The 288,358-nt window shown below is 23.9% G+C and overlaps 2 protein-coding genes across 5 annotated transcripts; both read right to left on the bottom strand.

Moving 5' to 3' along the window:
* Window positions 1–84,747: 84,747 nt before the first annotated feature.
* On the bottom strand, window positions 84,748–253,445 carry LOC129611945 (neurogenic protein mastermind-like). Of its 3 annotated transcripts, none has more exons than XM_055525372.1 (4): window positions 237,860–238,214; window positions 159,049–160,275; window positions 157,568–158,817; window positions 84,748–84,789 (listed from the first exon to the last, which is right to left on the bottom strand). In XM_055525372.1, the coding sequence occupies exons 2-4, from the start codon at window positions 159,863–159,865 to the stop codon at window positions 84,763–84,765; spliced, it is 2,094 nt and encodes a 697-aa protein (XP_055381347.1). In that variant the 5' UTR covers window positions 159,866–160,275; window positions 237,860–238,214; the 3' UTR covers window positions 84,748–84,762. The 3 variants fall into 3 exon arrangements, with proteins under 3 accessions (XP_055381347.1, XP_055381348.1, XP_055381345.1); XM_055525373.1 differs by lacking the exons at window positions 84,748–84,789; window positions 237,860–238,214 and adding exons at window positions 106,726–106,982; window positions 253,033–253,445; XM_055525370.1 differs by lacking the exon at window positions 84,748–84,789 and adding an exon at window positions 106,726–106,982.
* Window positions 253,446–267,071: 13,626 nt separating this feature from the next.
* Window positions 267,072–288,111, bottom strand: LOC129611670 (mitogen-activated protein kinase p38b-like). 2 transcript variants are annotated; one of them, XM_055524928.1, is made up of 7 exons: window positions 287,703–288,111; window positions 270,094–270,427; window positions 269,919–270,028; window positions 269,724–269,848; window positions 268,607–268,686; window positions 267,518–267,672; window positions 267,072–267,453 (listed from the first exon to the last, which is right to left on the bottom strand). In XM_055524928.1, exons 1-7 carry the CDS (start codon window positions 287,807–287,809, stop codon window positions 267,282–267,284), a joined length of 1,083 nt encoding a protein of 360 aa, XP_055380903.1. In that variant the 5' UTR covers window positions 287,810–288,111; the 3' UTR covers window positions 267,072–267,281. The 2 variants fall into 2 exon arrangements, with proteins under 2 accessions (XP_055380903.1, XP_055380904.1); XM_055524929.1 differs by lacking the exon at window positions 268,607–268,686 and adding an exon at window positions 267,932–268,011.
* Window positions 288,112–288,358: the final 247 nt, after the last annotated feature.

Below are 288,358 nucleotides of genomic sequence, written 5' to 3'. Positions count from 1 at the left end.
AATTGTTTAAATTGTGTTTTAATTTAAAGCGAACAGTTTTAAGTGTTTTCAAGTTGTTCGTGACCGTCAAATTTTAATTTTTCTAGAAAATTGTGAATTTACATATTATAATTTAAGCACCGTAAACTTCTAATTCTTGAATTTTTTTGTGTTTGTACTAGTCCTAAATTTGTGATTGTATACATTTAAAAGAAAATTTGTAAAGGATTTGAACAATAATTGCATGCTTATTTAAAATAAGATTTTTGTATTACATTTTATTAAACGGAAAAATATTAGAGAAAAACCACGAATTTGTTATTTTGTATATGTAGCAATTTCAGTGCCCAATATCCGATTTAAATCCGTTCTGATTCTGATCCCTGTAATATGACATTATATAGCATTAATAACTCATCAAACTAATTCTGAGCTAGTATTCCGAATTAGATTTTCTCTCAATAATTTTATTAAGCAAGTATAAAAGTTGACCCATTATTTTCTATATTTTCTCGACTAAGATTTTTTAAAATTTAATGAAAAATTTTGATTCTGAAAATTCTTTTAAAAATTTTTAATAGTTTTGATACTTTTAATAAAATTTTGTTTTCAGAATTTTTAAATATTTTTAATAAAGTTTTTTTTCCCCAAAAAATATATTATTATTTAATATGCATGAAAGGCACACAAAACAATAAAGTTTTTTAATAAACCAGAAAAAAAACTTTCAATTTATTTAAGTATCACAAAATATTTATTGTTGTGACATTCAATATTTTCATACAAAATGTCTAATTACTCCCCTCTCCTTCTCGTCTTTCTAGCATTCTTCTGACAACTTTGTTATATTGTTGTGACATTCAAAATATCATATAAGAGATTTATTTTGTTTTTAAAATTTTGTTTATTTTTATCATGTTCGATGAGAAATTTTTTGAAATGTTTGTTGAATATAAAAACAAACTAATAACAATAAAAATTAACAAGAAAAAAGCAAAAATAACTGTTATACAACTTTATTTTCCTTATATATAAAGAAAAAACAAAGAAGAAATTTCAAATATATTTTTATTGAAACTTCAAAATAATCTTCTTCTTATATAACAAAACTTGCTACTCTTACTATAATAATTTTCATCATTCCATTTAGATAATTTTGAAGAATTTATTAGGCATATTGCGTACATTTTTTCATTTATACAATTTTGGGAGCATCCCCCGATTTATAATATTGTGTACACGAGTGATATAATTTGAAGTAGTAGAAAGAGAGAGAGAAAGAGAGGCTTTAATGAAATTTAGAATTTAAATTTAAAAGAATACATTTTAAAATGATGCCAGAAGTGAAAGGAAAAAACCAAAAAAAATGTTTTTTTTCTTGTTTTTATGCTTCTTAAATAGTTAAAAAACAAAAAAAAAATATCCCTAAGACTTATGATGATGGATTTTTTTCTCTTATTTTTTGTTTTTGCTCTCTTTTATGCTTTTCATACTATATATATACTTTTGTGCTTTATTATACTATAAAAAAAAAACGAAAAAACTTCATTAAATCTTTCGCCTTCCTACATCTTAATGGTGATAACATTATTTCGTGAAAAAAAGAAGAAAAATCTATAAAGAAATAAAGCTGCAAAAGTTTATTACTCACCTCCTCGCCTATATCAAACAAAAAAATAAAAACAAAATGAAAATAACATAAAAAGAGAGCGAGAAAAGAAGAAAATGTGTACGAAAAAAAAAAATAACTTTCAAATCAAATTGAGGGAATTTGTGCAGAAAATTCAACACTTAAGCAATTTTTATTTCTCCTACATACAAACAGCTTATACATACAATATAATGGTGTATTAGAAACAACCAAGACTTTTAATCTATAGGTACACAATACATATTGCATGAAATATCATAAGAATATTTTATTCTATCGCGATCACCATCATCATGTTATCATAACCATCATTGTCATCATTATCAACATCATCAATATCATTATTCTAACATTTTTTTTTTTTATAAAGTAGAAAATAATTTTATTTTTTCATCATATTCTAAATTTTACTTTTCTACAAAGTCAGCTATACCTTGCCTTCTAAAAAAGGATAACATTATATTTATACGCCTCATCGCATATATATTATATTATAATGAAATTTATCAATATATATATATATATGTATTATAATATATTTATAACTTATAAGTTATATGGCATGCTTTTAAGATTACTTTTAAATAGCGATTCAATTATAATCATATCCTCCATAATATGAATCATACAGATACTAATATAATAATATGTGTGTGTATAAAAATATCTGACGTATAAATATTTATTATAATATATTATACAAAAAAAAAAAATATCATTATTTTATAACTTTTATAGGTAACCCTTAATTTCAATACTCTTCAGTTGTGTTTTTATTCCGAAAGAAGAATATTGTAAAAAAAAAAAATAAAAAATATGTAAATAAAATGATAAAAAAATGAAAATGATATGAAAATATCCTGCACACACATAAACATATTTTAAAGAATGATGAAAATATTTATAGCCAAGTACTATACATGCATATATGTATTTGTATATTCATATTCATGCTATATGTATGTGTATTTAATAAAAAATACTCTAAACAATATTCAACACAAAATATAGCACATATAGTTAGTATAGAAATGACATTATATTGTACGAAACTATTAAAAGAAAACTTATTTTTATAAGATTACCAACTTGATTGAATTTGAGGAATTTATTAAAAGTGTCGTTAATAGCAATTAAGTGTTGTCTTTCGGATAACATCCCAAAGCAGATTAGTATAGACAGGTTCGGAGAAATAGTTTTATTATTTGGTTTTAAAAAAATTATCCCAGGAAAAATTCTTTATTAAATAAATTCGGATCATACCAATTCTTTGTGAAATTTTCGGTTGAACAATTAAAAATTGGGTTTCTGCTATCTATTCAAACTTCAAGTGGCAGTGGATTTTTACACTCACCGCATTTTCTTTTGTTATAACTTTGTTATATTTGTCTCTCACGCTATTAAATTGCCTGTACCTTCACACTGTTTTATGCTCTCTTACACAGTGTTAACTTTACTATCGAGCAAAAAAAAAATTACGGAGAAGTAAGAAGAGAACTGTAATAATTAATGCCAAATCAACGAATTTATTAAAATATTTCCTTTCTTACTTTAAAGGTTAAATTACTTTCATATTACAAAACTAATCGAATATTTCAAAATATTGCATACTTTTCGGGTAACAAAAAAAAATTTTTAAATTGAACGTGAGTTCGTGAATTCTAAGTGAGCTAAAATAAATAATTATTTTTTTTTATGGCATTAAATGTATCGTTTATGGCCAAATTACTCTTCCGTCGAATCCAAATTAATTTGTTTACCTGGCGAACGGACTCTCACGCTGAATAATGTGAAATACAATAGATTTTTAATTTTCTTTTATATTTTAAGTAGTTTGGTAATATTAAAACAGTAGTTCCAGACTTTAGTTCATTATAATAATGTAAAATAAAACCATATACATATATGAAGGATACAAAATACAGTAGGTATATAAATGAATGAAAACGAATAATGAAGGAACGAATAAAAAAAAAATTTGCATGACTTTTTGAGGTTGAATGAAGGATTTTCACTCATATTTGTTGTATGTTTTTTCTCTCTCTTTTCTATTTTTATCCTATATAACTATAATTTTTTTTTCTCTTTTTTTCGCAAAATTAATTGCACCAAAACTTATTAAAATTTATTCGTGTAAGGAAAATTATTTAAAAAAAAAATAATTAAATTTTCTAAGTTTAAAAATATGAACATTGAGTGTAATTATGTGAAAGCATGTATACTCAACTCAAATGCATATATACATAAATAACACATGCAACATAATATATAGACAGTATTACAAATTATGCATAAGTAAATTATTATGTATAAATACATGGGGGTTAATTTAAGATTTCTCTAAGGATTAATTTTTATGACAATAAAGTATTCATTTCCTAAATCAATATTTAAATAGTATAACTAATTTCGAACAATAAACGTACTTATATTCAAATATTCTAATTACTATATATATATACATTATTACATAAAATAATGTTAATTCATGTATATATAGCAAAAACTGAAAAAAGAACACAATAATTTCCATAATTTTTCTATAAAAATAAATCTATTCGTACATATACACGAGTGCACGCTTGTGTTTTTATAGTAATAAAAAACTATAATTAAATTTGTGATTTTTATATTTTGTGTTGAAATTTTGATTAAAAATTTTGATATGTATATATATGTATATATATATATATACGAGTATTAACAAATAATAAATAATGATATTTTTATCAAAAAATATTATAAAAATTTTGATATTATTAAGATATGTTTGGTTATTAAACAAAATTTCATTACAAATTTTTTTCTAAAAATAATTTTATGTAGTTTTAATATTTTTACATAATAAAAGGACACGTAAAAACTAAAAGAAATTGCATAAGTATAAAAAGTGTATGTAAAAATTCATACTATACGTTCAAACATGTTGATTTATTTTAAATTAAGCTGGTTTTATATTAGAGGTTTAGAACAGGCAAAAGTATATGAATGTTTTCCAGACTTAAGAAAAAGTACTGCTTATCAGTACACGGTATTCAATGTTCTTTAATTTGGTATAAAGCAGAATATACATTAAATATAACAAACTGCCCGTTAACGTAACGATTCTTAAAAACTTGAAAAATAAGCTTTTAAATGGCATTACAAAGAAATATTGTATGGTTGCCCTGTTTTTTAGGATATAGTCATTAGGAACGCATATTATAAAATTACAAATTGCAAAAAATAAACTTTTAAAGCTAATGTTGGATTTACCATTTTATTTTTTGCCATCTACCAAAAAAATAGACGATCATAAATTGGTGTAGTAGAATGTCTATTTGATTAGGACTAAAGTTATACTAAATTTAATTCTATTTGCAAGTCCTCAATTAATTTCCGTAGACGAGAATTTTAAACAAGTTTTTAGACTAAATAAATTACAATTTTCATAAAACTCATTTAGCAAGGGGTTTAACTAATAGAAATATCTTCTATATTTGGAACAAGAATCATATTTATTTTTCTATATTCTATTTCTTCTAAAGCATTTTTCTGTATTCGATTCTTCTATAGCATTTTTTTAATTTTAAGTTTCTCAATTTGAAATTCTTGATTTCAATGATTTTATTAAAGCATTTCTTATATTATTAAATTTAAAAGCCATTGACGTCATTGAAAATTGAAAATTTAATCTTATAAAATAACAATTTTTTTTTCCAGAATCCCAATGACTTCTCTATTCCTCTAACCTAAAATATTTTTATATCAATTCCATTTACTTTATTATTTTATTTTTTTCATATAGAAGACAGCATAAGAGTATTAAAGACTATTTAACACTTTTAAAATTTATTTACATTTAAATTTACTTTTAAACTTCTTTTAATTTAATAATTGAATTTTAATTAATTTCTTTCCAAAAAAATAATAATAAAAAGCAAAAAAAAAAGAAAATTGTAACGAAAAAACCAAGTGAAATTTATTCTCTCTCTTGATACTTTTTATTAGTAATACTTTTCAATTTTGCAAAAGAAAAACGAAAAATAAAATAAAATCTATAACAAAAAATAATATGGCCCTGGATTAGTTATAAATACGAGGATGTACCCTTCCAATTTAAATATAACCCTGATAATTTTCAATAAATGCGAACATTCCAAATAATATGAAAAACACAAGTCGAAAATGGAAAATATATACAAGTATGTGTGTTTATGTAAGGATAAGAAGAGAAAAGGCAAAAGAAAAAACAGAATAAATAACGTAAGTTTTATAAAGTTTAGGTTAATTCTAGCCATTTTAATATTTCTTTTCTTATTACATAAATTCTTGTTTTTCATTTTCTTGTCTTCTTCCTCGTTTTTTTTTTTTGTGCCTTTTTTTTTCTTTATAGGTCACAAAGCGTTAACTGTTTATCCTTTGTATAAAACTCAAAACAGAAATAAAATATTGTTGTACATTTAAAATATCCAAGGATTTCTTTCTATAAAGGAAATTCCTATTTTATCAAAAAAAAAAATTTTTTTTTTGTTTACATTATACTATTATTATTTTTCATGAATATACAGGGTGGGTATTTTTAAATTTATATATATGAAAAAATTTATAGAAAAAAATATTTCAGATCAGATTTTGCTATAAACGCAAGACAATTTTAGTATTAAATAGACGTAATAAGAAGCTTAAATATTGAATTCAAAAGAAATAAAATATTCTACAAAGTTGCAAGGATCTGTGTGTATTCTTCGGTGTGGATTAGATCTTCAATATCTTATAGTGTTCCTTTACTATAGTGTTCCTATTCCTATTACATAATACTGTACCACTTTTGAACTCTAAGTCTCATACTCAGAAACAAGAATTCTAAATAAAACTTTTATTTCCTAATTTCCTAATGCGTTATTAAATAAATTCGAAAAAATTTCTCGACTCAAAACTTGCAAAATGCATTTTACATACGCGATTAATAATTTGTGATCACACTATTTTGTGAAATGAGGAACGATTTTTTGAGATTGTAGAGATGAGCAAAGATTGTATGGATTATGAAAAAAACTATCTGTCGACAAGTAATTTTAAATAAGTATAGTCTAACTTTTTAATTGAAATTATTTTGGCAATTCTAAAATCTTTTATATTGATGTTTTGAGAGTGAATTAAAAAATTGTTTCATTAATTTTAAGGTACTGTCAGCTTAACATCCCCCCGCATTATATTATATGTAAGCTACAAAATTCAAGATTTCAGGTCAATTATAACTCGAATTCATAATAAATTTGCCCCAATAATTTAAATATTTCACAAGTTGATTCTACATTATTTTTTGCATTATATGACAAGTGTCATATTCAAGAGTAAAGTTACTAACTATTAAAATTTCGTTCCGGATATTATCTGTAAAACGTATTGAAATATTTTTAACAGAGTTGGCACTCTTTATAATTATGTTATAAGACATAACAATTGAATAATAAGTTAAATTTCTAATTTCAATCAATTGCAAATTAAATAAAATTTTCATGAATTTTCTTTTATTATTTGAAATTTGAATTTAAACAATAATAATAATAACAATAATGTCATCGATAATCACCCCATATAAACACACATAATTTATTTATTATATATGTACATACAATATTATTAAGATAGAAAGCTTAATTAATATATGTATATAAAATTGTACATATGTGCACACAATAATTATGATAATAACAATAATATAGTCCGTATGTGTAATAATAATAATAATAAGAACATAATAACTGTTATAATATTATATAGTATAACAAAACAATATTAAAAAAAATATAAATAAACAAAAAAAATTTTTAGCATATTTCCTTGCAATAGTATAAATTTTTCCTGCCAATAATTTATTACGATTAATGTTATATAGTTTACCATGTTAGTTTGGTATCTGTATAAAATGGTTGGTTTTTATTATTTTTTTTTCTTTTATTGTTTCCATTATTCTTTCAATATATGTACATTATGTATGTGTATGCTATACATGACTTATAGACATATGTACATTCTATATATTGTTATATACCATTTAATAATATATACATATATTTACGATGTTTTATAATTTCTCATAGCCAATTAGCTTTTTATATATTTTCCCCAACTTCTTTTGTATAATATTGTTGTTACTCCACAATATTGTTATATTATGTTATTATTCTGGTAACAATTATTATTACTTTCTATTTTTTTTTTTTGTATATTTATTTACCATAATTATTGTAGTTATAACATTTCAAAAAAATGTATATATTTAATATATATACATATATATAACGTCTATTAGAGAGAAAACAAGAAAACAGGAAAAAAAAATGAAATAAAATTACAGAATTGTGGTTATTTTGCTTTTATATTTTTTTTTATTTTGTAGACTCTAGAATAATTTATTTGTAAGGGCATATATATGTATACATAATACATATAGTTAATATTATGTAAATTTTTCGAAAATATATATGTAGATAGCTAAATATTAGGAAACTAATGTAGAAATTATAATTTGGTTGTCCTTAAATTTTATATTTATAAAAAAAAAAATAATAATAATAATTTCCAAAAATTATTTTTTAAATATATAGAAATGTGGTAGGCACATGTACAAAAAATAATTATGATTACGAAAAAAATAAATAAAATATGAAAATCATAATAATATAACAGTTTGTAATAGTAAAAATAAATTTAGTTTGTAATTTTTTTTACAATATTATTAAACAATTTTGCAAACTATGTGTATGAAATGCACAATGCTGTTCCGCAACAATTTAAACAGTTTCAACATTTATTATTATAATTTTGCCATTTTAAAAAATATTTATAATTAAAAATTTTCCATATATACGTCCTAAATACAATTTCAGAGTATACCTATGTATGTACAACATACCTAAGTATTCATAATTTTGTCCTTTTCCTGTTTTGATATTCAGATACTATTGCAAGCTATATTAAATTTAGAAAATTATTTTTAAAATACAAAATTTTAAAATTGAGTAGCTAGCTGGCTAAGCCCCATTACAATAAAATTTTTATAAAATAAAAATTATAATAAATTTATAAATTCCCCAAGGATATTCTTTTGAAATTCATTTCCTAATTGCATATATCTACAGTACTTATTAATTTTAAAAATTAATTTTTTGTGATATTGTGATAAAAATTCAAAAAAATATTGTATTAATTTTTAATTATTTGATTTACACAGAAATTTTATATTTGATAATATTATAATTGTAAATTGTATTTTAAATATTTCTATATATTTAATTATTATCTGAGTGTATTTATTATATGTAGTTACTGGATAATTAAAGTAAGGAAATTTTAGTTGCAATAAAAAATCTTTGTATTTTATTGTAATAAATTTTAATTCCATTCCATTAAATATTGATTATTATTCAGACAAGTTTGTATATATGTAATTACACGAGATTTTATTAGACACAAAATTTTAAAAATATCAAGATCTAATACTATTTATCTAAGTAATAACATGTATACATGTGAATCTAGTTTCTTTTCTCAGAGCAACTTTTAGTACAAAAGAAAAAAATTTTAGTAGAACAATGAGATCAAATTTGATTTCACAAAAAATTCAAAATTTGATCATTCAATAAAACAAAATTAAGCATTTGAATTTATTGGTTTTAGTAATTCTAAATACATATATAACATATACGTAATTATATGCACACATACAACACTCATAACATGAACTCCCAAGCCCCTATATCATGAACTTCCTTAATCAATATAATTTTTTTTAACATCGATGATTTTGCTCCATTTTGCATATTATGAAACGATTTGTTTTGCATAATTTTGGCTTCATAAAATAAAACCTTCATAAGCCAAAACTCGCTCTATCACGATCAACTTTCACATTATTTTTATAAAAATAATTGCCTTTATAACACGAATTTACTAAATACAAATTCTCTTAGCTTCTCTCTATGGTAATTCTAGCAAAATGGTGATTCATGTTATTGAGGTCCGATTGTAATTGCTATTAGTTAATTTATTTTTTCCAAACAATTTAGTTGACATGCTTCCTAAATGTATGCAATAAGATATTGAATATAGGAATTGTAAATCAAAATAATTAAATAATTTTAGAATATCACTAGAATTTTTAATGAAATCTTCTATAAATATTCAACATACTCTAAAAATCAACTTATTCCATAATTTATACTGATTATGCACGTTTTACAAAATGAGTCCAGGCAGTATTTAAATTTCTGTATCAAAAGCCCCGAAATTAATTTGAATCACGGTTTTTCTTTAAATCTTATCATTTTCACAAGTTTCGTAACAAATTATTCATCAAAGATTTCAAATTGATGTGCTCCGTAAGAAATAATTTCTTAAAAAAGTATATGCATGAAAATGTTGATCTTAAGTTTTCTCTAGAAATAATTCTATCTAGAAATCTATGGACAATTATTGTTATTTAAAATATTTTGATCTTATCAACATTTTAAAGCATTTCTCGCACACTGAACAAAGTCAATTCACTAAAAATTTTATATTTTTAAATATTAAAATTAATATACAGAAAAATTTTTCAATATCTTCTTTTTTTCCTGGAGTTCTTTGAAATCTTTAAAAAAAAATAAAGTCTCAAGATTGTTCCGATGACTTGAAAAAACAAGTAAATTATTATTATTCTAAATATCTTTAAGAAAAATATGAAAAAAATTTAATATTCCAAAAGCATAGAATATGGCATTTCATTGAAAATAAAAAAAAATAAAAATTTTATAAAGAATAGCATCTTAGCATCCATCAAATCAAAAAATGTTTAAAAAAAAAAAACTTGATATTCTCGATATTCTATTAAAAATACATACTTACATATTTATACAAGTTTTTTATGTAAGTAAGTATATTTGATATAGATTATGTTTGCGTATACTACATAAGTTATATTGTGAACGAATTAAAAAAAAATATATTAAAAATTTTATATGTAGGTACGTAGAATTGTACGCATCTGTATATTGTGTATAGGATAAAAATTTTTCATTCACTTCAGTAAATGAACAAAAATTGCGTTTATTTTTCAATATATTTTTTTTTTTATTTTGCAAACAATTTTCACATAATATATTTTATAATATAATGTTTATAAAAAAAAAAAAAAATATTATATTCAAGTATTATAATGGAAATGACTTGAGGGCACTTAAGGACTATTACACATGTACCATATTATTATTATTATTATATAGATTGTATTTTAAGAAAATAAATTTTTTTTTTAAATAATAATATCTATTAATTTGACTAAGTGTATCATATAGCTTGAAGAAGAAGTTAATAGCAGATTTCTTAATATTCTGAAAGAGTATGAAGCACTTGTAATTGAAAAATGATTATGCGCACTATCAATAACAGGAACAGAATCCAAATTTGTCGAAAATTTCTGCATAAGCAATATGAAAAGTAATTCATCACCAATGTAACCTTCAATACCTTTTTCAATATTGGAGTGACTTTTGTTTCTTAAAATTTTCAATTTAAGACCTAAATTTTCTAATAAAATGTAAGTTAAACTTAAATTGAGCAAAGAAAATTTAATTGTGAAAAGAAACCAGTGAAACATTTAAAAAAAAAGAATACGTGGAGTTAGTGCCGAATCTTCCGTATATGCAAAGCAACTTTTTTTAATTTTTTTCAATTACGTGTCTTCCACGTAAAATTTTCTTCACAATTTTCCACGATATTGCAAAACAAATTGCAGTTGAAAGTTTAATTCCAGGCTTTAATTATATGACTATAATCTTGCATTCAGCATGACAATATTTAATGCACAATATTATTTATTGCTTTTACCCCTGAGGGATGGAAAGGAAGGTCATACACTGAAAAACCGGGTAGGACGACGCAGATATCAGAATGGGCACTGCGTATATTTGACTGTTTCAACTCAGTGATATTCGTTGTAAGTATGTAAATGGTATGACAACTAATATAAGGACACATACAACTGTAAACAATGATTTTTATCGATAATAATGGTTAAAGTACCACATTTACTTTTTTACTGAAATTTCGATACAGTAGCTTTAACAGTTTGAAAAACAGACTCGAATAACTTTGAAAGTTGCATTGTCGCTACCATTTTAATAGGAAGTGAAAATCATTTTTTTATATTTATTTGTGCCAAATTTTTAATATAATACTTTTGCTTAGCCGTAGTTTCCGAGATATGACCAAATAGCTTCAAAATTTGTATTTGGCAGGTATACGATTAGAACATCTGAATAATAATTGTAGCCATTACGATCTTATAATCAAAATGATTGTCATATTCGGACTCTGTTTTGAAGATATTATTCTATACCCGATATGGACTTGTTTGGGTATATTACGGTGGCATCTTGTGTAGATCGCATATCTTATGTATCATTTATGAGTTTATAATGCGTTTTAAATTTTTTTGCTTTTAAACATATTTTTTTTTTCTATTCAATCTAGTTGATAGTTTTTTTCTATTTTGTTTGTTTGTTGTGTTTCTGTTTTTTTTATTTTTTGAAAAGGTTGTAGGTGATTTTATTTTTCTACATCTTTTAGTACTTTTATGTTGTTGTTATTGTTAAGTTTTTTTTTTAATGTTTTTCTTCTATATTTTTATTTTTCCCTTCTATAACTAGCAAAAAAAAAAAAAATTCCATGTTTTTCAACCTTGGCATAAATAGGGTTTTCTTTCCACTTTATTTCTTCACTAGTGTGAGTATGTTTTTTTGTTATTGTTGTTGTTTTTTTTTCTTCATTTTTTTTTCAATATTATTGTTTATTTTTTTATTTTACTTCTCAATTTCTGTTCCTAAAAAGCAATATACTTAATAGAGGCGAGCCATATATACATAAAAAAAGCATGAATATAATAAAAAAGCAAAAAAAACAAAAAAAAAAAATAAAAAGAGAAAGAAAAAAATTATTTAAAAAACAAAAAGAAAAGCTAAAAAGCCCATTCGTCCTTCATGTATAGTTTTTATAGTGTTCTTTTTTTTTCTTATTTCTTGTTTTTTTTTTTTTATTATACATTTAATTTTTCCCTACTTTCGCAAAAATAAAAAAATTGAATCCATTTTGAAGAAAAGAAAACAAAAAATAAAAATGGAAAATTTTCTATTAAGTTTTTAAAAAAAAAAAAAAATTTTATGCATTATGGCTTTTTGTCAATCTTTTCTCCCTCTTGTCTTCTCTTTTATTTCACACACAAAACAAAAAAAAAAAGAAAACCTTAAAAAAAGCCATACTACTCATATAAAATGCATAAATTAAAAGTGAAAAAGCAAAAACAAAAATAATAAAATAATTACAGTTAATCTGGTAACTCTAAGGTACTTTATAAAAATGATGAAAAATGATGCTTGCTTTAAAAATTTAAAATTAGAATTAAAAATTTGGGTTGATTAGGATTATGGGATTTTTAGGGAAGATTTTCTCTTAAAAATCGATTTATGCATTTTAACGCCAAAACATTTTTATTACAGTATATGCATGTTGTCTTAAAGTGTTTAGCTGCTACCACTCTAAAGAGACGTAATTTGTACAAAATTTTTTCACTACAACCAATTAGGCAGTCACGATTAAATAAAGGTCACACACCAGTTCGTAATATCTTTTAGGTAATATAAATGTACCTGACTTAAAAATTGCAGTAATATTTTTATATTAATACATAATTCAGCTTATATGTTTTAATTGTTGAATTTCGTACTAACATTCGAATAATTGATTTTTCAATTAATTAATAATGAAAAATTGGAAGAAAGCAATGAAAATGGCAATAATATCATACCCATAATCAAATGGCAATCAATGAAAACTAAAAATGCGATGATCATCTATATGAAAATAGCTGATGATAGTTTCACTGTAATCGTAATATACATGTCTAAATATAGATGAATTGTGCAATAATTGCTCCATAATAATTCCGAAGTCATAATTTTGTTTATCCGCAAAAAAAAATATGAACACAATTAAGAATTTGTTGTTATAAAATAAATCATTCACATCATTTAATGATGAAAATGAATAATAATTTGTAATATCAACTATTATATACATATATCTAACAGTAAATAATAGTTTTTAATAATAGCTTCATTTAAACACCTTACGGAAACTGTTTCGAAATTTTCAAGGATATTGCTAAATCCTTATGCAAATATATATATATAACCTGTATACTCAAAATGCATTTATGTTAAAAATATTCTCCTATACATAATATCAATATATAAGCACAGTAAAATATATAAGCAAATAGGAAAGCATTATATATTGAAAACTTGAATGAAAAATATAATGGGAAGTAACAAAAATAATAATAGTTGAAACTATACACATACATATATACATATTATATATGAAGAACAACAGATTTCCGCCCAAAATCATAATAGTATATAAAAATATAAAAATAGAATAATAAAAATAAGAAAAAAAAAAATGTTAAGTCGTACTCGAAATTTTAAATAAAAAGCATTTAAAAGTATTTTCCAATATTTGCATACATACACGTACTTATATACACATATTTGCATATCTACATACTTATTCTACTCAAACCTGCATCTTTTGTTCTAAAATATCGATCTAAAATAAAATAAAAGTATACGGAAAGTAAGAAAATTTTAACCACAATTTAGATGACATTACCAAAAAAAAAAATAAAAATAAAAGAGGAAAAACAAAAATTCCAATAAAATTCATTTCGAAAATAAATTTTATTTGGTTATCTTTGTGGTTAATATGAACACAAACAATTTACTTTAATAGCAAATTTTAACAAAACCGCTGTTATGTTATCGTTTACTGTTCAATAAAATATTATTTTTGACAACAAATGCATTCATTGCTGTTTACTAAAAGAGTAGCTTTATCAATGACTAAGAGAGAACGACAAATTTTTTATAAACAGTGAAATTTTAGAGAGATGTGAAAAAAATTCCAAGAAGAGTGTAATTAAATGTAAAAGAGAGTAAAATTTTCTGATAACAGCAAAAAATTGTGATAGTTGAATGTGAGAATTCGATGAGAACTTTGATTTGGCCGATAGTATGAAAGATTGTTCCTTAACTGTACCAGTTATTTCAGAAAAATTTTAAGGAAATATTTTATGTACACTAAAATTATAAATATCAAATTATTTTCAATGTAAATGTAATATAAATATATCCTGTATATGTTATAAAAATAATAATCGATTGTACAGTTTAACATTGTATAGATCTTGTAGGTTAGCAAGGCATTTATTATAAATCAAGTATATATCGTCAATATTGATATCTTACGAGTAAAAGCAAATTAGTTCTACTTTATAATAACAACAATTAATGCCAAGTATAATTGCTATTAAAAAGCATTTACGAACACTAGAAGTATTGGCAATAAAATTAGACAATAAGCGTATACCTGTTGTAACAAAGTTACATAGAATGTCTCATTATTATGTGAATCTATTTTCAAAATTAAAATTTAAAAAGGAAATCATAAACATAAAATTAAATGCGTTATACTATGCCATGAAAACTTTTACTCATTTTGAATGTACAAAGCAAATAGAAGAAAAAAACAACAAGATAACCAAAACAAAAAAAAAAAAATTAGCAAAAATTCTGCATACTCGTATGCAAAGAGCAAGATTGGTGAAAATGGGAAAATGACATATGACTACTTTTCCAATTTCATTCGTTTTTTCTTCTTATTGATATTGCTGTTGCTGTTATGCTAAAAGCTACATGCATTTCTTTCTATAGAATAAAACCATATACAAAAGCAAAAAAAAAATCCTTTCAATTTTATAATGTTTTTTGTCTATTTTTTTGCTTTCATTTTTTTTTTGTCTTGGTCTAAAAATACACTCATATCTATAGAAAAAGATTAAATAGCGAGAAAATAACATTTATGTTGTAAAAACATTTTAAATATTTTCAGTTTTCTTATAGATTCTTAGTGTGTGCACATACATACATACATATTTTCTTTCTTTAGTTTCATTTTGAATAACCATTAATTTCAGAGAAATTACATGTAAATAAGAATGAATTAATAATCAAAAGCAGTGCATATATTATATAATATATTATATATGTGAAAAAATACATAAGCCCTATTTGAAGAATGGGGCAAAAAATGTTAAACTTCTAAAGAATTCGTAGAGTATATAAGAAATAAATGAGCCAACACATATGCATAGTATAAAGATTCATTTAAAGCATAAATTTAATTGAAAATATTATGAAAAGTATTAAAGCATTAAAAAAATAAAATGAACGTAGTTAAAGGACACAATAATGTAAAAAATTAAATTAAAATTTCTTTAAAAATTCATCAAGATTTTTGCGGTCAAAATTCGTGGTATTGTACGATCCGTCTGTAACTTTAAGAGATTGAAATATTTTAATTTTAGAACGTACTTGCGCGTGCATGGTTCATAATTAATAATTTTGCCAACAGTAATTACATTTAGTTCAACTTCTTATATAAAACATTTATTCAAAGGTAGACAACAAACACATAATAATAAAAAACATCAGAAAATTTCCAATATCAAAATAATCGCTACAATGAAAGGGAAATTTAACAAATTTTTTTTTATCCGTGGTTTACTTTTAGAATAATTTTAATTTTTTATTTTTTCATTCAATATTCAAATTCGTAGTAGATTTAAATCGGCTTGACTGAGTCGATTAAAAAAATTAATTTTGAATAATAAGAATTTTTCCATTCGACTAAGTCGATCCAACTTAAAATTCCAAAAAAAAAAAATGTAAAACAGAAAATGTAGTCGATTTACCTAATACAATTTTTCTTTAAAAATAAATTTTTAAGCAGGCTGTACATAATTATATTTTGTAGCAGTTGTAACTGACAGTAATGCCAAATAATAGTTTTAAAACGGACACATGCAATTAAAATTAAATATGCAATAAAATTAAATTTCAGATGATGAGGAGGGATAAATTTTTGTTGACTAGTGTAATAAGTACATATGAAATGAAAAGTAAAAATAATTCTCCATATTTTTAATTCGTAATATAAATAAAATAAAAACACTCATTTTAATTTTAATAGTAATAATTTGAAAATGTCATGTCGCCTGACGGTATGCAAGTTTTTGCATTTACATCGCAGCAATAAATTTATGTATTTTGAAATTCAATAAAATGAATTAAGAGATTTTGTTTTCATTTTGTATTTATTCTATGATTTAAACATATTATAAGTCGTATTATAGAATCTTATTAATTATAATTTATTAATAGCAATTTTATTTCCAAATCAATTAAAATGCAAGTTAAAGTAACATATAATTTACAGGGATCTCAAAATATTTCAATATACGTGTGATACGTCTATATAATAATGTCGAAATTAAAACTCAATGTTTATAATTACAATTGAAGAGGTAAGTAGACAAAGGGGTTTAACTAACATTTTGACGAAAATCGAGCTTTTTAGATAGAACATCATTAAATTTCATATATTTTCAACTGTGATTACTCTTATAGCTAGAAAATTAATAGAAGACGAGACTAACAGTACACATAGGAGATAAGTAACAAAAAAATTAATTAGTTTTAGAAATTAGTTAATGAAAAAATGTGTTACAATGCAAATGTAAGTTAACCCCTATGTCTACTTGCCTCTTCAATTATTCGAATAGTGAAAGTTAAAGAATTAAAATCAAAATTTGTTAATCCTTAACATGATACATAATAATATATTTGTCGTTGGACCGTAAACAACCATTTTTTTTATATCAGTTAAAATATTTTCTACTTTTAACCTTTTAATAATGATTAAAATATTTTCGATCAATGAAAAATTTTCTTTTTAAATTTAAAATTCATAAAACTAAAACCTATATGCATTATAAAATTTATCTTAAAAATTTTATGAATATCCTTTTTGTTTTCTCTCTCTCCCTATCTATTCGTCTCTTATTCTTTATCAACAAAATGTATATGTATAATATAATATTACAAATAAACAAATGCTATATGATTTTATTATCGGATCCATATATTTATTTCAAGCAAGAGAAACAAACAATAATTTCCAACTATCCTAAAGGAAGTTGTGAAAGAAAAACAAGCAAAATAACAATATATTTATGTGAACTAAATCTTGAGTTAAAGATTTAATAATAATATTGTATGTATATAATATTATATAATTGTTATATACATATAACAATTGGGAGAAAAGGTTATGAATATAAAATTCTAAAACTTTTTGTTTTCAATTTTTTAATTTTTCTAGTTTTATTTTTTTGTTTTTTAGTACAAACAATAGAAATCAAAAGTCTATATATATTAAAAAATAAAAAAAAAACTTATATATCGATTATTTAGATATTATTTCTAAACAAAAGGAAGAAAACAAAAAAAAACCTAAAAATTATAATTATTGTTCTTCTTTTTTTTCAGCCTCCATTATACCTTTTTTTTTCTATATTTAATTTACACTATATACGATAAAATTCAGTTCAAAATTTTATTCATACAACGAACTACATTTTATTCAAAATAATAAAATATAATAGAATAAGTTACAATTTTTTATATATATACATGGAAGGATTTCATAAATTTTCAAATTTTCAAACAAAAAAAAAATCATTTTATATATTCTATTTACGTATGTATTTGAATACCTTAAATTGTACACTAATATTTTTGGTATACAAATATTATATTCAAAATATAATAATATATAGTATTATGGTATACGATTGTAAAATGAAAAAGGATAACAATAAATCAGCGCCTTTTTTATTATGTTTTCATTTTCAAAAATGGATAACGAAGAGAGAAAATATAATGAAATCAAAATTTTGAAAAAAAAAAAAGGGATAAATAAAAATAATATCAAAAAGTTAACAAAACTAAGAGAGATAACACATAGGAAATTGAATAGAAATGAATTGTATATTCTAACCATTGAAATCCTTTTTTCTATATTCATGCAGTATATTATAATATTTTTATAGTTTATATTCGTACGGGACAGTGTATTCCATTCAAGATGAAAATTTTTGTCTTGAATCACAAATTATTTCAATAAAAATTTATAAAGATATTCACAATATTTTAAAAATTTTTATTATTTCTCAATATAGTTTTATATTATTTGAGATTTAATAATTTTCGAAACCATTAATGCAGATTATATTTAAATTAATATAATTTTTCTTGAAGAAATTATTCATCTCCTTTACATTGGTATCTATGTTTTGGAAAAAAAAAAGAGTAAAATAGACACAATTTGATGAATACGATAATAATGAAAGTACTACAAAATACAAGAGCTAATATAACAAACTGTGAGAGGTATAGAGAGCTGCTTATATAAGAGGAAAATTAAGAAACAGTTTATTTTAAGAGAATTATACTAATAAATCAGCAAAATTTCCGAATAAAATTGAAAAAATTAAAATGTTTTTTGAAGAGAATTTAATCTATCGTTTGAAAAGGAAATTAATAAGCAGAAAAAGAATTAATTAAAAGCACGAAAATTCCCAACAAAAATAAAGGTAGTCTATTTGGAGAAAAATGCAATAAGAGAGCGTATTAAGAGAAAAATCAATTAATAAATGAAAGCTTTCTAGCAAATTATAGAAAACTCAATAAGGAAAAAATTAAGAGAGAGTTTGTAATTCAATAAAACTTAGTGTCATATTTATTTAAGAGTATATCAGAAAATCGAGAATTTAACACTGATTTCAAATTTATTATTTATTTATTTTTTTAATTCGATAGTTAGACCAGCAAAAACCTAATATTTTAAGGAGCACACTGTGCAAAACCTATTTAAATTTAAAACTTTATGTAATATGCATACTTTAAGAGCACAACCATTTTCTGTGCACACATTATTAAACATTCAAAATACGCTATATAGAATTCGTATGTGTTGTGTATCATTGGTAATAATTTAAGAGTTATAATATTTTCATTAAATCCTTTTTTTTTTTTTGGTTCTTATTTTTATCGTTGTTATTATGCTCAAGGTCGAATAAAAGTTCCTTTATCTTGAGGCAACAATTGGGCGTAGAAATGAATTGTTCTTTTTTTTTTTGTCTCTCTTTTCGTTCTTGTTATAATTCTGATCATTGTTTTTCCTGCTCTTCTTGTTTTTTTGAATACACTTATATAAATTTCATGGATTTTGATTTCTACTTATACAACTAATGATTACTGATTTTAAAGGGATACGATATTCATATAGTAAAATGGGCCTTAATTTTGTTTTCATTTTTTTTTTTGTTTTTGTTATTTTATTAACAAAATAAAGTTAAATTTTTAAATAAAACTCATGTTTTTCTGTTTTTATTTTGATTATTATTTTTTTTTTGTTTTTTTATTTTTTTTTTTGTTTGGTATTTAAGTAAGCATTTGGATCTACCTTTATTGAATTCTGATATTAAATTTTAATATCCCTTAACAGTATAACGATATTTCGGTTGAAAAGAATGAAATGGATAAAATTAGGGATTCTAAAGAAAATATTGGGGACCTTTATATTATAACTTACCAAAAACAGAAAAAAAAAAAACAAGAAAGAAAAACAATTTTTTCCATTATCGAAACTAATGTAACGATTTTAAAATAGTTTTATATAACTGTAAAAAAAAAGGTTTTTTTTCCAACCATTTTATTCGTTTATTTTTTATTTTTCTTTTGTTGTTGAAATGAAAAGCAAAAAAAAAGAAAATTTAAAAAAAAGGGAAAACTTTGTTTCCTTGTAAATTTCGTTTCCTTTCCTTTTAAGCCCTTTTAAAATTAAATTTTATAAAATATTTAATAAAATAATTGAGTTGTGATTTTGTTATTTTTCTACGTCTTTTAAATTTGAAAATCGGGGAGAATCTATAAATTTTTTTCGAAAAAATTTTTTTTATTAAAAATATTCTGTTAATAATTTTAAAGAATTTTTTTTACATCGTATTTATTAACAATTCAAATATAGAAGTAGAAACTGGAATTGGCTTGGTTACATATGTTAAATGGCCCAGTAATATCACCCTTCGGCGTTCTATTCCAGCATGTCAAATCCTGGAATAGATAACGCCGAAGGGTGATTATTTGTAGAAAAACCAAAAAAGACATGAAGAAAAATGTGCAGAAAGGAGTTAAGGTTAAAAATAAAGAGTCTGGACAAAATTGAGAAAGTTGAAGAGACTGTGTTGAAAACCTATGTTCCTTAGGTGAATTATAAGAAATGAAAAAAAACATGTTTTACAATTTTATCATTCGATGTTTTTAAAATTTCAGTAATTCAAATGCAATTAACTGAAATCGTAAACTGAACTCAAAATTACAATGTAAATTAGTACAATGTGGCGTGTGCTTTTATGGAATTTTCAAATCAACAAGAAGGTTCCTTAATATTATGGTTTGATTTTTTAATTTCGATCCATTTGAAAATTAATGCTTACTAGGATTATAGCATATTTTGCTTTAAAATTCAATCGAAATCCAACAATTTTAAATTCAAAAAAAAATCTACAAAAATTTTATATTATATGATAACGATTCAATGAGACTTGTAAAATTATTTCATATCTCTATAGAATTATATAAATACACTGAAATCCAAATTAAATTATTTAATATCAAAATATCAATGGATTTACTTTCATTATTCAATATCAAGAGATTCTAAATAGATTTAATGAATTTTCTCAAAAGTAAATTTATAATTCAAGGAAATTTTAATCCTTTACATTAACTATAAATAAAATAAATTCCTTTTCTATTAAATTAAAATATTCAGAAGAGAATTTTTAATTTTCAATATTGATTTATAAAATACAAGAATTTTAAATGATAATTTTCACCATTTAATCAAATTTATTTAATCCTTTTTAAAATAACTTAATAAAATTAATTTTGGAATGGAAAATTTTATGCATAATTGAAACAAAATTTACACTTATTCACACCAAAAACTTTACAAGTTTAATCTTATAATTTTTATTTAATTTAAAAAATCAAAATTCCGCTTCATAAAATTACAACAATTTCTAGTGAATATTTTTTTAAATGAATAAAATTTTATTTTCAATAAAATTAAAATAATTTTTATAAATGAAACTTTCAACTTTTTTGTAATAACAAAAATCCTTGATATTATCTTAATGTTCTATTAAATTTCATTTCACACACTGCCTATTCCCACTCAAATCAAAAAGTTACGAAAACATTTTAATTTTATTTTCTTCTTAAAATTACTTTAGTTTTGTTCTTTTCTTGGAACATTAAATGCAGGTGGCGTTTTCATACACATTTTATAGTGTGAAAATCAATTATAATGATGAAGAGGTTTTCTTTTTCTTTTCTCTTTTGGATACATATGCCTTAAAGGGGCCTTAATTTTGTGTAAATATTACAGAGTTGATGAATAGCTTTGAGCAAAAGGAAAAAAAAAATACAAAAGCAAAAAAAAAAAAAAATGTTTTACACCATTTAGAAATAAAATTTTTATTTTTATACAAATCAAATGAAATTTTCGTTTTGAGTTGACATACATATGTACATATATATACATTTTATAATTTTAGTCATTCATTATGCTTTTATAGCATTAATTTTTAGATTTGTGTGTCAATTTTAATTGTGTTTGTAGACAATATTACAAAATTTGTGCCTTCTTTTGTAATGAAATTGAATATTTGGAAGCTAAGTGATAGATCATGGACATAGCAGAGAGTTTTAAAATTTTGAGAAACGTATTTCTACTAGCTTTTCCATTTGAGTGTGTTTAGTCTAATATTCTACTATTGGTAGCTTCGTAATTAATAACCTACAAATTAATTTTGAAAGTAATTTCAGTCCACATTTATTTACATGAATAGTAATTAAATTATTAAATTAAGAAAAAGGGCTATAACCCTTAAGAAAGGGAATATTATGAATTTCTTATATTCAATAAAAATTCTAAGTAAAATGTTCAACCTTAACCAGTAATTAAAACAAAAGAATTAAAAAATTATGGAGAACTAAAATATTTAAAGTGAAAATACTATTGCACCATTTTTCTATTTAAATAGAAAAGGTTCCATTCATCAACGGAAATCAAGGTACAAAATATACCTTCCTATTTTTAAATGAAACAATTTTTAAACGCATATATTTCCTTAATCTATAATCTCAATAGAATTATTAAACAAAAGATTTAACAGAACGACTCTTAAACTGTTAATTTACATGTTATTGTAGCCGTCTTAACAGAATGCAAAAACAAAATTAAAATTCTTATTTAGTTGTAAAACACATTTAGTCTTTTGTTCATTATTCATTATACTTGAAGAATATTTTTTACCCTCTATATTATACTGATTAATTTTTTTTTTTTTGAAATTGTCATATGTACCTCTATATACACCTGTAACCATTGTGTATGGCACCTGAATTTAGATTGTCAATTTAAAACGCATTTAATTTATTATATTGCGAATTATTCTTCTATAATTCTTAAATATTTTGTACCCTTTTACGTCTTTTACATAGTATAATTATGATCTGGAAAATAAAACTTAATTCAATTATGTAATTTACAAAAAAAAAAAAAGAAAACTTACTTTCATATTATGTTTTTCATAAAGTATATTATTCAAATTATTAAATTACATACATAATTACACATTTTGAATTCTGTATAATATTATATGGGTATTGTATAATATAGACGACTGGAAATTTAAATTAAGAAAAAGAAAAAGAAAGCAGAAAAAATAAGGAAAATTCTTCTTTTCTCTTGTGCTAATTTCTGCTTTTTCTCTATTTTTAAATTCAAATTATATGAATATCAAAAAAAAATTTATGTATGAACATGTATTTAGATCAAGTTTAGAGTTTTTAAATCATTGTTGACATCATTTTTTTACTTAATAATTACACAAATTATATACCAACATTGTTACATTGGATATTCTTTACATATCAGAGCCACTACATACAGCAATGCTGTATACAAGTGTACATAAAATTATAATGTATGACTGGTAGTGTACATATGTGTGTTATTAATATTATGTTCAAGTATGTATATGTACAATATTGTCTAGTAATTTAATAATTTATTCAAAATTTTTAAAAATTTAATTATAAAATCACAGTCTATACATCATAGAAAATCATACAGTAAATTATTATAATAATATAATCATAATCATCATCATCATTACTATTATCAACACCAAAAATATTATAAAAAAATCCCTTAACCCCTTTATACAACCAGAAAAAAAAATAATAATAATAAAAACAACAAAAAATTATGAATTCTTTTAAAATACCAGATACTTGAAAATTTTATTTTCCTTGTCACCATTAGTAAAAATTTAGCATGTATGTGTATATATGTACCTTTATTATTTTCATTCCTGGTATACAAACCAGTATAAAATTTATCACTACACAATACCGACTGTGACTATCTTATTAAATTATCCATTTCCAAACTATTATGATGATGGAATGAAAAAAAAATAGCTACCCTCATATTATACCAAAATCATCATCCATATCGCCATCACCGTATATTTTTTTATAATATAATATGTAACTTAGCCATCATTGTAGTATAAGGAGGGGGGGGGGGGGTGGGGGGGCACATATACAATTCATTAAAAGTAAATGAAAAATAGTAGAAAATTATAACTTCTAGTATGAATTTCTTATTAGTTTATTTGGGTCGAATACTACACCTGTGTTGCTTTAACATATAGGAAATTCGTTTTTGTTTTAGAAGTACAAAAAAAAATCCAAAAAAAAAAAGTCATTTTTTTTTTCCACGATTCACAAAAAAGTAAAGCGTAAAACAGAAAAATTAAAAACTTAGGAAGAAAAAAAATTTTTTTTTTTTGTTAACAATTCGCACACACACATTCATACTTACATAAATATTTTGTAAAAAATACTTGTGTATGGCACAGGTGCTTCAAAATCAAAAAAAAATGTTTCATTACAAAGAATAAAAGAATAAAAATATAAGCGAGAAAATAATATAGAAAGAAAGAGAAGAAAAACGAAAAAAAAAAACGATGAAGATGGAATATTGTAGTGATAGAAGTATGGAAAACATGAAAAAAGAAACAGTAAAACAACAATAAACAAAATTCTCATGTACAATAAAAAAAAACAAAAAACAAAAAAAAATTAACAAGAGCACAGTAAATTCTCGGAATTCGGGATGAATTTCAGGTGAAAACGTTCAGGTGAATTCGGGTGAAAACGTGAAAATTTCAGCTTAGAACAATTATTTAATAAGATTAATTTTTAGGACTTTTCCAAAAAAATTTTTGAAAAAAAGTGTTTATTAGTTTCACTCTGTCCTTCCGTCCGTCCGCCCGCCCGTCCATCCATCCGTTCGTCTGTGAACACATTTTTTGTTTACAAAACTTCTACACCCTTGAAGATAGAAAGCTGAAATTTAATATGTACATAGATCTTTACTAGAAACTTACTTCCGTAGAACAAAATTTTTACCTATCCCCCCCCTTCTAGAAGTTATACCCCCCCAAAATCCTAAAAATGGCCTTTTTTAACTATTTGTTGCAATGAAACCATAAGCATTTTTCAAGTTTTGCAAACTCAGAAAGGTAGTGGCTTGCTTCTTCTAGCGCGGTATACTATAGTTAAAATTTAGAAAAACAAAATGGCCGTTCAAGTTTACCGTTATCTAAAGTCCGTTTTTCCGAAATTTTTGGTGTCGTTTTTCTTCTAGACCCCAGCCTATAGAAGCTTGAAATCTTAAGGGATTTTAGACACTAATAAATGCTGCTTTTCGTTAGAAGAAAATTTTTTTCCATGTCCACCCCCTCTCAACTTAACGTCCCTTGAAATTTGTAAAATTTGAATTTTTAACACCCTATATTTCCGGAACCGCAAGATTTTTAAAATTTCTATAAACGCAGAAAGCTAAAAGTAAATTCCATGACATTAAAAAATATAATTATTTTTCTTAACTCACACAATTAACCCTTAAAATCGAGCATTATGTCAGCCCCACTTTATATTAATTTTCGCTTTATTTCAAAGACTGCATAAATCGTTCATCCTAAATATATGCAATCCTAGAAATAGTTTCGTTTATGAATGAAAATAATTTTAATAGTGTGGTAGGTACACATATTTAAAATCACACTGTATTTAAAATCAGTATTTTCACTTGTTGAAGGGAAAAGGGTTACAATACAAACCATTGGTTTGACCCAACTTTATTAAATCTGATTTATATTATCCCGAATTCTCTCAAAAAAAATGTAAAAAATTGTTATCGCAAAAATATTCGAAAATTCGATAAAATATAGAACAGATTAAAGTATACAGCTCTTCCTATCTCTTATTTGCAATATTCGTTATCGTGACAGTATTATTCTTGCCACAATATTAATAACAAATTCTGAAATTTTCACACTCTTTTCTTATAATATTTTTTCTATAGTTTCATTACAATAATCTCAATTTCTTCTTAACACATCCTATTGTTAAAGAAGAACAAATATTATTAAGGGGAGTTTACTGTCTTCATCTTACGTATAACATACGTATAAGTACAACATGCTAAATATTTCTATATTAAATTTTGTTACATACGAGTATATATAATATATTTTTTTATGTATTTATTGCGATGATACTTGAATTTTACACTCACTTGCTCACCATTAGGAAAATATCATATGAATGCATTAAAAACAAGAAAAAACACAAAACAAAAAAAATAAAAATTATTTTTTCTAAAAATATAAACAAAACAAAAAAAAAATAAAAAAGGAAGAAACATTTTCAAGAAGACGGTAAAAATAAGGACTCGTTTAGATTTAATCCTTTTATGAAAATAATATACAAAAAAAAAAAAATTATAAAAAATAAAAAAGGTATACAAATTTATTTGTATGTGTATATCATGTACGTTATTCTCTATATAAGTGCATACACCGTACACGATGAAATAAATGCATATGCTTATGAATGTAACATGTAACTAGCATCTATATATTTTGTGTCATATAGATATGTTAATCGTTAGGTACACGTACACAAATTGGATTGCAATAAGAAGTGAATTGCTATGACGTTCACAATAATGCATGGTACTCTTGAAAAAAAAAAATATTAATTTTTTTTTCTTTCTGCTACTCATTTCTTTTCGTTCATTTTGTTTTTCGTTTTTTTTTATTTTATTTATTTTAAGTACTTTTTATCATTCAACGATATGGGGAAATTATTCAGTAGCAAAGCGGAAAATAAATTTAAAATGGATACTTTATGGGTAAATTGACAATAAATATAAAAAATTTTTGAATGAATTTTGAATAAATTTTGTGTTCTTTTAATTTATTTCAATTTTATGAAAAATAAAAGTAATTATAAAATTTAAAAAATTTTCAATTTTAGATTTTATGGAATGAAATAAATTTTAAATGTAGATTTTCCATTTTTATGTGGAAATAATATTGTAAAATAAACCACTGGCAATGCTAATCAACGTCATCCTCACTACTTGCTTGTTAAACAATAATAAATTTATTATCTCCACTTCAAGTAAAATTATAGAAACTTTGTCTTTGATTTTCAGTCTAGATTTAATAAATTTCTTTGATTTTCAGCCTTATCTCTTAAAAATTTTACTTAAATGCCTCTTTTCCATTCGACATAAAAAGAAACTTGAAAAATTTGTTGATTATGACCAAATATGTACTATAAGAGTGAATATAATAAATATGTACTTACAAGAAGAAATGAGAAATTTATTGATTGTTTTATTTTGACAAAAATAGTAAATTTGTATGGAATTTTATGTACCCATATCTATATTATAGTCTATGATTGAGCTCTTAAAATTTTTTTAAAAAGTCGCAATCGAATATACTTTTTTCTTGCAGCAGAATAGTGGGCTGCATATTGAATTTGAATATCTTTAATAGTTTCTGAAATATAGTCAAATAACTTTTAAAGTTGTATGGCAGGTACCAGAAGAAGCCAAGTAATTTCAACGACTTTTATATGACACATTGGCCCTACTAATATATTCGTTTGTGTGAAATTTCAATACCATAGCTTTAATAGTTTCTGAGATATAGTCAAATAACTTTTGAAGTTGTATGGCAGGTACCAGAAGGAGCCAAGTAATTTCAACGACTTTTATGTGGCATATTGGCCCTACTAATATATTCATTTGTGTGAAATTTCAATACCATAACTTTTATAATTTCTGAGATATAGCCAAATAAATTTTGAAGTTGTATGGCAGCTACCCGAACCGGTACCCCGATCATGTCCAATTTAAATAGGGTTCTGGCACTTACTACAATAAATCAATTGTGAAAATTTGGTGAACTTAGCTCAATTAGTTTTTGAGTTATCGTTGGGACGGACGGACGGACGGACGGACGGACGGACGGACAGACAAAGCTAAATCAACTCAGAATTTGACGCTGATCAAAAACATACACTTGAGTCTATATCTAACACCGTTATTTCTTAGCGTTACAAACGGTAAGGCAAATTTAGTATACCCTTCGAACATACGTTCGTACGGGTATAAAAAGGTACACTATGTACTAAATGTAAATTATATACAATTTAAGAAATATGCATAAAGAAACCCGGATACTTTTTACATTTGTGTTATAGATATGTACATATACTTATGTGCCTATGTGTACGTGAATTAATTTGTATCAAAACATGCATAATTCCTGTTTTTTTTCTTCTCATATTTTGTTTTTCTGTAACATTTCTTATGGAAATAACAGTACACGTGTACATGTGTACGTGCATTATTTTGAAATTATTATAATTTTTTTTTGCCTTTCTTTTGTCTTTCTTTATAATGGCAACATTAATTGCATACAATATTTATATGTAAACATGTGTGTACAATATAAAAATTTAGAAGCGGCTGAAAACTATTTTTACTACAGTAATTCAAAAAACATAGTACAGAGAGCTTCGCAACTTTTCATTTTATAAGCTGATGCAATGATATAAAAACGAAAAAAAAAAACAAAAGAAAAAAACAAAAATAAAATGCAACTTAAAAAAGAAAAGCCAGGGAAAAGAGGAAAATAAAAATAAAGTTTTTTTTTTCTTTCAATATCCGTTCTAAAAAGGACTTTTTTTTTTCCTCTCATTTCATGTACACTGTTATTTTGATTTTTTTTTTATTCCATTTTTATTTGTACTGACATTTTTATTTTTTTTTTCTCTCTCTCTCTCTCTCTCTCTTGTTTTTATTTTCGTTAATAAGTGCTCAACTTTGTAAAAGTTCTTTTTACTACATGTATGAGAATGAAAAAAAAAATATTTGCACATTCAAAAAGGGTCAACCAATACCAGCAATCGGTTATATAAGAGCGATCCCAGACAGGCATGGAATTTTTTGTTTTTCTAACTGTTTGATTACATATTTGTATTTGCACAGGTTTCGATATTCAAGTCCGTACACCTGCATCTGTATGGTCGTATGCAATTAAGTAATCATACATTTGACGCAATAGTTAAGTTGTTTGAATGTGCGCGAACTGATTTTACAATCAAGCAGTAATAATTTTAAAATTAAAAATTGCATGTCTGCCTGTGCCCTAAATACAACGATAAGAAAAAGGTAACAGAAAAGACTGTAAATTTAGAAGAATATATTTGTTATAAATAATAGAAGAATTTCATGGTTGAAATTTAAAAAAAATATTCTACACATTGCCGTCAATGGGTTTGATCAGACTAAAACTAAGGTCTGTCAAATAATTCATTTCTGTAAAAATGAAATTATAATTGAAGTTTGTTGTTCTACTTAAAATAATTTGCAAATTTCTTAAATAATTCAAATTTTTGCAGGTATTACGTCATACTGAATACATAGTAAAATTATTGCTTTTCATCTTGAAGATTCTTTATTTCTTCTTTTTTTCAAAACAATTCACGTGGGTACGAGTTCAATTCATTTAAGAACGATTGTCTTATCTTATCTTGAATCATACGGCATAATCAAATCAATCTCTAAGTTGAATTATTTCATTGACCTATTTCAAATTCCATTTTTTCAACGAGAAACTATTATCGTGTAAAGAAATCTAAAAACATTTAGTAATCATTTCGAAATAGAATAAATTTATCTAATTAAACGCAAATCAAACTTGTTTGATCAAACTTGTTTGAAACCCATATTATTTCCCGAAAAAGAAGACAAAATTTGGTTTATCTATTTAATTTTCAATTCTTAGGGCTCAGGATGATATACAAATTTTTAGTTTTACAATTTTTACTTGATTACTAAACAACGAAACTATTGCACAAATTTAAGTCAATTGAGTTAGGTAAAAATTGCAATTAAAAATATTTTGTATAGCATTCTTATTGAATAACACTTTTTAAGGTTCCTGTATACTAAAATGAGCTAAAAACAAATTGAAGAAAATGTTGATTGAATGATGGTTAAAGAGGGGTAAAAAGATGAAAGAACAGTTAAACAGTTATTTTTTCGTATTATCTTTTAAACTTTTTGACTTGCATGTAAAAATGTAAATATGTTGATAGATAACCTACTCTATAACATTTTTTCTTTTCATTTTTGTTTTTCTTTGTTTTTTTAATTTTATTTTTCATATATAAATATTTTTCTACATATGTAGAAATGAGCTAAAAATTTATATTGAGGTGGCCCTCAGTAAAGTTAAATTAAATGTTTGTATTAGAAAGAAAACAAGAAAAGAGAGAAAAAACAGAAAAACTGAAACAAAAAAGTTCAAAAACACTCACAATTTAGAAAGGTACCAAAAAAAAAAAAAAAAATCGTGTAGGAAAAATTCAAAATAAAAAAAAAATTTTTAATGTTGACTTTTTATTTCGTACTTTCACAAAAAAAAATAGAAACCTTTAAATCTACTTAGTTACTTTGTCAGTTCAGTAATTATAATATGAACAGGGTGTAAAGAAAATTTCAAAACTTAATTTTCTTTGCATTTCTTTGTTTGTTTTGTTTTTTTTTTTTTAATGCATTTTAAGTTTACATAAGAATAGATTAACACGAAATTGAAATAAAGAAAACATACTGTTAATATTTCTTTTTTTTTTGTATTTTTTTTAATCACCTTATGTGCAACAGAGAGTAGAAACGTTTGTGTTGAACTTTGTCACATAATATTTATTTACATACATTATTATTGCCTATACATAGTATAATAAAACTTTACTATTCCAACCTGCACTTAAACTTTATTAAATTTTAATAAAAATTGTAAAGATTTAGAAAATTTGAAACAGTTCTACATGCAGCTGCCATGAACCTAAACAATTTTGAACATAAATCATATGAATTTATTACTAGAAATTTTTTTACAATATTTCTTTAAAAGGAAGTATATTTCTTTGGTATAACTAAGTTAGCTGAATACAAGTAAAAATTGCATAAGCTAACCATTCTTAAATATCGAGAGAATTGCAAAATTGTTAAATTTGATTCTCTTGCCCGCTATAACTTCGCAATAATGCCATCATGTAGCCAGCATGTTTAATCATTACAAAATATTTACCGACCACAACCACACTGGTGACAGAATGTAATGAGGAAAGTTATATAATGGCCCTGTTATGTATGTGATTGTGTGATGACAGTTTGTCTCCCTGTTTTCTGTTTGTTTGCACCGGGTATCTCAATCTACATTAACTGACAAACTATTTAGGGAAATTGGATATACTTTATGTAAGTAAACTGCAACTATTAGCCAATTATTTACATTTCTATTTGTACAAGTATTTTTTAAATGAAGGCTTACTAAATTGCCTAAACTTTCAAGAAAACCAAAACGAGCCCTTCACGCTCGATTATTAACTGGACAAAAGTTACCACCTTCTTGTTTTGATGGAATTCTACTTAATTTGCCAAATTGTAAAAAGAAACTGGTAATTAACTAAGAAAAATCTCTTCATGTTGCAGCTACGCTAATTATTTACTCTTGAGTTTTGATTGCTCTTTAAAATCAATTACTCTCATTGAGTAAATTCTTTTTAAATTTATCTCAATAATTGAATTTTTGTTATATTAAAATATCTTCTTAAAACTACATACATATGTTTATGCAGTAACTTCATTAATCAAATGGGCATATTCAATTAGATATTCCCTCATATATGCATGTAAATAAATTAAGCTGTATGAATAATTATGTGATAATATTATTAGTCCACGTTAGTTGGGAGTAAATTACAGCTTATAAATGGAACGATGTTATGTAGCGAAGTGCTGCAACATAAGAATAAAAACTTTTATTAAAAAACTTAAAATGCATATAACAGTTTCCCCAAATTATTAGTATAAACTCTTAGAAAAGCAAACCACTTATTTATAGAAATAAATAATTTAAATTGTTTACAATAAAATCTAATTAAATTTTAAATTAAAATTGACATGTTATGCAATTGAAAGAGTTGATTTTCAAATAACACGGAGTGAACCTCAAACTGTATGGCAACAATATTCATACATTTAAAATCTGTATATTAAATATCAAAATCAACATAATATTATACTGAAGTATATAATAGTACAATTCGAAAAAAAATTCGATTTCCTCAAACATAACAAAATTTTAAAAAACCCCGCCACGTCATACACCATATTTAAACAAAATTTTAAATAAATTAGTGATGCTCTGACTGAAATAGTAAAATAAATAAGTATAATATTTTTGGTTTTAAATTTCATGGGAATTTATTTTTATACATATTATAATGCAGAACAAAGTTACATATATACAATCTTTAAATTAAAAAGTTCATAAACTTTGATTTTTAAACTTCTATATTTGTACATAATGTACACAATATAGTATCACAATTCATATTAATATAATTTATTCCATTAAATGTTAAAATTTTATTTCAATGAATTTAAATTAAACATACTAAAATGTTGTATGTGTGTTTGATGTATTATCTTCATAGTATTATTTGCATATATAAGCAAATATGCTGTACATGTACCGTGCAGCGGCACATGAATATCCTTTATCTGTTATACGTTAAATACTTATATGTAGCGATATATTTTATGATATATTTAATAATATATAAGTTTCCTTCCAAAGAATTGAATATTATGCAAAAAAAAAAAAATGGTATAATATGCACAAGCATATACAAAAAATAATAATAATATAAAAATAATTCTAGTCATAAGATTATACATGAATCCTTTATAAAAATAATCTTTATTTTTTAGTATGTATGCGTTTGCATAATATTTTATATTATCATAGGATATGCCTACGCATTTTCTGAATACAAATTAATATTTATATATTATGGTCGTATATTTAAAAATGATTATGCATTGTGAATTAAAATTGACTAACTATATAAAATATTATTCTAGAATATTTAAGAAATATATTATAATATATTATATAATTTTAAAAAAAATATGAAAGAAATTCAGAAATTCTGAATATAAATGAAATTTTGTATATAAAATAAATTGTATATACACTTAAGCTATTAGGTATATAAAAACTATGAATTTCAATGCAACTATATTGTACCCTGTAAAAAAAGAATGAACAATTGCTACAATTACATCGAATTATTCATAACTGCTATATATATACCGGGTAAAACTATATTATGGTATAATCCGCAAACGAATATTTAAATCCCAAAATCATAAGTTAAAAATTTTTGGTTTCGACAAAAGATGTATCAATTTAAACAGCTATAACTTCCATAATTATTAACCGATTTAAAAAAGAAATTAATATGCAATGGAAAGCAGAAAAGTAGCTCTTTATCTACCGACAGTGTATCAAAAATAAGTAAAAGAAAACAAAAATAATGTAAATTTTTCACAAATTGACCAATTTGAAAAATTTTGAGTTGGTCATTAAATTACACCTTAATAAATTTTTTTGTGCGACACTCTGTTTTTGAGATAATTCGGCTTTAAACTGAACGGTTTCCTAGAAAGATTGTTATTACATGTTACACTTTATTTTTGATTTAGTTTATTTAGCTTATATAATTTTTACCAAGGGTAAAATAATGATTATAACGATTATAACGAAATACTGAAAGAATTTGAGAATGTAATTTTTTATGCGGAAATGTTTTTATTCCTGTCACAAGGCACAATACATCTCTTTTCGATTTTTCCGAAAAAAACATAATTTTGATATTAAAATTTACTCTACTCATTAACGAACCCTATTTTTATTCAAATTCTGGAATCCCTTTAATTATTTCAATTTAAATTAATTCAATTGAATTAAATCAATTTCAAATGAAAATTTCTTACAGTGTATAAAAATTTCTAAACACATATTGGTGTTTCTTACAATAATTTTTAACTAAAATAATGTTTTTTACGTCACGTCAAATTAAAATACGTCGCGGATAACAACGTCTAAATGTTCAACTTCTAACTTTCTATGTGTAACCCTTATCATATTATAGCCATTACAAATATTTGTGATCTCCAGATAATTATACAACATGGGTCTTCTATATTATTATTTCTGTAATAATAAGATTAAGATTATTATTATCCATTTACATATTATTATAATCTCAAACCCTCTATAAAATTAATAAAATTTAAAAAAAAAATTTAAACAGAACTTATACCACAACTCACTAAAAACACATTCCAAAATTAAGGAAATTTCATCTCAAACCACAACAAAAATTCTTTCACTTTATTTTAAAATTTTATTCCACACTCTGTGTACTCACTCACACTTCATCTAAATATTGTACTTGTACATCTATTATTTAACATAAAGTTATTATATATTGTGTTTGTCTATGGGGGAGTAAAAAAATGAAAAACAAAAAAAAAAACAAAATAATATCTATTAAAGACTCAATGCACCTTTGTGCATTTCCTTTTGACATGCAAACACTCATATCCACGTAAATATAATAGAAAAACAGAAAAAATACCAAGTCATACCTACATATAATTATAGGTATTTGTTTAGCATAGCTGCACAGAATTCCTTTAACGTCTACCCATAATAACAGTAAATTCATAAATTTACAAAAACAAAATATGCAATGGTGTATAGATACTTAACAGTATTGTTATAATAATTTGTTATAAATGTTGTGTTAACTTTCCTGATAGGTAGATTTATTATATTTTATTTGTTTGTTTTTTTTTATTGTATGTATAACAGAAGAATAGGGGAGGGAAAGCGATTTATACATAAATAAATTTTTTTCATTTGGTTTTGTATAAAAGATACTGGGTTTAGAGTTTTGTTATTTAAATAATAGGTGAATAAAGGAATAGTAAAAAAAAAAATTATAACATGTAAGATTATTTTAATCTTGTCATACTTTGAAGGAAAATTCCAATTTTTGTGAAATCTAAATTGTAGAGAAAAGTTTTGTTCAAATCATTTGCATATGTGCTGCGGTTTTCATACTCGTATTTAAAATTTTCATTGTCAGAATTCACAAAACTATTTAAAGAGATTGTAATTTTTCGCAAAACTAAGTGGGAGAAATCCGAAATTTTGTTAACTTCAATCCAGTTTGGAGTCCGAGATATAATTGCCGCGAGAAGTAAGAGCTTTCATTTATTCATTTCTAGTAAAATTATTATTCTTACGAATTTTAGTAACTAATTTAAGTGATGACTGAAGTTTCAGTTGCGATTTCTGGTAAGCAGATAAAATTTTGATTTTTTCAAAAATTTTGAAAATAATAAAAATAAGGAAATTTCCACTCTTTATGTGAAATTATAGAGAATAACTCAAGAAATCTAGGTCTAAATTCACATAGACAAATTTTATTGTTTTATTTATCCTTGTAATGTTTTAAAGACACTAAATCAATTAATAAAAAATTTCATTTATGCCAAGATATAATAACCTAATACTTTCTTAATAATTAAGAATTTCCCTCAATTTTAAAATTTTAGTGTACAAAAGCAAAATTATTGATAAGAATTGCAACTACAGAGTAAAATAAGTAGACCAATGAATTATAACAATACTTTTTATTTTGCATATTTTCCTCATTAAGAATTTAATTTCATTCAATAAAGAAATTTTACAATAATTCTCAGTCCCAAATCTAGATTGATTAAAAAACCCAAAACATAAGCAATCATAATTAATTTTATAAATGCCAAAGATAATCATTTAAGGATAACATAAGGTATTTATTTTAATCTCTCAAAAATCATGTTTTCATTTTCTCAAATAAAATTCAAATATAGAAACCAGCAAATCTTTTAAAATTTCTGTCATATAATTTTCAAATAAAAAATTTCATGTCTTTTCTATTTTCAATATGTCTGTATGTACGTATGTATTTCATATATGATTTTGTATACACAGACATTTTTTAATATTCAAAATGAACTTTTGTGCCATAAGAGAATGTCTAGGTTTTTTTCATGTCAATTTAAAAATTTTTCCTGTTTTTCATTTTCTTTTTCTTGTATTATGATTTTGTCTATTTAAAAATTGAAAGTTTTCATTTTTCAATCCCAAAAGTATTTTAATACCTAAAAAAATAAAATTAAATTCTTTAAGTCCGGTATATGGAATATTGTCTTTTTTTTTTTGTTAAACAAAAATGGAAGAAAAAACATTTTTTTTGGGAAAATTTTTTTCATTTTTTAAACTTTAAAAATTGGAAAAAAGGAAAATTCAAACTTAAGAATTCATTCATTTCATATGTAGGTTATTTATTGTCATTTGTTTGTATAGTTGTACAGTGGCGGATCTATCATATTATATATAAAGTAAGCATTTGCAATGAGCGCCGAAAAACTGGGGCGCTATTGGAAATTTGAAAAAAAAATTTCTGAAAATTTTTTTCATTACGTGTTTTTTAAAACTTTTTTCTTTATAGTTACAGTGAAATGAATTCGAATTCAATTTTGCAATAACAAAGGGGTGGGAGAGGCGTATGAGGCGCAATTGTTTGAAAATTTGTTAGGGCGCTGAACAATTGCGAACCGTTCCTGTGGGTGTTTGTGCCAAACTATGTTTTCTCCTAAATTCTTTTTTCGTACAATAAAAAATACTAAAATATTTATGTAGAATTTTTTTTTTGTATTTTTATAGGTGTATAACAGAGGACACACTTGAAAGGATATTTAGTTAATTTTTTAAAGATTAAATTGAGTAAATTTCATTTTTCGGATTGATACGTCAATTTTGTTTTCTTCTTCACTATTTTTTGTTTTGTTTTTTCCTACTATTCCTACTTTTTTAAAAGTATTATTTGATTACATGCATTTTGATTATTATATATGTATATATATATATATATATATATATACATAAACACAAAATAAGGCGAAAGCAAAAAGAAAAGAAATTTTAAAGGATATGAGAAAGAAAAGAAAAAAATTTTCATTTTCTTAAATAATATTAAATTTTTGGTACCAGATGCGAATTTATATATATATTTTTTTTGTTTTTAAATAAAAAAAAAAAGCAAAAAGAAAATCAGAGGATTTATAATAAAAATTTAAGGCGATTTTCAGCTTGAATGAATTTTTCCTACATTTTTTTTTCTTTCATATTTTTTTTTAAAATTTCCCTGATGATATCTGTTTATTATAAAGATTAAAGGATTTTCTGTTCTCATTTTAATATAAATTATTTAAATACTTATACAGAGAACGTATATAATATTATTATAAAACTACGCACAGTCTTTACGTGTATTTTATGCTCAGAAGGTATACAATACTATTATATACGCGCCATCCGATTTAAAATGGTACTTAAAAACTGATTTCATAAATTTCAAATGATTTTTCATTGATTCCCATATAATCTTCATTAAAATAAATAAATAAATGACACAAAAAATATAAATGAAAAACTTTAATATAATCTTTAATATACTTTGTTCGTTAATTCCATTGCGGAAAGATAAAAACAAAGAGAACACGGTTGTCTTTTATATTGTACAAAAGAATAAAAAAAAAACAAAATTGCAATCACTTTAAAACATGAGACAATTTAAAATAATTGATTGAGTGTGAAAATAAAAATAAAAATAAGGCATTAAAATTTACAAATTTTTTATGATAGTTTTCATAAAAAATTTCGTGTGAAAATTGAAGAGATAAGTGGACAAAGGATTTAAGTTATCATCACTAAATTTCATATATTTCCAATTGCGATTACTTTCATAGTAAAAAATTTAACAGAAGACGAGATTGAAACTGCACATTTAAGTTGAGTGGCAAAAAACATTAATATTTTTACAATTTGTTAATGAAAGAAAGTGTTAAGATGCAAATGTAATTTAACCACTTTGTCCACTTACAGCTTTCATTTTTATTGTTTATAAATGAGAAAGGATTTACCCGTAACCTCTTTTTTGTTAAATTTATATCAGTGTTTCAGGTATTAAGTTATCGAAAATTCCAAAAAAAATAAGAAAATTGCAATTAATTTCTAATCAATTTTAGAAAAGCGAATAGTTTTAATTTAGTTCCAGTATAATACAATACTAAAACTTCAGAAAATATTTAATTTGTATTCTATTATTCGATTTTATAGGTAACTCTCACGCAACCTCCCCTTCATGTATATTAATGTGATTAACGTCCCATACAACGTTTTTATCATACTACTTTTTCTGCAAACTCCTTTATTCTACTTTGATTCCTCCACTATCTTCTGTCTCTCTCTCCTTCTTGCCCTCATATTCCTATATTTTTTTTTCCTTTTCCTCTCCTAGGTGGAGTATAGGGCTAGTGCATGACATCATAGACTATATCATGCCCCAGTTTCATTCCGTCATAGAGTTCCTATTCAATATTCTAACTGTTATACAAAAATTTTTTATAAAATATCATCACACATAAAAAAAATTAATTTCTTTAAAAACAAAATTTTGATATCTTAATTTTTAATTTAGCTCCCATTAATAATATTCATAAGACTTACCTTTCAGATGATCTTGTTGTGCAGCATCTCCTACATTATGCATCATATCACTTAAACAACGCTCTAATGAGCGCATATCAAGTCCATTCCCTATTCCTGATCTATCCTGCAATTTTAAAAGAAGAAAAAAAAAATAATTGCATTAAAAATTTTGTTATAAAGGTTAAAATAAAAATTAAAAATTGAGAAAAAAGGAAATAAAAATTGATATCAGAGACAAAGAGATTTTAATTTTCAAAATAATAAAAAAAATTATCATAAAACTTTGAAAGAAAATAGAAGAGCGAGCGCTGTTTTACTCAACTACAAAGCACATTGTTTTTCTTTTTCCTATTCTCTTGTTTATTTTTTTTTTGTGTTTTTTTAATAATATAAAAAAATATGTTCAAGTCTTTTCTCTCTGTTTTTTTATTTTTTTAATTTTCATATTTTACAGCCTATCAAACAAAAAACATAGTTATTAAAACCAACAATTTTACTTTTCTTTTCACATACAGAAAAAGAGAAAAAGAGTTTTCACTTTCAAATGGTACTCATTTAAAGTCTCGAGTCTCGACTTTATATTTTTGTTTGGTTTTGTTCTCTCTGCATTTTTATTCCGTTCCCCTTCTCATTCGTAATTAAATGCAATATTATTAAAGTTAATTATTTGATTGAGTGGGCAATTTTTATAAATAATTTTCAATACTCTAATACTCTCTAGATTAAATTCATATTTTCGATATATACGGAAATTTAATATAAGAAAATAAATGAAATCTTAATACCTACTGTCTTAAATACCTAAATCTTAAATAGGTACTGCAACATATCTTGCTTGAAAGCATTAAATCAAAAATATCTTACGAATGAAGCATAAAATTGCAATAGTTTAATTCAATTTGTGGTGAAAATAAACTTAATTCATGTCAATTTAATTTGCATGAATATACAAAACTAATTGTCGCTCAAAACAAAGAAATTATTTCTTCCCTTACAAAATATACTTCTTATTTCTTGTAGAGTCTAAATTAACGTTGAAACTTTATTCTAATATTAATTAAATATTAGAATTTTAATTAATATATTAATATTAATTAAAACTAAACCAAGCCCGAATTATCAAAATACGCAAAATAGTATAAGAATTTAATTCCAGGGCTAAGTTTATAGCACTGAATATTTTGTCCATTAAAAAAGTAATCTACAAAACAAGACACACTCGTACAATTAACATTTTTCAAAAGCAAATATGGAAGGCTAATATTCATAACAAATGGCTTGTCTTACAAATTTCCTTCGAATCCATACAAAAAATAAATTCAGCAGTCTACTTTTGTATTTAATAATTCTATATTGACATTGCCATCTTATTTAAATATCATAGAATTTTTTAAAGTCCATAAACTGTTTAATAGACTTACCAGGGATTTTTTATTTCTGTTTAAAGTTTCTTTTGATCAAGATAATTATATTTTTGATTTGTTGCAATTAAAACTAATTATTTATACTGAAATAGCCGCTTTTTCTTTTATACAAATAAACGGTAATTAACAAAATTGTACATTTTATTTCAGAATTCTTACATACCTAAATATACATGCACATTACACAAACACATATACATTCTCGCAACAATTATATGCTAAGTTTTCCATTATAAAAATGCACGTTATTATTAAAACGTAGATATGGAATAATTTTCTTAACAATGAAAAGGATTTTTTTGCCATTTTAATTGAAAACTTTCAGAAAGAAGAAAGTAAATTATTATTTTTTTTTTAGAAAAGTTTTTAATTCGACTATTCAGTGAGACAAACACTATACAGAAATTTTCAATGAAATTTTTAAATAAGAAAGTTTTAAAATTTTCCTAAAGCATTGTTAAAATTTTGTTATTTAAAACAAAATTATTTAACGTAAATAAAATGTTCACAAAAAAAATTTAAAAGCAAGCAAGTTTTGCAAACCCACACATTATTTGGTAAAGTTTGAAATTTATTATTAAAATATATAAAAATTTTAGAACAAGTTTTTTTAAAATTTTCATTAGCAATTTAGGACAATTAAAGAAAAAACTATACAAAATTGTATAACAACCAAAAAATAGAAACCTACATTTGTGTTGGTTTATAAAAAGGAAAAGAAGTTTTCTGAAAAACATTAAATATTTGTAAAATTTGGAGAAATTTATTATAAAAGCTCACAAACTTATTTGTTCCAATAATACGAGTACTCGTATATATGTGAAACGATTTCGTAAATATTGTAAAATTACAAAAAATCCGATCGCATGATAACTCGAAAATTAATAAAGCAAATACCATTAAACTTTCACAAACTGTTTCTTTTCTGCCAAGGACCCTATTGTAATTGGATCAATTCAACCAGCAGATTCGGGTACATTCCATATAACCCTAAGGGCTAATTTTAAATATTCCGAAAAATAATTAAGTCAGCTACATAAAATTCGGAATTTGTATGCCTAGGTCAGACATTTTTATGAAGTTTTTGTGGAATGGTTTGGCAGATTCGAGTAAGTCATGCAACTATTAACGCGAATTCTAAATTTTTATATTGTTAGGGTGCAGAGTTTATATTGTTAAGTTCAGATCGAGTGAAACGTTTTTACTTATTTCAAGATTGACTTAAATTTAAGTTTTTTATAATTTTATCTATGAGCCCTACCAAAACTTAATCAATGTAGACAATCTAATTTATTTCGAAGCAAAAGCATAAATGATCTCAAAAATATGGTTTTAAAATTAAATTTGAATTTTGAACGTTTTCTTAATTTAGATTTTCTTAAAACCAAAATTATGTAAATTTTTTCTTTAAATTTTTATAAGTTTATTACAATTTATTTAGGTAAAATAGACTAATTCAACTTTGATTCCATCTCAATTCTCTAGACGTCATAGATGCCTTTTAACTGAAATAAAATTTTAATATCAAAATCTTATAAGAATAAAATCTTAAGATTAGACATTTTAAATAAAATATTGTTATACGCATATTGTTATACACATTCAAAATAATTTGTAAAACTTAATTATTATAAAATAACATAAAATTTGATCCTATTCATAATTAAAATTAATTAAAATAATTTGAATTAAATATGATATTGAATAATTAATACTTGTGCGTTTAATATTAAAAAAAATGCCAGTTATATTAAAAATTTTAACTTTTAACAAAATAAAATCAAAAAAATGGAAAAAAGGAAGGAAGAACTTTTATTCTTATTTTTTTTTTGTTTTTCTCAAATTTAAATTGAAAAGGGTTAATTTAATACAAAGTAAATCTGTTTTTATTCTTTATAATTTTTTAATATTCAAATAATATGTATGTAGGTATATGAAAAGCCTATTATATCTTCCAAGTTCTCTTCCAATTTAAGCAAGGAAAAGGGTCAAAAAAATTTAAAAACTGTTAATAAACAAATTATTTTCGCACATATACATTGATAATTATACGTACATATAAAGATGTCTATATAATATGCAGAGCTTATAGGCTTACACTTCTTAAATAATATTATATGTATAACAAATATAACACTTATGTACAGTTTACCTTTTTTCCATGTTTCTATAATAATGGTTATTCTTATTATTTTGTCCCAATTTGTTTTACTCGTATTATATGAAATCCTTTATGATTTTTAGACATTTTACACAAATTAAAAAACAAAAAAAGGAGAATGGGACCTTATATTTTAAAAAAATTACCTAATAATTTTGTTAACAATATTACAAACATAATATTATTATTGTTGTAAGAATTTAATAAAAAAAAGTATTTTGATGTGAGCAGGCACAAAACTAATTATGAATTAGTCTTTTCTTTTTATAATGAATCCAAAAATTTCCCAAATTTTTTAAATTTTCTCAATATAAATTGCTCTTTTATCTTATCATTCGGCAATTTGAGTACTCTAAAATAACTCATCTCTTCTTCATTCGAAATAGTTTATTGAGAGAAAAATTAAATAACAAGTTCAAATATGACATGACAAACTAAAGTTTGTCGTGTAATACAAAATATTAACACTTTTAATAAGAGAACATATTCAACTACTCTTAATAATATTAAGAGAGTAAAAAATGATTTTTAAAACCATCAGTGTCATACAAATTGGTGACATTATTAATATTAAAGCCTAAATATAGTACGTTCATTTGTTCTATTTTTAATTAAATGTAATTAATTTGTCTAGCAATTATAAATTTAAACATCATGTAGTAATTTAATAGAAATTTGGATTTTATATAAATTTAAATAATAAAATAAAATTTTTTTTAATCTATTAGCTGGAACGCCTTCCAAATGGGAATCACTTAAACATTTTTGAAAATAATTAACATTATCATTATTATTTTTTAATATTCTTGGGTGAAATGGAAAAATTACTTATAACATCGTCGGTATTCGGTTAAATAAACAAATAAAATTCAAACCAATTGATATATGTAGATAGAAGACTAACTAGGAAAATAGAAAATTTCTTGCTCGTATTTCTCTTACGTTCCCTGCTCAAAGAAATATTATAATTATTCGAGATAAAAACTATACTTTCCTTCAAAACTCCTATAAAATATGGTAAAGTGCTATAAAATTAGTAAAAATAAAGGACATCCGTAAAATATTTTTATAATAAAAATTAGAATTTATTGTATTAATTATATCTTTTAAAAATTTACATCCAACTTAATTAAGTGAAATCTATTCATTTATGTATGTATATTAATATGTGATATACTATCTATATATATATGTATATGTACATCTACTTGTTTCAATGGTAATAAATCATTGCTACATAGAGTCTTATACATTTTTGTAATTGTGGAGAAAAAATGAATAATAAATTTGTAAAACATATTTTTACTGATATTAAATGTATAGACGTGGGTATATATGTATGTAAATTCGTAAATAACATTAATTTTCGACTATTTTTATTCCTACTTAATGTTATTATTGATTCCTTGGCAAATTTTCAGAACAAAGAGAAAAAATTTAAGCATTAAAATGGGAGAGTATGACACAATTTGCATTAGGATAAACGAACACTTTAAGCACAATGAATTTTTGATTTTTACTTTAAAACGAAATTCTTTTTGATGTTAATCTTAGTTGATCCCAAAATACTTTGTACCTAATTAAATTTTTAAACCTAAACTAGACTAATCATAAATACTCGTAAGAGCAGCTTGAAATTTATAATTAATTTTTTTATTATTAAAGAACAAAAAAGTATTTTTTTTTAAATTAAAATTTTCATCCTTAAAATTGACGGTTTTTTAAAGATTTTTATAACTAATGGTTGGTAACCTAAATTATTTATAGATCTATATAAACCCATTTTATTTAAATTTAATTTAATTAAACAACTCTATTGTTAGACATTTAAAATCAGGCCATGTAAATTTATTAAATGAGAGCAAAAGATCTTTCAACAGAATAATAGTGTTATACAATTATAACGCTATATACGAACAGCTATGCAATTGTTATACCATTAAATACACCCAAATATAGTCAAAAATACCCAAAAATATTAAATTTCATGTAATTAAAAATTATATATTTAGATTGATAGACTGACATATTATCATTTATGAAGGATATCTTTTTTAAATTAAAATAAAATAATAGAAAATTTTTCTAATAATAAACTTTTAGAAACATAAGAAATGAAATAAGGTTTAAGATTTTATTAATAATGATTTATGATGTGCGTATAGATGTTCGTTTCAAGAGTTATTTACAATATTAAATGATTTTGAGTTTACAAAAATTCATTAAATTATAAAAAAAGTTTGAGTTAAATTTAAAATGTATATGCCACCTTAAATGTACATTTTTTATATATGACAAACAACTGAACACAGAATTACGATTTTGAAATAATTAAAATAAAAATTATGACAATAAACAATTGGACTTCAGTCTCTTTGAATATATCTCAGTTATTAGTAGCTTGAAGATATTAATAAATAGTTCATTTCGTTAAGAGGAAATTTTTCCCCAATCTAAATCCCATTCTAAGTTATCGCATCCCAAAATGTATAATATTTTAAATTTTGGCGCCACACATTTCTGATAACGCAAACTTTTCCAAATTTTTATAAAATCAAAAAGGTAATAGTAAATGCCAGGCCATCAAAAAATATAATTGTTCTTGCTTAACCGTTCAAATTCAATCATTATGCTAACGCATTCTTTTTTTTTTTGCCTCATCCTAAATGTATGCAATAAATTCAAATAATTTGATTTCCGTAGTGTAGAAAGTAATGCAAATAGCTGCTTATTAAAATTCCAAGAATTCTATTTCCAATTCATATTCAAATAATTATTGAAATTAAATTATAAAATTCTTAGAATTTAAAACAAAATTTATTAAAAAAATTTCGCGTGAAAACTGAAAATTAGTATGTAACCATTAAAAAATTATTATAAAAATAAAAAATCTAATTATAAACATAATGCACACATATCTATTAAATCAATTACACAATATACATTTTTATTTTGAATTATTTTAATTATTTTATTAAAAAAAATTGAAAAATCATTAATATTCAGAACAAGATTTCCATTTAATTCATAACTAATTTGTATAATATTGCACAGCATATAATAAATCTGTAATTGATCATCAATTATTAAAAAAAAAAGCAAAAAAATCAACAATTTTAATTAATTATAAAATGCACAGCAAATTCACATACAATCACAAATCTATACAGGGTGATTCAATAACAAGTAAGGAGCTATATTATACCATCGGGTAGAAAGTCAAAAATTAATAAAATTTTTGTTCGGGATAAAACTTGAATTTTTGTTTCAGTAAAAATGCTAAAATACAGTTTTTTTTAACAAAATAATGGTTCTAAAAAATTTCACGTGATTTTAAGAGTAAGAACTGTTATTAAAAATAGTATTGATAATTACAGCAAAAATAGTGCTAATTTTTGGATTTTTTACATTTAATTTTTGCCTTTAAAAGCTGGGCATAGAAGGAGGTTTTTTTGCTATATCACCTGTACCATAAAATATTTTCTAACATTTAGCGACGACTTAAAGCCTAAGAAAGATGACCACAAATTTTACTAAACGGATTTTGGAAATTTCTAATGAATTCAGAGAAATTGTCGGGCCAACAAAAAAGGAAAAAAATAAGAAAAATTGAAATTTTTCTAAAGTTCGAATGCTTATGTTTCCAAAAAAAATATGTAAAAGTTAATAATCCGATATTCTTTACTCTAGTAACCATTTCAACAACTGTTTGCTTAAAATTCTATTTATATTTAGGAATGAAAGTTATAAGCAAAAATCTTTGGATATATTGAAATTTCGCGAAAATATTTTTAAAATTCCTATAGCTTGGAAACCTTTCCGATTCAACACTAAGTTGTCAACAAAATTTTACCCATTTTCGACCGTCTACCCGAGAATATATGGTTCCTAAACGAATAGCTCCTAACTTACTGAATCACCATGTATGAGTTAAAAATTATAATAATTATTACAATCCATCTGTTCCAAAAATATTAAAATTTCATTGAAAAACATTTGAAAATTGAATAAGTTTTCTTTTGAACAAATTTTCAATAACTATAATATTTTGCTCGCACGCAGTTTTACAAAAAAATATTAATGAATTTTTTTCATATAATTTTCTAAATATTTCAATTAACATTATTAAGAATGAATAACGATGCTTCTACATATATGCACTTGTAATATGTAAAAAAAAAAATTTTCCATTGATTTAAGTGTCACATACTATTTATATTGAAAGTTTATGAAATTATCAAACAATTTCATTCAAGTAAATAATTATACAAAAATAATATTAAAATTGAATAGAAAAATACAAAAAATAATTTTAACATTTCACCAATTTTGAACCTATACACCATTTTATCCATTTACACTTACATTTGAGGGAGTGTGCAATTTTATTTTTTTTTTTTTGTTTTAATTTTCAACTCTTTTATATTCTAACAGAATTTTTCTATTTCTTTCTTCAATTTATATATGTAAATGTAATTAATCAGATCGATATGAATTGAAAAATCCTACCATAACAAGAAATATATTTTCATTCATTTCAGTTCTGATATTATAAAATTCGTATACACCACATTATAAAAAAAATTCATTCTATATACAATATGCTGATGATGAACTTATTAAAGAATTATACACCTGCTTGTTTAAATTTTTCAACTATACTAGCTACATATATATAAATATTTTATGTTTATTTAGAAAATTTTGTGACAAAAATTATATGTGTTCATATTATGTCCAAATACCGACACACTTTATATACATACAGATATAATATCGAATTATAAATAAATCGTTCTGAATCTGGTGGAATTTCAATTTGAATTTCTGTTTATTCCGTCCCCCCCACTCTTTGGTTTTGAAATTTCAATCAATTGAAAAAAAGAAATAAAAATTTTCAGTTTATTCTATAAATTCTATGTACATAGATGGCATAATTGTATATACGCACAGCATCAACAAAAATTCTAACCATCAAAAATATCAAAAGCGGATTAAAAATATTCTCTTCACAGTACGTGTATATATATAGGAGTATGCATGTAAATATAAAGATATTAGTATTGAAATTTTTATAAGTACATAAATTCAAAACAAAAAAAAAAAAAAATTTCATGAATCGTAATAATAAGTACACCACTTATAACTTTCATATTATGTACACAACACTTGTATATTATAATAACTGTATATTTAAACACATATTTTAACTTACTATACTCTCTCTATATAACGTATAGGTACAATATAAAGTAATTTACCGCAAAAAAAAAAAATTATGAAAGAAACATGAGAACGACAAGAAATAGAAGAAGAGACAAGTAAAGGAAAGGAGAATAGAAGAGTACAGATTGGTTGAAGAGAAGAGAAAATTTAAATTGGCAATGGCTATAACAGTGTTACAAACACACTAAATTGAGAATGAGAAAAAAGGGGGTGAATAAAATATGAGTGAAAACTGAAAAGTAATAAGTAGATTTATATCGAAACGTTCAATGAAAATATCCTTTTTTTTTTCTGTTTTCTTATTTTTTCTTGATGATTTTTTTCTTTTTATCATCTTCATCATCATATTTTTCAATTTTATTCATGAAGTCACGCTTTTACTAAAATAAATACCCTGATATAATAATAATATGTATATAGGTATATTATTATTGTGTAAACACACGTTAGCTGTTATACACATGTTGTTATTATTATAATATGTATATATGTATATATCATATATAGCTTAATTATGATGGTATGAATATTGTTTGTATAGAATAAAAGTAATATGCGTATATGAGATTTTTATACAAAATAAGTTAGGAAATAATTAACTATATACAAAATATAGTTATTCTTTTTTAGTTCTTTAATAAAATTTTTTATGTTATACACACATAATACGTTTGTATATTCTCAAACTCGGCATAACATACAAACACTTTATGTACTGGTATTTAATATTAAGTATATATAGAGAATATAATTATTGTTTTTTGTGTGAAGTTATTAATTTTGTTTCGGTGTCGCAGTCATAGTTAATATTATTTTGTTTATGAATATTTTTATATAACATACATACTATATGATTAGATATTGTTATACATATTGTATATAATATTAATTTACTGTACGTACACATTAAAATAGTGTTCATTAATGGATATCATATTATAAAAATTTAAAGAGAAAATATATGTATAACAATATGCATGTAAATATAATATATTATATTTTGTATTGCATTTAAATATAATGTATATCCTACTAATAACTGAACATTTTAGCGTCATATGTTTTGATTTTCCACTTATTTTCATATACATTCAATATAATATTTTTTCGTATTATCACCGTTTTAAAAATACATACATTATGTATATATACATTTATACATTACAGAAGCTCAGGAAATCTGGAGCGCGTGATTGTATATTCTTTTAGAATATATTTTTGATTTTAAAATCATTTTTTGTTTAGTATACATTTTTCATATTAAATAATAATTTTAGAAGAAATTTTTGAAGAACCTTAATTATCCGTAATGTGTTAGGTAATGTGAATTTAATGATTTCTATTCTAGGAAATTGAATAATAATATTTTCATATAGAAAAATATTATAAGTTCTTAAATTCGAAATATTTTTTTTTTAAGTCAGCTTATTTATGCTTGGATACTATTTCAAATGTCGCTGTTATACTTAATACAAGATATTTAGCAATGGTTTATTTCAATTTTGATTCTCACTGACGGTATATTTTGCTCTTCTGAGAGTAAATCTAAATTTGTAGAAAGTGTTACTATTCTCTTAGTTAATCAATTCTACAGTGTTGTTTTCATATTTGTTTATGACAATGTTCTTAAATAATTTCTACAATTAATAGAATTTTTCCAAGAGAAATTTCATTTAAAACAAAATTTTTATTATAAAACTCTCATATTATTCAAATCACTGTAGTAAATTTTATTTACCATGGCAGTTCTTGAATTATTTATTTTCAAATTAAATATTAAAATTTCAACAAATTTTTATTTTGATTTTGAAAAAAAAAAATATTTATCTTTTATTGTACATTGTAGGTTTAAAAATTATAAAAATTATATATTATTTGCCAGTAACACACACACACACATGTAACATAAAAAATAGATATCCAGGATGCTATTTAGGGTAATATTATTATTTTTATAAAAAAAAAAATTTATATAATTTATGAATTTATATTGAATATACAAGTACACAACACAATTATATACATACATGGTAGAAAAGAGATATATCTAGATTTAATATGGCGAAAATGAAGGAAAAAAAAAGACAACAGTAAATATGTAGAACTGAAAAGAAAATTTTTATTTTTTGAAAGATTTCAAAATTTTCATTTTATTCGTTTTATTTTTTTCATTTTTAAATATATTTAATAATTTAATCTTAAATTTTATTGCCTTTTTCATTTTTCTTGTTTTTCTTTCAAAATGTTCTTCAAGTTAAAATATTATAACTCGAAATTCTTGTTTCATATCTACAATATGACATTCTGTAAATTTTTATGTAGACATACATCATGTCATATGTGTAGCAAAATATTATATGAAAAAGAATAATATTCTTATAATAAATATTGTTATATTTTATACATAATATAATACATACAAATATATGACTTAAATATAATATGACATACGATACGTATATATAAGTATGTAATATTATGAAGAATATATATTTGTACAATACATATTATTAATCTGCTCTCAAAATTATAGCAATTTTCTTTTATATACGTATATAAAATTATGTATATAATTCATATACATTATACATATTGTATGTATCTACACTTTAATACCATTGAATAAGGTTAGAAAAAAAGAAAGTATATTGTAAATTTCGAAAATTTTCAAGGACGAATTTTTTAATAATTTCAAGTTTTTTTAATCAACTGACGATTGTTAAAGTAAATATATTATCGTAAATATTCACAATGTGTTATACGATAGTAAAAATAATTAAAAAAAAATCTGATGTGATCAGCACATAACCGACCGCATTGTATATTGTCTAGTTAAATGAAAGTGTTACAGAGTATTATAAAAATGTCTGTTAAATACTTCTTTCCAATTTTTAGGACATTAGTAAGCTTATAGTTAACATACTTAGAAAAATGTAAATTTGGCTCTTAGTAGAGATTCGCTTTGTGCTACCCGAATTCCCTGAAATGCTCGCCAGTTAGTTTCGGTAACAACCAGAACTCAAATATCAAATTTCAAGCAATTCCATCAATTTGTTCTGTGGATATGGTGAAAAATGTAAAATCGGCCCGCAAATCAGTTCTCGAGCCCTGATCTTTCCAAGAAAGTTATATGTTCATTGCTTTAATATGAGGAATTCATATATTAAATTTCAATGAAATCGGTTGATTATTTCTCTTTATATACACAAAAATGTATATTTGGCCCGTAGTAAACGTCTAGTTGCCGATGCCTGATCTTCCCAAAAAATTTACATGTTCATTGTTTTAATACGGGGAATTCATATATTAAATTTCAATGAAATCGGTTGATTATTTCTCTTTATATACACAAAAATGTATATTTGGCCCGTAGTAAACGCCCAGTTGCTGATGCCTGATTTCTTCCAAAAGTTAGGAATTTTTGCGTATGATCGAGCAAAGCATATATATGAAATTTCAAGCAAATCGGTTGAATACTTTCTTCAAAATGGTGAAAAATGTAAAATCGGCCCGCAAATCCGTTTTCGAGCCCTGATCTTTCCAAAAAATTTATATGTTCATTGCTTTAATATGAGGAATTCATATATTAAATTTCAATGAAATCGGTTGATTATTTCTCTTTATATACACAAAAATGTATATTTGGCCCGTAGTAAACGTCTAGTTGCCGATGCCTGATTTCTTCCAAAACATACGAATTTTTGCGGACGGTCGAGCTGAGCTTAAATATAAAATTTCAAGTAAATCGGTTGAATATTTTCTTCAAAATGTTCAAAAATGTAAAACAGGCCCGCTAAAAAGTGCAGTTCCCGAGGCCTGATATACACCAAAAGTTGATCGATCCGTGCCATGGTGGAAACAAACTTACATATAAAATTTCATCAAAATCGGTTCAGCCGAACTTGAGATACACGCGTGCACACACAGACCGACAGACCGACAGGTTGCTAAAAATAGTTTATTTACACTTCCCTACTATGGAGAAGTACGTTCCCACCGAAAACTCGATATGCAAAATTTGTTGCCATCACATAACCTACCTTTTGTTTACACAATACGGTCGGTAATAAAAAAAAAAATGAAAAATTATTTGTTATTAATTTTTTCATTGGAAATCTCATTTCAGAATTCAGGAATTATAATTAAAATATAATCACTCTACTTCATCTTATGCAGTTACTGTTAAACACATTTAATTAAAATATTTACTTACAAAACCTAAGAAAATCATCGATATTTTACATGGTTTGTATATTTACTTCTGTTACACAAATAATTCTGTTAAAATTTAGAAAAATCTAATCTAATTATTAATTTGTGGTATTAGTTACTATAATAAACCTATACTTTATGTCCGATAAATCTATATTAAAAAACTTACTGTTATATTCATAAAAATTAAGTTAAAATTTCTCCAAATTATCAAATCCTTGTACTGAAAAATATTAAAATTTTCAAAAATATCAGGGTTAAATAAACTTCCACAGTATTGTTATAATTATAACTTTAAAAATTGTCATTACGAAGCTTAAATGTTCAAGTCATTCTGAGCTGAATGCCAAAAAATTTCTTTGAATAACAAAAAAATTTTTAAATTCTGATTACTACGGATTTTGCTCCAAATTAAGACTTATTTTTATTCCTATTACATTAAACTTACCTCAAAATCAAATTTTTTTTATAAAATTAATTATGTAGATCAACATTGTGTAATAAAATAACAATTGCCATAGCTTGGACATGACATGTAATCCAATAAATTTTAATAGCTACCTATAATTTCCTGTTTTTTTTTTTTTAATTTTTCTCACCTGGCCATACAAAGGTTTATCCTTTTAAATAAAAAGGACTATATATGAGGTATTTAAAATCTATTCAAAGATAATTTCCTAAGTTTTACCATAGACTTTAGTTTTACCATATTAATTGAGGAAAAAAACCCTTTTTTTTTTATAAGTATAAGATGACCATTACAAATCCACTTGTATAAAGAATATTATGATGCAAATCATGGAAATATAAAAAATAAATATGAAACAGGATAACAATTAAGTAAAAAAAATATAATCAACTGTAAAGTGTTTTTCCTTCTATATTTTTTTTTTATTTTTAATGAGAGAATGAATAATAAGAACACGACATCACTTTAAATAATATGCAAGATTTAAAAAGTAAAGTAAAAACGTATAAGAAAGAGAGGAAAGATTTCTTTTTTATATAAAAAAATAATAATAACAGCCTTCACCCTATTGCAGAATTGCAATTCAGATTAGTTTCATGTTTTTTTTTTTTTCATTTTTTCTCTGTTTTTTTATTTTGTTGTTCTCTTTTTGTTTGTGTTGAGCTTGATGTTACCTTTATACATAACATTCACAATTATCATAACTTCTTTACAAAGGACAAATTTTATTTTTTTTTATTATTATTATTTTTTTTTTTGTACTAATCTTCCTTTTTTGTAACTCCGTTTCGTTATTTTTGTTTTGTAGGAAAAAAAAATTGAAATTTAACGACAAGAGATTTTTTCTGAAAAAAAAAAAAGATTTTTTTTTATTTTGTACAAAAAAAGGATAAAGAAAATATCCTTAATCAAATGCAATGCACTTTTCAAAGACATATAAAATGTACACAAAAAAAAATTAAAAAAAAAGTATATCATTCAAATCCTTTTTATCCTTTTCTTAAAAAGAACGTAAATTACAGCCAGAAAAAAAAAATTATAATAATATTCGTACTTGTTCTCGTATATTATATGAGCAGAATTCATATACATATGTATACATTTGACTAAAGAACATTTATGAGTACAGAGTTTGAAAAAATTATTGGCACATTATAAAAATATTAAGAAACAGGATTATTAGAGAAATTTTAAGTTGTAAAGTATTGAACTGTTTTCAATCTCTTAAAACTTACAACAGAAATAATTAACTATTATCTAAAGAGAAATACAGTGGAGCCTCCACAACTCGAACATCTACAACTCTAAAATCTCCTTACCTCGAAACCATATGAGTTCCCTTGAACATTGGAATAACTTTTTTTTTTCGCCTCAACTCGAAATCTCCATAACTCGAACTGTTTTAAGGTTCCCTTGCGACTTCGGGTTATAGAAGTCCCACTATATTTTTTACTCTAAAGTTTTATAAAATAGCCAATTCAGATTAATTATTATTTTATAAAAACTTTGAATTCCCTTTAAATTAAAATTCATTATTTTATTATGTGGTACAAAAAAAATATTATTTACACTTCAAGTTCAAGGGCAAGTTGCCTGAAATTAATACCATACAAAAATTAATATGAAAGATCTTAATAATGAATAAATGATAGATTTATAAAACTTTTTATAAAATTATTCAATACAGAGGAAAATTTTTCTCTTTCCGCAACCATAATAAATAAAAGCAAAAGAAAAAATAAAACAAAAACAAATAAAAAATTAAAAAACCATTTTATCGAAAAACTTTTGTTCTCTTTCGGATTGTTGCCTGAAGTACTTATACCTTTTTGTTTTTTTTTTCTAGATAAAAGGTAATGTTTGCAATAAAGTAATGAACTTTTTCAATTTATGTACGTATATAACAATTTAATTTCATTTTATTACTTTCTTCTTCAAGTTTATAATATTTTGATTTTATATGAATATTAATTTACATCAATAGTATGTAATGAATTTGATTTGTAAGTAGTTACTACATTGAATTCAATAATTTTTGTCTAAATTTAATTAATAAAAGTTTGGATCTCATTCAAAATTTTATGGTTACTTTAATAGAATTCTTGTGGTATTCTTAGCGTATTGTACTCTTCTTTTTGAATTTTGAAATAAAAAATCATACAATTATTGCTTACTTATTAAGTCTGATATTTGCAGCAGTTTATAATTTATTACTTGTCATTCCATTCTTGAATAAAATAAACATTAAACATGCACGAACGGCCTAAATTTTAAATAAGAATTCGAGCAAAAATTATTTAAAACCATTATTCGACTATAAGAGAATTTCTTTGAAATGAGGAAATTTTCAAGTTTGTTAGAAAATCCTTAAATAAAATATTACACAAGAATCAGACAAGAAAGTAGCAGTTCAATTTTTAAAACAAAGTTAGTATTGTAAACATGTTCAGATAGGGTAAAGTTTGACTGTAATAGTATAAAATAATTGAGGCGCTCAGCGCATTAGTGGCCTACTTGCAAAAATAAAATAAAATTTCGAGTAAATCGCTATTGAAATGCGAAGTAATTTTTAAGAAAATTTTTTAAAAGCAAAAAGAAAATTATGTTAAAATAGAGTGAAAAGAGGATCAAACTAAGTATTTTGAAAATATAGAACAATTCTTTAGGCGACTGCAGCTCTATTGAACATAATAACTTATTTTTACAAAAATGTTGGATAGGCCACTAATGCGCTCAGCGCCTCAATTGCATTTTCTAATAATTAATCATAATACGTGTAGTACGTTAAATTTTCATTTATTACTCATTTCTAAGTTTCAAATTTAAAAATGGACCAATAATATTTTCTGCACCTGTTTTTCCCTAAAATTTTAACAAAAAACTAGAAAATAAAAAAAAAAAACCAAAACCATAGCGAAAGAATATCATACGAGATTTTTTTTTTTTTGACATACATACATTTAATATGTGCATATAATATGTATAAACATATTCAAAAAAGAAAAGTAACATATTCACTTATCTTAAACCGTTATGTGTAAATAAATTTTCACAAAAAGTAAAAAAGAATAATAATAATAACAACATACAACAATAATAAAAATAAAGAGAAAAAAAAATAAAAGAACATGAACTAAAAATAAGTGAGAGAAAAAAAAATTAAAGGAACAAGAATGAAAAAGAGAAAAAAAAAAAGAAACATTGAATTCACAGGATTCACATGATGATAAACACACGTTAAAAATAAAATTATTGAGAAGAAGAAAAAAAAAATAACGGTAAAAGTACAAAAATGAAGAGAACAATATAAGAAGTACAAAAACAGAAAAACAAAGAGACGAAAACAAAATATAAGAAATAATATGGAGAATATATGAATTTTCTACTCTCTTTTATGCTAAGCTACTTGATGGGTTTGTGTATAGCATAATGCCATTATGCTTAAATTCATATTAGAAAAAATAAAGAAAAATTGAAAAAAAAAATATAAAGAAATCGTATATACACAATTATATACATACATTACATACTCACACATATTGTATATTACAAAAAAAAAAACAATAATAATGAAAAAATAAAAGGAAGAACACTAAATGATTGCTGCACAACAAAAACCGAAGGACTTCTTCTCTTTATTTCGTGCATATGTGATTGTTTTTGTTTTTTTCTGTTTTTTTTTTTTGCTATTCTTTCCCACTCTTGTTATTTTTATTTTTTTTTTTTTTTTTAGAAAAAAAAGTAAAAATTTTCATTTCATATTCATTTTCATCATTCTTTAACTTCATCTCCATCAATCATGTCCTTCCGCTTATTTTCCTTATAACTGAATGAATTTCATTCATAATAATAAAAAACAAAAAGAAAAACAAATACAAAGAAACCAAAAATCAAAAGTATTATAAAAGGAAAACATAAGAAAATCTGTGTAATTTTAGAGGTACACTGACTTTAAAACAAACTCTTTTGGCATTTTTTTTTATATTCTACATATAACAGTTTTATTATATTATTCATGTATGGTACGAATCTTAATATAAATATAATAATAACATATTAAATTATACGTACATAAACACAATGCTTATATGTATGTGTATTAATTAGATTGTATACAAATTTTTCACATTGAGAATTCATTTTATATGCATTTAATATTAATTTAAAGTGCTTGTTTTATGAAAAATCATAATAAAGGTAAATATTGTTAAAAATATAACAAAGTTAATGAATAATTTACATACATATATGTAAGTATATACAAACATGTGTGATACAGGGATGTGTGTATATACACTGACAAATTTAAAATTAATTGGATATGTAAATTTGGTTATACTTGTACGTTTAACATACAAAGAATAAAAAAAAAAAAAAAAACAAATTAATTAAATATTATCATGGTTTTTACAACAGTATTTATTGTATTATTTTTTGAAATAAAAAATATGAATAAATAAATAATTTAATTAATTTTTTTATTATATTTTTAAATATTACACATATTGTAGAGATTTAAGTAAACGAATATATAAATCTAAATTTCATTTTAAAAATAAATGTGGGAATAAATTTAGACAATTTTTGCTTCTAAATTTATAATTAAACAAACTCATAGAGTAAAATTAAAAGAAGAATATCCACAGAATATAAAAGTCTCTCTTATAATTGGTCAAATATGTAATCAAAAAAAAATTTAAGTTAAAAATTTTATTAAAACTCACATTTAATAAAAAAATATTATTATATTAAAAATTGTTTTACCAAAAATAATTAAAAATAAATTGTTAATTTCGAAGTTAGCAATATTACTAATACATAACTCCTCCTTTTCTAATCGGACCAACAAATTTTAAAAAACAAATGCAATAGTTTCAATAAGTTTAAAAAAATCACAAAAGAAAATTAACTGAAATTTTTATATAATCAATTCAAAGAAGTTCGTCTACTATATAATTTGATTTCTTACATTGTATATAAGAAACTCACACTGTTTATAAAACCAAGATTACATAATTATAGAGGAGGTATACGTTATTAACAGAATAATAAAACTATTGCGATTCAAAATTAAAAAAATAATTATAAAATAATTTAGCTTCAAAATTGTTTGTAAAAAGTATAGTTGTATTTCTTTCTTCTTGAATCAAATTCTTTCCAATAGTAGTCTAATTTATTTCTGTTTCAACATGCAATATAATTTTAAATTATATAAAATTGCATATATTCTGGCGCTATACAAAATTGTATTATCAGTCACGTTTTTTGTTATTTTAAAATACAATTCACAATCTTTTCAAAATAAAATTTACATAACAATGAATAATATAACAAAAATCTATATGCAAACAATTTATTTATCCAGAACAAATACCTACACGTACATAATATAACAAAAGCACAAAAAATATAACAATAAAAAATAAAAAAATTTCACTTGAAGTTCATCGATAAAACCTCTGTTTTAAACTCCTGCTGTTTAATTGAAATTCACAGTAAAATTTTACATTTATATACAAGGAAATAAAATTAATTGTTGCTAGAAAAAATTTTTTTTTTAATATGCTGGTAACCTTGTCGATTTCATCTCTTTATATATTAAACCATAATAATATAAAAAGGCACCCTTTAAATACAAAATTTATATGTATACATGTATAAAAATCTCTATATTTTATGTAATAAAAGAAGAAATACTTGTTCGTGTGTATATAGGTAGTAGCTACCGTGTTTAGACGAAATTAAAAACAAAAGTGTCAAATATAAAAGGTAATAATCAAAAAAAAGAAAGCAATAGAAATATAAAATGAAGGAGAAAAAGAAAAAAAACACTTTTATATTAAATTCATCACATTAAACATGACAATATAAAATGTTATACACATATATACACACACACAAGCAGTCATTTATATGAATTTTATATTTCATTCATTCACTTTTACAAATTACACACTTTATACAAAACATAATATAAAACGATTAAATATTCATAGAAAAAAAAATTTATTCTCATATATACCAAAAAAAAAAAAATAATTACCATTGTTACAAAATAAAAAATTACCATTTTTCATCCACAACGTTTTGTTATATTTTTTCCTATATAATATTATAACAACTTTTTCCTCTCTATATATTATATAGAAAAATTGTTACAAGTCCATTTTCATTTTTAAAAACGTATTCATTCATCAGTAAAAATAAAAATGAAAGAAAATGATTTGCGTGTCTCTTTTTAATTTTCATTTTACCTAAAAAAAAAAATTATTTTTTTTTGTTTTATTTTTATTTCAATTTTCTATTTTATTTTTTTCTATTATTAAGGAAGTAATAAAACCAGTTCCATAAAAATGTTGTCGTGAGTTAATTTCTATATTTTAGAGTATATTTGATACACATGTACATAATATAATATTCTCAGATTATCACTTTGATTTACTTTGTCATAAAAAGAGAATATACGAGAAAAGGACACACAATATAACAAAACGACTAACAAAATAAATTTGTTAAATTTTCCCAAAAATAAGGGAAGTAAAATATTTAAGCAAAGGAAATAATATGATAAAATTTATAATCAATTTCTCTAGCACAAATTTCGGCGAAAATATTATAAAAATCGGGTCTGTGGTTGAAAATCCTTACCCTTTCATAATCAACTCAATTTGTTCATTTAATTAATTTCTCAATTAAGAAATTTTGTTAAGAATTTTATTTTCATATAAATTTTTAATGTATACTGATTTTTATTCGAAATTCTCTCATAATAATAGCTATTAAAAATATAATTCGAATTGAATTCAGTTTTAAAACAATATAAAATTGGAGAAGGAGAACAAAATTAACAAAATAGAGAAATTTTAATTTTATATCATGCAAATTATTTAATTGATAAGCTGCTATTTTTCTTTATTAGATTACACTACAAAGATTTTAGAGCTTTACAAAACAACTTGTGTCTCTTCAAAATTAATGCGAGAGATTTAATTTACTCTCACACGATTATAATACTCTAGGCTTGCACAGTTTTATAATATTTCGTTGAATTTTATAGTGAAATTTTTATTTGAGCATAAATTTTTAGAGATTTGCTTTAAAGAGAACGATACATTAAACTTATATCCATCTTGCAATATGAGGAATCAGAATTCAGAGAAAATTATATTTTAACGATATTGGTCCATGTACTTGTACTTAAAACATATTTGCTAAAATAGATAATATAGCATACTATCTAAATAATAATCAACTATACACTAAAGCCATAATTTATTAACTAAATTGAATCGCCTAATACAAAATATTAATACATTTTAAAATTTACATTCAATTAATTTGAAATATAACTATTATAACATTATAATCTTATTGCAAGAATTTATAAAAAATAACATTATAAATATACGCACAGTGCTTATACCTATATTCATAATAAGGGCCTTATAATTACCATTAATGATATTATAAAGAGAAAACTAAAAAAAAGCCATACTATATTCTTTTCGAACACTTATACTACATATATATTCAATTCGGTCATTGATTACTACATTTGATTGAAAAAATTAACAACACTAATTTTTCTACATCTAGCTACTTGTATTAAAATATACTAACTTTTTATAAAATCTGAAAAAAAAATAGAAAACGCAAAATCACATTTTTTTAATATGTTTACAAAGTTAATTATTGAGAAATGAAAAGGAGATTTTAACTCTAGACTTATAATGTGCACACAACTTCCTTAAATACATACATACATACATACATACATAACAAACATACTATATACATGCCATAATAATAAATATGCCTATAATATATAATATAAGTACATATAAAGTGTGTATGTAAGAACAAGAAGAAAAAACAAAAGTATACTTGAACAAAAAAAAAAAAAATGAATTTTTTTTTTGTTTTGACATTTTGTATATACGTCATTATGGAAATTTGTATATGAATATCAGAATATAGTAAGAGAGGGAGATGACGTACTCGCACACACTTTAAATAATAAGAAGTAAAAGTGGCAGAAATAAATTTATAAAAAAAAGGAAGCACACAAATAATAAGAATAAAAAAAAAAACCAAAATTGTTATAAAATGACAGACAGGTTCACTTTACTTTTATTTTCCTTTTCATTTTGATTTTTCCATTTTTAAATTGTTTAAATCCTCTAATAAACATAAATGTATGCTTTATGAATGGCATTTTATAGACTTGTTTCATTTTGATTTTATTTTTTTTTGTATGAATACTTAAAATTATGATTTCTTTTCTGGATAATATTCTGGATTATGTTCTACTATGTTATATATTTTGTTATGTAGACGAAATTGGAATGGGTTTCACTCAATCTTCTCTTATTCTTTTTAGAAATTTTACATTTAAAATTGCTTGTTTATAGCGCTTAAAATATTATGGTATGTGAAATACATTGTATATTATGTGTAAAATATATTATGTGACTGTCTTCCCTTCCTCACTTGATTGCATTTTACTTTTTACATTTTTGAAAATAAAATTTCACTAAACTGTACACAGAGTGAAGTTTTAACGTGTTATTACAATCTTGGTGAACAATATTTTCGAGGAATTTTTATTAGATTTATTTAGGTAAGTCATTTTCAATGACTTACCTAATTTCACATATTTGGAAGTCAAGTAATTACTTTCAATTTCACAAATGAATTTGGAAGTCAAGTAATCGTATAACTAAATTCAAGTATTCTATTTCATTTAAAAATTGTAGAACAAAAAATATTTCCATGTAAGTTTCTAATGTTTCTTCTAAAATGGTTCTCCAAAGGTATGTGGCACTTAAATTGAAAATATTTGAAAATATAATAAAACAAACTATGTTCTCTTTCCAATTTTTAGGCTTTCTGCTGTTTTACGAGCATTCCTTGCTTTTACGAGCATATTCAGTTAACTTATGTATAAAAGTTATTGCACTATGTTACCATACTTGTTTTAATCATTTTACAAGATTCCTGCCACTTTTTCCTGAACTAACTCTTATTATCAACATGACATTATTATTTTTTTCTAAATTATCTTACAGAATCGTTTGTGGTATTTCAGCTAATCGAACAGTTTTAATATCTATTTTGGATCTTTTCACTCTTATTTTAAGGTCCAATAACGTAATAGTTTTGAAAATAATTATTTGTAATTTGTTAATTAACAATTTAATAATTTTGTTATAAGAATTATAATTACTATTTTAGAGATAGGACTGAAAGGGATAGGAATAATTACCCCAATATAATTAATATTATTATTATTGTAAAAGAAAAATTAATTAACAATAATTCATGTTAAAAAACGCCTAACTTTACCTATTTAATAAATAATGATTAAATAAACAAAAAAATTAACTTTAAATAGGATGAAAACATGAAAATTCGCTATTGTAATTGAATACAATTCACAATAATTAACATTGTATTTTCTTTTTATATTATAAAATCAATTGTAAAATTCAAATTCTTATTTACAATTTAATAATGTACTCAAACTTTAATAAATTTTAATGTTGCATTTTTTTTTTTGGTCTTGTTTTTTTTTCATTTATAAATTTTGACCGTAAAGTCAATAAAAATGGTTCAGTGCGTGTAATCATATTATGTATGGTAAGTACATATATGTATGTGTTTCTTTAATTTTTACATTTTCATTCAATGTGTGTGCGTGTGTAAGATCCTTTAATATTCATTTGAATTTTTCCATTTAAAAAATTTATTATATTTTATGAAAATTAAAATTATTTTAACACCTACAAAATTTATTTGCAAATGTAAACAGTACAGAACATCTACCAATATACAAATAAAATACCAATATAAAATAATCTAGAAAAAAAATTAAAATTTACAAAATATCCATAACTCTTATTTAATGTCAACAAAAAAAATAAATAAATTGTCATTACTCTTTATTTTTCGTCCTGTTTAATTTCTCTATTTCTGTTTTCATTATTAAAATTTTTAAATGAAATTTATTTATGTAAAATCAAAAGTGAAGGATATTATTAAATAAATACATATATATAGAAAATAATTATTACAAACATGATGTTATAACATGTGTATGCAATTTATTAATTATACAATTTTACAATAATTAAAATTTTATTACTCGTATCATTGAGATGTCCTTTACAATTATGTGCATCTGTACAATTACTAACTATAATGTTTACATATTATATATGTATATATATATATATGCTTACAATTATTATTTATGTTTGTGCATTTGTAAAAAAATAATCAAAAATAATTATAATAATATTTTGCAAATTATAAATATGACCACCTGCTGAAGGTATATTGTTATATTTTATTTAATAATTATCAAAATAATTTTTCCCTAATATACCCTATCATCATTATTTTAATAAATTTGTTATCTAATTTTGAAAATAAATTTCATTGAATTTTATAAATATACTTACGATATAAAAATTAAAATTTAGATTTATTTATAAAATTCTTATGAAACATCTATATTAATTATTATCAAAATTATTTAATTCTTATATTAAAATTGATTTATCTTGTTATACGAGTTATAGGGGAAAAAATAGAAAAAAGAGAAAAAATATAATTTTATACCCAAAATATCAAAACCAGATCATTAAATATGTAGGGATTTTTTTTTTGTTCTCGTTTAAATGTTTATAATGAGCACGAATAAATAAATTTTATAATTCTATTGTAGATTGATAATGACATTTTAATATTTTTTGAATGCATATACATATATTCATGTATTACATTGCGATATTTACAATATAATACGTAGGTGCATGTGGGTGCTGCGACAATATGCAATTATTTTGTTATTATTATAAAAATTATTTATTATATAGAATGCAGTAATAATTTTTTATTACTATTTTAAAATAAAATTAATGATAATATGGAAAAATGGGACCTGCAAAATAATTAATTTCAATTAATATGTTCCTAAATTGAATACATATAATTATAACAAAATTTATGAAGGTGTCATTATAGATGGAAACAGCATTAAGAATTTTGAGTATAAATTGAATTTAGTTTTCAATATGTAAAATTATGCAATACTAATGTCAAATCTCGAAAAGGTGCCTAAAAGGTGTAACTACACGTATGTGAATTTCTTAATGTACATCACATGAAATTTTAAAACATGAAAAGTTTTCATATATGAAACGAATATAACAACTCTGAAAAAAAAATGAGTACATAAAATTAGATTCAATATTATTAATTAAAATTACCAAATTACTAACAAAATGCGAGAGAAATACTTAAAATTATTGGCAAACAAAGGAATTTACAGTGCAGCGCCGGATCTACCATATATGCAAAGTAAGCATTTAAAATGGACACAAGGAAACACGGGCGCCGGTAAAAACTTAGAGAAATAGATAAATTTAAAAAAAACAAAAGTCTTTCAAATTTTTACCATTACGTGCTTTCTAAAAAAAATATTTTTCACGAAATTAACACGATAACATGTCCGTATGTTAAATTTTAGGTTTTAATTCTATGAATAATCTTGAATTCAGTATGTTAAAACTGGAGAATTGAGCGAACATTTTGGCCGATTACAAAGTAAATATTCAAATAACTTTGCGTAACAGTAACAAGTAATATGTATGAGACTAAAATATTTTTGACTGTGACATCTCAATACAATTGAGATCCCAACCTGGACTAATTTAACTAATTGAACTAATTTTGTTGCAATATGGTAATTAGTCATAGAGTTCTGCTTGTAATTATTATGATGCTAATTTTTTAATGAAAAAATCATTTTAAGAAAATAAAAAACAACACCGTATAATATAAAAGTCAACTACTATAAATTTTCTCAATTAACTGAACACAATTTGCTATCGGCTGCCATTTAAAATTGTTTGACAAAATTTTTAATCAGCTTTATATTTTAATTGAAATAGTATAAAGTTGTCGCTGCTAATATCAACGAAAGCTAATTAAATCCTTAGAACGTCAATTTCTATATATACAAAATTATTCGTTTCGCTTTCATAAAAAATTAAATTTACCAACAAATTTTCTAGTTTCAAAAGAAAAATTTTAAATTTTCAAAAAAACCTCAAAAATTCTGCGTTTATTTTATCTGCGTGTGCATTTATATCGTAACAATGAAAGTTTTTAATTTAATCAAGCGTAAATCTCTTAAATCCAACTATTCTTTTTTTAAGATTTCAAATCAAATTTTGGTTCATGATGAAAAAACACAGGAAATTTTGAAATTTTAGACAGTTTGACACATTTTTATATGCATACGTACATCAAAATATAGATGTGTGTATGTATATGTGCACACGCAATTTAAAATAATTTCGGCAAAATTTCCGAACAATTTCAAAATATTTTGTTATTATCGTCATCGTAAATTTATGTTCTTCTTCTTCTACGTTAAACCGCAATAATGAATTCTATTGATAAAATTTAAATAGAAAATCAATATGAAAATATTATTTCTACTCTTTTTGCTTTATATATCACATACATACAAATCCATATACATACATTTATATCTAGTTGAAAATAATGAAAATCCAACAATAAATTAAGCATATATTTTCATAGAAACCAGTAAATTTGTCATTTTAAAAGGATCCAAAAAAAGATTCTTATGAATTTTTGCGATTATAAAGTTGAAAAGTATGTATATGAATATTATGGATAGTGACTTTCATTTTGTAGATTTTTTAGATACAAAAAGAAGAAATATAAAATGGATTAATTTTAATACACACAGTTTAAGTATAAACTATGTCCCCTTTAAATATAGAAAAGTATGTATACAAACACATTAATGATTAAAATGATTAAATGGATTCTAGAGTGAGTAAAACAAAATTATTTCAATTTATTTTTGCTTTGATTTTGAAAAATTAAAATTATGGATTAGAAAAGATATGTTATTGTGAAACCGAAAATTTAGAAATTATAATGGAAAAGAATTTTTCATTTTCCTAATTATATGTAATTGAAGCGGAAAAATTTATTAATTAAACTCATAAATGTAGCCAGCAATTAAGAGGAATTTCGCGTTTAATTAATTATGAAGTTGATTTTAATTAAAGCGGAATTAATTGTAATAATTTTTATAATTTTCTAAAAGCTAAGCACATGTAAGACAGTTCCTCGCCCATACAAGACAACGCCACCGATCACCTCGTGTTTTGTCTTATCGGGAAAATTTAAAATAACAAATCCTTAAAAATTATTGAAATTTGTTTATTTTATTTCCAAAAAGAAAAAATTTTGAAAAAAATTGCTTATTAATTTAATTTTGTCTATCCATCCGAGCGTCAGCCCGATCGTGTGTCTGTTAACAAATTTCTACACTCTTTAAAATATAAAACTGAATCAATCCTTTTTAGTAACTTATCCAAATGGAAGAAAATTTTCCTCCTACTAAAAGTTGTAGTCCTTCAAAATACGAAAAATTAAATTTTTTCACTATTTATAGTATGGAAACCAGAAACATTTTTAAATTTTTTCAAACGCAGAGAGGTAGTGAGTGGTTAAACATTAAAAACAGCAAGATGGTCGCCAAAATTAATCGTACTCTGAAAATCGTTTTTTTTTTTTTAATTTTTCGATGATAGTTTTAAATGTTTACACTATAAGTTGTAGAAGCCTGAAATTTTAACAACTTTTAGACAATAAAAAATAGTTTATTCCGTTAGAGCAAATTGTTTTCCAACGCTAAGTTAATGCCCTCTGAAATTCGTATATTAAATTTTTCAACGTCTTATATTTCCGAAATTGCAAGCTTTTTCAAAATTTCTATATAGAAGGAAATGCTTGCGGTAAATGCCATGCCATCAAAAATATAATTATTATTCTTTATTAACTAATTCGCTGAGCTCGTCGAATTAATAAACGTCGAATTCGACCATTAATTTAACGCTTCTTTCTTTCTTTTTTCGGTTATCGTAAATATATGCAATATAGTTTTAAATACAATATTAAACAAAGCAGTTGCTTGTTTTTAAAAGCAAGTATTTCCACTTGTTTAAGGAAAGAGCGTTGCTTTACAAACCTTTGGTTTAACCCAACTTTATTGGTTTATTATTTTATTCAATGAAGTGTGAAAAGTGCATTGAATTGGAAAAAAAACAAAAATTTTGAAGAAAAATCAATGCGTCTCTTTAAAATTTTACCTTTTATTTACAAAATATTAATAATTTTCATTATTATTACAATTAATTTTTAAATTGCCTTAATTATCATCATTTTAAGGAGGCATTTTATTAGAATTGTATTGCATACTGTGTTCCTTAATTGAATTAGGAAATGATTTTAACTTTTTCGAATTAAATTACGTAATGTTTCGCCTAAACTGCGTTAATTGGAAATTTAAAAAAAAACATTGAAAGAAAGAAATTTGAGAACTTTTTCAATTTTATTTTCAAAATGATGCACCATTACTTCATATAACAGTTAATATAACAGTTTAGTGTATTAAAATTTTCCCTCAAAAACTTTTGAAAAATTTCATATTTCATATAAAAGAAAACTAAATAACAATGCCAATATCAGATTAAATACTCTAAAATGCCACTTAATACCCTAAAACTTCAAAATACAATACTTTTACAAACATGAAAAAAAATTTCAAAGTATCAAAAAGTTTTGAACTACGCTAAAAATTTTTATTGAGAAAAAAATACATGAAATTAAGCTCATTTTCTCTTTCCAATAAAGAGAATTTCTGTTCGAACAAAAGAATGAACATTGTAAAATGGAACAGAACTGTTTTTTAAGTAAAATACTTGAGAAAAGTATTAAAATTCATTTAACACGATGTCATAATTTTGTTCTAATTAATTTTTTTTTTTCTATACTCTATTATTTTGTTCCGTTCCCCTCTCTCTTTCTCTCTCTACCTATTTATATTTTGTGAATTTTTCTTTTGAAATGCCAATAAACTTTAGATTAAAAAAATTCTAAATTGATGATGAAAATATTATATAAAGACTAATTACAAACCAATTCAGCAGAAAATAATTTTAAAAGAGTGTATGGAAGAACAAAAATCCTTAAAAAGTATGTCAAGACATAAAACTTCAAAAAATATAAAAAAAAAAAAAAATCTTTTATATTACATATTTTTTCATTCTATAGAAGAAGACTAAATCAAGAATTTTTTTTTTCAATAAGTTTTTGCCTAAGAAATACTTACTTTAAGTATATAGAGAAAATATGAAGTAAATATTTTACAACTTAACTATGTAAAAGAAAATCTACCCTAGTTAAAGTGTACAATTTTTTTTTTCTATATGAAATTGCAAGAAAATATTATAATAAAACAATTAAAAATTCCTTCATCTTCTTGAATAAAGTAGTTCAGTTTTTTAATTTACTCGTATATATGTATGTGCATATATGCGTTTTGTTTGAAGCCATCATTGAGGGTACTTTGTAACTGTTATATCAACGAGTATGTTATACAACAGAATGACTGTAGAAAAACACTCTCAGTGAACAAAATGTGATGAAAATTAGTCATTGCTAACACAGTAGGTCTTCGTCTGTTTATTCGGTTTTGAGATATTTTGAGATACTAATTTTAATTTTCATATGCTTTAAACCTTAAGTACGAGAAACAAACCATTTTCGCTTCAACAAATGAGAGCTTTTTGGTAATAAACAAATTCATCTTAATATTTATGACAATTTTTTAAATATATCATATTATCGTAAAAATATTAAAAAACTTTCATTTTAAAAATCTCGTAACCGAATATTTTGGATGTATAACAAATTTATTCTAAAAAATAGACTCAATGTAATGTAGAGTTTAACAGAATATTCTCAACTCAATTAATGTCTTAAATATTTAAGAGCATTATTACTCTATTTGGATAATAACATGTTCATGTTGTAACATTATCTTATTAAACATAAGGTTTGAATCTTACATATATGAGTGTTTTATTAAGATCTTGACGTTTATTTTGATATGCGATTTCTTTTGTTTTTTTGTTGTTCTTCTTTTTTGCTTATCCAGAGAATTATTGGTAATAAATCAAAATATGGGGGCGTTTTATTAACTTTGATTTCAGTACTCTTATAGGTAATTATTGAAAAACGATAACATTTTTATTATCAAAAATGTTTTGAGTACGATAACTCTTGCGGCAGAACATACTCGTATATTTTGGGGTTAATTTATTGTATTTTATAACACTATTATGTTATTGTTAAAAATGATTATGTAAGCATATTATTATTATATAATTTGGGAACCTAAATAAAGTAGTGGAGTAACATAAAATTTACGCTAAATAATTTAAGGAAGATGTTTTATTAACCTTAGTTTTATAATAATGGTAAACAAAATTATGACGTCATGTACCTAATTATTGTATTCATACTGTTTTAATTAATAAAGCTGTACAGGTTTTTCGGACAGACACCAGTAATAATTTAATTAAACTACATTTGATGAAAGCTTTTTTTGTTTAAAATCTTTTGTTTACTTTACATTTTGTTTTAAAAATGTCAAGAACCCCTAAACAAAAAATACCAAATGTTTCGACATCCTACAACTTTTTCCTTTTAATAATTTTATTTATTTGTATTTTTCCCCCGTCCTTTTCTATTAATTTAAAACTGTATGTACATGCAATTTGTGACAACGCCAATAAATACTTCAAATTACTCGAATTAAAGAGAAACAAATTAATATAACGGTTTATTAAAGGAAGAGTAACAACAATAAGAAAAGAAAACTTTACTTAAAACCTGATTGCCCTAAATACTCATTGCACTTTACTCTTTTTTTTCTGTATTTTAAATTTATTCTACTTTTCACCACAAATTCTCATTTAAGAACTCGAAGAAAAAAAAAAAAATTTTTTACTTTATACAGAGTAAGGATGGTTTTCCTTTAAGGACAGAAAAAAATGAGAAGAGAAAATAAATAAAGAAGCTTGATAAAATTAGAAAGATTTTCGATTTAATGAAGAGCTCTTAATGGTGGTGACACTGCTCAAGTACGAAAAAAAAAAATAATGAAAAAAATAAAGAACAGAAAATAAGAAATAAAAATTGCATTGAATTCGACGTTTCAATTTCCATTTTCCCACTTTAAAAATCAAAAAAATAAAAAACTCTTTCTTTGGCTTCAGTTGACAAAATAGGGAAAAAAAAATTTTTTTTAAACATGAAAAACGATAAAAAAATTTTTTTTTACTCTTTCCCTCTTAAAAATTCTTTAAAATATAAATTAACTCTTTCTATTCTATTTTTTGAAATTCTCATCAAGCCTGCCACTCCCTTAACCTTATATTGAAACTTCAATATTTTCCTATTTCTTTCATTTCACCACATAGCAATATGTAATCGAATCAAACTGTTCACTTTGACTCTTCTTATAATATAAGCAAGTACATATAATGTAGGTATAAGCATTCATATTTATAATATGTAAGTATGTAGTTGTAAATTGTAATGTATTACTATATTTTGTATGACTGTCACTTTATTTACGAGCAAAGTGAGTTTATAATATTATATGGTTGAAGTGAACGACACTTATACTACGAATAGTATACTGATTACTAATGAATATACTTATAACGTATATAATAATAATGGTGACATTTTTATATAAAACTGATTGACAGTTAAAATTAAGTATAAGAATGGGAGTAATAACTGTAAATCTGATATCATATACAGTAGCGAATTGAAAATTCCCTATTTCAATGCAAGTAAATTTTTTTTGGTTTTAAATTAATTTCTCTTTGACTCGCCAAGTGAGAAGAAATTGAGTGACTGTCATATATTTGTATAATATAATTTTCGAGTGAGAAAAATATTCCTGTATTGCGAATTGCAAAATTTTTTACTTTGTTTTTGAAGGTGATGTAAAAATGCACAAATCCTATTGAAAGTATGAGTAACTTTATTTAAAGTGAATAAAAATTGAGATGAAAAAGCGAGATACACGATTAGGCTGTTTAAATACCTGACAATATCTTCTAAATTAGAAACCTACGGAGTTGGGTCAAACAACAAATTTTCAAAACACTTAAAATCTTCTATTTGCGTTGAACAAAAAAAAAACCCTCCACAATTTTATACGTCACTGTACTCAATTTGATACATGATACCACCAAAAAATATTTCTATATTGTATACGTATTGTATATGTGTATGTACTTATATCATCTCACTCATGTATTGAACATTATATGGCATTGTGTTATATGTATATCACATTTACGTATAATGTTTTTTATATAAGTATAACATTAAGTGTATACCACTAGAGTTCTTATAATATCGTTGCAATTTCGTGTATATAAGAAGAAGCGAATAAGTCAATATTTAGTGGAAAATAAGATAAGTATGTATAATGCATTATAGAATGCATTACATATACACATATGAGAGCAATTAAATGTGGAAAATTTTATAAAAGAAAAGCTCTAAGGATTTAAAAATTTTATGTCTTAAGTAAGAAAATTGAATTTATTCATTTTTATTTTTTTTTTTCAAATTAATGGATTAAAATATACAAAAGAAGAACAACAAATAACAGGAATAAAGAATACTGACATTTGCACAAAGTGTTTGCTATAAAATACCAATTCAAGTTGTTTATAAAGTAATGTTAGCAGTTTCAATAAATTTTTTTCCGACACACTTTATCTGATTTAAAATCGCTTACGCTTTTCATTAAAATTATAAATTTTATATTGCTCTCATAATAAATCAAATCCGCTCTTACAAGTTAATTTAAACTATGTTCCTTACTTTTAACAATACTGCCCTTTACGTGCAGAATCCAAGACCACGACAATAATAATTTTTGAGTGTTAGGTGGTAAATATTTAAAATACTCCACTTTTTACACTACCGCAACCAATTTTGTCAAACTATTTAGTCAAACGCATTCATTTCAAATATTTTTTTTATACATACTGGCCCGGTTCGTATTACAAACCGAAACCCTGTGAATTAGCAAGAAAAGAAATCTTATATTTTTTTAATACGTGATTTTTATTACTTCCTATTTGTTATTTAATAATTTACAAATTAAATTTAATAACAACAAAAGAGAACAACTTGTATTTTGTATAACTGGCATACTCTACTTTGATTTCGTTTAAAAATAAAATGTGTCATAAATGTTGCTAATGACACATACGAGTAACATATCAATTATCTGCCCAATTTATGATTCAATTTCTCTTTTAAATATTCCCACAATTTATTCACGTTTCGAATTTTGGTTCGATTGCAATTTCTTTAAGATTTCTTAAATCTTCTGATATTTTTGTATAAAATCACATACCTATTTGGAAAATAGTTTCTGATTCTTTGAATGAATTGATTTAAAAATTAGTTCAGTAAACAATAATTTGATTTTTAAATCCGTACATTCGTTCGTTCTAACAACATTATATATTTATTCTTCCGCTTGCAACGTTAAGAAATTGACATCAGAGACAAACACATATGTACATATATATTTGATCAGCATCGAATGATGATACGATTTGGCTCACTTTGTCCATCTGGCAGTCCGTTTGTGTTGGAGATAAAGGACCGGATTTATCTAGTGGAACCTTATTTTTACAAAATACAGAAGACGTGCTATAAATCGCACTGAAATTAAATTCTTTACAAATGAGTTGAGTAAAAGGGCCACTATTTTGATTAAATTTGATTGCGATTACACATGCATCTTAGATAATAGTTATAGATTTCAATTCGAAGAATAATTTAACAATATTTCCGAAGCTGTTAAGGTCACCGTGTTCAAGTTTCCTTACAGGACCATTATTTCAATGAAATTTGGTTGGGGTTGTCAAAATCTTTACAGTAGCAGTCAAACAACTACAAAAATAATATGGCCGTGTCTAGGAAACCGTAAAACCTATATAAAATTAAAATTTTGCATAAACGTTTCTAAGAATAGAGCCACTATTTTTGAAAGAATATTAATAGAGAATCTATGAACTCTTTTTTCAAATGTCATATGACAAATTTTTCGTACTAGTATCATAGAATTAAGAGCGACAACTTTATCTCTTCTCGTTTTTTCATAATTTTTAAAAATTTTCATTTATTCACTTTCAATATTGACACGTCACCCATATAGTCCTTTCAATGTAATTCACATATACGACTATTTTATTAATACAAATGAATTTAAGGAAAAATAAGCAAAAAAAAAAAAAACAGAACTGATTCATGTGATATCATATGTCAAATTAAACTGGAAATTATCTGAAGAAGAAGAAAAAAAAATAAAACTTTCACAAATAATTTTTATGGCAATAACAATAAGAGATCAGAAAAAAATAAAATCAAAAAAAAAAATCAAAACGACAACCTCGTATATAAGAAAAAGTTAAAAAAAGAAAATTTTCAGGAAATTCAGGAAATTGGTGATATAAAAAGAAAATTTTCTTGACGATCTTTATTAAGGTCAGCCTCTATATACCCACCCCAACTATACTTTTCCTTTTTTATAAATAGACGAAACGACCATGCAACAAAAGAAGGAAAAATATATTATGTGTATGTATGTATGTATAGGTATATAGAAGGATAATAGAGATTATTAAGAAAATATAAAAATATTCTTCTAAAATTTTTGACATTATATTTAACATTTTGGCATTATTATTTAATTAAAGTTCGAAAATTTGTTACAAAAGTTGTTTTTTACTTTTTTAATGGGATAAGAAGCGAAAATATAGGGGAGAAGGAAAAAAAACACCAAAATTCACAGAAAAAAAAATAGCATTAAAATTTCCTTTTTTTTTTTTTGGAAAAACTTATATTTTTATTGAAAAATTTTTTAACAATTTCCAAAGATGACGACAATAAAAAGTAAAAAAGAAAAGCGAAAAAAAATAGAAAACTTTTTTTTATTGAAATCCAATGGAAATTTTTTTTCTTCAAAATACTTTTGGTATGAACGGAAAAAATTAAAAAGAATTTTTGATTTTTTTCTTGTTTTTTTGTTCCAAATCACCATTACCTCTTGTTCAGCGTAAATTTAATTTTTTTTTTTATTTTTCTTATTTTTCATTCTTAAATAATTTAATTGTACATGCGAAAATATACTACGAAAATTAAAATGTTAAAAACTTTGTAAAATTTCGAAGTTTATTTTATTTTTTTTGTTTTTTATTTAATTCTATTAAAAAATTTGCAATACTTAAAAAAAATGGAATTGTTTCTTTTTTTTTTCATTTTTTAAAAATTACACTTAAAGCAGGTTTTCTACTTTTATTCGCATTATTTTAGATTTTTAAAAATAGGTTTTGTTTTCTTAAGAAATTTGGTTAAAAAATCTACTCTGAAAGTTAATAAGAATACAGTTGGGTCAAAGCAATAATTTGTAAGGTTTCTCTTCAACAAGTGAAAATACAAGCTTTTAAAAATAATCTTTGTATTGCAATTCAAAGATTGTTTAATCTTTGTACGAAAAATTATTTCAAGAATTGCATATATTTAGGATGAATGCAATTGATAAGGAAGGGTTAATGTTAAATTAATGCTGGAATTTGAGGGTTAATTGCGTGAGTTAATAAAAATGATCAAATTGGTATAGCACTTATAGAAATTTGGCAAGGCTTGCTGTTCCGGAAATATAAGGCGCGATTCAAGTTTTATTAATTGCGAAAAGCGATCACTTGAAAGGCGTGAATTGCAAAAAAATTTTCTTTTCTAATGAAATAAGGTTTTTGTTAGTATCCAAAAGCCGCTCAAATTTCAGGCTCCTATAATTTAATGCCTAGAAGAAAGACGACATCAAAATTTGAAAAAAACTTCTTTTAATATTGCAGTGATAGAAAAAAGCAGCCGCAACTTTTTATTTTGCAAGCTACAATAAATAGTTAAAAAATTAGACATTCTTAGGGTGCAATTTTTCGAGGGGGGGAAGTAAAATTTTTCTTTTACAGATATAAGTTTCAGATTGTCTGAAAGTACAAGTTTCTACACAGACGGAAGGACAGATGGACAGACAGAATGAAACTAATAAGCACTTTTTTGCAAGATTCTTTTTGGAAAATTTGCTTAAAAGGAAAACAATAATATTAATAGATATTAAAAATAAAAAAATCTGATGTGGCCAGCACATAACCGACCGCATTGTGTATTGTCTAGTTAAATGAAAGTGTTACAGAATATTATAAAAATGTCTGTTAAATACTCCTTTCCAATGTTTAGGACATTAGTAAGTTTATAGTTAACATACCTAGAAATATGTAAATTTGGCTCTTAGTAGAGTTTCGCTTTGTGCTACCCGAATTCCCTGAAATGCTCGCTAGTTAGTTTCGGTAACAACCAGAACTCAAATATCAAATTTCAAGAAATTCCATCAATTTGTTCTGTGGATATGGCGAAAAATGTAAAATCGGCCCGCAAATCAGTTCTCGAGCCCTAATCTCTCCAAAAAAGTTATATGTTCATTGTTTCAATACGAGGAATTCATATATTAAATTTGAATGAAATAGGTTAATTATTTCTCTTTATATTTTCAAAAATGTATATTTGGCCCGTAGTAAACGTCTAGTTGCCGATGCCTGATCTTTCCAAAAAATTTACATGTTCATTGTTTTAATACGGGGAATTCATATATTAAATTTCAATGAAATCGGTTGATTATTTCTCTTTATATACACAAAAATGTATATTTGGCCCGTAGTAAACGCCCAGTTGCTGATGCCTGATTTCTTCCAAAAGTTAGGAATTTTTGCGTATGATCGAGCAAAGCTTATATATGAAATTTCAAGTAAATCGGTTGAATACTTTCTTCAAAATGGTGAAAAATGTAAAATCGGCCCGCAAATCCGTTCTCGAGCCCTGATCTTTCCAAAAAATTTATATGTTCATTGTTTTAATACGAGGAGTTCATATATTAAATTTCAATGAAATCGGTTGATTATTTCTCTTTATATACACAAAAATGTATATTTGGCCCGTAGTAAACGTCTAGTTGCCGATGCCTGATTTCTTCCAAAACATACGAATTTTTGCGGACGGTCGAGCTCAGCTTATATATAAAATTTCAAGTAAATCGGTTGAATATTTTCTTCAAAATGTTCAAAAATGTAAAACAGGCCCGCTAAAAAGTGCAGTTCCCGAGGCCTGATATATACCAAAAGTTGATCGATCCGTGCCATGGTGGAAACAAACTTGCATATAAAATTTCATCAAAATCGGTTCAGCCGAACTTGAGATACACGCGTGCACACACAGACCGACAGACGGACAGACCGACAGACCGACAGACCGACAGACCGACAGGTTGCTAAAAATAGTTTATTTACACTTCCCTACTATGGAGAAGTACGTTCCCACCGAAAACTCGATATGCAAAATTTGTTGCCATCACATAACCTACCTATTGTATACACAATACGGTCGGTAAAAAGAAATAGAAAATTTCAATATTGAAAGAGAAAGCCGAGATAATTTACACACACGTTTTCAAATATTTTTAATTGTTTACATAACTAACATATTATATTTACATTACAAAATTCAATTATTTAATAATTATAATTTGTTTTAACAAAAATTTTTTATAGAAAATGTTGTAATAAAATGTAATGACTTACTTGGAATTTCATTATTTTACTTTGAAATTTGTGGTTTAAATATCAATTTAGTTTTCAATTTGTTCGTTTCTTCACCCTCATTTTATAAATAATAAATTTAAGATTAATTTTATTTGAAAATAAGTTTTTGAACATTCTAATATGGGTTCAACTAGTAACTGTTATACGTATACATTGTATGCCTCCTTATAAATCATTGCATTACAAACTCTTCCTTTCAAATTATTGAGAGAAGAAAAATTCTATTTTTAAATTTCTAAACTCTCATTTATATTAAAATTAATCAGAATTAGTTAGAAATTGAACCTATTTTATTTCTCTTGTTCTCGCGACATATAATTTTCGATTTTCAATACATGCAGATATAGATACTATGTTGCGATACGTGATCTTTGAAATTTTATGTAATCATTGTATGTTGCCTTACAATTAGTGTTACTGAAATTAATATCGGTCGCATTAATATTATAAAAAGGTCTGAAAACCAATTACATTTTCTACAAATATTACGCTTTGTGTATTTATTCTGAATTATTCTAGTTAAATAAAAATTTTTCTAAAAAGAAAAGTTCTAAATTGTTTGACTTCAAATGGAAAAATTTTTCCAAAATCTAAAAATATTTAAATATTTTCCATATTATAAGATTATCATAATTTTGTATAAATATTGTATAATAACTTTTGTGAAAAAATTAAAAAAAATAATTAAAAAATTTTATCAAAAAAAAAAAGTTGATTACAATTAAAAGTAAAAAGTTGATTACAAATAAAAGTAAACAATAAACATATTAAAAAATGGAAAATTTTCTATAATAAAAATCCTCTATTTTAAAAGGGTCATCATAGAATTTATACAAGAAGCAAAAAGAAAAAGTAATTAAATATTTTCAATAAAAATAATTAAAAATTTCATGAAACAAAAGAATTTTTTTACAAACAACATAAAAATTTTTTCCCGATTCAAAGAAAGTTCATTTAACAAAAAAAAAATTAAACTTCTGATTATAATTATAAAAAAAGGTGCATAGTTTAACACTTCTTATAATTTTAATTAAAACAAATTCAATAAAACGATTTAAGGAAGAACACAGAAAAAAAATTTAATTAACCATGAAAAAAAATTCATGTGAATTTTATATAAAGGACAACAAACAAAATTTTATTCAACACAAAAAACAAAAGAAACAAACAAACAAACAAAATTCAATTAACATTTCACTAAAACTCACTGAAAAAATCAAAAGAAAATCAAAAAAAAAAAACAAAAACCAAATCAAACCAATTAACAAAATGTTTTCAATTCGTTCTTCTTCTTCTTTTTATTTTTCCTCTCCCCGGTATCATTTGAGCAATTTAAATTCTCAATACTCAAATCCTTAAAATCATAACCATTTACCATTTATATATAATGCAAAAAATGCTCTTATATATAAAATTGTATATATAGAAAACAGTAAAATTCTACCCTTTAATATTGCTACAGTTTATATTTTATAAAATAATCATTTAAAAAATGAGAATAAGAAAAAAAAATGTTTCCATAAAGCCGAGATTATTTTACAGCACTTTAACACTTTTTTACTTAATATAATTTGCGTTTTTTTTTTCTCTTGCTTATATATTTTTTTTTTTTGTTTTTGTATTTTTGTAGCCTTATCATCGTTACCACCCTGTAAAAATTCCTTTTGCTTCACACTTTATTAAAAAGAAACGAATTTATAAGCAACACTTTTAGTTTCATTCTGTTATGCTTTTCTTGTTTTTTTTTTTTTTATTTTTTTTTTAAAAAGAAGAAACTTTAAATTGAATATTTTTGGATAGAGAGTGAAACGAAAAAAACAAAAAAAAAATAATATTTTCCTTCTTTTTTTAATTTAACAGTAAAATAAAAAAAAATTGCAACAAAAATGAATCAAGGGGAGAAAAGAAAAAATACCGACCGCCTCAATTACATTTAAACAAAAACAATCACACACACAAAATGTAAAAAAATACTCCAAATATCTCTAAATATCTTTAAAAGAAAAAAAAGTGTTCGCCATATGAAAAGAACTCCATTTATAAAAATGCAAAAATATGGAGTGTAAATATGCAAAATAAAAAAAAAAAAAAGAAACACAAAATCCCCTATAACCAAAGACCATTTTTCCTACTCTTCCATAACCACATCAGCTGGTGGTATTTAAAACTTAAACGTAGACAGAACAGACCTATTTTAACATTTTCTTCTTCTCTATGGTATTTCTCTTTTGCTCTTCTCTTTTATTTTTTGTTTTGATTTTTTCATTTTTTTTTTTTAGACCTAATTAAAAAGATTGTATTTTTTTTTTAACACAAAAACGCAGAGAAATGAAATGAATTTAAAAAAAAAAAAGCAAAAAAAGAGAAATATAATACTCGTATGAATCAGAGTGCAAAAAAAAGAGAAAAAAAAAAAATATTTTCTTTTTTTTTTTTTCATTTTTAATTACATTAAGTGTGATGATTACAAAATTTTCTCTTTTTTCTATTCGTATATTAGAAATTATTAAAAATGTTTCTGGAATCTGAATAAATAGAAGAGGGTACTGAAGAAAAGAGAGAGAGAAGAGAGACAGAGGAAGAGTAAAGGAATTCATTGCCGGTATTTACATTGTTATGAATGCAAGCCGATCTCTTTATATACAGTACAAAACTTAATTTCACTCCCATTTTGCCTGCGTAAACTTAGCACCAGACTAATGTTAAAGAAAAAATTAAAGATTATAATTATATGAAATTTTGACAAAAAATTTGTTTTGGTGTCAAAGAAAAAGGAAAGATGAAGAGAAAAGCCTTAGTAATCGTCTAATTTAAATTTTTGTTCGGAGTTCTTTAGAAAACGATTATTAAAACAAATTGTATAAAAATGCAATTTGTTTTTTTTTTTTTCTCAAAATTATTTCAAATCAAAATTTTCTTATAAGAATTAAACACGTGTATTTCTACTAAAAATCAAGTCTATTTTTAAGGTTGTTTCTCATTCTAAAAACATAAATTGCAACTAATGTATACATGAAGCGTGTACAGAAAGGACGTCTAATAGAATATAAAAATTTTATTCATTAAAAAATCAAAGTAAAAAATAAGTAAAGGAATCAAGAAAATAAAAATAAATTTTTTTCAGTCAAAATAAAAATTATTTTAAACCTATAGCTATATTATGTAGAATATGTATATTATATGTATATTATTGTGATTGTAAATATGTATATTATTATAGAATTGAAATATATTTAAAATCAAAATAACACAACAGTTTATATACCCGTGTATGCAAATATATATATATATATATATATATAATATATTTATCACCTTTTTATACATAACACCAATATAATTTTTTAAAATAAATAAAATAAAATATTTTCCATGTCACTAAATATATATAGATATATATATATATATTTTTTCATATTATTATAAATATGTATATGTGACGACAGACAATTACAATGCTAATTGAAATTATTTGTACACTTTGATATTATAATCAAAGATAATGTAATGTACAGACTACCATACAAACAAATCTTTTTCAAGAATTTTTTTGAATAAGGAACAATTTAGTAAAACTTTCTTAAATAGAATAGCTAAATATGGTGAGTAGTAATTTTTTTTTTTGAAAAAAAACTAAAAATTAATATTAAATAATGAACCATATTTAACATAATAATTATTAAGCTACAGTATAATAAGGATAATCCATCTAATCCGAATTCATGGAATTCAGTTAGTGATAATATTGTAGTACTCCCACAGTCAGCTAAAAGCAATATTCAAGTAAGTATAACAGAACGCAATCCTTATTTTACTAAACTCTTATTGAAATAGTCTTTTACACAAAAAATTTTCAATATTACTTATATACAAATGTCATCCACAAAGTTGAAAATTTCTTTAGTTACATCATGATAATTTTTACTTATCTTAGTCAGTGTTCACATAATCAGTTGTACCAGACTTTCTTTGTAATGTTGTCCCGTCGTATACTTGAAAACATATATTTTTCTTTTATAATACAAAATTAAAGTAATAATATATACACATACATTACATTATTAAATTCTCACTAATGAATATGAAATAACTGATAAAATCTTTATCATAGCTAAGATTTACAAAAGAGAATCAAAAACGAAACCAAAAACAAAGAAAAAAAAACCTCTTTAAAACTAAAATACGATATTACACAATCCTCTCTCATGAAAATTGTCGTTTCTTTTTTTTTTTTTTGCTCTCGGTAAAAACTATTGTAGTTTATGTAGAAAGCAATGAAAAAAAAATTTAACAAAAAAAAAACGCAATGCATTTTATACAATATACCCCTAAAAGATATGCAATGTATCCTTAAAGATATGCAATAACACTTAAAGTGTTAAATAAAGTTGAAAATTTTTCAAGATCATCAAATCTTCTTGTAATGGAATTTTTTCTTTTTCCAATTTTTCTTTTTTTTTTTTTTGTTTTTCTATTTTCTGTGATTCTCTTTTGTTATAGTGTACTTGTGAATAATAGCTGGAAAATGAAGTATTTATATTAATGCAATATATATATAGTATATATATATATATATATATATATAAATATATATATAAATAACTATATATATATATAATATATATATATAAATAACTATGAGTATAAATATATACACAATAATTTTATAGTTTCTTCTCTCTCTTACACCGCAATGTATTAGTATAAAGTATAGCCCTTATATAATATGTGGATAGGTGCTCTTATTATTTTGTACAGCAGTGTTTAATAGTAGCTACACCTTCTTTTTAAAAAAAAAATTTCTCAAAAAGAGAAAAAAAAAATCAAAATAACAAATCAAATAAAAAATAAGCAGAATTAAAAATTTCAGCAGAAAATAAAAATGAGAACTCATTTTCCCTAAGGATTCTCTATAAAAAAATTTCTAAATATCATGTTTTTTTTTTTTTTTGCCATATTTTAGATCTATATATATACAGTTGAATATGTAAAGAATTGGATGAGTAGGTACACATATTATATGTATATCAAGTAGAAATGTATAAGATAACAGTAAACATTTTCAAAAAAAAAACAATTCTAAGAAGCGAGTGGTTCATGACACGGCTGAGATTTTTTTTTTTTTAATGTTTTTATTTAATTTTTTCCCCGTTTCATTTTTTTATTTTTCGTGTTGTGCCTTTTTTAAAACACCATAACATAATATGAGCCCAGTATACGAAAAAAATTTTTTTATTATTATTTTGATTTTTTCATCTTTTTTTTTTAAATTTCTTTTATACTGACGCTAATACTTTACTACCTGTGTAATGGCTTCATTCTCACTTTGCCTCCAGAGAGAAACGAGCATAATATCAAATTGATGATGATGATTTAATGATGTTGGATATATTATAAGGGTATGCATATTATTTTTATGTACATATACCAATATTTTATATGTTATACAATTTATATACGGTATAATTTTGTACTGTGTACATGTATGAAATGATGGAAATGGCAACGATAGTATGGTGATGGGTTTTAGAAGAAGATGATGGTATAAAACGTTAAAAAAAAATGATTATTCAATGATGGTATATATGTAGGTTTCATTTCTTTTTTTCATATTTTTGCGACTCTTATAATATTTATAACATTCTTAAAGTACATATATACCCATCTTTACTGATGAAAAATTCAATGGTTGTACGTACATCTATATATGTATATGGAAATGATGATTGAAAGTTTGATATTGTTTTTTTTTTGTTTATTTGCTTGCCTGCCTGCCTGCTTGCCTGCTTTCTTGGTTATTGCTTATTGCTTTGTACCTTTCCTTATTTTTATATGAATATATATATATACTTTGTGAATATATATACATAAAATTTGGTCCTAGCGATGTTGCTGTTGCGATTCAATGCAGCATCAAAAATCAGTTAGTGGCTTATTCATTCAAAACCTTAACACTATACACACAGACACTTTGAGTACATGTCTTTAAGCACATATATTATGTATAGGATGTATAGATGTATGTATGTTTATAATATACACAAATAATTATATTACATGTGTATTTTTTTTTTGGTATTTTTTTTTTCGCTTCTATATTTTTTTTTTTTATTTAACATTCTTTTGAGAACATTTCAAGCATATCATTTTGAAGTGGTTCATAGTCTGGGAAATATTTTTTTCTTTTCTGTTTTGCTTATACATTCTTTTTATTTTTTTTTGTGTTTTTTGTTCTTTCGTTTGCGATTATTATTATATGTGTATAATAATATTTAAATAATTGCATATACATAGGATGAACAATATGTAAACATATTTATTTAACATTTTAAGTATATAATTATGTATAAATTTAATATGAATATACAAATTGCAAATAAAAAGAAAGAAAAAAATATCCAAAAAAAAAAATTTTTTTTTGTACATTTATGTAAATATACATACATATATACAGTAGGGTCTACTTAAATTTAGACTCAATGAGTTGTGTATTGAAAAGTATATTATAGGAAATTAAAAAAATACAAAAGAAAAATGTTGGAAAAAGAGGGAAAAAATTCAATATTTATTTTAACACTTTCATTTTGTTAAAATGTTTACAAAATTTATTATAGATTTATGAAAATCTTCATTAATATTATTGAATGCATTATTTTTGATCAATTCAATAAATCATTTTTTTTTCATAGATAATTTTGTAGATATTTGATTAAGATATTGTAAAATGGTGGGATCATTTCGATTTGAAAACAATTTAATAATTTTAAATGTTAAATACAATCTCTTTAGATTTTAAGAAATCTTGAATTTTTTTTTAGATATAGCCTTCATATAATAATAATCTAAAATTGCGTTGTCAGTTGTCACGGTTAATATTACAATTAAATTTAAATTATTTGGTAAAATTAATAAAAATTGACGAACAATTAATAATTATTATCGAATTGTAATTATATAAAACTCTTCCGTTCTCTTCAACTTCGTAAAGAATGATAATTTTTTTGGTCCATACATTCATAGAACAAGTGTCATTTTATATGACAATAATTTTTCTATTAAATATCACCCTACTGTTCGCTAATGGGATATTATACCGAAAAAAATTCAGTATAAGCCAAACTTTAAATTATGCAATAATACAAAAATCCTAATTTATAAATAGGAATAAATCCGAGATAGGATTAAATTATTCGCTTCCTTAAAGACTTTTGACTAAGATGAAAGAAGTTATTTTTGATAAATTGTGATAATTAAGTGAAATATCATCGTTAAAGAAACAATTGTCTTAACTTATATTTAAATTATAATTATCTTAAATAAATCAAATTTTAAAAGTCTTTAATAAAGCAATCAATCTTGCCAGAATGCTATACATGTATATTCCTTAAATCTAATATTTTATTTGAAAATTTCTATTCAATTGTTTCAAATCTTTTAATTCTTAAAAATTTTATTTTAGACATGTATTGTGTATTACACACAGTATATTACAGACATATTTCCTTTCCCAAAACAGCAATTAGGCAGGTAGTTACATTTTAAGATTCAACATTTTAAGCCTCATTTCCCGAAACTTTCATATATTAACATTTTAGTACTTCTGGAAGTTCAGAATTTCGTTATTCCTGGAAATTCAGAGCTGTTTTTCATTTTCCTATGCCAATTTCATTTAGAATATAAAAAACTAAATACATATATATAGACACTAAGATAGTATTAAAAAAAATAATTCGGATAGTATTATTAAGACAATATTAAGGCTACTCATCGTAATTATATTCCCATAGTTATAAAGTAGTTTCTCTTCATTATCCACAATGCTAATCATCAGGACTAACACTTAAAAACTCTTCAAATAAAAAACTTTGTTTTTTTTTTGTTTTATTAAAAAATTTCTCTATTTTAACAATAATAAAGTTGGGTCAAACCAATGGTTTGTATTGTAGCACTTTTCCCTTCAACAAGTGAAAATTCTGCTTATAAATACAGTCTATGTATAGCTATCACACTATTAAAATTATTTTCATTCATATATAAAACTATTTCTAGGATTGCATATATTTAGGATGATGCATATATGCAGTCTTTGAAATAAAGCAAAAATTAATATAAAAAGGGGTTAACATAATGCTCGATTTTAAGGGTTAATTGTGTGAGTTAAGAAAAATAATTATATTTTTTAATTTCATGGAGTTTACCGTTAGCTTTTTGCGTTTATAAAAATTTGGAAAAGCTTGCGGTTTCGGAAATATAAGGTGTCAAAAATTCAAATTTTACGAATTTCAAGAGGTGATAACTTGAGAGGGGGTGGAGATGGAAAAAAATTTTCTTCTAACAAAATGAACTATTTATTAATATCTAAAAGCTCCTAAATTTCAAGCTTCTACAGTCTGGGGTCTAGAAGAAAAACGACATCAAAAATTTGGAAAAAAAGGACTTTAAATAACGGTAAATTTGAGCGGCCATTTTGTTTTTCTTAAGTTGAACTATAGTATACCGCGCAAGGGGAAGCAAGTCACTACCTTTCTGCGTTTGCAAAATTTCAAAAATGCTTATGGTTTCATTGCAACAAATATTTAAAAAAGGCCATTTTTTGGGTTTTGGGGGGGTATAACTTCTAGAGGGGGAGAGATTGGTAAAAATTTTGTTCTACGGAAATAAGTTTCTAATAAAGATCTATGTACATATAAAATTTCAGCTTTCTATCTTCAAGGGTGTAGAAGTTTTGTAAACAGACACACGGACAGACGGACGGACGGACGGACGGACGGACGGGCGGGCGGGCGGACGGACAGAGTGAAACTAATAAGCACTTTTTTCAAAAATTTTTTTGGAAAAGTGCTAAAAACTAAAACAAATTTATATGTACTTAAAATTTTCATATACACTTCATATTTTTAACGTGATAATCACTACTTTGGTCTCTTGCAACTTGTACAATACAAATGTTATCGAATAAAATTTAACTCATAATCACTTCTATAATGAAACTGAAGGTCTATATAAACCATCTCGAATATCATTAAAATTAAACCGTTCCGTCGTTATTCATTATCTAAAACAAAAAACCAAAAAAAAAAAGTTTTTATCGCTTTTTTACAAAACAAAAAAAAAAAATTAAAACAGCAAACTCTGGATCATTAGGTTTTGTGTACAAAATTATAAATTTTCATTTTTATTTTCATTATTATGCTTTTTTTTTTTTTCCAAAAATATACCTTTGAAGCATAATATTTTTTGTATTCTAATTAGGACTCTATGGAATTTTTTATTATAAAATACCATCATCAGTTTAAAAAATATTTTTTTGAATTTTCATAAAGTTTTTTCCCGATGTATGCGATTAGTATAGATCTATACTGTATACTTGCATTTATTATGATTTTATATTTTTGTGTATATGTATGTGTCAATATTTTATAATTTGTACATAATATGTACATATGAAAATATAAAAGAAAAACAAAAATATTATAGAGAAAAAGAAAAAAAATATGAGACAAGAAATTATGATTTTTTTGGTTGAAAAAGATGCAATATAATTGTATATAATTTAAAATTTATGATAGAAAGAGAATAAAATTTCAAAAAAACGAAAACAAACAACAATCAAAACAAAAAAATTTTTTAAACCGAAAGAAAAATGCAGTATAAAAAAGGATATTTCTTGTATAAAATGTTAAGAAGAAAACAAAACTCTTAAAATTTATAAGCCTTAAGGGGGTTTTCTGGGAAAAAAAAATTTTTTTTCTTTTGCAATTTTTTCATTTTTCTTTTTGTTTCTTATACTAACTACACTGAGTTTCCCTTGATATTCACATATGCGAGATAAAAATTTAAAATTACACATATAAATTTTATTGCATACATAACAAAACAAAAAAAAACACAAACATCCTTAATGTACAATAATTGTATACAAAAATTTTCATCACTTTAAATACATACATACATATAATGCCTACATTCATGTATGGATGAAATATACAAAAACAAAAAAAAAATACAAAGTATAAGTTTAAAAATATAAAGAAGAGAGAAAAGAGAAAATAAACTGTAGAAGAACATTGTAGTTAACAAAAAATAACTGTATATGAGATATGCTCCAAAAAAAAAGAAGAAAAATTAAGTTTCGTTTTAATTTCCGCATATCCTTATACAAGGCTATTTCAATAAATAACATAATAAAAGTTTTGTATTTTCGTTTTTCCAAAAAAAAAATTCGAAAAATAACAAAAATAAGAAAACTGAAAAACACTTTAATTACTTTATTTTCTTATGGAATTTTTTTTTCAGATTTTATATATGAAATGAATTTAATAATATAACATACATACACACATGTACACATATTCATTTAATTGTATATACATGTATTTAGAATATAATTCTTTTAAATATTTTGTACAATATAAGACAGCGATTGACAACATTTTGTTGAATTGACCATGTATTCACTTATAAGATAAATACAAATTTACGATATATCTATTGTATTTCGTTTACGTGTTCACTCTTATATTTCTGTCACAAAATTTTAATAATTATTCAAATAAATGCTTAAATAATTACTCAACAAATTGCTATTACAAATAATAATCGTCAATTCTGTGTAGACTATTTTCTCTATACATAATATTAAAGATAGATTTACGATATTTCAATCGAATTATGATTTACGAGTTATAAGTTTATAATAGGAAAATTTTGTAGTTTGTAATATCAGTGAAATTATAAAAAAAATTAAAAGTAGTTTAGCCACAATTTAATCAATGAGATTTTGTTAATGAAAACTAGTTTTACTTTATTTTTACTAGTAAAATTGATTTTTAATATTTTATTTACAATTTAATCAATAAATGGAATTAGATACTTTTACTTAATAGATAATTAGAGAATTTTCGATTTGTGAATAGTCTCTGAAGAACCTAATTTCTTCGTATTCAACAATATTATAAAATAATAACATGATTCCGTTTTTGCATGTTATTTTATCTAGTAAAGAATTATCACTTACGAAATTGCTATTCAAATTCAAGAAAACCCACAGAATTCCACAAATATTTATTTTAACAACCTCTGACATAATACACAATATACATACAATAAACTCGCATATATATATTATAATATTATTTTTTAATTTAGTATTGTAAATCAGAATCACAACTGATTCCTCGACAATTTAATATTAAGAAATTTTTATTTCATATATATGAAAAAGACAAATATATGGGATAACTGATACAAACATATTATGTTAGGGTATATATATGCATACATTTTATATAGATTTCTATATATGTATTTAAAATTTATATTTGAAAATAACATGAAAATTTAGAAAGTTTTTCGCGTAAAATTTGTAATTTCAAGTTTGTCTTTTACTTATTTTTATTTTTTTTTTTTTTTTGTTTACACGATTCAGTAAAATTATAAGGATTCAACTTTTGAAAATACTTTTGGTAATAATATAATCGTAAAATATATTGAAAGTAAGTATATGAACATATATGTGTGTGTATGTATATATACTTTATTATTTATGTCATGTGGTGTTTATGCAGTATTATCGTAAATGTTCACAATTATACTGTAATAATAAAGATCTATTCGGACGATTTTATTTGAAATTTTCTGCACTTGTATACTAAAAAACTAATTTGGAAAAATGTTTTTTTTTTATTTCCTCGTGAATGCTTGTTCCAAGAAAGAAGTTCAAGTATTTGTAATTTATGAATTATTTTGTAATTGAAGAAAACAATTATTTTTAAAATTTCAAAAGCAATTTTCAATATTATACACACAATTATTTTCTCATAGCTTTTATTTACGGACTTTAATTGTTTTATTATTACAAGAGCGTTGTATGATTAATTATTTGTAAATTTAACATTCATTCTATATAATCTCTTATAATTGAAAATAAATTAAAATTTTACAAAATTTTTCAAAAAATTTACTCAAAAATTGCATAAATTTGCAAATTATTCTGATAATTTATCCATTTTACGTTATTCAATTTTTTTTGAAAATGTTAATTCTTAAAGAGCCACCGATATTAGTAATATTAATTTTAAAGTTATATTTGTAAAATATTAATAAATATCATTTTGAACTACAATTTTTTTATTCATTTGGTTTTGTAATTTGAACCAAGTAAACATAGTGTAAAAAATCATAACTATCAACTCCCATAAATAATTTTATAAAGCAATATTGAGTCCAAAGTAATATGGCTTAATTTCTAGCAATTATTAGTAGTTGCTAGATTAAAACTATTTCAGAACCACTGATTTTTCTTAAAATATTGAAAAACTTATTATAATTGGAACTCGCATTTTGTTTATTATATATAATTGGAACTATTGCATTTTGTTTATGCACAATTTCTTGAAAATTAAATAAAATAACAAAAACAAGACACAAACATTTTAAAATTAAATTAAAATTAATTATGTAAAATTTTATTTTATTTTTTTAATTAAATGCACATTAGATTTCAAAAATAATATGCAATGCAAATAATTGAATTTCAAAAAAACAAAAATAAATATTAACAATATTAAATTAATCAATCATAAAACTTTATATAAAATTTTCTTAATTAAAATATTTTATTATTTTTTGATCTCAAAGGATTTTTTAATTCAAAATTTGTCAATATTATTATAGAGAAATGAAATCAACCGAGAATTTAAAAATAATAAATAATTATTTATTAAATAAAAGCTCAATAAAACAAATAAAAACCTAAAAACAAAAATCTTTTCAATTATTTTATAAAATCCTTAGTGATTTTCTAAAAAAAAAAATTTCATCTCTTAACGAAAATCCTCTCTCTCTAGAAAATTGAATGCATTTTAATCATTTTTATAATATCAAACCATTAAAAATTCTTAAAAATTCCCTATAAAACAAAACCAAAAAAAAAAACAAAAAACAAAAATATGATAACGACAGTAACCAGGATTATGACAACCACGCTATCTTAATCATAATTAAAAAAATTTAGGTTAATGATGCAAATTAATATCAGTTAGAATTTAATTTCTCATTCTTTCGATCCTTTTTTGCTCCTTCACTCTTAATATTACACAAAACAAAAATTTTTTTTATTTTTTTTTTTTTTAAGTTTAAAGAAAAATCAATTTTGTTTCATTTGATTTTTTTTTTTCATTTTTTTTGTTTATTATTCTCCTTTTTTTCTTCTTCTGACATAATATCTAATCATTAATCAAAGTCACAAAAGAATCAAGTAACTAGAAGCCAATAAAACAACAAAAATAATATTAAAGCGTATTTTATATAATATACTTGAATTGAAGTATCATGAGTTTATTTTTTTGTGTATACCAAACGAGAACCAAAGAAAATCATCGATAATTATAAGAGAATTTCCCATTAAACCGCCATCATAATGCTCACTCCCTCTCTCATATTTTTTTTGTTGTTTTCGTGGTAAGAAGAGAAACACCCCAAAATAAAAGTCTATGTTTTTGAAAAATTATGAGTGTTTATTATGTACGGTTATGAATTGTGTGTGTGTGTATTATTACTAAATATATGTACAGAAATATTTCATATAATTAATTTAAAATTAATCATTTTTTTTTATCTCTTTAATTATAAAGAATTTCCGATTTTTATTATAAATTTTTTGTCCTCTTTAAATTTCAATTTTTTTTTTTCATTTATTTTTCAATTCTCCCCCTTTTCCTTTTTTTTTTAACTTGAAATTTAATTTCCTTTTGCATTTATTAAAAATAACTTGTATAACATTTTTTTTTTTTTCATTAAAACAAATTTGTTACATTATTTCAAAAAAAAACAAAAAAGAAAAAATTGTAAAAAAATGTGATAAAGATCAAATCAAATGAAAAAAAAAATTATCAATAATTTTGTGAAAATTTTTATTTTAAAAATATTAAAGGATAAAAAAATATTTTTTTTGTGAAACATGTCTTTTTCGTTGCCATTTTTAAGAGAAATACAACACGGTAAACTAGCCTCTGGGTAATTGAAATAAGTGTTTGGATGAAACGCTTTTTGGTATTTAGCGTTTACTGTAATATTGGAGTAAAAACGTATCTAAATAATGTTAATGAAGCCAGTTACCGGAATAATTATGAGTAATAACACCTGAAATTGGCAAAACTTCTATAGTGAGTGGAAAAAATAATACAAATACTTGAAAAATCAAAACTAGTCTTTATACAGTTTGGTAGGAATTGCTGATAAATTGCTGAGAGCGAAAGCAAACTGAACCCTGATTTGGTTTTACTTATGCAATGTTTAATTTTAGTGATGTATGGGAAAGTGTCTTAACGTTTCATTGCAAATAAATATTTTAAGAATTACCAAAATTTAAAATGTTTATAAACTCTTTAATTTACAAGAGTAAATAGCTAAATTATCGGATAGCTGTTTATGTTGCTATTATTAATCCGATCATCTTGAAATTTCAGGAAGATTTTTAAAAATATCCCGCCATGATGTCTAAAAAACGGAATGAACAGTGTGGGCCAAGACCAATATGTCAGACCAATTTGCATTATCAATATGAATGACCAACTTGCATGTACAAGATGCATAAAAAATTGCATGACCAAATTCGAGATCAGCTTGCATGATCGGTTTAAGTAATCAAGAGAAATAATCAACATGCATGACCAACGTGCATGACAAACTTGCATGACCAACTTGCATGATCAACAGGCATGATCAACAAATATGACCAATTTGTATGACTAGTTTGTATAATCAACTTGCATAACTTATGAAATGTAATCACTAACTCAAATACAAACATTAAATTATGCAATTATTTGTTTTCAAACAAAGATTTATGTATACTTCACTATAAATGCAAGGGTATTTCTCAATCCTCAAGGAAATAAATAAACCGCTTATGATATATGTACATAAAGTAATTGAAAAACTGGTTTCCTTTTCTGAGTAAATGACTTTAGTCTGTCTATAGTAAATGTCTGCACTTATAGCAGAATAGTTAGACTTTATAAAAAATTTACCTACAATTTATTAATCATTGTCTTGAAATCTATAATACAAAAAAATTGTGGGATAAAATTTAATATCTAATTATGAATTTGAATTTGTTTTATATTTTTGTTTTAAAATATTATTACAACAATATTCCATTAAAATAAACTATATATACAAACAAAATACTCGTATTATATACCGAATTCAATTATGTCCTCGACACAAATTTAAAATTTAAAATCTGTTTAAATAAAATTTATCACTTCCATATAAATATGCACGGAAATTTTATCAAAAATACAATATAGATTTGTAAATATTTATTTTAATTAAAACGAGAATCTTTTAAAATCTTAAATAAATAATCAAAATTTAATTTTCTTCGTACATTAAACACATCTTACATACATATGTGCTTTCAAATATTTCTAGGTAAATCCTAATCAATAATAATATTATATAGAAAATTACATATATAAAGTGACATCACATACAATACTTCAAAATAATATGTATAACACAAACAAGTTTCTCTGTTGAATATTCTAAACGTATTAAAATAATTGCAAAACTATTAGAATATTTGGTATACAATTTATTATTGCCATAATTTTAATTACATAATATTTTGAATAAATTTCCAAAGCAAAAATTAATTTAATTTTATAAGTTTAAGTTTACTAAGTTCTATAATTCAATTATTATAATTACATTTATAGAATAATATTAATGTGGTAGCTTTTATAAGAAAATTTTTTCAACTATTTTAATAAACTTCTTATAATATTCTTCATTTATTTCGCATAAACTTTATTGAATGCAAATCAAGCGTAATGCAAAAAAAGAGGAAATTTTACTCAAAAAAAACATTCTAACAATAGAATTGTGATTTTACTCCAGGATTTTTAATATATGTATATACTGGAGAGAAGTTTACAACATAAAAAGAGGACGAAAGAAAAAATTTAATGTAACAAAAGAAAATTTTTATTTTTTTGCTTTTTCTTTGTCCTTTTTACCGTTTAATTAAAAGATCAAATAGAAAAGAAAGGAAATTTTTGTTTTCTCTTCCATTTTTTTTGTTCTTATTCACCATCTTAATTTAAAAAATTCCAAATCCTTTTCTTATTTTCTTATTATTTTCCTATTTTTTTCATTTTTGGAATTTTTTTTTAAATAAAATATTTAACAAAAAAAAATATATAAGAGAAATCATAAAATATTTTAATTTTATGATCAAAAATTTTCCACCAAAATGAAATGAAGAAAATAAAGAAATTCTTTTTCCATCTTTTTTTAAACAAAAAAAAAAATTCTTAATTTTATTTTTCCTCTCAGTTTTTCTTCCCATTAATCCTGTTCTTATTGTTGCGTTGTTTTTTTTGTTATTCTCACTCACTAAATCTTATTCTTGTTCTACAAAAAGTATGTGCTAAGAAGGAAAAAAAAATTATAACTAAAAAGTTAATTTTATTATCTCGAATATAAAATATCCTTAATCCATAAATCTCATTATAAAAAAAAAAAAGAAAGAGAAAAATTGAAGAGGAAAATAAAATCCCTAAATTTTCGGCGCACCCCTTTTCCCTTACAAAATTTATTTTTGCATTTTTTGTTTTGTTTGTTTGTTAGTGTATGGCGGCCTGTCTCTTAATTTATTTCCAAAATTTACATATACCATTTTTTAGGAATATCGAAATGAAAATGTTCTCAACAACGTAATGTTATAAAAATATGAGAGTGTATGAGGGTATAAGACATTTTATATATTTAATATAATTGAAATGAATGTCCCGCAATACCGGATTATATATACATAATACTTATAATTGCATCATATTACAACACCATGTTATCTGCAATATCAAAAATTATATCCAAAAAAAAAGAATCCAAAATAAATGTATGTTTCAATTTTTTAAATTCCCGAAAGAATTGTATATACTGAGCATATACATGTGCATATTATTTTGCCATATAACAAAACTACATACAATATATTCACATATTAATATATTTGAATATACAACATGTATATTTGAATGTATTTTTCAATATAATATAGAATAAATTAATTTAATAACACGCTTATAATGTAAGAGTTTCACTTATATTATATTATATATGAAAAATTCTATAAGTTGTCAAACTTATTATTAATTTGGTCTATACGCCATTTATTTGATTTCAAGAAAAACAACTTTAAAAACAAAACAATTGCACTAGAGTGTAATGAACTCGTAAACATAAATAAAATCTCGATACTGAGTTTTCTTAGGAATCACAAGTGATAATGAAAAACTGATAACAGATTCTAAAAGAGCTCATTTTATTAGATTCACATTTACTCTTAACTCAAAAAATGCAAAAATAGCGTATGAACCAAATTAGTCTTTAGGTAATAAAGTATATATAATATACAAGTACAGTTATGTGTACGAAATTGAAATATAATATTAGAGATTTCTTTAATATCCCTTAAGTAAATCCAAATATTTAATGATTCTTATGTATTAGAGATGTATACAAACATACTTACATATAAGAGATGCATATTATAGCACATTCTATATTATATAGAAATTGGAAAACGAAAAAAAAATTGAAAGAAAATCTTTTAATAAACTGCAAAGAAAAGATAAGAAAAGAAGAGGGCAAATCCAAAGAATATGAAAAAAAACATGAGAATAAACGAAAAAAAAAAAGGAAAAATTAAAGAGTTGAATTTTTTCTTTTCTGTTTGTTCGTTTTTCTTTTTGCATTCTTATTTAAAATACATAAGTTTTATTGATTGAAAATAATGAAAAATGAAGTTTCTCATGACTAGAAATTGAGAAATGAATTTAAACCATATTGGGTCAAGTAATATGCAATAAACACGCATAATGCATTAATAGCAATAAACATAGCATAATATAGCATAATAGCATAATATGCAATAATGCGTTTAACGGGGCTAAGAGCTTGGATTAGTATATAGCAAATATTAATAATTTGCTGAGCGTTCAGAAAATGCCTGCTATGAAATATTCTGCTTTCCGGATATTGCTTTAATTCGCTATCCAAATATATTGAAATTTTTTTACAATAATGAATGAAAAATTCAAAATTCTATCTAAAACTTAAAAACCTTATTAAGATGTTTTTATGTTTAAAGGATTATTCAATCGACCAAGCGATTTTTGAATTTATTATTAGGTAAACAAAGCTCCACAAATAATTTCTCTGTCAATGATTTTTCTTAAGAATATTTGTGAATTTCACGAAAAATGCCCTTCATAATTCTTATTCCCAAAAATTTTTAACTAACAATTCATTCAAGTAATACGGGAGTAAAAATGGAACACTTATAAAAAACTAAACGAAATAAATACTTCAACGGGAAGAAAGTCTAGTACATATTTAAAGATTTCAACATACTACTTTCCCTTATACATATGGGTATACTAAATTTTCGTATTTTATTATCCAAATTTTAATACGTTATGGACGGAACTCAATCGAAAACACTACCAATTTGATTAATTGTGTAATTACTACTTTTTTCTAACCAATATTGTCCAATTGTAGGGTGCATAGAGTAAGTTAGACTGTAGCCAATAAAAATTAATCCAATTTTTTTTTTTAATTTTTATTATTACAAAACTTTGTTTTCTTTGAAAAATAAAAATTTTAAAAATTTTTAATACATATTTGCTTTTCTTGTATCCAACGCGATCGCAAATAAAAGAAAATAAAAATCAAAAGTTTTTCATTTTTCATCACAAATTTCTATTTTATTTTTTTGCTCTTTATATTTCCTAGCTATGGGGTAACTTTTATTCTTTACAATTTTAAAACATGTAAATCTGAATATAAATTTACGATATAAGAAAAAAAATTTAAGTTTCCTATTATTTATGGTATATTCAAGACATGGTGTTGAGTTTAAAATGAGCATCACATGAAAATTATTAATGCGAACATTCATTTGTACGAACATTGGCTAGGAAATCATTTCAAAATGAATAGATTATACTTTATCATACAACTATTAACAATTAGGACAATTAGGTATTTAGCTCACAACTGGAATTATTTAAAAGTATATTGGAATTTGAATTCAAAGCGTATTTGAAAATTCGGTGTCGCAAATCTATATTAGTAGAAAATGAAATAAAAAATATCAATGATTATTTTTAAATTTATTTGCTTAGATGATAAAATTAAGTAAACAGCAACCAGCGCCGGATCCTGCTTATGTGCAATGTAAGCATATGCAATGAGCGCCGGAGATAGCTACGTAGGTCAGAATTCAATTCAATTTAAACCAAATCACATACAACGACTAAATCAAAAAAATCAATGGATTTCGGGATAACTTGTCTTCATTCATAAAACATCTATAGCATTATATATAGCGCATAGAATTCCTATACTTATTTATCTCTATATTATATATAACAAAATACATCCTATTTTCCTCTTGGATCTTAGATAAGTAGTTTATTGGGTCATCATTGGAATACAATTTTATTGTAATTCAAAAGTTTTGTATATATAAATTTTAAAATAAAATCATATAATAATAAAAATGGAAAGTAGATGAAAATTTTTTTTTATTTTCTTTTTCTTTTTTGAAAAATTTTTAAGTGGAAAAGTTTCTGTCCTCTGTCTATAGATATAAAACATTCAAATACAAGTTTATATAAGCTTACATACATATACATTTTTATTTGTTGTTATTTTTTTTTTAAATCGTTTTTTATTCAATTAAAAAATAATATCAGATAACAATAATTTATCATTATTATATAGGAAAAATAATAAAAAGAAATTCACAACAAAAAAAAAAAAAATAATTTTGTATATACTGCACTACTAATGGCTTTTTATATGTTTTGCACCATTAAGAAAATAAAAGGACATCAAGGAAACTTACAAATAATAATAATGAAAAGAAAACAAACGAAAAAAGTAGAAGAAATAGAACAGAACCCAATATTCAGTACTCTCATTTTTTATTATAATTTTACTTTTATCTTATATTTTTGTAATATTATTCTATTACAAATATTTTAAATACTATTTTATAAAATTGTTAAAAATTTTATTTCCTATGTATAACAATAACGGGATATCAGAAAATTTCAAATTCAAAAACTTTTATTTTTTAATATTTGTGAATAAAAACTTAAATTAAATTTTTTAAACTTTTTATTTGTCTGATTTCGAAAACTAAAAAAAAATAAAAAAAATTTCTCTTAAATCTGTTCTTTGATCCAAGAAGAGATTTGAGTAAATCAATAATATTGTTTCTGTTATACAAAAAGAATAATGAATCTGGAGAAAAAAATTGCAATGAAAATATTTTAAAACTTATAGTTTGAATTTTTTAATCTAGTGTATTGATAAGGGAATAATAATGATAAATGAGAAATTTCAATCAATGAGAGTAAAAAACAATAAAAATTTCATCCTTAAAATATGCAAAAAAAAAAAGAATAAACAATTTTCGCTTTTAAGTAATTTTTATACGAAAGAGATTTAAAAATAAATGAAATTATAAGAGTTAAAAAATATTTCTCATGAAATTCAGAACAAGTAAAACTCTTAAACTTTCTTGTAATAATTTAAACTTTTGTCTCTTTTTAAACGAAAATGTTACATTTCTCGCATTTATTTTGCATGCTAGTTGCATAAATCATAAAAAGCATGCAATATAATATTTAATTCATTAATTTTAATTAAAGCTATTCTTTTACTTATTGTACAGAAGTAAAAATTACTTCCTTCTATATATGAATCAAAAAAAAATCAAGACATTGACTTTCATTTTGAAATTTAATTATTAATTAATTAAACAATACAATATTAATGTCACCTATGGTAATCTAGTGTATTCATTTATGTACTCTTCTCAATTATTCGTTTATTTAGTTGGGTGTAAATGGAAATGTCATATACTCTTAAGAGGAGCATTATAACAACATCTTTCAAAATGCAAATGTACAAAATTTAAAATCAAAATTCCAGAACAATTTTAATATTATAAAATATCAAGTATAATAATTTTTGTATTTTCTAATTAATTATTAATTATAATTGAATTGCCTATGTCTTTTTCTTTATATTTTCAATATTCTTCAATATTATTACAACTAGTATAACAGCATTAATTTAAGCACTATAATATTACATCATAATCATATAATTCAAATTATTAAATTATGCATTAATGCATAAGTATAATTATAATTTATAATATAAAAATATTAAATTGCTCATACCCATTAGACTGTGTCATTTCTGTATATCATCCACTTACATATTTAAATTCTTAAAAATCTCTTAAATTTCAAAAAAAAAGTGTTAACATAAAATTGAATTTGCAAAAATATGTAGAATAATTTATTTAATAAATTAATTATTAACAATGTTATGAAGGTGAAAAAAAAAATTTTTTTTTTATATTGCATACTTAATAGGGAAAAATATGAATGAGAAAATGTTGAAAATTCACATTGAAAATAATTCAACAAAATTTTTTCAAATTTTATGCAAAATTTTGTATAACAATTTCAAGTCTATGTACTTAAAAAATTTTGAAGAAAAATATTTTTTTTTTTCAAAAAATTCACAAGTATAGAATTGCATTTTTCAATTTCTATACTACACTGTTGATAAGTCATTCAAAATTATGATGTCCATGTACGTTATGTATATATATAATATATACATAGATGGAATTTGAAATGGGATTGCAAATTTCAGATTTTCGTTTATATTAATGTTGCAAAAAAACGTAAAAAAAATTAATCTGAATCAAGGCCATTTTATACAAGAACATCCTCAGTAGATATTCAACTTAGCAAAATTGTTTAATATGCAGGTACATAAAATTCTTTCAACATTATTATTTCATTCAAAGAAGAGGAAAAACTAAAAACTACATTAGTTTTTATGTTTAGAATTTTTATCCTATACACATAATATGTGATTTAAAATTAATTTATTTTCAAACATAATATATATACATATATGTATAATATTATAATATATCTAGGTCAAGACTCATAGACGAAAGTCTCGACTGCGTCTACAAATTGCATATACCACAACAACAAACAAAATGAAAAAATTATGGAATTAGAAAAAAAATCACTTTTAGTTGAAGCCCATATTAAGTATATGAAAAATTTTACACATATATACCTATTCATATGTATGAAAGTGTTGTATAAAATATATATATATATAAAGTCTTTAATAAATCTGAAATTCTTCCAATATAATAACAAAATTTTTTAAAAAAAAAAGGTAACATCTTATAGACATTTAAATAAAGTGCTCTTATATAATATACATACATACTTTAATTTAACTCAGGTAAAAATTGTTAATATATATATATGTATATATATATAAATATTTCAAGTTTCAAAATAATTTCAAGTACTAAAAATCCACACTCTAATAAACATATAATGATCAGTAAAATCCTTTTGGAAAATTTTTATATTTTCTTCTATATATAAGAAAATAAGTGTGCTCTCCATTAAATATTTTCATTAAAATTATTTTATATATATAAATATATTAAATATAAAGAGTGCAAGGCAAGCATTTATATATTTATGTATAGAAAGTTTTTAAAAAAAAAAAAGATTTTTGTATATGCAATTAGGCAATACATTGTAATGTAATAAATGTTGTTTTGATTTTTAGAATTTAGACGTAATGGGCATAAAAAAATACATAAGTTATAAAATTTCACTGTTCCGCATATCTGGATCTGATTTGCTAATATTGATTTTTAATAAACCGATAGAGGAGGCAATTATAACTAAGGTATGCATAATATCAAAACATGTTTTAAAATTTTATAAAAAAAAACATTATGTCAACTACATAGCAAGTACATAGTTAGCAAGTATCAGTAATTGCTTAATAAGTATACTAGTCAAAAATATTAAAACAAAATTATCAAGAATTTAAATCAACTGCAAAAAATAAAGAAATTCCGAAATTAATGGAATATTAAATCCTTAGGTATATATATATATATATATATATATATATCCATATATATATATATCCAATTTCTATAACCTTAAACTTAACTAATAAATTTCAAATAAGGCGTGATATTTCTCTCCAATTTTTAATTATAGAAAATAGAGAATTCTCTTATTAAAAAAGAATTCTTTTTTTTTCTCTGCTACAAATTACAATGTCATTGCTAATTTACCGAAATATAAGCTTTTTCCTGCTAAAAATATTGTATACACTAACAAGATAGCGTGAGGGATCTGCTAATGTTGAGAAGGAGGGATATTCCTATTGCGATTGACATTTTGATAAGACAATGTTTATTGAGAAAGATGGCTAAAAGGCTGAATATTTCCTCATCTGATATTTTCCGGGGATACCATGATATCGGGATGGTGATGGATGTGCGTCATGTGTTTTGTGAGTGCTGTGCCCTGCTCCTGCGCAGCAGGAGACGCTTTTTGGGAGGATAGTTTTTTGACTGATTAAAGACGTCATTGAGTGATCTGCTAAACTTTTTCAAAGAAACTTCAATGGATTTAGAGGAATAGAGGTGTTGCGGACGGATGCCGATATGCTGGCCTACAGCTGGGTGGCAGCACTTGAGGTGCCACCACCGTTCTCTAACTAACTAACTAACAAGACGGTAGCTCATTCTATTTTTAAATTAATAATCAAATTGATAATAATGGAAAAATTTTTTTGTAACAATTGTACTATTCTTATATTTAGTAATTATTTTCTGTAAAAAAATATTTATTATAGTATGGAACAAGATGACATTTAACTTTCGCTCTTCAAAAATAAATTTCTTGTGAAAAACTACTCTCTTCAAAACTAATTCAAAATTCAAAAATCTCAAATAATAATAAAGTTTTTTATGCTCCTTATATACAATATAAAATGCGTTGTTGCGTGTAAACAACTAAAATTGATTTTTATCATATTTTCTCTCTCACATTCCCTCTTTGACTTCGTTTGTTATTTAAAAAATATTTATTAAAAGAAAGAAAATAAAAAAAAACTTGTAAATTTTTTTTTCTTCTCTTTACAAAACTAAAAAAAAATATTTTTTTTATTTCATACTTAAATTCATTTACTGTAAAAATATGAAAAATTGATTTTGAACAGTTGATTAAAAAACTTTGAATATGGTAAAAAAAAAAATATAAACTTTACATACAAAATTGCAAACAAAATTGAATTGCTTCTCCTTAAAAAAAAAAAATAAAATGAAAACTGCATATTAAAATATTTGAATTTCGAATAATGCAAGAAATTTTTTCTTTCATTCTTTAATTTCTAACATAATATCGTCTTATTTTTTCACTTAAATCTTTTATAAGAAAATATACAAAAAAAATATAAATAAAGTTGGGTCAAACCAATGGTTTGTATTGTAGCACTTTTTCCCTCAACAAGTGAAAATTCTGCTGTTAAATGCAGTCTATGTATACCTATCACACTATTAACATTATTTTCATTCATATACAAAACTATTTCTAGGATTGCATATATTTAGGATGACGCAAACATGCAGTCTTTGAAATAAATCAAAAATTAATATAAAGTGGGGTTAACATAATGCTTGATTGTAAGGGTTAATATTGTGAGTTAAGAAAAATAATTATATTTTTTAATGTTATGGAATTTACCGTTAGTTTTTGCGCTTATAGAAATTTTAAAAATCTTGCGGTTTCGGAAATATAAGGTGTCAAATATTCACATTTTACGAATTTCAACAGACGATAACTTGAGAGCGGATAGAGATGGAAAAAAATTTTCTTCTAACGAAATGAACTATTTATTAGAGTCTAAAAGCTGCTACAATTTCAGGCTCCTACAACCGGTCGTCTAGAAGAAAAATGATACCAAAAATTTGGAAAAAATTTAGATAACGGTACATTTGAACGGCCATTTTGTTTTCTTTTTTAAAATTTACCTTTAGTATGCTGCGTTCGTAAAATTTTAAAAATGCTTATGGTTTCACTGCAATAAGTAGTTAAAAAATGGCATTTTCACAGTTTTAGGAGGGTTTAACTTGTAGAGAGTGGGGGGAGATGAGTAAAAATTTTCTTCTACGAAAATAAGTTTCTAGTAAAGATCTATGTACACGTTAAATTTTAGCCTTGTGTCTTCAAGGGTGTAGAATTTTTGTAAACAGACGCACGGACAGACGGACAGAGTGAAACTAATAAGCACTCTTTTTCAAAAATTTTTTGGAAAAGTGCTAAAGAAGACATAAAAGTACAAACAAAAAAAAATTTTTTTTTTTCAAAATTATCCTTTAGATTGAAATAACTTACATTATTATTTTTATTTTGGAGCCACATGTACGGTATGTTTTTACGTTACTTGAATTTTTTCTTGAATTTATTTTTTTTAATAATATATTCGAAAAATATAGTGAAAGATTTATTAAAATCTTCGTCTCTCTTTCTCTCCCTCTCGCTCTCTCTCTCTCTTCCTATCTATTACTCCTTCTCATACATTACTTATATAATTTTTTTTTGTGTAATAAACTCGTATAATATAACAGGGATTTATTGAATTTCAATCTAAAAAAAAAAAATTTTTTTTTATTCAATATTTGAGAAAAAAAAAATCATGTCTTTTTTTTTCTATAAAGATGTCACAGAAATATGTGATATCTTTTTCTTTTATACATAATTCTATATACACATACATATACATACACTATTATTATAGTCTACTTATTGATTATAATACGTTGATGATATTGATGATATTTGAAGAAAAAATAAAATAACGTTACAAAAAAGAAAAAAAAAGAGAAAACCTCTTGAACTTTTCAGTTCACTACATTTAAAATCAAGAAAATTATATTCGATCTATTAACTTTACTATTTTATGTATGTATAAAAGTTCTTATAATATGTATTTTTTGCGTGAAGAAGTTAAAAATGAGTGTATACTCTTACTAACATACAATAATATTTTTCTTCTTCTTCATCACCCAACTTAATTTCATATTATTTTGAATTCATTTCAACTCATTTTATAATATCCCGTATATACACAGATAGTTTTTAAGAAACAGAATTATTTTATGATCAAATTATTGATAATAAAAAAAAAAATAAATTCTAATGGAAATTTGAAATGGTATAGAAAATGAAAACTAAATGGAGGTCAAGAAAAAGTAATGTACACGCATACAAATTAATATTATGTTAGTATGGACGGTTATAGTATTTTTGATATTGATTTTTTTTTTTTTTTGAAAAGATGTCAGTAATGTATAAATTGTTTAAGTATATACGCAATTTAAACTTTAACATTATTATAAATAATTAATTTAGAATAAAAAGAAAATTTTTTTTTTTTCATAAATAATTTATGGGGTTGCAATTGAATTATAAATTTTTGGTTTCATTCATGTTTTAAGAATGAATGGGGTTAAATTAAATATTTAGAATTATGGGAATTCTGTGAGGTATAATTATATTTCTTTGATTATACCCTGAATATATTTGTATATGAAGGAAGAAAACTCTAATTAATATAATAATTTAGAAAAACTTTCAAAAGAATCTGTTAAGTTTTTCATATCATAACCGATTTCAAATATTCGATTATATATCAAAAGCAATATACTCGTACAATTATAAATAAATAAATAAATAATTTTTATTTATTTATTTTTTATTTGTTCAATTTAATTCACATATGAGCTGGGAAGCTCGTACAGTGTTTAGTTACAATTCATTCTTTGTGTTCATTTTTAAATTCTTAATTCTAAGTTCTAAGTTCAGTGCAACAAAAATAATTCAAAAATATTACAATCTATAATTCTAGAACTAGGTAGATAATAATTATCAATTGTAAATTACGTAAATTTATATATACTCTAATTTATTTTACTGCTCTTCACATATTTTTCGCTACAAAAATTCGGAATTTTGTCATCATTGTTCAATTTTCCATATAGGTAAATTAGATCATTGAAAATTGTATTTTTTATTATATATAGTAGTAAATTTTGTATTTGTAACCATAATACGAGTATGTATACGCACAGCACTAATAATTTGAAATCTTGAAATTTTATACTCTAACTGAATAAGTTCAATTTTCAGAAAAATAAAATGTGAACCAGGAACGAATTTTTTATTTCTACATTGTATTTCTCTTATAACTTATTAATTATTTTCAAAATTTAAAAATATTATAATTAAACAGCATTTCCACATTATTTGTATAACAGTTTCATTCCAGTATTAATTATAAATTTCACAAAGGAATCCGACTTTTCTCTAATAATATAGAAAAGCCATTATTTTCTCTATTATGAGTTATCAAAATTTTTATTTTTATTATTTTAAAAATTTATTCTCCCAAAACATTATAAAGATTTTTAAGAAATTTGAATTGAATACTAAATTTCCTTATAGTTTCAACCACCCTCCCTTCATTATAATATTTTACTCTTAATTTTAAAAGTACCTTTTTAAAAATACTTTTATGCATTATTCCAAAAATTTTGCAAAAATGTTCAATTTTTTTTTTTATTATTATAAATAATATTATCAAAGTTTTTCATTATTATTTCCAACATCGTAATTTAACATAAAAACCAAAAAAACAAAAAATTCATAAAATTCTTGATTTTAAAAAGAACTGATATAGCCTTAATATTAAAATAGGCATAATAAATAACTCCTTAATATCTTCAACATTTTATAAAATATTTTAATGTCTCTTCCTTTTATTTTTGTCCTTTTCTCTCTCTCTCTCTCTCTCTCTTGCTTTTATTTTACTCTCTTTTATAATATCCCATCTTTCCATCTTTAATGTTATTTATTTTATATAGCATGAAGTTAAAAATGACATTTTTAAAAAATTCAAATAATGTTTATTATTTCGGTAACTGATATTACAATGTCATACTTTACATATTATTAACTACATACCCATAAAAACAACAAAAACAAGAATGAAAAACAGAGAGCACAAATATTTTAAAAGTATAAAAGAAAAAAAAAAGTAGCCGAATTTAAATATCTTCTCAATACTTTATAACTTATTTCAACTCCTCATAATCCTTTTATTAAATAAAATATAAATTTAAAATAAACAAAAAGAAAAATATAACAGAAAAAAAGGAAAATTTGTGACAAAACACACAAACATACACACAGTACACAAACTGAAACAAAAATGAATAAAATTGTGCGAAAATATTCCCAAACATCGTTACTTTTCATAATTTAATCCATGGAATTATTATTATTTTTTTTTGTTTTGGCAAAAAGTGAAAGCCATTTAGAAAAAAACAGTATAACAAACACTATATACACACATAAGAACACAAAAACAAGAAAATTATGAGAGGGGAAGAAAAACAATAGAAAGAGAACGAACGACAACAGCAACAATAATAGCAATCAAAAACGTTTCAAAGTCATTTTAGAACAAGAAAACAGCAGAAGAATAAAAACGAGAAAAGCTTGTACCAGCTTATACACAAAATTTCCTTAAAATTTTTTGGTTGATTTTGTTTCTGTTGTTACACACAATCCCTCCCTACCTATACCTATTTAAATTTTTTTTTTTCTGTTATTTTTGTTATACTCTTGTATAATACTTTATTTTTGGTGTTCGCAAATTCGCGACTTAAAATTCTTATATTAAATGGGATTTTTTTTTTGTTTTGTACTTCAAAACAAAATTTCATTTTATTCCTTTTTTTTTGTTGTTTTTTTTTATCCTGTTCTTGCCATGTAAAGTACATAAATATGTAAATAAACCGTTATCTTTATGGTTGTTGTGCATTTTTTAAACATTGTATAAAACAAAGAAATTTATTCCACTGTCATCAAAAAAAATTTTACACACCATCCTTAAAAAATCCGGGCTAAAAACAATAAAAAAAATAAAAACAGAAATAAAAAAGAAAAAAAAAAAAACAAAAAAAAAAATAATAACGGAAGGTTATAGAATTCTGTTTCTTTCGATAATGACTTTTAACTTTCTTTTGAAAGAACATAGAGAGAGAGAGAGAGGGAGATAGAGAAATAAAAAATACCTACATAAAAATATGGTAGAATAAAATAAAAATACGAGTAATAAGAAAAAAAACAAAAAAAAAGTAAGAATAAAAGAAGTATAAGAAAAAAAATTCCAAAAAGAAAAACAGAAAAATGATACAAAAATCATGAAAATCGTGCGAGAGTTAAAGAGGCAAAAATTCGCAAGAAAAATAAAAAATTGAGAAGAGAAAGAAAAAAATTGTCATTTTTTTATGTCATCAATAAATTTTAACATCCGAAATATTTTTCTTATTAATTTTTTCATACTTGTTAACTTAATTCACAGAGAAAAAATATTCTCTCAATTCAATATTGGGGAAATGGAAATTGGTATTACGGAATAATATTTATCTACCGTTACTTTTTGTTTTTATTTCATTCATTTTCCTTTGCATTTTTCCTCCCTCTTAAAATTTTTAAAATTTCATTTTCAATTTCAAATTTCAATACAATATTTTTTTTTCCACATTTATTATTTTCATCTCTTCTCACATTATTCTCTTTCTCTAAAGATAACATTTTTGTACACAAAACAAAACATTAGATACACTAATTTTCTCTCATATACTCTTCCTATAATTCAAATTGTTACCAGCTATACATGTGTTGTATTTTTTATATATAGAGAAGTTAATAAATAAAATGAGTGCATATGAGTGCATAAATATTATTATTCCTTGTATTTTAGCGAATGAATTACAAAAATAAATTAAAATCGATATTTTGTGGTTTTCTAATATGCATATGAGAAAATTTATTTTCATTTATTTTTTGTTTTTTTTTTTGTTTTTCAGATGATATTTTCCAAATTTACCATTTTACAATATTTTATGTTAAGATTAGAATTGAAGATGCATATTTCTTGTTTAGTAAATTCCTATAAAAGCTCTTGATATATTGGACACGGAAATTTTTTTTGTCTAAAAAATTTCATTCGAAAAGGTTGACATTCAAAAATATTTTTAATATCTTATTATAAAATATGTTATTTATGAGCTAGGAGAGATATGACCTTTTAGAGATACATAAGTAATGCGAGATTTATATAAAAATTAACTTGTGAGCAGCGCTACCAAAAGTGAAGACTTATCTTCAAAATGAAGAGTTTTTGGTCATATTTTTTTGGGCAAATTTTCAATATAAGATTTTAACAATTTTTTCTATATTTTCTAGAATTCACAATAAAACATTTTGACCAAAAAGTCAATTTTCATTTTCTGTCTATGACACCTTATGTAATCATATGTCACTGCACATGTCATTAGCTTTTATTTTTGGTATCTGATTTGGTTCGAATCGAAATTAGTGGTATTTAGGCTTCACACCTTTTGAAATTGATTTTCAACTGAAAATCTCGAATCAATCGTGATGGTTTTTTTTATCGAATCTTTAAAATGAAAGTTGTTATTTTAAAAAAATGAAAATGTTTAGGCTAATCTAAGTGGCAGCATCGCTTGTGAGGTTAAAATTGTTATATAGTAAGAACTTTGTGGATATTATTAAAAGTATTATTTCATATTTTGCGGATTAATTTTGATAATTTTACACAATAGTGTTATATTGTTTTGCATTGATATTCTTGTTTCTTGTATCAAGTGCATTGAAGTTGAAATTGCAATTAGCTATTTTAAATTAAACCACACAATTAAAACACAAAATTTTTATTGCTACCATTTAGTGATTAAAACTTGAAACTTATTTAATTTTAAATAAAAAATTCCACTCTCTTAATTGATTTTAATATCAAAAGTAGATGTTTTTCAAAACAAATTTTATAATTTCAATTATTTACCACAAATTGCTTAATATTAAATTTAATTCAATTTCAATTAATTCGATTTCAATTAAATTGAATATAGAATAAGCACTAAAGTGATGATACCTTACAATTTCTTAAATATTTAATTTCACATTCATTTTTACGCCTATAATATTCTCTATAAACCAAAATATTTTTTCCAGAGAAATATCCCGTTCTGAGTCTATTTCTTCTCATTTCCTCACAATATAAATGTTTTTGAATGTTGATTATTATAAACATTCATAATAATTTCATCTCACACTCTTAATTTTATAATGTTACATCTTACGTACCTTATCATGCTGAGCTACATATACATATACATTATGATTATTTTAATAAATTCAGAGCCCATACCTGAAAAATAAAATACAGTTTTTTTTAAAAATTTATTTCAATATTTTTCTTTTTTAATAATATTTAGTGTTAAAATTTACATAAATGTTTATAACTTCGTGTTTAATGCAATTTTGTATTTCGTATGCTGCATATATATATAGAGAAAAATAATGCATATTTCTTGCATATGCAAAAATGAATACTATTGATAGTCAAAATCATGTATGTATAATATGCAATAAATTTGAAAGAAAAATAAAGCGAGAGCGAACCTAAACTATTATACAACACACATTAAAATAATAGTAAACGAGAAAGAGAAGAAAGGAATAACAACTATAAAAAAAAAATTATTATCAGAAATTGCAAAATACTTCCGCTGTTTTTGCATACATTGAAATTATCCTATAATATAACACGTTCTCTTATACTATATAGGTACTCTTCTTTTAACATATTACTGTTAATATTACTGTTATACCCAATATTATATTCTTATATAGATATTTGAAATTTATAAAAGACCTTTTCCTTTCTCATATACAATATTATTTCAACAATATATGAGAGAGTCTGTAAGTATACCTTTTTTATTTTTTTATTTTTTTTTGTTTTCCTCCCCTGTAATTTATTATTTTCCTGTTGAGTATTTTTATCAACAACCAAAAGAATTAAATTTGGGTCGAAAAAGTAACATAAAAATACAAAATTAATGGGTTTAATAAATTTATAAAAATAAAGAGAGTATAAAGAAAAAAGCAAAAAAAAAAATTATAAGAAAAATTAAAAAAAAAAAAATAAAAGTTACAAAAGATAAAAAAAAAAGCAAGGATGAAATAAATATAAAAATTGCATATATAGGGTATGAGGGTATCATTAGTATACATGTGTATATGCACGATAGATATAGGACTTAGTATGTGCATTGCATTAAACTATTCCTAGATTTTATAAGTTTGAATTAAACTGTTATATACATACTTATGTATACCGTAATATAATATGCATAGTATGTACTAAATTCAACAGTTCTGTATTTCATTATAATGGCTAGTTAGAGAAGGTTCTGATAACAAGAAAAAAAAATAAAGATCCTTTTTCTTCTTCAATTTTTTCTTATTTTTGTTTCTTGTTCAAAATCGAATTTTTCTTTTTTTTTTTCCTTCTTCTTTTTCTTCTTTTGCAGTTAATTTTATTTTTTATTTCTTTTTTTTTCATTTTTGCTCTTTATTATCGATAATTTTTTTTTAACTTTCTTTTTATATCCGTTCTACATCGTTAAATGTCCTTTAAAACAAAAAAAAAGCAGAGAAACAAAAAAATTAACAAAAAGACAAGGAAACAGAAAGGAAAATGATGCTAAAGATGGTTTATTTTATAACCTTTTCGCTAAAAAATGTTTTTTTTTTTTGTTTTTGATATTTAAGAGACCGAAAGAGTAAATACATTGTAGTACAGTGAAAAGTGAAGTGAGTGGAATGAGAAAAGGTTACACAAACAATAAGGATATTGAGTAACTGAGTGTATTGAAAAAAAAGGCAAAATGAATTTTTAAAGGAGGTGAACTTTTTTTTTTGTTAAATAAGTTTTGTTTTTTAGCATCATTTTTCGAAATCATTGGCATATCATTTTCTTTTTTTGTTTTAGTTAATTTTTCCTTCTTTGCAATACTATACTATATAGGGTGTCTAGCACTAATTTATACTCCCGAAGCAGGAAGATGAGTAAAGAATTGTAAGGAGAATTTCGAGTTTGAAGGCCTCAAAGTTAGTATTTCTAAAAGCAAGTTGTAATTTTTACATTTTTCTAATAGCTCAGGAAAATGTAACAGGTAAAGCAAACATGATGAACTCATTTTGAAACCTATGAAATACTCCTTTTAACGGCAGAACATCCACATTTTAGTTTCTGATTCAAAAAGTCTAAAATATTATTAGGTTAGATTAGGTTGACGCAGGCATCCGAGGATACACTTAGATCACTTAGGCCCGTTGTGATACCGCCATAACTCCATGTCCCCACCCCAACGTGAATCAGCCTAAGTCTCCTATAAATTAAAATATTATTACTAGTATAAAACAAAAATTTTTTTGTCCGCTCATTATTACACTTGACTAAGTTCGTATTATAACCATAATTTTTATATTACATATGATGATCCTAAATTTTAAGAACAAGTTGTTTACGAAGCGAAAACTTGATGTTAAAACAAAATATGCAATTCAAAAATAAAAATTAAAAGAGAAAATGTCCCGTTTTTTGTTCGTCTGAATTCATTTTGTTACCATATTTAGGAGATCGATTCGTAGGCATCCTGTGTATTCAATTATAATATCGGGAATAAAGAAATAATAATAATTTCGATATACCCAGTTATTTAAGGTATAGCTAGTTATTTATATACCGTATTATATTACGTAATAACGATAAGAACTACACTATTTAAAAGTTATTTAAATAAGAATTAGGGTGATTATTTTATCAAAATTTATAAATATATTATTGAACATTTTCCAAAATAAAGTGAACAAGAAAAAAATATAGAAAGGACGAATGAAAAAAGACTTTTTATAAATTAAAACTAATATTGAAAATGACCGAAACAAAGTTAAAAAAAGTTACTAAATTAAGAAAGAAAAAAAGAAAGAGATTTAAGGAAAAACAAATGAAGGGCAAAACTAAAAAAAGTTTTTTATATTTTATAACAGTTTTAACTATTTATTATTTGAAATTGAAAAAATATAAAGAAAAATAAAAAATCACTACCACTTTTTATTTTTAAAATTTATAATCGTTTTCCTATATTTTCGCTCAATCATACTGACCTACACTTTCAATTCTCTTACCAATTTATTCAATAAAAAAAGAAAACTATGAAAATATAGGTTAAACGTTTTTAAATTATACCTAGTTGATTTATATATTTTATGTTAGTTTTTATATTAATGAGGTTCGATGAAAGAAACTAAAATATTAATCGATAAAATGTAATAAAATGCCAATAGAATTGCCTTTATTGCTATGAAAATTTGAAATTGCCGAATAAAATTTGCCCTATGGTACACAGTGGAATATAAAATTGAAATAAAATATTAAATTAGAATGATTTTCATATTATTTTGCAGGATTTTAGAAGAGAACAAGCAAATCTTATATTTAATATTTAAAATTTTATTAAGCAAACTATACTGAACTTTAAAACGTAAAATTTGTAACACCATAGAAAATTCTGCCATATATAACTTATGGACAAAGATATTTTTAAAATGAAAGCTTCTTGTTTATAATATGTTCCTGGCATGTAGTGAAATAAGTACCTTTAAGTGATTTTCAAAAACTCTTTCAAAAAGAAGAAATCTCTTTTTAATCGCTGTCAGGAACATTTCAAGATTTATTCCGGGTTTTGGTAGAACGCAATTCTAACTCCAGCAAAAAATGTCTGCACTAACCTATAAGATCTTTTCATACCATTTCATAATACTTTTCTTTATACTTCAAGCATTCTTATTTATTTTAGCGTTTATTCCATAAAAATTTCATGTTAACTAAAAATTAACTAAAAATTTTTAATTAACATGAATCTTTATATTAAATTTTTAATTAATAAGCTTAAATACGTAATGTAAAAAAAAACTACGGCAAGCTAGTTACCTACTTAGTTAAAACTCTATGACACAATGAAACTGCCATGACATAGTTTATAATGTCATGCGCTAGCTCTATACTCCTCCTAGGAGTGGAAAAGGAAAAAAAAATGTTTGTTTTAATTTAAACCTCAATTTCTTTAGTAATTTCATCGTCTGCACGAAACATACATACTCAAGAACATTTTCAATGTTACGCCTCTCATAACCTTAATCATTTTGATTCAGACACTACTCGTATATGTTATGTAAAAATTATATACCCTCCTAAACCAATTTTAACTATCAAACTATCAAATTTTTAAGAGTTTTCAAATTGAGTGCTTTAAAAAAATTTTTCTGCAATTTTTCGTTGAAAAAAGCAAATTTTAAAAACTGTAAGAAAAATTAGCATTTGAGAAATCTAATAAGTTAGCTATGTCTAATGATTTCTCGTAAATATAAAAAAGCAACTTTAAACCTTCTGTATTTATTCTAACATTTTCAATAACATGCAATCAAAATCTCTTACATAATACATTTTGATTATATTATTAGCAATTATTTAACATTTTCCCTCTCTTCTCTTCAACATTCTACAAATCCTTTTCACGATTCTACCCATGAAGAACATAAAAATCATCTAAAACATTAAGAATTTATTAAGAGTTTATTTAAAAAAAAAATTGAAATTGTTGCTTTGTTTTTTCTTTTATTTGAATTTTTATGACTAATATAAAAAGGATTTTTACTATAAACAAAAAAGGAGGAAAAATTTTTTCTTTAAGCGATGATTTTTAGAATTATTTGTATGTAGAAAAAAAAAATTTAAATATAAATTTATTCAATGTATAAATTTTTATGTTTAAAATCGGAAAATTCTGGTTTTGCATTAATTTACGATAAAGGATGAAATTTATTATAAGCACTTTTTAATTATATACCGATTAATTTTTCTTAAATCATTTAATAAATTCCAGAATTTTATAAAGATTTTTTATATTTTACATAAACTTAACACCCCTCGTCGAATTCTCTTCATTTTCTGCAAGGCAGCAAGTTCTGTTGATTTCAGAGCTCGTTTCTACAGGGTAATTAGGCAACAAGCTCGGAGGCATATACCATTTTCGGAACATAAAATTTTCTGCGGAATATGGTGTTGAATCGGAACCATTTCTGAGCTACAGGCATTTTAAGAAAATTTAGCGAAATTATAACATATCTAAGTTTTTCTGTTAATAAGTTCCGTTCCGAAATAGGTAGAAACTCCCAAAAAATAGTTTTCGAATGAGCTGTGCTAGAGGGCTTAAAATAAACTTTAAAAAGCTTTCGAACTTTAGAAAAATTTCAATTTTTGTCCTATTCATTTCTCACGAAATTTTTTGAAACTTCCAAAATCCTTTTAACACAGTATTTCGAACCAAAATTTTAATCGTTTTTGACCGTCTACCCGATGGAATATGGTTTCTAAATTTTAGCTGAATCACCCTGTATAAATTAAACCACGTCTAATCTCATAAAATTTAAAAAAAAGTTTAGGAACAAGGACAACATTCTATCAAAAATGTTGACAGGAGCTGCGGTACAACTCTTCTCAAATAAATCTTAAAAGAAATTTATAACTTTATAAAAATTACTGCAATTCTGAAACTTTCAAAAACAATTAAAGTAAGAATACAAGATTCAAGAATTTTTTGAAAAGAAAAGCAACAACAAAAACCACCCTTCAACAAGTATATAAAGCATAAATTCTTTGCGAGTCCTTGTTAAAATCTCATTTTTAATTAAAGTAATTAAATTTGTACTTGATTTATTTAATTAATATGGAAATAATAATTAATTGTGTACATTTTGTATTTTCTACATTTTTTGTTTTTCTATCTTAAATTTTAATTATCGTAAATCTTTAAAATAATTTGATTTTAATATTTTTTCTTAATCTTCTATAAAATATTACTAAACACAAAATCTTCACAAAAAAATCCTTGTTAGAAAAGAAAAACTTCATTTCTTATAATTACAAGGTTGACATGGTAATTTTTTAAAATTAAAATTTCCTATTATTATTTCCTTATTATATTACGATAAAATATTAAAGAATAAACAGGACAATTATTCAAGTTAACAAAAGAAACAATTAAAACAAAAAAATAAAGAACGAAATAAATAAGGGAAAAGCAATTTTCAATTTTTCCAATTATCCTGGAATTCAGTTCTTTCCAAACAAAAAAGAATAAAGGATGAATACAAAAAATATATTAAGGATTCAATATAAAATATTAATCAAATAAACTTTCATCCTTATTTTCCCCTCCCCCTTTTCCACCAATCCCTTCCACAATTCCGCTTCTCTCCCCCTCTCTCTCTCTCTTTCTCTCTTATTCAAATACATAATAATAATTCTTACATTCTTTCAAAGCACAACAACAAGAGCAAAATGAAAGGAACATAAATAAATAAACATTAGATTTATAATATAAAAAAAAAAATATTTAAAGAAAAAATTTAAAGTCCTTTTTTTTCTTACCTTTAATTTTTTCTCCATTATTCTTTTAACTTACGTTATAAAATTTGTCAACCAATTAAATTTTGTATTATACTTGTTCGAAAAACAAAAAAAAAATCACTAGAGTATTTTAGAAGAAAAGAAACCATGTATACACATAGTTGAGGAAAAAAAACACAAAATCCTTGAATTTAAAAAATGAGAACCGAACACACACAATCTCTTATATCAAATAGAATTGCAAAAAAAAAAAAGGATATTTCAAATATACAAGGAACAATTTTTATTACACAGTAAAAAAAAAAATTGCAAGGAAACAAAAGAAGAAAAAAAAACAAAAATTTTAAATCAATCATTGAAGCTTAATCATGTATTTAAGGATATTGTTCCAATCTTACTTCTCTCCTCTTTAATTCTACTCTGTCTTTTTTTTTTGTAATACAGATTTACACATTAAGGTGATATTTTTCTACCTGATTTCGAAATGACGTTAATTTTAAATTTACAGTAAAATATTGAGACTACTTTTAGGCGTTTATTTATTTATTTTTATTTTTATTAAAATTTTCTTAAATCTTAATTTATTATTAATATTAAGATGTGGACAACTTTCAGGTAAATCAAAATTGCCTAAGAATTCGGACTGAATTGGATTCTCGAAATTAAGTTTTAAAAATTGTAATTATGTGTTATGTTAGAAATATTGCAATATCGATAGATCTAATAGACACTTAAAGGAATCCAAGAATAAAAAAAAATAAAAAACCTTTTCTTGATTCGAATCATTGACCTTTTTCCGTTAACTGAGTAAAATTTTTCCTCCAATTTTATTCAAATCTGATATTTTCTAAGAGCACGTTCACTCTGACACCTATACAGAGGTATAATGAACAAAATAGCATATTCTGAACCATTACACACATCTTAAGTAAATGTTATGTAGAAAATTAAAATTGTAATGACAATTTTAAAACAAGTTTTCGATAATCAGTCATTCCCAATTTTTTCTGTTTTTTAATTGAAATCAATAATAATAATGAAAATCTAAAAATTGTTTTACCCAGAAATAGCCACAAATAGCTGAAAAAGTAGCTTAGTTAAACTCAAATTTGTCATATAGCAATTAAACTTTTTAAAATTTATTAATCCTTTTCCTGAAATTCTTTGCAATTTACCCTCCTATTTCATTCTGTATTTTCATTTAAATGAAAAAATCTACTACAATGAAATTTCATATCAATCGGAAACACTTTTTTTCATGCTCTAGACACGAACCTATATTATTTGTAAAGATTGTGCACAAAATCTGAAACTCTATTTCAATATACATAAAAATTCGATTAGTTTAATAGTCTTTTAATATAATACTATTTTTTTAAGAGTCCTTTTTTCACTTAAGATATTCCATATATATTTGTATGTATATAAATTTCACATATCTTTGTATACATATGTTTGTATGGCATATATGCAATGTGCAATATACAACACATGAAAGAAATAAAAGTGAGAGTGTTGACAAAAGAAGTAAAACGAAAGTGAAAAATAAAAAAAAAATTTAATTACATTAAGAGAATGACAATGTTTTTTTCTTCTCTTTATTATTTTACTAGCACACATGTACAAGTAAATATTTACTATTAAAATATTCACATACGTATATGAATTACGGTTACCAGATTCACAATGACTTTGATGGATTAAAGAATTCTTTGTTAAACATTTTCATATAGATCTTAGCAAAAACTTAATATTAAAAAAACTTCTTAATAAATAATAATAAATCAAAAAAAAAAATTATTATAAAATAAAATGAGGAATTTCTTACACATATTAAATGCCATCTTTTTATAAGACGTTTAAATGTCAGAAGGGAGGAAGAAACTATAATCGGAAGGAAAAAACGCAAAATTCTAGTAGACTTTAACTGTATAGGGAGGAATTATACATTTTAAATCTTAAATTTTCAAAATTAGTTCCAAATTGGTAAAAACAATAACTATACACGAGATTTACTGAAGTTATTTGTTGAATTATTTGTTGAAGTTGTTAAATACAGGCTGGTATATTTGACCTAATAACTCGCAAATAATGATTAAAATTTGAATATTAATCCAGAATATTTTTGAGCTGCAAATAGTAAATTAGAATAAAAATAAGAGAAACCCGAATAGAATTAGAGAATTAACAACAGAAAAACAGATCATGTCAATACAACTGAACAGGTATGTAGTAACAATGTCTAACCCTCATATTATGCCCTGAAGCCAATGATTCCAATCAAACCACAAATTTTACATAAAATCAATTACCAAATTTTCGAGAGTGTAATTGCTTTTGCACTCTCCTGAAGTTGTATTAAATATAAAGCAACAGGTGCGCTTCCCATAACCTCCTATTCCTCTAGAAGAAAATTTACGTTCAAGTAATCCTTATAGGTTAATCCGAAGTTGTGCAAACTACAGTTGAAGAAGGAGTCTACATCTACCCACATCTCTATTCCGCCCTTGCCAAAAAGTCCGTTGTGAAATTGGACTCAAAGTTAATAGATCAGATTTCCTTATAAGAATTCCGATGTCCTTGCTACATAATTCAAGTTAACTCAACTTAAAGAAAAATCACGTATCACGTAGTATCACGACAAACCTCAAAAATAATGAAGTACGACAATAATCAGAACCGAATTAATTTTTTATGAGAAAAGTGCCTCCTTTATGAGAACATCTATACTAAGAATGACTTATTTTGATATAAGTTAAGCGACCAGGCGGTCATTTAACGGTTATAAATAATATTGATTTACTGGAATATTTCCCTTCTAAAACATTGTCCGAAGAACTATAAATAAACTGATATTATTTAATTGTTCACCACTAGTACTTTGCACTTGAATTGTAAGGCGTTGATGAAAAACACTTTGAAAATTTCAACCTTGTGAAAAGTTTGTATTTTAATCCTTTTTATTCACGGTTGAAACTAAAACACTTCCTCATTTTTGCAGACACTATTGCATTTCTCCAAATTCACAGTAATGTTAAAGTAAATTAATAAACAAAGTTTCAAAAATTGTCAAAATTTTTTCAAAATCGAATGTATTATCATGCAAAGGAACGAATTCAAATTCTATATATTGCGGACGCTTGTAAACTTGAATTCTGGATACCGATCAACCCCATAATATTTAATATATTAAGCTTAAGTATTTTCCATTCAACCATACCAATTTTCGACATTATACTAATAATTTTGGAAGCGAAATCATCCTCAAATACTACTGAACTGAATATCGTATTGAAAAGTCGTATAATAACATCCTGTAACAGCAAGTTAAGACTACAAGACAATTTCAAAGTGATTCTATAAAGTGATAATAACAAATTGGTTTAAAGTAACAACAACAGCGAACAAAATATTAAAGTTTATATGTTCATGTTTCCTTTTGTAAAAACTTCTGACCTACATTATAATCACTTTTTACTGCACATTAATCTTCCAAAAATTTTGTGACTTTATCACATAAAAACTCTGTTGTATTTTCCCATTTCTTTTTTTTTCTATATTTTATTGAAACTTAACACTATATAAAGTGGTCATCTATCATTCATCATTTGAAAACACCCTACTCTGATCTATTACATGAAAAATTTTAACATTTTAATAAAAAAAAAAACAAAGATTACAATAAAGTAATTTTTCTAAACCATATGATATTTTGCATATATAAGAAAAAAAAAACAAAACCCAGAGAAAAAAAAAACAATTTCTTTAAAAAACTTCTCAAACTTTAAAAACCCTGAACGTTGAAAATTTTCTTCTCTTTTTTGCAAAAGTTTCCTTCTTTCCAACTAAAATTTGTTCTTTAAAAATTTTTCAAACCTCATACTTTGTATTAAGTAGTATGTGTATGTATTCGATGCATACACAGAGAATACGTGAACTTTAGAGAATAAGAACAGTATAAAATAAGAGAAGAGAATTGAATTGATATTATAAAATTTTATACTAAAGTGCACACGTCCTACACATTAATAACATTTTATTCTTTTAAACAATTTAGTGCCGTTTTGTTTGTTAAACGATACATGATTTTTTTTTATAAAAAAAAAAGAAATAAAATAAAATCAATTTTAAATATAAAATATTGCTATAATAAAGATTTTAAGATGTAATAAAATTTAAAATTTAAAAAAAAAAAACATTTTAATAACCAAGCCATGCCATTTTCTTCATCTGAAAAAAAAACAATAACAAATACAAAAAAAAATTGCATATCAGTAGGGGACGTAAAAGTTAAAATGAAAAAAGAAATGACAATATGAGATTTGAATTTCCCATTAGAATCATAAAAGCAAGAGAGTTTTTTCTTATTGGAATCATAAAAAATTTTTAAAAGATTTTAAAATATAAAAAGGAAAGAGATAGAATGACAAAATGTATATATATATAAATTGAAAATTGGTCAACCATAAGAATTTTAAACAAAATCATTTTCTAATCATGTTTTTTTTGTCCATAAATTTTAGTTTGACAAGTCTCCAGAATCATTATTCTCATTTCTATATTAGTTTTTATTTTAAATTGATGTTCATGGCATTTTCTTTAATTTAGAAAATTGTACAAGAAACTTTAAATTAAATTAAAAATTCAATGTCATGTTTTTTTATTCGATATTTGAACTATAAAATAAGAGTGTAGAAATTTTACTAAATTCCTATTGAATTTATTATTAATTGAAATTTGAGTTGCGTATATCGCAATATGTAATTGTTATTCAAGTTTGTAGATTTGAGAATTACAGAAATAAAGCGAATTTATAGTGTACACAATTTAGCCAATAAAAACGTGGTATTGTTTGATTTCATGGAAAAAGTTTTCATAATCGAAGGTTTATTTAGAGAAAAATTTCCATAATTTCGGTATCCTCCTAATATATTGCAATATTTCTTGAATATTATGGATTTAGTTTCACTAATTAATTTGGAAACCTTCATTTACTAGTTCAATAATATAAGGGAATATTTTTAATACTGTGAAAATTATATGAACTAAATTCTAATATTTATTCTTAAAAGCTTGCAATCGGCGTCTAAAATCATTTAAATATTTAAATTTTCTTACATCTATTAAAATTCGAGTTTGTTACAGTATTTTAGGTGTTCTAGATTTCAAGAATTTTTAATTATTGTGAGAATTTTCTATAAATTTCGTTTGTAAATATAAGCAGTATTTTTAAACTCTATTAGAAAAAGTCGTGATTTTTTATAGAAAGTTTGGTTTTGTTTATTAGAAGAGTCGTGAAAACCAGAAATTTCATTCAATACTTTGTATTTCGTCAACTAATGACTTTTTTTTGTTTATTTGAGGCAGTTGTATACTTTTTCTGCATAAATTAATAAAATGTCGAATTTTTTAAATTTTAGCAATACTGAGTCAAATTTATGTTGGTATCAATGGATTAAATTCGTTTGTAGCAAAAAAAACTAAAAAAAGGGTAATCTCTGATACTGTTTGAGTAAAATTTACTCGCAGTTTAAGCGTAAGAAAATAAACAAAAGTGGTGCGTTTGGGAAATAAGAAAAGCGATATGGGGCTACAATTTTTTCAGAATGATTTAACCTTATTATGCTTTAATAATTGGCATTTTTTTGGAAATCTTAAAATGTGTGGGTAAAAATTTACTCACATTTGACGAAATAAAGAGCACTGATTGATTAGCAATCCAAGGTTAAGAAAATATTATCTTCCCATCATTGAGTTTCTCTTTTTAAACATCTTCTAAAAGAAATATTTATTTCAGATGCACATGCCTTTAAACAATTTGTTAATAATGAAAGGCTCTTAATTAATTTTAAAATTTATTTTTTTTTTGTATAAAAAATTAACTGAAAATAATCTGATAATAATGGAAAATTAAATTCTTTGAATTCGACTATTATACTATTAAGGATAATTTTACAAAATTTTTACAGGTTTTAATTGAATATTTATTTTATTTTCTTTTCTTATTATTTTTCATTTTATTACAGAATTCTTCATGCCTAAATAAATTTAAAAAAAAAAAGCAATTTTTGTAAATTTTATTATTTTGTTAATCCTTTGTAATCCTTTTTCGAATTTAAAGTTTTGTTTTTTTTTTTTGTATATTTTGTTATACATATATTATTTTGTAGTTCACCACAAATTTTGATTTTAGATTTTTTTTTTACCTGTTTTCCGGTACCTTTTACTTGCTCATATATTTTTAATAAAATATAGTTGGCAAAAGTGTATATACAGGTTATAAGTGAACAATGGTTAGTTAAAAATATATTCTTTATAAATCTTTAAATGTATATTATACGTATACAATAAAAAAAATAAAAACGAATTTTTATATAAAATTTATTTGTTGTTTCCGCAATTCAGAAAATAATAAAAAAATTCAGAATGTTATAGAAAAAACTTTACAAAAAAAAAATCCTTTTTCATTTTCAGTGATTAATTAATGAGAATTTAATGAAAACCATAATAAAATGAAAATAATAAAAATGAAAGCATATAAATCCTTTCCGGATTTTCAAATATTTATAAAAATTTAGAAAAGAAAAGAAAACAAAAAAGCAAAAGTAAAAAAAAAAGTCATTCAAATTTTCATTTTAATTCTTTTTATTCCACCTGATCCTTATAAACTACCTGAATTTTATGTTTTGTATATATAACAATATATATTTACCTAAAGAAATATAAAAAAAAAAAATTTCCCATGTTTATAACAATTTTCATTTTTATTTTCATTTTTATTTCTGTTATACTCCATGTGCAATTTATAATATTCAGATACAATCGTATATGTACAGTTAGTTCCCATTATTATTTGTATTTCTATATATACACAAGTGGTGTTCGTTTTTTGCATTATAGCACCTCATATTTTATAAAATAACAGTATAATTAAAATTCCTCAATTTTTTCGTTTTTTTTTTTTGTTTTGTTTATTATTTTTGTCTTTATTTGAAATACTTTTTTATTGAAATTCCCATGTGTACACGTTTGTTTCAAAATAACAAAAAAAAAAAAATGGCATGAGAAAATTATAATAAAAGTAGAAAAAAAAAAATTATTTAAGTTTATTTAAAAATAACTTCCGCCGTAAATATAGACGGCCAAGCATCCGTTTCATTCATATTATACACCATTGTTGTATTTCGTTGTTTTTCATTATTTTACTTGTTTTTCTTTTTCCTACTTAACTTTTTTAATTAAATTAACCTTAATCGTAAAGGAAGAGAATAAAAACAGTAATAACACAAAAAAAAAACGAAACTCAAAACAGCCGACGAGAGTAACAAACAACAATATAATAACCCTTCAAACAACAATAATAACAAAACGAAAACGAAATAAAACAGAAAGAAAAAAAGTATAAACAATAACAACAACAATTATTTTTCTATTCCCGTACTCCCCGTTCTCATCAAAGTTTTCTTCTCTATCTTTCTCATCTCATATACGTACATAGAATTTGGTTACTTTTATATTATTCTCTTCCTTCTCTTATATACAACAATGCATATAATAATAAAATTAAAAATAAATTTAATTCATTAAAAGAAAGTTAACATTAAAAATAACACATGTTAATTACTCGTTTAACTATTTTTACAAAAATACTTTCACGTTATAAGTATAGCACGTATGTATGTTATGTGCATATACGTTAAAAATAAAAAAACAAAATGAGAGAATGAGAAAAAAATGAAAAAAGAAAAAAACAAAAAATTATAAAAGAAAATTAATTTTCATTAAATATATCTGTCTCTTTCTTATCGTAAAATAACTAGAGGTAATAAATGGATATAAAAAGCAAAGTAGAATAACAAACATAAACAAAACAAAACAGAATGAAGAAACAAACCAATAACAATATTAAAAGAACAGAAAAAAAAAAACACATCCCTCGTGAGACCTTCAAAAATCTGGCAACTCTAAAGTGCTTTTTTTAACTACTCTGGCGCTTGTTTCATTTTTTTTTTTAATATTTTGTTAAATTTTATAAAGACAAATATGTCAGTTAGTTTAAGGATAAAATTAACAAACCAAAAAAAAAAGTATAAAAAAAATTTTGAATAAAAAAAAACTGTTGTTTATACAGTCGAATCTCTAATATTAGAACTGAGGGTAATCTTGAAACATTTTCCTTTTTGAAACGATTATAAATTTTACAAGATTTTGAAGGATGCCAATTTATTGAATATCAAAACAAAAATGTTGTTTCTAAGGATTTAAATAGTCCCATTATTATTGCATGTACTCCTAGGTTCTGAGAATCTAATGTTCCAACGGTGATCTCTTACTATCACATTTAATGTAATATATAAGCTCTATCTTCATGAAATTTAAAAGATTTTGTATGAACTTAACAAAATGATTTGTGTGAAATTTTTTATAGAACTTAATCTGATATGAAATAAAATTTTAGCGAAGAATTACAGAATTTTCGTTAATATTAACGTATGTATACTCGAGCATTGTTAATTTTATCGGTTATTGCTTAAGTACTTGCAAGACTTACACACAAGTACATATGTATATACATTTCATCACTTCATTTCGAACCCTCCGGATACAACTATTTTAAACTGGCAAATTAATAATAATTTTAAAACCAGCAAATAAAATTCTTCAGATTATATACATATATACATAAAATTTGTTTAGGGGGAAATATTCTTAAACTATTTTGCATATTAAATTTATCACAAAATATTTTTGAATTTATAAAAAAAATTATCTTCCAATTTACCTTAGAGACGACAATTATTTCTTCATAAGATTTCCACAAGAAACAAATAATATAATCGCAATAAGAACAATGTAAGAAAAAAAATAATATAAAAAAAACCTACACACACTCACACATGCATTTCAAACCACTATGTGTAACTGTTCCTGATAATCCTTTAACAACATTTTAATACCTCAATTTAATTTAACGAGAATTTTTTTTTCTTTTCATCTCTTCATCTCTCCTTCTCCGTTCCTTTTGTCTTTTTTTTTTTGTTTTTTTTTTCTTCACTCAGCACAACAGTACCTACCGTCAACATTCCTTTTAAATTCTCATCAGAGCATATAAGTTTATTTATATAATTCAAATGTATGTATGCATGTGTATGTATAACAAGTATTCTTCTATACATTTTATATGTTCCTTATATTTCTTGTTCTTGTTTTTTTTTTTTATTATTATTTTAACAATATTCTCAGGTATATTGCTCTTGCTGTTACGTAAATTGTAAAAATAATAAAAATAAAGCGGAACAAAAGTAATATAAGCGAAAAAAGGAAAAATAAAAAAATTAACGAGAGAAAAAAAATATAAGAGAAGAAAAAAAAATAAAATTATAAAAATATATTCATTAATTCCGTTATATTCCACAAGATGTTATGCCCTCATATAACCATGCATTTTGTATATTATATATACATACATACGTATTAGTATATATTCATTTTATTCCCAGCGAATACGATATCACGTGTATAGTAGATTTTTATACTCTTTAATCGTAACAAAACATGAAAGAAACAAAATAAAAATTAAAAGAGTACAAGGAGGAAAAAAAAATGTAGAATACAAAACAGAAAAATTCTTTTCGTATATCGCTTATGTTTTCTTGTTATGTTCTGGCTTCCCTCAAAAAACTTTCATGCATACACATTATACTCATACCGTATATACAAATATGCATTTTATGATATTGTACATATGTATATATTCTAACAAATAAAATACAAAAAAAATATATATTATATTTTACATGTACACCTTAATCAATTGTAGAAAAATTTTCACCAGGATAAAAAGAAACAAAATGAAAATAAAAAAACCTTAACATTTTTTAAACTAATCCTTTTCTATATGTATATAATATAGAAATAACATAAATTGATATACAAACAGAAAATAACCAAGATAGAATACTCAACAGAACATGGTAGTGTGGACCAAACTACAATTTTATTCTCGAAAAAATAAGAGAAAACAAAATGTAAAATAATGAATTTTCATGTATGTACATATGAACATACGAGTATATAACAAGGTATTCTAAACCTATACCTGTTATATAGGTTTTTACATTTAAATTTTATTAGAGTTTTCGTTCTAACATGTACCAGAGTTCAAATTATATACAATATGCATGAAAGAGCATAATGCATTAATAAAAAAAAATTGCTATTCTTAGGACATTTCCAAAAAATTTAGAAAAAAAATTTCTGTTTGTCTATGTAAATGTTACTTTCTGACAAAAATGTCAGAATTACGCATTTGACAATATGAAGTCAAAATTTTGTTCCTATAATAAAAAGACTTCTGACTTTTTAAATTTATTACCTCTTAGAATTCTAAAAATTCTTAAAAATATACAAACACTATTGAATTCCGTAATTGCAATACTGGGCTTAGAATACAGAAACACTGGGAAATTTCAGTATAGAGTCTCGAACAAGTTTTTCAAATCTTTATCATTTATTCTTAAAGGGAAAACTGTAGAAATATGCATTGTATGTATTTAGCTCACATAACTAAAACAAAACTTATTTGAAATTAATCAAACGTCTTCCGGCCAATAACCATAATATTATACGTTTTAATAATTAGCGGTACCCTCATTAATTAAATTAAACGCATATGCAATATCTACATGTATAAATAAAATAAATACTAACAATAAATTGATATTGTTTAAGAGAAATGTGCTTTATTGCAAACCATGTTTTTTGATACAAGTTCAATTTAAATAAATTTATAAAATGTTATATGCATCCCTCTAAATATTATTTGCGTTTTAATTTTAAATGAAAATTTTCTAATCCAAGTTGAAGGACAATTAAGTTGAAGAAGAATAATCAAGTTGAAGGACATTTTTTTTTTTTACTTAAAATTTTATTACACGACATTACTAAATTAAGTGCCCAGAAAAAGGTCGGCTAATAAAAATGAAAAAAAAGGGTTCATTCCAAAAAAAAAAAACAAAAATAAATTTACGCAACAATAATATTATGATAATTTGGTGAGTTGATTTTTTCAAAACACCACATAATAATAAATTTTAATAATAATATTATAGTTGGAATAGCTTTCTTTTTAAAATAATTGGACAAACTCTATGATAGTAAAATAAAAATAAAAGGAAAACACTACTCGCATGAAATGAAAAAGCGAAAATAATTTTATTAAAAAGCAATCTACTACTTATTTAAGTTATTTTCATTATTTTACCAAAATATATCAAATTATTGCATACTTTTAGGATGAGCGAAAAAAAAAAAATAAAAAAGCGTTCATGTAATTGTCAAATTCGTGGCTCAGTAACTTATTTTTATAGAATTTAGAAAAGCTTGAATTTTAGGAAATAGGACGTCGAAAATTCAAATTTTACAATTTTCAAAAGGCGATAAATGGAGAAGGGATGAATTTAAAAAACAAAATTTCTTTTAACGAAATCAACAATTTATACGTATATTTTTGTATATATTTCTATATAATATAATTTCAGCTTTCTGTTTCAAAGGAACGGAAGGTTTAAGTGTCCCTTTCAATTCCTCTTGATGAAATTTTGGTTTCTAGCCGAAAAATAAAAATTTTTGTAACCTCTCTTTCTCTGTTTGTAAAACAAAAATCTCCTCTCTTAGTAAGTTTTCCAAGGAAATGAAAATAAGACTTTTAAAATTGAAAGAATAGCATTCGATGCACCGAATTAAATAATTCAAATTATAAATAAATTTATTTCGAATATCATACGATTTAAGAAGTTTTACTTAATTCTTTTATTTCCATTGTTTTATTCCTATAAAAAAATATGCAAGAATAAATTGACTTAGTAATAATATGGTGATCATAAATATTCTGAATGGTATTATTAAAAATTTTCAATCACAATTTGGTTAGTTAACAAAAAAAAAACAAACCTTTCACCTTTTTATTCTTGTTTATATCATTATTATTTATAAAACATGATTTTAGTCAAAAATTTTACCTACCTTTCTTTTAACATTTTACCAATATCGTCCGTCCTTTATTTATAGTTTTATATCTACATTCCTATATAATATGTATATATTCTAAGTCTAATTGGAATTGGCATAAAACAAACATGGGGTGAATGCTCTTCAATATTTACCTTTTGAATATCTTCTTTTGTTAAAATATTTAGAGTTGAATATTAAAATCCATAAGTTAGATTTTAAATAGAAGAATATGTTATTGAAGCAGAAATCATTTTGAATTTCATACACATTTATCATATCGTGTTTGCGACATATTAAAATTTACACACATTTTGTATGTTGATAAAAATTAATTTAGCAATTTGATATTTGATATATTTCAATGAAAATAAAAATTTAGACTGTAGATCTAGACAAAAGAATGCAAACTCTTCCAAAATTTTAGAAAATTCAATATTATAGGAAGAATATTATAAACTTTTTATTTATAAAAATAAATTTTTAAGAAAATATTGAATTTTAATGATTGTCGAGAAAAATATTTAAAGGTGTAAAAATGAAAATCAAATGAAAGATATTCCGTTTTGAATGAGAATAACACTTTACTCAACAAAATGAAGTTAAAATTCACGAGATTTAGAAAGTAAAATTTACGAGAAAAAGATTTGAAATTTTATATTATACTAATTTTTATATTAATGGTTTGAAATATTCTCGTTTTGAGAATATAATGGAAATACTCTAAAGCTTGGCTCTAAAAATATGTGACATAAAAGAAATTAGCCGAATATTGGAATAGTTTTCAATTGAAAATATATTATTTTTTTGAATTAAATTTATAATTGAAAAAGTTGCCCTTAATCCAGCAATCTATAGTTAGTTTCAGAGAAAATTCTAAAACACCAATATTTATTTGTCTTTTACAACAAGTAGAATTACTCGTTTTAACATTTACACCAGCTCAAATGTATTATTATTAAAATTTCTAATTGATCTTCACCGTTTTCTCGATTTCGGCCTCTTATACCTCTTTTGTCTCTCAAAATGTCCAAACTTCCATAATTTATTTTAATGTTATGCATTTTATACAAAAATTTATCATTTGCATACTATACTATATAGTATTATGTTGTATGATATGAAATAAGTGGTGTGTATAACATTTGCATGTATGATCATTATGTTAGAATTATATATAACAAAAAATACACACGCAAACACAAATAAACATGTAAAAAAAAAATTAATTAGTGCACAAAATGCAAATGAATTTTTATTTTTCTTTGCTTGTTTGTTTTTTTAATTTTAAATTTATTCAGCAAAAAAAAAAAAATTGTTACTCTTATTTTTTCACGTATCTTTTTCGTTTTGTTTTTTTTTGTATTAACACCTTTCACCCTATAGTAGTTTGGAGCACAATATTTAGTATGCAAAAATAAAAACAAACAAGAAAAAAAAATGTTCGTAAAAATGTGATTGTTTTTTTGTAACTTTTTCTTCTTCTTGCTTTAAGAAGGAAGTTGAGTGTGGTGTAGGTAGGGTGGCGTGATGGTATAAGAAAGAAAACAAAATGGTGATTTAAAAGCATCAAATAAAAAATACAAAACAAAACAAGAAAAATAAAAGAAAGAAAACACAAAAAATATGCTAAAATAAAAAAAAAATTAGAATTAAAAAAACAAAAAGTGATGGAAAAAAAAACACAAAAAACATTTTTTTGTAAGGAATTTTTCATTTTTTATTGTTTTAATGTATTTGTTCTTGCAATTTTTTCTTTTTTTTTTTTTTTAATTTATTTAAAATGTTTCAAAAAAAAAAAAAATTTTTTTTTTGTTTTTTACACACAAATATTATTTTACATTACAAAAAGAAAATAAAATTAAAATTATAAAAATAAAATATTAACAAAATAAAAAAATAAATAAAAGAAATCAAAATACAGTAAAACTTCCATAAAATGAACGACCCAAATTCAAATATTTTGCTCGTAATATCTAAAGAAGTGCGTCATATTGAAATTTTAAATTACAAATTTTCTCTGATACCACAATAATTGTTAACATTTTAATGAAGGATTTCATGTTATGGGTAGTTCAATGTATGGAAGTTTTACTGTATTATGTTATAGATAATTATTATATATGTTTATGTATATATGTGTAATTATATATAATATAATTAAATTATAATTATAATGAATGAACAGGAAAAATTAAACACATACATGTTATATATTATGAATTAATTAAACAAATAAATTAACAAGAAAAAAAAAGTGGAAATAAAATAATTATGATTTTTAAATTAATATTATTTAGAAAAAAAAAAAAGTGAACACAAAAAAAAAATTGTAATTAAAAATTAATTAGAACTCCTAACGCATTTTTCATAAAATTACATTATTTTTTTTTCGTTATTATTTTATATTTAATTTAATTAAAATAATAAATAATTTAGAAAATTCAATTATTTTGTTGAAAACCGAAAAAAAATATGCTAGAATTTTATTTGAAAATTTTTTACTACACTTAATAATAATAATGGGATAATGGTGTCCTAAATTCATTTTTATCCCTTTTAATTATGAAAATATTTTCAAATTAAAATTCAATCATGAAAAATCTTAACTAACTAATTAAAGATCCTATATTTAAAGTAATATTTCTGAATTTGTAATGTTAAAATTAGATGCTTACAGTGTTAAAATTAATTTAAGAAGTAGGCAACACTCATAAACATTTCTTTTATATTGTATCGCATAAATACAATATTTTACTAAAGATTTTTTATATAGAGAAGCAAAGCTGCCATATTTTTATTATTTTGCTTAACACTCTTAATCTAATAATTTTATGGCAATATTATTAATAATTCGCAATAAAAAAAAAGTTACAATTTATGACAATTAAAAAATATATTGAATTAATATTGCTAAAAATATAAAAGCAATATTATTTCCAATATTTCTTCTAGAACCAACCTTCTATTTAAATTATTATGTCCTTTTAATAATTATTGTCTAGTTTTTTTTAGTTATTGTAATTTCCCGATTATATTTTTGGGGAAAAAAAAATCAAATTTACTAGTTCAATAACTCGTTAGGTTGTTATGCTTATGTACAGTATGTGCATTACCTAAAAGTAAATTTTTTAACAAAAAAAAGTATGAACATAGTAAAACATTTCATGTACCATGAGTAATATAATTTTTTAATGTTTATACATACTAAGTAATAGTATCATACTAAATACAGCATGATGTCATATCTACAAGTATCAAAATTGCTTAGTAAGTTTTTAAAACGTAATAAACTTTAAAGTATACTTATGATTATTATTATGCAATGAAATTTTTGATAATTAATATTAAAAGAAAAATTGCAAATTTTGCTATATTATTTAGGTCATAACAGTTTTTGTACTAAAATTTGTAAAAATTAAAATATCTAAATACAATCTTGAAACTAGCTTTTAAACTACAAGCTTTTAGCGAGCAATCAAGATGGGATCCAACACCAATTACAATACAGGAGTATCAAAAGAGGCAACAAATAAAATTAAAACCTTGTAAGAAAAGAAGCCTAATTAAAAGGAAAAGAGTTGATTTTTCGTATAAAACCAAAAAAGCAGTTAAAAAACTTGAAGAGAATAATACCAATAACTTTAGACGTAGATCAGAAACAAAATAAAACCAAATTAATTCATAAGCATACAATGAAATTTTTAAAAGTATAAGTTAACGCGAAGCATTAAAACATTTCTAAGCTCACGTTGCACGGCTGGGTGACCGATCGTGAGAATTTGGCATTTTAAAATGTTGTGCTAGATAATGAGAGAGCTCTTAACTCGGCCTCTATAACATCTATGATGACCGACGAATTAAAAATTAATATATTTACAACGCCCCCACATAAAAGCGAGATAAATGGACAGATAAAACGTTTCCACTCTACTTTAACTGAGGTAATGAGATGTTCGAAGGCTGAAAACATTTCACGAAATTTCGAAGAGTTACTCGAAAGAGCGGTGAATGAGTATAACCATTCATTCCATTCGGCAATCGGCAAAAAACCGCATGAACTATTTTTTGGGAGAACTCCCAATATTAACCCCGCCGAATTCGAAAGAGTACGAATGAATAATATCGACAAAGTTAAAGACAAACAGAATAAAGACATTGCATTTCACAACAAAAACCGACAGGCGATAGAGACATATTATGTACCCGGACAAATAATCTATGTAAAACAAAATAAAAGAATAGGCTCCAAACTATCTGCTAGGTACAATAAAGAAGTAGTTAAAGAAAATAAGAGCACAATAGTAATTACGGAATCCGGAAAAATGATTCACAAAGCTAATATTCGAAATTAGGCCCACTTTTACAAGAAAATTTTTTTTTGTTACAGGTTACTCTTTTACGCAACCAACGGAGAAATTCAAATACTAGACTTCACAAATTCCCTAGTAGTTTCTATCACCACTGGACAAGTAAAAATACAGACAGGGACTTACAAAATAATACATGTCATAGAATTGAACGACTACAGGAACGTATTGAACGAAATAAAAATTATTTACGACACGGATGTCGACAAGCGACACTATCTAGATCCTTACATTACTTACGAGCTCAACCAAATTGACAATTACATAGAAAATCTTAAACCACGACAAAATAAAAGATCTTTGGATTTCCTAGGCAACGCCTAGAAATGGATCGTTGGGAGAAGAGATCACGAAGACTGGATTACCATTATTTTATTTTATTTTTTATTTTATTTTGCACCAAACAAGATGCTACATAATTACAAAAATTTACATAGTTTACAAAAATTAACAAAAATATACATTACACATACTTAAAAACTAAATTGAATTATACTAACAAAACATTAAATGAATTTATTACAGTAATGTAATATGATACAAGTTAACAACCAATACAAACTTCAACACGCATTTCTCAAGTACCCACTTCAAAATGCATTTCTTCTAATTAATCAAATGTAAACATATCCACAATAAGTATTTCGAAATAAACAAAATCAACAGTATCAGCTTAAAAATAAACGTTTTCCATAAAATAACAAAAATCTTAAATTACAATTACGCAATGCATATTATTTGTTTGCCACATTGTAACAAAATTAATTTCTTTAAATTTTTATAATTGCTGATAAAGCATCACGCGTAAACAAAACGGAAACATAATGCAAGCGAGGTTTTCATTCTTTTTCAAATCAGAAAATATTTGAAATTTTGTAAAGCATTATTATTCTGAAAGTCAAACAATAAAGCTGAATTTTTTAAGAAAAAAATTTTTAAATCTTTTTATTTAAAAATCTAACTAACGGTTCGATTAACTGGCGCCCGAGCTAAAAAGGGTCGGTTGTGTTGAATAAGCGAAGTACGTAGTGTTCTCGCTTAAATAAAAAAAATATAAAAAAATAACAATAAAAAAAAAAAAAAAAACTTTGGTTATAAAACTTTTTTTATAAATTTTAATTTATAAAATTTTCACAAAAAAAAAAAAAAAAAAAAAACAGTTCTTACAAAAAATAATATAAAAACATAAAATCTCAAAACAGTTCATATAAAAATAAAAAAAATATAAAATTATAACAAACATAAAAAAAAAAAAACTCTAAGATATAAACCAGAAAATTTGGAAGAAAACAAAGGAAATTTGAGCGAGGACCTACAAAACACTTTCCTGTCGACACACGTGGAAGCTTGTTCCAGCTGGCTAAAAAGGAGTAGGAAACGAGGCCCCTTAGTAGCGGACAGTAGCAAAAAGGAGTCACCATCCAGAAAATTGCTTTCTAAAAGGAGAAGTGACAGCCGCCTACTCTGCTGGAATCGAGAACCACAGACCGTTCCCATAATGAATTTTATATTCATTGTACTGTAAGTAAAAAACAAAAAAAAAATAAAAAAAAAAAAAGAGAAATTATTATTTTTGGTGCCGTGATCAAGCCTTTTTCGTCGATAACCTAAGGTGAGGCTGCCTTAGGCACGGTACACACCAAAAAAATATAAAAAAAAAATAAAAAAAAAAAAATTTTACAAAAAATAAAATATTATTTAAGAATTGTGTTGTAACTGAAAAAAGTACCCTCATCTGTAAGGCGAAAATAAATATCCGTATATCCGTAAAGGAGAACGGGGTTACAACACATTCACATTTATAAAAAAGAAATTTTTTCTATTACAAAAAATTTTACACAAAATATAAGAGCTCGAGTTAAAAGAAAAAATATATGAAACATCAGCGCTGAAAATAAAAAAAAATAATAAAAGAAAAAAAAAAAATAAAAAAATTTTTTTTATATGCATGCTATTAAAATATCTTTTTTGCATGCTAAATACTGAATATCTACTAAATAAATTCATAACATAGTACCCACTAACTAACTAATATTTTTTTTAATATTATTACTAACACTAAAATATTTGAAAATTTTCTTTTTGAAAATATAAATAAAAAACATCTTTTACAGAAATTTATAAAAATATATTAAAGAAAAAACTTTTTAATTTTTAAATCGAATTCACTATAAAATTTCTTTTGCACATATAAAAATTATTTCCTACACAGAGGAAAATTATCGTTTTAAAGTTGTTACAAAAAAATAAATTTGGATTTTTTAATTATTGATTGATAACCAACTTTTTAAAACCCAATTATCGAAAATTATAAGGAAAATAATTTTTATTTCATTTATAAAATATAAAAATACAAAAAAATTATTGTCTACCTTAATTGAATTTTGAATTGCCTCAAATTTTTTGGTACCATAAAAAAAATATAAGGAAATTATTTGTTATAAAATCTCTATAATATAGTTACATTGAAGAAAAAAAATTTACTTTTGAAATAAAAAATAAATACAAAATTTTCTTAAAACATAAAGAAAGCAAAAATTGATAGATCATACGATTTTGACTTGTATGATTTATCCTCGAAAAAATTGTCTACTTTTGCCCAATTTAACTTGAAAATATTTTACTTTGGAGGTTTTATATCACCCTATTTACGGAAGTACAACTCACTTAAAATGTCTACACCACTTTTAAAACCTTCTGTTTTAGATACCCAGATGGCTGAGGGAAACTGCAGTGAAGATTTACATCAACAACCACAACCCACAATTAGAAATATTACTATCGATACATCTCAACTTGAAAATATTGTTAGGGAATTAATGCAGGCTGAGACAATAAATACCCAACCGCAACCTATATTTACTGAACCAACAGAACGACGTCACGAAATTACTGTAGACACTGACAAAATACCTGATATTGTTAATAGTATTAAAGAATTTTCAGGAAAAAGTGGAGAGTTCAGCTCTTGGCGAAAAAGTGTTGAACGCGTACTAAAGTTTTATGAACACATAAATAAAACATCCAAATGTTATGGCATCCTTAATGTCATAAGAAACAAAGTTGTAGGTGAAGCTAATATTGCATTGGAATCTTATAATACCCCACTTAATTGGGATAACATAGTGGACTGCCTAAATTTACATTACGCAGACAAACGCGATGTTGGTACTTTAGAGTATCAAATGTCAATGTTGACACAAAAGGGAAATTCGGTTGAAGACTTCTATCGGGAAGTCTATCAACATTTATCACTAATTCTTGATAAAATTTCGTCTATGGGGCTAGGTGACGAAGCTTTAGACGCTATGACAAATTCGTATAGGGGAAAAGCATTAGATACCTTCATTAGGGGACTTCGAGGGGACTTGCCAAGATTATTGAGTATGAGGGAACCCCAAGACCTTCCTCAGGCATTGCATTTGTGCCTTAAGGTAAATAACATTAATAGACCAATTTACAATCATACGGCGCCCAAAGGGCCCCAATATCAAATACGCCAACCTATTTCACCTTCTTTTTCTCCAAGAAAACAAAATTATAATCACAACCAGGGTTATTTTCAAACTCAAAACTACCAATATCCAAAATCATATAACAATAACAAGCAATATCAGAATAAACCACAATACAACCCCCAAACTGTTTTCAAAAGAAATCCCTATACTAATCAACAACATGGACTTTTAACAAGTAATAACACTCAAGGAGTCAATAGGACTCAACATTCCCATGCTGTTCAAAACTATAAGAGGCCACGGTCTCAAAGTGATGGTCAGCCCAACAAAATACAAAGAATATTTAATACTGAAACTACACAACTAAATTCAAAATGCGAATGTAATTGTTCGCTAGTGCGGGAAGAACAAATAAGTGAAACTCCTGTAAATTCAAATAATGACAATCAAAATTTTGAAACTTTTTTAGATTAGACGGTTCTTCGCTACCATACATAGAACATCGGGCGAAGAACGGAAAAATTTTGAAATTTTTAATAGATACCGGGTCTAATAAAAACTACGTTCGGTCCTGCCTTATTAAAAACCCTATTCCAAACAAAACCAAATTTTACGCGAATTCCATAGGAGGAAACATTATAATTTCTCATCATGCACTATTAAATCTTTTTAACGAACAACTTCCAAAATTGAAATGCTTTATTTTGCCCAAAAAAATTACATTTGACGGTATAATAGGTAACGATAGTCTTAGGGAATTAGATGCTGTTATTGATACAAAGAACAGTTGTCTTTTAATACAATCAAAAATTATAATTCCATTGAAACAATATATCACAAATTCAGTTAACAATATAAACATAAGAAATTCTCATTTACCCACAATCCAAAAAATAAAACTTAGCAATCTTATCAATAATTGCCCAAACCTTTTTGCAGATCCAAATGAAAAACTGACATACACTACTACTGTAAGAGCAGAAATAAGAACCACAACTAATGATCCCGTATACTCAAAATCCTATCCATATCCAACTTGTTTAAAAGATGAAATTGAAGAACAAATACAGGAACTATTGCGGGATGGCATAATTAGACCTTCACGGTCGCCATATAATTCTCCTGTATGGATAGTTCCAAAAAAAGAAGACGCATCAGGAACAAAAAAAACATAGACTCGTTATAGATTACAGAAATCAATGAAGTTCTAGCTAATTTAGGCCAAAACAAAATTTTCTCAATAATAGATCTTAAATCTGGTTTCCATCAAATTTTACTTAGGGAAAAAGATATAGAAAAAACTGCTTTTTCCGTTAACAATGGAAAGTACGAATTTACTCGCCTTCCTTTTGGACTTAAAAATGCCCCCTCCATATTTCAACGTACCCTTGATGATATTCTTAGAGAACATATTGGCCGACGGTGTTATGTCTACATAGATGACATAATTATCTTTGGCAAAAGTGAAGATGAACATTTCGAAAATTTACAAGCGATCTTTCAGACTCTAGAAAGGGCTAATATGAAAATACAATTAGACAAAAGTGAGTTCCTTAAAAATGAAATAGAATTTTTAGGCTTCATAGTGTCAGTTGATGGAATTAGGACAAATCCGAAGAAAGTCCAGGCGATTTGTGATCTGCCGCTCCCAAAAAATTTAAAAGAATTACGCTCATTTTTAGGAATGTCTTCGTATTATAGGCGATTTATTATAGATTACGCGAAAATCGCCAAACCCTTGACATCCCTTTTGAGAGGGGAGGAGGGTCGCGTTTCGAAAAGTAAATCAAGGAAAACACCTGTTAATTTAAATGAAGAGGCGATAAAGGCATTCGAAAATTTAAAAAATTCACTTGTTTCGAAAGAAGTATTATTAGCACATCCTAATTTTAGTCATAAAGTTGAACTCACTGCAGATGCTTCTGATTACGCCATTGGCGCAGTACTTTCTCAAAATAAGAAACCCATAACATTTCTGTCAAGAACATTGACAAAGACTGAAGAGTCGTACGCGACCAATGAGAAAGAGATGCTCGCAATTGTGTGGGCCTTGAAGTCTTTAAGAAACTTCCTGTACGGATCTAAAAGTGTAACAATATTCACGGATCACCAACCGCTTACTTATGCTCTTAGTAATAAGAGCACAAATAGTAAGATGAAGAGGTGGAAAAGTATTTTAGAAGAATACAATGAAACTGGAAGCACAAATGTTGTTGCAGATGCGCTGTCAAGACTGGTCCCAGAAACTCAAACTAACACACTTACCACGACAGATCATAGCAACGAGAGTTCCTCGCAAGGTTTGATTCCGTTTATAGAAACTCCTATAAACGTTTTTAGAAATCAGATAATATTAAATACGAGTGATACTAATAGTTACAACTTAACTAACCCTTTTCCCAAATATAACAGACATTCTGTTGAACGTACAGAGCTTTCAGAAACTGACCTTATTGATATACTAAACAATTATCTTAATCCAAATTTGATAAACGGAATAATGACAGGGGAAAGTATAATGGGTAAAATTCAACGTATTTATTCATTACATTTTCAAAGTTATAGGATCAGATTCACTAGAATTATGGTACAGGATATCCCTAACGAATTAGAACAAGACGAAATTATATCTTCAACACATCGTCGTGCACATAGGAATGCTGAAGAAAATAAACTTCATATTATTCGGTCTTACTATTTTCCAAAAATGACTACAAAACTTAAAAATTTCGTAAAAAAATGCACTATTTGTAAGGAAAACAAATATGAAAGACATCCGACTAATCCGAAAATACAAAACACACCAATACCCAATTACGCAGGACATACTCTTCATATAGACATATTTTCGACTGAGTCAAAATTAGTATTAACCTCAATCGACAAACTGTCAAAATACGCGCAAGCAAAAATAATTAAAAGTCGATCTATAGAGGACGTTAAAATGGCATTGAGGGACATCCTATATTATTATGGTGTTCCGGAATGGATCGTGATTGATAACGAAAGGTCATTGAATTCGGCATCCATTAAATCAATGGTTGAAGATGAGATGAAAATTAAAATTTTTACAACACCCCCCTATAAAAGTGAGGTTAATGGACAAGTAGAAAGATTACACTCGACTCTGACCGAAATTATGAGTCTCAAAGCGGAGGGTACAAATAGAAATTTTGACGAACTTTTACAAAGAGCTGTTAACGAATATAACTACACGTTTCACTCGACAACCAAAAAACAACCACATGAATTATTTTTCGGACGAATTCCCAATTTAAGTCCAGCAGATTTCGAAAGAACTAGATTAAGTAATATTGAAAAACTCAAAAATAAACAGATTAAGGATCTCGAATTTCATAATAAAAACAGAAACCCTTTACAAATTTATATGCCAGGACAGGTAATTTATGTTAAACACAATAAACGGTTAGGATCCAAACTTACACACAGATACATTAAAGAAATTGTTAAAGAAGACAAAAATACTGAAATTTTAACCGAAAGTGGAAAAAGAATTCATAAATCTAATATAAGAAACTAATTTTAGGATATTCCCATGTGCTATCCTAGGAAATGTGGAAATATTGGATTACGCAAATTCGCAAATAATAGCAATTCAAATGGGACAAGCCAAAATTCAAGAAGGAAGCTTCAGAATAATACATATCACGGAACTGGAGGAATTACAACAAGCAACAGAAGAAATTGATCTTGCAGTAAAAACTTATGTCACCGAAAAACATCCCTTATATCCGTATCTCAGTCATGAAATTTCTCAGTTAAAAGAATATTTGAATGAAATAAAACCCAAACGTGAGAGACGAGCAATAAATTTCTTAGGTACTACTTGGAAATGGCTCGCTGGTACTCCCGACCATGACGACTTTGTTATGATAAAGAAGAAAATTAATAACATTCTAGAGAACAATAATCGACAGACAATAATAAATAATCTTTACAATGATAGGCTAAATCTTTTATCAAATATAAGTAATCAAATTTTAGAAACTATAAAAGACAATAATATCCTTAGTGATCAGGTTGCATTTAAGTTACAATATAAAATAAAAATTCTAAAAGAAGAAATAATTAATATTAAATATGGTATTCATTGGGCTAAATTAGGCATAATAAATTCAATTTTAATCTCAAAAATAGAAATCAAAACTATCTCCAAAATATTGGAATCAGAACAGCTCCCTTTTGCAACAGCAGAAGAAGCTTTAGATTTTTCCAAAGTAAAAATAATTACAAATGGTACTTGCTTACTTTATGTTATAGAAATTCCATTAACAAAAATTGAAACTTATAACAAAATTTTAATCAAACCAATAAAAATTCAAAATGTAATAAATCAATAAGAATTCGAACAAATTTTAACTAATGACAAAGAAATGTATGGTATCGCAAAAGATTGTAATGTAATAAGATCTTTAACAATTTGTAATAAAAACAATATTGTAAATTTAGAAAACTCCGCTTGCATAAAACGTTTATTTGAAAGCAAAAATTCCACTTGTAACATTATCAACAATCAACACATACCAATCATTGAAGAAATGGACCAAGGGATAATATTCTTAAATCAGTATAAAGGTGAAGTTTTCATTAATAACGAAGTACGAAATCTTTCCGGTACTTACCTTATCAAGTTTCATAATACAACAATTTCAATAATGGGTAAAAATTTTACTTCCAAAGAAACCAAATCGATACAAATACTACCTCCTATTCTACAACCAAAATCAATCCAAAAGGATATTTATGAACATTTGTCACTTGAACTCTTAAAAGAAATTCATATAAATAATACCAAACAAATAGAACTTTTAAAACAGGAAAACGAATGGAATCAAACAATCAACTTTTGGTCTATATCAGTAATTATTATCATTCTAACTATCATAATCATCAGTGTATTAGTTAAAAAACGACGTACCATCAAAATCAATAACATCTCTAAAAATGAAACAACTAAACCAGTTGGCAACCCAGAAACTGCAATGCATCCGCAAATCATACTTCGACTACAACTTGAAACATCAAATGAGGACATTTGAATTTGAAGGTGGAGGAGTTAACAACCAATACAAACTTCAACACGCATTTCTCAAGTACCCACTTCAAAATGCATTTCTTCTAATTAATCAAATGTAAACATATCCATAATAAGTATTTCGAAATAAACAAAATCAACAGTATCAGCTTAAAAATAAACGTTTTCCATAAAATAACAAAAATCTTAAATTACAATTACGCAATGCATATTATTTGTTTGCCACATTGTAACAAAATTAATTTCTTTAAATTTTTATAATTGCTGATAAAGCATCACGCGTAAACAAAACGGAAACATAATGCAAGCGAGGTTTTCATTCTTTTTCAAATCAGAAAATATTTGAAATTTTGTAAAGCATTATTATTCTGAAAGTCAAACAATAAAGCTGAATTTTTTAAGAAAAAAATTTTTAAATCTTTTTATTTAAAAATCTAACTAACGGTTCGATTAACTTACATATAAAAAAATAATAAATAAAAAGAAAGAATTTTATTATCTTATCATTTATGCTGAATAGGTATTTAATATTAATATGATTTAATAATTGTACAATTAGGTCATATAATTATCATTTGATATTGTACTAGGTCAGTAGTAAATTATGAATTTTTTTTTTGAAGGTGTATTTTGGAACTGCTGGTGAAAAAAAATGACTAAAACGATTGAACACAGTACAACATCTATTTATAGGTTCATTTTTAGCATATTCAGTCCTATGTGTATATTCTTTTAAGAATTTAGTATGTCTGGTAGGTCTGACGTCGTTATTGATAATAATTTTGTCTCTAATGAAGTTCACGTCTATTTTTCCTGTTAGGACATCATAGGTAAAACAAAAAGACAACAAAGACCGGCGTGACTCCAGACTCAACATATTCAGGGATTGAAGTCTAATTTTGTATGAAGGAATATTGTGGAAGTCATTGGGGTTACATTGGCTTCTCAAAAAATTGTTTTTGAACCGACTCAATTTTATTTCTGTGTACAGAAAATGCCAGATTCCAAATAATACTACAAGAACAGAACGAACAAGGGAGCAATAGAGCGATTTAGTTACTTCAGTATTATTGAATTCTTTGGCTCTCCTCTTAATGAAACCTAGCATTTTGCTTGCTTTAGAAATAATAGAATCATGAAAATTGAAATTGAGTTTACTGTCCATAATAATACCTAGATCAGTAATATGGTCAACGCGTTCTAAAGTGAAATTTTGAAGTGAATATTCTTGAAGGAGGTTTACACGCTTACGTGAAAAACTAATAACATAACATTTTTTAACGTTAAGATCTAATTTATTAGTCTCGCACCAAGAATTTAGATGCTCTAACTTTAATTGGAGATAATTAGTGTCAGAAATATACTTTACAATATGATACATTTTCAGATCATCAGCATAAATCAGATGCGGAACACCCGCCACACACTGAGAGAGGTCAGAAATGAAGATATTGAAAAGAATAGGGCTTAAATGACTTCCTTGGGGATTTCCAGAGTAGACATGAATAGGTTTCGACTTAACACCCTGGAACTTGACAAATTGGGTCCTTTCAGTGAAGTAAGATTTTAACCATCCGAATAGTGGATTCCTAAAACCAAATTGTGTTAGCTTATACTCTAAGATAATGTGATCAATGCGATCAAAAGCTTTGCTGAAGTCTGTATATATCGCATCTACTTGAAACCCTCTTTCCATAAACGAAAGATTATTGGATGTTAAAATTTAAAAATTGAAAGGTTGGTGGTCGTAGAGCGACCAGTCCTAGAGCCGTGTCGTTCATTATTTAGTAATGGGTTAACAACATTATACCCGTAACTAATTTCTCAAGTAATTTAGGAATGACAGATTGAATGGCAATTCCCTTATAGTTTTCAACCGCAGTCTTATCCCCCTTTTTATGAGTAGCTATGAGGTGTGAAGTTTTCCATATTGACGGGAAAAACCAGAGGATAATGCAATTAACGGGCAACTAACAATATGCTAGAGAATAACGATAAATAAGTGATCATAAATAATATAATAACCGAAAGATTAAACAACTTGACTTTAATAAATAGTAACATCCGTTAAATGTTAAACCAAAATACCAATATTAACAACGAAATCGTTTCCAGTATTGCATACAAACTTAAAATCTTGAAGGAAGACCTTCGCAATATAAATTATGCCATACATTGGGCAAAATTAGGACTAATTAACTCTTTAATTTTATCTAGAAATGAAATTAACAATATTATTAAGACATTAAATCAATAAAAGTTACCATATTCGACAGTAGAAGAAGCTTTGAACTTTTCTGAAATCAAAACAATAAACAATACCTCAACTATCCTTTATATTATAAATATAACAATAACTGAAGAAGATGATATGATAAGATTTTATTAAAACCCATAAAAAGGGGATATGTAACAATAGACCTCCAATATAATAATGTAATAAAGAATAAAAAAAAAATTTTTGCCTTAAAGGAAAATTGCAAAAGTAATGGAAATAAATTTTTTATTTGTAATGACAAAAATATTATAAATTTAATGAATGACACATGTGTAACAAATCTTTTAAAAAACTTATTAGCTGATTGCAACGTCGGTGACAACCAACATATTAAAACAATATACGAAATCGCACCTGGGATCATATTACTAAATAGCTATGAAGGAAATGTTTTCATAAATTCTAATCCTCAAAAAATAAATAGGACTTTTCTATTAAAATTCCATAATATAGAAATAGCAATAAAGGACAAATCATTCACCTCACGTGAAACCTCCAATTTTCATGTCCTTCCAGCAATTTTTCATCCTCTTCCCAAAGAAAAGCAATTAACTAAAGTCCTATCCTTAGAGATGTTAGATCCAATTCACATAAATAATACGAAACATTTGAAAAGATAAAGGTAGAATCCTACACTAATCGAATAACAATTATTTCAAAATCATCTAAAATCATTATTCAACAACCAATATCAAAACAGGAAGAACAAAAATCTGACGCGGAAAATATCGAATCATCGCGCACACCCAAATCTACCAAAACTTTTCACATACCCTTTTTCTAAACGTTTGAGGACAATCATTTTTAAGCGGGGAAGAGTTAACGCGAAGCATTAAAACATTTCTAAGCTCACGTTGCACCGCCGCGTGATCGAGCGTGAGAAACATCATCAAACATAAAAATATTCCAAAATATTTTCTCACAATAATGTCCCCACATGTTGCAATACCCAAATATGCTTATTTTGCAAAAATTTTAAGAAAATAATAAAAAGTGTTAAAAGAAAATTGTTTCTTTATAACAAGAACATTTCTTTAACTTAAAACATAAATTTTTTTTTACCTTTACACAAAGATAAATGAGATTTGACAAGTTTTATCAATATATAAAAGACCATTAACAAATGTATTCACAATTAATTTAAGCTTATGTATAACTTTTTTTCAATCATTTCTGCAATATTAAATTACAACATAAAAATAATACAAAATAACTGTACGTACAGCAATATTTTACATATTACAATACCAATATCTGCTCACATGAGAATTGCTGATATAGCGTGTGCAATCAAACATGTTTTAACATGAAGAAATCATAAAATTATTATACACACCGAAAATGCTGACACAGCGTCTAAACACAACGGTTTCCGTTCCCAGCAAAAGGGCTAACGTAACGTTTACGATCGTGCGCGAGGCCAAAACTGAGGTTAATTGTAGTTAGCATAAATACTGTTAGATTTTAAGATATCAATCAGTCCAAATTAAGGTGTTAATAACAGTAGCATAGATTTAACAAATTTAACTGATAATTGAATTATACAAATTATGAAAAGATCAGCTTAATATATTTTTTATATTCAAAAGTATTTTTATATTTCAATCAAATTATTACAATTTATGAAATACTATTAAGTAATTTATTTTACTTTCATTTTAATTTTGCGTATAAAATATAAGAAAATAATTTTAAAATTAATATTAATCACAAAGAAAAAAAAACGCAATCAGTAATAATTGTTAAAATATTAAAGAGGAAGTAAAGTCATTTTCTAGGCATTTTACACCACGATGACAATTAAGAAATAAAGAAAATTTTATTTTCACAAATAATTTGCACAATGATTTGTTAAATGATTTAAAACAAAGAATAATTTAAAAATAAGAACAAAATATGTAGATTTACGAATCCTTTCGTAGGTTAGCAATTTTTTTTTTTATTTTTATTTATTTACACTAAACAAGGTGCTTACACGATTTATATTAATTTACAAAAAAATTTTATTACATACAAAATACAAAAAATTGCTTATATTTAATACAGGAACCGAGAAAAAAAGTATTACTAATATTTAACCTACAAACAATAAATACATAACTGCTTGTGCAGCAAATTTAGAAATTTTAAGTATAACGAAACAAAAGTGAATCAAAAGCAAAAACAAAAATTGTACAGAGTACAATATAGTGCAATATGATATTACAAAAAATTTATTAAAAAAAAGTCGACAATGTTTCTACTTATGACAATTAAAGAAACTATAATTAGGTCAATGAAATACTTAAAAATTGTGGTAGGTTATGGTTAGTAGAAAGTGTCAAGAATTTTTTTTTTGAAAGTGTTCTTGGAATATGTAGGTGAAAAAAAATAGCTAAAACGATTGAATACAGTACAACATCTATTAATGGGCTCATTTTTACCATATTCAGTTCTATGTGTCTGTTCTTTTAGAAATTTAAAGTAGACCTGACGTCATTATTGATAATTATTTTTCTTTTAATGAATTCGACATTTATAACATATATATTTATAGTTATAATGTCAAACGTGAAACACGAAGAAAGCATAGAACGGCGGGATTCAAGGCTAATCATATTTAGGGACTGCAGCCTAACTTTGTAGGAAAGGATACTGTGAAAGTCATGTGGATCATAAAGATTTCTTAAAGCAAAAAGGAGAAATTGTTTTTGAACGGATTCAATTCTATTGGCAAACGATTTGGCCACCACAGTAAGAGATTATAATTTTGGCAAACGATTGAACGCTTTTGTGAAAAGCTGATTTATAACGTGGTACATTTTTAGATCATCAGCGTAGGTTTGATGAGAAATACCCGGTAGACAATGAGAGAGGTCAGAAATAAAGACATTGAGAAGAATAGGGCCTAGATGACTTCCTTGAGGAACACAGGAATGATTCATGGAAGGGTAGGGCTCGGGACGGTGATTCGTCACCCTGTCGGCACAGTGATTTACCGTGTGGTGCACCCTGTCGCAACTCTTCACGTTCTGGTTCACTACAAGGTGTTCCAGTTGAATCCAACCTTACTATTTTTTTTGCAATCGCACTTATTTTTTTTTTATTTCAACGTGTGCATAATTTTCTTTTCTTGTTATGATGGGTAGCCATTGGTGGTAACCGGCTACTTCTATTTAACCCACCCCAGGCTCCGGGACACAGCCTGATGCACACTGGGGTAACTGGTTGCCGATGCCCCAACCAGTGGCGGATGACATGCTCTGCCAGGTCGTCCCCCAAACATCAACAACACTAGTTCATAACAAGAGGTCAAATTCTCTTATAAAAATTGTAAAAACAATGACCATTAATTGGACACCATTTATGACAATAAATCTAAAATGATGAAGACAAGTACATAGGACGAACATCGCATTGGGGCTGTTAGTGATTAGTATCATTACCTCTCATCGTTAAAGCAGTTTTTAATAATTAAAGACTTCCGATCTGTAGAACTAAAACTCAGAAGGTTTCATGATAGATTTCCCGCAATCATTTCAAAATTAGGCAATAAAAGAAAGGGATTGGACATTTCTAATATTGTTCCTTTAAGGTGTATTAGTCAAAAGTCGCTCATTTTCTAACATTACACTCAACAAGAACAGTCGTGTTTCTTTTTACGATTTATAACAAGAATAGTAGCAATTTTTGTAGATCAAAAGTAAAAAGGAAGAAACAAATTGTTCTTTCATGTTAAAAGTTAAAAGCTAGATTAAAATAGTAATCAAGATGAGTTGGATCTACAGATGTGATACTTCAATATGCTGTGTATCCGACGCTAAAGGCGAGTTGCTTACCTGCAATGGATTTTGCAACAAAAGATTTCATGGGATTTATTTGAGTGCTCCTAGAGGGTAGTACTCCTCTTTTCTGGCGCAATATTTTGTGTGTGAGGGATGCATGGACCATCATTCTAAACTGGGTGACTTGTTCAAAGAAATTAATGTATCAGTCAATAAGCAAAAAGATGAATATATGGGACTGGCTGCGAAAAGTATAGACGTGATTAGAAGTAATTCGGCGTCCTTCAATGAAATGGCCAAAGATTACGGAGCCCTCAACTGCACTTTAAGCGAAATACCCAAAAACGAGCAGGCATCATCAGTAGATCTAGAAGAGTTGCAAGAAAGACTGGAGTTTTCCCTCAATGATCAGTGTTAATTCCTGATTTAGCAATAATCATTTTGTTATAATTTTTTTGGATCGATTTCGACAGTTCATTGTAACTTTACATTTTTTCTAATATTTTTTAATACTGTTTAACTCATTTTAATAAATTTATATGTAAGATTGTATGTGTATACATGTATGTAAATTTGTAATTTGCGAATTTCTTATTTTCTCTTGCATATTTTCGTACTGTATTATATATTCTCTTAAACTTAATTTTACTGTTTTTTGAATTAACATTAGCAATGTGTTAAATTCTAAAATTTTCCATTCGCAAAAACACTGTCGAATCGATCAATTATGAAAATTGTTGGCATTATTCAAAATCAAAAATATAATTAGTTGTTGAATTATAGTTCATTTTTTTTATTTATTCGTATATAAGTAATTTTCCAAAAAATTATTATAAGTTTAGAATCACCCTGGCTAAATTAAGCCAGAGTCAAATCAATAAGTTTCAAAAACTAATGGACTAAAGGTCTTGCACTTAATATCAGAAGGAGTCAGTTAGTTCTCTTAAGGGTGATATGAACAAATTATGCGTTAAGGTAGATGCCAGCCTTGATACATCTTTTGACACGTATAAGTTCAACAAGACTTATAAAAGTTTAAACACGAAAAATGCCTGGTGTCAGACCAACAAACCATGTTGGTTATGAGTCTTTTCTGGGATTAACAGTTATTCCGTGGCCTGCTATTTTTAAGCCAACAGTTGGCAAAGGTGCATCTTTGCAGGATATATTGACCTGTTCTGAGCCTCCTGCATGTTGGAACAAGTCTGTCGCTGCTGAGACTAATTACTCAAATGAAAGATCTTGCACTAATTGCATCAGACTTTCCAAGCAACCAGCCGCTAGATCTTCCTTCAATTCTTTGCCTCGATGTTCGAACCTATTTTTTTCAAGATTCCCAGTGGCCACCACAGTAAGTAACCTTAAGTTGTTATTTATTAGTAAATTTAAGTGCGATAATGTAACCATAACTAATATTATTCCAAATAACTTAAAACATAAGCTCAAATATAAGTCTTTCAAAATTAATGTACCTTTTTCCATAGCTGATGATTTAATTGGTCATAAGTTTTGGCATTTGGGTGATTCAGTATTTTAGGGATTATAATTGGGAGTCTCAGGGATCTCAATTGGCAGTGATGTTGGCAACGAGAACGCACTCTAAACTTAAATCCATACTTACTAACCCACTTAATAATAAGAGGAACAGGAAACAGATTCGTTTCCAAAATACTAACAATATGGACAACTCCCCACGCACTGATTCTTTTCGCATAGGCAAGCATACTAGACAGACTTTTTCCCGTAACAATGAATTTAAAGGGAACAATGACAGTAATAAAAAAGGTAAAATAAAAAATTTTTACAATAATAGTAATAATAGCAATAATAGTAATAATAAAAGTAACAATTATAATAATAATAATAATAGTAATGATAGTAATACTGAGACAAATCTCGATAGCAATAGCAATAACAATAATAATGCTGAAAAAAGACCACAGCGACAATACAAATTATAACAAGAACAAAAATATTGACAATGGAACCAAATACCCGAATTTCATTAAGGGTAAAACATTCACAGCTATCACCCGATTTTCTATATCAATACCCTACACTCACAACCTACCCAACGCTCGCTTATTGCAAACACATCCGCCTACTAACTTTGTAGATCCGCTAACTTTGATTTGTTATTCGTTTTCGAGCTTATGAAAACTGACTTAATCTCTCCCGATATTTTAAATAAAATTGTGATTTACTCTAACTTTAAGCCTCGTTCCCCTGATTTTTTCATGGTTCCTTTTCATAGTCAGGCCTTAAAAATGGCCGTCGCTGCCCGATATAATGACGACGTAATTTTAGTGAAGAGGGTGAACTCGTTATACTTGTTGTTAGTGACAAACGGGTTGTTACTTTACATTAATACAAGCTTGTACGATTTAAAATCGAAAGTTCTTATTAATTATGTAAATTAAAATGCAAAAAATATTATTAATAAAAATTTTTCATCCATTTTAAAATATACATATATGAGAATTCATAAGCTTGATATTATTTTTCGTTTTCATTGCGTTAGGTTTTAAAATTATTCAAATATCAGTTAAACTTTTTTATCGTCTTTGATATTTTTCTGGTTTTTTTTTTTGTAATTTTTACAAAATATGTACATAAATGTTATATATGAAAAATTTTTTATAATCGGATTTTCTTATTTATTTACTTTATTTATTTAAATAAAAATATAGTAAAAATATTCATACAAAAAGAAAGAGAGAAATGAATAAAAAGAGAGAGATATGATTTCTCTCGTTTCCATTTGAATATTTATTATTTTCCCTTCTTTATTTAGCCTCAGCGAAGAACATTTTAATATTTTCCGGCAGCAAACTTTGTTTAACATCGGTAAATAACATAAATTCTATAGATATAGTTATACAATATTATATTATAAACATACGCATGTACAACATTAATGTCAGCCGATATACCTTACAGAGTTACACATTGTGCAAAATAGAAAAAAATTTTAACTGGAAAAAGAGTTGTCATGTTAAGGATTAGACAATAAATAAAACAAAAAGACAGCATTCTATTATGAAATATCTGTTTGACTTCAGGTTTACGCAAAATAGTATTTTTATATTTTAGTCTTAAGTTTGGATTCAATAAAGAATGGTGTTTTAAATTATTAAAACAACCTCGTTTTATTTAAAACTAAAATAAGGTTTTACTTTTGACGTTTTGTTTATTTATAGATTTACATACTGTAAAGTGCGAGACTTGCATTCACTTGAATAAACGTTAAAATACACATACCTAAAGCTAAGTGTGTAAACGTAAAAAATTGAACTGCAAAGCATTCCATAAAAAATAATTTGAATACACCATTATTGTAATATTCAGATTTCGCCAGATATCACGAATAATGGCACAAAGAAAATAAAAAATTTAGAAATTACAACAACTATGTGGGTAAAAAAAATCAAAAAATCGAAAATATCACAATTAGCCAAGTAACAAAGATTTGAATATGGAGCTGCAAATTGCTGCTTAAAAAAAAGTGAAACAGGTGCCGTGAAAACTATGAACCAAACAAAAGTGACGGTTTGAAAATTAAACTTAATAATAGCTCAACTGAATTGTGAAATTGAAACTGAAAATATCAACTGAAATGTGTATTATGCGTAATGACTAAATGTGAATAAGAAGAACAAACTGATCTAAAGTTGATTTACAATATTATGGTAATGGTGAAAATTGTCCATTGTTTAAAACTTATAGAACTATGCCCAAAATTCACTCGAAGTGTTTTTATGGTTTTTTTTTTTTAAAAACTCATGATTTTCAATGAAACATCTTGTAAATATTCATAATATATTTGTGCATATGAACATGCAATCATTTCCTTGCAGTCATGTGGCAATAACTACTATAAACTATGAAAAACGAAAAACCAAATAAAAAAAGTAAATGGAAACGTGAGGGAAACACAAAAGTAACAAACAAATTTTATATTACACGTGTATGTAAATTCTCATATGTAAATAAAATGTAAATATGTTTGTAAATCTTCAGTTAAGTTAGTTATACTCAAATATATACACAAACATACAAACGCACATAGTATGTCAGTTTAAAAGTTGGCTTTTTTTCAGGAAAAATTTTGTCTTTAAAAAAGAAATTGCTAGTGCTTCAACAGACAAAAAAAAATATTTTGATTTTTTTATGAGTGAAATTTTCTCTTCGTTTGGTTTTTTTCTTCCCTTATTAGTTTAGTTTTTTGTTTCTTTTTTTTCTTTTTTAAGGAAGTATTCAAAAGAAAATTTTTATTTTTTAATTCTCTTACTCTTTTGTTGCCTTTTCTTCATGATGGTACATATTATGATGAAGATGTTGTATATGCTGACTTTCGAGAATGTTGAAAGGAAAATATAAAAAGTTTTTTTTTTTCTTTTATTTCGATTTTCTTCCTTATTTTATTTTGCTTCTTTCTATAAGATTAAGCCTAATATGATGAATAAGATGCGTATATTTGATATTCAAATAGTTTGCCATAATAAAAACTTTTTTATCAGAAAATATTTTTATTCAGATGCAAACTATAGAAAACTTAAAAATGTAAAAGAAAAAAATTTAATCATATATTAAGGAAACCCTATAAATAAGCAATTTTTCCAAAATTTTGTTTTTCTTTTATTTAAATGAAATTTTAAACGTTTACGCACATTTAACTTTCCAAAAAAAATATATATATACGAGTATAGTTTTCACTTAAATTGTATAACATATTTGTGGAACCACGTATTTTGAACTTGAAAATAAATTTATTTGTTAAGCTTAAAAGCTAGTATATAATGTATCTTTTTCCGTAATGACTTAAGTCTGCCATGACAAGATCCTACAAAATCTTAAAGAAAAAAATCTAGCATTGCAAAAAAAGAGTATAAAACATAAGAAAGTACCAACATAAGAACATAAGAATGTACTAACATAAGGAAGTAAAACATAAGACGGTTAGGTCTTATGTTTTTTTCAGGTTACCTTTGATTGTTTAGAGCAGTGATGAGGAACCAGAGGCTCGCGGGCCACATGCGGCCCGGCTGATGATTTTTTGCGGCCCGACAAATTTGTTTTTGAAATACAATGTCTTCAGGAGAGAATTTGCGAAAGAAATACAATGTCTTCAGGAAGATTTTAAATCTCGCTTTCATGATTTTCCTAAGATTCTTTTAAATTATTTGCATCCCCATTTGATGTAAGTCCAGAAAATATAGAAGATAAATTTCAAATGAAGCTTATTGAATTGCTATGTAAAAGCGACCTTAATAATGAATTTCGAGAAGTTAGTCTCATCGGTTTTTATAAATTGTACTTCGCCGCCGAGAAATTCCCGATATTATCCGATCATGCAACAAAGATGGGTAGTCTCTTCGGAAGTACGTATCTTTGCGATCAGCTTTTTTCAAAAATGAAAATTATCAAAAACTCAGCTCGAAGTCAACTGAATGATGAAAGGTTGGAAAGCTGTTTACGTGTTGCAGTTTCTAATACATCCGCAAGTATATTCTAAATCTATATAAATAGTATCTAAACTTGTCGACAAGCAGCGTAAAATTTTTCATTAAAACTTTTAATACTTATTTTTATTTTTTCTTATTATAATTTTCAATCACTATTTTTATAATAGTACGTTTAAGTTTAAGAAAATAATTATAATACGACGTTAACAAATTATGAGTTAGGTGCCAGCCTTGATACATTATTCGACACATATAAGTTCAACAAGACTTATATAAGTTTAAACACGAAAGACGCCTGGTGTCAGACCAACGAACCATGGAGCTATGAGTCTTTTTCTGAGATCAACAGTTACGCCATGGCCTGCTATTTTCAAGCCAATAGTTAGCAATAGTGCATCGTTGCAGGATGAATTGACCAGCCAAGCGACCAGCCGCTAGATCTTCCCTCAATTCTTCGCCTCGATGTTCGAACCTATTTTTTTCAAGATTCCCAGTGACCACCACAGTAAGTAGCCTTAAGTTGTTATTAATCAAAGATTTAAGTGCTATAATGTAATCACAGCTAATATCACCCCAAATAACTTAAAATTTAAGCCCAAATACAAGTCTTTCAAAGTTATTGTACCTTCTTCCATAGCTGATAACATAATTGTATTTTAGGGATTATGACTCAATTGGGAATGATGTTGGCTACGAGAAAGCGAATGCTTAAATGCACTCTAAACTTAAACCCATACTTACTAACCCACTTAATAATAAGAGGAACAGGAAACAGGTTCATTTCCAAAATACAAACAATATGGACAACTCCTCACGCGCTGATTCTTTTCGCATAGGCAAGCATACTAGACAGGTTCTTTTCCGTAACAATGAACTTAAAAGGAACAATAACAGTAATAAAAAAGGGAAAATAAAAAATTCTAAAAATAATAGTAATAATAAAAGTAACAATGCTGATAACAATAATAATAATAATAACAACAATAATAATAATAATAATAATAATAATGATAACAATAGTAATGATAATAATAATAATCATAGTAATACTGACATAAATCTTCATAGCAATAATATTAATAACGATGAAAATGAAAAAGACCATAGCGACAATACAAATAATAACATGAACAATAATATTGACAATGGAACCAAATACCCAAATTTCATTAAGGGTAAAACATTCACAGCTATCACCCGATTTTCTATATCAATACCCCACACTCACAACCTACCCAACGCTCGCTTATTGCAAAAAAAATCCGCATGCTAACTTTGTAGATCTGCTGACTCCTCCGATCGTTCGTATGATTTAGAGGTCCGTTGAAGACGGCGACAGTACTTATGTACTATCTCGCTTCAGAGATCGGGCTGTATATGAGAATGTTAAATTGTACTTGGCATATCTTCACGACGCGACGGAGAATGTCCACCACGATGGTAAAACTAGATTAGATGTTAAGGTTTTTAGTGAAAATGAGGGCCTTCCCTCTGGCTATACTATTTTATATAGCTTATTCAAAAAATTTCATGACACTTGAAATGTATCTGGCGCCAGTGTCGATAAAGATTTACAAATAGTTGGAAGCCATATGAAAAGTAAATGGGTTGATTAATGGATTGAATATTCTTTAATTTATAGACTTTTAAATCTAAAACAAAAAAAATAAGAAAATACATTCTTGTGCGTTTTGTTTAACTTGTATGTGATTGAACAAAATAACAAATTCCAAGACTTTCAACAAAGCCCATGGTAGGCCACCGAAGACCAGAATTATTACAAAATACAGGTTTTTTACAGAAATTTTTAAAGTGTTTCATTTGCTTTATTATTCATATAGGTATACAGTAAATACCATATGTTTACAAGGTCATGTTATACACAATGCATATTGCAGCTATGATATGAACATACATGTATGCATATTTAAAATGCATACCTTGCTTTTTCATAGCAATACAACGTAATCTATTGTAATAAAATCTACAATAGAATAAGTATTTTTAGAAGAAGAATTTTTGTTTAACAATTTCTACGACAAATAGTCGTCTACAAGAACACAAATTTTATTACAAGATTCTTAAATCAAACTATCATTGCACCTATTAGTAAAAGATTTAAGATTAAGTAAACACCAATTTTTTTAGCCCGAGCAATAGTTAAAGTTAGGAATTTACATGCGTCAAACATATTTTAAGGGCTCATTTATTTTTTGGCAAATGTAATTTTCTGTTTATAAAACATTATTATTATTGTACAATAAATAGTACACTCATATGAACAATAAATAAATTCAATGGAACAAAAAAAAATAAATCTCGGAACCAAACATTTTACAAAAAAAAATTTACATATTCAGTAATAAAAACAAAACTGAGAAAAATTCATTGAAAAGTGAAAGAAACACAAAATATAAAAAAATTATATAAGTATGTATGTAAGTATATAATTGATAATAAAGAAATATATAATTCAAAAATTTCAGCTTTACAGAAACCAGAATAACACAATAAAAATGGTAATAAGGATAACGTAAAAAACTGACAAAAAAAAAGTATTAAAAAACTAGCGATGATATGAGCTGATTGTTGAATTCGTACTTAAAATTGATAGCATTTTTTTATAGTTGGATACTTTTTTATTTCCCTTTTTTCTATGCCTGAAGATTTCCTTTTGAAAAAAAAACAAAGATTTTTTTTTCTTCTTCCTATTCTACTCTACTTTTCTTATTATATTATTCTTTATTTCGTCCTTATATTGCTTTATAGTAGATCTTAAAAATCATAAAAGAAAAAAAAAATTGAATTCTTTATATTTCCTTTTTTTTTCCGCAAATTTTACTTTTGTATAGTAAAAATTCAAGAATAGAATAGCTTTAAAATATACAAAGTTAAGAACTAAAAGTGAAAAATAAAGTAAAGATAGCTAAATTAAAAGCGTGTATTCACAAAAAAAAAAAAATACGCAATAAAAGTAACAAAATAAAGGAACCATAGAAATTCGGAGAAACAAAAAAAAAATGCGTACATTGTAAATGTTTAATATTCGTATACACCACATTGTGCGTAGGTCTTAGCATAGAGAAATGTATGTATACATTTATACAAGAAGGTATAGGTGTGCCTATTACACCACATTTTTGCCCACATTTTTTCATTGCTATCTTGTTGATATTAAATATGTTTGCTTTACTGTATACTATTATGTTATGTGTGAATGTTGAATATGAATGATAGTATAATGTTTGTTTTGTTGTGTGTTTATATACTTTGTTTTTTCTTTTTTATACAGTTACTTGGTGTGATTATAATATTTTTCTATTCTATGATGTGAATTTTCAGTTTTTCATTAGGTTTTGTGTTATGTTTGATTTTTCTTCGTTTTTTCTTATTTTTCTTTCTTTTTTGGGCGCTATTCTAAAAAAAATTTTATTTCTCACAGTGCTTTGGTACTTTTTCTTTTCTTTTTTTTTTTTATATTTTGCTTTTCTCTTTTTGATTATGTTTTCTACGCTTCTTATCTTAGCATATATACTTAATATCTTTTCCTATATCTTTTTTTCCTTATCTTAAAGACAGCAAATTCAAAAATAAAAAACAAAAATAACCAAAAAAAAAAATATATATACTTTAAAAAAAAAGTAATTTAAGAACATATTACAGGATGTTCCTATAGCCAAAGAGAACTGACAAAATTTTACTAAAGAATTAGAAAATTTGGAAACTTTTAGTAATGTCTAAATTATGATTTGAAATCCATCAAATCACATTTACTTATTTAGAAACTTAACATATAAATAGAAATTAAACATACTTAAAAATAAAAATAGAAATTGGAATTTTCCCTTAAAAATATAGTTAGGCAAGAAAATTACTAGTAAGCTTTATTAAATTGCTGGTATTTTGTGAAAATTCTAATTTCCTAACAGCTCATTTTATATTCTTCATAAGTGTTAATAGATTAAACTATCTGGCATTTCACTTATGAAAATAACAACTTAAAAGAAGGAAGGTTGGAAACAGTATATAAAATAAGATACTATCATTAAGTCATACAGTTTACATGTTATGGGAAACTAAATAACAAATAACGAAACGAAATTACACTAATTCAACAACAACAAGAACCACAAATTTGACATAGACATGTTAGATAGTGAAACCAAAACAGGAACAAGAGAAATATTAAAATTGACGTACATACTGGCTCAATCGCAAAAATATTCTCTCCTGATGCTGCTGAACAAAATTTTGTAATCATAGTAAAATATATGGAAGACAAAAATCACCGTTTTTTTGGCGAAAATTATTTTTCAAATAATAATAAGCATTGCTCGAGGAAGGTGATAAAATATTTCACCAGTAACAACATTGTCAGTTAATCAATCAGTCAGTTAAATAATTAAAACCAATAACAATTAATGAATTATTAATTCATATTTAAAGGAACTGAAAATTCAAGAAGTAAGCTAGCTACAATTTTAAACTGTAAAGTCAATGAAAATTCTTTAAATATAAAAACTTTTGATTACAAATGTTGCAATACTTGTCTAGAACTTGTTAAACTTACAAATTCAACTTTTTTTGAGATGAAAACAACCTGTGTTTCATGTAAGTAAAAACCTTTTCTTTATCTCTAAAATCTATATATATATATATATATATACATATATTATATTATACATTTGGTATAGTTCATATGTATATGTGTGAAATATATTTTATATTTCGGGTCCTTTATAACGAATCCCTATACTCTCTATGTAATCAAAATAATAAAAAAATTGCTATGTATAATTTTTTTTTTCTTATTTTTTTTTTTTTATTTTTCCTTCTTTCTCTGTCTCTTTTTCTTCTTATTATCATTATTATTCCCTTTTTTTTTGTTCTTAATTCTTTTCTTTTTTTTTTGTTGTTACTGCCTCTCCAAATATTAAAAATACGACCATTGCGTTCAGCAGTTCATTCCTTTGAGTACTTAAATTTTGGGCAATGATTATTATAATAATAGCACACTAGGGTAAATGATGAGAGCGCGCAATTTCATATTGTATATATATTATGCTTTTTAATAGTATAGTAAGCTTAGGAATATACATAGGTATTAAGAGGTATAAAAGATTTTTTCTTTTACAGTTACATATTTTACATTTTTTTTTTTCTTATATTTTTGTTCTCTTTCTTATTTTTTATTCTTTAGCATAAAAAAAGATTTTCTTTTTCTGTTATGTTTTGGTTTTTTTTTTGTTTTTTTACAAAAATAAAATAACATAAAAAGATTAATGAATCAAGGTTTTTAATATCAAAAGCAAAACGACATTATGTAACAATTGGTGTGGTGCGGTGTAAATTTCATATTTTCATATAATTTTTTTTTTTGTTTCTGTTGTTTTTTCTATTTGTTTTTTTTTTTGGTTTTGCTCATTTTGTTACCGTTCCGCTTTTTGTTTTTATTCAAATTTATATACATAATATATACATATTATTATCCTTGCTATTATCCTTGAAAATAAAAATAAAGCAAAAATATTATCAGAAAGAAAAAAGAAAAAACGAAAAATGTCATAATTTTAAAAATATACACATTTAGTTTATAACTTTAGAATTGTTAAAAAAAAAGTAATAATAATAATCATGGAAAAAAACGTACGAAAATATGAAAAACCATCATAATGAAGAAAATGACAAATGAAAAAATAATTTAAGTAAAATATGTACACACTCGTAAGCACACATACACACTATCTGTGCAAATAAACGAGAAAATTCTGTATAAAGAAAAATTATAGGAAGAGAAGAGGCACAAAAAAAAATGAAATATTTTCATGATGACCATAAAAAAGAATTTATTTAATTAGAATTAATTATTGGGTTGATGAAATGGCAGAAAAAAAAATGATATTATAATTTTTCTCTCTTTGTCTATCATCAAAAATACAACAAAAGAAAAAAAAAAACAAATAAAAATGTACAAAAAAAATTAAAAAGAAAAATGAAAATGGTACTTTATCCGCAAATGGACATAATTTACTTTATTGTTCATTTAGTCGATCATTTCCGTACGCATACCAAATACAAAGTATACTATAAATGAATTACACTAGTTGAAAATGTCAAAATAAATAAAACACAAAAAAACAAAAATAAATAAATTATTTTGTATTTTCGGAGAGAATTTATTATTCGTATTAAGATTTTAAAGAAAAAAATTAAAAGAAGTCGTAAATTAGTTTTTTTTTTTGTTTTATATATAAAAAATCTTTTAAAATTGAAAAAAAAAATTATTAAGAACAGAGCCATCATAATATTATTCATTTAAGCTGCTCCATGGCATATTAATCATTCGTTTTAAGAATATAAAAATTCTATACGCGCAGTTGCCATATTTAAATGGTATATAAGGGGATCTTATATAAGCGTGTTTATTACAAAAAAAAATGTTTCAGCTTTAATTAAATCATAAGTACATAAGAAAATCAATTTAATTAACCTTATATAAAAAATTAAAATATGTATCCCATTTCATATTTTAATTACTTATAAGGGAAACTGTTCTAGCTATAAATAAAATTTCTGACCTTTATTTTTGAGGAAAACTTATATAGAATTCAGTTAAAATATTAATATTTTTTGGTTAGATTTTATCATCAATAGTAGAGTTGGATTTTTATCATTGTTTTACTGCAACTATGTCTTTCAAATGCGACTTTCCTTCTTGCACCATATATGATGCTAGAAGGAAAGAAAGTTAGTCAGATTATAACGTATCTAAACGAGAAATTCAATGCTAAAACTGAATTCTTAAAATGCAAGGGGTTTAGACTCAGAGACAATTTCGCTTCAGACAAGTACATAAATTTTTATGGTCACATAACATTCACTACTGATCATTCGCAAGATGGTAACAAAGACCCGCTCGAAGAACAGCGGCAGGTTATTGTCCATGCGAGTAAATCCATTGTAGCCACTTGTGAGATTTTCTCTCAATTGTGCAATCGCGTTGATGACAATGAGGCAAGCAGTTGAAAACTGTGGACAAAGTTAGTCGGATTATAACGTATCTAAACGAGAAATTCAATGTTATAATAGAAATTTCCTAAAGTAATAACTATGGAAAAAATATCAAATGGATGGGAAAAATGCAAAGAGTTTGACGCAATAAGATTATATCGCTGTTTCAACCACTAAACTATTTATAACTGCAGAAATGAAAAGAGAGGGGATGGCATAGCAATTTTTGTGAATAATAAATTAAACTATAATAAAATTGAAAAAAATGAAAAATATAATTTTACCATAATTTAAATTTCTCTATGGGCTGTCTGCCTGTCAAAATTAATATAGGGATGGGAATTGCCCTGGGTTCCCCTGGTTTATTATAGACTTTAAAAATTTCGCTTTACTAGTTTTTCAAACATTAAAATTATTTTATTGTTATCCTAAAAAAATTTATTTTTAATTATAATGTTTTAAATCATATTTTATTAATTGAAACATGTTTCATTTTTATATCTAGCACGCTACATACATATTATATAAATACCAGAGTAAATGGAGATCTAATTTACAAAATTTTATTATTCACTAAAGAGTACCTTATACTTATTTCAATTTAAAATTTGAAAAAAAGCAGTCGTTTTCTATACAATTTATCTTGATATCTATGTAGAGTGTTTTTCTAACTACTTTAACGTACCTAAATTTCCACTTCTTTGCCGGAATTATTATTTACAGTATTTTTTTTTTAAAGAATTTTAATTTGAAAATAAAATCACAAATCTTAATTCCATTTTTTTGAGCATAAACTAATATTTAAGCTTCTTCCTAGTTTAAAACTTTCACTTTGTTTTGAATGATCCAAGGATCTCAACTTCATATATTGTCATTAATTGTAACATTTTTCATGATTAGATGCCTATTTACAATTCATTGAACGAAAACGTTCAATGAAATTTGAAAAATATTTCTTAAAATACTTCAGCCTACTTAATACTTAAGTAATTGATTGTAAAATATCATGTTCAATATATTATAAGTATATACGTATATTCAACATATTATATAATCGATTTACCTGAAAAGCACCACTTCCACCACTACTACCGCCACCGCTGCCGCCTAAGAAAGGATCTCCTCTGCCATCATCTAAATTTGGAACATCTAATGTATAACCCGCACCAGATGGTGATGATCCTTTGCCAGGAAATGATGTACTACGACGATATTTACTTGGTGATATACCGGGCATACCACCACCGCCGCCACCAACTCCACCGGCATTTGATGCATTACCAAAAGGTGAATGTGGTCCAGGACCACCACCTCCAGGTGGATTCGGTGACATTTGCTTACGATTCATGGGTGGTAAACAACCGCCAGCATTACCACCACCCATTGGGTTTAAATTTGGTACAGATCTACCACGATTCCATTGTGCTGCCATATGATTTTGACTCGGATGTTGATTATGTTGTTGATGTGGTGGCTGTTGTTGTTGTTGCTGTTGTTGCTGCTGTGGTGACCATGGCATATTTTGATTAGCTGCTGCAGCTGCAGCTGCGGCTGCTGCTGCTGCAGCTGAATTTGCCCAAGCTGGATATGGATTTTTATGGTACATATTTTGTTGCTGTTGTTGTTGCTGATGTTGATGATGTTGCATATTCTGTGGTGATGGACTGTTTGATAGCATTTGTCCACTATTACCACCTGTATTTCCACTGCCAGTCATTGAGCGATTTGGCGAAAGACCATGCGAATAACTATTACCACTTCCGCCACCTAGACCACCTCCACTATTAGATTGTTGTGGTTGATTTAACATAACGCGACGATGCTGATGATGGGGCATACCGGAGCTAGAGCCACCATTACCACCTCCGCCTCCACCGCCGCCGCCGCCATTATACATTGATTGATTTGAGAAATTTTGATAATTATTAGCACCAAAACCATTTAATGGGCCTGGTGGCATATGACTATTATCATCACCTCCAGTTGGCCACATTGGACCTAAATTTGAACTATTAATAGGATTACTATGATGATCTAAAAATCCAACACCACCACTAGCGGTACCATTTAAAATATTAGCTAAAGTTCCATTTGATGAGTTTAAATTTAAATCACCAATTGCCTTTGCAACTGCTTGTTCAATTGGTGAATGCTGTTGTTGCATTGTCATTAATTGCGGTTGTGGCGATTGAGATTGCTGTTGTTGATGATTTTGTTGTTTACTATTTATATCCAAGAGACCAACAATACTGGATGAATTTGTATTGGTTAACATGGTTGAGTTACCACCGCCATTTAATATTGATGTTGTAGCTTAAGAGGGTAAAAAAAAAATAAGAAACAATATTAAATGAAATTGGCAAAATTAATGATTTTCGCAGTACAAAATATTAAGATAAAAATGATTTGTAGTAATAAAAGAGTTAAGAGAGACTCTTAATCCCTCTTAAGATTAATTATTGTTCTTAAAATCAGTGCAAATAAGCAGTTCTCAAAGAAAATCTGGAAGCTTATTTATTAAAAAAAACAATAAAAATTACTAACCTGCCAAAATATCATCCGCTGTACAGTTTTGTTGTCCACCAAGACCGATATGTATTGATGGAGGTGATGACACCATTATATTATTGCATTGACCGGCTGCATCGATTGTATCAATTGAAGTTGATACAACTGATGATACTATTGATGATGCAGCACTTGCAGCTGCAATTGAATTTGATAAAGATGAGGGTGTTAGTGATGATGATAAACTAAAACAATCTGATGTTATTGCTAATGATGAATTTTGAATTGATGCCGCTGATGTGCCAGCAACACCAGATGATGATGTAATAATTGAAGATGATGTAATTGTTGAATTAGAAAGCGAACTACTTGAAGTTGCTTGCTGTTGCTGATTAATATTTGATGTTGTTGAGCTAATAATATTTGTTGGATTATCATCATTAAAACCAATTGTTACTGTACTAGTTGGTGTCGTTGTTATACCGGCAGCCGCCGCTGCTGCTGCTGCTGCTGCTGACGATACTGATGATGAAGATGAATTAGTTGCTGTTGCCGCAATTGATGGTGTCGGTGATGATGATGATGTTAAAATTGATGAGGCAGTTGAAGCAGTCAACATACTGCTTTCGAAAATTTTTAATTTACTATTTGAATCTAAACTATTAATAACTGTTGTAATATCTATTGCTGATGCTGCAATGGTTGTATTTGCAATAATATCAGATAATTTTATTAGATCGGATGATTTTTCAATTTTAATGGCAGCTTGATTGTTTTTTTCTTCTGTTTTTATACTGTTATAATTATTGTTGTTGTTACTGCTGTTATTGTTGCCGGTAATCGATATTGGCATACTTTTGTTTTTATTTTCTTAATGTGTATGTTTTGTGTATGTGTTTATTTTATTTTTTTTTCTTTTTTCAAACAAAAACAGTTAAGTATTTGCCTTTGTAATTCAACATTAAATATCGATTGTATGGTTCATTGAAAATTGGAATTTTTCTATCATCTGATTTGATTTAGACTTGGTTTTGGTTTTTTTTTCTATTTATTAAATTTTTTTTATTATAAGGTTTCTTTTTTTTAAGTGAAAGAAGAAAAAAAAATCCACCAAAAAATTGTTTTTTATCGAAACGGTAAATATTTCCCGTTAGCAATTTGGTAACATTTTTGAGCTGTTGCTTTCTTTTTCTTTTTTGTATATTGTTATTCAACACTTTTTAATTTTATCAATTCTACTGTTTAGTTAGTTCATTAATTTAACTGGAAATAGGAAAAAAAATTATTTCGATTAGTTTTGAATATATTTGTAAAATTTTATTTGCTCTAGAAAAATATTAAATTAAAAAAAATTTTGTATTCAAAAATCTTATGTAAAATGAAAATTGTATTTGACAACTTGAAAACAAAGTGTCTTTTAGAGTAGTTCTACTTCCAAATTGTAAATCAAACATAAAAATATTATGTAGTTCAAATTTTATGTATGAGTGAAGATTTGAAAAAGACGGATGGAATTCCCTTATTTGTAAAAAGAATTTGTGACTGAGCTAAATGTCTAGCTAAATAAAAATGAAATTTTAATATCAAATAGATAAGGTAAGATTAAGATATCCCAGTTTTGTTACTATGGGAGCTTGAACAAAAAAAAAAGTTGCAAAAAGACAGAAAAGGAAATTTGCGAAAATTTATTAGAGGTTATTGTTTAGGCACTGTTACCACTCACATAATGCGTGAGTACATTACCTTAATGTACTAGTTTGAGGAAATTTTCAAATGGTTTTGTACGAAAATTTATAACTTAAAGGATCTATTTTGTGGAAAACTCGGGCATAATTTTAATGTTCGAAATTTTGGCATTTAATGTGCGAGTGGTAAACTTTGACCAAGTAAACCCATCGGGGACTAGACTCCCATATCTCTTCCCTTATACCGAAATAGTTTGAGTTCGATAACGGTTTAAGCTCTATATTTATTTTCAGTATTTTAATAATTTTTTCAATTAATATAAAACAATTTCTTGGTCAATGAAATATTTCACCTTCTATACTCTTTATTAATTATTTATATAACCCAAATATCAACTAAAATATATAAAATGCAATTTATAATTTGGTATTAACTTTATATACCAAATTTAAATATAATTAATAAATCTTTTATTTGCATTTTTATTTTGCATATTTTTAAAATATTTTTATATTTTTATAAAAAAAAATTTCCATTTAAAATAACATTGTCAACAATATTAATCATAAAATTTAAAATTTCAAATAAGTATATATGTATGTAAGCATACTTTAAGTACAAATGTACATTCATTCGTATATTTTAATATGCACAATAAATTTATGAAAATTCTTAAGCAATCTTAATTTGTTGCAAAACAAAAAGGAGAAGAAAACAAAACAATTTTCATCTTTAGAATTTTCCTTATTCGATTTGTGTTTTAAAATTTCTAATTTTGCATAAAATTTGAAAATGATTACTATTAAAAGAAAATTTAATGCATTTTCCCACACACTATCTCATATATGAAATTTTTGCATTCACTTGATCATGAAAATGTCTTCTGTTTTCTCTGTATATTTACAATTTCTCTTGGTTTTTTTTTGTTTGTTTCGTTTTTTGTTTAAAATAATTTAGACATGTTAAGATTTATGATTTTTGATACAATGTATGTAATACTTTAATATTAATGTTTTATGTATGAATAAAATTTTCTTGAATATATTGAAATAAACAGTAAATACACTTTATAAAAGAGACAAAAAAAATTAAAAAATTTGCTGAATAGTTGTAAACTTCTCGAATTTAAAATCCGAAATATTCAAAGTAAATCGTAATAAAATAAAATTTAATCGAGCCATACTCATATGATCTTTCGATAATTTTTAACTAACAGATTGCCTTCAGTCTCTTATACTTCATTTGTCAATAATTCAAGAATTACTCAAATTTATTGTAAATTAAAATCAAAAAAAATTGTAAAAGCTTACATATTCATATAAAAAGATCATTATTCTAAGAGATCTGATTCAAGATTTCAAGAATTAAAATCAAAACAAAACCTCTTGATCTTAAAATTGCATTTAATCTAAGATTCGGCAATCGTTTAGAACCAAGATTCGGTAAACAATAAAGATTATGTCCTCATTAAATAATATAACTCACTGTATATTATACAAAAAAAATCTGATGTGGTCAGCACATAACCGACCGCATTGTGTATTGTCTAGTTAAATGAAAGTGTTACAGAATATTATAAAAATGTCTGTTAAATACTTCTTTCCAATTTTTAGGACATTAGTAAGCTTATAGTTAACATACTTAGAAAAATGTAAATTTGGCTCTTAGTAGAGTTTCGCTTTGTGCTACCCGAATTCCCTGAAATGCTCGCCAGTTAGTTTCGGCAACAACCAGAACTCAAATATCAAATTTCAAGAAATTCCATCAATTTGTTCTGTAGATATGGTGAAAAATGTAAAATCGGCCCGCAAATCAGTTCTCGAGCCCTGATCTTTCCAAAAAAGTTATATGTTCATTGCTTTAATATGAGGAGTTCATATATTAAATTTCAATGAAATCGGTTGATTATTTCTCTTTATATACACAAAAGTGTATGTTTGGCCCGTAGTAAACGTCCAGTTGCCGATGCCTGATCTTTCGAAAAAATTTACATGTTCATTGTTTTAATACGGGGAATTTATATATTAAATTTCAATGAAATCGGTTGATTATTTCTCTTTATATACACAAAAATGTATATTTGGCCCGTAGTAAACGCCCAGTTGCTGATGCCTGATTTCTTCCAAAAGTTAGGAGCTTTTGCGTATGATCGAGCAAAGCTTATATATGAAATTTCAAGTAAATCGGTTGAATACTTTCTTCAAAATGGTGAAAAATGTAAAATCGGCCCGCAAATCCGTTTTCGAGCCCTGATCTTTCCAAAAAATTTATATGTTCATTGTTTTAATACGAGGAGTTCATATATTAAATTTCAATGAAATCGGTTGATTATTTCTCTTTATATACACAAAAATGTGTATTTGGTCCGTAGTAAACGTCTAGTTGCCGATGCCTGATTTCTTCCAAAACATACGAATTTTTGCGGATAGTCGACCTGAGCTTATATATAAAATTTCAAGTAAATCGGTTGAATACTTTCTTCAAAATGTTCCAAAATGTAAAACAGGCCCGCTAAAAAGTGCAGTTCCCGAGGCCTGATATATACCAAAAGTTGATCGATCCGTGCCATGGTGGAAACAAACTTACATATAAAATTTCATCAAAATCGGTTCAGCCGAACTTGAGACACACGCGTGCACACACAGACCGACAGACGGACAGACCGACAGACCGACAGACCGACAGACCGACAGGTTGCTAAAAATAGTTTATTTACACTTCCCTACTATGGAGAAGTACGTTCCCACCGAAAACTCGATATGCAAAATTTGTTGCCATCACATAACCTACCTATTGTTTACACAATACGGTCGGTAAAAATAAACTATAAATATAACAGAAATGTATGGAATTATAGGCGAATAATGTTATTTTAGAATTTAATTTTAAGGATTAAAATTATTCATTTATAAAATTAATGTATTCACGTACGTATATGTGTATATATGTAAACAAATATTAATACATAAATAAGGATTGTTTTTTTTTTTTAAATAAAAACCTCTTGCTGTGCATTATACATAATACTCAAATTTACAGAGTGCTATAGTGTAAAGAATGTTATGCTATTTTCAATGCAAAACTTAATTACAGTTACCTAACTACTTAAAATTCCCGAATATTAGAATAGAAATTTGGTATGAATTGATTGTTCAGAGATATTAGCGATTTTTAATATTAGCCGCAATTTAAATAGAAGCTTACAATAATCTGTTTTATTCTAAATAATTAATTAATGTTATGTCAGTTTGTTAGATCCTATAAGGTATCCATATAATAGTATAATACCCTTTACATTGGAAACATCCTGTTTTATGCAAATTCCGTATTTAACATTTTCATATAAATAAAAATACGTATAATAGTTTTAACATAAATGTATGTATTTAAAATTTTAATATAATTTATTTTTGAATTTACAATTAAATAGAATTTTGAGAAATTTGAATTGTTAAACTTATGCCAAATTTTGAGGAATAATAATAATTAAAAAAAAAACTTAATTAAAATTTTTATGTATATTATTATTTTAACTTTTAGTTATAAATAATAATATTATTAATTGCATATGGGTAGATAGATTTAGGTTAATTGAATTCACATATTATTTTATATCTTATATGGATAATAAGAGACATATATCTGTACATATATATAAATATATATATATATGTACTTATATGATGCACAAAATTTCAATAATTTATTGTAATAAGTTAAATTTAAAACATATTGATTTAATATAGAATAATTTTAATAATTTAAAACAAAAAAAAAATTTTTAATGCAAATTAATTAAAAAAAAACTGAAATAACAAAATTATATATGGTTAATTTACATAATTTATTTATTTAAATTATTCTAATTTGATTATATATTATAAATATGCATATTAATTTTATTATTTCATAATTTCTAGTGTTGTAACTGCTAGCAATCAAAACATTAATATTGAAAATGTTATACTGGAATTGCTCTGCTTATTCAATGTAAAAATATTAAAATTAATTAGAAAAGCGGATTGATCTTAGGCAAATGCTAACGCGATTAAAATTTAAAATTAAAAATGTAATAAATTAATTGTTAACATTTCAATAAAAATACAAAACATTTAAAAAAAAATTAAAATGTCCTATTAATATTTTTAAAAGTATTGTGAATATTACAGAATATGATAAAGCATTGAATAGAAAATTGACTACTATATCGCTTACTATCGCTTTCAATAGTATCGCCTATTATTTACTAATTTAATGCTTATTTCGTGTGTGCCCCTTTATTAACGTTACTTAGTGCTTTATGCCAGATAATTTCTGGCCTTCCTATACTTTATTCCATGTCAACTCCGTTCTAATGCATAACTCAAATAAACCAATTCTATTAAAATTTTCGTTCTTCTTTCCTCTTTACTTTAAAATCCCTTGCTTTCTGGCTATTTCAGTGAAAAGAATCATATGTAATACAAAACAATTACAATTACATACCGTATATCTATCCTTAAATTCAAAATTAAGAAAAATTTCTTAAAAGAAATTTATGAACATTCTATATATATTATCTATATACAAGATTAATATAATTAATTACTACAAAATTTCAACTATATAATCATCTCAAATTTAATTAAGATAATTTCATATTATTTTCAATTTAACGATAATTCTATCTAAAAAAGAGCGAGTTATTTAAACACTTCTTTGGAATTAATTTTAACTTAACCAAAAATTTTCTATTAAATCAAAAATCATTAAAATTTTATATAAATTTTGCTCATATACACACAAGCATACTGAAAATATTTAAATCATTTCATATTATAATGCGTATAATGGAAAATCTTAAAATAGCTAAATGAATTTTGAAAAATTTAGAAAAAAAAAAAGTTTTCTTTTAATATTAAAAAACATAAATTTGCAACAGTTTATAAAATTTCTTCGAAACTTGGAAATATTCAAAACCAAAATTTTAATTAATTTTTATTCAAAGTTATTTTCTATATGGAATTATAAGTCATAAAATATATAGAATTTAGATTCTTTAGAGTATATATACGAGTACATATATACCCCGTATATATATGAAATAAATGCATAATACTTAATTGAAATTTTTAATAATATTTTCTTAAACATGTATATATATATATAAACATGAGATGAAGACTGAATGAATGAAAACTTTATCTAAAATATTATAAGTTTTTTTAGTTTTCTAAAATAATTTTATATTAAACAGTCCAAGTTTTTGATATTAAGAGCATAAAATTTTAGATATCACGTATTTTCGATGCGATTTCGAAATACACTTTTTATGAAAATCAAATTCATGGTTCTTGTTGAAAGCATAAATTTCAAATTATTATAAGAAAATTCGCAATTTAATATCTTGATTTTGATATGAAATATTTAAGTTGAAATAATTCTAATTAATCAGTTAATTAAAATTGAATTGAATATTCTATAAATTAAACTAAATATTTTGTGTTATATAAAAGGCCACTGGAACTTTAAAATAGTAAAAAAATCCATTTAAATGGATATATCAAGGCACATAATACAATGGATTTTGTAATAGAAATTGTAACAAACTATCAAATACATTCACTTATAAATTTTTTTCATAAATTATAAAATCATTAAAAATTTAATTTTCTAATCATTAAATACCAATTCAATGTAATTAATAACACAAAATTTTCATTAATGGCACCAATTCTAATCCAATATAGAAGTAGAAAATTGTATCTTGATGGAAAATGTTTAAAAGATTTTTCATTTGATTTTATGTTTTTTTTTTTACAATTTGCAATTTTCATTCGTTCATAGTTTGTAATTTAGACCCGAATTTGTAATTACATTCAAGCTAGAGACCATCATTAGAATATTTTTTAAATTAGTAGATTTGTATTGGACAACATTTTGTATCAAATACAAGTCGACTTTTTTCATAAGTTTCTAATGAATACTTTTCAGAATTTCTTTTTATATTATTGGGCCCTCATTTTATGATAGTTTCGTTATAAATTAAATTAAGTTACTTTTAATGTTAGAATATTGGACGGTACAATGTCTATGAAAACTATTATTTTTTAATATTTTTAAATAAACAATTTTCCTATACCAGGAACTTTGATTTACAATTTATATATGTACATGATATACAAGAATTTTATTTTTATTATAATTATTTATACTGTAACTAATGGATATTTCGGGTTAAAAAAAAAAAACTTCTTAAGAATATTAGTTTATTGTGTATTACAAAAAAAAATTTAACAAATTACTTTTCTTTATAATTCAAAAATATAAAATTTACCACAAAAAACACAAAAATATGAAAACTTCTTTAAGGAGATGAAAAATATTAAAATAAAAGGCAAAAGAAAAAAATAACAAAAACAAAGTTCTTTTCACATTAATTTTATTTTTTTTCGCTCATCAAACCACATTATACGAATGTTAAAATTTTTATAAGAAATTGGAAAAAAAAAACCCTCAAAAATAAGAAAAATAAGAAAAATACAAAATGAAAATTATTTTATATTATGACTCAATACAATGACGCCATAACTATTTTAACTCGAGAAAATAATTTTAATGTAAAAAACGAGAAGAAAAGAAAAATAAAAAAAAAAATCTCAACTTATAACTTTTAATTTTCATAAGAAAAACATACAAAAAGTAGAGTTAAAAAAGACAAAATAAAAAAAAAACAACAACAAGAAAAAAACATGAAAAATAAATTTTCGCTTTTTGATTTCTAACGCTTCGAACGAAAGAAAATCGAAAAAAAAAAATAATAATTTTTTTTTCCTTTGCCTTTTTTATAACCGCATAAAAGAAAAATAAGTTAATATTATATTTGCGTATAACCAACCGAAAAATACCGACCCACCCCTTTTTCCCTTCATATTTTTACTATAATAATAACAAAATTATATATGTAAATATATACATATTAATATTTTAGTATATGCATGTATACGCATAATTTCAGGGCTGCCGTTTTATTTATAAGAAGAGGAGTGTTTTTTAATTAAAAACGGAATATTTACGAAGAAAAAGAAGAGTAGAAAGCAGATAGAGAAAAAGAAGACTCTGAAAGCAGATTACAACAAACAGAGATGCGTGACTGTATGCAAAAATTTAGATAACTAATTTTACATGAAATTTAAATTATATACAATTCCCGGCATTGATAAATATTCCAAACATAAAAATCAGTATCCTATTAGATCAGTTTTCACTAAATCTTGTGTTATTTCCAAATCGTACATTGTATTAAATCTTATAGTCCCTTTTGAAAATTTCAACTCCATCTATTAGAAAACATTTACCTATATACACGATAGGAAATCAAAAGGAAATATATGATAGGAAATATGATAAGGTAATACATAAAACAGAGGAGTATATAGTAGTAGAGTCAGCAAAACAGTAGTACAATCACTCTAATCGGAATATAACGGTTATCTTCGAATATTTATATTTATAGAATACAAATGTTAAATATAATATGATAAAGAAAATAAATAAAAATAATAAAGAAAATTATATAATTTAAAAGCAAAGATATGTTAATATTACTCATTCTCTCTCTCTCTCTCTCTCTTCCTCTTTCTTTTCTTCTAATTCCTATTATTTACATTAGGGGTTCCTAACCTGATAGTCTATAAAGAAGGATAACATATAAATAAAATTTTAGAGCAAAAAAAGCGAAATATATTTTCTTGTGGTATAAATAAAATAAAAAGATAAAACAAAAAAAAAAAATTGAAAATATCCTTGAGGCAGAATTAATTTTCTTAATGTTCAATTGGTAAGTTAAAAGTAGCGAAGTATTGTTTTATAAAATAAACCGCAAAAAATTTTCTCATTGAATTCATAAATATTGACTTTTTTTTTATTTAAGTACTTGATTCAAAAAGAGGAGAGAGAATGGTGTTATAACTTGTTAAAAACTGTTATATCTAATTTCATATTGTTATATAAAATTTCGTGATGTCTTTCAAAATGGATTATTGGTTTTTCTGGCAAGTTACTTTATAGTTTACAAACACTTGACCGTAATACATAAGCGAAAAAATCTGGGAGGAGAACCGCATAATTGGCCATACTCTCATCTTAATAAAAAATACCAATAACATTCAATAATATTAGAAATATTTCGTGCCGTCCAATATACATTGTTCTGATCTTAATTAAGTTAAACGTATATCAATACGAAAATACTTTGATAATATTAAAAATTTTAGGAGTCATTTTAAAAATTTCATAACAATTATAATTTTAAATAAATATTACATCAAATTTTCATTTTAGTTTATTAATATTTGTAATAAGTTTCGGTAAATGAATTAAATATGAGAAAAATAATTTAACAACGATAGAAACTGCATAAGAATTTCAAAATATAAAAAAAAATGTTAACAATAAGTACAAAAAAATTAAAAATTGCACCTACATATATGCAAAATTATGAAATTTCATTGAAAATTTTAGAAATTTCCATTTAAAAAGAAAACTCAATTTTTCTGTAATCCTTACTCATTTAAGTATACGTGTCTCGAACTTTCATCAAAAATGATAATGAATCAATAATAACAATTTATACGGAGATGACGCTGTCACGCACCCTAATCTAATTTAACCTTACTTATCATATTATTTATTAATTTATTAAAAAGTACAATCACCCATTACCCCCTCTTTTTTTTTAAATAATAAAAGCATCCTGACTTGCATGTCCTCTCTTAATTCATCTCAAAACACCATATACATTAAATATACATACAAACATACACACTATTACTTTATATATATAAAAGTATTTACTACATTATTTTCTTTTTCAATCAATTCAATTCTATAAAAAATAAAAAAACCAAAAAAAAGAAAGTCCAATTTACAGTTTACAATGACTTTTTTCTATAAAATAGTTATTTTTTTTTTTTTATATTCAAAAACCTACTGAAGGAATGGAAGAGAAGTTATAAAATGAAATAGCAACAATAATAAAAAGAAGAAGAAAAACGAAATGAAAAAAAAAATTAGTAACAATAAAATAAGTTCGACCCTGAATGACATTTCATTGGAAAAGTTTCTTTACAAAAAAAAAATCAAAAAAAAAAAAAAATAAAAAAGCAAAAATTAAAAGAAGAAAGGAAAATGAGTTTTGTTTTTTTCCAATTTCTTTTTTTTTTCCCTCTCTTTCTCTCTCTGTGTGATAGCACACAGAAAAATTCAAAATCCTTTTCTATATTACTTTTCAAAAGAAAGTTAGTGCTTTTTTGTTTAGCCAGAGATATTTTTACGCGTTAAACCTAAAACAGATTAAGATAGAATTCAAGTTAAAATTCTATTCCCCCCCCCCCCCCCTCATTTGCTTTTCTGACATTTTTTGCGAGCAAAAGGATTTCTTTTTATGTGAAATATATATGTATATATTTGTATATATATGTATAAATATTTTTTGTCGACTTTCCTTTCATCATTCTATCATACTAGCTATACAATGAATTATTTGGAAATTTTTAAAATTTCAAAGGAACTGAAAATTTTTGTTTTGCTTTTTCTGTTTTTTTTTTTAGGTTTCTAAAAGAAATGAACAGAATTGAAATCAGAGAAATATAAGTAAGACATTCTGATAGAAAAGTAAATGGTATAAAAATATTTAAGAGAAATATTACAGAAAAGGACAATAATAATGAAAGTAAGGAAAAGAGAAAAAAATATAAAGAAGATGAAAAAAAATGAAAAATTTTTATGCTAAAATTTTTAAATATAAATTTATAGAGTAAGTATGAATAAGTTTGTTTGTATGTAAATAATATAAAAATATTTTTTATATTAAATTTTATTTTTGGGTGTTAAATATAATTCAATTACATTCATACTTTACAACTTGTTGTATTCCAGAGAGTGAGAGAAAAAACAGAAAACAAAAATAAAAATTTTATTATTGCAAAAAAAAAAAAAAGACAAAAAAAAACTTTTCTAAAGAGAATAAGTGAAAAATGAAATAAAAAAAAAACAAAACATAAAATAAAAACATAAAGAGCAAGAAAATTATCTCTTTTTATTTTAAATTAAGCTGAATAATTTGCTGAATAGTGTGCTGAATAGCAAATAATAAGAAAAGTTTTTATTTTCATTTCATTTTTAATCTTCTTTACAAATTTAACAATATTTTATTAAAATTATTTAAATTTCAATTGTATTTTATATTCTTCATTATAATTTATTTAAAGAAAAAAAATTCAATAAAAAATATTTTAATATTTTATTGGATTTTATAAATTTTAAGAAACTGTTCATGAATAATTGAGTTCGAATCAAAAATATTCAAAAATTTTTCATTTAAAGAAGCCAGAACTTTCTTAAAATCATTATGGAACACCAACGATTAATAAAATAATTGAATATTTCGAGACATACATCCAATTTAATCTAGATCTGGCATTAACTTGATTTATTCAGCGATACAATTTAAATTGTTGAATAAAGGAAAATGGCAAATTTAATTTACATTTATATTATATGTCCTATTTTTTGAGTCCAATAAAATAACTTGTTAAATAAATGTTTATTTACAGAAAAAATAATTTGTTACAGAAAAATTGATGCCAAGGTGAAACTCGTTTAAGTTTAAGACTTACCGTGACTTCAATAATGCTTTAAAAAAGATTTAAGTACGGTATTAATACGGTATTAGTACCGTCTCAGAGCTTTCAATACCTTTACATTGTAAAAAAAACTACTAAAGCTTTTGATACATTTTGGAATACAATTTTTACTATATCAATACAACTTTGACATTTGTTTGAAAATTTCAATTTAAAGTTCTGTGCAAATGTTAATTTTAAAAAAATGAATGTGTTCGGAAATATTGTTGTAAATAATTCAATTGAATTGAATGGGAAATCCGGTTTTACTTCAAGGATCTCATAACGTGGATTTTTTAAAAAGTTTGATACGAATTCACTTTCGTATTTCAGCCTCACTGTAATCAATAATTTTTTCCTATCCAAGGTCCATTTCTTATTACTGCAAAAATTAAATGTTAAATCAATATTACATTTAATGAATTAAGGTATAACTTACTGCTCTTTTTCCATTTTTAGTTTAAATTTCAAAAATAACATATACGTGAATGTTTTCAAAAAACTTTTTTGCTTATGAATTTGAAATATGACAAATGACACTAAATTTTGTATAACTAACAAACGTTACCACACCACTGGAAAAATAGCATTCTTATGCTTTATTTTGGAAAAAACTTGATAGCTAGCACTTTATTGCTGAAAATATATGCTAGTTTATTTTATCGGTTATTTCTGGTAACATTTATATGACAAGGTATAAGAAAAGCGTGCTCGATTTTTTCGATACCCGATTTACTTTTATTTTACGTCTCCATTACGTATAAAACGCATTTTGGAAAAGTGTACAATGTCAAGAACTTTTAGTAAACTTTTTGGAATTTAATACTTTGTAAAATTTTACGTCTTAAGCGCATTATTGAAGTCACGGTTATTCCTCGTCAAATTGCTGATCGAAAATTAAGTAATGTCTATTCACAAAATTGGTATTAACAATTATACCAAACAAAACTTTTAAATATTTCCAGAGCATTTTATTAAAAATTTTGAATTGTTTCAATAACCCCGCATCATACATTAATGTAAATTAACCCCGTTTAGACTAAAGAACATTTTTGTACGTTCCTTATTATCAGCTCGGCACGACTAACTCAAATGTGATCTTTTTACTTTTCACCCAAATTTAATGTATTTTGTTTTTACTTATCTAGTTAAAATAGAAAATTTTCATAATTTCTCAACTTTTAATGAAATATACTGTCAAAATATAATTACATAAAATTTTTTACGTGAAGGTCATACACAAATTTTTGTTATAAACAAAATTTATATTTATGATTTTTAAATTAATATATAAGTACATATATACAAATATATATATGTACATTTAAACCTTGAAGGCAATAATACTTAATTACAGACAGACTCCTACATTATAATTTTAATTTATAGAATAAATCTTGACAAAATATTATGAATAACACCTACTTATATATATTTGAAAAAAATAAAAAAACCACAAAAAAAAAATATAATAAAAATAATAAATAATTTAAATAGACATTCGATTATAAGCTTGAAGCAAAAAATTCTTTTAATCAAATTATATAAATTCAATTTGTCATCTTCATTTATTTTCACCTTGTTTATTAGAAAATAAATTTAATTGTATAATGCTATTATAAAAAGAAATACTTATGTATATATATATATATGTACATGTAACTCTAGGGTATTACAATTATTTATAAAAACATTTTATCGTTATCGGGACAATAAAAAACAATCAAAATATATTTTTATCATTTTCATATATATATATATATATATATATAAAATAATTGGTATAGCTTAAAAACAAAAAAGTCCTTAAAATATTATTCAATTTCCTCTTAATTAAATACACGCATACACGTATATACACTGTATATAATTTTAATATAACTAATTCATTATCTTACAATGTTATACACATTATATGTAGGTTATTAGAATTATATTCTGTTTTACATTATAACAGTATAGAAGTTTTTATCAGTAAATTTAATTCTCTTGCTATTTTTTTTAAGGATATTTTATAATAGATGTATGTATGTATACGTATAATAGCTTTACATTTCATTTGAAATTTTGTTTTATTTCATTTCATATAATGTTATATTGTATACAACCTGTTATATTGTTCAAAATTGTATTCATCGCCTACAGTTATAATAATATGGTACTCATATATAACTTTGTATAAATTAAGAACAGTTTTAATTGTATATTTTATTGATTAAATATAGACTAGAAAATATTTTTAACATAATATAATGTCATTATGTATTATGTAATTTATTTATTTACTTATTATTTTAGAATAATTTAAAAGGAAATCAACAATTTATTTGAACGTAATTTTAAATGTTTTCCATTTTGTTTATCTCTTTTACATAGCCACTCTTTAATGGTTGTTTATTTGAACAGTTTCTAAATAGGTAAGAGGGTATATATACGGGTACACAGTATATGTGTACAAATATGTATGCATGTATGTATATATACCATATGTGTACATATATAAATTTGTTAAATAAACAATCAGTTTTTGTTTCAATTGAAGAAAATTTATATTTACACATCACCTAATAAATAAATTATATACGAATTTTATTGGTATAATTATTGGTATTTTGCGTATATTTTAGAATTTATAATAGAAAAGTTAAAATCAAATCATTTGATAATAAAAAAAACAAAATTTTGATCTAAAATTTATTTAGAATAAACTATAATACTGTAGAGATTTGGATTTTTTTTTAAAGAATAGTCATTTTATTGCGTTAAATGTACAATTTATTGCGTTAAATTTAAAATAAATATAAATTTTCAGTTTTAAATTGGGAAAACAGAATTTCATATAATATTATAATGTATTTGAATTGAAAAAAAAATATACATATAACATTATTTATTTGAAAAAAAAATGAGTAGGTAGCAATTCACAAAAATACCATAAATCAGGCAATTCAATTTAATTTTAGAATTAATAAACTCTTATAAAATCTTGCATAATATCTATTATTGCAGATAAACCTACGTAATTTTTGAATATTGAAATATATGCATTATTTCGAATCCACATAATCTAAAATTAAATCAATAAATTTAATTTCAAAGATCATATTATTATAAATGCATAATGAGTTTAAGTTTTATTTATTTCATTATTAATCATTCCATTTCTGAATCAAGGATTGGTATGTTAAAAAAATTATTTTGGACGCTTTTTATTCAATGGCAACCTCATTTGAATGATCTGAAGATAGGTTAAATTTTTAAAGATATTCGCTGAATTTACTTGGTTTGAAATTAATATTAACTATGCTTAAATATTTTTATCAACCTGATTGAAAATTTACTAATTTTTGTAAATAAAAGGCTGTAAATAATTTTTAAAAAAAAAATTAAATATCAGGAAAAAATAATGGATTGTAAATTATAGCTGGCATACGACTCTGATACTTTTTCATACGATAAGATTTTCGGAATGATTTTGGCGGGTCAACATTTTACTCAGTTTAATTTTACCATCTTAAAATTGTCCTTAAAGCATCATTTTAATTGAATTAATTATACCTTGTTTGATTTTTAATTTTTAAATTTGGAACAGAAAACGTCGAATGAATGAATATTTGCAATTAAAAATTTTCTCATCTTTCGATTTGCCAAAAGTTCAAAATGTTTCTGTTCTGTCCCATGGCATCTAAAAGGCCTGGAATTCACTTACGAATTTAATTACTTTTTTTGAAAATTAATTGCAATATTAAATATTCTTATAATATGTAAAATCAATGGACTGAAAATTATTATAAAATTTCTTTTACACAAATTATTTCGAAAATCCTTTGTGATTTTCATATAAATTTCCAAATTATTTTTGATTTACTCTCTGAGCTTAATGGTCAAATAGATATATTCGGCATAAGTTTTTGTAAAAGTATTTAAAATAATTATTTTTCTATATATGTAAAATTTAATTAATTGCTTAACCTTTTTTTAGTAGAATAAAATAATTAAATTGGGATGAAAAAAATGGAACAAAATGGATTTTTCAACAACGTACATTGTAATCTCTGAAACTATTTATTTAATAGATTGACCAATATAACAATGAAAATTAATTTAAAATTTAATTCAATAAATTACAAAAGAATTTATACATACACACACACATATAAAATTTCTCATAAATTTATACAATTAATAACGCGATTACATTCTCATTTTTTTTATTTGCTCATATAATCTTTTTGTTTTCGTATACTCATTTTTAACAAAATTTTCTCCTCAACTTACTTAAAATATCAACAGTTCAAAAGCTCATAATAATTACAAATTTTTTTATAGTTATAAAAATAATATTGTAAGTAAATTATACTTAATTTTCTTCTTCCCGAATTTTTTTTTTTTTTCGGAATTTTCTCATAAAAGGAAAAGTTTTATAATTAAAAAAAAAAAAAGAGAATAAAAACATAATTTTTTTTTTAACACTTTAAAATACAACTTTTTTTTTTTTTTGGAAAAATAGAGAAGCACAATAATTTCATTTTAATAAAAGTTTTCATTGAAAAATTTTTGTATATGTATATTTTAGTACATTTCCAATAAAATTAGATAAAAATGTTCTACTTTTCTAATTTGAATATGTCTGTTTGTTTATGATGTGTTTTCGAAATTTCTATATTTTTTGGTCTTTGAAATAGAAAACTAAAATTTTATACACAAATGCGGATCTTGTTAAAAATTTACTCCTATTTTTCAAATTCAAACTGAATCTATTTCTATCCTTTCAACTTGCCAAGCTCATTAATTGAATACACCTACATAACCTTAATAAAATTTGCAATAATACCAATGTATGGATGGTTTGTTTTGTATATGATTCTGAGTCAATTTACAATTTTAAAACTCTTTTATTTTCAAATCAATGATAATGTAAAAATAGTTGAAATTAAAACTCATACGCTAGTTAGATAGCAAAATATCGAATGTAGACGCAATAAAACAAATAACAATTTAACCAAATTTTTAATTTTTTTCAAACCAAAACAATTAAATATTTGATTGTTATTCAAAATGAATTTAGTTTATTTACAAAATAAATTATTTAGTTATACATATACATATATACATTTATTCGTATAACAAATCAGATGGCAGTTGTTATAAGAAATTAAAGAAATTAAATTATGAGACCATACAATTGTATTATTAAATCCACATTACTTATCCTCTTAACTTTTTCCTCTGCTACAAGAAAATTGTAGCTTTTCTTCAACCCTTCTTAAACACCCAAAGCGTTATAACAGGAACTCTTTGACGATTTATTGCATCGAAACCACAAACAATGTTTTAAAATTCATTTCGCATTTCAATTGCAAAATGATCGTTTAAATTAACTATTACCTTAAACCAGCTCATTTTCAAATATTGAAAATCATATTCAAGTGTTTTCAATACGTGGAAATGTGCTTCTTTATAAACCATTAATTTGATTTAAATTTATTTAATTTTTTTTTGTGCTATATTATGCGTGGTTCGTTGCTTTTATTGAAGAGAGGGAGTAAAAAAAAAAAAAAAACAGAAAATTATTATTTTCCTTCTATTAAAACTTATTTATTACATCCTTATTTTATTTCAATAAAATAAAAAATAAAATAGAAAAGAAAAAAAAGTAACGCGTTATTAAATCTAGAAAACCTTATATAAGCTTAAATGATGAAATTATCCTTAAGTTTTCATTTAATTTTTTTTTGCCTATTTTATTTTTTTTGTTTTCCTTTTTATTTTTTATAATTATTATTACTTTTTTTTTACTAGGTTATTTTTTTTTCCATTCCATATTATGAAAATTTTCTTCTTGTTAATATTTCCTTAGGGCAAGATTCCAAAATCTTGTAAAATCTTGAATAACATAGCACTTCTATATTTTTCATATATTTTTTTGTTAGTTTTATATAATTGTTTTTTTCTTTTAGAATTTTACAAGAATTAAATGTGTAACCATATAGGTATAATATTATGTGGTATAGATAGAAATTACGTTACATAATAATTATGCCTTGTATATAAAAATTGAATATGGTTTAGAAAATCTATATGAATACCTTATATTTCGTATATGTATATGTATAATAAATGTTATTATATAGGATAAATTTTAATTTTCAATTAATATTTTAGTGTATAAAATTGCCATAAGCTATATATACCAGTTAAACGTGATAAGATTTTTTTTTTTCAAGAAATTTTATTATTGCTTAAAACACTTACATATATGATGTAATATACGCCTCTATCATACATTGCTTGTGAATATATGTATGTATATGCAAAATAAAGTTTATGGGTATGGAATGGTATTTATTGTAAATTAAAATTTCTTTAAAAACTTTCTTAAATAGTTATACTTTATACTTATCGCATATAAAATATTTATGTATGAATTTTAATTTTTACTTAAAATATACTTATGTATATGTATATAATTTAATTCATCCATCCACATACAGTGAAATATACACATATGAAATATAAATACATACACACATTAACACAATTATTTCATAATTATGCAGTTATCATACATATGCAATGTACATATATGTATATGTATATGGTATGATGAAGCTAAGTAAATATGCACGTATACAATCCAATGTATATTTATATTTGGTGCAAAAACTTAATAAAATTCTACGCAATTAAATGCATTCCATTTTGTTCTTATTTTTTGCATTTTTGCATTTTCTATTTTTGCCTTTTATTGTTTTTATTTTCGTGTATACAGAATGTGTTTATATTTTTTGTGTTAAAGTAAACAGAATGTAAAAAAATTTCTTGATTCTGAAAATTGCAAATTTTGCTTAAAATTATAACATGCTCGTAGTAGAGTAAATACCGAAATCATGAACAAATATGCATGTATAAAGGCTGTTTAAAATTTCATTTCGACAGCTACATAGTAGTAAAATATGAGATTAGAAAATTCGTTGCATTCATGCCATAAAACTTTAGTATTTTCAGAAAACAAAGAGAAATTATTTATTAGAGCCGCGTATTAGAGAAATTATTGCAAATTTCAAAATGTAAGTATTTGACTTATACCAAATCGAACTTAATTTAAATGTGACCATCATACAGTTCAGAATTATTTTAATTAACTTTTTCAAACAACCTAAAACACAATTTCCTTTCCAAATCTATGCTTTTCAAAATATATTTATTATAATAATAAAAACACCCTGTACATTCCTTTAAAAAAAATGATTTTATAAAATAGCGTTATTCAAAATGAGAGCATCCTTTTTACATTACTATACTCCAAGTATATACAAATTTTGTTATTTAAATTATCCAAAAACATACACATATTGTATATTAAATCATATATCATCTATGTGCATTACACCAACACCAACACACACTTTAATGAAAATATAAATAAAATGAAATATTCGTTATTGTGTGTATATATGCTAAATTATTTTCCTTTTTTTGTTTACTTGACAAAATTGCACATATATACAGCATATATATACCGTATTCCTATATGCTATGTGCACATTGTAAATAAATATTAACATAGATCATTATATATATTTATATACAGACAGAATATATCCAAGTATATTTGTATATCAGAATCATCTACTATATAAAGAAAAAAAACTTGAATAATTAATAAAATATGACACGTTGGGCAATTAAAATAGTATTAAATAAGTCTAGGGAATTTAATTTTAAAAGAAAAAATAAAATAAAAAAATGAAAAAAGAGAAATTGTTTTTATAATTTTTGTGAAAATGATTTGTTGTATTTATTTTTTGTTGTTGTTGTTTTCACAACCAAAAAAAAAACTTAATAAAAAGAGATTCGTAGTAAAAATGTTATTCACACAAACTTTATATAACAAAAATAAATTACTTCAAATGAAAATGAAACGCAATAAAATTTATGAAAATGGTCATTGTAATTTGTCAAAATGAAGTTAGAAAATTATTTGATTTTAAATATAATATTAGTAGTTTTTTACGTGGTACAATGAACATTACATTGTACATAAACATGGTGGACTAATAGTAGAAATTATTTTTAATTAAAATTAATTTAGTTTGAATAGCAAGAAATTCACATTTATTACAGTTTCAAACCATTTAAAAATACTATGGGCAAATTGAATTAAATAAAGAATTTGTTGCCAGGAAGATTTAGATTCTAAAATAAGTATGTCGAGTATTCATATCGTATTTGATAAAATTAAAAAAAAACTGGAAAATTTTACTTAAATATTACAATTTTTCCATTACTAATCAATATTTGACCCTTTCTGCCTCCGCAATTAGCAATGAACTTTTCGAATATAATATGATAATAATATTTAGAAATACGCCTTTCAACCAGTCGTATTTTCGTTCTATCGGTCTATCAGGGTGTGTAATTGTTTCGTATTAACTTTCATTATAAAATATTTTGCCGGACTGATATCAGGAATTAATCATACTTTCGACATATGTTCTACGGGTATGTTAAAGATCCATTCGTTATATAGGAAAGCCTAGTTAAATGCCGATTCCACATTTACATTAATTTTGAAAAGAATAGAACAATTGAATTAATGGAAATTGGAAAAAAAATCAGATTTTAATAAATGAAACTCTAGCCAATCGTCTTTTCTGCAGTCTATTGAACGAAAGTTATTTTGTGCTTAAAGTTTCCGGTTTATATTTGAAAATTTTTCATTGAAAATTATTCATAATTCATGCATATAGTCGAACGAATTCGACAACAAAAACTTTTGTATTAATTTAGAATTTCACTTCTAATTTAGTTTTCGTTTTATAGACTTTAGTAAAAGTTAGTAAAATTGCATGAAAATTTTAAATGGCCAAAAAATTTTACAAAAAATTATTGCTTTTATTCATAAAATATTGCGATTCAAAAGCAGATGCCCTAATTTTTTTACACAAAAAAAATAACAATAATTTTACCCTTTTTTTCAAAGAAAATTGATTTTAATATTTTTCTAATAAATTTCAAACACAAATTTATTTATTCTTTAGCTAAAAAAAAACAAATTTATAATGTCAATAAAGGATTAAAATATATTCCTGACATAATTTTTTTTTGTTATTTTTCTCCCAAAAAAAAAATAAAAAACTCATGTGAAAGAATGAAAAGAGAAAATTTATTTAAAAATTTGTTTGTAATTATTTAAATTTCCCTCCCCATTTGGGAAATATATGTGATGCAATAGTAGTAAATTTACTTGATATATAAACTCTCACTTCAATTGTAGTGAAATTTATACTTGAATGTCAAATATAACTGTAAACCATTAATTTCAATTTAACATTTTTTCGTTTTGTTTTTTCTTTTTATTTTATTATTTAGCTAGTATGATAACGGAATATTGATTAAATAAATATGTACTAGTGTAGAAGTAGGTATTTAACGTAATACAAGACCTTGTAGAAGAAATAAGTAGAAAATAAAATAATAATTTTTTATAATTTTAAGCAAATATATATCGAGACTGAGAGCTCTTACTTAACAGCAAGACTACAAAGTTTTAGAAATTTTACAAGTCTCCCTAATTACATAATTCCTTCCAAGTAATTTAAATTATTGTGGATTTAAACCAACGGGGAGATATTTACTATTAAGTGGATCATCAACTTCTAGCTAAATGCTCTTCCGCCTCAATGCTCATCTAGTACAATGCTCTTTCAGCTCAATGCTGTTCGAGCTTCATACTCTTCCAGCTCAATGTTCTACCAACTTAATAGTCTTCAAGCTAAATGTCTAAAATCCGTACTGTTATAACAATTATTGGCATAATTCACTCAATAAATTTAAATTTGCTAATTTTTTTGCTCACTGTTAGTGTAAACACTGTTACAAAGCAGTAGACTCCGCCTAACCAAAATATTTTAGAGTATAAAAATAGGAAAGCAGATTGTATAGATTCTGAGGCAAAATCGTAGAATATAATTATCACTAGATTAGACAACTTCCTCAGAATGATGCTGAAATTATAAGATTGCTGGAATTATAGGGTTGGAAGTAAACAGTGCTAAGTACTTTTTCATACTTAAATATTTAGGTGATTTAAAAAAATTCAGGAACAAAATTCAGAAAAATGTAAGTGTATATCTCATTTCATGTACAGCCATACATGATGTGTCCTGAATAAACGTTAATCGCGTTTCTAGATCTGACTTAACGTGAGAGAAGCATACTTTGACATCTAAACATTCATGAAAAATTAGAAGCATTAAAACAGAACAATCTCTATGAAGAATCGCACTGTCACCCGTTCGCGCAGACAAAAACAAAATATTGTTCAGTTAAGATTCTGCTGAAAAGTTACAGAAACATGAAAACTGCAATATGAAGCGTTGATAAACTAAAAAAGGAAATTTATAGTACCAGGAAGGCTATTGGGTTGTGATGAAAAAATTGTAAAATAAAAATTAATCTCCCCATTTTGTAGCTATTACATGAAAAGTGTGATCTCTTTTTCTCATAAACATTGTTGAGCTTCAATCAATGTGTTTCAACTTAATTTAAAATGCAGCACAGTTTTGAAACAAAAGCACCTTCCATTCTTTGTAAAAATTCATTCTCAGTCAATTCTTTTTCTCATTAATTCAAAAAGATTTCTCAAAACAAAAATAATTTCAAATTCATTTCAAATCCTCAATTTGTGTCTTGAAAATTTCAAAATTTTGTTTGAAAATTTTTTGATAGAAAAAGGACTTTCAAATCCTAAAATTTTGTTTCTCAATCAAATCTCTTTATTCCTAGAAATTCATTAAAATTACAACATACAAGTGATAATTTTAAAATAACCATCCAAAATAAGAGAAAACTGAGTACATTTTATCCTTGCTTATAATTTCTTTTTTACTTAATTAACGAGTTAATAAATAATTAAAGCGAAATTCTGAAAATATAATGATTTTTTTTTTGTTTTTGTAAAAATTTTAAAATTGGGTTAAACTTCTAAAATTTGATTTATTTCCTGTTTATAATTTTCTCTTTCTGCTTGACTTAAACTTTCTTAATCTAATTAGATTTATAAAAATTAACAAAAATCCTATTTATGAATTTAAAAACAAAAACAAAAAAAAAACACAATTTTCATGTTTTCTCTTTTTTTTTATTTTAAATCTTATTTTTAGCTTTATATTTCGGAAAACTCTTTTTCATATTTAATTACATTTTTATAACATAAAAGTACTATAGCAAAAAAAAAAAAGTCCAAAATAAAAATATACTTAGTCCTTTCCTTATATTCATTCCTTATTCCTTAAAAATGTTATTTTAAATTTGTATATGCATACATACATACATACATACACTTAACCCATAACTATGAATACATGGATGTAAATATGTGTGTTTGCGAGTCTAAATATACAAGATCGTCAACGAAAATTATGAAAAAAGGGCAAAAAAAAATTTTTTTTTTTCGTTTTTTTTTGTTCTTTTTTCTCTTTTTCACAATAATATCCTCTGTGCCCATTATTAACTGATTTAAAGAATTATATATATCTTTTATACCAAAAAAAAAAAAAAATGAAACTTTTTTATTTATAAAATATATCAAATTTAATAAGATATGAACCGTATATTACCCAAAAAAAAAATTTTCGACGACAACACTAATTTCTAAAATTAAATAACTACGATGACAAAATAAAGAATTTCAAATTAAGGTAGTAGTCAAAAACAAATGTGTAAAAAGTCAATTTGCATTGAATTTAAACGCCAAACATGCGTGGTGGACGCGAATTTAATGCCGAAGAGAGCAATATAATTAACAATTGCGGTGGCAATATTTCCAGTGATAAAAAATCTATTATACTATCTCTACTTCCAACAGCCCATTGCCTTCCTTTAGGAATTCCACTGATATATTCGAATAAATTTTCAAGTTACACACCTTTGTCTAATAAAAAAATAAAAAAAAGAAATTAATTTGTCTTTTATAGTATGAAAACCCCAATAGCAAATTGTAGAAAAAAATATGTTTCAGGTTATTTGACTGAAATAGAGTACAACGACCTGAAAGAAAGATCAGCTTAATACAACGACCTATAAGATCATGGAATTAAAATAATAACGACCCTTCATTTTAAAATAGCCAGTGTTGCCTTCGCCAAATCCTTCTTCTATGAATTATAGAAGAATAAATTCTCCAAAAATCTGTTCCGAAATAAAACATCTTACTAGCAAAATATCCGCCCAATTGATCCCTTTTCTTACGAATCAATTTCTTATAATTGGCATGTCTCCCAAAATTGATGGCAAATGGCAATATTACGAGTATTGTTTTAAGTCTAACCTTATTCTTACTTTCTTAAGAGAGAATATTGTGTCTATCATTTTAAAGAAAAACTTAGCTAACCACTTACTAATGATTTGAGTAACGTATCTTCGCAACATCACGAAATGTTCCCTAAGTATCTGATATTTATAAAACTAAGGCCATAATTAAGTCGCAAAACACACATCAAAATTTTTCATTATTTCTTATTATATACAGGTATCCCTCGTATAACACGGCACTTGTATAACACGTTTTCGATATTACACGGTATAAAATTTGCGACTTTTTTAACACGATTTTCGATATTACACGGAAATTTTTTTTTAAATTTTGATATTCAACACAACAAAAATGGGATTTCCCCTAAAAATAATAACAAATACTTAAACATACATTATTGAATATATCCAATTTTGATCAAAACGAAAACTTTAGCTTTATCGCTCCTAAATTAAGTTTAGCTGACGTGCAAAAAGGTATAGCGTTAGCTAATGACTTAGAGAATCATTTCGTTGACAAAGATTCTTCAGCAGTTCGTTGCGGAAAATTTAAAAGAGATCTCAGAAGTTGCTTGGGTCCTTATAGAGAAGTTTTGGCCCAGTTGCAATCTGATTTTGTAGCTGCTTCATCTGATGAAGAAATAACTAGTGACGAGGATTTTCAAGCAAATATGAAAAAAATTAATACTAAGTCACGGGTCATTTTTGATGACAGCGATGATTCAAATTAATCTAATGAAATTGTTTCATTACGATTTATACATTATGAATTTATATTTTTATTTTTGTTCGTTATTACTTATGATTGAATTTATTATTTATTTATATTAAAAAAATAAAGTTAATAAGTTTTTCATTAATTTTTTTATGAAATTTCAGATTTTCTAAAATTTACCTCTCGATATAACACGGAGCATGTTTTCGATATTACACGGAAAATACATTAGTTTTACAGTCTCGTTTAACACGGTTTCGATACAACACGGTTTTTATATAACACGGTCTCGATATTACACGGACAAAAAAATTTTCTTGAATTGATGTAATTACGTTATTTATTGTACCTAACAATATTATGTACATAATTTGTTATCTTTTTAAAAACCTCGTATACCACGGTTTCGATATAACACGGAACCAATTAACCGTGTTATAGGAGTGATACCTGTATAATTTTTATAAGCCTTATATGAATACAAACCTTAGAAATCCCAAGCAGATAGTATAGAAGGGAGTAAATGTACATTTTTATATGACAATTGCAATTACGTTTGCTGACTTTACACCAATATTTATATTGCATGTAAAATATGGCAATGAAAATTTCATATTCCAAAATTGCTTTTCTTATTTAAATGTTTTATAAAGTATAATTTTAATATAATTATAACATATAATTATAATTTCATTGAAACTAATAAGTAACTTTAATATTGTATTTCCTCTGAATAATTTTCAAAATGAAAATCAGAAATTTTTAATATTCTATTCAAATATTGGAAAATGAAAACGTGAAAATAAAATTACATGAATGCACACAATTAATTTATAAAACCAAAATTTCCATATTATCCTTGCATAATACTTGCAATTTCAAAATTTTTTATTATTTTAAAAAGTATAGATGTTATTTATTAAGATTATATTAAATTTGTAAATTTTCTAAATTTGAATTTTAATGTTAGTATATGGCTTCAGTGCAATATAATCAATAAAGTATATAAAATCAAATTAATTATAATTTAGAGATGTCAATTAATCGAATTCAAATTCTTTGTATATTATTCATTATAATGACAGAAAATAAATCATTTATTGCTTCATACACACACATATTTTTACAGTTATATGTACTAATTTACAAGTACAAGCACATATTATTCTATTATAGTTCAATAGTAAATAATTTTATAATTGGTTTATTTATACAATATATTATTAGTTAATATAAATAGACTTTTAGCATTTGATAGGTTTTCTATCTATTTCTACATATTATTGCAATTCTCTATACTCTTACACAAATAAATATTTTATGTAAATTTGATTTGGAATTTTACAACCGTTTCTTAAAATTGTTATAGTTTTTAATGAGATTCCACATTACATTTTAATGTACATAAATATGGAAACTAAGTATGTATAGAGGTAAATGAAATAAAGAAAGCAATGAAATTATTTTAAGACGATTATAAAATGAAAAAAAAAGCAATGTAGAATTATTTTTAGAACATGTACATATGTATATGCCTAAAGATTTTACAAATACTTTTTTTTAAATTCTAAAATTTAGAAAATTTGACACATGAAATGGACTCAATTTTTTTAAAAATTAGTGACTCATATTTTGGAATTGGAGACTTAAAAATTTGGAGACTTTTTAATACAAGCGGAGAGTAATTCTTTCTTACAAGCAAAAACTATCGAAATTGAATTCAATAATTTTTTTTTCTTACAAATATAAATTCTCCAAAAAGTCTCCAAAAATTTCACATTCTTCATATTAATTATATATTTGATTACAAATAATTACTCTCCGACAGTAACAAATTACCAATTCTTACATTGTGTACGAAATTCTTAGCGCTGGCATTTTCAGCAATTTTGGAGAGTTGCTCATTATACCCGTACGAACGTATGTTCGAAGGGTATACTAAATTTGCCTTACCGTTTGTAACGCTAAGAAATAACGGTGTTAGATATAGACTCAAGTGTATGTTTTTGATCAGCGTCAAATTCTGAGTTGATTTAGCTTTGTCTGTCCGTCCGTCCGTCCGTCCGTCCGTCCGTCCGTCCGTCCGTCCGTCCCAACGATAACTCAAAAACTAATTGAGCTAAGTTCACCAAATTTTCACATATGATTTATTGTTGTAAGTGCCAGAACCCTATTTAAATTGGACGTGATCAGGGTACCGGTTCGGGTAGCTGCCATACAACTTCAAAATTTATTTGGCTATATCTCAGAAACTATAAAAGTTGTGGTATTGAAATTTCACACAAACGAATATATTAATAGGGCCAATGTGTCTCATAAAAGTCGTTGAAATCACTTGGCTCCTTCTGGTACCTGCCATACAACTTCAAAAGTTATTTGACTATATTTCAGAAACTATTAAAGCTATGGTATTGAAATTTCACACAAACGAATATATTAGTAGGGCCAATGGGTCTCATAAAAGTCGTTGAAATTACTTGGCTCCTTCTGGTACCTGCCATACAACTTCAAAAGTTATTTGACTATATTTCAGAAACTATTAAAGATATGGTATTGAAATTTCATACAAACGAATATATTAGTAGGGCCAATGTGTCACATAAAAGTCGATGAAATTACTTGTCCCCTTCTGGTACCTGCCATACAACTTCAAAAGTTATTTGACTATATTTCAGAAACTATTAAAGCTATGGTATTGAAATTTCACACGAACGAATATATTAGTAGGGCCAATGTGTCTCATAAAAGTTGTTAAAATTACTTGGCTCCTTCTGGTACCTGCCATACAACTTCAAAAGTTATTTGGCTATATCTCAGAAACTATAAAAGCTGTGATATTGAGATTTCCAACAAGTGAATATATTAGTAGGGCTGATGTGCTTGATAAAATTCGCTAAAATTTCTTGGCTCTTTCTGGTAGCTGCCATACAACTTCAATAGTAGTTTGGCACAACCAGTATTTTGAAAAACACATAGTGTTGAAATTTTGCATAAATTAATATGGTAATACGGCAATTCAAAGTCATAGTCTGCCCCATAGTTAGTTATGGCACATTAGTTATTCGCACATAGGACAACAAATTCGTACGGGTATCACAGAGTTGACAAAGTCAACTCTACTTTTTTTCTCGTTTTATATTATTTTATGTAAAGCTCATTTTCAACAGTGATTTTGTATAATGAAATAATTCTGTTCATAACTGTACTTATTGCAATGTACCAAAAATATAAAATAGAAATTTACTTTAATAAAATCTTTCAACCTAAATCAAAAGGACTGAAAAAACAAAAAAAAAAGAAAGGAAGAAAGAAAAGAAAAGCTAAATTTCAACCTTTTATTCTTATGCTCTGACTTAGGTTTTTTGTTACTAATATTTTTGCTCTTTTTAATTCTAATTTTTTTTTTTTTGTTTTTTTTTTTTTTTTGTTGTGCTATGAGGTAAGTAATCCTGGAAAAAGAAAATTCATTTTAAATATTCAGCACTTAGTTATAAAAATAAATTAAATTTTTCTTTCATTTTCTTTATTTTTTTTTCTTCTGCTTTTTTTTTTACTTTCTAAAAACATAATTAACACCTGCTCGTGCTCTCTTTCTTTCTCTATATTACAATATATTATGTAAGTATATGCAAAAAGGCCTCAAAACCAAATCAAAAAAAAAAAAAAAAACAGAAAAAAAAGGTAGGTAGTATTTTTATGCATTAAAATTGAGTGAGTAAAATGAGTGAATTTTTCCCCAAAAACAAAATTAACGTCAAGGTATGAAAAACATAAAAACAAAAAAAAAATTAAAAAAATAACAAAAATGAAAAGAATTAAAAAGAACGAAAATATTTTTGTTCCTCTTCTGTCTACTTAATCCACATGATTACCTTCTCAAACAAAAATGACAAGTACAATAATAAAAACAATATAAAAGAAAGAGGAAACAAATGGTAGCAGCTTGTCACTTTATTTTTATTTTTCTTTTGTTTTTCTTTGTTTTTACTTTTTTTGTTATGGTATAAGTTTTTCTTTGTGTGTTTTTTTTTTTGTTTTCTTATTATTTCTTATTCATCTTTTCTACTATTATTTTTTATTTGACAAACTATCATTTGACATTTTCGTATTCTCTCTTGTTTTCATTATATGATTATTATGTTGTTCTTCATATAGTAGAATTAAGCATTTCTATTTGAAATACTCAAATAAAATTGTTAGGTTAATATAGAAATGTCTGATAATCAGTCTTAATCGCATATTCTTTAGTTGAATTCAAATGTGAAGTGGAAATTAATATTCATAAGAACATTTTCAAAATTTTTTAAATAGTCTGTCTATTGTATTCACTTTATGACCTTGGAAAAAAATTATTAAATTTTTTATTATGACGAAAAATTTTAAATTTGATTTTTCCGAATTGAATTAATATTAAAATTCCTTAATAAATGAGCTCTTGGTTCTCTCCTGAAAAAATCAATCAGGTGACAAGAGGCACTCTGTTGTCTTGGTCTTAAAATCTCACAATATTGTAAATGGAAATTGAGTCCAATTTTATTATTTAGAAAATATACTCAATTATCAAAAATTAAAACATAAAGTAGTTTTATAATTTTTAAAATTCTAATATTAATTTTTAAAATTCAGACCCATTCATAATTTTATTAAAGTATTAATTTACAATTGTTATTATTTATTCACATATTTTTATCCTTTTATAATTAATTATCAAATTTCAAATAATAATTTTAAAATTAACTTTTCTAATCAAAATTTTTATTATCAAATCTTGGTCTTTATTAATTTCTTATTAAATATCTATAAATTTAAAAATATTCTTGAGCTATTAAAATTGAAATCACATCTAATTTTCATTGACAAAGAGAGGAAGGATATTCATTATATTTAATTAAAAATAATTATTATAATTATATTTTATATTATAATTAGAAAATAGTTTTATTGATATTTCAAATCAGAGTCCTTTGTCTTACTAAAAACATTCTATATTTAAATATCCATTTCATGAAAAAGCACCTGTTACAGAAAATTTTATTATATTTTCGATCATTTTGACCTCATATTTAATAGTAAAAGAACTTGATTCCCAAAAAAATTAGAAACCATTACAAGAAGATATATGAAAAATTCAATTTGATTAAATTTATAATGTTTTGAATTATTCTATAAGTTTGGATTGCATTATCAAAATACTCTAATACGAAAGTACTCAAAATTCAATAAACTAATCAAGTTTCTCTAATTTCGCTTAAAATATTAAAGCATTCAACAATACTTAAGTCTTATGCTTTAATATTCCAAACTCTTAAGAATGCTTTAATATTCCAAACTCTTAAGAATGCTTTAATATTCTTAAGTCCAAATCTCTTGCGGTCTTATAAACTATATTCACAAATCATCAAATAAATTTAGTAAATTTTTAATAAAATTTCTGAATTTGAAAAATAACCAAATAATATTAAGAAAAAGGTGCCATTTAAAAATTTGGTTTAATTAATTATTAAGAAATTCATTTTTTCAATTAATTTCCACCATATATAAATTCACCATTTTTTTATTCTCAAAAAAACAAAAAACATTTGAAATACGACTGACTTATTTAGCAAAGTATCGGGCTTGACATCGATTATAAATATATTTTTTTTTTATTTTACGTAATTAGGTCATTAATAAAATTTATTATAAAACAAAAAATATAAAAAAATAAATATACAAAATTTCTTTATAAAAACGATATCCTTAAGCTATTGTACAACCGCCCAACAATCTAAATAATTCTCTGAAAAAAATAAAATAAAAATGATTTTAACGCGACTACACTTAAAATATACAAAATTCAAGAGTTTTTTATTTGAAATCAAGTTTGAAATTTCTTGGAAAAAAAATTCTTTTTTTTTCACCTCAAGAAAAAAAAACTTTTATAATTCGTTGTGGTCTTACCACAACAACAAAACAAAAATACCAAAAAAAAATAAATTTAATTTATCCAGTTTTTTTTTCTGCTTGTTTTTTTGTTACTTTGAGTTTTTGTTTTTTTTGCTTCCCCGTGATAACCTTACACCTTATAATGAGTTTTCCTCGAGGCATATAAATTTCAAAAAAAAAAAATTTTTCGTAGAAAACCTTTACGAAAAAAATGCTTAAATAAATAAAAAAAAGTTTTTTTATAATTAATTATTTACGACCTACGCCAATCTATTAAAGGATATAAGCTAAATTCATTCATAGCCTCTATAATTCTATATAGTCTAATTTTAGAATTTTTAAATTCCCTTCTTTAATTTTTTAAATATTCTTATGTATATTTTGTAACTAATCTAAAATTATAGGCAATTACTGACGATATTAATTTTTTAACCAAAAAATTTTATTTTTATATTTTACCTTTTACTTTTTTTTTTTTTTGTTTTTTTTTTTTGTTTTAATGTTTCGTTATTTTCTGTTTACTGGTTTTCTGTTTCTTTTTTTTTACTTTTACTTGTGTCTCTATTGAATATGACTTTTTAATTATTCAGAATCATTAACACTTGAGTGGCTTTTTGTATAAAAGAACTTTCAACTGCAAAAATCGACAATTTATTTCAGAAATAAATGACACAATCGTTACCATTCCAAAAATTGAGCACATACACACACAATTAAATGACAAAAAAGAAAGAGAGAAAAGAATTATTTTGAAAATTTCCAAGCAACTTAAAGATATTTTTAATATTGGCCATAAGTAAAGAGAAGTTATTGCAATATTTTTTTATCGAAACATGTTGTGGTCGCAGAAATTTGTTACAATTTAAGGCAAGTGGAATGATAAATACATATTTATAATAACATATGTAAAATTTCTGCATTGACAAAAAATTTTCGAATGTCTGTGTATTGGAAAAATCAAACTTATTCCAATATTTAAGCTTAAATCCAAATAAATCAACTATGCAGAATTTGAACAAATTAATAGTCACTATACCCCACCTATGCAAAGAAACAAACTTCAGTATTTATTGGAGGATAATTTTTGGAATTTTGTGCTATTTTGTAATATATTAGAATAATGTTATTGTTCACAATAGAAAAATTAAAAAAAAATCACTTAATTTTGAAGAAAAAAAAATTAATTTGGCACATGTACGCACTTGTTTCGCACATATACGCACTAATTTCGCATATAGCGCAAAAAAACATTTCATATAAAAGTTAGAACATGTTAATAATTGTAAGCGAAAACTAAGCGAAAACTAAGCGAAAACTAAGCGAAAGAACTTAAACTCAAAATTCAGCAAAACTTGCTTTGTTCTGTTAACAATTTCAAAAATATAATTTTATAAATGTGCATTTCTTTTAATTTAATTTTTCTGTATAACTTAATCTTTTTAACAAAATAAATTATATATAGCAGAAATGAATATGGTAAAAGTAAGAATGAGTAATGAATATAAAGAATTAAGAGGAATTATGCTTAGGATTTACGTCACTTTAGAGATGATTCCTGAAAATGTTGCTAAAAAAAGATGTAATCGGGAAAATGAAAATTTTGCATACCATCGGGGGAATCAAATTACGAGAATATGAAAATTTACAATGAACTTCTTTTAAATGAATTATAATTTCTCTTCTCATTCACTTTTTTTTATTATTTTGACCGCTTAAGCAATGATATAATCGAATTTAACACTATATTAAACATTACAAACTTATTAACACAATTTATAACAACTCTTTAATATATACGTACATATTATGCTTGAAATAATCATTGAAGCAAATATAAAGAAAACTATAGAAATTCACAAATATATAAAAACAGTAGAGTGTAGAGATAATAAACATAGAGAAAAAAATTATACAAAAATTACTTATTTTTTTTTTTATTTATTCTCATTTTAGCATATATAAAATATGTAGAAAAGGGCATAAACACATTCACATTATATATTTGTACATATTATGTATGTACAAATATACAAACAAATTTTGAAAATCCAAAGGAAACGATAAAAGAATAAAAATAAGAATAAAAAAAAACTGACAAAAATTATACGGATTTTTCTTTTACATACTGTTCTTCTTCTATATATAAATTTTCTCTATATTTCCTTTATCGAATTTATTTCTCTCAATATACATATTGCCTTTTTGTTGTGTACCCTGTCTAGTTTTTGCCCAACATTCTACTGTGACTTTTTACTCCCTTTTACCTTTCTCATTCCCTCTTATACTTTTCTCGGATTCATTCAGAATCGTGTGCTAGAGAAATATCATTATAGAAAAAAAAAATACTCTATATATGGTATAAAGAAGAAAAAAGAAAAACAAAATTGCAATGAACAACGAATAAACTTTTATGAAATTGATAAAAATAACAATAAAAACAAAGGAAAAACAGAAAAAAAGAGAATTTAAAAATAAAAAATTATCGAAGAGTTTTATCGATTTACATCAGTCAAGTTTATTCGACTCGCCACTATACTAATAATGTATTATGGTGTATGTATGTGAAAGCATATATTTAATATATCTACGATTACATATACATATGCAATAATATTCATTTCTATATATATATATATATATAGTTTATTTTAAGTAGAACTAAAAGTGGCAAAATAAAGTATGGTTTTTACTATTTTTTTGTTTTTTACTTTTGTGTTATTATTATCGTTTTCTTTACCAATTTTACCAAATGGTATATAATCGTTTTCAGCTTTTCTTTTCTTTTATTATTATTATTAAGTTTTGTTTTATCTTTTCCCATATAAAACAGTTTTTCCTTTTTTTTTGGTTTTTGCTTATTTCATCAAAAAAGAAATATTATAATAAGAAAAGTAAAAATGAAGGAAAATGGGAAAAAAAAATACTTCAAAATTGAAACAATAGCACAATAATAATAAAACACCCAAAAAGAGAAAATAAAATAATAGTTACAGTAGACTTCAAATTTAAAAGGAATTTTATATTAATTCACAATATGAATATTATATAGTTCACAAATTAATCATAAACTATGCATTAAATTGACCAAAGAGCTAAATTTTTCGGATTTTCAAAAAAAAAAAACTTACAATTTCGTTTTACAAAAACTCAAATTTATTTTGATTGATTTCCAATAAATGTGCGTATACAGTCACACTAAAATATTTTATATAGTCATATGACAATACTAATATATTTTATATAATCATATGGCAACACTATAAGAAATTTTGTATAATCAATTGCTTATTTTAATATTGATCTCTAGAATATAGTTTTGGGGGTTCCATTTAAGTTTCTTTTAAAGATATTCTATAGTTATATTTTTAGAGAAGAGATGATAACGTAATTTCGTATTTTATGGGCTTGATCGTTTATCTATTTTACTCGACAAGTGAGAAGAAAGTGAGTAACTTCCATATATTTGTATAATGTAATTTTCGAGTGAGAATATAAAATGTATACAAAATTTATTAAATTTGTTTTTGAAGCTGAAAAATGGAGAATTCTAATTTGAAAGTGAATGAAAAACGAGTAAAAAAAGGAGATAGATGATTATCCAGCTAATATTCAAAGAGTTTGCAGGTTTTCGTTCTTTTCTCATTTTTTTTATTGTTGATTATTTCGTTTTAAATTGAATTTCCAATGTTTAGTTGAATGAAAATATTGAAAATTTTCATTACAATTTAAAACTTAATTTGAATGAAATTAAATTAATTGTTTTAATAGAATTTAAATCTAATTATTGAAAATTTAAATAACAAATAATACTGAAATTCAAAAAAATAAAAAAATATTTTACATTATAGAAATTATCTTAAGTAATTTATGTAACACTATCCATTTTAATCAGTTTGCTCCACCAATTACTTTAAAATAATATTGCTTAAAATTGTAATCAAGAATTTTTAATATCAGGCGAATTGTCTAGGCCAAGCATCAATTATCATTCAAATTCATAACCTTCATCACTTGTACGTGTAGTACAAGATCTATCAGATTGCCTATCACAAAATCGTCATCATTTGATTAACACGGAAATAAAAAAAGTAGAGAGTTAGTAAGGATTAGAGTTACGACATAACTAATTGTTTGTTTTGAAAAAATTCATTACAAAATATTTTAATTTTAATATTTTTTCTCACAAATTTCTAGAGGATTTAAGGAAAATAAGGCAACAAAAATAATTTTACATTCTATTCTAAAATATTTACTCCTTTGTTTCGTCCTTTTCAATCCTATTTAAGAGTCGTACTGTATTATTTTTGATAATCAAATAACAAAAACAAAAATAGTGTATAAAACATAAAATAAGGGTTGAATTGGTGGGTAATGCAGTGTACTGGTTTATAATACTATATTCTGTTAAAAAGATAAATATTGTCAAATTGAAACCCTTTTGCTTCCAATTTTTTATTTTGTTTTAATTTTTTTGCTTTTCTACTTATTATTTTTTACCATTTTTTTTTGTATTTGAATTTTTTTTTTTTACTTGTTTTTAGAGGAATAAACTGGTACACACGAATTATCCTTAAAAACCAAAACTAAACTAAACCAAACTGAAAAGATAAAGAAGAAAAAGCGAAAGAAAAAAAAAAAGAAAAACAAAATCAGAAACAATCATACTAAAATCTGGGTTGCTGGTCATCAGCTTAAAAAATAATCAGAAGAAAACATTAAAAAAAAAAAAACAGAAGAAGAACGAAGTTGTATAGAAGTAAAACAGCACGAGAAATAAAAAAAATAAGAAAAACACAAACAAAAATAAGGAGTAAGCAATAAAGAACAAAATATAATAAAAAAAAAAAGCAGAATAGAAAACTGAAACAAAAATAGGTAATAATTGATATAAAAGCTGAAATCAGTAACAACAATAAAAGGATATATGAGTCCTTCCTATAACGCTATATACATAATATATATTACTATCGCTGTTCTAGTGATTCTATTGCTGCTACTAGTGGCAGTATAATGGTGGTGGTAGTCATGTGGTAGAAAACCTTTATAACAAGATTTTCTATACATATGAAGTGGAAAATTTTAAAGAGCTAAAAATAAAGGGATGAAAACGAAAACAAGAAAAAAAAAAAATTATCCTTATCATGGTCGGGTTGCTTGAATACATAACATGTAAATTCGTTCATTTTTTTTTTGGTTTTCTAATTTTTCTATTATAGTTTGTACTTTTGTTCAAAATTTTTGTTAAAGATATGGTTGAGATTTGCAAAAATATTGTATTTTAAGGGATTTTATTTTCAGAATTCTTAGAAAATAATAGAAATTATAACCTTAAATCCTTTTCTTTTTTCTTTTTGTTCTCTCCATAGTCTTTTAATTTTTCTTTGTTTTGCTTTTTAATATTTATATACATTGTACTTTCCTCCCTTATTCTCTTTACTAGTATAGTAAAAAAAAAAACCATTGAGGATATTATGAAAGTTTAATGAAAACAAAAAAAAAAAACATTAAAATTTAAAATATTGATGATTAGGAGAAAATAATCCCACTTTGGAAATTGTAGATGCCAAGTATGTAATAAGAGTTTTACGCATATCAAAGGTTATTTTGATTCTATAATTAATTTTCAACTATTTTCAGTATGTTATATGAAAATCTACTTATATAGGATTAAAGATTCCCTGTAAAAGAAATTAAAATTTATCTGAATTTTAAATTATTTTCAATGAAAATCTCATCTAAATTTCTAGATTACCTTAATATCGTCGACTGTGGTCATATTTCCACATTCTCTATTTAAATGGTAAAAATTACAATTTGCAAATGCAATTTAGGTTTACATTTATTATTTAATTTCTAGCTAAATGGCACGCCTCATGCTCTTATACAAGCTCTGCATGGTGTTAATTCGACCAAGAGAAAATTTTCATTAACAGAAGAATTAAATTTTAATTTGAATTTCTATGAGGAACGCAAGGTCTCAAGCATTAATTGAGCCTTGAATAGACATCATTTTGATTGAATTGACTTAATTTAAAGAGACGACCAACAACCAATTTTCATAACTCACTAAAACCAATAAATGACTTTATATTCTCACAATTTTTAAAAAAATATTATTTCTATATTTTTTTTTTTAATTTATTGCATACTTTTTGGAATTAAATATAATCTACGTAAGATGCTGCAAATGTTTTTCATCTGCCACTATCGAATTTTGTTTGCATTTCGAATACAAATTTTGAAATCCTAAATTATACCAAATTATGTGTAATTCTCCGAAATTAATAATCAAAATATCATAAGTAATTTAATTCAATAGTTAAATGTACATACGTCGGAACTACAAAAATTTCAGAGAATTCAATTTACTATTAGAAAATCAACCCAAAAACAATTTTCAAAAAATTTGTTTCAGTATTCATTAAGGATTAATTTTCATCTTTTCATCCCTGACATTTCTAAAAGTCAAGTTAAAATATCGGCTGCCCGATTACTAAATATTGAAATCATGTTTAAAACCTACATGCATATAAAGTACAGGAACTTTCAAATACCTATACATATAAGTAGCTTTTCACAAACAATCAAACTTACGTACATAAGAACAACAACAACAAGGAAAAAAGAACACTGACTTCTTACAATAAATAAAAATCTTTTATTGTGTATAAAATTTTCTTTGTCACTTAATTTTCGACATCATCCGACACAAATTCCCTTGACATGTTTCCGTTTTTTTTTCCTTTTATTCCATTTTTGTTTTTTTTTGTTTTGAAAATTTATAATGACACATTTATTTTTATCAGAGGCTTTTCGATTTTAAGAAAATTGTTTAAAACTTTATCACATATATTTAAACCGTCTTAATGTACATGTCTGTTATAAAAAAAAAAGATAAGTTATTTCTGTCAAAATATTCTGAGAACAAAGGTATCGACAATAAAAATTAAATTTTTTTTTTTCATAGTAATTTAAAATAAATAAAAAAAAACTCGGGATAAAACAGGTTATTTTTAAGAATTTTAAAAATTTATATAGAAACTTGATTTGATTTGGATTGCACTTAAAAAAACAAAATTGCAGATAATAAGTAAGCATATAAAAATAATTAGCCCCATATAGCATTTCAAGTAAAATCAATGAATTGTGAATGAATTTCTTTCTCAAATAATAGCACATTAAACAACAGCTTACCGATCATTATTATCCGAGCATCGAATTTTTTGCTCAATTTCGATAAATTTCTACATAAAATTATATAATACATAATTGATACTGAATAATACATAATAAATAGAAAGTGAATGTCATCAGATCCAAGAGAAATAATCATGAGGGTGGGTATTAATTAACTCATACCGTAGGCATTTCGTTTTACTAGAGTATATAATAAAATTAACCACGATTGCAGCTTATGAATAGTCCAATAATATTACAAAACCTTGACCTTAAATATTCACCGTAAATGAGTTAGAAAAACTGTTTTGTTCCCCGCTGAGAATTAAAACCTTTCTAATTTTCTTTTCTCTTTTAAAAAATTTTGAACTTTGGAATTTTAAATATTTTCGATAATAAATTCGATTTATAGATTTTAATATTAATAGAATAGCATATATCTAACTTGTTAAAATTATAAAAAAAAATTGCATACATGTAGGCGTAAAATTTATTGATTTTTATATTAAGTATCTGTATCTTTTATGATAAAATTTTAAAGTACACTTATTTTTTATTGTATTTAAATTAACAAAAGACTATATTAATTGCCATTTTGAATTTTTACTATAATAATATGTAGGTGTCATTTATTTACGAAAATTAATTGTTATATATAAAAATACAATACAATATTCAAAATTTATGGTATAAAATTTAAATTTTTAAACCTAGTATTACCACTGAAGAATACATAATTGTTTTATAATATTCATTATTTTTTATATTAATATTTATTATATTCTAAATTCTATTAAGAAACTTATAATATAATAACTGTACTTGTGTGTATGTAGAGGTATTCAAATTTTAAAGAAAATTCCATCACAATTACAATTGAATTTCTTATTAAAAGACTGAAAATTAGTTAACTTGAATTCAAAAAATAAGCTATACACAAAAGACAATTTTAAATCCTTAAAAAAATTTTGATTTTTTATGAAAAATTTTGTTTTCATTTTGAAAATTGAAATTTTATAAATTCATTTAGATTATTAATATAAATTTTAATATTCAATTTATTTATGCTCTCTTATACATATACTTATATTTTAATGGAAAATAACATTTGAATGAAAGAGAATATTGAAAATGTTCAAAGAGCACTAAGAAACAAGTAAGCTTTAAAAAAAAGGAAATTTTTGAATTTTTCAAAAATATTTTTTTCAATTTTGTTTTTTTTTTCTTTTTGTGTAAAGAAATATAATATTTAATTTTGAAAATTTTAATAAAATATTATTCTATATCAAATATTACTATATATACATATATACGAGACCAATATATATATACCTATGTACAAAGAAATACAGTTGAAGCCAGATAAAAAATACACGAGTAATAGGAAATCTGTTATTAACAAAATTTTTTTAATACCACAGTTTAATTTTTCCACAATTTTATTCTCTAAAACCGGAATTCCTTGTCCTCCTTTTGAATATTTAACTTCATTATTTCCTCCATTTTATTCTCTAATTTTCTGTACAATTAAATTTTCATACTTTACATTTTAAATTACTCTCCAACTCTCTTAATTTATATTTTACTCTCTATTTTACTTCTATGTAATTTTTACCCACATGAGCGAAAATTTTTTACTATTACCTCTTTTGTCGGATTTTTATGCTTCTATATCAGTAAAGTTGAATTACTGAAATGAGGAAAGTACAATTGTTTTAATACTTCATTAAATACTGACACATTTCATTTCTGAATTTTATTTTATGGGATTAATCTTAATTTGTTTAAAAAATACCAAAAGAACCGAAAATTGTACTCAATAATGAAACTGAATGAAACAAAATAACAGTGAAAACCTTACAGTGAAGCAAAAATCTCGGAACCTTCGAAAATTTCTTTCCTATCGAGATTCAACTGTTTATATACATACATATACATATATGCACATAAAATGTATAATAATTTATAAAATTATTTTTATTATGATTTAAGTACCTAGATATTTTTTGAAAATAAATATTTTTCAACTTCCTTAACTTTTTATCCTTCATATTTTTTTCTCCTTTCTTTTTGTTCTATTTTTTTTTTAAATAATGAATATATTAGTAACTTAAATAAAATGTTAAAGTATGAAAAAGAGAGGAGGACAGAAAGAGGGTAAGACAGAGAGAGAGAGCCTAAGGTAAGAGAGAGAACACAAAAAACAAAAAAATTGTCGGAAAATTTAAACTTTGCTCTTTTTGAAATTATCGAACAAAATAAAAACAAGGAAATAGGAAAAAAAAAGGATTTTTTTTTGTTATGTTTTGTTTTCCCTCATTTTCTCTTTGCCTGTTTTTTTTTTTTGTATTATTTAGAAATAAATTATCCTTTATTCCTCAGAAATACTCAATGTTTTGTTTTGTAATTTTTGTTTTTTTTTTTTTTTTCATTTATGCTGTCTATACTCTATATCCTTTTAATTTTTTTTTATTTTGCCCCTCTTTCTCTTCGAATCCTCTATACAATTGGAAAAAAACAGAAAAGAGAATTATTTTACCTTTTTCTCCTTGTTTTTGTTTTTTTTTTTTTATTTTCTACCATTGGGTCAGTAATCACATATAAATATGTAAGTATAATATTTTACTGGGTATTAAAAATCGAATTGAATCCTTTCATTATTACCTCTGAGAATGCATTTTATTAGGAAAATGAAGATTTTTTTTATATTAGTATACTTTTATTTCATGATTTTTTTTTTGTAGTTTTTGCCTCCGTTTTGTATTCTTGATCCTTTTTAACATTTTTTTTATATACGGCTCTTTTTTTTTTATTTTGAAACTTCTGATTATACACTTTTATACATAGGTTTTATAAATTATAAAAAATACTTATACAACTATATAGAGACTATTGATTCCTAGTAATAGGCATGTATGAAATGAAAGAAACAAATAGAAGGAAAACAAAAAAGGAAACTTTTACCTGTCAATCCTTTATTATAACGCTCATACGGAGAGGAGCTTTGCATGCATATTTATTGTAGCACAATTGTACATATGTATGCTGATCTATAAGTATGTATAGAAATAAATACATAAAGTATGTGTTTTTATATTTATTTTATTTGTTAATTTTAACACAATTCCTAAGATAAACAATGTGTGAAAGAGAAAATGTAATGTTAAAATGAACTTTTAAGTAATTTTTTTGTTTCAAGGAATGACAAAAAAATCTGCCATATTATTTAAAAATTGCAATAGTTTAATATTTAATAATTTAAATGCTTCATTTAGAATTTTAAAGAGTTGGTGTTTCTATTTAAATTACAGAATAAAATAAACCGCTTTAGTCCAATTTATATAGTTTTGGCCCAGATTGACATTTTATTGCAGAAGAGTGGCGATCCGAATCTTATGTTGACTTATAGAATTTTTATGATTACTAAGTCCTATTATATGATTTCTAAAATCAAAATTATTATTGCCTCTATTCGAAATAACTTCAAGAGTTTCACAAAATTACTCCGATAATGTCTCAGACAAAAATAAGATTCTCTGCCGCTTCTTATCTTTCTCTAGTCATTGCCAAGAAGAATATTTGTCTAACCTAAAATTAATTTTTACAATCTGGACATTTTTTTCTCATTTTAGTTATAAAATTTGCCATATGTCATAGTACAAAACCTTCCTATTGATTTATTTATAAAAATTTTAATAAAATAATACTGTAATGAAATGTGCTGATATATTCTCCTTCTATATACATTTTTTTACATTTACTATTACAATATTGAAATAGATTTCAAATACAGACATTTACATATGTATGTATAATTAAGTTTATTAAATGTTCTAGTATAATTTAATTAAATTTAAATTGTTATATTGTGCAATAAAAAATAAATACAATTAAGTACAAGATTGATATTTAGAGAATACTCGTAAAAATACTGAATTCATCATGAACATTTTAATATTTAAAATTTTTATATGTACTTATATATAATATACATTTATTTAAATAACTTATGTTTAGGTATGATCTAAATCTCATATGTTGTATTACCCTTATGCAAAAGTGAAAATAAATTGTAAAATTAAATGAATTGCAATTAAATAATTACAAGCAACCCAAGATTTTCTGGTTAGTTATTGCAAATAAAATTAAACTTTGTTTAAAACAATGAAATAATCATCAATATTATAATATTGTAGAGAATCTTACAAATCGCTAAATAATAAGGACTTAGATATTTTAATTTTAAACACAAACCAATTGATAGATATGATTTGTGTCTATAATAACATTTATGAAATATTTACGATAAATTTTTAAAAAACTCACTATTAATTTCTTAAATATCGCTATTAATTGCTTAGTGATTTCTTTCTCACAATAAGCCCCAATATTCTTGGAAATTTTAAAAATATGACTTTGAACTATTGGGAGAATTTAAAAATTTTTATAAAAAAGTTATAGCTTTTGCATTTAATCTCAAATCGCGTAATATTTGTCCAGAGCAATTCGTGTTAAATTAGAATTGTAAGTCGGTTTTGTTATCATTTTAATTTTATCTAAAATAATCAGTTTCTAGTTATAGTAAATAAATAACAAATTTACAAAATTCTTTACTTTATAATTGCTTATAAACTCATAGTTTGAGTTTATGGCAGATTCTTGTATTTGAAGGATCTCAATTCTCAGGAAATTCAACAACTTTTAAAAATTTTTTTTTTTTTGAGTTTTCGAATTTACATGAAGAATCAAAAATGTACCAATTAATTTTTCTCTAATTTTATACGGCACTAAATTATTTATGTAAATAAAGTGAAAATTCTGAATTTTTTTTCATAAGGCGTGATCACATTTTCTGTCTTAATTATAAAACAACGCGACCACATGACAAAGTATTTTCAAACATAACCTCAACCCGTGGCACAGAAACAAATATCAAAAATGGTTACGACATGCAAAAACCATTGCAACTCCGTATGAATATTTTTTTACAAAAAATTCATTATATTTTTAAGGAAATACGCTTATTACAAAAATTTTCAATTTAAATTGAAAAAAAACCTTACCTTCCTATTATGGAATTTTATTACATTATAAACAAATCCTATAGTGTTCTATAACAAACGACAACCACAAAAAAAAATTACACAGAAAAAAAATTGAAGGATATAACAAGACACGGAAATAAAAACAAAAATAGTAACAAACAACAAAAAAAATGAGAAAAAACTATAGAAGGACAACAAGTATTGCACAACAAAACACACAAAAATAAGGATTTGATTGCTGTAATTCCGTTTCATTCTTAAACAAGGAATATGAAGTTTTTTTTTTGTTAATTTTTTAGGGTTTTTTTTTCTTTTTTTGGAAAAATAAGGATGCAAAATGAAAAATGAAATGAGATCTAAAACCCAATTAGAGAGCATGTTATTGAATCGTAAATTGCATTTTCCATTTTTATTTCAAAAAATTTTAAGAATTTACATTTTTCTTTTTTATAATTTCTATGGTCCCATTAAAAATATAAAATAGTCAAAATACAACAAAAAAATAATAACAAAGTCCAGGATAAATTTTCTCTTTTATCTCATTAATTTTTGATTCATTTGCATCGACAATTTCTGAATTATGATGAGAAAAATGTGATTGTAATGATGAGATGGAACAAAAAATAAAATGGAGAAAATAAAAATATTTTTCTTTGTTAGTTTTATTTTTTTTTTTGGTATACAAAATTTCAACTTAAGAAACACAAATTGAAAATTTTTCAAAATTCTTTAACAAAAAAAAAAAAAATAAAAACAAACTCATATTTCTTGAACAATTTTTCAAAGTTTTTCTTTAATTTTCTTTAGAATTTTATTGCTGCTTGTATTCCTACAAATATTTTTTTTTAATGCAGATTTTTAATTATATTGTCGTCTAAATGTCTCTACTTTATAATTTAATTCTATTGAAGAAAATTTTTTTAGAGTACAGGATGTTCATAGATCAAAAATTTTTGTTGTATTAAAAGTTATCACCGTCTTTAGTTACATATTCAAGTGGTATCAAATTACATCTTCAGTACGATACTAATTTCTGTTCACATGAAAATTGCTGACACAGCGTCTGCAATCGAACATGTTTAAACATGAAGAAATTACGAAATTATCGTTCCCATCAAAAATGCTGACGAAACGTCTATAATTTTGCACGAGGCCGGAAATGAACTTAATTTTAATTACTATAAATACTGTTAGATTTTAAGATATGTTTTAGTCTAAAATTGGTGTTAATAAGAATAGAATATTATAATTAAACTATCAATTCGAATTTAATTAATTGTAAAATTTAATTTTTAAGTAATAGTTGTGACATTGTGTGAAATAAAATTATTTTTTTATAATCGAATCAAGATAGTTTAATAACTGGCGCCCAACGTGACTTGAATCGTGAAATCGCAAAACTCTTCGTTAAATTTTAAAAGAAAAGAAGAAAAATAAGCATATCGCGATAAAAGTGTACCCAACTATAGTGCGCGTATTGTGGAAATCCGAAGTGAAATAAAAAGAAAAAGGAACTGAAGCAAACCGTACTTACAAAAAAGTGTTGAAGATTGTGCCGCAGTAGGACGTTTACGAGAATAAAAGTTCACGTCTAAAAAGGACAAACACAACTCAACCGCTATTCGCATTACTCACCAAGACTCAAACAGATGAATTACGTTTTTTTCCTGTAAGTAGTTTTTCATTACACTTAATCTTAAAAACTTAACTGAGGGAAACTAACTGCATCTCACTGAATAAGCTTTAAAAATATAGAAGCTTCGTTAATTTTAAAAAAAAATTAAGATTTAAAAAAATTGAAGTGATAAATGAAAATTAAATTGAAAATTTGAAAAATTAATCAATTAACCGATAATAAATTGAAAAATTAAAATTTAACCAATAAATATTTAATACAAAAAATAAAACAAAAGTAATTAAAAATTTAAATGAAACCAGTAAAAAATTAATAAGATTAACCAATTAAATTTTATATTACCAAGAAATATTTAATTAAAAAATAAAACAAAAGTAATCAGAAATTTAAATAAAACCAGTGAAAAATTAATAAGATTAACCAACTAAAAACTTAAATTTAACAAAAAATTTGAAATTAATCGACAAAATTTGAAAGAAAAATATAATTTAAAAGTTTAAAACCGCGTAATAGAATAATTTAATTAGTGAAATTACCTTAATAAAAAGTTAAAAATGGAACAAATAATGGAAGAGCTCAAAAAATTAAATGGAGCCATCAATGCTCAAATTGAACAAAGCAAACGGTTTGAAATTCGCCTAGCAAAACTAGAGGCTCAGTTCAATACACCACAACCGCAGGTAACAAATTTGGCAGCACCGAAAAGTGAAGACGACCTGAAACAAATATCGAGACTTCCGGACTGTGTCAAAGATTTACAAACCTTTGATGGCGATGCAGTGCAGTATGTATCATGGGTGCACAGCGTAGAATCAATTCTACGAGATTACGAAGTTGTCAGAAACAAACCCATATACAGAACAATATTACAAGCTATTAGAGGAAAAATTAGAGGTAGAGCAGATGCAGCTCTAATATCGTACAACCTGTTCGACGAAGAATGGGCCGCAATCAAGCAGTGTTTGTCCCTGCATTATGCCGACAAACGGGACATACGCACATTGGAGCACCAAATGAGCACACTGACACAGGGAAGATCAACCATAGATGAATTCTACGCCAGAGTCAACCATCAATTCTCCCTCATAATCAATAAGATCAAGACCGAGAATTATACAAAAGAAACTATAGACGTACTGATAGAATCACAAAGAAACAGAGCACTGGACGTATTTATCCGAGGGCTCAATGGGGAATTGTCCAGGTACTTGATGCTTCAGAAACCGTCAACTCTGCCAGAAGCATATTCAACGTGTCTAGAGCTCCAGAACTATAGTTGCCGAAACTTCGCTATACACAACAGGAATGATAACAACAGAATCACTGTACCATTCAACAAAATGTCCATGAAACGACAACAACCAAGTGCTGGGAACCCAAGGTCGTATCAACCAGAACAGCCATTAACAGTGGAACAACGGAACTTGGCTTACAACATTCAACATCAGAGAGAATCGCAACCTCCACCTAGACCGCCAAAACCGTTAGAGAAGATGGACGTTGACCGATCCATACAAACACGTCAGGTTAATTATATGAACCGGCCAGACAACTACAGGGGAATATACAAGAGGCCACCATCAGTAGGCAACATGCCTAGCAATAAGCACCAAAGGCTATTCAATATGGAAACACTTGAAGACGACGTAGATGACCACCCAGAAGAATGCAGCGAATATGACGAAGAACCAGCATATGCAGATGATGAGGTTCAAGAAGTAAATTTTATGACGGACGCCTTTCAAGCGTTCCTTACTTAGAATTCAAGACAAAAAACAACCAGCTCCTAAAATTTCTAGTCGACACAGGAGCTAACAAAAATTTTGTAAGAGAAGAGATCGCGACAAATGCCAAACCAACAACAAAACCATTCAAGATACGTTCAGCTGGAGGAGATATAACAATCACCAAGAAGATCGGAGGAAGATTTTTTCAGAGTCTGGGAAACAACACCTTCATTGAATTTTTTGTTTTGCCAGGATTGAAGACCTTTGATGGTATAATTGGAGACGACACGCTTAAGAAGCTCGAAGCCATTATAGACAGAAAGAACAACACCTTAAGGATCAAGCCAGATATAAAAATTCCGTTAAAGGCAAAGGCATCAGCTCAAGTCAACACCATCGAAATCGGGGCAGACCATTTACCGAAGGCAATCCAAGAAAAAATTATGGGAATAATAAGGAAATACGAGAAAATATTTGGCCCAATAAACGACAGGGAAATAATAGACACACAAGTGAAAGCAGAAATTAAAACTACTACTGATGATCCCATATACACCAAGTCATATCCATACCCAGCCAATATGAGGAAGGAAGTAGAGGAACAAATCAAAAAGCTGCTAGAGGATGGAATTATCCGCCCTTCGAAAAGCCCTTACAACTCACCGATCTGGGTAGTAGCCAAGAAACCCGACTCATCAGGTGTGAAGAAGTATAGAATGGTTATCGACTTTAAACGACTTAACGCAGTAACGGTACCAGACACATATCCTATACCGGATATTACAAGCACACTAGCAAGCCTAGGCCAGGCCAAATTCTTTACAACATTAGATCTGACATCCGGATTCCACCAAATCATGATGCACAAAAAGGACATTCCCAAGACGGCTTTTTCAACAATGAATGGAAAGTACGAATTCCTAAGACTACCATTCGGGCTGAGGAATGCGCCTTCAATATTCCAACGCATGATAGATGATGTTCTAAAGGATCAGATAGGCAAAAGCTGCTACGTATACATCGACGACGTTATCATATATGGAAAAACGGAGGAGGAACATTTAAGGAACATTGAAACGATTTTTAGCATATTGGAAAAAGCTAACCTGAAGGTCAACCTGGAAAAAACAAAATTCTTCAACACCGAGACAGAATTTCTTGGATATATAGTCACAAGCGAAGGAATCAAACCCGATCCCAGAAAAGTGGCGGCCATTCAGAACATCATGCCACCGACAAATTTGAAGGACCTAAAATCATTCTTGGGACTCACATCATATTATCGCAGATTTATTCAAGATTTTGCAAAAGTGGCGAAACCACTAACGAGCTTAACAAGAGGCGAAAACGCACAAATAAAGGCCAATCAATCTAAGAAAGTTGGAATCAAATTGAATGCAGAAGAGTTAAAGGCATTTAACAGGCTGAAAGAATTACTTATATCTTCAGAAGTCCTAATATTTCCAAATTTCGAGAAGCCGTTCATCCTAACAACCGATGCTTCCGACACAGCTATTGGAGCGGTGTTATCACAAGGTGAGATTGGAAAAGATAAGCCAATTACGTACATTTCCAGATCGCTCAATACCACGGAAGAAAACTACGCCACAAATGAAAAGGAAATGTTGGCGATAGTATGGGCATTAGACAACTTGCGAAATTATTTGTATGGGGCTAACAAAATCAAGATACTTACAGATCACCAACCACTCACTTTCACCTTGAGTAATAGGAATCATAATGCAAAGCTCAAAAGATGGAAATCAAAAATTGAGGAATATAACTACGAGCTGATATATAAGCCTGGGAGAACAAATGTTGTCGCGGATGCACTATCCAGGCTGCCAACCGAAGTAAACAGCTTATCAACAAGCTCGACCGAAACGGCAAGCAGTTCAGATGAGGACAGCGTAACGGAAACAGCACATAGTGGCGAGGAGGACAGTTCTGATCTCATACCCCACTGCGAGACGCCGATAAATGTCTTCCAGAATCAAATCATTATAAGACAAGGAAAATACATAGAAGCACACGAAGAACCACATCCAAGGTACCACAGGCATTACATCGATCTACCAGAAATAAATGAAGGAACCCTCACGAAAATACTGAAAGAAAGATTAAATCCTAACCTCGTGAATGGAATAAAGATCCCAGAATGCTACATCCGCATACTGCAGAAGGTCTTTAAGGATCACTTTAACAGATTCAAAATCCGTATAACGCAAAGCATAGTGGAAGACGTAGCTCTAGAGGAAAGGAAATTCAGCATAATCGAGAGCGAACATAAGCGAGCACACCGAAATTCAAAGAAAAACATCAGCAAGGTTGTGAGAAAACGCACTCCAACAGTGGTTCCTACTATAGAGATTCCGCAAATTTCAGTCATAGAAGCACCAAAATTCCAGCTTGATCTACGGGACGCAGATCTTTGAAGGGGGAGGAGTTATCACCGTCTTTAGTTACATATTCAAGTGGTATCAAATTACATCTTCAGTACGATACTAATTTCTGTTCACATGAAAATTGCTGACACAGCGTCTGCAATCGAACATGTTTAAACATGAAGAAATTACGAAATTATCGTTCCCATCAAAAATGCTGACGAAACGTCTATAATTTTGCACGAGGCCGGAAATGAACTTAATTTTAATTACTATAAATACTGTTAGATTTTAAGATATGTTTTAGTCTAAAATTGGTGTTAATAAGAATAGAATATTATAATTAAACTATCAATTCGAATTTAATTAATTGTAAAATTTAATTTTTAAGTAATAGTTGTGACATTGTGTGAAATAAAATTATTTTTTTATAATCGAATCAAGATAGTTTAATAACTTAAATAATAGAAAATTTTATATTTAAGAATACTTTGAAGCAGGAAGAAGAAATGCACCTTAAAATGTGTATAATAATGGTTATTAAAATATATTTAATTTAAAATTCAAAATTATTTTCTTAAATTCTATTAATATTTCACTATCAACAAGTTAAAATTCAAGTAATTGCAAATTAATCCTGAAATTTCTTTAAACATACCCGATCTCTTTAAATTCTAAATCATTTATTTCGTCTATTGCAATAATTTAAATTAATTCTCCATAAATAAACTTAAAATATACATAAAGTGGCCCACTCTGTACTTTCTTATATTTCTAATTTTATATATATTACTCGTAATACGAGCATAATTTGGAATTTATTTAAAGATTTCTATTATTTTAAATTGTAAATTCAATTTATAATAAAATTAAGAAATAATAAGAAAAACAATAATAATAAATCTGCAATAATAAATTTTAAAATATTTTTTTTTTTTTAAATGTGTCTAAATTATAAATTGAATAAATATGAATGTGTTACAATCAATACACAATGCAAATAATATTTTTTAAACTAATGCTTGTATTCTATATTAAAATTTTATGTAGAAAGAATATATATATATATATAGATATATATTCTTTCTACATATATATATATATATATATATTTATATATTGTATATATAAATTATAAGTATGCAGAAATCATACAAACTCAAGGTATTTATTTAAGGATATTTGAACATGACACTAAAAATTTTTACCTTGTTTTTCAAAAATTGGTGTGGCATTAAAATGAAAATAAAATAATTAGGTGAAAAATTTTTTTGTTAATTTTAAAATTTATATTCATTTAAAGAAGTTTGAGAAAAATATTTGATAAAATAATCATATATGGCATAGAGGTTAAAATTCATTTCCGAATATTTTAGCTTATACTGAAGTTATTTCCGATTTAATACACATTTTATTCTCATATGACACACAGTTAGAAAATAATGGTTTGTGCTAGATACGATGAGCACCCGCAAAGTATATATCTTATAAACCAGCCAAGGTCAAATAATGTTCAAACGAAGAACTGAAATATTTCTTCCAGACAAGCTGTTAGCATAATTCCTTACCTCATTAAATACATACCAAAATGCTTTTACGTCAGAAAGTACAGATTATTTTGGAATGCAATCAAAAAGGCAACTAAAATTCGAATTTCTTCTTAAGTAGGTGCATGGTCTTTGTTTCATAAAATGTGAAAAAAGTTGATTTTATTAGCAAGCCATTGTTCATTTATGTTATAAATTGCTTAGTTAAATAATAAATTGTTGATTTAAATAATAAATTGTTAATTTAAATGATGGAACATTTGAATATTTTTTTTAATACAATTCACCAAAAAATGTTTTTTTTTAATGGAAAAGGATTAGAAATTACATAAAATCACAAATTTACACGAGTTAAATAAAATTTTTTCTTATTTTCAAAATTATAAGAATGCTTTTAAGAGTCAAGTTAAACACATAAGAACTTATACACGTACAGAATAATTTTTGTTTTTTTTTTTTTTTGGTATTCAATATCTATCATTATAAATTTGTAAGACATAAAATTCCAAAACACTTCATCTATAAATAATTCAAAAATAAACATTTGGTATTCAAAAATGTTTTCTTTTCAAAAAAAAATTTTTTTGTGTGTTAGATGCCCCTAAAAATAGGCCAACAAAAAAAAAATGAACTAAGCTTTATATTTTTATATAATATGCATCAGAACTGTCAGATTCTGTCTTTCTATTGAAATTCATAATATAAAACTAGAGCAAAAGAAATGTCAATACATAATTTATATATATATATATATATAAGTAAATAAGTATATAATAAACTACTTAATATATTATATACCTTAAGGATATTTTATGTTTTTGTTTCTTTCTTTTGTTTAATATTTTTCTCTTTTAAAGAGAAAAACTAATTAAAATTCAATGTTTGAAATTGCACATAATTTTAATAAAAAAAAATTAAGAAAAAAAAAATTATAGAAAAAAAATTTGTGAAAATTCTATAATTTTTCGTTAAAATTATTTGTTAATTTTTTCCTTTTTTCTTATTTATTTTTTTTCCTTTTCTGGAACAAGTATGTACATGACTTCTGAAAGTCATAAAGAAAAGATTAATTTAATTTTCTTATAATTTTTCGGTTATAATTTTCTAATAAGAATTCTAAGAAAAGCAAGTTTTATGAAAAATTGAAACTTAATAGTTGAGCATATTTCGCCTTAATCATGATGATAGTAAAGTACTATACGAAATTTTGGAAATTTACGAATTAAATTTTAAGAGAGATAAAATGCAAAAGAATATATTATGTGACATGAAAAATATTGAAATTAATCGTCAGCGATACAAATGTTACAATAAACAAGAAATTAAGAGCCCACAGCATTTCTCAAAACACTAGAAATTCACTAAATTTTGCATTAACGATTTTATTAAAAATTGCATATTTTCAGGGGCAAAAATATTTTTTTATAATTTCGTATTCCTCTTTGTTCCATCTATAATATTTAATCAAAAATATTTTATATTCATGTAAATGAAATGTCACACACACATGCATATCGCATTTTCGCCAAAAAAAAGTGACATAGTTTGAAAGAGGACTTGTTAGTTAAATTTAGGAAACCTGACGATTTTTCAGTTTCATCACTATTTTAGTATTATTGTATTTATAATTTTTCAGTTCATCATTTTAACCTCTAATCCCTAAAACATAAAACAATTAAGTATATAACTAGACAGACGACAGACAGGCATTCCAATACTACTTTTGATTTTTTACTTCAAATTTTGTGAATTTATAGCAAAAAAAATGACTCAATATACAAGTTATGGTTAAGTTTCATTGAAACAAAAAAAATATTACATAATATCAAAATGAACATTTAAAAACTTAGGTGACTTATTTAAATTATAATTTTAGTCATGATTTTCGATTTTTTTGAAAATAAAACGAAAATTAGACATTTTATTAAAAGAAATTTTATTACAATCAAAGATAAAGGAAAAAAAAAGGAAAAACAGAAAAGATTTTCATTTGTTTCACAAAAAAAAAAAAAAAAACAAAATCAAACGACAATTTAAGAATAAAAATTTGTTCTAAAATTGCTTTTAAAATTTATATTAAATAATTTAATATTCAATATACATACATATAACATGTAATATGTAAATGTAAGAATAATAAGTACGTACATGTATAAAAAGATTTAAATTTTAAACAAGAAACGTGCTCGGAAGTAAATACAAAATCTATACATTCTATACGATGTAAGAGGCTCAATTTTCGGTTTAAATTTTATTATATCGATTTAAAAATTTAAAATTATCTAATTTCTCGCACACTATGCTCATACATGACATAAGGAAGAATTTATTTTAGAGAAAAGAGAAAAATTCTCAATAAATTGTAAATGTATTTGTAAAAATTGAAGAAAATTTTATGTTGTTTTAAATTTTGTTTTGTTTAAAAGTTTCAAATTTTAGCTATCTTTAAAAAAGAAAAACCAAACGATAGTTTTATTTTTGTTAAAACTTATGAGCGAATTACAAATTCAGCGAACAATTTTGCATTATCTTTAATTTTACTTGTTTCTTTCATTCTCGTCTCCTTATTATGACAGTTATCTTCTGCATAAGTATCAAAATAAAATTCCAAAACCTTTTAAAAATATAAAAGTCTTAGCGAAAGCATTAAAAATGGAAATATTAAATTTTTTTTATTTAACACAAAAATAAAATTTCGCTCAATTATAAAAATTTCGCTCAGATTTTTAATTTGCGTTTAAGATCTTCGAATTTTGTCAATTTCACTTCAACTAATCGTCAAGAATAATTGAATTGAATCAATCCAAAGCGATGTTAAACAGTATACTAAAATGTAACTAAACGTGTACATAAGGCATTTCTGCTTACTAACCCTTTATGACACAATGAAAATTAAAGGAAACCATTGATTTAATTATAAATACTAAATTTAAAATTCTCTAAATTCGTTTGCATTTTACAGGCTATTACATGACATAATGTACATTCATTTCGAACACAAACTATAAAAAATACGAGATTTATTTTGAATTTGAATCTAACATGTAAAAAGTGAAGAAGTCCCGTCGGAAATTCTATTAGTAAATGTTAAGACAGCGAAAAAAGAGGTAAATTTTCAAATAATTTTAAAGTCGGTATTTACAATTCCAAAATATACTGCACTAGCATTGAAGATTTTCAACACATAATATTCTTCTAGATAATAAAAAATTTAAATTTTTTTTTCTATCCGACGGAAATTTTACATCACATTCCATAATATACATTTTTTCCTAATGTCCTTCGGCAATATTTTTAATAACTACAGTAATATTTTTAATAATAACTTAATACGAAAAATAATTGTTATAATACTGTTACGTTATTGTTATTCAACATTTGTACAGTATATAAGTATTATATACAATAATATACTTAAATATAATCCGATTACTTAAATTTCATATAATATAAAATTATGCCCATATAAATTTTTCTTTTTGGTTAAATTAAATTTTATATTAAAATAAGAAAATTCTAAGTATGCAAATATAATTTACGAAATAATTAAATTTTCAAAAAAATATTCAAAATATATTTGTAAATATTTTATTATCACATTTAAATTACTGTGCAAATGAATAAAATTTTAAATAAAAATAATAATTTATTGTTAATTTAAAAAAATAAATTATTTTATTTTATTTTATTAAAAATTTTATGTTTTCTTTGGTGTATAAAAGCAGAATGTTGTAAATATTAAAATTTTTAATGAAAATTTACTTATTTGCTTTAATTATTCTAATAATAATTAAACAAATAAAATTTCCATATGTTCAAAATTTTATAAGAGCTTGGAAAAATTCGAGTAAATTTATAGTTCCTTTTTCTTTAAAAATTGAACTGAACTGTGAATTGTTACTGTTAATGATGCTCACTATCGACGAATGCTCATTAACTGTTTGTTTAATAAATTCGAGCATATTGATACGCAGTATATATATGTAGTTCCAAAAGGGCAAAACGAAACTGTAAGCAACAAAAACCATAATTTTTTTTTTTAACTAAAATTTAATAATCTAATTTGTTGGAGAGGAAATTTTTCCTAATTAGTCACCACTATCATGTGATCTAATACATTTTGATTTCTTTTAATAATTTGTTTTTAAAGAGCAAAGCTTATATACCAATAATCCTCTTGCAATTCGGCATTCAAAACAATATACAACCGATTAATTTACAGAAATTGGACTACAATCATGCCAACAAATTATTGTCAATATTGAAAAATTTTACTAAAAAAATTTAATGCCTGTAGAGGTGCAAGTAATAATTACAAAGTTATTTCAAATTTGAACCCCTTACATAAACAAAATCTAATATTGCATTCCTATGTTTTATTATTAAAAATCTAAATTTAATTAACAATAAATAAACAATATTAATTCAACAGGAAAATTTGAAAGAAAATGAAAATTATTAACAATTTTAGATCTTGATAATTTTTATTTTAATTAAAATACTGTCATTTTAAAATTGAATACAATATTAAATATGACCACATTTATACAATTAAAAATATAAGCAATTAAACATACATACATAATTTTATGCTTCATTAAAACTTTTCAAAAAATAATCTTATTAATTTTTATTATGTACACTGAAAAAAATGATCACTATTTTCGTAGCCAAAAAACATAACTACAACTTTATATCTGAAGTTGCTAAAAAAAATAACAAAATTAACAATATTTCTGCCTCCATATGGAATACATATTTATTCTGTAGTGATATACATAGCTGATTTAAGACATGTAAAATGTAGCTAGATTTTATGACTACATTTTTAACTGCCCCTATGAGATTCTACATATGTACATGACAAACAAAACATTTCTAAAATTACTGCGTTGTATTGAAAATTAAGCTAAATATTATGACTGTTTTTGCAATAGAACATATTCACTCACAACTCTCACTGTTTGTTTGTACAGTAATACAAAATTGCTGTAATAGCTAAAATATATGCTGAGGATTTGGCCAATTATACAGCTGTCTTTTTCTATATGCATATATAAAATCTACAACGAGAATGCTATATTAAATTTGCAGTATTATGCGTAAGAAGTAGTTCAAATATTTCGATTGGACTATACGCAAGTTAAGTGTGAAAGTTAAGGTAAAAAAAAAATTTAAAATAAAAAATTAAATGCAGTAAAAATGGATAATTTTGTACAAAATATTTTGGAAGAATAGGGACTTACATAGCTCATTAAAACCTATTTTTGAAGGTAAGTAAGTAAAATTTACAAATTTTAATTAAAAAAAAACATATCATTAATCTTAAGGTGAATATGAGTATGGAGTTATTAATGGAACATATATATGTATATGTAAGATATATGTATATATTATTATCATATCAGTATTTTATTTTGGCTGTTATGTCCACGTTTTTCTGCATCCTTACAAAAAAACATAGCTGCTTTAGCTATAAGAAATTGTGCTAAAATTAGTTTATTAATATTGCAACATTACATGTGTAACTAACAATATTACAGCTTTAATTATACGAGCTCATAGCTGTGACAGTTATATTTTTTGTGATGCTGTAAAAAACATCACTGTAAAGGCTAAAATAAAATGCTGGTAATACATTCGTTCATTACCTTTTGTTCTTTTATCAAATTCTCGAAATAAAATGTAACATTCCATTGCAGTGATAAACGTGACAGCAATTGTTTAAATTGTATAAAAATATTATTTCTTTTTCATAAACCAAGAAGCTTTTGAGAGCTTGGAATATCAAGGAGTCTTAAATTTAATTAAAAACAAGGAATAAGAGCAATATTTTGGGATAAGTTCGTTAAAAAATATAAAAATATGCAGGTGAAAACAAATATTTTGTTAATTGAATTAAATTTCTTCATCAGTAATTAATTTAAAATGTATATTATATTTCAGTATTCAACGCCATCAGCAGGAAGTATTTCGGAAAATACTTACGCAACTGAAATCGTGGAAAGCGACAGTGTTACAATATCACATTTTGCATTGGAAAATAGTGGTAAAATACTTATGTTATTGCAAGACAAATCAACGTCATCTTTGCCAATTTTGGATTTATCAAGCTCAGCGCTTTGCGAAAAGTTTTTAAAACACAAACGTTACTAAGCAAAACTCTCACTTAAATAGGTAATTCATATTTATAAGGATTATTGTTTAAGAAAAAAATGTAAAACTTAGTGTATGAAAAATATTAAAAAACCAAATAATTTGATTATGTGAAATGTTTATTTTGTATATCAATAAAAATTTAATAATGAACCAAAGGCTATTGTTAGTTTCACTTCTTTTAGTTATAACACATTTCAGAATAGTCCATTTTATTTAAGTAATGGAGTTATATTACATTGTTTCCATAGTGATAAATAATTGTAAAAGTAGTAAAAATTAAATTCTGCATTTGCAAAAATCCCCAATTGAAACAGACCTAATAGGTTGCTAAAAGAGCCACCTTAGATTGGTATTATGATTTAAATATTTCTTAATACAATTAAATTTTAATGCTGCATTTGCAATAATCTCTAACAGCAGTATACATAATATATAGACACAGAGCCAAATTACATCGCTATCAATAAAATAAATAACTATAAGAACTGTAAAATTTTAATTATATATTTGCAAAATCACTGACTGTAACACTAATAATACATATCTGACAGAGTCAAGTTGCATAGTCTTGAGTGAAATAAATAAGTGCGAAAACAATAAAATTTTATGCTGTATCGACAATAATATATGGCTCTCAGTAACGAAAACGGCTTGTATTTTTTAGCAGCATCAGATAAAAAAATATCAACTAATGTTAATAATTCAGTGCAATAAAACATGACAGAAAATGCTATTTTTTCGCACTATCCCGATTTCTACCAGTTTTTATAACTAGGAGCATGCAAAACTTTAGCAAATGTAGTAATATTTTTTTTTGAGTGTATAGCCTACTTTTATACATACATAAAATGTGACATTTAAATTGATTTCTTAAAAATTAGAATCAAATAAGAAATATGTAAATGTTAAAATTAAAAAACAAAAATGAATTTAAATTTTAAAAAAAAAAATTTGCCAATATTAAAATTAAAATTTTCTCAAATTTTCATACCAAGAAAATCTTCTTAATTAATTTTATTTTATATTGAAAAAAAAAATTTTAAAAAGGATTATAGATTATTTTTAAATTTTACAAATATTTATCAGAGATATATTGGTTTACACAAGTACATGTCATATATATCATATATATCGTACATACGGTATGCATATATAACATGGATTTTATTTAATGGTATCATATATATATATATAATAAGAATTTTCAATAAAATAATAAAATAGGATTACATAGAATAAAATATTTTAATTAGTCCTTAAATGTAGAGAGAGAGAGGAAAAAAGAAATCATATCTCTAACTACATATTATAAGTATATATAGAAAGTATCGTATTTAAGATGAAATCGAACACAAATTTTTCCTTTTTTTCATTTTATTTTTATTATTTTTTTATTATTTAACATATGTTATAGGTACCCAAATCTTTATATAACTTCATATGTATGTGCATTATATTTAAAATTGTAATTGAAATTCAATTTAAAATACTTAAATAATTTACAAAATAACTACATAATTCTACAAAAATATTCATATATATATATATATAAGTATATATAGTAATATAATACAATATTATGTGTTATATTTGAAAAATATTATTATATTTATGTATACGTTATAATATGCACATTTTATAAATGTTTTCCTTCTTTATAATAATGAATATAACATGGAAATCATCTCAAATTACCTGTACGTTAAATTTCATTCAAACATACCATTTTATTCTCATCCTGTTTCATTTACTTTTTATTACTTATATATTGTATAATAAAAATTGTATGTTTATATATTGACAATATTAAATGTACAGTGGTATTCATAAGAAAAATTAAAGTATTTCATTTCCCGTAATTGAATTTATGATTACAATTAATAAGCAGTCTTTTAAACTTAAAACCAATATCTAAAAATATATTCTATCAAGAAATACCTACATTTTATGAAAAAAACCGGACCGATTTTAAAAATCTCAAAAATTGGTGGCTAGATTCTAAAATTTTTATTTTAAAATCTAGCCACCAATTTACATAATATTAAAGTTTTCATTCAAATGAATTTTTAAATTTACTTTGAATAACTTTTAGAATAAACTCGAACCAAAGTAATATACGAGTATTTACTCCTTTTAAACAATTTCAAATGTTTAAAAAAAAAAATATTTTATTTGAATTGTTATCTTTGTACAATAACAAATCATGTGGATGCATAACCTCAGGAGGAAAACATAAAGGAGCCATTCATACAATGCCGAATAAGACGTTTAATTACATTAGTTAAAACACACAACTATAATTTTTAATAGAAAAAAATTCGTCATTATAGATTTTAGATTAATTCCCGGGGGCTGGTTCATAAAGTGGTATTCCAAAAAGGCCAGTCTGACCTATTGTAATACAACCCATAAAAATAAATTCTATTCTAATCCTGTATCTCTAAGAAATATCGAGATATTGCACAATGAGATGGACACAATATTCGGAGGTTTCACGTATTTGCGTCCGACGTATAAAAGCCTTCTACAGGCTAGTCCGTCGCAAGTGTACAAAATGAAAAACGCCGTGTCATCCCCTGCTTGACAGAATCTACACAAAGTGGTCAGTGACTACCTCATAGCATGAAAGTGCTTGTTCACCGGAAAGGACCCCGTCAGAAAATTCATTATTAAGCGAACTATTTTCCTATCTTTTTGTTAATTATTTCCTTTAAAACTCAACATTTTTTCCCTTAAGAGAACAACGTTTTCTTCAAGTATCCATTCGTTTATGTAATTACAACTTTCAATTTTAAAGGTTACAAAATGTCAACAAATGCACTAAAAGACAGGTGATTAGAACAGAAGGTAGATAGCCAAAACAAAACGGATCACAGTTTCAGTTCAAAGTAAATTCATTCAACTAATTTTAATTTCTAAGATTCAAAAAAAACAAATTATTATATTGAATCCTATGAATATTAAATACATATGTACACATGAAAATTATTTCTTCTACTACCACTGTATATATTTCAGATGAAAACGAAACCATTAAACTTTGCAATTTTTGAAATTGCATCTGAAAATTATTTAAGTTAGTGTATACAATATATGTAAATATTTATATTAAACAAATTTAATACATACAATCATGTATGATTATATATGTACAAGATTTTCATATATTCATATATATATATGAACATGCATGTAATTATTATATAAATTTGAATTCTTCCGGAAACGGAAGGAAATAATTTTAAAAAGAGATTGAACATAAGTTTACAATATATAAAGTAAAATCCTTTAAAAGAATTACATACATATATACATGCAATTGTATATGTTGCATATTATAAAAATAAATGTTAATTATATCTATTCTATATATACATATGTACACATATGTATATATGAAAATTATAAATTAGAAAATTTTTAAATAAAAATTTATGATGGTTATATAACCAGAAACACTTCCAATCAAAAATATTCATTAATAAATGTTCAGTAGAAAAATTGAAAAACTCTAAGTGTATGTATGTATGCACATTATGATAATATACATTCATATAAATATATGCAGAATATTATTATTTTCTTTTTTAATTTCCTTTTATCTTATTAAGGATACGAACAATTTAAAATAAATACAATATTTGTTATGTGAAATTGCAATTTTCTTGTGATTTTATACAGAAAAATTTACAAATGTACACTATGCGTACATGTACATATATATATATATGTATTTTAAATAAACACAACTTTAAAGCCAAAATCCTCTTATTATGTACTATACTAATGCACAAGTGACCTATAACTTCACTTATATTGTTCATTCAGTGTATTTATTCAATAAATAATTATTGAGAAGAACTTGTTGAGAAAAAAATTCGAATAAAATGATGATATATTAATTTAAATAAGTGAATATAGAGTGTGCTGCAGCAAAATAAGAGAGTTCAAATTTAGTTCGGGTTATTTTGTGGGAAAGTTATTAAAATTATTTGTTTATTAAAAATATTTCAATAATATGCCTGATAAGGAATGTAAAAATATTAGTTGGAACAATTACAAATAATCAAATTTAAGGAAATTGTTCCTGTTCCCTAGTTCATATAGGATGCTACATTGCAATATGCCATGCTATTGATAAAAAGACAAACTACCATTTTACATTTTATTAATAGAGAGCAAGACTACAATTTTCAATTACTTGCTTTGTAAAGCCTAATCATATTCGATAACGAGTTATAACATTTAAAAATCAGAAAGCATTCATAAGACCAATATAAATGCGAATTTCTGATACCCCTAAGAAAGATTAAAAATCTATCGGTATAAATGATTGGCTTAATCAAATCTGTAATAAATTCTGATTTAGGATTTTTGATATTTTTTAGTAGATTGCAAAAGTTTCAGAAGAAAATTGTTCAAGCAAAATCAGCTTGGAGGTATTCAAGTTTTCAATAGCATTCAATATATGTGCCTTAAATTTGAAATCCCAAGCTCATAAGTAGTTGAATAGGTTTCGTGGCGAATTAAATAAGAAAATTTTATAAAGCAAATTACTAGTAATACAATTGTAAATTAGACTTAATTAACTCGAATCCATTGACACAAATTTCAATTCACTTCATTTTAATAACCTAGACTTAGGTTGATTATAGAATAAATATTTCGTCAATCACATGCTAATTTAATTCATTTTCCATCCACATGTACTTTAGTATATGGACCAAAGTAGCATTGCTGTCGATTTATTGCAAATAATTTTATGCAATACAAAAATTACATTACAAATACAAAATTTAAAATTTCAATCGAATGAACAGAGTTAAAAAATTTAATAAAATTTTTGTTTAGATTACATTTTTTTTTTTTGTAATTAATTATAGAAACGACCTTAACCACTGTGCAAGAGAAATAAAAAACTGGACATGAAAAATTAATTAATTTTTTACAGTTTTTTTTTTTTGTTTTTAAATCCTATAATGAAATTTAAAATTCTCAAATTCCTAAAAACGAATTTTAATCGAAATTTCCAAAAATAAAGGAAGTAGAAAAAAATTTATTCATTTAATTTTTTTTTTTTGCTTATGTAATTGTATATTAGAGAAACTATAAATTTCAGCTTTAAAATTTTTTGTTTTTTACCATATTGATGACGAAGAGATGCTTTTATAATAGATGAATTTAATGTATGAATATTTATAGAAAAAAAATATCCAGTAGAAGGTTTTTTTTTAATCAATTCCTTAATGCCAACTAAAATTTCTAAATGCAAAAGCATGTTTTTTTTATAATACAACTTTTAATATGCAATTTTGGTAACTAGAATTTTCAATATCCGATCGGAATATGAAAATGATTCCATTATGTTGAACAAGAGCTTAAATTGCTTAAATTTTTCTGTGGTTCTAAAGAAAAATATTATAAGATTTTGTTTTACTTTCGCGCAGGTTTTTTGGGAAAATATATTATGTTCAATGGAACGAGTGAAGCGGAAGAGCTCGTAGCAGTAAGACTTTCTTTGGGGAGGGTTAAATAACCACAAAAGCTCCGATGCTATCAAAATGTGTTGTTCACAACTTTTTTTCTCAAGTAAAAGACTTACATAAAAGTAATATATATGCTTGATGTCAAATGTCTATCAAATGTCTGCCAATTGTTTATTGATAGAGGGTTTGAACAAAAAACCTGAAGAGAACAAAATCTCTCGAATCAGCCTAGAGTGGTGTAACAGCACTTCCGTGCCTTCCTCCACAGAATATGAATACAAAAGCACAATAGAGCAAAACTAATGATTAGGCAGTTTGACTAGTTTTAGGAATTTATCACCACCGAAGTCTTAACTTTTAGGCTTGGTTAAAGTCCCCCACTATTCACAGGTCTGATGACACTTTGGGTTCGCCTACCTTTGACTTTCGATGATTTTTAACACCTGTATTTTGTTTATCAAAAAAATTACTTATTGTGATCAAAATGCAGCTAAGGAGAGCTAAGTTATAAAACTAAGTAAATAATGAAGGATTATAAGCATTCAAATTTTTTTTTTTTAAATTTTCGTACCGCCATACTGCAGGACTTCAATTTTGGTTTAGGCTACTTCAACAGAAATGATTTTCAAAAAACTGGAACAAAGTCGCAAAAAAAAAAATGTTTATTTTTTTTTTTTGGAAAATTGCAGCTTTTCATACTTTTGATAAATAAAGTCGGCATCCTACATAAAATAACCAAATTTTGACTAAATGCAAAATAAATTATATTGTGTTTAAGGAGCTTCTTTCTTTACTCAACTAAAGACTTTGCCAAGGGCCACTTCGGCACAACTCTTAAAGTTCGTAAAGGAGGTTTTTAATAAGTTCACTAACTCAGTCCGGTAAAATTGATAAGAGTATCCGGATGGGCAAAAATATATAAAATTCCGATTCGAATTCCAAATAGAATCAATAGTAAAATAATCGGCTGGCCATTTTCTCTTTGTTACTATCGCAAATTTATTCTTTAAATTTCAAGAATACTACTATGTATGTTCGCTCGCGTTGTAAGGACGAAAGGATTTTAATTCTCTTTTTGTATTAAAAATTTAGAAATTGTGTACAAAATGTATACGTGTAGAGTGTATTTATTTAAACAAATTATTTTGAAATGAATACATACTTATTTTTTTTCATAATATTTTCAAATTAAATAAATAAAGTTGCATAAATTTTGTTAATATTTGAAGATTACATTCTTTTTTTGCTTTTTTCTCAAACTGAGAAACAAAATACATTTTTTTCAAATAAAATGTTAAAGCGATTAAAAGAAAAAAAGAGAGATTTTTCTAATAAGGATTTTTGCTCTTCGTATTTGCAATTTTCAACTTATATTTTTAAAAAAAGTTCTTAATTTTTTTCAAAATGACAACACAATTTTCATATAACGGACCCCATAAATAATATGAATGAAAATACTTCTACTAATAAGAACTTCATTTTATATTTTTCACAGATTCTCATAGTATAAGGACGACACACAAAAAAAACAGGAGTGAAATGTTCTCTTTTCTGCATTTCTATACAATTTCATATTAATTTAATGTAGATGAGTTTTAAAAAATAAAACCAATGTTAAATTGCACATTTTCAAGGTTCTACATTTAAGTCGTAAAGAAAAAATTAATATAAATGAACGTATTTATGTTAAAGTGGCTTCCTTAATAACAGAAACAAATGAATATGGAAAAAAATTCAGATTGCTTTTGACATTTTTAAAAAATTAAAAATTAAATTATTTTGTATAGTGCAGAAAATTATTAAAATTGATCTTTAATATTATTTTCCCATTTACGTGATATGTAGGAGTTGAAATTTTAAATTTTCAAATTTAAAAAAATATTTATGGAAATTGCAATTTAAAGACACAATACATGTCAATTATGAACTTTCGGTGGATTTTAGTCATTATTAAAAACAGCGAAATTTTATTGAGTTTCTTTTGTAGTAGAGTTATATAAGTATTCTGTTGCTCATTTAATAAATAGCATTCAGTTTGAATTTCGAATTAAATTACATTACAGCATAAAAAACATATTTCTCTTGCCACCGCTGTGCCGTTCTGTTTAGAAGACTGGATCCTCTTTAAAGAGGTTATAAGTGCATAGTTATAAAATCTAATATAATTAAAATTGAAAGAAAAGAAGCAATTTCCAACTCAATATTATTATTACTCATAATTTTAAATTTTAACACTAGAAACTTAATAAGTTTTATCATAAATATTCTCAAAAATACACTTAAGAAATATTTTTATTGTAATATTAGAATTATTATTTAAAAAAAAAATTCTTCTAATATCAAAATTTTATTTACATTTTCAACTTAACTCTCTTGAAGAAAATGAAGGTCATTATAAACAAAATAGAAATTTATTTTAATATTCTTAATCACAAAAATTTCTTGAAACTTCTCTTAAATTCTCAAACTCAATAAAAGTATTAGAAAATTAAGTGACAAAATACTTTTTATATAAATCTCATAAAAAAAAAAAACAAAAAAAAAAAACTTTAATTTGTTTCTTAGAATAGCACTTTGTTCATTTTTGATTCTGAATCTCTTATACTCTAATATCCTTATAACAATAGGAATGCGTAGTCTTCAATCAAATTAATGGGTTTTAAAAAGCACATTTCATTTATAATTAATTTTGGCACTAAAAATATAATGAGAAAATATTGTAGTAACTCTCTTACTACTGCATAATTTTAGGAGAAATTTTACTAAGCCATAAATTTTATAGTGTAAATCTTGAGAACAAATTTTCAATTTCATAAAAATTAAATTGCATTGCTAGTTATTACTTATATTTTTGTCTAACAACCATACTTAAGTAACAGAATGATTATCGTAACATTCGTGCTTTTATAAAAGTCCTATGAAATTTGTATATGGCATCGCAAGAATAGTTAATTGTAAAAGGACATGCATATTTTGAGGAGCTAAAACCCAAATAAACAGGAGGTCAGGGAAAAAACAATTCTTTTAATTAAATCATCAAAATTTTAGACTAAATTACTAATTATAGAGAAAAAATTTACGACGGAAAATAGATTTCATATAGTTGATAATTAAAAAGTACGATTTAAATTCAAAGTCCAGCAATTATTTATATATTTTTTTTATGATAGCAGAAAATAATTTCAGAATTTTCTATAAATTTTTTAATTTCTGTATATATAACAGAATTAAAAAGAATTCCACCAATTTTAATGCAAAATCTTGTCATGGAACAACTTACTTAATTTTCTCTATAATTTTCGTTCCGTCACTTACCCTTTAAAATTTAGAGGGAACGCTTTGGAATGGTTTCTAATCAACAATAAATTCACTGATATCTCTTTACCTAGAAGCTTTAAGATTTTAAAAAGTTTATAAACAGACGTAAACGACAGACACACAAAGTTAAGCTAATTAGTACATTTTTGTTTTGTAAAATTTTCCAAAAACTGACCCATTATAATTTTATCTATACATACAAATACAAAGAAGGATTAAAATAATCACCTCGAAAAAGCTTTATTCTTTTTATAAAAACTATAAAGTGTCTACTTATACTTAGTATATAAGAAGTTTCTCTTTTTTTGCAAAAATGAAAACCATACACTTTTGTCACTTCAAAAAATTTTTTAACTTTTTAAAACTTAGTTTTAATCAAATAAAGATCAAGAAGAATTTTTTTTGTTTGATTTTTTTTTCTGTGTTCTGTTAAGAAAACATAAGCACTTTATTTAATAAAAAATCTTAAATAAATAAAAAAAAAAAAGTTTCTTTTTTCATTTTTAAGGACTAAAAGTTAATTTTTATTCTACCGCCCTCATCTACCACCCGCCGCTCCCCGGCCACCGCCCTCATAACAACTTTTATTCCCAATACAAAACTTTTTCATAAAAAAAGAACAGAACAAAATTCTAACATTATTATATTACTTGAGAGTTTAAGTATAGTTACTGTTTTAATTATAACAAGTAATATAAAACTGAAACAAAACATTAAAAAAAAAAATTAAGAAAAAGAAAACGAAAAATGAAATAAAAAATTACTATAAAATTTGATAGTTTCCATTTTTGCTTCCATTTTTTGTTTCTGTTTCTGTTTTTTTCTTATTTTATGCCTTGTTCTCAGGACATAAGAATTGCAAAGAACACTTTTGTATTTTTTTTTTTCTTAATTTTAAAATCTCAGAACATTATAAAATTTTTGTTCTTTTTTTTTTGCTTTTTTTTTTTAGAAATCCTATAAGGATCAAATTGGAATTTGTTAAAATTTTTTTTTAATTTTTTTTTTTTTTAGGTTTTTCTTTCTCTTTTTATTCTTTGCTTGTTTTTAACTTAACTAAGTATTACAAAACTTTTGGCTACAATTACACAAAATATTATTTTATATAAGAAGAAAAAAAAACAAGAAGAAGAAGAAAAAATATGCATATAGATGGCCTGATAATCTTTAAATTTTTTCCTCTTTTTTTTTGTTCTAAAGATTTCTCAAAAAAAAAAATAAAAAAAAAAAAAAATGAGATGACAAAGATGTAAAAATAGAAAAATCTTAAGAAAAAAGACAAAAGCAAACCAAAGCGTCGGGGTAACTATAAAACAAAAAAAAAAATTGTGTTTTTTTTTTTTATAACAAAAGGCAAAAAGTAACAAATTTAGATAAAAAACAGAGAAAGAATAAGAAAATAAAATGGAAAGTTTTAAAAAAAAAAATTTTTTTTTGTTTTTTTGAAGGAAAAAACTCCCTGGTTGATTACTTGGCAAAAGTTAATAAGAAGTCAAAGAAAAAAAAACAAGAAAATTTGTGAAATTTTTCAAAAATTTTTCTGATATTTTCTTGTCCTCCAAAGCCTCTTCAGATTTTAGTGTTCTAACTCAAAATTAGTGTAACTACGCGTACATAGTAGAAATTTTTGAAAAATATTTCGGAATTTGTGAATTAATTTTGAAGTTGATTTTTTGATAAAAAGAATTAGAAAAACTCATTGATCAATTAACTTCGTCGAATTATGAAAATATTTAAGTATGATTCGATCTATTGATCATAGTTGGCCCTCCTCTCTCGAAATTTGATCTAAACTAAACATAGCTTTCGGTTGCATTATAAATTTTTTATGATAAATAAGAAATTTTTTGAAATATAGATAATAAATGTAGATTGTGCAGACGGGGTAAAAGTATACTACGACCAGCATATAACGATCTGTTATACCGACTCCCTATTAGGTATAAGCCACGTCTCTACAATGCTCCTCCAGTTCATTGATGAAATTCGAATAGCTTGAAAAGCGCGGTAAACCATAACTTCAGCGGAGTGGGTATGTACTCCCCTAGTATTTCTCCTCCCCTTTGGGTTAGGGTCCCACAACTTCCCAGAAGATGCACTGAGGTAACTAGTATATTATAGTTAACTATTAATTTATGACACAACGTTAAATCCTATAAAATAATTTGAGCTCTGAAATATATTACGTATAGCATTTGATTTAAAAGTAAAATATTGATATAGTTTTGTGCAGTTCACACAACCCTTCTACTCATATCTTCCTCATTAAATTATGCCCAAAATTTTGTATTCCTTAATAAGTATAACAATTTCTTTAAATATATTTTCAATATTACATTAATGATTTTTATTTAAATTAAAATTATATTTGAATTTAAGAAAAATTTCATGCATAATAATAAAAGTCATGTTTAAAAATCTATTGTTTAATCTAATTTTTAAATTATAAAATTAAAATTTTTATATAAATTTGTTAATTCAATTAAATACGAGTGTCTGTACATCAAGAGAAGTGCTTAAAAATATTTTATCATTTTAAATGAGATTATGATTCTTGCCTAAACAAAAATTAGTCAAAAGAGAAAAGAAATTGGAAAATGAAAATGAGAAAACTCGATGAAAAATAAAAAGAAAATTTTATTTCGGAAAGTAATAATGACATCATTTTTTCTAATATTTGCTGTATTATATATGTAAGTAAGATGTAAAATTGTTTTTAAGGAAAATCAAAAATTACAACGACATAAAAATAAAAAACAAATAAAATTGCCTAGATATTTTTTCCATATACATAAAAAACATTTTTTATTACAACCAAAATTGGCTAGAGGCTGCTCTATTAAATGATCCTGTTCTCATTACATAACTCTATTAATAATCACAAGTTATTAAATTACTCCATTAGTTAAGACTATACGAAAATACAAATTAAAAAGAACTACAACAATTATTTAAAATTTAGGATTTGATTGCTTATTTGCTCTTTTTACTCTTCGGGTGATAAAAAAGTAAGTGAATATGATTATTATATTCGTATATAACATAATTATTTTAAAATGAGAAAAATTCCTTTCAAATATTCCGAATCGAGTTTTTTCTTAAATATATACCAAATTATTTAATTCGATATTTAATGAAAAAATGAGAAAAATTCATTGAAAAATTGACTTTTCTTATCGAGAAAATGACAAATTTAATTAAAAAAATTCGCGTTAGAAAGTAAATAAAAAGGTGTGACTGAAAATATGTGATGCATGATCAACCTGTTAAGCTCTAAAAATTCTGAAACTAATACTAGCAAAATGAAGCCATGTCATAAGCTATATAAAATTAATATGGTTGTAAAGGGAAACCTATGCTAGCAGAAATCGCTTATAGTCAAAATTAAAACATAATTAATAAATTATTTATTGAAAAAAAAAATTTTATTGAATACCTTAAAATTTACTGGAATCACATTTAGTTATTCAATTATGAATATTAAAATATTTAATTACAATTCTGAACTATATATTTCTTCGAATGGTCAGTGTCTCCAAGGTAAAACTTCAAATCAAATGAGTTGATTGGTAGCCAAAATTTAGCCTAAATATTAATAAATCCACCCTAAATATACAGAAATAATATATGCGGTTTAGAAAGTTAAAAATTAATATTTAATTTTTTAGAAGCAAAGCGTTATACGCACTTACATAATCATATAAATTTTTCATATGACATTCACAAAAATATTATGATTGCAATTTTTATAAATTTCAAAAAAAATTCATTTTTTATTCTATTTTGAAAGTACAGAAAAAATGCGTTTTAACAAAATTGTCATTTTACATTTTAACATTTAACATAAGCATAGCGAAAAATAAAACCATATACAATATATGTATGTATGTATGTATAGATTTATACTTGGGGAAAATAATAATAAAATTAAAAAAATTTTAAATGTCTACTATACATTAGGAAGTTCTTATAATTGAATTTTAGTTGCACAAGTAACCTTGTAATTTCATTGCTACATAAAATACATACAAATGTAACTTGCTTGCAGATATAATTTACAAATGTATGTATGTGTTTATAAAAATGTCATTTTATTTTTATAAAATATTATACTTTACTAGTACTTAGTTATATTTAATATAAAATACTTGCATATAAAACTACTTGTAATAATAAAAATCCAAAATGCGTCATGTTAAATGAACCGAGAGTTTATTTTTTTCCAACTATACAATAAGTATGTAAACCTAATTATAAACAGAAATGTATGTAAAATACTGTATACGCAATTGAATTCAATGTATGAAAATAAAATTTTAATAAAACTACAGAGAGAAGTGTCTGGTCATAATGAATACGTATACAAATAGTTAGAATATGTATAATAAATGAATAATTAAATATTGTATTCCATATATATCCTGTATGTTATTTTGCTAATTTACTTTTTCAAAAAAAAAAAAAATCCTTTAATTTTAATTTAAAATGCAACTTGTGCCTATACGAACACAAGTATTAATACGCAAATGATTTGAAAAATGTGCATATAGTTAAGAAAATTGTGTACAAATTAGGGTAATATTCTTTTACATTGTAAATTTGTAAGTATGTAAATTTGTCAATAATGTAGATCTTGTCGATAGTGCTTAGATATTAATACTTATAATAATAAGGATATTCAACAGAAACATTAGAATGTTATTTCCAATTTAAACAATAGACAATAACGACTAAGAAAAAAGATATACTTTAACATTTAGGTAATTTGTTTACAAAAAAGATGCCGAAAAACAGTAACTTTCATGAATATCCTATAAAAATTCTACCATATACAAAATATGACTGTCATAACTATAATTGTGACCGGGTGTAGTTGGTAAACGGAATTATGTTTCGTATGGTAATCTTAGAATTTTTGAACGCCGATTTATAAAATTAAAATATTGAAAATTTTACGTTTATTTTCTATATATAAATGTTGACGCAACTATACCGGATTAATTTTACATAAATAACTACTCTAAACAGTTCCAGAACTGTTCTATACCTATAAGTGTCGTATATGCGTTTAGAGTGTTATCCACGCTCTTTGTTTTACTGGTAATAACAAGGCAAAAAAAGTGGAAATAAGAAAACATTCGGTTCGAAAGCTTTCGTTTCTTTCCCTTTCTTACACATATAGAAAATTTCTTATAGAAAAGTTTTTGCCTGCTACTAATTATGTGCCTGCCGTTAAAATTTTATACATGATAATTTTGTTTTCGAAATATTATAAATTAATTTAATGATTCACGAATATATTAAGATATGCACATGTCCCCTTGTTTTAAAAAGGCGTAGTTCATATCAGAAGAATAACTTTAATAATTTCAACAATTTTTAAAATTGCTTAGTATTTAAATATTAAATATATTTTGTGTATTTAAACTTTATTGTGTCGAATTTAAAATTACAAGCAACATTAATTACAACATAATATTTTATTATAAAACTTACTTAAACAAAGATTTCTAACAGGTTTGTACAAAATTTTTAAAATTTCCAATGTTACTTATGCTAGTTTATTCTCTTATATATAAAACCTAAAAATCAAATTCAACATAAAAAAACTAAGAACAAAATAAAATAAGATCAATAATTTTGATTTGAACTTTGAAAGAAATTTTTATATGGCAGCCATATTTTTATTTGAATTCGTGTATATTGTGTGGCACACGTCTTATATGTCAAATATTATGATGAATTTATGAGGACAAAACAAAAATTGACATATTCTGTGCATGTTTATAAATAATTCCTTTTCTTTTTTCTGTGTTATTGTATTATTATACATACAAAATACAAAAATACATAAGTATATAGGAAAAAGCATTATACGATTTACAAAAATTATTTAATTTATATGTATGTAAGTAAGTAAGACCCAAATAAATATTATTACAAAATATCAAATAATTGACAAGTTTTTGAATAATTTTTCTATTTCGTTTTCAGGAATGGCAATGGGTTTCAAATACAGCACCATGCCCTTTACTATTGTATTTTATAATATTAACAATATTTAAATGCAATTTCAATATTGGTATAATTACTTATAAGGTTAAAAATTATAAATTAAAAATCCTTGTAAAATAAATTATAAAAATTTAATCAAAATTATGTTCGTGTATGTAAGACAACTGTGGGATATTAAGAAAGAACTGTCATACTCGAAAAAATATAAATGAACTTAAAAATTAATTTTTTTTTGTTTTTTAACAAAATTGTAAGCTCTATAATACTTATAAATTTTAAAAGGTGAAGTACCGAACTTGAAATATAGGCTAGTTGTTGCAACTATAGATTTAAAAATTTCATAAACTACGAATAATATAGACAGAAATAATTCTTTACTTCCAATAACACACTATAAGTAGCAAAATAATCATTTATGAAAGCAATTTTTACACCATATTTTTATATCATCAGACCATATGGTTATTTAGTACATACAGTAATTATAATAAAAATATAAGGGTATTGTAGATATGTTGAAATTTTTAGCAATGACAGGCTAAAATGTTGGGAATTACAATTGAGAGTTGAATTGAAATTTTCAATCTATACAATTCGTTCCAGATTTCATTTCAAATAAAATTATTTAATATGAATACAACATAAAAATTTATTAATTTAACATAAAAATTTATTACATTTTTAAGTATAACAAAACAATAAAACATAAAATAATATATAACAATTTTAATTGCATATCTGACTATGCATTTAATAAATAATTAAAATATGTAATTTGCATGATTAAAATATAAAATACATATAAAAATTTAGTAAAAAATGAAATACTAAAATAAAATTGAAAATAAAACATTAAAATATAGAAATTGTGTCAATTGCATACTTTATGGGTATTTCTATACATACGTCACATATACATACATAACTATATAGAAATTATCAAATTTACTTACGCATTATAATGTTTACAATAAAATTTTATTACAGTTCTATAAAATTATTTTCAAAATCGTCATAAAAATTTAAAAAAAAATTAATTCAACCAAAAACTAATCAACGTAACGTAAAAATTGTCAATAAAATTTTTACAATAATTGCATACTTATAGGCAATAATTTTATTTTTGAAGAATTTGAATAATTCATTAATAAAACCTTTGACTTTTTAGTACGATAAGAGTTAAATTTAATATTTTAAGACATCTACTAAAATATTATCTATAACAAAAAAATTTTCTTCTTTGAAAAAAAAAAAATAATAACAAAAAGATAAGCAAATAAAAATATAAGTATAATATAATAAGGATATGAAGAAAAAATTTAATTTCAAAGAAAAAAAAAATATTTTAAGAAATATTTTGTTCAAAGTAACGGAACGAATAATATTTAAATAATAATAAAAAAAAAAATGTAAGTCAAAAACAAAAGTTACTAGCATTTAAACTAAATATATCCTTGCAAGGAGTTGAAATAATAAGGAAAAATAAAAGTAAGAAAAAACCACAAAAGGAACGAAAAATAAAAAAAAAAAAATTTTTTTTCTTCAAAAAAAAAATATGTCAATTTTTACTTTTTTTCTCTCTTTCTTCTTATTTTCTATTTTTATACAATTTTAGTATATTTTTTGTGTTTTCTGCCATACAGTCCCAAGCATAAACAAAAAATAATATTAAAAAAAATAATAATAAATAAGATTTTGTTATTTTTTTTTTTTCCTATTTTTATTTTTATAATTTTTTTTTTGTTAACTTGATCAAAATAAAATTTCTTTAGTAACGAACGATTTCCTTAATTATATCCTTATATATTTATTTTTTTATTTATTTATTTATATATATATATATATATACATTGATATATAGTAAATAGAAACCTTTATACACATATCCAAATATTAGTTTATAAAAAACCAAAGAAATAATAAGAATATAATAAAAAATTCAACCAGGTATACAATAACGCCTAAATTTATGTAATTTTCATTTCTTTCCTTTCTATAATTTTCTTTTCTTTTATTATTTTCTTCATACATTTAGCTTTATATATATACCTTAATTTCTTATAGAATTTCTTTTTCCTCATTTTACACTCAAAAATATACAATATAAATATTCTCTTTGTTCTCTCATTTTTTTATATAAACACTCTCTTTCTCTGTTATTTTTCTCTTACCATTATAAATCGAAAAAGTATATAAGATCATTTTTTTCTTCATTATTTTTATTCATCTGTATATATATGATTATTTCATTTTTATTATACTAAATCATATGTGTATAAAAGTTTTAATGTATTTGTATATATTTTTATTTTATTAAATAGAATTATACATAAAAGAAATATTTTTCCATATTTTAGGTATACATATATCTAAACTTTGATATTTTGAAAACGTGCGCGTGGATAAAACATTAATTTACTATATACTAAAATATAATATAACTGTTATACATGAATGTATTTTATATATAAGTATACAAAATCATTTAGAATATAAGAAGGAAATACAAAAATCAAATAAAATAAAACAAATTGGAAATGAAAATATAACAGAAGAGAAAAAAATCAGCCGTTGGAGAATATGCAATGGAAAAAAACAAAAATTGGAAAAAAAAATAAAACTAAACACAAATAATAATGATAATAATAATCAGAATGGTGAATTTAGTAAAGAATATCAGAGAGAATAATATAAGAAAAATTACGATACTCTAAATGCAAAGCAGAAAAAATTAAAAAAAATAAAATTCTGACTGATTGCATACTCTGTAAAATATACGTACATAATATGTATGTTCGTATGTTGTATACAAAAATATATCATGTTCATATATAAAATATAAGATTTCGGATTATTTTTTATTTACTTATATACGTAATAATTTAAGTACGAATATATTTATACACAGTTAATATTCTGAAATATATATATATATATATATATATATATATATATATATATATATATATATATATATATTTCATTGTACATAAGTACTTATAGCCGAAAATAAATGAATTTAATTAATTTTTTACTGTTAAAAAATTTATCATATTGAGAATAAGCATTTAAACACTAAAGTACACATACATACAAATAAACACGTACGTTAAAAATAATTTTACATATGCAATTACTGCGAAATTATTAAATTATAAGAATAATTATAAAAAAAGAAAAACGAAATTAAATAAACTGAAACTATTTTAATGCAATAGAATTAATAATATTTTAATTAACCCATTTATTCCCATTCTATTCATTGGAGTACTAATTACTTTTTCAAAAAATTATTTAATGTACAAATTTCTACTTAAATAATGTGTATGATTTTTACTGATTTCTATTTACATATAATACAAAAAATATTTCTATTTTGATAATAGGAGTAACATAGATATAAATGGGTTAATTGCAAATAATTAATAAGAAGTGTTAAATGAAATGCAAGAATATTATTTGAAACAATTGATAATTGTCTTGGTGAAGAAGAATTTTAAGAACCTAAAAATTATATACTTTAACGAATATTTATCAATCAATTTATAAATTTTTGAATATATTTATAAAATGAAATTTATATTAGTAAAATTTAGTTATTATATTTAGTTCAAGCTAAATGATTCTAATAGCATCATTGAATATTTAAAAAAAAAAATTGGAATTTAAGTTCGAAATTCTACAGAATTGCCTTATAATCCTTTTAACAAATTAAATTCTTTTAACAATTGAATTAACAAAAAGGAATGCAGAATAAAATAATTCGTGAAACCAATTTGATTGCCAATTTTCAAATAATTTAATCATTTCTGGTCAAAAATATTTGACTACTTACTTATTCAAAAAATGATTTTTTTAATATAATATTTTAAAACCTCCGGAACAATTTTGCTTAAGTTTACAAAATTCTATTCAAATTTCATATTTTGAATTATTTATTAATTCCTCGATAAAATAAATAATAATGTTTATTAATAAATATAATAAATCATATTTAATATACGTATTGTGTATAATTAAGTAATTTTCCATAACAATTCTTGCCTTCCTATAAAGGTAAACTTCACATCAGTCTGATTTCAAAAATTATAAAATAAAAATTGAAATTGCCATGAACCCAGTTTGGCTAGCACACTAAAATTCTAGAAATATAATAATGACAGGGCAGAGTAATATTAGTCAAGCCGTATCTATAGTTTATTAAATTTAAGACTGCGCTCAAATAAATTATAGTACTAATAATAATTATCATTGTTCCTTATCATTATTCACTAAAATAAATACAAAAAAAAGCTTTGAATTATTTCTCAAAATTCGAAAAAAGACAAAACTTTCAAAATAAATTCGATTATATTTTAGAAAAGAAATTACAAAACAAAAATTCATTGAAATCATAACCTACTTAACTAAATTTGTTTTTTATTTTTCAACACGTATGTCATAAAATCTATAATTCTTATACATAAAAATCATTTTACTATCTACAAACTTACATATGAACATTTATTGCATATTTTTTATCTTTTTCTGTTTATAAAACATTAATTTGCATAAATTGATAAATTTTTTAATGTTTTAAAAACTTTTTTTTTTTAAGTTGAAAATGATGTAATAATATTTTACGAAAATGTGTCAATACAATATTTTATTGCACTATAATTTTTATTTAGTACAATTTTCCAATAATCTACATTAAAAAATTTCAACATGATTTTAAACATGACATATAACACATTGTATTTTTCGGTGACACAATTATGTTATGACATTTTACAATTTTAAATTTTTGAAATGAAAATATTACTCAAAACTAAATTCAATAAATTCAAAAAGAAAAATATTGCAATTATTTTGGAAAAAAAAAATCCTGTTTGGCTGTAAATTAAAGGTCGAATTTGACTACAACAATTTTTGGGGTAAATTCAGTATTAATAGAGAGAAAACTTCCTAAATAAATTTTGTTCGTAATAATTCAATATAGCAAATACCTAATTTTTAAAAAAATTATATGATAAAATTACATAAGATTAGTAAGAAAATATTTAAGCAATACACACTCAATTTTTACATAATAATCGCTAGACAATTTAATTAACACAGTTAATTAAATAATAATGTGTGAAATTGAACATAAAAAAATTTTAATTGAAAAAACAATATTTCGATCATATTAACTTCAAAACAAATTCGTCCAAAACAAAAAATTTCGTCCTTAAAAAATTATCATAAACAAAAGAACTTCCAATTATTTCCCTTATCCATTTCAGTATTTCATATTATTCTCTTTAGCTATGAAAACTAAATAATATTATGAAAAATAAATAATATTATGGAATTTCTTTATTAAATTTTTGTAAAACAAAAATAAAATTTTAATAAAACTTTAAATAATAATCACTTTTTTCAATTTGAATAATATAATTAAGCAATACTATTAATATTTCATTAAAAAATGCATGAAAATGAATAAGTAATAAAATAATTTATAGAATCGTCGCCGCCTATAAGTATGCAATTTTATGGATTTATTTCTAATGTGAATTTTTTCATTCATTTTCATTCAGGCTATGAAAATTTCAGTAAAAAAATCTAATAAAATAATTCAAATTTATCCAAATATGTAATTTTAAAAATTATTTTAATGATATTTAGTTATCATACAATTTCAATTCTAATATCAACCCAATTTGAATATCATTACTAATTTTTGCCAATTTTGGAACAGATTTGCAGCAGAAGAAAGCATTTCTCTCAATAGAATATTCAGATATTTAAAAAGCAATTATCATAAAAACAATTTAAAAAAAAAATAAATATGACAGAGTTGGACTTAAATATCAAAACTTTTCTCTTTGAAAATGAATTTGTTTTTACCAAATTTCAAAAAAAAAAAAATGTCCTTATTTTCAAAAATTTTAAAATTTATTGATTTAATTGATAATCAAATTTTATCAAATATCAATTCAGTAATGATATTTTTTGAATATTTCAAAAAAGCAAATATCAATTCTACTAGCAACTGAAATCAAAATTTACTCTTTAAAACTTGAAAACAATTGAATTAAATAATTAATCAAATTTATTCCAGAATATCCGAAAATTCGGATATAACAATCAAAACTAAATTAATGAATTCTGATCAAAAAGATTAAAATATTCAAAAAAAAAAAAAGATAAAATCGCAAATAAAATGCATTTATTACAGAATATTGACTATACGAAATCACGATACAATTTTTGACGAAAACATTTATTTCCTAAATCACATTCTATCTAAAATTTAATTGCACTTACATAGTTAACAATATAGCTTGTGTAAGTAACAACGAATTTACATATATGCAAATACATAATAGGCATAAAAGGAGGAAAAAGCTACACAAAATATTGAAAGGGAAAAAATTTGAAAAATATGAAAAATGTATGAGGATAAGAAATGTAAGAAAAATATTTTTCTTTTCTTTTTTTTTTTTAATTCAAATAATTTTTCATTTCGGTTAACAATTTTCTTTTTGTTTTTTCTTTTTGTGGTTTGTTTCTTATACTTAAAGCTTACAAGTTGTCTCTTTCTTTACATAAAGTTTTTTTGTGTGTTTTTTTTGTGATTTTTCTTTTCTTTTTGGATTTACTTTTGCCTATACCCATTGAGATATTAATATTAAATTCAACATATATACAAACGTACAATAATATATATCGATTTACATGTCATACATATATAAATAACATATGTATATATGAATGTGTACGTAAGTTTTCAAGTATGTAAAATTTTTGAATTTTACTCAAATGTATGTAATAATATAAGCGTATATAAAAGACAAGAAAATAATAAGAATAGAAGAAAAAAATAATCTATTAAGAAAATGTTATACATATAATATGACAAATAATTTGTATGTTTGTATTCATTATTATTTTGTATATACTTATATCAGTTTTAATAATTTTGGTAATTTTGTTACAATTTTTTTTTTTTTTCTCTCTGTTTTTTTTTTTTTTGAATTTTTGATTTTTTTTTTTGTTATTTTTGATTGCTTGCTTACTTGCTATGCTGGTTGGTTAGTTGTTTTGGTTATTCGATTACAAAAAAAATTTCGAAAATGAAATTTTTCTTTAATTCTCTCTCTTTCTCTTTCTCTTATTATTTTTTGAATTTAGGTTTTTTTTTCTCTCTTATTGGTATTTTATTGTTGTTATTTTTGTTTATTTCTCTTTTTTTTTTTTTGTTTTATTTTTATTGTTACTGTTATTATTATTACTATTATTAGTAATTCCCGATATATAGCATAATCCCGTTATAGTATTTATGCTTATATATAAGTGAATATTTATTTATTTATTTTTTTTTTAATAAAATTTTTCAGCTTTTTTGTATTTGTTTTACCTTCTTTATTATTATAATTTTTTTGTTTTTGATAAATTTCATCAAATTTATTAAATTTTTTTAATTAATTTAAAAATAAAATTAATTTGTTTTGTTTTTTTTAATATGCAAGTATGTAATTACTTTATTAATGCATTTAATATTTTATTAATTGTAAGTGACTTTTTATTTATTCATTTTTTTAAAAAACAATTTTTTTTTTGTTATATTGGGAAATTTTTATATTTTATTTTTTCATTTGAAAATTTATTATTAATTACCGATTATTTGTTTTCTTTAAAAAAAAAAAATTATTTGGTTATGGTTTTTTATATATTATACAGGATATTTTTTTTTTTTTTTATTAATTTCCACAAATAAAACACAAAAAACAAAAAAATTTATATGAAGAGGAAGGAAACATACAAAAACCAATTTTTTTTTTTTCAAAACTTGTAATTATTTTGTTTTTATACACATACATTTACATATATATATATCAATATATATATGTATATATATATATATATATATTTAATTCGTAATTATGGTTATTTTTTTATTTTATTATTTACAATTTTTGTTTTTTCATTATAACTAGTAACATTTATTATTATTTTTTTTATTATTATATTTCCTATTTTTTTAATTTTTTTTTATGTATTTTAAATATATATATACTTACATATACATATAATTTATGTAAGTATATATATATCACTTATTTCATACACATATAATATATACTTATATATATTATGTATTTATGTATATATATATAGTTATATATAGAGTGAAAATTTGGATATATATAGATTTAGGTCACCGATATAAATCACAATGTTGTGTTGTATTTTGTTGTTGTTATTTTATTTTTTTTTTTTTATTGTTTTGTTTTTTTTTTCTTATATTTCTTCAATTTATTATTATTTTTTTTTTTTTTCTTATTCTTTTATATCTACATATTAAGTATATTTTTTCTGTTATATATATATGTTTAATATATATATATATATTATGTAAGTATAAATATGTATGTATATGTACGTATTTGTAATTTTTTCTTTATTAAATAAATCAACTTATATTTTTATTTCTTATTGAACATTCTGTTTTATTCTTTTTTTTTTTATAATACGATAAAAAATATTAATTTGTTTTATAACATATATATATTTATATATATATGATATAATAATATAATATATGTAAGTAAGTTAGTAATAAAAAATTATAGATACAATTATTAAGAAATAAGTATAAAAATTAATTATTATTAATTAAAAAAATAAAATTATTTAAAAAAAATATTGTTAAAAAAAAAACACGATTTTATTTTATTTAAAAATTACTTTTTTACTATTTAAAATAAAAATTTGATATTTTTTTATTTTGTTTCTAAAAATTAGGCTATCTTAATCCTTTAAAATTTACTTATTTAAATAATGTGTTTTTGAGTATTGCGATTATTATTAAGTCCTTTTTTTTGGGGGCGGGGCGGGATAGAAAGTCGAAATTGTGTAATTTTTAATATTTTTTTTTGGTTTTGGTTTTGTTTAAAAAATTAATTATTAATTAATAATTTTATAATTAAAATTTTTTTTTAAATTATAGCTATATTTGTTTGATAATTACAAATTTTTTTGCTTTATAATATTTTTATTTATATATATATATATATTTTATTGAATATGAATTTTGTTTTATATATAAACGAAAACAATTGATTTATTTTAAATTAATTTATTTAATATTTTTATTTATTATTCTCAAAATTTTATTATTAATCTTATTAATTATTTCTTTATTTAATTTGATCAATATGTAGTAATTGAAGAATTTAATTTGATTTAATTCAAATTATATTTTTTATTAATTTCAAAAAAAAAAACAAAGCAACATAAAAAATTTTTATTTTTGATATATTTTTGAGGTTTTTTTTAAAAATTAAAAAAATATATATATATATATTTTTTTTTTAATATAATTTTAATAATCTCTCTCTTTTGTTTTATATAAAATGATAAAATATTGTTATTATTTTTAATTCTTTATAAAATTAGTTTTGTAAAGAAAAATTTAAAAATTCAACTATTTTTAACTCTTTTTTAAAAAATTAATAAAATTTATTTTAATTTTTATGATATTTATATTATTTAGAAAATTGATAATTTTCTTGTATCTTGAATTCTTTCGTATTTTAATACCGAATATCTCAAATTAATTTAAATATAAATTTTTTCAATAAATTTGGCTAAAAATATTTCTGGTTTCTTTATATTTTGTGTGTGTTTTTTTTTTATATATTTTAATTAAAATTTAAGCATAGCTATATAGATTTTTTAATTCGTATTTGTTTTTAAATAAAAATATTTTAGCTTATATTTTTTATATTTTTCTCTATAATAAAACTATATTTAATTAAATATAGTATAAATTTATTTTAAATTAATATTTTATGATTAATTATTTTGTAACAATTTTTTTTAAGAGATATTTTTCAAAAAATAATTTTATTGATTGTTGTATTTGAATTTTATATTTTTTTTTAAATAATGACTTTGTTTTTTGTATTCTTGATTTGGTAAAATTCTTCTTCTTTTTATATTTAATTTATTTTTTTTTAATATTTTAACTAGAATATTATTAGATGAAATTTTAAAATTCGAAAAATTTTTTATTTAATTAAAAAATAAAAACATTTTTTTTTTTTGCTTTTTTAAATAATTAATTATGAATTATTTTTTTTGTTTTCTTTTAATTATTAATTAATTAATTAAATAATTTATGAATAGTTTAACATATTTTATATATATATGTATGTATTGCCTACATATAAAACACAATTTTTTTTTTTTAATAAATTTATATTATAAATTTTTCCTTCTTTTTTATATTTTAAATAATAAATTTAAAAAAACTTTAATAATTAAGATATAAAATAATTAAAAATAATTTTATTTCTTTTTTTTTGAAATATTTTTTTTTTAATTTTTGTATTTGAATAAATTTTCTTTTTTTTTATTAAATTTTTTAAATTTTAATTTTTTTTTTTTTCGTTCCCCCAAAAAACACAGAAAAGCAGCGTTTATATTGTGTGTACGATACGAACGGAAAAAAAGCTCGAACTGACAATTATGAATTTTCAAAACAGCGCATTTACCAAAAAAAAAAATAAAAAAAATATATGTATACATATATTTTATTTATATATTTTTCAGGAAAAAAAAATATATAAGTGCCTATGTAGAAATGTATATAAAAAAAAATTTAGTAGATATATACGAACACGAAGGGATTTTAAATAAAAAAAAAATCCTCTTTTCGTAAGAAAACGAAATCTGCGAAAAGAAAATATGTAAAAAAACAGGAAAGAGAGCAATTTTGTAATTTTTATATTATCAAAAAAAAAAAAATTACAAAATTCTACTCAAAAATCTCGCTTTCTCTCTTATTTTCTCTCTATCTCTTTATATTTTTTATTTATTATTATTTTTTTTTTTTTTGTATTTCGTGCCCACTCATCATAAATTCATAATGTATATAATTATACATAAGTGTAGATGAGGAGGTGTTAAAGAATAACGGCAAAAACCAAAAAAAAATCACATTTCTCTTTTTTAACATTCAACTAAATATTATAAATAAAGCACACACACAATCATATAAAATATAAATTCTTTTATATACTTAAAAAATAAAAATTTCTCATCACATATTTCCTTTTCATATACTTTCTTTTAATTTCTCTTCTCATAGTTGAATATTTTTTTGTTCTCTTCTCATATATATTTAACTGGAAGTGGACAAAATTTCTCCAATTTTTTTTTTTTTTTGAATTAATATATTTTTATTTTCCTATATATTTCTCTTTAGGTATTTGTGTTTAATACAAACATATTTCAATGAAAAAAATTAAGAATTTTAATAAAACGCCTATATATATGCAATTTTAGTATGCGTTAATATATAACGTGCTGTATATGTACTTAATGTTATAATAAATTATAAATGTGTTGGTTTATCAAGTACATAATATATAATATATATGTACAATATATAAAATCAATTTGAGCTTGTATATGTATGGTAAATTAAGCTTAAATAATATCTTTGTAGATATACTTATATATGAATGTATATATAGCTATGTACAATATGTATTTTTAGCTTTTTAACTGTAGGCTGTATGGTAATTTTCTGTACGTAAGTACATGTTTTTTTTTCTTTTGTTATTTTTCTTGCTCTTTTTTACATAACCGGTTTATAAAAACTATATAATTCAATATATATATGTATACATATGTACATAACAACATGTATAGTATGAAAAAAAGAAAATGTAATTGTATATAAAATGTGAAACATAAGTTAAATATATGCGGGAAAATAATAAATATATATGTATGTATTAATATATATACACACACGTACGTATATATAAGTATATATAAGAGTAATATATATGGCTGAGTATGTATATATAAGAAGGAATTGTAACTGTAATTGAGGAAAGGATTTAAACTTAACTGTTTTCGCTTGAGGGAGAAAATAAAAACCAAGACTTTCTTTTTTAATATTTGTTTAAAAAACAAAATAATAACAAAAAAGTAAACGAAAAACAGATTAGGAAATAACGGTATTCACCCCTTTTTTTCTTCTCTTTTTTTTTTACTTCAGTATAGTTTTTTAGAAAATATTTAATTTTATTTTTCTAGAGAATAAAAAAAAATAACGGAGAATAATAAATAATAAAAATGAGAAAAATACAAAATAAAAAAATTATAATAATAACAATAATAATAATAACAATAAAAGAGTGAGGAAAAGGAATAAAGAATAAAAAATAAATAGAAGAGAAAAAAATATTTAAGTATAAGAACGGGTAGAATAAAAAAAAAAAGAAGAAAGTCAGCAATTTGAATGGTTAAAAAAAAATCTTGATAAAGTCGGTCATACACGTTAGAATTTCGAAAAAAAAGAGAAAAATTGAAAAAAAAAAATAATAAACATTTTTTTCTTAATTTTGTTTTTCTTTTTTTTTGTGCTTACTTCTCTCGCATGGTTTAGTTGTCTGTCATTCATTCACTTTGACCTGATTGTTATTCAATCGTTAAAATCAATCTTAGGAAAAATTATTTTTTTTTTTTTGTATTCTTTTGGACTAAAATGAGTGCCGTGATTTTTTTTGTTTTTGGAGTTCATATGGAACCAGATATGCAATACAGGCTTTTAAATATTTTTTCAAATTTCAAAAATATTTTTTTATCAAGCCGAATTTTCAACTTCAATTTTATTCAATTAGAAAAAAGTATTCTATTTTGCCGAACTTTTTCATAATTACATTAATTGTAAATATTTTTAATAAACTTTTTAGCTAGTTTTTTGAAAAAGTTGGGAAATTTTTTGACGAATATATCAAAAATGAGACATTTGTACTCTGTAATTAATTTTGGCGAAATGAAATTAGGGCATGAATCTATGATATCATGCACTAGCTCTATGCTCCTCCTGGGAGTGGGACTGGAAAAAATTAACTTTAGGTATTCAAACTAAAACTCCAAATTCACAAAGAAAAATATGTTCAATGCATTTACATAATATAATAATTTAATACCAAACAAAATACCATGAATAAATTTTATACAGTCATTGTGTATTCCGTTTTGAATTAAAATTCATTTCTTTAGTGTTCATACCATGAAAAACACATCGAATATCGTAAAATATAAATAATTTTGTATTAATTTTTCAATTGCCTCAAACAAAAGTTCAGTAATTAACAAAAGTCAAGTTTTTGAGAAATCAAATAAAAATATGTGAATTTTTTTTTTTTTTTTTAATTTTTTAATGTAAACATTTGATCTGATTTTTCTACTTCATTCATAATTTACACAATCTTGCGAATTTAAGCTAAAACTGTTTATTTAATTCTTTGATAAATTATGAAAAACAATTACGAAAGAAACGGACAAAAGAATTTCATTTTCAAAATCAACTCCAACTTTCAATACAATTTTATTTATTAGACCGATTATTTAGTTTTTATTTAGATTTAGAGCAATATAACCTTGTGAATGGCATAGATAATAACAGAAGATTCGCCACACAAAATACATTTATATTTTCAATAAACTTATTAAATTTTTTTAAAATAAAAAAGGCGGAAGTTGAATTTAACATTTTGAGGCTCAATAACTTATTAAAGAAAAAAAAATTAAAGAGTAACATTCAATTTTTAAGTTTTAATTGAAATCATATATACAGGTGAAATATAACAAGGGCCAACCTGTATAGTCTCATCTATTATGGCAGCAAAAGTTTACAAAAATTTTTTAAATAAAATTTTTAATTATTTTATTATTTTTCCTCTTAATTATAAAATTTATAATTAATGATCAAATTCAAAAATATCATATTATCAATTTTAATAATTTTCATTTTTCCCTATAAAATTTTATTTTATTTTTTTTTATCGTAAAGAAATTTTACTGAGTTAGCAAAAGCCTATCAATTAATTATAACTAACTACTTTTTTTTTTTTCTTTTTTGTATTTTATTGTCTTATTTTTTCTTCAAGGAAATATTTTCTTTCAAAAGGATCATATTATATTGTATATTATGTAGTACCATGTATATATATACAATTTCTATGTACGATAAGTACCTTAAGTAGAGCATTTTTATGCGTGTATTTTTTTTGTCTTATTTTTTGTTATTTAAATATTTTTAATTAATAGAAGATAGCGAGAATAAAAAAAACACTTAATATGGTATCCCATATTTTTAAATTATTCTTAAACGTAAAGATAAAAATTAAATTTTATTCTAATTAAATTTTGATAATAACGATTATGTTAATTATTTTTAACCCTTTTCTTCTTCAAGTTTTTTTCATATACAAAATTTTTTCTTTGTTTTTTTCTTATTATTTATTTAAATATATTTTTTTTATCATAAAAGCTTTAACTATAATATTTTTTTATTTCTTTTCATAAATATTTCAATTTAATTTATACGAAAAGAAAAAAAAACACAATTCCTTCAAGAAGAAAAATAATAATACTTAATGTTTGAATAGAACGCAAAAAAAAAAAAAATAAAAAGCAAAACAAGAAAGAAAATTGAAAAATTTCAAAAAACAAAAAAAAATGCTAACCATGCAATTTAAATTGTGAGACAAAAACTTTCACGCTTTCTTAAGTACTTAAAGAAGAATGAGTTAAAATTAATATAAAAAGAAGAAAAATGAAAAAAACGACGAAACTAAAATAAAAGATTAAAGGCAAAAAGGAAAACTGTTAAAAAAATAGGCAGTTAATTCTCATCAAATACACGCATACATAAACACACACAAATATCCACACATCCATAACTTTTATACTTTTAGTTATAATTTATATTCACCACTATTTATTTTTCTTCTTCCCACACTTACACACACACACACACACACAATAATATGCAATTATATTTTGTGACGATTATTTTTGTATTGTTGTACGTTTGTGTATAAAATAAGACAGAAATCTATGTACAACGTAGAGGAGAAAAAGAAATTAAAATGTTGTTTTTTTTTCGTCACACATACGTACATCGTAACATACTTGTATGAAAAATCCTCTACAACTTGACTTAAATAACGAGGAAAACAATAAACAGAAAAAGAAACAAAATATATAAAACAAAAGGAAGAATGAAAATATATACAAAAAAAAAAAAATAATACGAAAAAGAGAAAAGGGAAATGAAAAGAAAAATTTTATTCCTGCTATCATTAAGATTTTGGTTTTTTCCATTCAACTATACAGTGAATCTAAATATTAACCCGTTAATGGCACAAGAAATATTTTACCATAAAAAAAATGAGTAAATTTTTTGAAATTAAAAATATGTATAACAGATTTTAAAGTGTACAACAGATTTCAAAAAAAAATATAACACATTTTGGAATTTTTAAATAAAATATAATCAGATAATTTGACTGATTTTGTAGAATATTAACCTTTTAGTAACTAAAGAAAACTTGTAATTTTCTTAATATTAAAAATATAACAGAACTTATAACAAATAACAGATTTTAGAATATACACCAGATTCCAAAATTAAATTAAAAAATTTAACCTAAAATTGAAATGGTTAAACAACTTAATATAATTTGAGTACGTTCTCTTATATACGTCAAAATTCATTTACATTATCATTTTGTACATGTTTTGGCATTCGCAGCATATTGTTTTTTATAGGCCTATTACTGAATTATTCTCATCAGTATCGTTATTGAATTAGTGATTTAATTTACTTGTATATTTTCTTATATTATTCGTTAGAAGTATGTAAAGACAGCTTGACTGAAACAATATAATTACAGTCAAAAATAAATTAGTTGTAAATCAAAAAATGTATTTTTCAAATAAAATTAATTTTTTTTTTCTACTCAAAATTTGATTATTTTTTTAACTATTGTGAATATACAATATTGTGAATATTAATAACAATTTTTATAAAATTTTTTATAATATTCCCGTATATCATCAAAATATAGTAATACATTATATATTATACATTAAATTCTTTATCTATTCATAAAGATTATTATAAAAAGGATGATCAAAAGCTATATGTTACATACATACATGTGTATAACATAATGTATATATTTGTAATTTATATTTTTATTTTTTAATACGTAAACTGTTTTCGAAGATGATACAAGAAATAATGTTTAAAATAAAAAAAAAATAAAAAACAATTAAATAAAAAAGTCATAAGTAGTTCGCTTTTACGTAAATATTTCCTTTTTACCAATACATATTCATATACATATATACAAAATATATAAACACATGTATACATATGTTCATATATTCCATTTTTAAGTTTTAATACGTACATTTGCACTAAAATATTTTTGAAATGAATAAAATTTTCCCATATATAAATAAATATAAGTACATATGAACTTTATAAGTATTAGAAACTTATATACAGGTATATATAGTTATAAAAATAAATCATCTACTTGTATACATAATCATATACATATATTTAAAATATATACGAGTACATGTATGGGAGAAGAAAATTATTTCAAAAAAATTGCGCATGCTTTAAACATACACGCGTATAACACCCATTAATGAAAAAAAAAAAAAAAATGAGGAAAAAAAAAATTACAACAGTTCAAGCTTTTCGAAGGCATTTTCTATTTGAATAAAATCGTAAACTTTCGTTTAAAAAAAATATTCTCTTTTCTCTTCCTTTCTTTTATAATATACAACACAATAATATCCTTTTTTTTCAAAATTACGAGTTGAGTTCAATTCAAAAATACACCATATACTTAAGTACATTATGAGTATACAAAGTATAATGGACGTGAAAAGGATATTCTATAGTGTTTTGTTATATACTAAGTATATATAAGTATATGTGCTTATAGCTGTTATACTTTAGCTTTTAAAAAAAAGTTATAAAAATAAATTTGAGGAGATTGAGGTGAAAATATTCTGTTTATGTTTACGTTAAATATAATTTTCATACTTAAGTTATATATACGTTATACAATTATAAATGGACAAATATACATATACATATGTATATACTCTATATTCTTATTAAATGTATTAAAAAAGTTGATATTTAGAATTAAGAAAATATAAGAGAGCGTATATACACATAATTACGGATAAAAATATAAACTAAAGCATATAATAGAAAATTTAACTTACATACGTATATATATTTATAATATTCCGATATATATGCATATATAAAATATACGAACATAGGCGACTACATAAGCATTTATGTACATATTGAATATAAGTATATATATTTTAAAATATATTTAAAAATGTATATATAATTATATATATATATATATATATAGGATATATATGCGTGTATATAGTATATATTTAAATGTATGTTTGCGTGTATGTATATGATATTAATAACAAAACTTCAAAGGATATAAAGAGAAAAAAAAATGACACAGAGTGATTCCTTGTTTAATCGATTAATCAGCCATATGGTTGGTGGTGAGGTGACCTTTGAACTTCATTTAATAAAATATATAATATTTTTTTTTTTGAATTTTTTTTTATTTATTTTTTTTGTCTTAAAGTTTTTTTTTGTGATGCAATTCTAAGAATGATAAATGCGCTTTGGCTTTTATTAATTTTAATTATGCTTGTTTTTTTTTATTATAATATTATTAAGCAATTTTTTTATAAATAAATTAACCGTATTATTATTTCGCGTATTATAAAATTTAAATTATAAAATATAAAGAGATTTTTATATTTTATAATTAATTATATAAGTATGTGCTTTATATTCAATTAAGAGCCAGCAATAATAACATATAAGAATTTTCATATAAAAATTGTTTGTTTGTAGAAAAGTTTTTTACCACACAATAAATTTTATAATTTTAAAAAGATTTTTTTAACACATTAATTACCAGACGAGTTCTTTTGAAGAAAAATGTAATTATTTTATAAAATTCTTTTTAAAACTGCCCTATATTAAAATACATATTTACCATTTTCTAAAATATAAAAATTACAGAGAATTAGAGAGAAATATTACAAAATAATTTTTAAATCAATTCGAATTGGAGTAACCAGAGAAATAAATCCAAAGATGTCTGTAAAAAATTTGTTATAATAATCTTAAAAGAGCTAAGATTCTTATATCAATTTAACAATTGATTATGATTAACCCTTTCAGGATTTCAGTTATATTTTAAGGCAAAAACCAAAATCTTTACTTCATATTCATATTGTTCAACGCTCCATCTTCATCAAGAATGAAGATGGAGCGTTGACTTCTTTTTAATGAAAATAAGTTTTGTTTCCAAGTGTGACACTTAAAATAACAAAACTAATTCTGGCGATATTGTTAAATGTATTGTCTATAATGGATAACCCATATATCCTAACCAAATTTTCATCAACATAGTTATACTTAATATAGTTGAATTGTTTCCTATAATTAAATATAATTAATAATTTGTTAGAACTAATTTAAGTAGTACAGAAATAATTATTCTTAGATACAAATAGACATAGACTTGCCTTAAAACCACAGATTTATAAACATAAATACAAACATAAAATTCATTTAATAACAAAGTTTCCAAACAAATTCCAAATATAAAAATACTAATTAATTAAATGAAACCTAATAAGTTTTACATCTTCGAATGTTCTAAACACAGCCATTATTTAATATTATTCCTACCATTTTCAAAATATTTTTTCTCACTGCGAGAAATAATGATTTAATTGGAAATATACTGTCTAATATTTTTTATAAAATTTTCAAATTTTTATTAAGCACAAATGACTTGTCTTAATAACGCCGCTATTTCATATACATCAGCATATATATATATATATATATAATATAATTAAATACTTATGCTTTGTTTTTTTTTTCTCTTCAAAACATAAGCCTAACTATTAAATACATAAAAGTGTTAAACTAAATATATTCATGCTGTTATATTTATATATATATTTATTTGAGTATTATATAGAGAACCAGGATAGAACTATAAAAAAAAAAACTGAAATGGTTGTAATTCAATTGAAAATATTTCATATTGACAATTTTAATTGTAGGTTTTTGACTCCTTTTATTTTTACTCATTCATTCCTGTATATTACACATATACCCATATAACTGATATATAGCTACTTGTATACATGTATTTTCATTTCTAAATATTTCCTGTTGTGTTTTTAACTACATATTAAAGTTATTTCATTTCCTTGACTTCATAGTTTTATTTTTATATCAGACTTTCTTTTTCAATTCCCCTGCATATTCTTTTAAATTGTTATGTTGATTTAAACAATTTTTTTTTGCTTTCTATATGTATAATAATTTGGAACCCATTCCCTTTATAGATCATTAATATTGTCATTGACAAAAATCAATTTCATTATTGATTTTTATGCTTTAAATTCAAAATAATTTTTTTTGTTTGAATATTAAAATTTTTTTAATATTTATAAGTATTTTTAAGGTTTATACAGTGCCTACATACTTATAGTATGCATATTTTAATTTAATCATCTATATACCTCAGTACCTACAAATATTTTCTAATTATTGGTATTCTAAATATTCGTTCATATTTATATGGTAGATTTCCATATGGTTATTCAAATTATCCTTTAATTTATGCACACTTACAATTCCTTCTATATAATATATTGACATTGTTTGATAACTAAGTATATATATACTCTATAATTAAGTATATATACTCTAAGTATATACAGTCTATAAGTACTCATAGATTTTCAATTAATTGCATTCATGTTGCTACCATTTTAATATTATTTCATATATGTATTTAAAATTTATTCTGGACACGATTTTTAGATTTTATAAATTTATAATTTTATTTTGTATATTTATTATTCAAAATATATATACATACTAAATTCAATATAACAGTCTACAAATTGTTAAAAAAATCAAAATCAAAATATTAAATATTTTTACATTTTGATTGATAGTTTAGATATAATTATTATACTGAAAAAAATTCTATATCACATTCACAATATTATTACTTATTAAGATATTATAACTATATGTTCATATATTTGTATAACAGAATTATAAAATTTTATGCATAATTTCCTCATAATGATATTTTATATAATACATATTTGTAAATCTTATTTATTTATTTATTTATACGTCAAAGTCTATGCATAGGTATGAAACTAAATATGCATAATCACATACGAATTTACAAACATATGCATATCTATGTTTGTACATATTATAGGATAATGAAGGGGAATGTATTTTGTATCACATATTATGTATAAATTTTTTTGTCTAGGTAGCAGAAAAAAATATTTATTCATTTAACGATTTCAATTTTGTAACTAAGTTGGTACTTGCATACATACATACTAAATATGCAATGTTTTCCATTTTATTTCTTTAAAAATTATTATAATTATTTGTTAATGAATTGAATTTTAAAATAATTACTTAAATATTCTATTATATTGTATTTGATTATTTGTATGACATTTAAATGAATGTCAAAGATACCAAACAAGCTTTGTTGGCAAGGGGAATCACGCAAGTAGCAACCATTGATGCAAAAGACGTCATATAAACACAGCTTATTATCCATACCAGATCAGTTATTTAATTTTGTAAATAGAAATTATGTATAAAGCACTCTTTACCCTCCATATAAATATTTTTGAGAAATTATCGATATACACTATCATTATGTAAATTATATACACTATATTATTCATTTAAATAATTCAAATAGCAACTTAAAATATTTATACTTAATTAGTATATATTATTTTCATGAAAGTGTTTTCTATAGTACAAACACTAGTAAAAATATTAATCACCCATAGTTACGTACAAATTATGTACATAATAAATCACCCTTCATATTATAAATTTTATATTTCGAAAAACAAACTTTATATATATATATATACATAGGTATGTAAATTGTCAAATTCACGTTTTTCTAACCTAAAATAAAATATTAAACAGAAAACCAAATTCTAATAATCACATCGTACATAATTCGTATCGTATACGAATAATAAAAACACGAAAAAAAACAAGTGCAATATAATCACTTTACTTAATTATTTAAGTTATAATTAGTTTATATTTATGTACATACATAACAGAGCATAATTATATGAATATATTAAAATATAAATCAGAAATAATAATAATATATATATAAAATTATATTTGTATATACTGTTATATTTTTATTGTTATTTCAAAAATGGTATAAAAATTATTCAAGTTCTTTCAATATACTTACATTATATTTTATGTAAGCACATTTTATAATAATAATTTTTTTCTAAAATCGCTATATAGAAACAAACACACATATTAACAATTATACATATAGATATGTGTATATGACTTGCCAAATTTCTATTAAAGAAATAAACAAAATATATAATAAAATCAAAATATAACAAAATTAAATCCCGTGTACACTACAATTTTTTTTTTTTTTGTTAATTGAAATTTATGCACAAATATCTACTTAAAAATTAAACAAGAGACAAGAGAGCAAGTGCAATCAAAAAAAAAAAAATTTGTTTAATAGCAAAGTATATAACAATATATACATATATAAATATACTGTTATATATAGGTATATTATGTAGGTAAATGGTAAATATATATGTAGATATATAAAATATAATAAATAAAACAAAATACCAGAAAAATAAAAAAAAAACAGAACAAGAATCAAATTCTCAAATTTATATTTATAGTCGAAATTTTTATTTTCAAACAAATTGAAAAAAATTTTTATAGTAAATTCACAATTTTAATGAAAATTTTGTTGAAACATTTTTCCTTTTCTTATACACATACATACTTATTTTGTTTTGAAAATCTTTGCTGATTGCAAATTTTTTGATTCTTTTGCTTTTTTTTTATTTTGCAACATTTTTCAAATAGAATTGCGGGAAATTTTTTGTAATTTACAAATTTTTTTTTCCCACAATTTTTGCTTTGCTTTTTTAATAATTATTTAATCATTTTAGTTGATTGTTAATTAGAATATTTATTAGGTATGTAGATATATGTAGGTAGATATACTTTAATATTTATATTTTATATATAATATACAAGTATGGCTTACGTATTTAGGTGTATAAAAAATATTAATTTATAAATCACAAAGTGTATAACTATAGGTAGAAGGAAAAACAATTATTACAATAAATTATTAAAACCCCTTGTTAAAGGGAGGGAGTGTTGGTTTAAAGAAATATAGGAGGGCGATATACAAATCAATTTTACCTAGTTTTTCTGTTTTTGTTGATGAAAAATTTCTTCCAGTTTTTGTTTTTGTTTTTTTCTTTGATGAAAATTCTTATTTTTATTCCTTGATTTGAATTTTATTCCTGAGATTTTTCTAAGTATTTTTTTTGTGTTTTTCTTTTCTTTTCTTCTATTATGTATAAATTTATTATTCCTCTGGCGATATACGGAAATTATGTTGAAAAGAACCACAAAAAAAAATAATATTTTGAAAACACTTCACTTTTAAAATGCTTTCTTTTATATTTTCATAATATTTTCTATTATAAATTTTCTATTTAATTTTTTCTACGGCAAAATTAAAAAATAATAAAAATATATAAAATTACACTTTTTCTTTCTTTATTTTAACTATTTTTTTTTCTCTCTCAGTTAATTTACACAATAAATTATATTGCACAAAATTTTACAAAAAAAAAAAAATACTTCCAACTTATTATTTTTCCTTTTTTTTTCTATTTTGTTAAAAAAGTACATTTATAATATCACAGTGAAAATAAGACTCAAGAAAATATATTTTTTTTTATTATTTATTATTATTTTAATTTTTTCTATTATTTACTTAATATTTTTGGTTTAATTTTTACTTTATATATTTTAATTAGAAAATAAAATAATAAAAAAGATTCTCTATATAATATTAATTTTTTTCTAAACTTTTTTTTTTCTTCGATTCTACTCTAACAAAAAAAAAATCTTCTTTTTCTTTTTCAGAAATGGAGCAGACAGACTTTCTGACGCTGTCAGAATTCACATATGTCAAAAGAAAACTCAAAATAATATTATATCAAGTGAAGTTTTTAAATGAGAAAGAAAACAAAAAAAAAAAAAAAAATGGGAAGTAAAAAGAAAATTCATTTTTGACATTTTCATTAATTGACAAAACTGCTATATTGTAATATCTAATTTTTATGTAGCGTTCAGAAAATATTTTTCTTTTATAAAAAGAGAATATGAACTATTAGCGACATCTGATTTTTAATAGAAGAAAATTAATAAAATATTTGATATTGAATAAAAATGCGATATTGATAAAATTTATAAATTACAAGTGACACGTTTTAATTATATTTATGCATTTAATTTCTTTTTTAAATAAACTAAAATTTGGAAAATAATGATAGACACACACGGTCTTTGATCATTGGGAATATTTAATTATTTAAATATTTTTTTTTTTATTCCTACTTCGCTCCTTGAAGGAACATAGGGCTTGTCCACGATATTATAGATAACAATGAACCAGTTTCTTACGACATTGAGTTTACTACTAGGTAAATTTCAATTACGAGCCTACCGTAATTGAAATATTAATAAAAAACTAAAATTTTTGCATTATAACCATTGATTTCACACACAATTTAGTTTTAAGTTTTGTAACAAATTAACCGGATTACATTTTAATTTAGTTATATTATTAAAAAAATAAAAAACTTTGTCTCAGGAACCTGGTTTTTTTTCTACAAAATTATTATTATGCAATTAATTGTTTGGCAAATTGTGTTAATTTTAGCATACATAACTATATATTTTGACGTTTTCAAAAAATAACTCCATTATTTTTTTATCTAATTATTTTAAGATTAGTCTCGTGTTTATAATAATACTACGAACAGTATTGCATACAATATGGCACAGTTATGTGATTGCATGTCGATATTTCGTCTGAAAGCTTAAATATACCATTTATCAGACTCATTTTTTTTAAATACCATTTATCAGAAGCTTAAATATATACTATTTTTAGAAAGATGTCCTTAAAGAATGAACTTAAAGTTTCGTAAATTTAAGTTTTCATATCTTACCTCTTCCGTATGATGCTTAACAAGATTAATATAAAATTAATTTTAATCCAAAATTTTCAATATTTATAGTTTATATAATTAATTTTTTTGTTTAAAAATTTTAAAAATCCATCATCTGCATTTGACGCTTGCGAATTACGAAATTTTTAATTATAGCAATCATGCTACGCAATTATGTTGACAAATGCGAATATGTTGAAAAAACTTGCACACAGGTATATATTTTAATATGTACTCGTATAAACAGGGTGAACACATCTATTAAAAATTATTTTAATTATATTTGGCGTTAGATTATTATAATTATTCTTATATTATAATTATAATTATATGCTTGAAGTACATGTTTATTTTATTAATATAGAAAAGTAATATATTCAAAATAATACAAAATTTTCTCTTGTAAGACATTTTTGTTTAAAAAAGGTAACAATTTATTATAAGAGAAAATATTTTTATGAAAACCGCTTGCCACAACAAAATATTTTTTCATTAATTTGGTGTAAAATTCACTTAGATTTTGAATTTCATTTAATCATTCGAAACAATTTATTAATTTTATAAAAAAAAATATTGAATATAATTAATTATATTGAACAGATTCTAAATTATTCCGCCTATTGCAAATTATACTTATATTTTAAACTGTAATTTGAATCGTGAAAACGTATTTGTTAATTTTAAAAATATAATTCCTATAAAATCAAGTAAATCATTTAACACCAGTATTCAATTTAATAAAAACGAAGATTCATCAAAAATTTCAATAAAATTCATTTAAGTTCAATAATTTTTTATTTTATATTATGTAGCGTTAAGTTACTTACTGAGTGAATACTTTTAATGTTAGATATCGTATTTTTAATTTGTCAGCGAAAATATAATTTTAAATTTGATTGAAATTTAATATATCTGTTTTGAATTTGGAATTAATTATGTATACTTTTTAATGATAAATTAACGTTCATGTCATATACGTGCCGGATTATTTTTTTTTTTTTAAAATTACAAAATTGTACGGTCAAAAAATTTTCTACAATTAACTTTATTTAATTAATCATTTTCTGGAACGTCACATTGTAATATATGTACATAAATTCATCCTATAAATATGTTACTTAAAATATTTTCTGGAATGCTTCAAATCATTCACTTACGATTTTATTATAAGTTTTTTATTGTTATTATGGTCTTTACTGCTAGAAATACGAAATACTGAACTCAGTTGTTTTTCAATTTTGTGCGGAAAATATTTTACGTACTGCCGGTCTAGACTTAATACGTCTATTTTCAATGTATTTATGCTCAGATTGATACAGTACATACCATACAAAGGTAAACTCTAAATTTTTTAATGGGAAATTAAATGGGCATTCCGCTAATTCAAATCTCTCATTCGATAATTTGAGAAAAAATGCAAAAACCCAATTAAAAAAATGAGTAATCTTATTGGAAAAGTGAAGCATTCTTCAGAAAATACTGAGAATTCTGATTTGAAAATGAAAAAAAAGGAAATAAATAAGAAAGTGAGATACACGCGATCAGGCTGTTAAATACGCTAGTTATAATGAATTAAAAATTTTTTTTTTGAGTCAGAAATGTTTTACGACAACTGATTAATTATATATACCTGTCAATTACGACAACTCAAAATCCAACTCTCGGTTTCAGAGAATATTGTTGATTAGTTACACCTTTATAAATAGAAATAATAGCAAACATATGTATATGTATATTTATTTATTGAAATCCAGTCTCATTTTAGCTTAGACCTCGTAACAATTTTATAAATAAATCATTAGTGTTAAAAAAACAATTCAATCTGTTTTTTCAACACAAAAAAATAATAAAATTAAATAATCTAATTAGCAAGTAGGAAACGAAAATAAAATTCAAGTGCTATAAAATAAGAAAAAATAAAAACTTTAAAAGCGAAAGGCAGATTTCTATGATTCTACATGATTTTATCCAATTCTTATCAAATTTCTTTGACAGAAATAAAAAAATAGAATGGTGAGAATAAATTTTTCTCGTTATAAGCGCTGTGATCAGCTGTTTTTTATGATCAGCTGCTTGTTGTGATCAACAAAGATTAGTATTGTAAAATTTATATTTTATAGTTGATTAAATTATTTTTTATAAAGTTTTCGAAAATTTAAATAAATAATCAAATTAATTTTAAATTATTTATTTTTCAAATACTTTCGCTATCACTCACACTTTAACATAAACCTAGATATACCGCGCAATGAATTAAAAAACAATACCTATATAATTTGACAGCGTATTTGATCAAATAAAATTTGATGTGTAAACAGATGTTCTCATCCAATTTCTTAGTTGTGAAATTTAATCTTAAAATTTTGCTTGATGTGTATATTCTACCTTAAGTTTATTTTTAAAGCTTGCTGCTGGTAAATTTTTTAAATCATCTAGTATTATCTGTTAAAAAATTTCTACAACCTAAGTTATAAACTGTTTTCGCTGACAACTGGCTTAAGTTCATGCTGAAATTGATATGTGAACTCATATGATTGGCAAATGTAGTGTTATAACGATTTAGATATGTGTTGATTTTTTACTATTACCAACAGTGTTCCCACTTGGGAATTACTTCTAATAAAGTAGAATTAATATAGTAAATCGCTTCATTTTGTGCAAAATTTACTCATAGTTAATATTAATTTGATTTATTCAACAATTTAAGTTTTTTTATTTGTAATAAATTCTTTAAGTAATGACATGCAACTTCTATTACATTTTAAATGTAAAAGTTGAGGTAGAAAATACATATGTAAATGTCCTGCAGCTGTTGAACTATGCGGTAAGGACAATATTCACCATGAAAACGAAAAAAATTTTAAAAAATTATGTAGAGCTAATGAATTTTCTATTACAACTAGCCTGTACTAAAATAAATAAATTCTAATTAATTCAGAAATCTTCCTAGAAAAGCCAACAAATAACATTTTTTGAGTATAAAGCAATTTCGTGATTTAAAATTAACAGCATTTTAAGAGTTTTGTAATATTTATTTAATGTTCGAGAAATAAATATATCCACATTTCAGCAAAAATTTTCAAATGTAGCCAATTTCAGTATTATTGCAGATTTGATTATCTTTGTATCCAAGCTAAATTTAAAGCAAAAACAGTATCCAAATAGATACAATTGTATCCAAGTGGGAACGTTGATTATCAAGTCAAGCGAAACGAATTAACATTTAGGATTTTATGAATTTGTAGGATGGACTGCATTATGTCCCTGCATAATCCTTTATTTTCAAAATATTGTATTTATTGTGGAATAATATAATGTGTAATTAAAAATTTACCTATATGCCATATATGATATATTACCCTATTATATTATGTACATATCGTTTATAGCATATTCCCATTTTATGATATGAAATCATAATTTTTGTAGTTATAAATTGCATTCAATAATTCAAAAAATTAAAAATATTTTTTTATCATAAAAACAAATTAAATTTATATCATATAAAATACTACATGGTATTTTTCATTATTTTTACAAAAATTACATATACATACAAACATACACATATTATGTACATTAAAAAATTTAAAAAAAAATAATGTAAATTAACATCAAAATATAAAAATGAGATTAAACCTGTAAACATTCATATATATGTATGCATGTATGTGTATATGTATATATATCACTTGTTTTTCAAAATAATTTACCTTTCATATCTTGTTATCGAATAAATAATAAAAGAAAAAACAAAACCATATATAATGAAAAATTAAATATCCTTAACAATTTAAGGATATTTACTTTTGTTTATTTATTTATTATCATTATTTATTTTTTATGTTTTTCTTCTTATTTTCTTTATCATTTCCCTTTTTTAAATATAATACTAGCTATTAGGTTATCATCACCATTTTCCATTAAAACTTTCACTGTATATACATATATATATCATGAGTAATTATATATATATATATATATATATATATATATAAACAATAATATAGAGAAAGAGTACATAATAATATGATGGTTATTACACATAACGGTATAAAATATATATATGTATATTTACAATGGCGAGAATATACATATATGTATGTATATATATAGGATTAAAAATATTGTGCGAGATTCTTTTCGTCATATAATGATAAATTACATGCAAATAAAATGATTCCAATTTATCAATATGTCAGGAACATTTAATGACCCAGATATATGGAATAAATTCACATACATATATATATTTACCTACTTTGATGTAATCAAATCGTATATATAGGAAGGAAAGTATAATACGATGTGAACGGTGTTACAATGTTAACATGTAAACAAACATATATATATATATATATATATATATATATATATATATATATATATATATATATATATATATTTATTTACTATAATGTAAATTATTGTTATATGAGTGTTATACTAAATTGTTGAATTGCAAAACAAGAAACTCTGCTACTATGTATATATGGTTGATGTTAACTATATGGAAAAGGATGCAAAAAACCGAAAGGAACAAAATAAAAAGAAAAAAAACAAAAAAAAAAATAACTTTGTCTAAATTAAAATGACGGTTTCATTTTTTAAAAGTTAAATGATGTCAACAATGTATGAATGTATGTATGTATGTATGTAAGTGTATGCAAAACATATTTATTTTTTCTCTACAAATCCTTTTCGCACATTAAGATTTTTTCTTTCGGTTTTCGTTTATTTTTTGATTTTTTTGTTTTTTAGGTGCGGTACATTAAAAGCGTCAGTTGGTAAGGTTGGTTTATGAATTTCACTATATAAGCATCTCAGCTTTCGAAAAATATTTTATAAAAAATTGATGGTGAAAAAAAAAAAAAATTGCAAGAATAATTCTGGGTTACTACTTTTTTCCATATTTTGTTGGTTTTTTTTTTCTTCTATATTTTTTTAGTGACAAAAATTTCATACCTTGGTGAAAAAAAGTATTTTTTTTTTGTTGCACACTTTTCATATTTTTTTTTTTTGGTTTATAATCTTTGTTATGTAAACGGTTTACCGTATAATTTATGAGAAAGCCAAAAAAAAAAAAATAACCAAAATGTTAAAAATTTATATTTAAAATAAGGAATGAAAATAAGCACAAACCCTTTCAAATTTTTACTGTTATATAATTCATGAAATATGTACTCAATTATATTGCCAATTTAATTGCTTTTATTCTGATGGATTGTAGAGAATTTTTAGAAATTGTAAGGATTGTAAGGGATATATGAATGATTATGTTTTAAAGAAGGCCTCAGAAGGCTGTATATTTTACTTGCGAGTGAGAAAAATTTGAGTGTATACAATGATATATGTAAATAAAAATATAATTTTTAAGTGAGAAGAATTTCCAAAAAAAATACAAGACTCTATCTACCATCTAGTTAATATTATATGAGCTCTGTGAAATCTCAAAATTTTGAGTACACTTTGATCGTAAAAAGAACACAAATTTTTAGATATGGGCGCTGTAACATAATGAAAAACCAATTCGAATCTATTTTATGACAGATCTGAATTTGTTCCTCGTCCCCTATAGTTACATATATATGGCAGCTCCAAGCTTACTTGAAGTCTAATTTATGTCCTTATAAACGTTACTTGATTTCAAACGGACATAATAAAAATCTGGCTTTCGGGCTAATTTTTGAGTTTTCAAGTTGACATAATAAAAGCCCAACTTTATTTTTCAACTTATTTCAAGTCAACTATACAAGCTGCCATATAAACGATGTAAGTGTTAAAATGTAATCTTATACATATTATATGTTATACTGAAATACCTTATAACAAGTAAAAACCGTTCAGTCAGCATAAACCGATTGAATTATGCAGGGTGCACCTTTCGTTGTTGTGTAACAATTACTCAAACCTGTGAAACCATTCTATAGAAAGTTCACGGATATGGACAACTGACCTATAATTGGACACACGACTGTCAAGTTTCATGAATTTGACTTTATAATTTTTCCGAATATTTCAAATAAGCTTTTGGACTTCTATGGACTCGAACCTGTCAAGCAATTCAACCAAAACTTCAGAAATGTATCTGATCTATAACTGAACACACAACTGCCAAGTTTCATGAATCTGGGTCTATTATTTTGCCGAATATGAAAAATTTGCTTTTGGGGTTGTATGGCAGCCACCCGAACCGGTGCAACTATTTCATTAAAATTTTTAGAGCATGTGTAGAATATAATTGGACACATGTATAACAAATTTTATTTATTAGTTATTGAAATATTTAAAATAAACTCTTTGAGTTGTATGACAGCTACCCGAACCCGTTCTCCGAATTGGTCCAATAACAATAGAGTTCGTCTTCGGCACAAAAGAAACAACTTGTGAAAGTTTGTTGTCGATTGTATTATTCGTTTTTGAGTTATCGCGAGATCGGACGGACGGACATATCTAAATCAATGCAGAATTTTAAGTAGGAGTATATATATATATATATATATATATATATGTATGTCCATGCCGCAGATGAAGTGCAAGGTATAAAAATATGGGATAAAATATTTATAACAAAATTTAAAATATATTATAATTACAGAATATAAAGGGAATAAATATGTTTAACCAATATACGCAAATGGTACACACGTGATATTGTTTTTATATGTAGGTAAATATTATAGACAGTATTATGGTCTCTGGTTGCTCCTTATAATTTACTTTAGATAAATTGTCTTTAGTGAATTATAGAGAGTACAAAATAATATAAAAGGTATGTACCTAAGTACATAAGCATAATGTATACTATGACTGAAAAGTAAGAGCATTTTATACTCGTACGAGTATTGAATTGTTTTTGTAACAGATTTTTTTTTTCTCTATGCCATTTATAAGAACTAGTTATATATAGAAGTAAATTTGTAGTTATATATGTTTGTGTGCATGTATATTTACAAATAGGTATAATAAAATGTAAGGATTCAAAAACGAGAAAAGCTACAAGAAATTACTGTAGACTTACATACTTAATATGTGCATATCTTGTATATTATACATAAAATGCCTACATTTGTATGCATGTATTTTGTATGTTAAGATAATTGTGAGCACATGACATGAGTGTAACTAAAAATATACACACTTTTTTATCTTTAATTAATGAAGTAAAAATTTTGTAAATTTTGGTGAATTTTTTTTTTTTATATTTTTTTTTTCTAAAGGAAATTGTTTGGTTTTGTGTAAATTGTTCCTTTTTACTTTTTTTTATTTTGTTTTTTTTTTTTTTGTACATATGTACATACATATGTAGGCACTCATATCGTAAGAGTACTTTAAGGTTTATGCAAATATTTGCTCACTTGTAGAGTAAATTATGGTTTATTAAAATTATTTTTGTTTTTTAGTCTTTAACTCATACTTTCCTAAAAAAAAAAATAGGGAAAAAAGAGAAAAATAGATTTATTTTTCTTTTAAATTTTGTTTATTTTCAGTTTTTTTTTTTTTTTAATAAAAGTTATTAAAATAATTTTTCTTTTTTTTGCTCTTTTGTATTTTTTTTTGAATATCCTTAAAGTAGTTTCATAGTTTTAAGTTAAAAAGTAGTAAAAAAACAAAATATTTTTAATTTTTTCTTTCTGCTTTTTCTTATTTTTACGGTATAAAATATGTATATTTTGTAAGAGCTAATTTTTAAAAGTTTATTCTATTTAATTAATATAATAATTTAGAAAAAGCATGAGGAAAAATTATATTATCACATCATAAATCGTTTAAATATAGGTCAAACCTATTTAAACCCTAAATTGTTGTAAACAATTACAAAAGAGTATATTACAAAAATTTTTGAGGGTTTTCATATTATGTACATATATGTAATAATTGAGATCAAAAGTAAATAAATTAATTTTGGGTATAAAAGAAAATGTATACGAAAATTAATTATTATTAAAAATATAAGTGAAATTATTTATAAAAATCCCTATACATAAATTATGATTTGAGTAACATATGATTGCTTCAGCTAATATTTATTAATAAAAGTAATTGGTAAATAATATGAAAATTAATTATTTTATTTTTTATAGTAAGATTTTTCTATGGGATACTGCATATCTGATAAGTATATATTGGAAAAGTAGTGCAAATTATAATATATAAATTTCGAATTTCCATTTCCACACCATTACAAAATCGGCTCCAATTTAATTTTACTTTAATAAACAAAATGTTATTATTTTTTCTAATTCAATATGAAAAAAAAAAATTTGTAAAATTTGTTCACTATTTTTGGCTCTAATAAAAAATTACTCTTCAAAGTGTAAAGCAGTCAGTAAAGTAATCAATTTTAAAAATTGTGTTATCACTCAGCTGTCTTGTTTATAGCAATCATTTATTATCATTGTGCTATAATAAAAGTTTTACATTTGCTACAAGTCAAAATTTTTATTACCTTAATAAAAGACAAGTAAAATAAATTAATCGATGATCGGAACAGAATTCATGAAATCGAGTGCATGACAATTATAGAGAATTCATTTTCGGAACATATAAGTTATAAAGACAAAAACTTGAACAAGTAGAAATTTTGTGAAAATTCGTTAAAATTCTTTGTATCTCGGGTCTAAATCTAAAGGGTTTAAATTTGGAATTAGTCCAGAACAAAAATTTTATCAATTTTCGATCCTCAAACTAATTGTATATGTTGTTGTATACCTTTCTGACCACCCTGTATAAATAAAATCGTTAATAATTGAAATTATTTAATTGTAAACTTTTAATACAAGGTACTTAGGTAGCATATTTTCAGTTTTTTGATTCTCTTATGAAATTACTAATTTATTATTAGATATGGATGGTTATAATATCCTATATTTCAAATTTTGATCTTTAGGATCATGACAAACAAATAAATTTAGTCATTTTAGAGGTTTTCTTTAAGATTTTATATAAGTTTAGTTTAGATTTACCGACTAAAATATAAAATTAATAAAAATACAAAATAACTTGTTTTCTTTTTTCTTTTTTTTTTTATTGAAATTGGATATTTTTTTTATTTTTTTTTATATTCTTATTTTAAATTTGAAAAAATATACATAAAATCTGTATTTTTTTTTTATCTCTTTTTTTAAGAAAATTTTTTTACAAATTTGATTATTAAATTTCTTACAAACAAAAAAAAAAATTATTGGATACGGGTATCAAAAATATAAAAGGAGAACAAAAAACTTAAAATAAATATAAAAAAAATTAAAAATTAAAATTTCTCTTTAATTTCTATTTTATATTTTGTTTTTTTTTTTTTTGTTTTAAATTTAAAAATTAAGTATCATAATTTTTACAAACAAACTATTTATTAAAAAAAATTGTTTGAATTATTTTGGTGTTTACAATCCCATTACATATAAAATTTATAAAACAATAAACTTTTAAGGATGATTGATAAAAAATGGCACAAGCTGTGAATAATAAAACAATTTCTACTAGAAAATCCTAATTTTTTTTTTTAATTTCAATGAATTTTATTAAAGTTTTAATTATTTTTTTTTCCATTAAATTTTTGAACTACGATAAAGCTTTTGAATGAGGCGCAAAATTTATTATTTTTTTTTTTTATTGAAAATAATTATCTACAATACTATGCTTTTAACATATAAATAAATTCAAATATGCTCTGATATAAGGAATAATTAATGGTACTTAGATATAGTAAATATATATACTATACACTACATACTATATAAGGTGATTGTTAATCAAAAAAAGTGTATTACAAAATTTAATTCATCTATTAAAATTCGCCTATATTTTATTTTAAATTTTATATATTTAAAATGACATTTAAAATTTTGAATGTGTTCACAATTTGAAATTTTGTGTTAATAAAATAATTAATATTAAAATATATATAATGTTGTAATATTTTATAAATAATTAATTTATAATTCGACATTCTAGTAACTTTCATATGATTTTTCAAATTATTAAAAATATTTTCGTATAAATTCATCACTTCTGCTTTTCAAGCAGAAAAAACATAACTATTTTCATTATAACAAATTTTTAATTGAAATAATAGATAAGGCCTAATTTAATGTGTAAAATATTTTTAAATATTAAATATTGGGCATGATTTTAACATTGATAAGGGTAAATTTAATTAAAATACACAAAGTATTTACATTTAAACACAATTAATTAATTTAATATAATGAACAATTGCATAAAACAAAATATAAAAATTCTAATAAAACAAGTTATTAATTATGATGGTATGAACGATAAAACCAAATTATAATTTTCAATTATATCAGAACATTTTTGAATTTACTATTTAAAATATTTATTTTGTAAAGTATATAATAAAATCTAATGTATATTTTAAAAATAAGTTTTCTAGCACATACATTTATTTCAAATATTTTCCGGGAATTCCTTAAATTTAATAAGATGACAAAAAGAGTACAATAATTTAAAAGAAATATATACATATATATTTACATATATACAATAAAATAAATATATTATATAAATTTATTTTATACAAGGCAAATTACATAAAAATTGTACTTTTTTTCATTCTTTGTCTTTTTCTCTAATAATTTCATTTAAATTTTTTATTAATTCAAAACTTTAATCTATTTCTTCCCACCTCATTTTGATCTTTTAATTTATTATATGTATATAAAAATGTTGTTAGGAAGAATATTTATGTTAAAATATTTGTTATATTTTTGCAATATTCAATGAGTTTAGTTTTAAGAATCCCGGAAATTAAATATACCACACATTATGTGAATTTTAAAGCATTTTTAAATTATTTAAAAAAATATGAATTTTTTATTTGTAATTTATACAAATTTGTTTTATATAAAAATCGTATATTTTTTTAATTAATATGTGAATAAAAAAAAATTCTATGTATTTATTTATTAAATATATAAAAAATATTTTTTTTTTTTATTTATTAATTTCATTTTAATGAAATCACGAAATTTTTTGTTCATTTTTTTTGTTTTTAATTTATGAATATTTTATAATAAGATAAAGTAGTATTCGCTATGATAATTTTAATATTTTTTTATTTAATAATTATAAAATGTGTATTTATTTGTATTTTAATTTTAATTAAATTTATTCAGGACAATTTTTATTAAATATAGTCATTTTATTATAATGATTTTGACTTGAAAACTAGTAAAATATAAAAATTTAATTCCCATTAAAAGTATTTATTTATTTAATTATTTAATTATTACTATTATTTATAAATAATTATTGCAATTTAATAAGTGTACATGTTATCATTTTGGAATAACTTATTTTATATTGTTGAAATTAAATTTATAATTTTAAAATATTGTTTTTTCTTTAGGAAAAAATTTTGAATATTTATTTTTTCTTAATTAAAAAATATGTAAAAGAAATTTTATATTTACTTTAAAAATAAAAGAATAATTTAATAAACTGGAAAATGTCACGAATATTAAATTTAATATTTGAAAATCACATTATTTGAGTTTTCATAATTTTTTAAATTCTCTTATTCTTTTTAAATTTCATTCTTTTATATTTGTTGGATAATTTTTTTAGAACTTAAAAGAATAATGTTATTATAACATTACTTAAAATAGGAAAATTATACAAATTATTCAAATGAAATTACAATAAATTTTTTTTTTTATTGGATTATTCAAATTAAATTTTTAACAAAGAAGTTTATTTGATAACATTTTTTTTGTCTCTTCATTTAGGCAGTGAATAATGTGTTAAAATTTTCATTTTTAAAAACAGAATTTTATTTTCTTAGTGTGTAAAGGAAATTTACATATGTATGTATATAAAAGAAAAATTGTCTTAATTTAATATTCAACAATAAATTTTAAATTTCAAATATTTTTAAATGTAAATATTTTGATTAAATTCCTAATTAATTTCTTTTAAATTATTGTGCATATACGAATATTTTTTTTCTTCTTTTAATACTTAATCTTATTATTTTACAATAAAAATTCAATAATATTATTATTCAAGTAAAAGTAAATTATAATTTATTTTATGAACATTTTAATTATATAAAATCTTCTTAAATTTGTTTCTTTTAGAAAACTACAATATCTTATTTTTGAAACAAAAAAAAAGATAAACAAATAATCAAATATTTGTAAAATAAAATTAATAGAAAATGAAAGAATACAATTGAAATTTATTGAATTTACAAAATTTACGCAAAAAAACAAAAATTTTTTTTATTTATTATTTTTTTTTTATTTATTTAACCTTAAGGTACTTAAAAATTATGGATGTATTTAATTAATATTTAAATTAAAAAAAAAAAAAATTTTTATTTTTTTTTTTACATTTTCTCTTCTTTATATTTAAATTTATAATTTCTCATATAATATCTGAATTAAAATAATCTCATTTTTATTGAGCTTGAATATCTTGTGGGATCATATTAGGATGTGGTTGAAAATTAATAACTTCATTATATACCAATTCCTTCCATCTTTCAACTGGTAAATCCATATCTTCAAAACTTTGATCATATAATGCTGAAATTGGTTCATCATTTGGATCAGCATATTTTTCCATATACCTACAAATTAATAATTTAAAAGAGTATATAAACAAAAAATTTTTTTTAGAAAAAAAATAATTACGGATGCGCCAGCGCTTCTTCTGCTGTTATCCTTTTTTCTGAATCTAATTCAAGCATTTTTTCCAAAAGATCAATAGCTAATGGATTAGCACCTTTAAATACATCCTTAAAACTTCTCTTTTTCATAACTGGTAGGGATTTAATATAATTCCGTGCCTTTATAAAAAATAAAAAAATTAATTCGAAAAAATCAATATAACATTTATAAATATTTTTAAGTAAAGTGTAAATTAATAATAATTAATTAATTATTTATATTTTATTTATGTGTTATTTATTTTATATTTATACAAAATTAATTATTAAGAAATAGTTATTTTTTTCACATGCGAAAGGTTTTTTTTTTTTTTTATTTTTTCTTATTTATTAGATAAATTTATTATTATTTTTTGTTTATTCATAATGCCGCACCTACCTCCTCACTTGTTATTTTACTCATTAGCTCTTCATCAGGAGTACCACATAATACAAGAATTCTTGTTAAATGATCAAGATCTATTTTTTTTTTAAATTCGTTTTTTTTTTTTGATCGAATAATTAATATTAAATTAAATTGTTGATATTATTTAAAAAAAAAAAATAGTTAATATTGAGTTAAGGTAGAAAATTTATTTTTTTTTTTGAAATTTAATATTATTTTTAACATATATAATTAAATACTAATTTGAATAATTATATTTGATTAAATTTCTATAATTTTTTTTTTTTTGATATATTTAACAATAATATTGGTTAAGTAAATTTTTTAAAAGCCAAAAAATAAATATTTTAAAAATAAATAAAATATTTGGTGAGTAACATCAATATATAGAATTATTAGAAAGTAAAAAAAAATAATTAAATTATTTTCTTATTATTTGGTGTTATTCATTTTTGGTTAGAATATAAATATTATGAGCAAATAAATTTTAATATTTAAATTAAAAAAAAAAAAATTACATATAAATATACATAAATTATAGGCATAGGAATTAAAAGTGTCAAGGTGGTAGGTATAACAGAATTTTTTGAAATATTTTAATAATATTAAAAAAAAAAAAATTTTAATTAACGATTTTTGTTTTAATTATTTATTTTTGGTCAAACTTACACTTTCTGACGAAATTTTCATCATAAAATCATCAGCGGGTGTCCCAAGAATTTCCATAATTAAATTAAGTTGATGAATGTCTACATTCGTTTTTATTATAGTAATTTGTTTGTTTTTGTATTTTTTTTATATTGAATAAAGGTTTAAATTACATGCATATTTTTTGAATATAAATTTTTAGTCAAAAACAGAAACTTAAAAATAATATATAAAAAAAAAAAAGAAATTATTTGTAAGAAAAACAAAAAAATATTTTTCAATTATAAGACAGACTTTTTAAAGAAATTTAATTGATATTCAATAATAGTTTAACATTAATTGCATTTTAAAATGCATTATTCTATAATATATAGAGAAGAAAGATTTTTTTTTTTATGGAAAGTAACAAAATAGTTTATGGAGCAGCAATCACAAAAAGAAATTATGAATATATTTGTAGACAATTGCAATCAGGCTTAGAAATATCATGAATTTAAATTAGGAATGACTTATTTAAAAGAAATATTTTAACATTAATTATACATTTAATAAAGTTTGAAAGTATAGGTATACTATTGGTGCAAAATTTATATGAAAAATGTATCCGATTTCCGAATTTTAAAGTGAATTAAAATACATAAATAATATATATACATGAATATTAAAAAAAATTATATTATATATATATATACCAGTACATAATAATATTATAAATTTTAAATAAAAATATAAAAATAATTATAATATTAAATTACTACAATTCTACTGATAATCTACACTATTACTGACGTAAAAAAACAAATACTAAGAAGATAAATCAATAATTTTTTCCTCTATCATAACTAAAAGTACCAACTACATTATCCCCCAAAACAAATATAGACTAAAAAAACATTTAAGTTTCTAACTAAAAGATAACTAAAATATGTTCATTAATTAATTAAAAAAAAAAAAAGCTCCTAATGACACATTAAGGACAATAATTTACAAATTGATATCAAAATAAAATAAAAGACCAAAGGACCATTTTAAAGCAATATAAACATAAAATACTTAAAAAATTGTTGACGACACAAATTTAAAAAAAAAAAAAAAAATCTATTCATATTGTTTTTTATTTTATTTTGAAAAAGGATACGATCTGTTCCTGGAAATAGAGTTCGTCCAGTTAATAATTCAGCCATAATACATCCTACAGACCATATATCGACTGTTTGATTATAATGCATCCAATTTAACATAATTTCTGGTGCACGATACCATCTAAAATAACCAAAATTATTAATTAATATTAAAAATATTAATAAATTATTATACAAAAAAAATTATATACCTTGTTGCAACATAGCCGGTCATTTCATTTTCAGTTGGTCTTGCCAAACCAAAATCAAGAATTTTTAATTCACAATCTTCATTTACAGCAATATTTGATGGTTTAAGATCCTAAAAATTTAAAAAATAATTTTTAATTTTATAAATCAATTTAAATATCTATCTATATATAATACCCTATGTATTATTCCAGCACTATGTATATATTTTAAACCTCTTAATATTTGATATACCAAAAATTGTACATGATCATCTGATAATTTTTGTGTTCTAACAATATTATTTAAATCAGCACCCATTAAATGTGTTACTAAATAAACTTGTTGAAATTGTTCAATTGAATTATCACCTGGATGAAAAACATCTAATAAACCAATAACGTTTTCATGATTCATATGTTTTAACATTCTAAGTTCACGGTATGTTCTTTTTGCATGTACAGCTGATTGAAATGGTCGTGCTAATTTTTTTATAGCAACTTTCATATTATTTTTTGTATTTACAGCTGAACTAAAAATTTAAAAATAAAAAATAAAATAAATTAATAAAATGAATAAATTTAATTTAAATTTAATTTTTATTTTTATATTTTTAAAAATATTTTGAAAAAGTCTTATTAAGTACTTATGTTATTAAATTGATTGTTTGAATTCTTATTTATTTCTTGAATTCTTTGTGTTTTGTAAACGTATAGTTTAATTCTCAACATGAAATCTAGTAAAAATTCCTAGCTGTGAATAAATTACTTATATACCACATTAAAATTACAATAAAAATTAAAAAAAAATAAATAAGTAGAGTAAATTATTAAAAACTGTTATAAAAGTCCTTGAAATTAAATTGTGTTACCAAAAATCCAAATAAATTAATGTTGTTCTTTACTGCATATATGAAATTAAAATTTAGTGAAAAATTTTTGTATGTATTTCAAAAAACAAAATTTTAAATCTTACAATTTTCGGCAGTGTACTCACATCGTAATTTTAATATTTTAATAATTGTAAGTAAACCAAGACCTGAAAATTGCATTATTACTACTGTTTAGCAAATACAACACAATTGAGCAAAATGGTTGAATTTGCATTTGCAGTTCTGAATACGAGAGAATCTATTAATTAAAACTGCATTGGAATAAAACTACTAAAACAGCAAGAGCTCTGGTGTCAAAAAATTTAATTTATATTCTTTAATAATTGAGTTCTTTGCTAATTGAGGTTATGAATATAAAAGAAGAAAAAAATTTTATGCCGCCAATTTGACAAAAGATATTTTGCAGTTCTATCAACAAAAATGGAATGATTTTTGCAGCAAACTACAAAAACGTGCGCTACCATTGAAGATCTTTGTTAGAATTGTATCACGAATTTTGCAATTTCAAGAATTAATCACAATTGAAAATATTCATATATAATCTTAATAAGCATTTTAATAATTAATAATTTGTTATATATGTACATATAGAATTATACACACAAGAACCGTCTTCAAGTGTTCACAAGTAATAGCATTTTTCGCATTACTTAACGTTCGCTTCACATCAGAAAATTTTATCAACGGGTCAAATACAATAGTTCATTATCTACAAGATTTCAATACAAAAAAAAAAAAACAAGCAAAGAAACAAAATCAAGGAAGACAAAATGTGCATTTTAAAAATTACAATAACATTTCGCCGTCTTATTTACATTTTCCGTAATTTAATTTTAGAATATAAAAAATAATATTGAAATTATTTTTCAATAGATAAATAAACAAAATAAAATAGAAAAGAAAAAAAAAGAATTTTTTTTTGATTTTATTACTCTTTTTGTTTTAAATGCACAATTTTAACGAATGCAAATTTTATAGAATTAAATACAATTATATTGACAAACTCATGACAACTTATCTAATGTTGGAATAAATCCAAAAAAAAAAAAAAAAAATAAATAAACTACAACGCAAAACTCAAAATCATTCAGTCGAAATTTTAAGATCAAACATTTGATTGTACTACAACTTGTTAGGTGTCGTTTACATATACGAGAAAATTTAAGATACTGTTTACTTACACGACGAAATCTAAGAACAAATCGTACAAGGGCTGTCCCAGAATTAAGTAGCCTAACTAAGAAAACACAAAAATTTTGAAAAAAAAATTAAGCCTGGCAGAAAGCCCTATCATTTTAAGGATTAACTGTCACACTTTTATTTTATTTTTTTTCTTTTCAGATTAACGACTATTAATAGTGAAGCTTTTCAGTAAATTTTTAATATGAACAAAATTGGCCATCGTTATGTCATTCAATATTTTTATTTGAAAGGTCTTAGTCCAGCCGGTATCAAAAGTGAACTAGATTCTACACTAGGGGAGTCTGCTCCCCCACAAGCAATGATTAAAAAATTGGGTAGCGCAGTTTAAACGTTGATGGCTATTTTGCAGAGTTTCCCAGTTCTTACTATAAAAATGGTATCGAAACAATTCAACACCGCTGGCAAAAGTGTATTGACCTAAAAGGGGACTATGTTGAGAAATAAAAATAAATTTTGTCAAAATTTTTGTGTTCTCTTGGTTAGGCTACTTAATTCTGGGACAGCCCTCGTATATAACATCTCATATGGCTGTTTAAATATTAGATTAAAATTATTTAATGCATCTTAGACTTTGCGACAAAATTTTATAAGTAATTGCCGTCGTATTACTTATAAAAAAACTGAATGTAAATCTGGTGAGAATAGAGAAATTTTTATTATTTGCTTTTCAGATAAAGTCTGATTTCAAACAGTGTTTACATAATACAACTTTCATCAGACCCAAATCAAATTTTAAATTTTGTTGCATAAGTATGTAAACAGTACCTTAGAAGCGAGTTAAGTGACAGAAAAAACATAATTTCCAGTCTAAAGAATTTTACAAACTTTTTGTTTTTTTTTAATTTAATTTATAATTATTTTCTTTAAAAATATTTTAATTAACTTAATTTCTTATTTTTATGGCTTTCTGTTTTGTATAAAAGTTTTAGTTGTCATAATCACATTGTGTTGGTCTGTTAGTTTTTAATATACTTAACAAAATCCAAATATACAATCATACTAATATGTATATATGTGTATGTGAATATGCTCGTTAACATAATAAAAAATTAGTGTATCACTAGGTTATAATATTATAATTGTCATAAATTTTTCAGATATCACAAGGTTATTTTAAGTTATGACGTTTTTATACTTTTTAAAATATTTTTTTTTCATCTATAGTTTTTATTTTAATATGTATTATATATGTATGTATATATATACATACATATAGGTGACATTTTATCACCATATTATTATTCTTTTAATATTCCATATAATATCTAATCTTGAAATTTAAAAATTGAAAATAAAATATATAGGAAAAAAAAATTGAAAAATAAATAATAAATTCAAATATGATAAGAAATTATATTTAATTTTAATATGATGTTAAAATTAAAATGAGAAATTGCAGGGGTAGCTTAAAAATTCGAATTGCCTTTGCTGTTTTATGTTTCAACAAATCGTAATTTTACGTGAATTTCAAAAGAAATTCAAAAAATTGAGAATATCACGTTTTTTTTGCTTTCAAATTCCTACTTCCTACTAAAAGAAAACTTTTCGAAAGCAGGAAATAATCTAAAATTTTCCCAATATCATTATTTAACAGAAAAAAACGATGTACATAAAATTACAGCTTTATAAAGCGTTATATGCCAAACAACAGCACTGTTATGTATTTAATAGAACTTGTCAGCCAAACAACTAGCACTGAAATTGTTTGTTAGTAGAACTTTTACCTGCATTTGCTAGTTTTACTTTCTCATAAACAATGGCGTTATAATTCCAATAATAATCAAACTAGAATTTTGACAGATTAGAAAAAAAAATGAACCACATTTTTTTATTAAATTTTTTCCTAAAACTCATTATTTTTTTTTTTGGGAGAATTAACAAGACACAAGGAAGTAATGACATATTTAGTGCCCCTAGTGAATGATGACAAAAAAACAGTAAAAATTATTAATCAAAGTTTCATATTTGACAGACAAAGAAGGTAATGTGACAGTTACGTCGTTTTTCGCTCCAATTGAATTGTTTTGTGTCTTGTAGTGTTTTTATTTCTTTATTTGTCAGTGAACTGATTTGTTTAGAAATTTCTCAATTATAATATTCACAATTAATTTTTTTCAATTAATTGGTGTGTTTTCTTTTGTTAAGTAATGAATATTCCCAATTAAATTAAGTTAGCATATATTATTATTTTATTATACAAGTAGACCTGATTCAATATGCTTTAAAGATGAGAAATAACAATTTTTATTTCTCCAAATACGAGTAAATAGTCTGTAAATTTTTAAATTTGATAAAGGTATGTAGGTGGTATGATAAATTTTAATGTATAAATTTAAAATCAAATTTTCGTGAATCATTAATATTGTTATATAGAGTTTCCTAATTTTATTAAAAGTTTATTGATTCGCAAAATTCGTCATATCAAAAACAAAAATCAAATTTTAAATACATTATTTTTACAATTCCTAGAATGATTCATCATACTTAGTTTCTCACCGTCTACATTACTAAATTTGTATATATATACTTATGAAAACTATGTATTACAAATAATGTATAAAAATTTTAATGACATCAAATAATTTTTAATATTGAATAAGTCGGTTTTTTTCGTCATAACAATTGTGAATAATTTCGAAGTGAAAAATTATTAAATACATCCACCTTTTTAATTACATTTATGAAAACTACTGTTATTTCTGACATATAACAGCAATTATAATTTACTTTAATTTGAAAATTATTATTATTATACTCATCGTACATACTACAGATTATGTATACCACTTTACATAAATATAAAATATAGCAAATAAATTGATTGATGGCGCGAACAATTATAACAATTTAAAAGCTTCTTAAAATAAAATCAATTTTAAATGCATCATTTAACTCAAATGATGCTCTTGGCATATCTTTTTAAATAGTAATTAATATTTTCAACACGTACATACATATACATAAATAAATAATATAAAGCATGTGTTTATAAATTTGCATTAACATTAGATATAAAAAATGAGAATATTCTCACAGAATTGTATAAAGAATAAAATTACTAGCAATAAATTTTAATGACAATCCTAAGAAGGAGGTCTAAATTGACAGCATAAAAAAAGTGTTGACATATAACCAAGTAATAAGGTATAAGTATACGGACAAACAATATACAAGTATGGGGTTGTATCAAGCAAACATATATCAAATAAATACTAACCTTCCAGAACAAGGTGTTTAAAGTGACATTCATCGAGATTTGGGTGTTCCTGAAATTTCCTCACTCATAGAGGAAAGAATTAAAACAGAAAGAGCGAGATGAACGAAACCTATCGATTTTGTTTAAAGTGCCTTGCTTCACGAAATGCAGATACAAAAACACGATAGAATGAAACTAATGGTTAATCGGTTGGATTATTTTTACCTCCATTATTGATAGGTCTGATGTCTACATATTAATATATTTTACCCTATACATTATATGAGTATATAATCTATGGAACAACAGATGGCGTTATTAAAAACAAATACCAGTCAAAATTAATACTTGAAAATATTAATTATTTAAACCTTCAACACCCATATAATTGTTATAGTTATAACTATAATAACATCCATATACATAGTTCCCATATGTAAAACAACAATTAACAAGCAGCTCTTGCAATAATATAATATAAAAACAAAGGTCAAGTCAATCATTAATAACGCCTTCTATGATTCCAATTTATTTTCATGCTATAGATTGTAAACTTTTCATATTAGACTGCCAAAAGGCCCGCATCTATTGGTTATAACCAATTAAAAATTTGTTACATGGTGTGTGTGTACATTTAGGTTACATACTACTTTTCTTAATTTTTATTTCCTTTTTATAATTTAATGAATAAATTTAACAGCAATTTCTCTTTAAATGACAAATTTTTTAGAAAAATCATAAAAAATTTCTTATCTCTTCTTCTATGAAAGCAAAAAAACAAAAGTGTAAATTTTAATCAAATTAATGAAAAAATTCACAAAAATGGAGGTAAAATCAAAAATGAAAAAACAAAAAACATTTGTTAAAGAAAATTAAGTTAATTAGAAATTCAAAAAGAATAAAAAATATTTTCGCAAATGGCCTGTTACTTAATAAAAAAAAGTGTAAAGTGAGAAAGAATAAACAAAAATTATAAAGTGAATGTTGATTTTAATAATAATCGTAAGTATATAAAATCCATTATTAAATTTAAATTGAATTTGCACATTTTTTAAAAGTATAATTAGCTCGATCTTGTCATGTGTCAAATTCCATAGATTATTGAATGAAAAGAATTAGGTTTTAGATTTGGCTTTTATTAAAAAGTGAGTTGCAAAACCAAAAGAAGAGTATTACAAATATATTCACAGTAGTGCAGCACTACGGGAGTAATCTAATTGTAAATTGCAAATTAAACTCTTATAATCAGACAAGCGTCATAGCTTGATCTCGTTTCGCCCTCATACGATCTCACAGTATTGTGATTAAGCCTTTAATTGTCTACACAATTTTATTATTTTTCTACATTAACAAAAATTAAATTAATACAAAAACTACAACTGGCTTACAAAAACTACACAAACAAGATTGTAATCTAACAAATCTTATTTAATTTGGAAAAAAAAATTTTTCACATAAGAAAAATATAAAAAGAATATAGGCAGGGCTATAAAGTATTAATAAAATTTTATATATAAGTAAAACTAAAAGTATTTGCGATAAAAATAAAAATGTAAACAAATAATTCTGAAAAAAATTATTTTTATATATGAAAATTAATTCTCACGGTAGACAACGAATATTTGCATTGAAATAAAACAGAAAATATTTTTCATGCTTTTTAATGTTCATTAAATGTTAAGTTTTTCCTTTTTGTTTTTTTTTGTAGTGGGTACAGTATGACCAAAAAAATGTGGAATATGTATTTAAATTAATTTGGATACGTAATATAATAAAGAAGTCACTCTTAGTGTCCCTCAAAATGTTGTCATTCTTAGTATAACACTCGGTTCTTGATTACCTATTTTAAAATCAACTACATATTTAATAGCTTTAACCAATTTCAAAGCGGTATGTTCACTTAATTTTGTAACATGTAGCTCCGTCTTTTAGAGTTGGGCGACAAACTACCACCTGGGATCAATAAACCTGGGATTCGAACCAAAAATATTTACAATTTGACCGAGTTCACCTTAATTATGGAGTCGCCTGTCAAACAGCGCGAAATAACAGTTTTGTGTTCGTAACGCAATAATTAGTCCAAATCAAGATGCAAACTTTGAACTCAGTATCTAGAAGTTTTCAAAAAAAAAAGTTTAGGTATTTATGTCATCTATATATGTATTATGTCAAATATTTTATTAATTACTTATTATACTAAGTATAACAGAAAATCCTTTTTTTCAGACTGTAATCTTAAAACATTATTTCTTAAACAATTAAAGCCTATATTTTTATTCACTACCCACCATACAATAATTACATAGTTATACTAACATTTCCATAACACCTGGAATATACATAAAACAATACACATATGTAATGTTGGAGTATGAAACATCAAAGATAAAAATAAAAATACGGCATAAAAAAACATTAAATAAATAATGTGAGTTAAAACAAATACACTCGAATCCATATATAACGAAATCACATTTTATTACAGTGTAAGAAATTTCCGCTCGTGATGAACTTTATATAATTCATTCAATTTTCATTCGTCTTACACAAATTTAATATATACCAATAGCGGAGCAAAAACTGGTTTAGTTTTTATTTTTGCATAAATTCTATGCTTAAATCGACTCAATCGAGCTAAGGAGTACTTTGTTTTATTACTACAAATCCGAATATTTTTCACATTGATCTATGTTCTGTTAAAATTGCTATTAAAACAACGTATAAGTATCTCTGCTACAAAAATAACTAAATTTATACTCTCCGAATCAAAAAAGAGGATGATTCATAGGACACTTAAAATTTTTAATTTTTCAATAAACTCGTTTTACTGTGTACAATACAATCACATTTATATAAACACGAACATAGATATATCAATGTAAAAATATACAAGACAATATAAAAATTGCAACTTGGAAAGTTCTAAATTTTCAATTTTGCCAAAAAGTTTTTAGAATTCGAAATTTTTCGAATTCTTTTCTAAATCCAAATTGACAAACTTTTATAATTTTTATAAACGTGATGTTTAATAATAATTTCGATATGATAAGGAAATTTCTAAATATTTATATCTACAGCTATCTATATAAATTAATCTATATAAATCTATATAAATTAATGAAGAAGAGAACGAGAGAAAGGCAGAGAGTTCTAGAACATAAAAATATTGGAAAAAGAAAAAATATCAAATCTATTATTAGTTTTTAGCATGATTGTAAAAAAAAAAGATTTTAAACGATAACATAAGCGTAAAATTGTCATTTTTTATTTCTTTATTAATTGAATAGCATTTATCATAACCCCTTTGAAATAGTGCTAGTAAAATTTGCTGTTTGATCGAATAAGAAATATACGTATCGCTTAACATTTTTATTCATAATCGGATCAAAAACCAGAAAATAATTTGAGCACATTATCTTAAATTCCAGAACCAATTTTTTAAGGGACTTATGAGAGTGGGGTTTTCCGGAGTAAATATCAAGTTTTAGACATATGTACAAGGATTATAATGAATTTTCACGAAATTTACACTTGCCCAAATTGAAAATTCAAACAAAACTGTTTTTGAAAGGGCCAGATGATTTTAATTAAAATAATTAAATTTAATAAAATATTAAATAGTCATTCTAAAACTTGTTGACATTTTTAAGAACCGTTATATATACGTGAAATTTAATTAATTTTCATGTTGTAAACTACATCGCTTTCATGCAACATAAATTTGTTCACTGTTAATATGCCGGTTTTTTCCAGTGTAAATTGAAATTAAAACTATAAGAATTATAAGACAAAAATAATTATGTAAAATAAAATCGCACCCAAACACATATATAAACATTATTTAAAATAAATAAATAAATTCAAATTTATTACCTGTCGGCATACTAAATTATTGATAAAAATTATGTTTAGTTTTATTCAGTAGAGATTATTTAAAATCGTTTATGCCAAGTAATTGTAAATTGGAATAGTAAAAAATAAATTTTGAAATCATAAGTTTTTAAAAGACATTTCAGTATAAATATCTATGAGAGGGTAGCTGCATTATTTGTGTGACAACCGGGAAAAATGGAAGTAAACAATGAAGTATGCGATTAGGGCTGTCTTGTTTTAAGAAATGCATTATTGTTGTTAATAACAATCCCACCTCACAATCTCTCTAAATTTATGCTGTGAAAAAGTCTCCATTTTAAGAAAACAAAGAATGGGCAATTATATTAATGCTTTAGAGCAATACGTGAGTGCTTTTACAAAAATGTTTCGACACATTCAGAAAATCAAGTCCTTCTGCGATTACTACTTACAGCTGTAAAAATATAATTGGTACAGTTAAGCTATAAAAATAAAACTAAAATGGTAAGAATTGATAAATTGTACCAAAATTGAAAAGTTGAAAAATAGGCTTAAACTTTTCGTTTTGCCGGTCCATGCCTTCAAAATTATACAAAAAAAGAAGAATTTACTTATTCGGGTAACTAAGAGAATTTGGAGTATAAAAGAAAAAACAAAATAATAATTTGATATTAAGTTCATTATTTGGAATATGTATGTAATTTTGTGTGTAATTTCATTTGAGTACTTGATAAAATAATAAATAATATTATTAAATTATTGTAAATAGTAGTAAATATGTATATAAAAAAAATAATAACAAATTCAATATTTCGCTTAACTGATTAAATCAAAAATTCAATCAATTAATTAATTATTTTTAGGTGTGAAATTAAAAAATATTTTAAGTAGAGGCACTTGAGTATAATAGATACATTCATACGTACATACATTATGTATGTATTAAATATACATACATGTACAGGTTCAAATGTCCGTGAAATGATAAAGCCTAAAATTTTGTCGGAACAATCTTGATAATTATTTTAAATTTTATAGTATTTTCAAAAAAAAAAATTTCAGTAACCAATCTGCTTGAATGCAAAATAAATAAGTTGCTAATTATTAGCCAAGCCAGTCAAGAACTAACTAAGTAAGCAATCTGCGGGACACAACCGACGGAATCACATTAAAAATTTTTAGAATTTGTTCTGCAACTTGTAAGTGATAATTAATATAATACTCGTATATAAGGAACCAGACGAAATACAAAAATATTATAGCCAAATATAGATAGAAAAATAATTTTGAAAAATCATTAGACAAATCCGGACATCACAACGGTACAATAAGTGTCAGAGAATACCAAAAATGTTACAGAACAAAATGACCCTGTCTCGTTTGAATTTTGTAAGAATTAAATTTTGTATATTTATTCAAAAAATTATTTCTAAGTACTCAATAATTTTTAATTTTCAAATAATAAGAAATTATGATTTTTCCATTTAAATTGTTTCAATTTTCCCGCTCAATTTTTTTTTTATTATTTATTTTATTTGAAAAATTTTAATGAACTAGTATGACGTATTTATTTAACTAACAGCTACTTATAATTTTATAATAAACTTTAAAATCATCTAATACCAGACATACTTAATTATAATAATGAGAATAATTAAATTTAGACAAAACGTAATATAATTAAATTTTGAAAAATATTATAAAATAAATATTTTCATACAAGTATGTATGTATGCATGTAATTTTCTTATTTCATAATTGAAAGAAAGCACAATAAAAGAATAAAGTTGGGTCAAACCAAAGATTTGTAAAATAGCACTTTTCCCTTCTTTCATATACGAAAATATTACAAAAAATTGCATACATTTGGGATGAGAACAAAAAATTGAAAGAAGCATTAATATGATGATTGAATTTGACGATTAAGCAAATGAGTTACAATAAAAAATTACATTTGGTGATACATGGCATTTACTTTTAGTTTTCTGAAATAATAGAAATTTTTAAAAGCTTAAACTTTCGGAGCAAAGTGCCGAAAGGTGCTGAAAAAATTTTCCTCTAGCAAAATAAATTATTTGTTAGTATTTTTGCTAAAAGTATTAAACTGCTAAAATTTCAGACTCCCACAACTTATCATTTAAAAAAAAATATATCAATTGATTAATTTGAAAAAAAAAAATGGTATTCAAACTACTATTAAGTATGCTTAAGTATTCTTTGCCGCGGTAGAAGAAAGGCGCTACAATTTTTCTGCGTATGAAGAATACTTTGTGATTTCGTTAAAATAATTAGTCAAAATATGATATTTTTAGGACTCGGATGGGCTAACGTTTTTAAAGGAGCAGGGGGAGGGGAAGATAGATAAAATGTTTCTTCTACTTAAATAGGTTTCCAATACAAAGATCTATATTCACGTGAAATTTCAACTTTCTATCTTAAAGATTGTAGAAGCCTTGTAAACAAACACATGGACGGACGGACAGATTTAAACTAATAAGCACATTGTTTTCAAAATTTTTATTAAAAATAAAAAATCTAACACAAAACAAGAAAAAAAAACATTTGGATGTGAAACGAATTTTTATAATTAGGCAGACAATTGAATTGTTTTTTTTTTGTTTTGTTTTAATAATTAAACACAAAATGAATAATAAAATAATAATAATAAAAATTTACAAAACTGAAAAGATGTTGGATACAAGTACATAAAAAAAATTTTAAATAAATTTGATTCATAAACTATTTTTATTAATAAGAGAGCCCATAATTGTAAAACTCATAATTTTTTTTAAAATAGAAAATTTTGAAAAAAAAAATTCATTATTTTTCGATTCACATCACATGTTGCATGAGTTTAATTTTTGCATATATATATATATATATTGAAATTATATATTTATATATATATTTGAAAAAAATCCTGTTTTACTTTTGAAATTTCAATAAAATACAAAATAAATAAATGAAATTTTATAATAAATCGAGGATGCGATTAGAGACTAACAATTTCATGGTTTGTTTCGAAAATGACCTAAGTCCATTTTATGTAAAAATGAAATACTTCACCATTTGGGATGAAAATAACTAAAAATTTTGTTAACTATTATTATTATTGTTTTATAGTGTATTAATTTTCCTATTCAACTACATATATCAGTTTCAGTTCCACCTGTTAACATTATCATTGCTCATACATGAATTTTGAAAATGCAAATGAACATATGTAGGTCACTTTCAAAATAAACCGTCCATTTAAAAAGAATATGAAAAATATTAGAATTTAAGACAAATCATCCTCTTTTACGGTGATTGACAGAGACCGTCTCATTTTACAATTTTACAAAACTTATAAATTCATAAAAAAACTGACAGCTAAAATTTCATACATAACACTAAACTGCAGTACATATGTGTTGCAATTAAGTTTAGGGGCATTTTTATGTCAAATTCTTGCAAAAACCTAACAATACTTAGTAGAAATCAACAACTTAAAAGAACTTTTTGAAAAAAAGCAATTTTTTTGTGAAAACTTGAGTACTTAAACAGACAGCTTTAGCTACTTATGCAGCCCTATCATTAATTTCGTTCGTAGCTCTGAAATTCGAAAAATTACGAATTTCATATTCTCAATTCCGAATTACTAAAATTTTACTACGAATATTCGTAATAGAATAACCATAAAATACGTTCGTTGTAAAAATAACCCTCAATAGTGTAAGTACGAAATAAATATTCACACTTAACAAACAATTTAAAGGGAGTGGTTGTTTTAAATTTTTAAGTTTTCAATTTTTTTGTTTGAATTTGAGTTCTTCCAAAACAGCAACCATGATACGAAATGAATTCATATTTCCAAAAAAAAAAAAAATTTCCCAGTTTTCAAAAAAAACTCAAAAACTAAAAAAACTGCAAGACTCCGACAGTAAACATTTGACAGTAAAAATATAATACTGATTTTGAAACTCCGCAAAATTGTGTTGCCATTGCTAATTCAAAATCTCTACGAAAGGAATTTGTGATCATTTAAAAGTCCACGTCGTAGCTAAATTCCTGATTTGTAGAATTCTACAAGGGGAATTCATGATAGGGCTTGCGATATACACACATTTAAAGCAAAATTTCAATATTTTAACAATTTACTTTAAATTTACTCAAACTGAATAAATACTTGTACGTGTATAATAGTGGAACAATATGAATTTCAATTAAATTATTCAATTAATACTACATCCTTAATGTTTTATTACCTTCTATATCAAAAACTATTCAATATTTTCTCTAACATTGTTATAACTAAGTAAGTAATATTATCTTACAACTTTTACAACATAAGAACGAATAAAACGATTAAAATATTCCAGTATTTCTACTATGCAAATTAATAAAGCAAGTACATTTTACACACATACACGTACATATTGTTAGTTATTTTTTATATTTTCATATAAAAGGCTCTAATTTTTCAACTAAGACTTGATTTGCTTACAATAATATTGTTTAAAAACATAAGTTGATTTTTTAAATTGCAAGCATATTTTACGATACTATGCAAATCATATAGAAACATTATTTAATATGACATACAGGGTTGCCGTTTGTGAATATTGCATTCAAAAATTGGAACAAATTTTTGTGTCTGGAAAATTTGGAGAACCTTGCTGAATGTTGTTTATTTTTTTTTTGTATGACATTTCATTTGGTTCCTTTCATGGAAGATTAACTGTTTCACTGTTTACATTTAACACTATTAAAAAACTATCTTAATTTTTAATTATTTTGCCAGTTTTTGTTTATTAACACTTAAATTGCCAAATATTTTCCCGGTTAATCACTATGCTAATTCCATTAAACCATTTTCTGTAACCATTAATTGCTGTCTAATAAATGAAAACATAGAAGTTTCTGAATTTATGAATTTTGCCTGAGTCAGAGTGGCAACCCTCACAACAAACTCAACTTAATATATTTATGAGATATCTGAAAGTTAAACAACTGTACTATACATAACACAACATATACATAATTTTTATATTCATATATGAATATTAAATATAGGCAAAAATTATTAAAAGTGATTGTTCAAAATGGCATACAATTTATGATTTAAACACTTAAGTATTTAACATAAATTGTTTACATAAAAGCTGTTATACATGAATGTATAAATGTTATACACTATGTATAAATCTCGTATAACAGTGTTAGGAAATTAGCAAATTTAATACGAAATTTAGCCTTTAAAAGATTATGTCAAGTGGTATATAATGAAGACCTAAATGTGTCATTTTTATGGATAATGAAGAAAAGTTTGGCTGATAAAATAAGGTAACAATTGAATTTTGTTTAAAACCTTAACCTCCGGTATTGGAACTATCGTCTTGAATATTAAGATTCACAATAATTTTATTATGTTGCTTTGAAGTTGCTACCTTGTTGTATGTATGTATGATTTTGTGAGCGATAATGTTTTTTATTGTGTGATGACATGCAATGTATGTACACATATCTGTTTCATTCAGCAATATTGCCACTGAATTGAATTTTGTTAATAATTCTTATCTTAAATATTAATTACTCAATTCGTTTTGTAAATTTTTTCAAGTGAATTAAATTTGGTTTTGTAATTCAATTCTAAAGTCTTTAAAATTTGGCATAAAACAGCATTATATTTTACCTAATCTAGCACAATTTATTCGACCAAATATCCCAACACTGGTTTATACACTGAACATTGCATTTCTAACAAAAAAAAATATCTAGAACATAAGAGTAAGTTTTCATTTACATACAATACAAAAGTTACTATACAAACTTAAATGGAACACTATTGAATTCGATCAAAATTCACCTTAATTTTACACGTTTTTAATATTAAAAAAACATACTTTCATAAATTATTACTATTCGACTTAATTAGATTTTCATTTAAAATTCATTTTATTTTATTTGTTTTGATATTCTATAATATCTAAATATTCTAATAAAATTTTAATAAAGGAAAAAATTTGCATACACGTTTACATGTTTTTGTGACCAGCTGGCTGGATTTTATGTATAAAAATAGAAAAATTATAACATACTTCTTTCTTTAGGTAGGTACCTAATATGCCTTCATTCTTACTTTTCTATTTCTGTTATTTACTTAATAATATTATAGATAAATTCATTTAACCTCCTAAAAGTAAGAAAATAAAAAAAAAAATCATAAAATATAAAATAATTTGATATGGTCAGCACTATAATCGGCCGCAATCGTTATCTAGTTTAGCGATAGTGTTGCATAAAATTATGAAAATGTCTCTTAAAGATTTCTTTTAAATTTTGAAGACGCTAGTAAGATTTTAGTTAACATACCTAAAAAAAAATATAAATTTGGCACTTAGAAGGCAATTAGAACAATAACGCGATCTGTATTTTCTAAATAATTTCTCAGCTAATTCCGGTAGCGAACAGAGCTCAAATATTAATTTTCAAGAAAAATCTGTGAATAATTTTTTAAAATCTGTGAATAATTTTGTAAAAATCAAGTTTTCGAAACCTCATATATTCCAAAAGTATAATCAATCTGTGATATAACCGAAGTCAAACACAGATATAAATTTTCATATAAATCGGTTGACCCGGAATTGGGATACCACAGTCTACCAGACAGACCGACAAACAAACCATGTTTCCCTACCACAGCGATTTGCATTCCCGCCGAAAATTCGAAATTTGATGCCATCACATAACCTCTCTTATTGTATGCAAAGCGTTCGTTAAAAAAAATGTTCTTGCAGATAAATTAATCTCAATTGATTAAGGTCTTTATTTATTTATTTATTTTTTTAAATAAGTAAGTATAACGTTATTCATACATATGTATGTACTTATGTGATTATTTATGTTTATACTTAAATAACATAAGTGCTATAAATTTGATAATAAAATAAAAAAATTAAATTACTTTAAAAAAAAAATAAATAAAAATTTTGCAAAAAAAAAACCAAAATAAAAATTTTATTTTGATTTTTCTTTTAGTTTCTTGTCCCCATAACAAAGTTCGAAATAAGTAATTAAAAACTTAATAATCATGACGTTATTATTGGTTATCGAAAGCAAAATTTCAAATTCTTTTAAAAAATTCTAATATGTATAGCCAACCTTATTGTACCTGTAAATATGTATGTATGTATATAAAAAATTTAAGGACGATATTTATATACATAGGCACATATATGTATACTCATATAATGTAGGAAGAGTATAGTAACAGTTTTAATATGAAATCCAAGTTAAAGGTAACTTACCCATATCAGAATTTTATATATAAATTCGTAAGTTACCTGCCATAACGCTTTGTATATAAATGTTACATGTGCGAATACAAAGTAACTACCTACCTCATTATATGTTACGGTAAAAGTAGTAAATATCAATATAGCTACGCGTATATATCTAATTATTCTTTTTCAAATATTTTTAAAATTACAAATTTACTATAAAAAAAAATTCGAATTTACTATAAAGGTAATAATGCAGATAAAAAATATGTTGGTACCTAGGTACATGCCTAGTGAATTTGCTTACAATATTTGAATAGAATTTGATTAAAATTCTAAAAATTGATTAAGGGGTTTCTTCAAATCGAAAAAACAGAACCAATAAAAATAGCAGCGGACGATTTTTCGTGGTAACGCAGAACTACAGCGAATCGACAAAGCGAACTGTTCATTATCACAGTAATAGCAAATTAGAACCAAAGCGATGAATGGCAACGGACGATGTCCGTTGTTATTAGCTGATCAACAAACTCAACTGTTCATCAACATGGAAACATAAGATTATAAAAAAAAAACGGTAAAATAGAATTTCAATTGTAAAAACAGAACCAAAGCGGTAAAAGCAAAATGAGGACAATTTCCTTTCAATTTTAATGTCAAAAAAATACCAGCAAGTAAAATAGGATTTTACACTATTTTACAGCAATCGGTTAAATTTGCGGCGGTAATGTTTCATTCTGGCCAGTCCCATTTTCAAAATGAATTTTCGACATTTCGTTACGGAAAATCACCCTTGTTCCTCTTTTCATCTCAAGTTGGCTAGGTCTGTATGTAGAAGAGGTATTTATCAGTATATAGGAGAGGTTTTGTTTTTATATTAATTTTAATATTTTATCACTTTTTTAAAAACTTAAATTAGAAAACAATCAAAAATGTGATTTAAATTTTTGTATTTTTTCGAAATATCCAATCATTTACATTTTTTGTCATCTTTGCCGTGACACAACTAACTTGGCACATATTATTGTACATTAGTATATTGATATTTCATATACGAAATTATGTACAATATATAACCGACTATGTATGTACACTTGTATGTATACATATATATTCGTATATTAGATATTTTATATAGGTAACTTACACACGTAAGCTTTAAAGTTATAATATAACAAACAATTTCTTAAGCCGATATGAGAAATAAATAAATTTACAAAAGTATTTGTGTGTATGTAGGTATGTATATAATTATAAAGTAACTAAAGTAACTATTTTATTGTTATACATACATACATACATTGTATATATATGTAGGTATTTTATTTTCTTTTTACGTAGGTGTTCTTTTTTTGTTGGTGTAAAAGAAAAATCGTTTCTTTTGTTTTTGAAGAGAACTTACCAAACCTGTCCGTAAGCTCCAGATCCGACCGGATTTAACATTTGATATCGTTCTGGAATCTCCCATTCCGTTTTGTTTATATCAATTTTATAAAATTTTTCAGGCATTTCCTTTATTTTTCTTTTTTTTTTCAAAATTATCAATTGAAAAGATTAAATTTTTGCTTTCTCTTTTTTTTTTTTAATTTATTAAGTTAAATACTTAAGGTTATAAGGAAATTAAAATTTAATATTAAAGCACTATACATTCAACCACCAAAATAAATAAAATAAAAAATAATTATGTATATTTTTATTAATATTTGAACACTGAATTTTTTCTTAAACCTTTTTAATTTTCTTACTAATAAGATTTTTATTTTTTTTTTCTTTTTGTATAAATTTTAATCACACCTCGATCGAACCACTCACGTTTTGTAAATTAAAAATATAAAATACAAGAGAAAAAAACGCTAAATGAAATGTCAAAGAAATATGAGTGGAGTGACGTCAATATAATGTCAGAGTACAATATATTTTAAGGTGACCATACTAAATTTTTCATAAAGTTGTAATGCCGAACTATAGTACATTTTCTTTATTTATATTTTTAATATTTTATATCAGTTGCAACTTTAACAATAATTTGCTATAGTTAAATTGTAAATTGGAAAATTT

This window comes from Condylostylus longicornis, unplaced genomic scaffold, assembly GCF_029603195.1.
Source record: "Condylostylus longicornis isolate FDR11 unplaced genomic scaffold, ASM2960319v2 ptg000055l, whole genome shotgun sequence".
NCBI classification, from domain to species: domain Eukaryota; kingdom Metazoa; phylum Arthropoda; class Insecta; order Diptera; family Dolichopodidae; genus Condylostylus; species Condylostylus longicornis.
The sequence above is the reverse complement of the archived record's forward strand: the minus strand, read 5'-3'. Positions and strand labels throughout refer to the sequence as shown.

Coding starts and splice junctions, on each gene's coding strand:
- LOC129611670 (XM_055524928.1), bottom strand. CDS start 287,809: ATGCCTGAAAAATTTTATAAAATTGATATAAACAAAACGGAATGGGAG. Junction 267,673..268,606: donor TGAAAATTTCGTCAGAAAGT/GTAAGTTTGACC, acceptor TTTTTTATAAAG/GCACGGAATTATATTAAATC. Junction 267,454..267,517: donor GAAGAAGCGCTGGCGCATCC/GTAATTATTTTT, acceptor ATTAATTTGTAG/GTATATGGAAAAATATGCTG.
- LOC129611945 (XM_055525373.1), bottom strand. CDS start 159,865: ATGCCAATATCGATTACCGGCAACAATAACAGCAGTAACAACAACAAT. Junction 158,818..159,048: donor AGCGGATGATATTTTGGCAG/GTTAGTAATTTT, acceptor TACCCTCTTAAG/CTACAACATCAATATTAAAT. Junction 106,983..157,567: donor GTGGAAGTGGTGCTTTTCAG/GTAAATCGATTA, acceptor TTTATTTTTCAG/GTATGGGCTCTGAATTTATT.